Here is a 288,358-nt window from a genome sequence, read left to right on the forward strand (position 1 = left end):
CATATTTTCTCTGTGTGCATGACTAAATTATCATCTAATTGAATTTTATTGAGAACGCTTTGGGTATGACTCTTTGAAATGGCGACCCACTCCAGTACTCTTGCCTGGAAAATCCCATGGATGGAGGAGCCTGGTAGGATACAGTCCATGGGGTCACAAAGAGTCGGACATGACTGAGTGACCTCACTTTCTTTTGACTCTTGAGTTTATTGTCAACAGAGGGACTCTGCAAATCCCTTTCTGCATTAGTTCAATCAGGTTTTGCCATCCAGGATCGAGCATATGAGATTTTAACCAACATGTGTACAAGTTAGCATAGTTCAAGTAACCCTGAGACATACGTATCCAAAGGAAGTCTAAATTCTACAAATAGCAGCTGGCCTTGTCTGGGTTAGGGCAATTCTGAATTACAACTGTTAATTCAGCTCAGGTCCAAGGCATACCTGACTCATGGGAGGGATGAATTTCATAAGCAATAGGTATATGGGGTTTTAGGAGGGTTGGTAGGAAAAGGGAGGGGGTCTGGGCAAGGGAATGAAGAAGGAGGAGTTGACAGATGTGTGGAGATCAGAAGGATAAGGGGGAGGTGAGAGAGCTGGATACAAGGAAGCAACTGGAGGACAGAGTGGGAGATTTTATTCAGGAAACAAGTCTAGTTTGTTGTTGCTTAAGTCTGTCAGATCGCTTTTAGCTTTGGTCAAAGCACCTTTCAGTGAGGCAACTTTTAGATCAGAATTTCATTTGGAGGCCTCTGCATGAAAAAATACTGCCCATTAAAACTGAGAAATCTTAGTCCTTTATTTTCTAAGATGTCTCTCAAATGAACAATTTTGTTCAAGCCAAGTGTTCCCAGGGTGGCTACTGAAGATTCAAATCATCATGAAGTCACGCTACTTAGAACAATAGGTACAAAAATTAGGACTGTAACAAGAGCTCAGCAGAAAGGAGGAACATCTTCTGGAAGAGGGGGAGAGGACTGAGACTTAAGTGATCCTTTGAGAGCAGGCAACAGTGAATCCAAGCAATGCATGCACACCTGTGTGTTAGAGCCCCGGCCCCAACCCCCACCTGATGGTTGGCTGCCTTTGATCACAGGTGGAAAACCAAAGAGAACATTCTCTTGGGATAAATGCCAAGAACAAGCAAATGCTATAGAAGAAGAAGCACAACTAGTTTTATTTGCAACTTGGCAAAATTTGTTTAACTGGACTCTGGGTTGCTGAGAACCACAAATTTAAGTTTATAGGTCCTATGAGTGTGTTCTACGCTGTGATTCTTCTTCATACACTTGGGACACTTTTCGATGACACAATGCAAAATAGAACCACAAAAGAGAGCAATATGGGTTGGAAAAGAATGACCTGATTCCACCTAGGAAGCCAAACAAACAGGGACCACTAACAAAACCTAGGCACCAATGAACAAACATCTTCAGGAATTCAACACAGAGACAGCAGGATTCAGACGCAGGGCTGTCTTGCAATTGGTGAGAACATGACAAGCCACAAGCAGCCCCTGTGGGTACTGAGCCTGGCTGAAGGTTGGGGTCCGTACTGATGAGCAATGCAGAATGTCTGGGTGGGAGCTTTAGGAAAACTGTGGAAATAAACAAAGACCACCAAATGAGAACAAATAGAAGTTTTTTATTTAGAGCTTGTGGTTGGGAGAAATTTAAAGACAAGTAGGGGACTAGGAAAGCTTTATAATGAGAAAAAGGGAAGTCTTCACTCTGATTAGTGGCTGTTGGCATGGGGAAGCTGAAAGTGGGTTAACTAGGAGCAGGGCAGACTGTATGATTCGTTTGGGTGCATATTTGGGTTTCTCTTAATTGGAAAGGTCAGTTTTCATTCCAATCCCAAGAAAGGCAATGCCAAAGAATGCTCAAACTACTGCACAATTGCACTCATCTCACATGCTAGCAAAGTAATGCTCAAAATTCTCGAAACTTAGTCTTTCAGATGTTCAAGCTGGATTTATAAAAGGTAAAGGAACCAGAGATCAAATTGCCAACATCCGTCGGATCATAGAAAAAGCAAGAGAATTCCAGAAAAACATCTGCTTCTGCTTCATTGACTATGCTAAAGCCTTTGACTGTGTGGATCACAACAAACTGGAAAATTCTTCAAGAGATGGTATTACCAGACCACCTTGCCTCCCTCCTGAGAAATCTGTATGCAGGTCAAGAAGCAATAGTTAGAGGCAGACATGGGACAACAGACTGGTTCCAAATTGGAAAACGAGTACTTCAAGGCTGTATATTGTCATCCTGCTTATTTACCTTAGGTGCAGAATACCTCATGTTAATTGCTGGGCTGGATGAAGCACAAGCTGGAATCAAAATTGCTGGGAAAAATATCAATAATCTCAGATATGCAAAAGACACCATCCTTATGGCAGAAAGCAAAGAGGAATTAAAGAACCTCTTGATGAAAGTGAAAGAGGAGAGTGAAAAAGCTAGCTTAAAATTCAACATTCAAAAAGTTAAGATCATAGCATCTGGTCCCATCACTTCATGGCAAATAGATGGGCAAACGATGGAAACAGTGAGAGACTTTATTTTTTTGGACTCCAAAATCACTGCAGATGGTGACTGCAGCCATGAAATTAAAAGACACCTGCTCCTTGGGAAAAAGTTATGACAAACTTATATAGCATATTAAAAAGCAGAGACATCACTTTGCTGACAAAGGTCCATCTAGTCAAAGTTATGGTTTTTCCAGTAGTCATGTATGGATGTGAAAGTCAGACTGTAAACAAAGCTGAGCGCCGAAGAATTGATGCTCTTAAACTGTGGTGTTGGAGAAGACTCTTGAGAGTCCCTTGGACTGCAAGGAGATCCAACCAGTCCATCCTAAAGGAAATCAATCCCGAATATTCACTGAAAGGACTGACGCTGAAGCAAAAGTTCCAATACTTTGGCCACCTGATGTGAAGAACTGACTCAATGGAAAAGACCCAGATGCTGGGAAGGATTGCAGGCAGGAGGAGAAGGGGATGACAGAGGATGAGATGGTTGGATGGCATCACCAACTTGATGGACATGAGTCTGAGCTCGTTTCAGGAGTTGGTCATGGACAAGGAGGCCTGGCGTGCTGCAGTCCATGGGGTCTCAAAGAGTCAGACATGACTGAGTGACTGAATTGATGTAATTGGAAACAGGGGCTAAAAAATAAGAACGCTGGTAGCCACTGACCAAGTTCACTGAGGACTGATTGCTACAGAAGTCATGGTCTGTCTTGCTGCGCTGGCTGCTGGAGAAGTCAAGGGTCAGAGTCCTGTTATCATATACGGTCTGGCTGTTGTCCATTTGTATTCAGTCTCTCAGCGGTTCAGCTCTACTAGCTCCTTCCGCAGCAGGGTCCATCTCAAATGTGCTTTCATTTCCATTTTCTCACCACCCTCCCACATTTCTGAAAGGACCAAGAAAAGATTTAGCCTGAGATCCTTGGGAGAGTCAAATAGTGTTTTTCCAGGGTATTCACGTTCCTTCCAAATTACTCTCTTCCCCTTCTGCAAGAGAGAGTGCTTCTTTTTTTCCTCTCTTCCTACAGAGTAGGAGCTCCCCCTACTTTAAGTCCTCTTTTCCCTCACCCTTAGAAATGTTTCTGTTCCGGACAGGATCCACGTTTCCGTCTCCTGGAGCCAGAAGCCTCTGGGCTCTTTCTTAAAGGTGGTGGTGATGCTGGTGGAAGGGGGAGTGCCGAGACCAGAAACATCTTCCAGCACAGCAATCAGCCTACAGATTCTTCACTTCTGGAAGGAACTTTAAAATACATGAAAACTCAGGTCATCTGCTTAACACACATCGGTATGAATATTCAGCATGCATAGAAGTCTCTGAACAGTTTTGAATTGTGAATGTGGTGTAAATTTTCCCTGACATCTTCGTTCATTCAGTACATATTTATCCAGCACTTTCTTTGTGCTCAGCTCCGTCCAGGGCACTTGGAGATATTTGAGAACAGAGCAAAGAGCCCTGTCCTCCTGTAGCTTACATTCCAGAAGGGGGAGGCAAACAATAAATAGGAAACAGAAAAAGAAAGTTAATAGTGTGTTAAAGGGTGACAAGGCCTATGGAATAAAGAAAATGCAGAGCAGGGTAGGGAGGATCAGGCAGAGGGAAAGAGGGCGCCTTCATCTATCTCCCATTCTTTGGTGAGGCCTGCCTTTGCCATGTCAATAGCAACCTTATTGCTAAGTCTCAGTGAATAAGATCAAGACAATTAAACCAACCCTCAGGGTTTGAGCATTGTTATGAAGGAGATGCACGCTCACACAGAGAGGGCCCAGGCTAAGTTTGTGGGTATTACTGCTAATTTTATTAATCCTTAGCTTAGCTGCAGGCTGAGTCAGCTGCCAAGGATCTGAACTGATTTGGGATTCAGAGAAACAGTGTATCTGATTTGGCTATAGAAGTTATAACCAACTCTGGGCTTCCTCTTAGGGACCCAATTTATAGTAAGAAAAATCCTAACAGGAGAGAATCACAAATCAAGACTTTGTAAGTCAGTAATCATCATATATGCCTGTAAAATAATACTGTTATTATCAGTACCTATCAGCAGCATCAGGATCCCTTATTAGATGCCCTAGTCAGTGAATGACAAATTTTCTATTATTACATCTACATTGTCCTTCCAAGATAGAATCAACTTGACTACAGAAAGCAGCAAAGCCTTTTAAATGCTGTTATTTAGTAGCAAACAAATAGCTGTATAATAAAACATTAACTGTTCTAAAAAAATGGAAATAGTTCTAAAAAAAGAAAAATACTGTACTAGAAACAAATTCTTTTCTCTGCATTTCTATTTCTATTTAGTCCAGTATGGAGCTGTTTCATAACTCAAGATATACATTTGGTCATATGGTTTTTATTTTTCTAATTCATCACTGAAGAGCAGAAAATTCAATATTTCCAGTTTGAAGTTTTTCACCTGCCTTGAGTTGTCAAAAGATGTGAGTGTATCCTTAGCCCAGTCAAGTCCATCTTGTTCCCTCATTCAACAAACAAACTAGATATGTGTCATGGTACTCTCCACTCTTGATATCTCAGGGTGGGGCTGTTGAGGGCTGGTCCTGTGTGACTTGGTTTGTGTAAACTTCTGTGTGAATATAAGTTTTCACTTCTCTAGGATAAATGCCCAAGGTGAAGGTACTGGGTTGTATGATAAGTCTGATTTTAGGTTAGTTTTTTCTTTGATAGGCAAGATGCAGATTTATTAATATAGGATGATTGTGAGAGATGCAAGCCAGCAGGCAAGGGGGGCTCCGCCCCAAGATTAAGTTGGCTTTGTGTGTGCATGGGTGCTCAGTCGTGTCTGACTCTTTGTGACTCCATGGACTGACGCCCTCCTGGCTCCTCTGTCCATGGGATTTCCCAGGCAAGAATACTAGAGTGGGTTGCCATTTCCTCCTCCACTGATTTTAGTTTTAAAGCAAATAGCCAAACTCTTTTCCAGAGTGGTTGCACCATTTTACATTCCAACCAGCAATGCCTGAGTGATACGATTTATCTGTCTTTTCCCCCAGCATTAGGTGTCACCGGTTTTTATCTTACCCATTCTGATAGGTGGGGCTTCCCTCACCGCTCAGTTGGTAAAGAATCCGCCTGCAACGCAGGAGACTCTGGTTTGATTCCTGGGTTGGGAAGATCCGCTGGAGAAGGGATAGACTACCCACTCCAGTATTCTTGGTCTTCCCTTATGGCTCGGCTGGTAAAGAATCCGCCTGCAATGTGGGAGACCTGGGTTCGATCCCTGGGTTGGGAATATCCCCTGGAGAAGGGAAAGGCTGCCCACTCCGGTATTCTGGCCTGGAGAATTCCACGGACTATGCAAAGAGTCGGACATGACTGAGCAACTTCCACTTTCACTATTCTGATAGGTATGTAGTGATATCTTACAGTTCTACTTTACAGTTTCCTAATTGCTAATGATGTCGAGCATCTCTTCATGTGCTTATTTGCCAACTACATATACTAATATCTTGATGTCTTTTGCCCATTTTAAAATTATTTGGGGGTTTATATTGCCAAATGTTGAGAGCTCTTTACATATTCTAGATACAAGTCCTTTGTCAAATGTTGTATGTCAAATGTTCCAGGTGCCCAGAGGAAACAAACATGTGACGTGGTCCCAATCTCAATGCATTTCCAGTCTAGTTGGGAAGACTGGAGATATATCCAGATAACTAATATTATATAACAAGGGCTAAATGGCATTGAAGAGGGAGAGATACATTTTTTGGAAAATCAGATAGCATGCTTTAGCTGATAGGGAAGTAGTAGGTGATGGGCTCTCCATTTCTATGCCAGAGAATACCACAAAACAGCATAGAAATTTCCCTTATAAGCTAATTTTTACTCAGGTTAAAAATTACAATTTTTAGATAACTAACATATATTAAATCTCATCAGGTGCAATTTCATATACACTGTGTCAATTAATAACAATCTTATATTAATTAATTACAATTAAGGGCACTGGAGAGGATTACACTATACTTTACAGGTAGAAATCTGGGATTCAGCAAAGTTAAGTAACTTGCCCAAGCTCACAGACAGCAAGTGGTAAGGTCAGACTGGCACCCTGGTCTTGTGATTCTTTTAATTCTACCCAGAATCTTTCTGAGATATGTCCTTTCTGCCAGTATAAACTCATCAAACTTATGGCTAAGAAATGGACTGTCTGATTCACATTTTAAAAGAAGATGCAACACATTTCCTTGGAGCACAAAAGTCAACGAGCTCTTCTTGATAAAGGAAGGATCCATTAAAACTCTTACAGTGGTCAAGATCATGCAGAAAATGGAAAAGCAAGCATGGCTGCTGAGCCATGAGGGGCAAAAGAAGAGACAGACATTGCTGGAACTCAGTAAAGTTTTGCTGGATAACAGCTCAGGATGGAGTCATCAAGGAGGTAGTATTTCAGGTCCTCTTGTTATCAGTTCATTGTAGCCAAATCATCTTCAAATGCCAAACCTTTCCTGGGGAATGCTTTTAAAAGATCAACAAGAGCTCTGCTCTGGAGAAGAACTAAAGCCGTGCCTGTTTCTGACCTGAAAGTGAAAGTGTTAGTCACTCAGTCCTGTCTGACTCTTTGCCTCTCCACGGACCGTAGCCCACCAGGCTCCTCTGTCGATGGAACTCTCCAGGTAAGAATACTGGAGTGGATTGCTGTTCCCTTCTCCAGGGGATATTCCTGACCCAGGGATCAAACCTGGGTCTCCTGAATTGTGAGCAGATTGCTTCCCTTGTGGCTCAGCTGGTAAAGAATCCTCCTGCAGTGTGGAGACCTGGGTTTGATCCCTGGGTTGGGAAGATCTCCTGGAGAAGGGAAAGGCTACCCACTCCAGTATTCTGGCCTGGAGAATTCCATGGACTGTATAGTCCATGGAGTCACAAAGAGTCGGACACGACTGAGCGACTTTCACTATTTACTGTCTGAGCCACCAGGGAAGCCCCAAAGGACAACAAATAGGGAACTGGGGCTCTTTCTCACTCATAGTGTCTCTGGATATCCATCTGTACTTTCTTCCTATTTTATTTGTGCCCTTGCCCAAATCACTGAACTATTCCATACTTATTTGTCTTTCTTTTAAAATGTTTATAACTTAGGGAAGATGTTAGGACCTTGATTCTGAAACAGTCTATAAAGAGGTGAATTTACATATTAGGTCAGTTTTGCAAACACCTGTATGACATCAAATAACCTTTGAAGCCAGCTCCCATTCTGTCATGACGCAGCCACTGGCAGGCCATATGTGGAGAGTAATGCTTTCACATTCTACATGCTAAACTTTATCCTGCTGGCCTGGGATCCAGCTGCAGAAGCAGAGGTCTTCACAATGTCTGCACATAAATGAACATGAGCATTAACATGCAGCTGACTAGTGACCAGTCATGAACCGCCTGCAAACATATGGGCGAATTTACTCCCAACACAGTGTCCATCTCATTGTCGCTGCCGACAGTCAGAACCCCCCAGGCAAAGAAGCAGAATACCCAAGTCCCGGACTATTCAAGGGGTAAAGCGTGACTGAAACAGGGCAAATGAGTCTTCGTGGGTGGTTTAATGTGCATTCTGGGAAAGAAAAGACTGCGTCCTTCTTGAATTCTGACCACTGAGAGAAAAGACAAGCTGTCAGGGGCCACCATGGAGTAAGTCAGCTTAACAAGGAAGCCCACAGTGGAAAGCAGACAGAAAAGGAGGGAGAGAGGAATTAAGAGTAGGGGCTGAGATCCCAGTTCTACTTCTGACATCACTTGAGAGCTCCTGAATTCATCTGCATCTGTAGTTAGACCTACTATTTTGTATAACAAAAGGTAAAAATAAGAACATTAGAGAAATACATTTGGTTGTAGATTATCTCTAGGAGGGTACTCACGAAGGTGACAGCAATGGCTGCCACCAGGAAGAGAAACTGAGAGGCTGGGAGATAAGGGTAACAGCGAGTCTTGAGTCTTGTTAACTTTGTATTCATTTGCACCGTTAAAGTTTCGTACCACTCCCAATGCTAATTAAGCACAGATAAGTAAAATTATAATTGAATGTAAATAAAATAGAAACAAAACGCAAACTTTCTTTCACTTTACTAGTTTGTGGGTAAATAAAATCGGTTTGAGAGAGGAAACCCGATCTTTAGAGAAAACAACTCCTTTACCTTCCAAGTTCCCTTGTGTTTTTGGGGGGCTGCTGGACACAGGTCAGCAAATGAGCCGTCCATTTCTACTGCGCAAATTTACACGGAGAGAACAGGCTCAATCCACGGTCCTGAGAAAAGATTCCCAGGGTTTTAGGAATCACCCATGTAGCTTTACTCTGATAAAACTACTTCGTCAGAATAAAGATCTTTCGCTGCGACTTCCGTCCTGCAGCGAAAATTCATAAAGTAACAGCCGAGTTGTTGGGGCTGAGGCAGTCCGTCTTAGAAAGATTCCGGGTCCTGTGCCCTAATGGATGCAAAAGCAACGAAGCCCTGGCCTGGAGGGGAACCTTTCAACTCCCAGTTTCTTCCGGCATCTGGAACTCCAGGCAAGAGCCCAAATGCAGTCCTCACTGGCAGCAATCGCTGGGCATCCTTCGACAGTGCGAGCTCACTAACCCTGCGGTGCGGCAGCTAAAGGGCTTTGGGGCATTTGGGAACGCAAAAGCCTTGGCTCAGAGAGCCCAGCGTCAGACCAGTCAATGCGTGTTGAACGAAGGAGCGTCGCTAGCGCAGTAAATTCAGGAAATAACGAAAGGAACCCAGACCAGGGGATGGGTCACCACGGTGACTTTCAACACCCGGGCACTGTGAAGTGAGGAAGAGCTGTGTTTGGAGACCCGCCGGCTTCGGTGAGGCTGGGAAGGGAGGGTGCCCACACTCTGGAAGCCACGCCGGGCCGGGATTCAGGTGACCAGTCACTGGGAGGTCAGGGAGGGACTGGTCGCCCGGGCTGTAGGGGCAGGAAAACTCTTACTTCACGGTTGGGAATGACCTGGGGTCTGTCTGGGAACTCTGTGGCCGAGGCCCCAGCATCGCGCTAGGCTGGTGAGCAACGGGCACGCGACTCTGTCCCCAGCGCGCAACCCGAGCCCCGCCTCCTGCTGCGCCCCGCCCCGCCCCTCCGGCGCGTGCCGCCTGCGTGCAGGGAGGAGGGCCTGAGCAGCCCGCTGGGCAGGCACCCTGGCCCCAGCGCAGGCGCGAGCACGCGCCCCCCTCCAGCCTGGTGCCCCGCACGCGCCCCCGCTCCCAGCGCCTCTGATTGGCCATCGGCCCGGCCAGCAGGTGTCGGCTGGGGCTGCGGGCCGCTGGTCCTCGCTGCCTGCGGCGCGGGCGCCTCCCTCGCACCCGCTACCGCCGCCGCGCTCCCGCCTCCCGCGCCTGCTCTGGGCTCCCGCTGCGGCTGCGGTTCTGGCGGCCGAGCCCCCGCGGCGGCGCTGCAGCTCAGATCACGCCGACAGACCCGCGCCCCTGCCTTGCTGCTCGCAGCTTCCTAATCCACGCGGTGCGCTGCGGCAGGTGCCCCAGGCATCCCAAAGCGCCGTGGCCGGAGCCCGGAGGCCATCGATGACCCCGGTCACGTATCTACTCTAGCCCGGCCACCCCGTGTGAGTACCGTCCCCTCCTCTCTGGCAGCTTTGCGCCATTCTGCTCCTTATGTTGCCGCAACTTCGGGGGTGGGTGTATGGAGGTGTTTCTCATGTCCCCGTAGTACACCCCGTGCGTGTCCTGAGCCAGGGCCCCCGGGCACGGCCAGTCAACCTCTGCGGAGGGGCATGGGCAGGGGCATCAAACTTGCTAGGGGGTCGTCACAGAATCGGGACCACCTTTTTCCTGCTGCCGGGTTGGAGCTCAGCTCTGCATTTCCTTCGAGGTTTGCGATTCCACTGGCCACGTAGCTCTTGGGCTGCGGTTCACCGCTCACCCACTACGCTTCTTAAACCGTCAGGTAAGCGCCGGGAGCAGCCCAGCGTGGCCGACTTGATTCTTTCCACTCTTAATTTCTGTAAAATGGGACTAATCGGGGACTTGCTCAAGGTCATGGCCAGTGCACAGTCTAAGAACCGGAGTCGATAGGAGTCTGGCAGCGTTCTCGGACTGCTTGGGGAGGGTTGGCTGTTGCAGGTCTGGGGGTGCTCACTTCAGCTTCACCCCCCACCCACGTCTCCTTCCTGCTCCCTCCCCTCCAACTCCGCCGCTTTTGGAGAAGTCAGGAGCCAATTCTAAGGTATCCTTCAGAGGTTAGGAGGTAGCCGAGGAGGGCCTATGGGGAGTGCAGAGCGGTCCCGTGTTGGAAACCCAGGGACCTGCAGCATTAGCAGCATCCCCTCCGTTCCCTGTAACTTAATTTACTAACGACCCCGCAGAGTAGGGGAATTTGCTGGGTGCCTGAAAATTCCCCTGCTAGCGTCAGCCCTGTTCCGTTTCCTTCTCCCAAATAAACCCTATCCCCAGGGTAAGTATCTGAGAGACTCGAACTGCACACACCAGTCTGGGTCCCAGGACTTCCTAAGAGAAGCTGTAAGCTCTGCGCTGGGCTCCCATCTGCTCTTGGAAAATGCTTTATGTCTGGATTATTTCTGCCGGCTTCACTCCCTACCCCTTGATCTGGATGTTTCCCACTTTCCCAGGGGAAGGCGGAGCCTAGTCTCAGAATGTAAATATCGCTACACAGCTCCGGTGGGGCTGTGTGGGCGGTTCTCAGAGCTTTGGGTGGAGGAAAGGGTCGCCACTTCTCTTTGACATTATCACCCTGTGCCTCCAACTCAGTCTCCCTTGCCCCACCTCAGGGATAAAATGACCACGTAGGTAGCTTTGTGATATCTGACAAACATCTTGGCGCCTCAACTTTTAAAATCTAATTCTGCCCCCCCCCCCTTCCCAAAGCCTCTGGGGTTCAGGGTACCTGATAGATGTGAAAGTAAAAGGAAGACAGTCCAAGAGGATCTGAGCTGTAGATGGAAATGGGGGTGATTTAAATATATTTCCCAGCAACTTTGGGACTGTATTCATAGGTCTAAAAATCCTTGTTTCCCCGCAAATTTCAGTTTAAGACTTTGAAAATATTACTTTCCATCTTCCTGTTGCTAATTCCTTGTCTGGCCATGGACAGCCCCCTCTTGCCTCATTAACCACCCTCCCCTCCCCTCCCCTCTATCCACCACATCTGTGGTTTGTCTCTATGGGCTGAAAGCTGGCTGCCCTCTGTGGGTCTGGGGCATGTGTCTGGAGTTGGGAGTTGAGTCTGGTGGTGGGGCGAAGCATGGGTGTGTGTGGAGGGGTGCTGTTTCTGTGGAGATGGTGTGTATCTCTGCGGCAGGATTCTCTTCGTGGTCTAGGTGTTGTGTGTGGAGGTGGAGGGGGAATGGTCTGCTCCAGGATCTGAGAAAGTCAACTGTTAACCACCCTCAGCAATTAAAGCTAACAGTGGTATTGATTGTGTCCTGTCTCCTTCCTCCCTGTCCAGAGGGACAGAAGGAGAGCTCGTCTGTGGCCATGGGCCTTAGAGCAATTGATACACAGACTGAAGTGCCTGGTGGAGAACTAGGCATGCCCTTCATTTTGCCTTCCTGGTTATTATTATGTTTGTCTCAAAGGCAAGGTAAGGAGTGTTGACTGAATGGTCAGATACTATCATCTCAGAAAACTGCACAGATCTGAAGATTTTCACAAACTGAACCCACCTGTGTGACAAGTGCCCAGATTAAGACCTAGAATATTCCCAGCTTCCAGATTATCCCCTGCAGAAACTATCAGTTCCCTTCCCCTGAAGGTAAACCACCAACCTGCTTAGTTTTGTCAGATCAGTTTTGTTTCTTATTCCTATTAGTTACCATTTTAGTTTCAAAGCCATCATTTTAGTTTCAAAACCCCTCGATGGTTTTCACCTCCTTTTTTTAAATATATGCAAACCAAAGGTAATTATACCTAAGCTAGTCCAAAAAACTCGAAGGAAGAATTTGGTCTTAACATCTGGGTGGAATCTGATCTGGTTGCCCTCCGACAATCTGATCATCAGTTCTTGGGTGATGTAACAATCCCAACCTCACATATAACGGTGCTGACGCTGAGGATGGTTTATTCATAGAGCGTATTTGACTAATGCAAATCCAAAATAGTGATAATAAAATATGAATGAAGAAAAGATATGAGTGAACTCATTTGACATATGAAAATAGAAGTATTTTGAATTCCTCAAGGTTAAAAGTTGGTAAAGAAGCACCGAATTTCAAGACTGAGTGAAATCATGAGCTGTTTGTGCTGTTGCCGCATGGTGGCGCCACATTGGCGGGGTAACTGACACACCCACCGTCCTTTTGGAAATCCTCAGGAAAGAATCCCAGGAATAAAATTCCTCAGGATCTCCAAAAGTATCTCCAAAAGTGACTTACAAATACTGTGGTTTTTCCTGTATCTGGCAGACAGGCCTCCTCTCTGGTGCCTGCTACTAAGTCCTTGAATAGACCCCTATGCCAGCTTTTGAGAAGGGTGACTTGTGGGTTGGAGGCAGCTGTGTGTTGGAGGTGAGTGGACCTGAGACACTATTGCCTTCTAATACTGTGAAGCTGCAGTATGTCCTTGGAATTCTAAAGGGGTCAACCAAAAAGCTAACTTAGGTGCGTTGTGATCCTTCTGGTCTCATTTCACCCCAGAATTCTTCAAAGGGTGTGAGATAAGGAGTTCTTTATCTTGAGTCAGGTAGCTCTCTTGACAGAGCACTGTCTGTGGCGAACTCGGACGAATCAATAGGCCTGAGTGTAGCCAAACTGCTGCTAGAAAAAATGCCCTGTGTTCCACAGGGAGGGGGCCAAGTCACAGGGGAAACCCCTGGGGCTGGGCTGTTGGGTCCAGCTGTGGAGAGGGCTAAGTGGACCCGTTTAGCTCCCTCCTCCCATCCACTGCCTTTTCACCATCAGTGTGACTGAGACTCTGCTCAGAAGACTTCGTTCATGTGATGGCTGCTGTGCCTTTGACGGCTGAGCTGTTGAGTGCTTGTGTATGCTGGACACAGTCTATGTATTCACTTACTGTTCCAAACAGGAGGAGAGTGATGTTCTCACTTTAATGATGAGGGTACTGGGCCTTGGCAATTAAGCACTCTTGAGTTTTCACACTGTGTGAGCCAGAGTGAGGACTGAGAGCCAGTCTCTCAGACAGCTTCCCTAGCTGAGTTGTACCCTCTGCAGGGTGAGAGGAGTCTTGCATAATTCTTCTGTCCTCTCTGGCACCTGGTATAGCAGGTTGTAACTTCTTGTTACAGCTTCTTGTAGTAGCTTCTTGAGTCCAAGTGTGGGATTGCCATAAATAGAAACTTCTCTGCTGAGTGAGGGGGAAATCCACACAGTGAAGGATGGGGATTTGGAGCTGAGTCCATGCAACCTGTAACACTGAGGCTAAGTGTGTGCCGGTCAGAATGTGTAGCCTTATTTTGTGTTTAAATTTTATGTACACGGAAATAAGACTCACAGATGTAAAAACCCAAACTTACAGTTACCAAAAGGGAAACTGTGAGGGAAGATAAATTAGGAATTTAGGATTAACAGATACATACTACTATATATAAAATAGATAAACAGCAAGGACCTACTACTGTATAGCCCAGGGAACTATATTCAATACCTGTAATAACCTATAATGGAAAAGAATCTGAAAAAGAATATATATATATTTGTGTGTGTGTATGTGTCTGTATAACTGAATCACTCTGCTATACACCTGAAATGAATATGACATTGTAAATCTACTATACTTCATTTATAAAAAAAGATGCTCTCAGAAGAACTCCATGTTTACCTGGAGGATTGAAGGTGGAAGGGAGAAATACATAGAGGACTATTTGTGCCCATCCTTTAATAAAATGATGTATTAAAAATTAAAACAATAAACAGGGACTTTCTTGGTGGTCCAGTGGTTAAGACCCCGTGCTCCCAATGCAGCAGTCCTGGATTTGATCTCTGGTCAGGGAACTAGATCCTACATGCCACAGCTAAAGATCCTGCATGCCACAATTAAAGACCCCGTGTGCCAGAGCTAAGGCCTGGTGCAGCCAAACAAATAATAAAAATAAATATAAAAAGCCACAAACAGATACATTATAAAAAATTATAGGTTTCCTTGGTGGCTCAGTGGTAAAGAATCTGCCTGCCAATACAGGAGACACAGGTTCAATCCCTGATCCCAGAAGCTCCCACATGCCACAGAGCAACTAAGCCCGTGCCCCACAGCTACTGAGCCTGTGCTCTAGAGCCATGTGCCGCAACTATTGAAGCCCATGCAGCCTGGAGCCCATGTTCTGCAACAAGAGAAGCCACCTCAATGAGAAGCCTGCGTACCACGCCTAGAGACTAGCCCCTGCTTACCACAACTTGAGAAAATCCCTTTTGCTATTGTCAAAAGTATTGCAGGGAATATTCTTGATAGGCTCTTGTAGAAATGTACAGGAGTGTGTCTAAGGTATATATCCCTAGGAGTTGAGTAACTGGGTAATAGGATATCCTTTATAAGCGTCTTGCTGTTACTTCAGCCCTTTGAGGTTTTGCAAGTTGCCCTTTAGAGCTGCTGTATCACTTTACACTCCCACCAACACTGTCCTGGAGTTCTTTGTATGCCTGTATGTTTGAATACACAGAAGAACTGTACAAAAAAGATCTTCACGACCCAGATAATCACGATGGTGTGATCACTGACCTAGAGCCAGACATCCTAGAATGTGATGTCAAGTGGGCCTTAGAAAGCATCACTACGAACAAAGCTAGTGGAGGTGATGGAATTCCAGTTGAGCTATTCCAAATCCTGAAAGATGATGCTGTGAAAGTGCTGCACTCAATATGCCAGCAAATTTGGAAAACTCAGCAGTGGCCACAGGACTGGAAAAGGTCAGTTTTCATTCCAATCTCAAAGAAAGGCAATGCCAAAGAATGCTCAAACTACCGCACAATTGCACTCATCTCACACGCTAGTAAAGTCATGCTCAAAATTCTCCAAACCAGGCTTCAGGAATATGTGAACTGTGAACTTCCTGATGTTCAAGCTGGTTTTAGAAAAGGCAGAGGAACCAGAGATCAAATTGCCAACATCTGCTGGATCATGGAAAAAGGAAGAGAGTTCCAGAAAAACATCTATTTCTGCTTTATTGACTATGTCAAAGCCTTTGACTGCGTGGATCACAATAAACTGTGGAAAATTCTGAAAGAGATGGGAATACCAGACCACCTGATCTGCCTCTTGAGAAATTTGTATGCAGGTCAGGAAGCAACAGTTAGAACTGGACACGGAACAACAAACTGGTTCCAAAAAGGAAAAGGAGTTCATCAAGGCTGTATATTGTCACCCTGTTTATTTAACTTATATGCAGAGTACATCATGAGAAACGCTGGACTGGAAGAAACACAAACTGGAATCAAGATTTCTGGGAGAAATATCAATAACCTTAGATATGCAGATGACACCACCCTTATAGCAGAAAGTGAAGAGGAACTCAAAAGCCTCTTGATGAAAGTGAAAGAGGAGAGTGAAAAAGTTGGCTTAAAGCTCAACATTTCAGAAAACGAAGATCTTGGCATCCGGTCCCATCACTTCATGGGAAATAGATGGGGAAACAGTGGAAACAGTGTCAGACTTTATTTTTCTGGGCTCCAAAATCACTACAGATGGTGACTGCAGCCATGAAATTAAAAGACGCTTACTCCTTGGAAGGAAAGTTATGACCAACCTAGATAGCATATTCAAAGCAGAGACATTACTTTGCCAACAAAGGTTCATCTAGTCAAGGCTATGGTTTTTCCTGTGGTCATGTATGGATGTGAGAGTTGGACTGTGAAGAAGGCTGAGGGCCGAAGAATTGATGCTTTTGAACTGTGGTGTTGGAGAAGACTCTTGAGAGTCCCTTGGACTGCAAGGAGATCCAACCAGTCCATTCTGAAGGAGATCAGCCCTGGGATTTCTTTGGAAGGAATGATGCTAAAGCTGAAACTCCAGTACTTTGGCCACCTCATGCGAAGAGTTGACTCATTGGAAAAGACTCTGATGCTGGGAGGGATTGAGGGCAGGAGGAGAAGGGGACGACAGAGGATGAGATGGCTGGATGGCCTCACTGACTTGATGGATGTGAGTCTGAGTGAACTCCGGGAGTTGGTGAGGGACAGGGAGGCCTGGTGTGCTGCGATTCATGGGGTCGCAAAGAGTCAGACACGACTGAGTGACTGATCTGATCTGATATTTGGCTATGCCTGACATTAATTAGATGTTTTAATTTTGGTTATTTTGATAAGCCTGAAATGTATTTCACTGCTTTTCTTTTGCATTTCCCTTAGGGAGCTTTTAAAAATGTTTTGATTTCCAAGTTTCTTTTCTATACATCACCATTTTTTAGTAAATAAAACTTTTAGATCTTAAAACTCATTTGACATTTATATTTCTGTACTGTGTGAGGCAGGGATCTAATGTTTTCCTTGTTGAAAACCATTACCACATTATCACTGAATATTTAACTATTTTCTCATTTATTCTGTTGCCACCTCTGCCATATACCAACTTTGGTTATTTTTTTTTTCTGGATCTTTTTCTTAACTCTGTTCTGTTCTGTTCTATTAATCTTTCTGTGACTCCTGAGCTAATATCACTTTCATTTAATTATTAAAGTTTTACAATAAATCTTCCTTTCTTAGCCTTTTTCTTCAAAATTGTCTTGGCTATTCTCGATCCTCTAGGCTTCAAATGAGTTTTCGGATCTATTCTAAATATCATTTCCTATGAAAAATCCTATTATCACAATTTGGTAAAATAGAAAATGAAAATGTGTTCTTTTGTTTCTTTTTCTTCAAATATGGTGCTAATCAAGGTTTTTTATTTCCCATTATTTAGTCTGAAATTTTGGTCCCCATCTTAAGAGGGTTCACTCTAAGTAACTCCTCTGTGGTACCAAAGATCCTTGAATAATAAGGATCAGATGAATATAATTGTTTTAAACACAAATGCAAAATTTTTTAACTCAACAAAATGTGAGCAGCATTAATGTCAATGATTATTCTTCTCTGTCATTATTTTTATTCTCTTAATAATCCATTTCATCTGTGTACTGTGATTTATTCAACAAAATCATTCTTTTAAAATATTAAGCACTTTATACTTTTTAATTATAGCCTAATCTTTGCACGTAATCTTTGCACGCATTTTTGTTTTCTTAGGATGAATTATTTTGTCAAAATTTACTTACTTTTCTTTAAATATTTGATACATATTGCCGAATGACTCTCCAGGAGAGTGTATAAATTTGTGTTGCCACTGCTGGTGTCTGAGTGGGCCAGATCCCCAGGCCTTGTTAGTAAGAGACATAATTATTCATCAGCTTTGTTAATTTCATAGGCAAAGGGAAAAAAAGAATCTTATTTTTACTTTGCTTTTCTTTTCTAGTGGGACAGAATATACTTGCACGTTTATTCATGGCCCACTTTGCTACAGAATTTTCCATAAGGGTGGTTTCTCTTTTACTTTCTGTGAAAGAATCTTGCATTATCACTTAGTGTTTTTGAGAGAACAATTGGATTGTTTTATACAGATTATATTTATATTTTTTAACTGTTAAACATCATTCCATCTTATGAAAATACTGTATTTTACCAATCTGTCTCCTCTATGATGGATTTTAGCTTGTTTCTGTATTTCTTCTGTGGCTATGACACAGATGTGTGCAGTAAATGTCTTTGAAATGTATTCATGCACACCGAAAGAAATTCTTGAGAATGTATGCCCAAAAGTAGAAGAGAGGGGTCATATTTATAATATAAACTTACATATTCACATATGTAATATATGCATATTACATATTTATATATAAACTTGACTATTTGGTGCCAAATTGCTCCCCAAATGGTTATACTCACTTAAACATCCCTAGCAGTGTGTATGATAGTATCTGTCACTTTAAGGAAATAATAATAATACCAGAGAAGTAGGAACAAAGATGCTAAACTGAAAAGTATGCATATGTGTTTATAGTATATATAAATATCAAGTTCATTTAGAAATCTCAGAGTTCTTTTTTACCTTTTCATTTTGAATCCTGGTCATATAAATGATTAAGTATATAAGTCATAAACATCATGTAAATATTTACTTGGCTTAGGAGACGAGTTTAAAGGTGAGTGATTTTTACAGTGCCATTATTCGGGGCAGTCTATAAAATGGGGTGAGCACTTGACAACCAGAAAAGCACCTCCGCCCAGCTCTTTGCCTCTCCACCCAGGGCAGGCGCTCTAGCCTTCATCTCCTCTTTTAAAATTTCGAAGACCTTGGTTGGTAAGCCTGAGATAATAATGTACCATTAACACCATGTTGCTAATGACCTTATGTGATCAGTTACTAGTGACCATAAGACCAGAACAGCCTGAAACCACCAGATGGTTCTTGAGGAAAAGGCTCGAAGACCGATTTATTTGGGGACGGGCTGGTTACTTTATTGCCGGATACCTCGCTCACTTCAGACTTAACTCTGAGAATCGATTCTGTGTTTGTGTAGAGAGAGTCCAAAGAGTTTGATGAAACTGCCTAAAATAAATGCTGTTTGGAAACCGCTTTTGGTGTCGTATTCAACCACGTGTTATTTGCCCCCATTACCTTCCCTAGGTAAATATGAGTTAAATTTTTTGGTGTATGTTTATATATCATCAGCTGAGAAAAGAAACCCACTCCAGGGAAAGTCCTTTTGTGGCTATGATTTACAGCGTAATGCCACCGATGTGACAGATATGTGATCTGCAGCTGGGATGCACAAATGCATCCTGTGGGCTGACAGTTTAATCTCACTGAGCAGACACTTGGGAGAAGAACACAAGAAGGTGAGAGAGGGGAAGGGGGTTGCCTACAAGACAGAGGTCATGGCCCCCTCTAGATCCATGTTCCCAGGATCTAGTGTGGCTATTTGCCAGAGTCTCCAAATAATCCCATACTGACTCATGGTTCAGATCATTGTTATCCTATATAGTTCTCCCTTTTTGGTATGAAATTTAACTACCAAAAGTATAGCGGGTCATTTCCTAGGCTTGGAAGCCTGGATATTCCTGGAGAAAAGGAAAATGACCCAAGCCGCTTTACATACTTTTTTTTTTTTTTCCTGAAGATAGTCCAATCTGCATAAGCAGTGCTTCCAACCCCAAAGCTCTTCCTAACCTCCCCATGAAAACCTTTGTCTCAATCATCATTTTCCTTTATCTGTGTAGCTCAGCCTCTGAGAATCTGGCAGGTTTTGTGTTTGTGTTATATAAATGTGGTTTTGTTGTTTTGCTTTCTTTGAAAAGCAATTTATTGATCATTAGGGACTTTGATTTACTAGAATGACATGTAAGCAGAGTATCTGAGATTCATCTCCTTCTTTTATGGCTAATTAGAAGAAAAATTTTAAATGCTGTTTTAATGGAATCCTTGTTGAAAACCTACTAGAAATCCGTCAGTGGGTCTTTCAGCTCCACCCACGGTTCAGTGAAGGTTGGGTACCTCTCCCAGGACTGCAGATCTGGCAGTCTGGGTGCCTGCCACCCCCACCCCCCATCCTCTGTGCTCCCAGATCTGAATCCTTCCTCCCACAGCTTCCAGGTACCTGATGCTTGTTCTTTCCACTGCCACCACCCCGGCTTTCTGCCTCAGTTCCCCTCCCCTCAGACTGGTGCTGGTGGTGGATGCTGAAGTAATGCTAGTATTTCCCCTTCTCTTCCATAAATGACCCAAAAGCAACAAGGAGAATGAGAGAACCAAATATCACTTTTGGCAAATTTGGGAGATGGTTGGAAGATGGAAGAGGTGCCAGAAAAAGTGAGATCAAGTTGGGGTGCATGGGGAGAGGCATGGAGATGTGCCCTGCATGCTGTCACGAGCACTTCCCGGGAAGGCGGGGGCTCTCCTGGGGCACCACACTCAAGTGCCTTCTAAGCCCCGGTGGGGTGATGCCACCTGGTTCATCTCACCAGGGTTCTTACAGGCTCTTTTCAGACTTTACAAAGAAGGAACTTCTCACCTGTGTCATTATTTTTCATTTTATTTATTCTCTGTCCTCATCCTTATTACCTTCCTTATACTTTCTTTGCTTTATTCTTTTTCTCATCTCTTAAATGTACATGCTGCTGCTGCTAAGTCCAACTCTTAGCGACCCCATGGGCTGCAGCCCACCAGGCTCCTCAGTCCATGGGATTTTCCAGGCAAGAGTACTGGAGTGGGTTGCCATTTCCTTCTCCAATGCATGAAAGTGAAAAGTGAAAGTGAAGTCGCTCAGTAGTGTCCGACTCTGTGCGACCCCATGGACGGCAGCCCACCAGGCTCCCCCAGCCCTGGGATTCTCCAGGCAGGAACACTGGAGTGGGTTGCCATTTCCTTCTCCAATGCATGAAAGTGAAAAGTGAAAGTGAAGTCGCTCAGTCGTGCCCCACTCTTAGCAACCCCATGGACTGCAGCCCATCAGGCTCCTCAGTCCATGGGATTTTCCAGGCAAGAGTACTGGAGTAGGGTGCCACTGCCTTCCCCGTAAATGTACATGGTTACTCATTTAATTCCAACTTTTCTTCTTTTACATGTATGCATTTTAGCACAATAAATTTCCAAGTATTGCTTTAGCCATATTTGTATTCCACATGTTTTGTTACTGCTCACATATAGATTTTTAACATTTTCATGATGATTTTTTCTTTGGGTTATGACTTTTTGTAAGCTTTTATTTCAATTTGTCTTTTAATTTCCAGAACCTGTTAACAATTATTTTTTCTTTAATTCTATCTTATTCTAGTTTAACATTTTTAATAATATCTACTTTAATTTTTTTATTTTAGATAACATTTTAATTTTTTTTTCCTATTTTTTATCTAAAATTTTTTTTCTAGTTTAAATATTTTCTGTTTTAATAATGATTAGAGAATATGATCTACATGATTCCAATTCTTTGAAATTTGTTGAGACTTGTTTTGTGGCCTGGTACATAGTTTTCACAAATGTTCTATATTTCCATGAAGTTATTGGTTTGCAGTAATCCATATATTTTCATTAGCTTAAACTAGTTTTAATTGTGGTATTCAAATCTTCCATCTTCATTACTCATTTTTTTGAAGTTTGATTAGTCAGTTACTGAGAGAGAAATATAGAGAATTTCTCAGTTTAATCTTATGCTTTTTCAGTTTTTGCTTTGTATTTTTTGAAGTATTATGTTATTAGATACATTATAGTTTAACTTTTTCCTGGTCAGTTATGAAACAACCCTCTTAATCTCTAGCAATGTTCTTGTTTTTAGATCTGAGAAGAACAAATATCATATAATATCACTTATACGTGGAATCTAAAAAACAATGAAACAAATGAACTTATTTACAGAACAGAAATAGACTCATAGACATAGAAAACAAACTTATGGTGACCAAAGGGGATACTTGCAGGGGGAGGATGAATTAGGACCTTTGGGATTAACAGATACACACTACCAAAATAAGAGTCTGCTATATATCACAGGGAACCATACTCAGTATCTTGTAATAAACCAGAACCCGAAAAAATATATATGTGTGTGTAAAACTGAATCACTTTCCTCTTTACCTGAAACCCTGTAAATCAACTATACTTCAATAAAAAATAAATCATTAAAAATAGACCTGTTTCTAATAGAGGTATACCAACTTTCTTTTACTTAGTACTTGCCTTTCTTATCATTTTCTTATCCTTTCACCATCAACAGTTCTGTACATTTTTATTTCACTTATATAAACAGAAACAGTTGTAAAGAGCATAAAGCAAAAAATTTGCTTTATTTTTCCAATCTGTAAGTTTTAATGTGAAAGTTATGTTCATTTACAATGCTGCTATTAATATGTTTGGATTTACCATTTTACTTTGTTCTCTTGACCCCTTTCATTGTCCCACTTTTAATATACTTGGTTATTTTATCTAATAGCTTCTTGTATTAATTTAGATTCTCTTTCCTACCCCACATCACATTTCCCTCGTCTCCACAGTCAAAAGCTTTACACTCTATTTCTATTTACTTGTATTTATTATATGGTAATTTTAGCGTATATATTTACCTTAACAAAATACAAACTAAATCAGTCATTCTGTCCTCCTGAGCAAGTCAAGGACTTTATACTTAAAACTCTGATCACTCTGCACAATTTATATGTTAACATTGTCTGGTGTTTTAGTCAGACTTTTTAAAAACTCCATCTATTTATTTTTTCCACATGGTAAGCAATTTGTTGACAATATGATTCCACTTGTCTTCCAGTTTTCATTGGTTCATTTTAAGAATTTATCTAGTGGTCTGATTATTGTTATTTTGCAGTAATCTATCTTTTCATTATGGGTGATTCGAGTTCCCTTTCTGTGTATTCGTTGTTCTGAGTTTCATGCTTCTCTTTAATTATCTCCCTCAGGATTTTCTGGACTTCATTCATGTGAGAATTGATGTCTAATTCATGTTCTGGAAAGTTCTCAGTCATTATTTCTTTGAATATTGCTTTTCCTCATTCTCTGCTCCTGGAACTCTAATTAGATATGTGGAATCTTTCTCCTACATCATCTGTGTCTTTTAATCTCTGTTCCACGTTTTTCTTCCTTTCTCAGCGCTGCGTTTGAGTTGTTATTTTAGCCCTGTCTGCCAGTTCCCCTCTCTTCTCTGTTCTGAGGAATAGACAGAATTTTACCATAAAGTGGTGCCCCATTGAGCCTACACAAATAAGACTTTTCAGTGGTTGGCCTGTTGGCATCTGTGCCGATTTTGCCATTCACGTGGCCTCACTATTTTGTTGTTGTTCTTCAACTAGATGCCTGCAAATGTGTCTCAGAGGCCTTAATATTATTAACCTTAAACGTAGTCATTTTATTTCTGGGAATCTGCCTGCAGGGGGAAAAATCCTTAATGTGGAAAACCCTTTATGCACAAAGATGTTTATCATAGTTTTCTATGAAGTAGTCCAGAATTGAAGTTAACCCAGAGGTTCACCACTAGGAACAGGTCAACAGGTATATCCACTTGATACAATATAATGGAGCCATTAGGAGTGAGACTTGAAAGTGATCTTGCTAACATGAAAAAACAAATACTGGAGATAAGAGTTTAGCAGAAATGAACATATAGCGTACTTCTCTGTATAAGAAGATATAAATGACAACAGTCCTTACGAACAGTGGGGGAAACGAGACCTAAATGAACCAATGGGTTAGCGCTAGTTGAACTTGTTTGATGATGTCAGGTGATTAATTTTCTTCTGTGATATTATCATATCTTTCCAATGTCCATAAATGGGAATTTGAGGTACTGAAAACTACACAAAAGCTCTAGAGGAAAAAGAATGAGGTGGGCAGACAGCAGTTAGAGGTTCTTACTGATGAGTGCCTGACTGGGATTATTCCCCTTCAATAAGTGTTTTGCAGAATCGAGGGTCCAGAAGCAAGAGACGGTAAAGAGATGGCTCAGGAAAAGGGCCCTGGCCAGACCAGGTTGAAGGAGTACATTGTTGGAGGCCCCGTGTCCCATCCCTGGCTGTGGAAGTTTAGAGCAGGGCCACGTGCTTTATTTCTGGTTTCTCCTTTGGCATTTCTCTGGGTCCATATAGGGACCAAGCCGTGTTTGCTGACTTTAGAATCAGTGGGCAGAGACTATAGCAAATTCCACTGGCCACATTATAGAATATTTCCACTGTACTTTTAGTGTGTAAGTTACCTTTGGAGTTTTGAGAAAAAAAATGAAGACAATTTGGCTGGGAGGGTGTGGAGAAAAGGGAACCCTCTTATACTGTTGGTGGGAATGTAAATTGGTGCATCCACTATGAAGAACGGCATGGAGGTTTCTCAAAAAACTAGAGCTGGCATATGATCCAGCAGTCCCACTCCTGGGCAAATATCCAGACAGAACTATAACTCAGAAAGATACATGCACCTCTATGTTTGTATCAGCACTATTTACAATGGCCAGGACACAGAAACAACCTAAATGTCCATCAACAGATGAACGGATGAAGGTGTGTGTGTGTGGTAAAATATTACTTGGCCATGAAAAAGAATGAAATAATGCCATTTGCAGCAACCTGGATGCACCTAGAGATTATCATACTAAGAAAAGGAAGTCAGAAAGACAGATACCATATCACTTATATGAGGAATCTAAAATATGACACAAATAAATTTATCTATGACACAGACTCATAGACATGGAGAATAGATTTGTGACTGCCAAGGGCGAGATGGGTAGAGGAGCAAAGGACTGGGAGTTTGTGACTAGCGAATGCAAACTATGATGTATAGAATGGACAAACAAGGTCCTACTACATATACAGGGAAATATATTCACTGTCTTGTGATAAACCATAATGGAAAAGAATATGAAAAAGAAGATATGTATAACTGAGCCACTTTGCTATACAACAGAAATTAATACAACATTGTAAATCAACTATACTTCAATAAAATTTTTAACAATGAAGACAATTCGTTTTCCATTTCTATTCAATTTGAATTAAATACCCATGGGCATTACTACTCAATGCTCAACTACCTTCCCTGACATCCTTCTCAAATGCTGAACCACTTTATTTAAAATAAAGCAGTCGCTTTTTGGTTATCTTCTGCTTTAGAGTTCTGGAATCTTGTCTATAGATTTCTAAAACACACCTTTAATTATCTTTGAAGTATCTAACTTTAATTAAAAAGAAGTATATGTCTCTGAACCTCCTGCGGATGGGAAGACGTATTACTGAAGTATAGCTGGGTTGGTGAAACTTGCTGCGGAGCAGGCTAATGTTAAAGATCATTAAACAGTTTCCCTCCTGCCATGGTGTTGAATTGTAGATTTCTTTTTTTTTTGCCTAGAGCAACTTTGCTCTCCTCTTTTTTAATCTATCCAATAGGACGTTATCTAGGATCAAATCTCTTTTTAATGTTATTGCTTATTTATCTTTGACTGTAACCACAGTTTGAAAGGCCTACTAGCTGAGCACAATATTTCATTGTAAGTGTTTCTTTTTGAAACTATTTTCATTTTGAAAAATGTACACTGCAGTCCAGTTCAAACATTTATTTCAACTTTCACTATATTGAGGCTTCAAAAAAGAAGAAAGAAACCTATTTATTCCACTTGGGCCTTGGGTCATTGTAGACACCACAGCATTCAAAAAGATCAGATCAGAGAGGTGTTTTGAAGATCACCTGGTTCAGAGGTAGAAAACTGGTGGATCAAAAGTCAGCAGTAGATCTTCCCTCAAGCTCACCAGGTGATGTGGTACATCAGTGAGATGAGTGAATTCCATGGATGGAAGTCCATGGCCAAACTTCATTTGCTGTAAATGAGTTTCTTGGTCAATCACAACATGCTGGGGGGGAGCTGTGACCCCCAAGTATTCTGTAAGTGATGGGTAGAGGTGGAAGCAGAGATGGGAAGAGCATACATATGTGGTCCAGGAAGGACCCGCTCCATGACGGAAGGCCTGGTGAATCACTGCCAGCAGGTGGGTGACTAGATTCCTCCCCTCCACGTCCAGGCGAGGCGCTCAGCACTGGTCTTTGCTGTCAGGAAGATGTGTCCCCAGACATTGGCGACAGGCAGATTAGGCCTGCAAAGAGGAAGTCTGTGAAACTGTACCCACGGGTAGCCACGTTGTTGGATCCATGTTCATTGCGTACAAGGACTCACTGAATAAACACAGGGGAATAGCCTTCCTCACCTGTGACTGAGAACTTCTGTAGAGATATTCAAATGACATCACACTCAGGTCCTCAGAAAGGTCTCCACACCCCTCTTCCTCAGACCTCCTTCTCACTGATCTCCCGACTCTGTTCTCTCCTATGCTGCCGTTCTGTTGGTTACTGTCCGTGAATTGACGTCAGGTCCATTCTTCCAGACACCTCGTGGTCCAGACAAAGTGGAAGATCAATACCAGGCTTGAAATCCTGCCCACCAGCAGGATGACCCTCACTGCTATCTTTCAGAGCCACCGAGAGTGGGGCTGTAACACTACAGCTGTCCACTTCTGGTTGGTGTCAGTGATTCTTTACAGACTCATCCATGAATCCAGACTGAGGCTTTTCCTCTTACGTTGGTTGATCATCAAGAACTTCCTATAAGGATGTAGGTGTGGACTGAGGGAGTGGCGACAGAGCAGCAGACACAGATGCGGAGAAGTCCGAGTTACCTGCTCATGCAACTTAAACCTTCTGGAACTGATTGGGTCTGATTTCTTATATAGCATTTCCACTTGACAGTGGGTCCATACTGTTCATGCAGAGCCTAACAAGAGGATCAAAGCTAGCTTCTCCTGGGCACATGGTCACTTGATGTCCTGTAGTTAGGCATTCAATACCAGGGCCTGGTAGCCAGCAGGAGCTAATTCTCAAACGGAGACCAGTTACCCGTGGAGGAGGGTGGCGCTCTGCTCTGACACCCTTGAAAGCCTTTGTGGTATTCCTCCTAGAGCTTCCCTGAGGCCCTGGATGGCATCTCTGTTTGCTGTAGGCACTTTGATGCCATTGGATCTGTTGGGTCCTGCATAAACCAAGAGACAGCCTCTGGCAGTACTGCCTGGCCTTGCAACAGAGCCATCTCTTGCTCTGGGCCCCTTTTGAAACTGGATGATGACAGTAAATGGCTGAGAGCAGCATACACGTATGTTTCCACATGTCATCTTCAAAATCCAAATTCTTTAAGATGTTATCTCCATTTCTTTGTCTTCCTTTCGCCTATTGAGGCCATTGTTCATTCATGTATAGACTATATCTTTGAGTTTCAAAGTCCTTTATCGAGTTTTAGACACTGAGTAGGCATTTTGGATCATCTTAATCGGGCACAGAGTAGCTGGCACTTACTAGCACCCCTTGTGGCAGGACCTGGTGAGATTTGGCAAGGGTTCTTTTTGATAGGCTGCTCTCAAATCAATCTGAATGTTGAGTTTTAAGCCAACTAAGATCATGGCTTCTGGTCCTATCACTTCATGGCAAATAGATGGGAAAAAGTGGATACAGTGGCATATTTTATTTTCTTGGGCTCCAAAATCACTGTGGATGGTGAATGCAGCCACAAAATTAAAAGACGCTTGCTCCTTGGAAGAGAACCTATGACAAACCTAGACAGTATATTTATAAGTGGCGACATTACTTTGCCAACAAAGGTCCTTATAGTCAAAGCAATGGTTTTTTCCAATAGTCATGTATGGATGTAAGAGTTGGACCATAAAAAAGGCTGAACGCCAAAGAAGTGATGCTTTCAAATTGTGCTGAAGAAGACTCTTTGGACTCTCAGGAGATCAAACCAGTCAGTCCTAAAGGAAATCAACCCTAAATATTCATTGGAAAGATTGATTTTGAAGCTGAAGCTCCAATACTTTGGCCCCCTGATAGAAGGAGGTAAAGACCCTGATGCTGGGAAAGATTGAAAGCAGGAGGAGAAGGGGGCGACAGAGGATGAGATGGTTAGATAGCACCACCGACTCAATGGACATGAGTTTGAGCAAATTCCGGGAGACAGTGAAAGACAGGGAAGCCTGGTGTGCTGCAGTTCAAGGGGTCACAAAGAGTCGGATGTGACTTAGCAACTGAACAACAACAGATCAATCAACAAACCAAGGCCATCAACTCATGAAGTAACCACTGAGTGTGCCACTTGTGACAAAGGACAGAGAAGACTGGTCTCCCTTTAGAGAGTTATAGTCCAGATGCCCGATGAACCCCATGGCAGGGCCCAGCCTGGAAAGGCTGTGTGTACTCGTCTTTATTGCCAAGAACAGTAAAGCCTTCCCCTCCTGCCAGATGCCATCTTGGGAAGGAGGGAGAGGGAAGGAGCTGACCACCGGGAGTTGAACTTTGACCTGCCTGAATATTTTCCAAGAGGAAAAAGTTTAACCTAGGAATAAATAGGCAGCTTTGAGTCATCGTCTCTGTTTTCTTCTCAACTTGGAGCTCCCACCTAGACCACGATAGTGGCTTCAGTTGCCTGCCTCTGTGCCTGTCCATCTCCACCCCAGCTTCCCATCACTACCTAAGTGACCCTGCTGCTGCTGCTTAGCCACTTCAGTCGTGTCTGACTCCATGTGACCCCATGGACTCTAGCCCACCAGGCTCCTCTGTCCATGGGATTCTCCATGCAAAAGTACTGCAGTGGGTTGCCATGCTTTCCTCCAGGTGATCTTCCTGGTCCAGGGATCGAACTGGGTCTCCTGCATTGCAGACAGATTCTTTACTGCTGAGCCCAAATGCTGGATCTCGGGTTGCTTGCTTATTTAGAACTCTGCAGTGACTCCCAGGGCCCTCAGGAGAAGTCGACGCTCTTTAACATGACTTCAAGATGCCATCTGCAACCCTGCAGCAGACACGCTGAACCAATGCATGCATGTCACCAAGGGAAGCCTCCCTCAGCCTGGATACCTACCAACCCTTGCCCGTCATGGCCAGGGCCCAGACAAGACCAACGCCAGGAAGTCTCTCCATCTCTGGCTCCTGCCCTCTCTCTTTCACCCAGTCGAGGGGCAATGGCTCCCAGCTCACTCCTGAGGCAGACCTCACCACTGTGTGTCTGATTGTCCTTTATCTCTAGTTGTCCCAGCCTCTACTCAGTGAAGGTGTACACAGTGCTCAACCCAGGTCCTGAGATTAAGTTCCAGTGTAACCCTCTGAGGTTTGCATACTACAAACCCAGGCTCTACAGCTGTTATTTGCTTTCACTGTAATTGTGCTATTTAGATATAAATTGATACTTCTCAGTAAGTACCTGATAATAATTTGCTCTCTTTAGAAGGTAAATATTCTCCTTTTCTCCCCTACTATTATTTTGTCTTAATCCCTTTGTTTTGAGAATAGTACATTTTAGCGTACTGTGTGATCACAAATTTGGAATTGATGAAGTCTGAATTAGTGAAGCTTTAATGTCCATTTTTTCATAGTCTTATGTGCTCAAGTTTGAAATGCAGCCAGTTGCCAACTCCTATCTTGACACACTTTTATTACAGTCAGAAGAAATCTACCAGATTTTATATAACAGAGGAAGCAGAGAGCATCATTATCTAGTTGAAACTGAAGAGGAAATTCTTAGTGGGTGAAGAGCTGTGTATTTTTATCGAGTGTTCATTAGCTGTCGTCTGTGTAGGGGATTAACATGAAAACCCCCAAAGGATGGGAAGCAGACAGATGAAAAAGTCCAAAAGGCAAGAGAGGCATCACAGGGCTGCCACTGTGACCAAAGGCTCAGGAAACAAAAGTAGGGGATTGTAGGCAGTGCTGTAACTCAAGATGGCAGAGAAATGCACTGAGCTCTTCTACAAACCTGTTAGTTTGGTCATTGCAGATGAGGACAGAAAAATGCAATCAAGGTGTATAAACCAGGTCATTTTATTTGCCAATAACATGTAATGTGTTTCTGTGTCTATATTCACCAGAGTTTCCAGAAAAACAGAACCAACAGTATATGTGTGTCTATGTGTGTGTGTGTGTACATATGTATCAAACAAAAAGATTTATTATAAGAAATTGGATCACCTGATTATGTAGGCTCACAAATCCAAAGATAGGGAGCTGGAGACCCGGAGAGGCAGTGATTTAGTTTCTGTCTGAGCCCGAAGCCTGAGAACCAATGGTGTAATTTCAGTGTGCAGGCAATAGTGAAGTCCCCTTTGTGAACTCGTGGAGCATACCTGGGGCTACTGGGAAGCACACAGGAAGAATCTGACCGATGTGCAGCTTTCAGTTTAGATCAGGTTTTCTCAACCTTGGCATTGTTGACATTTTGGAATAGATAATTCTTTGTTGCCAAGAGCTGTCCTGTGCATTATTGGTGGCAATCCACTCCAGTACTCTTGCCTGGAAAATCCCATGGACAGAGGAGCCTGGTAGGCTGCAGTCCATGGGGTCGCTAAGAGTTGGGCACGACTGAGCTACTTCACTTTCACTTTTCACTTTCATGCATTGGAGAAGGAAATGGCAACCCACTCCAGTGTTCTTGCCTGGAGAACCCCAGGCAAGGGGAGCCTCGTGGGCTGCCATCTATGGGGTCACACAGAGTCGGACACGACTGAAGCGACTTAGCAGCAGCAGCAGCACCTGGCCACTACCCAGTAGATGCCAGTAGCATACTCCCATTAGAAACAACTAAAAATCTGCCCAGACCTTGTTAATTATCTCCTGGGAGGCAATATAGGGTATTCAGTTGAGTACTGCTGATTTAGACTTCCATTTTATGTCCCCTCCACCCTTCTCTCCTGCTAACTCCATCTACTCTGTGATCAGCGGATGGGTGGGTATGTGTGTCCATCTAATACCATCTGAAATATCTCCCAATACCTGCTTTCACCATACTTAACTTCTGAAGAAGTTTCCATCAAGATCCAATAGGTAGAAAATAACATCAAATCTCAAATGGAGGGGGATAATGAGATCTCCCGACCTCCCACTAATTTTCAACTTCTAGAACTGCTCTCATTTGTCAGAAATAAAATTACAGTGTTAATTCTGTTTGGTGGGGGAGAAAGTTTTGCCTAAAATAGCATCAACTTGGAGCCTCCATGAGGTATCAGGAGGGTCAGTGGTTCAGATGGAGCTCATCGGGCTTATAGGAGCTGGTGCCTGGCAGTCTCAGAGTGATGGCATTCAGACTACAGGAAGTCATGGGTTCCCTCTTACACTGTTGGTGGGAACATAAACTGGTACAGCCACTGTGGAGAACAGTACGCAGGTTCCTTAGAAAACTAAACGTAGAACTACCGTATGATCTGGCAATCCCATTCCTGGGAATGTATCCGGAGAAAACCATAATTTGAAAAGATACAGGTTGATTTGTGTATATTAATCTTGTATCTTGCAAATTTGCTGATCTCAGTTTTTTGGTTTTAATTGGTTTTGTGTATATGTATTCCTTTGAATTTTCTATATGGGACTATGTTTTCTCTGAATAGATGTGATCCCAATTTCCTTCCCAATTTAGATGCTTTTTAGTCCTCTTTCTTGCCTAATTGACCTGGCTAGAACCTCTAGTCGGAGAAGGCAATGGCACCCCACTCCAGTACTCTTGCCTGGAAAATCCCATGGGCAGAAGAGCCTGGAAGGCTGCAGTCCATGGGGTCGCTGAGAGTCGGACACGACTGAGCGACTTCACTTTCACTTTTCACTTTCATGCATTGGAAAAGGAACTGGCAACCCACTCCAGTGTTCTTGCCTGGAGAATCCCAGGGATGGGGGAGCCTGGTGGGCTTCCGTCTATGGGGTCACACACAGTTGGACATGACTGAAGCGACTTAGCAGCAGCAGCAGAACCTCTAGTACTATACTGAATACAAGTGGTAAGAGTGACAATCTTGTATTCATGACATTTGAGGGGAAGCATCTATTCATTTACATGAAGTATGATGTTGGCTGTGAGTTTTTGTAGACAGCCTTAATCCAAGAAAGTTCCCTTCTATGAAGCAACTGGCAAGGGATTACTCTCCAAAATATACAGACAGTTCATGCAGTTGAATATAAAAAAAACAATCCAATCAAAAAAATGGGTGGAAGATCTACATGGACATTTCTCCAAAGACATGCAGATGGCTACAAAGCACAGGGAAAGACGCTCAACATCACTAATTATTAGAGAAGTGGACGTCAAAACTACACTGCATTACCTCGCACCAGTCAGAATGGCCATCATCTAAAACTTAAGAACAATAAGCACTGAAGGGGATGCAGGAAAAGGGGTACAGGGAAAAAGGATCCTGTATACTTGGTGGGAATATAAATTGGTGCAGACGCTATGAAGGACATATGGAGGCTCCCTAGAAAACTAAACAGAACTACCATACGATCCAGCAACCCCACTCCTAGGCTTATATCTAGAGAAACCATAATTCAAAAAGATACATGTACCCCAATGTTCACTGAAGCACTGTTTACAATAGCCAGGTCATAGAAGCAATCTAAATGTCCGTCAATGGAGGAGTGAATACAGAAGATGTGGTAATATATGCAATGGAATATTACTCACCTATAAAAAAGAATGAAATAATGCCATTTGCAGCAACATGGATGAACCTAGAGATTGTCATACTGAGTGAAGTAAGTCAGACAGGGAGAGCCAAATATCATATGATGTAGGTTATATGTGGAATCTAGGATAATGGTGCAAATGAGCTTACTTACAGAACAGAAATAAGAGTCACAGATGGAGAAAACATACATATGGTTACCAAGGGGGAAAGAGGATGGAGGAATAAATTGGGAGATTGGGATTTACATATACATACTACTATACATAAAATAGATAACTAATAAGAACACACCATGTATCATGGGGAACTCTACTCAATACTCTGTAATGACCTATATAGGAAAAGAATCTAAAAAAGAATGGATATAGGTATATGTATAACTGATTCACCTTGCTCTACAGCAGAAACACAACATTGTAACTCATCTATTTTCCAATAAAACTTAATTTAAAAAAGAAAGCTCCCATCTATTCCTATATCAGAAAGTGTATTGGATATTATCAAACACGTTTCTGTATTTATTAAGAAGATTATGGGATCTTTGCCCTTTATATTCTATTAACATGCTACATTACATTGATTGATTTTCACATGTTCAACCAACCTTGCATTTGTGCCATAAATCCTTCTTTGTTATGCTGTACCTAATCCTTTTTTGTATGTGCTGGATTTTTGTTTGCTAATATGTTGTTGAGGATTTTTTCATCTGTATTCATAAGGGATATTGGTTTATAGGTTTATTTTATTGTGATATCCTTGTTTGCTTTTCATATCAGGATAATACTGGCTTCTTAAAATGGATTAAGAGGTATTTCCTCCTAGTCTACTTTTGGGGGAAGGGTTGGTGTTAATTTTTCTTTTTTTAATGTTTGATTTTCTTTGTGGAAGCTTTTATTATTAATTCATTATCTTTACTAGTTATAGTTCTATACATAATTTCTATTTCTTCTTGAGTCAGTTTTGGTGAGCTGTCTAGGATTTTTTTTTTCATTTCATCTAGGTTATCTAAATTTCTGGCATACAACTGTTCACAGTATTCCTTTATAATCCTTCTTATTTTTGTAAGGTCAGTATTGACGGCCCTCTTTCATTCTTGGTTTTAGTAATTTGAATCTTATGTTTTTTTTCTTGATCAGTCTTGCCAAAGATTTGTCAATTTTGTTGATCTTTTCAAAGAACTGACTTTGGATTTTATTTTCTCTGTATTGTTTTTCCATTCCATTGGTTTCCTCTCTGGTCTTTATTATTTGCTTCCTTCTGCTTACTTGGGTTCAGTTTGCTTTCCTTTTTTTAAAAATCTTTTAAGGTAGAAGGTGAGGTTATAGATTTGTCATGGTTCCTTTTTAATATAGGTGTTTATATCTATAAATTGACCCTTAACACTACTTAGCTGCATTCCATAAGTTTTGGTATATGTGTTTTCATTTTATTTATCTCAAGGTGTTTTCTTATTTCTCTTGACCCCTTGGTTATTTATTTTTGTACATTGTTTAATTTCCATATACATGTAAATATACCAAATTTCTTTGTTATTAATTTCTAATTTCCTCCCATTGTAATTAGAGAATATATTTTATATTATTCAATTCCTTTAAATGTATTGAGGTTTATTTTACAGCCTAATGTATGGTCTACCTGGAGAATATTCCATGTGTACTTAAGAGTGTATGTTCTGCCGTCATGTAGAGTGTTCTGTAGATGTCTGTAAGAGATATGTAGATTATAATATGGGTTAACTTTTCTATATCCTTGCTGATGTTTTGCTAATTGCTCTATTATTGAAAGTTGATATAGAAATCTCTATTATTGCTGAATTGTCCATTTCTTTTTTAAAATTCTGTCAGTCTTTGCTAAATAGACTTCCTTTAGTATTTCTTGTAAAGCAGGTCAGTTGGTGGTAAAATCTCTCCATTTTTGCTTATCTGGAATGTCTTGTCTTAATTTATCCTTAATTTTTGAAGGATACTTTTCTGGATACAGAATTCTTGGATAATAATCCTTTTCTTTCAGTTCTTTGAATATATCATCTCTCTGCCTTTTGACCTCAATGATTCCTGATAAGAAGTCAGCAGTTGATCTTACTGAAGATCCTTGGTGTGTCATGAATCATTTTTCTGTTGTTACCATCAAGATTCTGTATTTTATTTGACTTTTGATTGACTATGATGTGTCTAGATGTGCATTCTTTGAATTTTTCCTACATAGAATTTGTTGGAGTTTCCCAGTTGGCTCAGTGGTAAAGAATCCACTTGCCAGTGCAGGAGACACAGGTTTGACCCCTGGGTCAGGAAGAGCCCCTGGAGAAGGAAATGGCAACCTACTCCAGCATTCTTGCCTGAGAAATCCCATAGACAGAGGAGCCTGACAGGCTCTAGTTCATGGGGTTGCAAGAGAGTCTGACACGACTTAGCAACTAAACAGCAATGAAGAGTTAGTGGAGCTTCCTGAATGAGAAGACTAACAGCACTTTTCATCACATTTGGAAAGTTATCTACCATAATTTATTCGCTATTTTTCTATTCCTTTTTCTCCCTCCTGTTAATATCATTCCCAGGAGAGAGATGTAACTCCCCTGGTCCAATCAACTATGCCCTGTTGGTATGACCATGTCCTCTCTGGGCCTTTCCTGTGTACAGGTAAAGAATGAGTCTCAGAGAGGGGGCTATTCGTGGCAGGGCTAACACCCTCGAAGGCGAAGGAATGAAAGTGAGTTCTACAGCACCACTTACCCCAAAGAAGTTGCAATGCAAGTACATCTCAGACCACTTGTGCTTTTCTTTCTTTCCTTCCCAAGCCAAGTTCTTTTCTTTCTTTCTTTCTTTTTTTTTTTTTTACCACCAAATAACAAGAGTCTTAAATGGGACAGCCCTAACATTTTGATTCCTTTGTAGAAGAAATTTCTCTTCAGCTCTAGTCAAGATCTAGCGATGGCCAAAGAGGGAAGCCCCAGCAGTATTCACCCTTTATTGTTTTTAGGACTTTGGATATTCCAAGTTAATCTCTTTACCTCTCTCTGTGTATCAGGTGCATCACACACACAGTGGATTTGTAAAGATCCCAGTAATGCATTTGTCCTTTATCCATCTGTTCTAGGTTCCTTTCTAGAATGTCACTTGTGTAAACACTGACCCTTCATGATGAACTTCCTGTTGTGTGTGTATTGCATATTCTTGGAATGTCTGTTTTGTTTTTTTCATTTGCAAGGTCTGTGCTACCTAGTTTCCTATAGAATTATCTGTATTCTCCCTGTAGTTGTTCTGTTCAAGAACAGTGTAGACAATTCTACCTTTATTTTGGTTTTCTATGTGTAAAGTTGTATCCCTCTGCTTTCCTTTTTAAGTCCTCAGCTTCTTCTAAAGCTCATATAACTCTGTAGTTTCCTACGATAATTGCATTTTAAAAACCCCAGCTAAATCAATTCAGTAATTATATTACAGTAGCTACTGTAGTTTGTCATCATGGGATGGACTTACAGCAATAATTCTCAAATAGTCATTTCTTTGGATGTGAAGAGGCAGTTGTTAGTAAAGAAAGAGGTGTCTGCAGACACATGCATTTGACGAATATAGAGTTAAACACAGACTGGCTGTTTAGTGACAGACTTCTTAGAGACTCTGATAAGCTTATATGCACTGTGCATCCCCAAGAGGGCATACAGTGTGAGGCATTCTTCTCTACTTTATTTCATCTCTGAGCTCCTTTCTCAGAACACTCAGAACAGGAACAGTGACCTGAGAAACACATGTTAGGGAAATGGTGATGTAATTAAATCTTGAAGTTTATTAATTTTCTCATTACTAAATCTTAAAATGTATTCTCTCTGCTACCTTCTTATTTGAGTATAAACCAGAGAAATCCAGGAGTGGGAGGACCAGGTCTAAAAGTCAGAGCATCTGAACCAGTTTTGTGTCTGGGAAATCATTTCCCTCTGGGCTTGCACTCTCCCATCTGTAAATGAGAGAGTCAAACCTATGTGACCTCTGACTCATGGACATTGTGGCTTTTCCAGCCCTACTGATGTTCTTTCTCCTATGATGCAGGAAATCTAATTGTGTTTACTGTAAAAAAGGGAAGACGCTTTTGCTATTTCCCCCAAAGGGTTTCTCATTATTCTCTGTCTTATCCATTTACAGCTACTTTGTTTATTTCTCTACAGAAACCATTTATGCCTCTTGAGTCCTGATCACTTAGATTTGATATGATCAAAGTTGCCACTTCTGTCCTGTCCAAACTGGGCATCTTAGAATCTCACTGTGAATTCTCAGAACCCAAAAGCCAGTGAAGTGAAGGGGGCAGACATATCACCTTCTGGGAGACTCCAAAGTGCCGTTATCACCTTTAATGAGGTGTTTTAAAGGGAGACGTCAGTCTGCATTTTCCCTGTGCTCCCTGATGTGTTTCTTCCTGCTCATGGGGAGACTAGAAGATGGCAACTAAGAAGCCTCCCCTTTCTTGAGCAGCCCAGCGGTGGGGTCTTCTTCCTGATTCACTTCCTCAGACCAGCAGGTACTCCAGGCTCTCTTCCCACCCACATGTGATATGCCCAGCCAGATCTTCTCTCTCCTTCACAGAGGGCCCATTTTGTTCTGTATTGTTTTATCACATTCATTCTTAAAAATAAATATATGTATTCTTGGCTTTCTGTGCTTTTGAACTTGATATAAAAATGAGTCATACAGTTTGCATGCTGTACATGCATATACATGTGGCTTGCCCCGATGCTGGGAGGGATTAGGGGCAGGAGGAGAAGGGGACGACAGAGGATGAGGTGGCTGGATGGCATCACTGACTCGATGGACGTGAGTCTGGGTGAACTCCGGGAGTTGGTGATGGATAGGGAGGCCTGGCGTGCTGCGATTCATGGGGTCGCAAAGAGTCGGACATGACTGAGCAACTGATCTGATCTGATCTGATCTGTCTGTCTCAACAGCATGTTTTATTAGAGATTCATGGATGTGGAATATACCTTTAGGATGTTCTTCTTCACTGCAGTGGAGTATTCCATTGGTATGAAACAAGCATATACACTATTTGTTTATCCTTCTTCCTGTTTATGATTGTTTGAGATGGTTTACAGGTTTTACTTATTTATATTTTTTGCTCTTTTGCGTGTTACTGTTTCTAATGTTCTTCTGTTAGGATGAGCTATGTGAAATAGGAGTTTTTATAGGTTTTATTTCATATGATTCAACCCAATTCCTGTCTGTTGGTGCATATTTGCAAGATGATGTCTGAGAAATATACCTACAGAAATGCTGAGGTGAATGCATCTTCAGTTTTGAAAATGAGGCCTAATTGTGTTACAAAGAGACTGTACCAGTTTGTAGTCAGTGTATCAAAATTGTCCCACCTCCTGGCAACACTGGATAAAGACAGTTTTGGTCTGTATTACACATGTATTTCATACACATGTATGGTTTTAACTGCAATTCTGTAACTACCAATGAAATTAGCATCTTTGTATGTGTATCTGCCATGTCTGTTTCTTCTTCTGTATAAAAGTGTGGAAGTGACTTCAGAACTGGATGAGGGTAGAGCATGGAAGAGTTCTGAGTTGTATGTTAGGAAAAGTCTAGGTTTCTCTTAGGAGACTGTTGGTAGAAAGAAAGAAAAAAAGAAAGAAAGAAAGAAAGAGAAGTAGCTCAGTCGTGTCCGACTCTTTGCGACCCCGTGGACTGTAGCCTACCAGGCTCTTCCCTCCATGGGATTCTCCAGGCAAGAGTACTGGAGTGGGTTGCCATTTCCTTCTCCAGGGGATCTTCCCAACCCAGGGATCAAACCCGGGTCTCCTGCATGGCAGGCAGACGCTTTAATCTCTGACTCAGCAGCTCACAATTGATCTGCTGTTAGTAGAAATATGAATGTTAAAGGTGATTATAGTGAGGACTTGGGAAGAAAAGAGGAGAGATGGAGAGAAAGCTTCTCTTATATTAGAGAACGCATATATCATCATGAACAAAAAGTTGATAGAAATACGAATGTTCACGGTGCCTACTGAGGTTTCAGAAAGTAATGAGAAATATATAATTGGAAACTGAAGGAAAGGCATTCTTGGTTATAAAGTGGCAGAGAATTTGGTCTAATGGCGTTCCAGTGTTTTATGTAAAGTAGAACTTGTCAGTGACTATGGACTTGGATAGTTACCTGAGAATTCTAAAATAAGTATTAAAGACTGGTTTATGCTTGCTGCTATAATGAGACGTGAGAGGAGAGAAGTAAACTGAAGACAGAATTGTTCCACAAAAGGAAGCAGAACTTGCAGATTTGGAAAATTCTCAGTATACTCATACTGCAAAAATGAGAAAGTCCGTCTATAGACAGCAAGCGGGGTGTGACTGGACAACCATTTGCTTATGAGATTAGACTGTGGCTCACAGATCCAGTCAACCATTGCAGCAGAAGCCGGAAACAGAGACGCTGTTACCCAGGACAGATCTGTAGAGGGTCCTCTTGTCTGATGGCTTGGCCCCCTGAGAACTGTATGGGAAGCTGACAAAGTTTTGGAGAATTTACATCGACAGAAACACTGCCAGCTTAAACTAAATAGAGACAGGATAACTGAGGGAAGGCTGCTGGACTTCTGAGAGGCTACAGGATGGGCCAGTAGAGCTATTTGGCTACCAATATGCATCATCCATCAGGAAAAGGGAAGAATGATCCTGAAGATAAAACAGAGGTCTGCAGGGGTGTCAGTGTCCCCATGGCCTGGGGAGGGCACTGTCCCTCCTCAGTTACTGAGAGTGGGCCACGCTGCTGCGGCTACACCCAGGGCCAAGGGGGTGAGCCCGCCGCCCTGCTGCACTCGGAGGACAGAGCACGGAGCCAAAGAGAGCTATCCTTGAGCCTTAAACAAATGAAACAGAAGGAGACTCATCAATACAGGGAACAAACTGGTGGTTGCTGAAGGAGAGGGGGTGGAGGGAACAGATGAAATCGGCAAAGGGAATTATGAGGCACAAACCTCCAATTATAAAATAAGTCACAGAGATGTAAAGTACACATAGGTATAAAAATATTAAAAATAAACAAATAGTAGATTATGCATGAAAAAATGACAAATGGGGAATATAGTCAATAATATTGTAACAACTTCGGATGGTAACCGGACTTGTGGTGATTATCTCATAATGTATAAAAATATCGAATCACTGTGTGTTACAGCTGAAACTAATATAGTATAGTATGTCAAGTATAACTTAATTAAAAAAAAAAACCTAATGGAATTTTCCCTGCTTTCAGACTTGCTTGAGATCTAAGCCTTCTTTCTCCTTTCCAACCTCTCCCTGCTAGAATGGAATGTCTCTCCAAATGCCTGCCCTACTACTCTACTCCGATAGCAAATAACTTGTCTGCTTCCACAGGTTCACAAGGGGGAAGGATTTTTGCCTCAGGATGAATCACCTATACCTAATGGAGATGATAATGAGATGAGATTTTGGACTTCGAATTGATGCTGGAATAGGTTAAGACTTTTGTGGCTGTTGGGATGAAGTGATTGTAATGTACATGTGAGAAGGACATGCTCTCTGGGGGAGGGGGGTGCAAAGGGTGAAGAGTTACAGGCTGAGATAAATTCATATGTTGGAGTCCTAACCTGAGCACCTCAGATTTTTACTGTATTTGGAGATAGAATATTTAAAGTGGCAGTTAAGTTAAAATGATGGTATTAGAGTGGACCCTACTCCAATGCAATTGGTAATCCTTATAAGAAGGAAAAATTAAGACATAGGTGTGCACAGAGGGAACTCCATGGGAAGATATGGGCAGAAGATGACCATCTGTAAATCATGGAGAGGGACTTCAGGAGAAGTCAGCTCTGCCAACATCCTGATCTCAGACTTCTAGCCTTTAAAACTGGGAGAAAATACATCTCTGTTATCTCAGCCAGCTCATCTGTGATGCTGTTACTAGACAGCTGTTACACCTACGTGTATGCCAATGCCATTCAGTCTTGATTAATGTAGCTGTATAATAAAGACATTCAGTATTGAGTGGAGGTGCTAAGAGTGGTCATTCTTGCCTTTTTCCTGATCTTAGGGGGAAACAGTCAGTCTTTCATCACTGAATTTGATGCTAATTGTAGGTTTTTGTTGTTTTTCTTTTTTAAATGCCTTTTATATGATGGAGGGAATATTCTCTAGTCTTAGTTTTCAGAGGGTTTCTATCATGAATGGGCACTGAAGTTTGTCAAATGCTTCTTCTGTATCTCTTGAAATGATCGGATGATTTTTCCCTTTTTTTCTACGAATGTAGTGGGTTACTCTGATTTTTTTACATTGCTTAGATAAAACTCACTTGGTTATGGTATGTAATAATGCTTTTGAAATCTTGCTGCATTGGTTCCACAGATATTTTTGTGGAGAATGTTTGAATTTATGTTTGTGATGCCCTTCAATTCTGGGCACTTTTCTGGAATTATTTAATTTTACCACTGGGTGCAACCATTCACTAAAAATTATTTTTTTTTAAAAATGTGGTTTCCCATAATTTTTAGATATTCACCTCTGGGGAGGTGTTTCTTTGAAATATATTTTCTGGTGCTAAGAAAATGTCTAAAGGTATTATTTTACTTTTTTTTTTGCAGAAGAGAGTTTATCAATTTCTAGTTTGTATTTTAGTCATGTGATAAAAGCTTCAGGAGATATAGAGGATATTTTTTAAAGTATGATTTTTTTATCGTGCAATTATGTGTAATTACAATTTGAGACTTCAAATCACAGAACTTGAGAAGTTTTGGATATTGTCTTTTGGCGTTTTGCAGAAATTTACAGCAGATCTCATGTACACCTCATTTTATTGAAAATAATAATTTATCGTTTTTTTTCTAATTTAAGAACTGGGATAAATAACAGTGTTGATGATCAGTTACTGTCACTTTTTCTCTGCAGCCTTGCTGAAGTTGTCTCTAAATATTTGCTGAGTATGAAAGCAGAGCAGGAAACCACCTTATATAAACACTGTGTTTAATTCTGTTTAATAACAACATTGGTTGATTTTACCCATGGAGAACTATTTTCTTGCCCTCAATTTGTGGTCTTTCCTTTGATTTCTCAGGTCTTGTCTCATCCCTCTGTGTTTGGTATTAAATCATGGGGAGGAAGCTGGACCTGTCTGGTCTGACCGACGATGAAACAGAGCATGTTCTCCAGGTGGTCCAGCGAGACTTCAATCTCCGAAAAAGAGAGGAAGAGCGTCTCAGGTGAGATGCTGTTTTGCGCCTGGGTACATTGAACCACGTGTGGACAAGTGAAACAGGCTTCCTGATGCTCCTTGCTGTCAGCCCTGTGTTCAAAGTGTTTATATCATGTAAACACATGTAAAAAGAATGCCCTTCCCTCCATAGTCAGGCTGACTGGCTTCACTGCTGGACATCACAATGTCAGCTCAGGAATGTGACTGTTCACACTGGCAGTCAACATTGTTGTTTGGCTGCCTACCTGATACATTATTAGCTGTGGAATGGATGGAGTTTGTGATGACAAGAGCTGCTTTGAGCTTGCTCCTGGCTTTTATTTTCTTGTCCAGGTACTCTTGAAGAATAACCCAAGTGTTATATAAATGGGAGAATTAGACTTATAGCTGTATACTCTTCTGTTAGAGCTCTTGGCTACTATGGCACAGAAAGAGAGCTCTGAACACCTGATTCAAGGAGAATGATCTCCAGGCTGGGATGGGAATACCTGACTCAACCTTGCCCCCTCATTTTATAGAAGGGAAAACTGAGACCCAGAGAGGGGGGCTTCTGACTCCTCTGCAGTTGATATTTTCTTGTGGGATGTTCTTGGAAGTACTGTGCTGCCTAAATTTGGAAGAAGTCACAATGATGGAAATGCGGTCATGTGCTGGGGTTTGTGTGTTAGAACCTGATGGCAAGTCCTCATGAGCTCCTGTCCTCCATAAACTTGTTTTTATGTTTGAATTTTTTTAAGGTTTCTTTTTTTTTTTTTTAATGTGGACCATTTTTTTTTAAGTCTTTATTGAATTTGTTACAATATTATTTCTGTTTTATGTTTTGGGTTTCTTATTTTTTGGCTACAAGGCATGTGGGATCTTCGTTCCCCAACCAGGGATCAAACTCATATACCCTGCCTTAGAAGATGAAATCTTCAATACTAGCCTGCCAGGGAGACCCCCACAAACCTGTTATCTCTTAGGATCTCACAGGTTTGTCATGGTACTGTCTCCTTCCTTGGCCATTGAGTTCAAAACCTGTCTTTATAATTCCTCCCTGACTTGGTTCTCACGCAGGCTAGGGCCCAGCCTTGTTACTTCTGCCTCCTCCACATCTCTCCCAACCTGCTTCCAGTCCAGCTTTCATGGCTCTCCATCCCAGTCACTGCAGTGACTTCTCCATGATCCTGTCTCTACTTCTCCAGAGTGGTGCCCCAGTTCAGTTCGAATCATGCCCTTTCCCACTCTGCTTAAAACTGACATGGGTTGTTTCCTTTTGCCCTTGGAGTTTCTCAGTCTTTCTGTTTCTGTAGAAGAGTAACCCCCATTTCTTGTAAGCACCCTCGTGTAATTAACTTTATTTCTACCATGTTTTTTCCCATATTGTATATATTCAATACGTGCTTGTTAGATGGAAGACAAGAAATATGTTAAATAGTTAGTTGATTTAAAAACCATGTGCCATAGAAACAGACTATGAATCAATGGAACAGAATAGAGAGCCAAGAAATAAACCCACAGACCTCTGGTTAATCAATCTTCAACAAAGGAAGCAAGAGTATACAATGGGAAAAAGACAGTCTCTTCAGCAAGTAGAGTTGGGAAAATTGGGTAGGCACGTGTAAACTGAAATGAGAACATACCCTCACACTATACACAAAATAAACTCAAAATGACTTAAAGACTTAAATATAAGGTATGGTATCCTGAGATTCCTAGAAGAGATCATACGCAAAACATTCTCTGATATAAATCATACCAATGTTTTCTTAGGTCATTCTTCCAAGGCAATAGAAATAAAAACAAAACTAAACAAATGGGACCTAATCAAACTTCCAAGCTTTTCCACAGCAAAGGAAACCATAAACAAAATGAAGACAACCTACAGAATAGGAGAAAATATTTGCCAGTGGTGTGACTGACAGGTGTATATTTCCAAAATATACAAATAGCTCATACAACTCAACAACAAAAAAACAAACAACTCAGTTGAAAAATGAGCAGAAGGCATTAATAGACATTTCTCCAAAGAAATAATATAAATGGCCAATAGGCACTTGAAAAGATGCTCAACATTGCTAATTATTCAGTTCAGTTCAGTTCAGTTCAGTCGCTCATTCGTGTCTGACTCTTTGCGACCCCATGAACTGCAGCATGCCAGGCCTCTCTGTCCATCACCAACTCCCGGAGTTCACCCAGACTCATGTCCATCGAGTCAGTGATGCCATCCAGCCATCTCATCCTCTGTCGTCCCCTTCTCCTCCTGCCCCCAATCCCTCCCAGCATCAGAGTCTTTTCCAATGAATCAACTCTTCACATGAGGTGGCCAAAGTACTGGAGTTTCAGAGAAACACAAATCAAAACTACAGTGTGTATGACCTCACACTGGTCAGCATGACCATCATTAGAAAGTCTACAGATAACAAATGCTGGAGAGGATGTGGAAGAAAGGGAACTCTCTTGCACTGTTGGAGAATGTAAGTTGTTCCAGGCACTGTGGAAAGTAGTATTCTCAGAAAGCTAAGAATAGAATTACCGTATGTCCAGCAATCCCACTCCTGGAATATATCTAGACAAAACTCAATCCACAATGATACAAGCACCCCTGTGTTCCTAGAAATACTGTTCAAAATAGCCGAGACATGCAAACAAGTGGAGTGAGTGTCTGTTGACCGATGAGTGGATAACACAATGCGGTGCTTATATATAATGCAATATAAGAAATGAAATGATGCCATTTGCAGCAACATGGATGTGACTAGAAGTTAGCGTACTAGGTGAAGGAAGTCAGAAAGACAAGCACCGTATGATATCGCGTATATGTGGAATCTGAAATATGAGACAAACGAGCCTATCTACAGAACAGAAACAGACTCTCAAACTTACAGAACAGACTTGTGGTTGCCCAGGGGGAGGGGGGTTGGGCGGGATGGTGTGGATGGGAGGTTGGGGTTAGCAGGTGTAAACTCTTGTATATGGAATGGATAAACAAGGTCCTACTATATAGCACAGAGAATTATATTCAATATACTATGATAAACCATAATGGAAAGAATAGTTAAAAAGGAAAATGTGTGTGTGTGTATATGTATGTATAACTGAAGTCATTTTGCTATGCAGCAGAAATTAACACAACATTGTAAATCAACTACACTTAAAAAATCCCATGTGCCAGACACTGTTCTAGCTGTTGGGTACATAACAGTGAGCCAAACGAGCCTTCACCCCATGGAGTTTATATTTCAGAGCTATACTACCCATACTATAGCCATCAACCACATATGGCTTTGTGCGCTTATAATGGGGTGAGTCTGAATTGACTTGCACTATAACTGTAACATACACACCAGATCTCCAAATTTTAGTACCGAAAAATGTAAGCTATCTCATTAATAATTTTTATGTTGACTACATTTTGAAACACCAAATTTTGGATACATGAGGTTAAAGAAGAAACATTAAAATTAATTTTCCCTGCTTATGTTTACTTCTTTTTTAGCTTGGGTACTAGAAAATTTAAAATTAAACATGTCTCACATTATATTTCAATTGGCTAGTGCTGCCCTAGAGGGAGGGCAGAGAGAGAGGATGTAAATAAATAAAAATATACTTGTATGTATTAGGTGATGAGAGCCACGAAAAAGAATGAAGCGGAGAAATGGGGGCAGAGACTGGCTGGGGATGGGCAGGGGGCTCTTTAGTGCATGGGCTGCTCAGGGAAGACCTCTGTGGTCTTGAAGGAGGTGAGGGAGGGAGCTGGGCTGCTCTCTGGGGTGACATCAAGCAGGGCGGAGGCAACAACAGATGTCGGCTTCTGATTCAGGAATGCGCCTCTGTGTTTCCAGAGAAGCTGGAAGGGAGGGAGCCGGGGAGAGTGCAGTGGTGGAACAAAGTCCAAGCAGTATCCTAAGTTTGAACCACACGTAGGAAATCCAGACTCAAAACCACTGCAGTGGGCAAACCTTTCCTTGCCTCTCTGCGTTGCCTGGGTTTAGGAGACGTGGAAGAGTCTTGGAAGCTATGATACAGAAGGTGTCTTTGAATTCTTTAATTTTTGCGGCAATGAGCATAAGATTCAGAATAGAATATTTTTCTTCTAAGATTTCAAATTGAATTGTGTTTCTTTTCTCCTGGACAGCTGCTCTTTATTTACCTAATTTCTCCGGTTAGGTTTTTGTGAGGGTAGGTGTCAGGTGTAGAGGTTACACAGTGTTTCTAATGATCTGTTCTTCAGTGCTGACATTAAGTGTGCTGAATATATAGGTGGTGAAAGTGTGAATTAAATGCCCTCAGAACACATGATGGTGAGACAGAGCGGGCAGGGGCTGAAGAGTTCAACACAATTAGGTCACTGAAATAAACTAATGGAAAGACAACTAGAAGACATGAAGCAGTCTGGATGCACTGCAGTTTCCAGTATTATTATCCATCATTATTTCATTATTATTGATTCCTCATAGAAGTTCCCATAAGGAGGGTCCCCATGTACATGAAGGCACCAAAGCACAGAGAGGTTACAGAGCTTTCTCAGCATCACACAGTTAACTGGGATAGAGCCAATTCTGTTTCCCACATTCTCTGAATTATATAGATTGGATCAAGCCTTTTCAAAACTGTTCTTCGGTGGGAGTAGGAGACTCCTGTCTCCCACTCTCCACCACACCCTCTAATGAGCAGAGTCACACCACCATTGGGTACATCAGCTCCTGCGCATATACACAGTCAGAGGTCTTCCTATATAACGTGACTCTGTGGGCCCCGTATCACTGAAACTATATGCTGAAGCACTGGGGATGTGGTATATCGAACATCTAATCCCATTAAAGACTATATGTATAGTAGGACAAGTTAGGGGGAAGGCAGAGGACTGGGCAGGCCTGAGAACTGTGGACGTGCAGCAGCAGCAGAGGACGGGGTACTTATGTACAACTTCAATACAGTGTTGATTTCCTTTTCTAGGACACACCATAGTATTAAAGCTATGGATGGAGCACATCAGAGAACAAAAGACATGTTGACCCTGCTCCTTCCTCCAGGTGCTTGGGGTCTAGATGAATCAGGTAAATGTGTAGAAAATACATATTATACTTGATTCATTTTATTCCTTGTCTTTCATCAGATGATTTCATGCAAATAGTAAAAAACAAAATGGTAAAGAACACTGAGATGAAAAGCGCCAGTCCTCTGCTCCATGTTTGATTAGTTTTATCCTTAATCCTGTAGTCCTCCTAGCCTTAAATTTAAATCTGTAAATTTAAAATATGTGGGTATGTTGCTATTTCTTGATGTATCAACTTTAGGTAGTCTTTCATTTTTCTGCTCTGAATAGTGGGGACTTTGCTTACTTACTTAGAGTACTTTACCTTTGGTTTCTTGCTTGTTATTATCTGTGGTTTGGTTTTCTATTGGTCATCTTTCAAATGTACATTTGAAACCTGTCTCGTTCCATGCATGTTCATGCTCCTTTCTTGGTCTGGCAGCACGAGGATTCATATGATGTTCCTACCTTCTGTCTACCACCCCTTCCAGTTTCTTCATCTCACATCTGTCCACACGGTACCTTTATTCTTATGTATTCAAGGTTGAGGCCATTTGGGTGCTGTTCTGCAAACATAAATTTGAGCCTTTCTTGTTTTATTCAGAGGTTGACACTACTGTTGAAAATCAATAGTCATTATGATTGAAAATGGAGTTCGCTGCTTCCTCTTTCAGAACTGCACTGAAATCTGTAGGTGGCTGATTGGTCTCCTCCTTTTCTGTTTACTTTTATGAATCAATTTCATTTGTATTTCCTTGCTGTCATTTTAAATAAGTCTTGGGAAGGCGGAAAGGCCACCAAGTGTTAAGTTTGCCATCTGGAACTCACTGGCCACAGTAACTTCCTTGCTGGTCAGGGCCACAGAGGAGCCTGGGGAGGTGCAGACATAAAGGGCTCCCTGTGTGACCAGAGCATGCTCGGGTCACACAGATGTGGACCTTAAAGGTCCTTCTACTGCTGTTTACCTCATCGTTAGCTGGAGGGAGCCTGACCTCCAAAACACTGGATGGAGGGGAGTTTCTGATGACCTCCAAAACACTGGATGGAGGGGAGTTTCTGATGACTTTGTGCTGGAAAGAAAAACTCTTGGTGAGATAAGTCACTGAGGCCTTGGGGTTTATTTGTTACAGCAGCATAGTCTAGTATGACTTTGACTAATACAGTTTCTGGGAGCTGAAAGGGACCTTGACTTTATAGCTGTAGAAGGAGGCTTGTGGGGTGAACATGCTGTTAGTGGGTAGAGCCTGGCCTGGACCCTCGGCTCCTGGTCTTCTGCCATCTCATATACTATAAGACACCTGTGGAAATATCTCCTGACTTACAGTAGGATCATAATTTATACTCTGTGATTTTATATTGTCAGGCACGTTTACAAAGTGGTTTTAAAAATGAGTGTTAATTGCATGGCACTCTGGTGTTCAGACTGAGATGTTTATGAGATAGCCACAGCGTTTAAAATTTCTCATTTAAAATGTGCTGGCCAGAAGCTAGTTAGCATCTGGATAACTTCCAAGGATTTGCTGCTGCTCTAATGGACTTGGTCTGTGGGGGAGCAGGGGTTAGATTTGATGAAATGGTTTCCCGTAATGCGACTGGCCATTAATTGTCAGGGTTTGCTGAACTGAGAGTGTTCTTCTGCCTGCCAAGGACTGCTGGGCTCAGGCAAGGCCAGGCCAGGGGAAGGAAGGGAGGGGAGGATGGAGCGTGAGTGGCAGGGCACTTCCCGTCTAGTCTTTCTCTGAGAGGCTCAGTGCCTGCAGCCCAGCAGCTACAGTATGTAAATTCCTCCTCCTTTGGCCTGTGTTAAGAAGAGGATTAATGCACTTGGAGACCTGTTTCTGTCACTCACTTGCTGACATAGCCTGCACCCTCTCTGCACCTCGGTGACAGGGTGTGAGGGCAATCATCCATCCCCCAAGAGTCAGATCTAAGTGTTGTGAGAAAGTAACTAAAAGCTGCCAGGGCGTGTGGAAGGCCCACTGCAGGAAAGCAGAGCATCTCCCTCAATTAGAAAAGCTTTGTGTTTCTAGTCTGTTATACAGAAACCCCTTTAAGGTTCAGTTATGATTTTATTAAATAGAAAGAACACAGAGCTTTTAATGAAATGAGTTAGTGATCTTTCTTCATTCAAAATTCATTTTAAACAAATTAAAATTTTATCACACGAATTTAATTTTTCAAGAAGTTTCTTTTTCAAAAAGTAAAATGCCCTTGCTTTCAGGGTCCCTAGTCTGGACATTTACATTTATGGAATGAATTAACAAACACTCCTAGTCATGTCCTTCTTTGAAGCTGGAGGTCAGATTGCCTTGTCTTCACTCAGCTGGAATACATAGGCCCCGTGGTTTATGAAATTACCATGCGTTCACAGAGTGCATCTGTCCTGCACTTCCTCACTGCCCTGGGTAGCCCCGGAGATGCTGCAGGAATGCTGTGGCATTCACCTGTCCAGGTGATGCATCTGCTGCAGAGAGGGGGTGCTGCAAGGCAGGATTCCTTCCTCTGCACTGCTGGATCAGGTTGACTGGCCAGTCACCTGGCGGGGCTCCGAAATGACAGAGCCGAAAGCGGGTGCACTCTGTGGAGTGGAAGGGCAGACACAGCTCTATTTGAGTCACCTTTTGACGGGGAAGGCCCAGCAATGCAGAGACACTGGGAGCAGTCCCGGAGGCTTGTGTAGGGCAGGTGTGGGGACCTCAGAGTGGGACGTGAGTAGGATAAAGAGTATCAATCTCAAGCTATAAGGGACTGCACAGATTTTTTAAATCGCCTTTTTACTTAGTACTGATACTTTTAATAATGAAAAGGTCACATATATTAAATCAAAGCTATTGAATATCCATTCATTTGCTTCAAAATCATATACTGAATGTCAGGAGCCTCCTGGGGAAATGGGAGGGGGATGAAAGGGTAGGGGAGGGAGAGAAAGGTTCACAAAATTACTAAGTGCCTTAACCCCTGGGGAGAAGTCCAGAAGGTGAACTAAGTCTGATATGAATAATTAGGATGCTATGCAGAGTGAGAAAAACAGACCCATGGGAATACTTTCATCTTGGAGGTGGGAGGTAGGAGAAAGGAAGGACTTCCTCAAGGAGAGGTGCATTTGATTTGATCCTGGAAAACAGACAGCATTTTTAAAGTGGATTGAGACAAAGGTCTGGGCGGCAGGGAGCATCCTGTGTGTTACTCACTCTGTCGTGTCTGACTCTTTGCAACCCCACGGACTGTAGCCCACCAGGCTCCTCTGTCCATGGGATTCTGGAGAATACTAGAGTGGGTTGCCAGGCCCTCCTCCTGGGGATCTTCCTGACTCAGGGATCGAACCCAGGTCTCCCTCATTGCAGGCAGGTTTTTTTTTTTGTTGTTGTTGTTGTTGTTGTTGTTTTTGCCATCTGAGCCTATTCCCTCTGCCAGGAATGCCAACAGGATAGAAAAAAGGACATGTTTCCTCAACCCAATCAGGAGCTGTGGTGGGGGGCAGTGGGTGAAGTGACTTGCCAACAGTTCTTTCTGCACCACAGCTAATCATGTGGAATAGAGTGTGGTGTTCCAGGAATATGACCTCTTCTCATTCCCAGCAAACTCTGGGAGAAGCACTGCTGCTGCTGCTGCTGCTAAGTCGCTTCAGTTGTGTCCGACTCTGTGCGACCCCATAGACGGCAGCCCACCAGGCTGCCCCGTCCCTGGGATTCTGCAGGCAAGAACGCTGGAGCGCGTTGCCATTTCCTGGGAGGAGCACTACGTCTACCCATTTCCAAAATGGGGAAAGTGAGTGTCTAAAAAGAAATTAAAAACTGGCCCAGGTTGTACACAGTGAAAGGTAGGATCAAACCTAGATAGTGCCACCCCAGAACTAGGACAGCACACTGCCTTGGTACTGAAAAAAAGGTGACCCAGGTGCCACGGGGACAGAATGGGTGAAATTAGGGCTGTCTTAGAAAATCTGGTACCTGTGCTTCCTAGAACCTGGGGTAAAATTCCCAGGGATGGGAACCTAGTAGGGTTTAAGTCAGGATACGGGGAAGTGTAGCTGGGGCATTACAGTAGTTATTAGCCACTTAATGTTTTGGCTTATCCAAATGTTAAGTGTAGTCTAGATGTGAAATACACTCTGGATTTCAAAGCTCTAGTTTGGAAAAGAATGTAAAGTGTCTCATTAATAATTTTATATTGAAAACACATTGAAATGAATCTAAAATTACATTTTAAGTAAAATGTATTGTTGTTATTCAGTCATTAAGTCATGTCCGACTCTTTGCAACCCCATGGACTGCAGTATGCCAGGCTTCCCTGTCCTTTACTATCTATTGGAGTTTGCTCAAATTCAGGTCCGTTGAATCAGTGATGTTATCCAACCATGTCATTCTCTGCCACCCTCTTCTCCTTTTGCTTTCGATCTTTCCTAGCATCAGGGTCTTTTCCAATGAGTCAACTCTTTGCATCAGGTAGCCAAAGTATTGGAGCTTCAGCATCAGTCCTTCCAATGAACATTCAGGATTGATTTCCTTTAGGATTGTCTGGTGTGATCTCCTTGCTGTCCAAGGGACTCTCAAGAGTTTTCTCCAGCACCACAGTTCAAAAGCATCGGTTCTTCAGCACTCAGCCTATTTTATGGTCCAGCTCTCACATCCGTACGTGACTGCTGGAAAAACCACAGCTTTGACTAGACGGACCTTTGTTAGCAAAGTGATGTCGCTGCCTTTATTTTTTTCCCCAAACTTTAAAGTTTTTGTTTCTGCTCTTTAATATGTTGTCTAGGTTTATCATAGCTTTCCTTCCAAGGAGCAAGTGCCTTTTAATTTCATGGCTGCAGTCACCATCTGCAGTGATTTTGGAGCCCAAGTCAGATGTAAAATAAAATTAAGTTCACCTGTTTCTTTTCTACTTTTTAAAATTATGACTACTAGAAGACCATATATATATATATATATATATATCTCACATTATATTTTTTTTATTGGCCAACGCTAGTTTGGAATGCTGTATTAAGCAATTTGGAATGTATAGGAGTAGAAAGTAAGCTTTCTTCCCCAATTTTGTTTAAGGCTAGTCCTTTCCTTTATGAGGTTCATAGGTATCTGAAAGAGCCAGTGGAAGTCTTCACTACCTAACTGTGCACTGGCCTTTGCTCTGGAGAATTGTCATATCTGCCATGTGAAGGTGATCTCAGAATGATCGCCTGGTATTGGCTTTATTGTGCAGTTTGAAAGGACAGCACATTATGATCATGCCATATTCACCACGGAGAGTTTGCACATCTCAGGAGAGAATAAATCCTTTGATACTTCTTTGGAATTAATGCTTGACGAAGTAAGTCTATGTCAAGACTTTTGAAATAATGAAGTGGCCTTAGGATGGCCTCATATTCATGATTCATATAATGTCTCTGGCACCATAAAACCATAAGTTATCACATATTTGCCTGTGGGGGCCTGCTTTTAAGAATGGCCAAGAGAGTTAAAGGAATCTTAAATTTGCTAGATGCTGCAGATGTGCTTATAACATAGAAAAAGAATCATACTGATGCTCTTTTTAATTTGTCACCCTTCAAGATGTACAGTTACTAATTTGTCAGTTCTGGATACTTCCTCCCTATAATCCCATGTTCTTTAATAACAATAGTCTAGATTGCTTTTGTAGCTCAAAGTTCCTGATATTATTTACTTTCCCACTCCCAATGTTAGAGGCTCAGCGCTGCTGGGCTCTGATAAAGCTTTTGTGGTGCGAATTCTTGGCTGGACTTTCATTCCTCAGATCTCTGGCTCCAGAAAGCATTTGTTTGGCATTTGGTGTGCACAGAATTCAGGACTTGGAAGAGAGTAAGAAGGAATGTTTCTGCAGCTATTGTGAAGGCAGCTTCCTTCAGCCACAGTAATTCAGGCATAGCCACAAGCACTTAGCCAGAAATGGCCTGAAATGCAGAGTTGGTGAACACAAATGGGCCGTATAGAAATCAGAGTTTCACCTTCCCCCTGTGCTACTGGAATGACAACTTCCTTGTCCCCATGACCTTCTTCAGTTCCTGGAAACAGGCCCCTGCCTTGGGGGCCCTGTCCCTTGCCTTCATCTCCTTACTCAGCTCCTGAAGAAAATAGGTCCATCTCAAACCCTCCTGTACTGTTGGTAGAAATGTTAAGTTGGTGCAGCTACTATGGAAAACAGTATGGAGGTTCCTCAGAAAACTACAAGTAGAATTACCGTATGACCCAGCATCCCCACTCCTGGGCATATCCCCAGACAAAACTATAATTAAAAGAGATACATGCACCCCTATGTTCAAGGCAGCAGTATTCACGATAGCCAAGACACGGAAGCCACCTAAATGTCCATCAGCATATGAATAGATAAAGGAGATGTGATACAAGTCTCCAGTGAAATGCTGCTGCTGCTGCTAAGTCGCGTCAGTCATGTATGACTCTGTGCGACCCCATAGACGGCAGCCCACCAGGCTCCCCCGTCCCTGGGATTCTCCAGGCAAGAACACCGGAGTGGGTTGCCATTTCCTCCTCCAATGCATGAAAGTGAAAAGTGAAAGTGAAGTCGCTCAGTCGTGTCTGACTCTTAGTGACCCCATGGACTGCTCAGCCATAAAAAATGAAATAATGCCATTTGCAGCAATATGGATGGACCTAGAGATCATCATATTAAGCGAAGTAAGACACGGAGAAACACAGGTATCGTGATATTGCCTGCATGTGGAAAAAATACGACACAAATGAACTTATGTACAGGACAGAAACACTCTTGGATGTAGAGAACAGATTTGTGGTTGTCAAGGGATTGGGAGGCTGGGGCTAGCAGATGCAAACCATTATATATAGAATGGATAAATAGCAAGGTCCTACTGTATAGCACAGGGAACCATATTCAATATCCTGTGATAAACTATAGTGGGAAAGAATATTAAAAAAGAGTATATATGTATGTGCCTGTGTATGTGTGTGTGTTTGTATATATATCTGAATCACTTTACTGTTCAGCAGAAATTAACACAGCATTGTAAATCAACTATACTTCCAAAACATAAATGTCAGTGAAGATAGAGGGAAAAAAGAAAGTAGGCCCATCTCCTGGACCAGTTTCTAAGCTGATATCATAGTGAAGGAAATTTGTGAACCACTTTCTCTCTCAGAATAACTCTTTGAGTGCCTTCTTTGAGATGGGAGATTTCTGCTCCAGCCTTGAGATTCCTTTGCTGGATATCTGACTGATGCCTTAAAGTCCCAGAAGAGCTGGGGCCCAGAGGAAGTCCTAGTCCTCTGCAGTTCACCGGCCCCCGCTGGCCTGACTCATGGGCTCCCATCATGCATCAGCTATGCATGTGTGTGGGCCTAGGACCCAAGCCTCCTCTTCCGACTGATTCTTATCCCCTAGGCCTGAGGCTACTCAGAGTACTGGTTCCTATATATCTAGCCGGATCCTGGGTTTCCAGGTGTGGTGATCTTAGGAGGTTGGCGGGATCTGTGATTCCAGCCACCTCTGGAGTTAATACTAGAATGATGTATCCCTGGCCTCTCCCAGGTTCCCCCCAAAGTTCCTGTGTGCGTGGTCAGCCCCTGTATCTGTGACAGTTATCCATAGTCAGCTCCCACCTTGCCCTGCTCAGCTTACCTTTCCCATCTTCCTGGCTAAGCATCTCACATCCACCAGGGTCCGTTCCCTGCACAGCCTGGGCTGTGATTTTGCCCCATTCCATGTCAGGTATGTACATGCCCGGAGCTCCGTCACTTCCCAAGGTGGCCTAGTTGGAGGGACAAGGTTTTGTGTTGCCTCCCAGATCCTACCTGCATGTTCCCCTGCCCCACTGCCCTCCTTCCCAGGGCTGGAGCCTACCTGAGTGCTCCTGCCAGATCTCCTCCCTGCCTGGAATCAGACCTCCCATGGCTGTGGGTTGTCTACCTCCCTGCACTACATCTCTGAGTCCCATTTCTGCAGGTCCTGGGCTTTCTCTTCTTCTTCCTCTTCCTAACCCAGGGATCGAATCCAAGTCTTCTGAGTTGGCAGGTGGATTCTTTACCAGCTGAGCCACAAGGGAAGCACATATCTATCTGCCTGGAATGTGGGGGGGTTAAATGAATCAGTAGATGTGAAGCCCCATGGACAAACCCCGGGGAACATGGTAAAGACTCATGAGAACTCAGGTGAGGTCTGTTCTTGCCTTATTCTAGGCTGGTGTATCTGGTTCATCAATTAAATAAAGTTCTCTTTAAATATTCATATCTATTTGGTAAATTCAAATGGTTTTTATGGTTTAGCTTTTCCTAAAGCAAGATACTTTCCCCCTTTTTTGCTATGAGATGATTTTCTACAGGCAGAATAGAAATGCTTGTGTTTATTTTGTAGCTGATGCTTAATTATTTAGACCTTTGATGTCTCTCTTCATTTGTACCTTCACTTGTGTGTTGACCTGCTGTGGCCAGAGAAGACTCTTGGCTGACAGGATGGTTTTGTTTTGTTTTTTCTTTAGACCCAGAAACTCTGATGCCTTTTATTTGGGATGGTGGTTCTGTGTATTTGTTTCCCCGCAGGCTTTCTGGTTTCTTTCTGATTATAGAAACAAAGCATTTCTGTATGAAATAGAAAATGGGCCAGTGGGCAGAGGAGTGAGTTTTGTGAAAATCACACTTTTCTTTTTTGACAGAATAAACACAAAGGGGAAACTTCTAGAGGTAGAAGTTCTGAACATACACAGCCACCCTAGCAGGACTAACTGGCCTTAGATGCAGCCACTCAGAGTGTTTGCTTTCTCCTGGAGACATCTTTCTGCCATGAAAGTGGTTTCCAAAGTCTTGCATGTCGCAGACCCATAGTATGGCGGGCTTCCCTCCTGGGCTGCTGCTTCATGAATCACATAGGCCAGTCCCTACCCCTGAGCCCCTTCACTCTGCTCTAATCTGCCATGAAAGGCCGTAGTGTTGCTGATGTGCTTACGGTATCACCTGACACAGAGGAGATTCTGCTGAACTGCTGTCGTTATTGAGAATGGCGGAGGATGCCTCTGGTCAGAAAAACTTGACCTGTTCTTCATGCCTCCCCTTTAACTATTGGAACCCTGTCCTAGAACTGACAGTATCAAACTTTGAAGTTGAGAAAGAATATCCCAGGATAGATGATGGAATTTTAGAGCTAACTTGAAACTTAAAAATCAGTCCTGAATTCAAGTATAACCTGCTTTATCAACGAAGCATCAAGTCTTTAGGAGTTAAGCATGTTACATAAAGCAACACAGCGAATGAACACTGGCAGTCTCATCCCGTTTCCTCAGCCGTGACAGTGTGTCTCTTGTTTAGGTTTTGTTTTCCAGTGTAGTTAAATATTCAGTTAAATGTCAGGAGATCTGCACCTTCCCTCCCCTCCACAATTAGTAGGAATATTTAAACTCACTGTATTGCTTAAATGCAACTCATCATCATTTAAAATAATCCAGATGACATGATATTAAACATTGAAAAGTCCAAAGACGCTACCAGAAAACTACTAGAGCTCATCAATGAATTCAGTAAAGTTGCAGGATACAAAATTAATACACAAAAATCTCTTGCATTTCTATACACTAACAACAAAAGACCAGAAAGAGGAATTAAGGAAGCAATCACATTTATCATCACATAGAAAAAGAATACCCAGGAATACACCTACCTAAGGAGACCAGTACTCTTGCCTGGAAAATCCCATGGATGGAGGAGCCTGGTAGGCTGCAGTCCATGGGGTCGCCAAGAGTCGGACACGACTGATCGACTTCACTTTCACTTTTCACTTTCATGCATTGGAGATGGAAATGGCAACCCACTCCAGTGTTCTTGCCTGGAGAATCCCAGGGATGGGGGAGCCTGGTGGGCTGCTGTCTATGTGGTCACACAGAGTCAGACACGACTGAAGTGACTTAGCAGCAGCAAGGAGACAATGGACTTGTCCTCTGAAAATTGTAAGACACTGATGGAAGAAATTGAAGATGACACAGATGGAAAGATATACCATGTTCTTGGATTAGAAGAATCACTACTGTCAAAATGACTATACTACCCAAGGAAACCTACAGATTCTATGTAATCCCTATTCCCCATGAACAGTATGAAAAGGCAAAATGATAGGATACTGAAAGAGAAACTCCCCAGGTCAGTAGGTGCCCAATATGCTACTGGTGATCAGTGGAGAAATAACTCCAGAAAGAATGAAGGGATGGAGCCAAAGCAAAAACAATACCCAGCTGTGGATGTGACTGGTGACAGAAGCAAGGTCTGATGCTGTAAAGAGCAATATTGCATAGGAACCTGGAAAGTCAGGTCCATGAATCAAGGCAAATTGGAAGTGGTCAACAAGAGATGGCAAGAGTGAATGTCGACATTCTAGGAATCAGTGAACTGAAATGGACTGGAATGGGTGAATTTAACTCAGATGACCATTATATCTACTACTGCGGGCAGGAATCCCTCAGAAGAAATGGAGTAGCCATCATGGTCAACAAAAGAGTCTGTAATGCAGTACTTGGATGCAATCTCAAAAACGACAGAATGATCTCTGTTTGTTTCCAAGGCAAACCATTCAATATCACAGTAATCCAAGTCTATGCCCCAACCAGTAACGCTGAAGAAGCTGAAGTTGAACGGTTCTATGAAGACCTACAAAACCTTTTAGAACTAACACCCAAAAAAGATGTCCTTTTCATTATAGGGGACTGGAATGCAAAAGTAGGAAGTCAAGAAACACCTGGAGTAACAGGCAAATTTGGCCTTGGAATACGGAATGAAGCAGGGCAAAGACTAATAGAGTTTTGCCAAGAAAATGCACTGGTCATAACAAACACCCTCTTCCAACAACACAAGAGAAGACTCTATACATGGACATCACCAGATGGTCAACACCGAAATCAGATTGATTATATTCTTTGCAACCAAAGATAGAGAAGCTCTATACAGTCAGCAAAAACAAGACCAGGAGCTGACTGTGGCTCAGACCATGAACTCCTTATTGCCAAATTCAGATTGAAATTGAAGAAAGTATGGAAAACCACTAGACCATTCAGGTATGACCTAAATCAAATCCCTTATGATTATACAGTGGAAGTGAGAAATAGATTTAAGGGCCTAGATCTGATAGATAGAGTGCCTGATGAACTATGGAATGAGGTTCGTGACATTGTACAGGAGACAGGGATCAAGACCATTCCCATAGAAAAGAAATGCAAAAAAGCAAAATGGCTGTCTGGGGAGGCCTTATAAATAGCTGTGAAAAGAAGAGAAGCAAAAAGCAAAGGAGAAAAGGAAAGATATAAGCATCTGAATGCAGAGTTCCAAAGAATAGCAAGGAGACATAAGAAAGCCTTCTTCAGTGATCAATGCAAAGAAATAGAGGAAAACAACAGAATGGGAAAGACTAGGGATCTCTTCAAGAAAATCAGAGATACCAAAGGAACATTTCATGGAAAGATGAGCTCAATAAAGGACAGAAATGGTATGGACCTAACAGAAGCAGAAGATATTAAGAAGAGCTGGCAAGAATACACAGAAGAACTGTACAAAAAAGATCTTCACGACCCAGATAATCACGATGGTGTGATCACTGACCTAGAGCCAGACATCCTGGAATGTGAAGTCAAGTGGGCCTTAGAAAGCATCACTATGAACAAAGCTAGTGGAGGTGATGGAATTCCAGTTGAGCTATTCCAAATCCTGAAAGATGATGCTATGAAAGTGCTGCACTCAATATGCCAGCAAATTTGGAAAACTCAGCAGTGGCCACAGGACTGGAAAAGGTCAGTTTTCATTCCAATCTCAAAGAAAGGCAATGCCAAAGAATGCTCAAACTACCGCACAATGGCACTCATCTCACACGCTAGTAAAGTCATGCTCAAAATTCTCCAAGCCAGGCTTCAGCAATATGTGAACCGTGAACTTCCTGATGTTCAAGCTGGTTTTAGAAAAGGCAGAGGAACCAGAGATCAAATTGCCAACATCCGCTGGATCATAGAAAAAGCAAGAGAGTTCCAGAAAAACATCTATTTCTGTTTTATTGACTATGCCAAAGCCTTTGACTGTGTGGATCACAATAAACTGTGAAAAATTCTGAAAGAGATGGGAATACCAGACCACCTGACCTGCCTCTTGAGAAATTTGTATGCAGGTCAGGAAGCAACAGTTAGAACTGGACATGGAACAACAGACTGGTTCCAAATAGGAAAAGGAGTTCATCAAGGCTGTATATTGTCACCCTGTTTATTTAACTTATATGCAGAGTACATCATGAGAAACGCTGGACTGGAAGAAACACAAGCTGGAATCAAGACTGCTGGTAGAAATATCAATAACCTCAGATATGCAGATGATACCACCCTTATGGCATAAAGTGAAGAGGAACTCAAAAGCCTCTTGATGAAAGTAAAAGTGGAGAGTGAAAAAGTTGGCTTAAAGCTCAACATTCAGAAAACAAAGATCATGGCATCCGGTCCCACCACTTCATGGGAAATAGATGGGGAAACAGTGCAAACAGTGTCAGACTTTATTTTTCTGGGCTCTAAAATCACTACAGATGGTGACTGCAGCCATGAAATTAAAAAGACGCTTACTCCTTGGAGGGAAAGTTATGATCAACCTAGATAGCATATTCAAAAGCAGAGACATTACTTTGCCAACAAATGTTCGTCTAGTCAAGGCTATGGTTTTTCCAGTGGTCATGTATGGATGTGAGAGTTGGACTGTGAAGAAGGCTGAGGGCCGAAGAATTGATGCTTTTGAACTGTGGTGTTGGAGAAGACTCTTGAGAGTCCCTTGGACTGCAAGGAGATCCAACCAGTCCATTCTAAAGGAGATCAGCCCTGGGAATTTTTTGGAGGGAATGATGCTAAAGCTGAAACTCCAGTACTTTGGCCACCTCATGCGAAGTTGACTCATTGGAAAAGACTCTGATGCTGGGAGGGATTGAGGGCAGGAGGAGAAGGGGACGACAGAGGATGAGATGGCTGGCTGGTGTCACTGACTCGATGGATGTGAGTCTGAGTGAACTCCAGGAGTTGGTGATGGACAGGGAGGCCTGGCGTGCTGCGATTCATGGGGTCAAAAAGAGTCAGACACGACTGAGCGACTGATCTGATCTGATCGGATTAAATTATCAATGGCATTTTTCACAGAACTAGTACAAAAAATTTTCTTAATTTGTATGGAAACACAAACGACCCTGAATAGGCAAAGCAATCCTGAGAAAAAATCAGGAATCAGTTGTAGGAATCAGGGCCCCTGACTTTAGAATATACTGCAAAACTCCAATCATCGAAACACAATGGTACTGGCACAAAAACAGAAATATACATCAGTGGAACAGGATACAAAGCCCAGAAATAAACCAGTGTACCTATGGTCAGTTAATCCACAACGAAGGGGGCAAGAATATACAGTGGAGAAAAGACACTCTCGTCAGTAAGCGGTGCTGGGAAAACTGAACAGGTACCTGTAAAAGAATGAAATTAGAACATTCTCTAACACAACACGCAGAAATAAACGCAAAATGAGTTAAAGATTTAAGTGTAAGACTAGAATCTATAAAACTCTTAGAGGAAAACATAGGCAGAACACCGACAAACTGCAGCATCTTTTTGGATCTCCCTCCCAGAGTCATGAATGAAAACAAAAATAAACAGGACCTCATTAAACTTAAAAACTTTTGCACAGCAAAGTAAACCATAAACTGAAAAGACAACCCACAGAATGGGAGAAAATATTTGTAAGTGAAGCAACTGACAAGGGATTAATCTTCAAAATATATAAGCAGCTTATGCAGCTCAGTATACACAGAAAACCAGTCAAAAATGGGCGGAAGATCTAAATAGGTTTTTCTCCAAAGATGACATGCAGATGACCAAAAAAAAAAAAAAAGCACATGAAAAGATGCTTAATATCACTAATTATTAGAGAAATGCAAATCAAAATTACAGTGAGGTATCAATTCATAGTCAGAGTGGCCATCATCCAAAAGTCTACAAACAATAAATGCTGGAGAGGGTGTGGAGAAAAGGTGGTGGGAATGTAGAGTGTTATGGCCACAATGGAGAACACTATATAGAGCTTCCTTAAAAAACTGAATCTAGAACTGCCATATGATCCAACAATCCCACTCTTGGGCATACATCTAGAGAAAACCACAATTCAAAAAGATTAAGATGTCAGCATTTTGCACAAGGCCAAAGAGTAAAATGTAAAGGAGAAACTAGTCTTGCAGTTCCTTCTGTCAAATTTTCTTGACTTTCACCATTAAGAAGGAACAGTGCAGCAGCTTAATGGATCAACATATAATTTGAAAAGGTCATCACAGATCAGACTGTTCTTTGTTCTTGCCCTTTCCTTTGCCGGTCACTGCTTGGCATGACAACCATGGCTGGGTTCTGGTCTACTCATCCTGAAGCTTCCTTATTCAGCCACAGTTTAAATCTGATGCATGAACCTATCTACTTCCCTAATAACAACAATGTGACTCTGGTGTGTTAGTCTTCCACAGACAGAGCTGCCTTCAGCATTCTTGGGGCAAGATGCTTGTTTGCCAGGACAACAGAAAGGGTGTTCCTTATGACTGGAATATTATCCCTATTGAAAAACAATCTTCTTTTCTTATAAGTCAGGGTCTTAGACATTCTCTCTTCACCGGGGTTTCTAGGCAGGGATCCAATGCATTTTGCTCACATCTTTGTCTCCAAACTTTCAAGAAGGAAGGGTGTGTGAACATCCAGAGTGCCTTTTCTGTGCCAGGCATCCCCTTGATAGCATCTCAGGCCCAGGGTGAAGCCCCTGGATTGGGGTTCAGACACACTCCTACTCTTTATCCGCAGAGACACACCTGTGGTCTTCTGTGTTCCAGGTCTGCCAACAATCAGAGGAATCGGAGGTACACAAGAACCAGGGGAGAGAAGGATGGAAAACAAAACAGAAAAGTACTCTGGCAGTTTAGTGTGAGAGGTGCTGTTATGAGGGAAATGCAGCCTTATAAAAATGTCTGCATGTGTACATCCAGTAGACAGATTTTTATAAAGCAAACTGGCATTCTGTGTACATAGTTTCCTCCTGCTTAATATTATATTAAGCAACATCCTGTGTCATTATATAAGGCTATCTTATACCATGAAGTGAAAGTCACTTAGTCATGTCCGATTCTTTGCAACCCCATGGACTGTAGCCCACCAGGCTCCTCTGTCCATGGAATTCTCCAGGCAGGAATACTGGAGAGGGTGGCCATTCCCTTCTCCAGGGGATCTTCCTAACTCAAGGATCGAACCCAGGTCTCCCACACTGCAGGCGGGGGATTCTTTATCATCTGAGACACCAGGGAAGCCCAACTATATGGTGATATCACATCATTTCATATCACATCATGTAAAATCATATGAATGTGTCTTAATCTAGTTAACCATGCCTTGATCACTGGATATTTGGGTTGTTTATGATTTTTATAATATAAAGAATGGCACAGGGAGCATCTCTGTATTTTGTGAAATTTTGTCATCTTCTCCAGTTTTTATCCTTAAAACCTATCCCTAAAAATAGGATGGCCAACTTAAATACGTGAAAGAAAACCTTCCCAGGCCACTGAGCCACACCACTGAGCTGGTTTCCAGAGGGTCGTGCCAGTTTTGTTTGCTCACTTGTGGTACGTTTCATGTTTGCTCCTGAAACTTGTGGACAGCATCCAAGCGCCTCGTGTTGAGTTCTTTATGGCAAGCACTATTTGGCAAAGGATCTCTGTTTATAGTCAATTAAGCAAATAGACAGCCGAGTTCCACGTCAGACCTAACAATGTTAACAGCCCAATGGACTTAGTACCTCTCTGGTGCTTTCAGAATAGGAAACCTGTGTTAAGTACTGGTCAGAGTAACAGAAGAGAGCCACGCCACTCGAGTTTCCTTTGAATTCACTGAGTGTCAGGACTGAAAGGCAGAGGGGACCACCACAGACCTCAGAAACAATGAGCCCTTGAGACTTGGTGCCAGAATAAAAAGTGTGCTCTCTGAACCCTGCTGAAAGCCTCGCGTGTTACATATCTCCTAGGAATTAGTGTTGTTCATTTCAGGCCCCACATGCCAGATGTCTGGATTTTATAGAAATGGGAATTAGATAATTTGTTTTGTATCTTAGGTATACAAAGGCAAAGACAAATCATCTTTTGAAAATTAAATGAGGCGCTTGTTTGCTCTGGAGCAGGTTTCCTGCTGTGGATATGGTGACAGAGCTGGTGTGAACAGACTTTTTGTTCTAATGACCTTGACTCTTGCATTCTAGGAGGTATCTAGGGCACCCTTGACTGAGACTGTGTTTAAAGATAATGCTCTAGGAATATGGATGGGATTTATTCAGATTTGGATGACATAAACTTATTAAACTTGGGACATAATTGTTTGATGGCTGACTACAATATATGACATCCTCCTTTGGTCTACATTTTATTTTTTTATAAATCCTGTCCTTCTGTTTAATATTATAAAAGTTTTGAGGCCCCATCCAGTGAGGAAAAACAAATGGAAATGCCTCATCATGGTTTCATGTCCTTTTCACCAGGTGGAGGTCCTATTCTCGGAGCAGGTCTTTAGGGTTGGAGTGGAAGTGAGCGTCCTTTCCATGTGGGAGGAAGTCCTCAGCTAAGGATGGCTGCCCTGGGGGTGGGCTCTGGCCAGCATGACTCTGTGTGTTGTGGGGCTTCTGCCTAGTGCTCGGAGTCCAGTAGCTGGTCTCCTGGCTCCTTTCCTTAAGTTACCCGGTAGAAGACCATTGCCCTCGGAGATCTGTACATTCCCCTGGAATTACCTCTTAATTAACTTTTCTGGTGCTTAATCATCATAAGCCCTATTTAATATCTAGGCAGTGTAGGAAAGTGCCAGATGGGATTTCTTTTATTAGCAATAAGATAAGGTCCCCCGGAGCCTGTTAAATCAATTCTCATTAGACATTGATTCGTAGGGCCAAGAGTTTACCCGTTCTCTCTTGCTGTTACAATGCAGCTTAGCATTTAGATGGGCTTTGTAGAGACACTCAAATGTAATGGATCCTGGTCATTAGTATGGTCATAGATCATTTAGTATGTCTAAATTTGTGAATCTTTATAGCAACAGTGTGTGTTTGTCGTATTCATGTGCTTTGGGGAAAAGAAAGTGAAAGTTGCTCAGTCATGTCTGACTCTTTGCAACCCCATGAAATTCTCCAGGAAAAGAGAACCAGTATCATTTGGGACAAAAACCAGAACTCATCTGACTCATACTCCCATTCCAAATAATCCCACAAAACTAAAACAAAACAAATTGGGAATGGGAATTTGAAAGTCCCATGTAACATGCTTTGGAACTATTAAAAATCTTGCTCTAAGAGGCTCATATATTCCTGGATTGGAGCATAAATTATTTCCTTTATGGAGAGCAACATGGCTGTAACTCTCATAATTACAAATGTGTATAGCCTGTGACCTAGTGATTTCATTTCTAAGATTTGTCCTAGAGATATACTTCATACACGTTTGAAGTGATGTATGTTTGGGGTTATAACTGTAACATTGCTTAAAATATACACCAATAAGTTACTGAGAAAATAAATCATGGTATATCCAGACAATGGAATGCTAGTAGTTATTGAAAAAAAAAAAAAAAAACTGAGGAAGCATTTATACTGATTTACAAAGATCTCCAAGATACATTAAGTGAAAAATAAGCCTCAGGAAAATGGAATAATACAATTTCAATACAATAATACAATTTAAAAGGGACCAAAATTTTTTAAAAAGAAAAAAACAGAGAATAGAGACAGAGAAAAATAGGGAAACAAGGGAAAGGGAGGGGAAGGGAAGGAGAGATACTCTGTATATGTATGAAATATCTTTGGAAGGATACAGAACTTTGAGAGGATGGAAATTGGGTAGCAAAAACAGAATTGAGAGTAAATTTTTCTATATTTTCTAAATTTTGAACCATATCAATATAAAACCTAGTGAAACATTTTTAAGTGGATCCTAAAAACCATTCATAAGTATCATAATTGCTTATTTGATGCTGCTAAATGAATACTGAGGGTTCATTAAAAGTATATTTCCTTTTCCCAACACTCGAAAATAATGTAGTTGTACATATATGTGAATGAAATATTATTTATGAGTTTCTACTTTTTCTTCTAAACAGAGCACTGAGAGAAATATTTGTTTTTTTATTTATTGTCCATCATTATGTAACCCTGAAACTTTAAACACGTCGTAGACTTCATTAATATTTTGCTGGAAATTAATTCTTCTGCTTTTATGGTGTCCATTAAATATTGGTATTTCTATGGGCTTCATAGAATCTTGACTAGAACACCTGGAAGAGTATCTGAACAAGCCTCCTTCCTATCTGTAAGGAAGGAGAGCTCAGGGAAGTTAAAGGGTGTGTGTCAGGGCTGCAGCTAGGCAGGGGTCACTGGGGGTTTTTATGTTTTCTTTGGCTACCTTAAGAATATGTCTTTGGCTCAAGAAATCACGAGTATCCATATGCATTTAACCTCCTTCCAAATGCCTGTTGAAATAATAGCTATTCCATCAACAAACCTGAAACTCAGGGGTGGCGGGGGGCACCTTCCACTCTCAAACCAAAGGACTTCTCTGACATTCCAGAACTCAGAATTACTTAAAATTGTTCAGACAATGAAGAAATTCATCAAACCTCAGATTAAAGGAAAATGAAATATAAAATGATGAGTAATTAAACCTTTAAAATTTGAGTTAATGTTAAAAAATTGTTGTTATGATTGTACAACTTAATGTGATATAAGAAATAATTCTTAAGCAAGAAAAAGTATATCAAGCATTAATAATCAGAATTATAAAGGTTACAATTCTTTTACTTGATGGGGGACAAAAAGAGGAGAGAAAGTCACATGGACATATCTTTAGATTCTGTTTTTTTCTTTATGGGAATAGGGAGAGGAATATTAAATGTTTTAAAAATATGCAAGTCATTGCTTAAAAGTTTTAAGAGACTACATATTACTTCTGGATGACCACAGAAAGAGAAAAATAAAATCAAAGGAAGTTTTGATCCCTAAAGAAAAAGATATTGGGGTGGAGGGGTAGGAAGGACAATGGAGCAGCAAGAAGCACTAGATAAAATGACATAAGAAGACGAAATTTATTATTCCAGTCAATGTGAATTTGTTAAACTCATTTATTGAAACGTAAAGACCCTCAAATTTAATCATAATAAAAAAATTAAGTGCAATCACTTTGAGAATACAGCTGACCAGCACTTTGCTTTCAGCCTTATGAGACCCTGAGCAGAGGCCTCAGCTAAAACATTCAGATTCCTGACCCACAGAAACCGAGATAATAAATTTAGCAGCAAAGCAGTATTGTTATAAGGTTAAAGAATGGGTTAGAGGCAACATTGGAAGAGATGAAAAGCTCCAATCAAGATTTCCAGGACACCAAAAGTAAATCTATACCTAGACTCATTTAGTGAAGCTGTAGACCAGCGAAGACCAACAGAAGATCTCAAAAGTAGCCAGAGATAAAAGGTATGCTTCAGAAGACTAACAACCAAACTGACTCTTGATTGTCAGCAGCAGTGGAATGATGCCTTACATGTGTGGAGAGCTATTTTAATATAAAATTGGCAGGTTTTGGTGAGAGGTCATGGAGGAAACTTTTCAAGAGTAACTTTCAAGTTCCCAGAATGCACACAATACCTTCACTGAGAAAGGGAATAAAGAAAGTCAGGTTTGTAATGGAGACGTTCATGAATTTGCTTTCGGATGAGTTTGAGATGCTTTGAGACATCCAAAAGAAGATACAGTTCCTTTCTGTCCATCTAGCTTGTCTAAAAATATATGATTGGACTTCCCTGGTGCCTCAGTGGTTAAGAATCTGCCTGCCAATGCAGAGGACATGGGTTCGATCCCTGGTCTGCAAAGATCCCCCATGCCATGGGGCAACTACGCCCGTGCACCACGACTGCTGAGCCCATAGTCTAGAGCCCGTGAGCTGCAGCTCCTGAGCCTGTGCACCCTAGAGCCCACGCTCTGCAACAAGAGAAGCCACCATAATGAGAAGTCCTCACACCACAAATAGAGTCGCCCCACTCACTGCAACCAGAGAAAGCCCGCGTGCAGCAACGAAGACCCAGTGCAGCCAAAAAGAAAACAAATAAATATGAAAATAACATATGAAGAAGGACTTGGTCGAATGTCTTTGACCTTTTATTCCCAATGCTCTTTAGCCACCTATTTCATTAGCTGTCTTTCTAGAATGTTAGCAGGCATTGGTTTCAGGCTTTATATTTAAACAGAATCCACCTTCTTCTCTTATTTGAAAAGTAGAGTCATATTAACCTGATTCACAGCTTTGGATGCCTGTCCTCAGAGACTATTGACAGTGGTTGATTTGCAAGTTCTTTCTGGACCCTGGGATGTGATTTGGCTCCTGAAGGTGGGCAACTTGAAGTCAGTGTAAATAAGGCACCTGTGTGATTTTTTTTTTTCCATTTTAACTAATTCTGTCTCTTGTCTGGGGTTCCAGTTTCTTATTTTAACTGGAAAATAGTATCTTCAGTGGAGAAGATGGAAGAAAAAAAGATGTTGAAGAGTTCTGAATTTCCCACTAGCATCTGCTAAATAGCAATATACCATCTGTCCCAAGAAATACCACATTTTGTTTCTTATTTCTATTGCCCTGGAACATAATTTTAGACACCACTTCTTTTGAATGTCTTAGCTCATTCTGAACTTTTCTGTAAATATTCTTATAATCCTTGGCCATTAAAAAGCTTTTAGTATATAGTTTTCAAAAATATGGGGTTTTCCACTTCTAGCTTGTACTTTTAAAAATATGACCTCATTAGATTATAACACTTTGCCCGTGACCAATTTTCCATGTTTGTTTGTGTGTGTGAATGAATTCAGTTCAGTTGCTTAGTCATGACCAACTCTTTGCAATCCCATGGACTGCAACACGCCAGGCTTCCCTATCCATCACCAATGCCTGGAGCTTACTCAAACTCAGGTCCATCGAGTCGGTGATGCCATCCAACTGTCTCATCCTCTGTCATCCCCTTCTCCTCCTGCCTTCAATCTTTTCCAGCATCAGGGTCTTTCCCAATGAGTCAGTTCTTCGCATCAGGTGGCCAAAATATTTTAGCTTCAGCTTCAACATCAGTCCTTCTAATGAATATTCAGGACTGATTTCCTTTAGGATTGACTGGTTTGATCTTGCAGTCCATGGGACTCTCAAGAGTCTTCTCCAACACCACAGAAGCATCAATTCAGAAGCATCAATTCTTCAGTGCTCAGTTTTATAATCCAACTCTTAGATCCATACATGACTATTGGAAAAACCATAGCTTTGACTAGATAGACCTTTGTCGGCAATGTGTGTGTGTGAATGAGTAGATGAAAGAATGAACCAGAGAATTTTTCATAGAGCCACATTGGTTAAGATTTTTTCCCCTTTCTTCCTTATAAAGGTTATTCACAATTATCAGTTTTCATTTCTATATTCTGTTCCTTTTTGAGTTGTATTCATTCCATCATGGGCTTGACCTTTTGATAATACGCATTTTCCCACAGTGTTTTAGAAAAAAACACACTTTCCTGAGGTCCTTTTATGCATTTAACTATTCCCAGATTTTCATTTCTTCGGGCTTCCCTGGTGGCTCAGATGGTAAAGAATCTGCATGTAATGCAGGAGACCTGGGTTCAGTCCCTGGGTTGAGAAGATCTCCTGAAGAAGAGACCAGCTACCCACTCCAGTATTCTTGCCTGGAGAATTCCATGGGCAGAGGAGCTGGCAGGTTACAGTCCACGGAGTCTCAAAGAGTTGGACACGACGAAGTAACTGTCACTTTCACTTTTCATTTCTTCACTGTTACGAATTCCAGGAGGACACAGTTCTTTTACTTCACCTTTCTGTCACTTCAGTATCATGGCTGGTTTCGGCTGGGATGCCTAGGCTTCTTATTCCTATTTGGTCTTTCATCCTGAGCTTCTTTACAGTGGGGGAGTCTCAGGATTTCAAGGAGGGCATGAGCAGAAGCTGCAAGAGCTCTTGAAATAAAAGATCAGGGTTAGACTAATAGGCCCCCAACTCTTTTTTTTGGTTTAATTTTTTAATTGAAGTACAGTTGATTCACAGTGTTGTGTTAGTTTCTGGTGTGCAGCAAAGCAATTCAGTTATATACATACGTGTGTATATACACATATATTATTTTTCATATTCTTTCCCATTATGGTTTATTACAGGATACTGAATGTAGTTCCCTGTGCTCTATAGTAGGGCCTTGTTGTTTATTTTATATATAGTAGTTTGTATCTGCTAATTCCAAATTGCGAATTTATCCCTCCTCCACCCCCTTTTCCCTTTGGAACCATAACTTTGTTTTTAGAGTCTGAGTCTGTTTGTTTTGTAAATAAGCTCATTTATGTCTTTTTTTAGGCTTCACTTGTAAGTGGTATCATACGGTATTCGTCTTCCTCTGATTTACTTCACTTAGTATGATAATCTCTATGCCCATCTATGTTGTTGCAAAAGCTATTACTTCATTCTTTTTATGGCTGAGCAGTATTCCATTGTGTCTGTGGTGGGTATACACACACATATCTTCTTTATCCAGCCATCTGTAGATGGACACTTAGGTTGCCTCCACGTTCTGGCCATTGTGAATAGCGTGGCTATGAACACTGGGGTGCATGCCTCTTTTCAAATTAGAGTTTTCTCCTGATATGTGTCCAGGAGTGGAATTGCTGAATTACATGCTAACTCCAATAGACTCAACTCTTAATGAAAGTACATGCAGAAAACTGGTGGCCATATTTAATTTACCATTTATGCCATTTGTCACCCATTTTCCCTCATTTTCTCAGTAGCTGTTGATTATATTGGGCTATATGACACAAACCTAAAATGAGTAAGAGCAGTGGAGTCATCAAAATCTTGCCATTCTACTAGACCATTTCCAATTGTACCTTTAGTTTCCAGGTTTAATGCTCTTAGCAGAAATCCTCCTTCTGGAAATGCTTTGCAGAGACAGACTGGTTATTAATGATAACCTTTTAATGTACTTTGGAAATATTGATTGAGGAACAGTGACCATATGGGTCTCCTTTCTTCAGGTGACAGAAGAACAAGGTAGTTTTGTCACAGATAGCCCCATTTAATCTGCCAGTGGTTTAGATTTATATCCCTGGTCTAAAGCTCTTTTGTTTACTAACTTTAAAACCTTGATGTGATTTCCGTGTGCATGTGTGCTAAGTTGCTTCAGTCGTGTCTGACTCTGTGTGACCCTATGGACTGTAGCCCGCCGGGCTCCTCTGTCCATGGGATTCTCCAGGCAACAATCCTGGAGTGGGTATCTACTTCCTACTCCAGGGGATCTTCCTGACCCAGGGATCAAACCCAGGTCTCTCACGTCTCCTGCATTGGCAAGCAGGTTCTTTACCACTAGCGCCACCCGGGAAGTCCAGTGTATTAAAACTCCAGCGCCCTCATCTTAGCTCTATGGATGACCTAGAAGAGTAATCTTGAGTCCCAGTGAAACATTAAAATCACCTAGAGAGCTTTGCAAAAACCACACTGTCCCAAGATTGTCATGTAATTGGTCGCGGGAAGGGAGGGAAGTTGGTGGATGGTCAGTCTGTTTACAGTGCTCCTCTCCTGCCTCCGCTGTCTCCTGCACCCCCCATCTTGCTACCAAAAGTCCATCATATCAAAAGCGGGAGTCGGTTCTCACTGAGCGCGTATTCCTGCAACCCTCTTGTAACAGGCATGAACCCTGATAATAAAGCAATTCTTCAATGTTACTTAGGGAGGCCAAGTTTAGTGATAGCATTTACTTTATTTCCCTAATCATGTGTAGTTCACTAAGTGGTTGACTTGCTTTCCTTCCTTCGTCCATCAAACAGAATTTTTAAGAAATCCGTCCAGCTTTGCAGAGGAGCAATAGCTTATGTCTCAGTGTATGTATTGGCACCACACGCACTTGTGTTTCTTTTGGCAAAATTATAACTTAAAAAAATTGAGTATTCTGGGCTACCATGTGGTGGTTTAGCCATAACAGGCTGCTAGCGAGGGAATCAAGACAGAGGCTGACGTTGCCTTAAATGTGAGCTTACATAAGTCACGTTCGTCAGCACTGGTTTCAAACAATTGCATTTCTTAGGAAGCCAGTGGTGGACTGTATCTTCCTCCTGGAAAGCGATGCCTTCCCCCTTGTGAGGGGTAGGCTGTGCAGGCAGGAGCCTCCTGGGGAGGGGAGGTGTCACTTTGATTGTTGCTGTGCTTTTAATGTCACGCTGAGTGCAATCTCTCATCCACAGCAGTTTCCCCTTCTCATTCAAATCCAAGCATACAAACATTTCCCTAACTACTGTTTCAGACCATAATGTTTATCTGGCAGACCTGTGCATGTTGAATTCTGGAAGGAAACCTAGCTTAAAAAAAAAAAAAAAAAACCTTAGAACATTGTGTTCAGGACTGAAATCAAGGATCTAGTTTCCCGCATGTGTTGTTTTCCAGACAGTTTTTCTCAAGGTTTTTTTTTTTTTTTCTATTCCCTGAAGAACCTAGAATGGTTCTTGTAGGTAGAGGGGAAATGATACCAGGAGACCCAGAGAGCAAAGGAATCCACACACATCTCCCTGACTATTCTGTTCATTTACACTTCAGCCTCACTTCAGGAAGGATTTGAAGTGGCTTAGTGATGTTACCACAGTCCCTCCAGAAGAGCTGGCAAAGGGAAATAACAGTGGAAACGCAAGAGGGGCTCAGCTGACATTACTCTCAAGGGAGTCACTGGAGACTCCTGCCTCTCCAGCCCATGTTCCTCTGGGCTTCTGGGAGTCCAGGCAGGAAAGGAAAGTGTTGCATCTGGACAGTCGAGGGTCCAAGGGTCAGACACTGGCACGGGAGGACAAGACCAGCCACAACGCCCTCGTTTCCTGGCCTCACTCTCTGGAGGATTACAGAGGTGGGCTTTGAATGAATCCTTCCATTTCTAGCAGAGGTGTGTAGTGTCAGAGGGTCACAAAGCTCTATCTTTCAGTCCTATTGCATCATGCCTAGTTTTTGAATTAGCTCCTTCAGTCAGGCACACTTTCCTATTCTGCTGGGAGACACTTAATTCTCCTATAGCAGTCAGCCACATGTCTTGTAGTAGGCCTGTTAGATCAGAAAGTGGGGCATTAAAAGGAACTAAAGGCAAACGTTTCAGATAGGCCCAAGGCCTAAGGGCATTTGGATGGAGTATCAGGGTTTAAATGTTCATTGTGTGATTCTGTTTCATGAACGGAGAATGCACAGACTTTCGTGGAAGATTTCATGAGGCTAGTCATGAGCAGGGTAGTAGAGCATGCCCATGATGTCTAAGCTCCTTATTCATCGGGGTTCAAACTCTCAACTCACCATTTTTTAGTTATATGGCCCTAAACAAGTAACTTCATTTCTCAGAGCCTCAGTTTACCCATCTGTAAGATGACTGTAATAATGCCAATCTCAGAGTGGTTATGAGAGTCAAGCAGGCCTATGCACATGAAAACTTTGGGTATCATTGACGTGTGGTCATCCGTGGTTAATGCCAGTGGTTACTGTATATAAAGTCCTGAACCTCTGGTTGTTGTTGTCACACTGTTACTCTTCATTTTCATTGTTTGAAGAACTGACTAGTAAAAGGAATAAAATTGCCTGTCAGTCTGCTGGAAAACAGAGGTGGGAAGAACCCAGAAACACTAATTGTGTTTGTGTTCTCTGAGTGAGAGCTTTTTCACTTGTTCAGTGAAGGGATGGGAATGGAGCCCCTGTAAAGCCCTTTCTAACGTGGGTGAAGGGATGCTGTGTGCTTATCAGGAGACACATCTTCTCTAAGAAGGGCCTCAACTGCCCTCCAAAAGGAGGGGTCAGGGGGTCAGGTGGTCAGATGCAGGTACCTCTGCAGGAGACACTGTCCCAGAGCACTCCCCTACCCAGGACATCCCCGTCCCGGGAGGACGGACCAAAAGCATTCCTAAGTCTTGGATCAGGCCTCATGTTTTAAAACCCTAAAATTGTTGACTGTAGCCGTGACTTAGACTCACTGTGTAGGAAGATGGAAGAGTGTCTGCCAGCCATTTCTGGCTAAGATGCTCAGTTATAGAAGCCAAAATCATTTGCCTTAGAAACAACTTCTGTGTTAGAATGGTAGAATTATGGAGGATTGATTTTTTTCAATTTAGTTTCATATTATAAAGTTATACTTCAGCCTTCTAAGAAGACATATGCATAAGATGAGCCAAGGTAAATTAATACAGTTATGTGCAAATACTTAGATAAACCCTTATAGAAAGAGACCTCATAGCAACTAAATGCTGTACAAATGTGAACAGATAAAGCACATACTTTGTGTCAGAAAAGGCGTGGATTTGAACTCAGTTTCAGCACATTCTGAGCACCCAGTGCCCAGGTATGTCACTCCTGAGAACCTCAGTCTCTTTATCTGTTAAAGGCATGGTATTTGCCTGATTCGCCAGTTGTGCAGACTAAATGAGACCACACATATGAACTGCCTGGCAATGTCAGTTTTCACCCCTTCCCTCCAGCCAGGGTTGGAAAGGTGTAGGGGTTGCTTGATGTGAGGGGTGAGCTTTGGACAATTCATCAAGACTACTGAGGAAGTATGAGAGTGGAAAATGGGGGGAGAATTTTCACTTCATTTTCAGTTAGGCATGACAGGTCTCTTTTTATCCATCCACCTTATTTATTCATACATTTGTGCATTAATTCACTTATCCAGCCATTTTTCTATTGAGTATCTTGCAGTGTGCAAGATACTGTTGAGACAGAGATGAAGGAAAGAGCTGCGGGTTTTGGGGGAACTTTTTGGAATTGATTACATGAATGCAGAGATGGCACCCTGCTTCCTTAAGCACTATCTTGTGTGTTGGTGTTTAGGTATAAAAACATGACAACATTAAAAACATAAAGCTTAGCTGTAGAATCAAAGATACGAGAAGTTTGGTGTCCTACATATGTCCATAATTTAGTGTGTGTGTGTGTGTGTGTCTGTGTAAAAGACCTTGATGCTGGGAAAGAGAGGGCAGAAGGAAGAGGGGTTGACAGAGAATTAGATGGTTGGATAACATCACGGATGCAATGGACATGAGTTTGAGCAAACTCCAGGAGATAGGAAAGGACAGAGGAGCCTGACGCATTGCAGTTTATGGGATAGCAAAGAGTCAGACACGACTTAGTGACTGAACAACGAATATTAAAATTAAAAAGTACTGTTTTCCCATGTGGTCTCATTTGTTCATTGTTAACTGCTTATTTTACCAATCAGTCCTCATATTGTGTACTGGAAGCCTACATCTTCATATTATGTACTAGAAATATACATCTTCAAAGATCAGTTATTTTATGCTTATGTTTAAGATTGAGACGAAGTCCAGAAAGATTGTATGTCTAGGCAATTACATGCTATTCCTAATTTTAAAATGTGCTATTAAAATGCTTTACTATCTTCCATCTGGAGCAGTATGTGGTGCTGAGCAGCTCTCATTGTTATAGATTTCTTCTTTAGCTGTGCATTTAAATTCCCTTCTTGTGCCAGAGCCTGACATTTCACCCGAGTGTGCCACCTGGCACGTTCAAGATGACAAAATATTCATTTCATCCTCCTATAGCTGGCTTCTCCCTGATGAATCTGTAGCTCTTAACTACCATTATGAACAACTTGGGTTCTGTTCTGTTCGTTTCACTTTAGAGAAAAAACTTAAAAACCAAACAGTTTCCAGAGTATTTCAAGTAGTATGAAGAGTTTTTCAGTGGTATACGTAAGATGGGTGCAGGTGGTTTAGTTGCTAAGTTGTGTCCAGCTCTTTGTGACCCCATGGACTATAGCCCACCAGGCTCCTCTGTCCATGGCATTTCCCAGGCAAAAATACTGGAGTGGCTTGCCATTTCCTTCTCCACGGGATCTTCCTGACCCCCCAGGGATTGAATTTGTATCTCCTGCATTGGCAAGTGGATTTTTTTTTTTTTTTTACCACTGAACCGCCATAGCAGCTAAGAAATTGCTGGTGTGAATTCCAGATGAAATGATAAAAGATCTTATGCAGTGGACCATTTAACATAGACTTTGCAGCATGGGGCTCCTCACAACTGCATTTGTTATTCTAGCTTGAAAGTGAGAAGAGACAACTTCTCTATTCTCTGAGTCTTTTCTGTTATTAACAACCATTAAGTTGTAGATAATTCACAGTCTTCGGCGCCCCCACTTTAAAGCTGGACGCAGGTTGAACTTTGCTCATGGCAAAGTCTTGTTTGGATGTTAAACTGATGACAGGATCACTCTGAGGCCTGACTGGGGCGCTGCTTATGAAACCTTGCTTCAGGGTAAGGCTGCAGGTGAAAAACATCATCCAGAAGAACTTCTGTTTTTCAAGAAATTGTCATGAAACTGATCCAAGAATAACTTGCAATTGTATACTGCTTTGGAGGACACTTTAGACTGCTGTAGACTTTCATCATAGTTTTTATGGGAGATGACAATGTGTGAATAAGCTTAAATTTTTCTTATCATCTTCATTTACTCTGTATATATCTGATCAGTGTAACTGCTTGGAGAATCATGCCAAGAATGAGTATTTTCAAGTCATTTTGATACAGAGATATTTTTAGTTTTGCAAAAAGAGGACTGGTATACTTGCTAGATATGGTAATAGAAAGTCAGTTTGCAAACTCACAATGTTTTAATACCATATCCTTTGAGACACTCTAGCTTTATAATAAAACTCATATTTTCAGCTACTTTGAGGTACAGGGTAACAATTTGTTATTTTATATATGAGTTTAGTGGAAATTATTCTTCATAATATTTTCTTCATGTCTTCCCATAAGTCCCTCAAGTGAACATGTTGCATATTAAATTTTGTTCTTTTGAATTGATTAGTATTATGACTCAATTGGATTTAACCCGCTTTATATACATAGTTTGGATCCCAGAAGCCTCTCAGTTCAGTTCAGTTTAGTCGCTCAGTCGTGTCCGACTCTTCGCAACCCCATGAATCGCAACACGCCAGGCCTCCCTGTCCATCACCAACTCCCGGAGTTCACTCAGACTCACGTCCATCGAGTCAGTGATACCATCCAGCCATCTCATCCTCTGTCATCCCCTTCTCCTCCTGCCCCCAATCCCTCCCAACATCAGGGTCTTTTTCAATGAGTCAGCTCTTTGCATCAGGTGGCCAAAGTATTGGAGTTTCAACTTTAACATCAGTCCTTCCAATGAACACCCAGGACTGATCTTTAGGATAGACTGGTTGGATCTCCTTGCAGTCCAAGGGACTCTTCAAGAGTCTTCTCCAACACCACACTTCAAAAGCATCAATTCTTCGGCGCTCAGCCTTCTTCACAGTCCAACTCTCACATCCATACATGACTACTGGAAAAACCATAGCCTTGACTAGACGGACTTTTGTTGGCAAAGTAATGTCTCTGCTTTTTAATATGCTGTCAGATTGGTCATAACTCTCCTTCCAAGGAGTAAGCGTCTTTTAATTTCATGGCTGCAGTCACCATCTGCAGTGATTTTGGAGCCCAGAAAAATAAAGTCAGCCACTGTTTCCCCGTCTATTTGCCATGAAGTGATGGGACTGGGTGCCATGATCTTCGTTTTCTGAATGTTGAGCTTTAAGCCAACTTTTTCACTCTCCTCTTTCACTTTCATCAAGAGGCTCTTTAGTTCTTCACTTTCTGCCATAAGGGTGGTGTCATCTGCATATCTGAGGTTATTGATATTTCTCCTGGCAATCTTGATTCCAGCTTGTGCTTCTTCCAGCCCAGTGTTTCTCATGATGTACTCTGAATATAAGTTAAATAAGCAGGGTGACAATATACAGCCTTGACATACTCCTTTTCCTATTTGGAACCAGTCTGTTGTTCCATGTCCAGTTCTAACTGTTGCTTCCTGACCTACATATAGGTTTCTCAAGAGGAAGGTCAGGTGGTCTGATATTCCCATCTCTTTCAGAATTTCCCACAGTTTATTGTGATCCATACAGTCAAAGGCTTGGCATAGTCAATAAAGCAGAAATAGATGTTTTTCTGGAACTCTCTTGCTTTTTCGATGATCCAGCAGATGTTGGAAATTTGATCTCTGGTTCCTCTGCCTTTTCTAAAGCCAGCTTGAACATCTGGAAGTTCACGGTTCATGTATTGCTGAAGCCTTGCTTGGAGGATTTTGAGCATTACTTTGCTAGTGTGTGAGATGAGTGCAATTGTGTCATAGTTTGAGCATTCTTTGGCATTGCCTTTCTTTGGGATAGGAATGAACTTATTTTGAAAGAATTCTTATACATTCCTTAAGACCATTTTATAAATGCCACATAACTCTGAATTGCATTAAAGTACATAAAGCATTTTATGAACTAAATGTGATTTCTGTTCATTTAAACTTTGCAATTTTCCCATTTGGAACACTTAATGATTTGCTATTTTGTCCCCTCTTCCCTGGAATCAACTTTTTGTTTACTTAATTATAGCAATTAAGAATAGTTTTAGAATCTCAACTCTTTACTCTTTCTAGTAGATATTTGTATCAGCCAGCGTCAATTAGAGAGACAGTAACAATAGGGGATATATATTTATTGCAAAGACCTAGAACATGATTGCAAGAGCTGGATAGGCAAGTCCAAAACCCATATGGTGGATCATCATGAAGGGCAGGCTGAAACTCTCAGGCCTGAGCTGAACCTCCTGTCCACAGGCAGAATTTCTCCTTTCTTAGGGAAGCTTCAGTTCTGCTGCTAAGGCCTTTTAACTGATTAAGTCCACCCCAGATTATCTAAGATAATCTCCCTTACTTAAAGTCAACTGATTACTGGACTTACATCTACAAAATACCTTCACAGTGACAGCTAGATTAATGTTTGAATAACTAGAGACTGTTGCCTCACCAAGTTGACATGTAATTAACATGGACCATCATAACATGAAAAAACAAAACATTTCAAATTCAAGAAGACTGATACAGATTTGTGTGCTATTGTATTTCTTTGACATCAGTCGAATCCAGTTTTGTTCTTTTAGTGTTGCAGTGAAATGCACACTTGTAAACCTAAAAATTCAAGTCCCTCCTGTGTTGGCTGAGAGAATAGGGCAGTAGAGAGGTGACATGGGTGGTTATCACAGAGACTCTCTGCCCTGCACACACAGCAGGCAGGCAGTTGGACAGTTACAGGATTTCAAGGTAAGTTCACCCCAGTGTGTTCTGTCTTCTCTCTAGCTCCTCAGAACTAGCCTTTCTGAAGAACTCTGTCTAATAAGAGAGCTTTCTTTGGCTGTTCAGAGTGTGTCTGTTGCTGACTGATTATCCAAAACTACCAGGCTTAAGCCTAGAAGCTTTGGAAATCAGGGGAAGGCACTCTGAGTTTTAGCAAGAATACCTGTGAAGTTGCCCCCAAAAGGGGGGATACAGGTACTGGGCTTTTGAAAACACTGAATGACTAGTAAATTTGTTTTCTTCTGCTCTACCTCTTTCCCTGGAGAAGAAAATGGTGACCCACTGCAGTATTCTTGCCTGGGAAATCCCATGGACAGAGAAGCCCGGCGGGCTGCAGCCCATGGGGTTGCGAACAGTCAGACATGACTGAGTGACTGAGCATGCTCTAACTCTCAGAAAAAAAGTTTCTTGAAGACACAGACTCTACATCCTTAGAGCATGTGAATAGTATAGGTGTCACTTTGGATCCCAGCAGGAAACAAACAGGGCCCTCAAATTCGAGCAGTTTGAGGAAGGGTTAACAAAAAGGCCTATTTATAAAGGACTGAGCTCTAGGGAAACCCCCATGACATTATATAGTACCCAGTCACCACTGTGGGTGGTACCCAGTCTAGGATTAAGGGAGGAGAGATACTCGGAGTCTGAAGGCAAGGCTGGGATGAGGGGATACCCTCGTAGGTACTGTGACTCCTGCTTAGGTGATGAAACCAGTCCTCAGGAGAAGGAGCTGGGGGGACAGGAATGTCCTGACCCTGAAAATACAACTCCCTGTCTCCCTCTGTCACCTGTGTGGGTTCCCCAGCGACTGAACCCATCAAAAGTCAGAGGCCCACAGAGTCTTCTAATGTGGTCCCTCCAAATTAGTTACCTGGTGGTTACAGTGAGGGTAGGTCCGCAGGGGCAAGCCCTCCGTTAATGTTATAAACAGCTTCGAGTGCATGAACTTGAACTAGAGGTATAATTTCTCTGAGGCTCTGTTTTCTCATTTTAAATAGGGTAATTATAATTAGCTGGCTAAGTTAGTTTAGAGACAGATAGTACATGTAAATTTCCTATAACAATAGGTGGCATTTAATGTAATAGCTGCTATTGTTTATTATAATTGACACCATTACTGTAATTGTTATAGATAGGAGGTTCACATGCCAGTAGGGAAAGAGAGAAGATATTCAAGAAGCATTTTAAAACTGTTTTAGAGTAACTATAGCATCTTACATATAGTATATATTTATATATACTGTGTACTTTAACCTGGGCTTCCCTGGTGGCTCAGACAGTGAAGAATCTGCCTGCAATGCAGGACACCTGAGTCTGACCTAAACTCCGATAAGACAAAACTCCCATCTCCTCTCGGTGCTCCTGATGACCATACATTTTCACTTTTCCCTACCTATCTGCCGGAATAAAAAAGAACATTGGTAAACTACCCCAATTTGAATTCCTTTCCCCTCCTACCTACCTCATGGTGGAGAATTTAGGGACAAAGCAAATGGCTCCCAAATTTGGCATCAGTAGGGAGAAACTGAGACTCACGCACACTATCTGACTTTGCTGTTGCTATCTTTTGAAGTGATGTCATAACACTGTGAGTATTAGACAGGTAATAGTAGCACTGGGATATAATAAGTGTGCCCACATATGTAATTTCTCTTCTCTGTGGTATTTAGGATTATAAAAGAGGATATATAGATATAATAGCACAGACAGTAGCGCATCTATAGATAGTATAGATTACTATGCTTTGTGTGTCAGGATGATTCAGATCATAAGTCACATGGAAACATCTCAGAAATTCATCTCAGAGGAAGTTCAAAGGGAATCCATCGTCTTTACAAGAAAAATCTGGACCATCAAGGTTCTGGGGATACCAGCAAGAGCATGCTGGTTGTGAAAAGAAATTCTTACTCATTCCTTATGGCAAGCATTCTGTGCTGTCTGCACGGATGAAGCTCCTGGCTGTGAATAAAACCAGGTCGGAGGTTTAGCAACAGTTTATCATATTACACCTATGAATAATTCACAAGTCATCTGTTGACCATAAAGCCCGCTAAGGAATTCTAATAAATGCATGATTTCTACTTCCTGGGGTAAAGCAGCACTGGCATTTACAACCTTTCTGAACAATAAAATGCTGGTAAAAATATGACTGACAGTTATGGGTCTTTGCTATTCCTAAGCATTAATCACCTCGAAGGACAGTATCAGCTATCTGCATTTCTGGGACTGTTAGTTACAAAATGCTAGCAACATGTTAAATTCAGTTACTTCTTATAGTATCTCATGTTCACATGAGCAAGACTTAATGACTCACAAGACAGTTTGAAATAAATGTGGATATACACCCTGGAATTTTCTCTTTCAATGGCAATAATTATTAACAACACTAGTTTCAGAGGTAGTAATTTTTGGCAGTTTAGTTCTTATTCAGAGTGTACTGAAGATGTGATTATTATTAGTACCGCTGTCTTTCCCAGCATATAATTATTCCCATATTAACTTCTTTGTTATTGGGTGAAAATAGCACCATATTGGCAGAGGGAAATGATGTTAAAGGGTCACTGATACAAAATGATTTTAACATAGAGTTAAACTTTGTGATGATTCTGAGTTACCTCACAAAATCATGAGTGTTGCCTTTTATGACATCCTTATCATGCTGGGAAAAAGAAAAAAAAAGAAAAGAAATACATTTTTAAAAAGTATCAAACCTGAATCAGACTTTTGCTATTCTGATATTTTAGTTTTGAATATCCTGTCTACTTTTTGGACATAGGCGTGTGTTCTGATTACCCTTTCACAGAAGAAACTGAAGCTCACCTGAATGGATTAGGAAACAGAGATGTGTGTAGTGCAGACCTCAGGGCTTGTCACTAGCCTTCCAGTCACTTCTCTTTCCTCCCGTGTTTTTCCTTCAGAAATGGCAGAATGGTATATTTAAAATGGATAACCAACAAGGACATATTGTATAGCACAGGGAACTCTGCTCAATGTTGTGTGGCAGCCTGGATGGGAGGGCAGTTTGCAGGAGAGTGGATACATGTCTATGTATATGACTGAGTCACTCTGCTGTCCATCTGAAACTGTCACAACACTGTTAATTGGCTATACTTCAATATAAAATAAAAGGTTAAAAAAAAAAAACAGAAAGAAGGAAAGAAATGGAAGAATGGACCCTTCCCTTCACAGCAGCAGTAAAGCTCTATTGCACTGGTGAGACATCTCCTTTGGACCAGAAGAAAAAAGTTCATGCTCTGCAAGTCTTGATTTTATCTCTCATTTCAACTAAGGAGTGATGTGACTCTGTTGGACTGTCTTGATATTTTGAAAGTAAAGATAATCAAATGCATATATAGCAAGACTTTGGTTTTGTAAATAGAGAATGTCTATATATGTGTGTGTGTGTGATTTTTGTGTTGATTTTAGAAGTTCTGGAGGGAGTATTGCTAAATATTGATAATGATTATCTCTAGGTTAGATTTTGCCTAGATAAGGGTGCTGGTGTAAAGGCACTGAATAGGCAGCTTTTAGTTTGATGCAATGTTCTAAGTGGATGATGTGCTCTGTGGCTTTGGGGTGCCTGCACTGTGAGGCTTGGCTGAAGTCTGGCACAGCAGTCTGTCTTATCTGCCTGCCATTAGGGCTTTGCAAAGTGAGTTGCAGCCCTCTCTGACTAAATAGATCTCGTCTCTCTTAGTTTGTAAAAATTACTGTGGACTCTGTGTTCCACCCAGGATTTATGATTTCTCGATACTATATATTTGTTTTTGACATAAATAGTCTTCCCAGAAATTTGTCACAAGCCTGGCCATGTGCTGATTCTTAGAGATCACCAAGAAATCAATTCCAGCTCCAGCTTGATCACATCATTGTATTTGAGTTTAGCCTCTAATCTTTAAGTGGGTACTCCATAATCTTGTCAAAGGCATTAATTTGAAAGAAAAAAATGCTTTATAGCTTATCTTCGTGTTTTATTGAACTCTATTGATTTTTTAAAAATGTTATCAGAATCCTCACATATGTTACCTAAATCTCCAGCCTCTTTTATGTCCTAAGTTGTGGCATTTTGGGCTTCCCTGGTAGCTCAGCTGGTAAAGAATCCTCCTGCAATGCGGGAGACCTGGGTTCGATCCCTGGGTTGGGAAGATTCCCTGGAGAAGGGAAGGGCTACCCACTCCAGTATTCTGGCCTGGAGAATTCCATGGACTATATAGTCCATAGGGTTGCAAAGAGTTGGACGCGACTGAGCGACTTTCACTTTTACTTTGTAGCGTTTCCCCACTTTTGACATGAGGTTTGATGCAGGAGTTGCTTATTACCCCCATTTTTTTTAAAAAGGTGTAAAACAGGAGGAAATTACACAGGGGGAGAGAAAGGCTCTTTGTAGAAACGGCCTATGGGCCCATTTGACATTAGTGTCGACTGCTGTACAAAAACAAACTCAATAGCTATCCAGTACTTAAAGTCTAAATTTTTCATATACCGTTTGTGGGGAACTCAACCCAGATTTTTAATGAGTTTGTCCCTTTGGGGATTTGCAGGATGTAGTAATTAATACTAAGTAAGTAGCTTGCCCAATATGGTCAGATGAAAAACCTTTTGCCACACATTCTACTGGAAGATGAAGGCAACATTTGATTTCATGGCATTTAACAGGTAATTTTTAAATGGCAAGTAAACGGGCAATTGACTATATTTTTCCAGTGAACACAACCACCACTTGTCTCCTCTAATTAGCATCAGTGCCATATTTTCATAATGAAAATCAATGTCAGTGGTGAAGAAGATTTTCACAAGATCTGTAAAGCTTTTGGTGGATGAAGATCACTGTGGCTGGTGCTGAGGAAACCAAAGTGAACAAAGATCTCCGATTAAAAATAAAATTAAAATAAGATGTAGTCTTAATTTCCAGTATTTTGACTAAATTGCAAATAAATTTTCTAGAAAAATAGAGACAAAAACATTTGACAGAAGAGATGAATAACTTCAAACCTGTGAACAGTGTTCAACTCACCACACACAAAATAAATATAAGTTGTCTGTGAAGTCGCTCATCGTGTCCGACTCTTTGTGACCCGTGGACTGTAGCCTACCAGGCTCTTCTGTCCATGGGAAATATAAGTTAAAACAGAAAAAAAAAAAGTGAACACAGGAGTTCAGTGTTCAGTGGGAAGGCAAAAATCAGGCAAAGAAGCACAGAAGGAAGTGTAAAGTTACAACTGTGGCACAGATTATGGAGGAGAAAGGTCATTATGCTGCTTAAGACCAGTTCTCTAGAAGAAGAGCCTGAAGCAGGGATTTCAGTGCCCATGATTTGTTGGGGGGAAGGGGTGCTCTTGGAAGAAGCCGATGTCCAGCTCAGGCTGAGGCATGGAAGAGTGAGGACTCAGCTGGACTGGGTGTCAGCCTGATCCCATGGGGGCTCTGGGGCATGAGTTGTACCAGAGTTGCCTCATTTTAAGGCGCAAGGCTGGCCTCTTGCAATCTCCTCGACTTCATGCTAGTCAGACATGAGCCAGGGTCTGACCTGGGTTCAGTGAGTACAGCTTCTGGGCAAAGGGACTTATGTAAGGCCAAGGGCAATGTTCCAGAGAAGAAAGGCAGTGACTAGGAGAATGAGTACACTGAGTCATGGGCGGGGGGCTGGGGGGCACTATAGACTCTGAGAGAACATATGATACCATGTTCTTCTTTGTTCAGAACCCACTGGTGGCCTCCCATCTCAAGCAGAAAATCTCTTGACAAAGACTCTCAAGACCCATGGGCACTGGTGCCCACTCTGACCTCACCTCATGAATGTCCTTGAGTCAATACTTGTTGTTGGACATGACACTCACTGTTACTCTAGTTAACCTGGCTCTGGCTGGGTTTTTGGTTATCTTTTTTTAAAATTAATTAATTTATTTTAATTGGAAGCTAATTACAATATTGTGGTGATTTTTGCCATACACTGACATGAATCAGCCACAGGTGTTAAAACAGCAATGTATATTTTGGGCATTACTTTGTACTTCATTACTCTGTGTTGAGGCTCCCAGGTGGGTGGTCACACATTTTTATTCCAAAGACTATACATGCCCTAGAATTTAAAGTTAAAACTTTTAACATACAATATGGCTTTTCTGGCTCCAGAGAAATCTCTTCTCCTAAACCAAACATGATCACATTACTATCTCTGTTTGAAATTGGCCCAGGATTGAGGATAGAAAAATAAAGAATCTTTAAGGTCAAATTCTGTGTATACATGTGGCGGGGGGAGTGGGGATGGGAAGGGATGTCTTAGTTCCCCAACGAGGGATTGAACCTGGGCCTCCCACAGTGAAGTGTCAAGTCCTAACCACTGGACCATCGGGGAGTTTCCTCAAAACTTGCTTTTGATTTCACACAAAACGATGACTGGATACTGTGGGATTCCTTATCTGGGACCTAACTTCTGCCTTTGTCTGTCTCTAACATCTCTGCTGTCTTGGCTTTTTTCAGAATCTTTTCCAACATTCATATTTCATTATTTGGTATCAATTTTTTCCTCCTTGCATTCTTCACTTTTCTGAGTTCTATTTTTAGTTTCCATAATCAAGGGAGGTTTGGGGAACCTGGTTCTTTGTCAAAATAAGATGCTGCCTCCTAGCTGTTTCTGTTGTTGGGGTCAGGGTGCAGAGATTCCTCTCTTGATGACACTGTGATCTGATCCTCTGAGATGTTCTGAATCATTTTCAGGAACAGCCCAGAGGCTAGGTCTGAAACACTGCCAAGTTCCTGAAGAGACGATTTTATCTGACAATCTTTCCTCAATCACAGGAATGTATATTGCTTACAAAACATACATCAATGACTGATTTGACACTGGATGCTACCACATATCAGCAAATGGATGTGTTCTACTTGTGGGACCCAGTATCTGCCAGCCAGGGGCTGGGGAGAAGACTTTGGCACATAGGAGGAGCCTGGGAAAATATACCTAGGTTGACTAAAAGTGAACTAGCTAGGATGGAGAACACAAGGATAAAAAAAAAAAACACATGACTATAATTACATACTTCAGTTAACTCATCTATAAACTAGGGGCCAGACCTATCTTTGGAGAGTGTTAAATGAAAGGTTGCATATAAAATACTTAACAGAACGACAGACTTAATGATATCAGAACACTACTTAGTAAAGTTATATATAGCACAGGGTGAAAGTAATCAATTCTGTAGAGAGTAGTGTGGACAAGAGTATCTGAGAAAACTTAGTAGGTTGGTCTTGAGAATTGAACCAGATGTTGTGGGTCTGTCACGTCCATCACAATCTGTGTTGGCAGCAACACCCGTGTCTGTTGGTGGTGTCATATACATTTGTGTAGGATGAGAAACTGGACCCTGGACCCTATAGATAGGGTTGGGGCTTCCCAGGTGACTCAGTGGGTAAAGAATCTGCCTGCAGTGCAGGAGATGCAAGTTTGACCCCTGGGTTGGGAAGAGCCCCCTGGAAGAGAGCATGGCAGCCCATTCTAGTTTTCTTGCCTGGAGAATCCCATGGACAGAGGAGCCTGGTGGGCTACAGTCCATGGGGTTGCCAAGAGTCAGACACAACTGAAGCGACTGAGCCCACAGATAGGTTTGATCCCCTAATATTGCTTGACATTTTTGTGAATCGAATAGACAGTTTTATTACCAAAGGAAATTATGAAAGGAACCACTTACAGCTTCAGTTAAGTATTACATTGAGTATTATAAACACTCGATGGCCTCTATTGTGTTAAACAACAATAATTGCTAATCATTGCATTTCAGAAATCCGGGGACTGCCAAGTCTCTTGGGAGTGACACAAAACATTTTCATTAAAATTTAGTAATTTCAACATCATAAAATACCTACTGGTGACATATAACCAGTAAACATTATTAATCTTTAAAAATATATATTTTAAAGAAAGAGAGGTGTGTCGTTTTAGGATCTGCTCTAGAGACTACATTTTTTCAGTTTTTCAGTAACTTCAGCTCCACTTTTTTGTTGCTTAAATGATGATCCTAATTACTAGACCTTGTTTCCTCTGAAAATGGAATCTTAAAACCATTTTCTAACTTTTGAAAGAAAAATAGAAAGTGGTATATTTGCAAAACCTCCTCAGGATTATTTACCCAGTAATGTCAAACTCACAGCTCCATTTTCCATAAGTCTGAGTCGTCTAGAGTAGTATGGAAGAGCACTTACTGTGATGGTGAATGGGTAGCAAGTGTTTAGCCAAAGATTAGAAATATTTAAAATCTAAAGCAATCACAGAAACTTATTTCTTCAGCAATCCTTTTGAAATTTTACTTCAGACAAGGCTTAATCCATAACCAAATAACATTGCTAAATATAAACCTGAAATACAGGTTTCTGATATTTGAAAAGGTGGGCCTGGGTTACATTTCAGTCTTTACATGATCCAGTTTCTTTATCCCTCCCGGTGCCCATGCAGTATATTGTGCACTTAACTAAACATCGTCAGGAAGCTGTGAAGTAGTCCTGCCACAGAAGAAAATCAAAAACAAACAGAAGGTAGTATTGGTTTCCTTGGTCAAAAATGTCTCCTTCGGCATATGTGTATATATTTATACTTCTTTGCTGTATAACATGATTTTTAATCCTAAAGTTTAAGTAATATGAGTTACTGATTAGGAATATTTTCTGTCACAAAGTATTCAGTTTATTATGCTTGACTATTTTGACTCTACTAATTTTAGTTCCTAAGGCCTCTCCTGCTATGATCACCATGACGCTTGACTCCTTCCAATTATCTATTTATTCAACAAATAGCCAACAGCCTTCTACTGGACTCTGTGGGAGGGCTGGGCCCTGCCCTTCTGGAGGTTATGTTCTAGTGGAGCAGACAATTAGCAAGTAAACACAGGAATAGATATGTAAAGTCATTTATTACAGATTGTGATAAAGGATGGGAAAGAAAGAAACAGAGCTCCCTGATGGACATGAATGAGGATATGTTCTTTACAAAATGTTTGAGAACATGAACCTTTATGGCCCTTGATTCCCCAATATAAACAACCCATGAGAAATTTAACCAGGGTCTCCCACATTGTAGACAGACACTTTACCGTCTGAGCCACCAGGGAAGTCCAATTTAGAATTAGGTGCCAGGAAGTGCTGCCTTCTGGTATGTCTATGATATAAGGCCACGTCCCACGACCAAAGAAATGTTGAAAAACTGAAACATTGCTGAAAGCTTTCAGAGTGTCTTGTTATTCATTCTGATTGTTCTAGTCATCATGGCCCAATAGATGACACAGTCAGATTGCTAGGTGGCAGACCTTTTCCCATTTCTAAGTGCAGGGCTGCCCTCTAGTGGACTCTGAATAAATGTTACTTGAGGATAATAGGTTATAAGATACAAAACTTGCAGCCTAATGGCAAACTGTATGAAGACTGCTCTGTCTAAGCTTCAGTCTCAGCAAGCTTCTAAAGACAAACTCCTGTAACCAGTTGTCCTCAGGATATATGTCCCTATTGCCTTGAGGCTTGGGTTTTAGAACCAGATGGAAACTTAGTTCTCTGCTCCTACTTCTCATTTCTAGAGAAGAAACTCAATTCAGAGAGGTAAGATGACTTGGTCACTGTCCCAAGGTGAATGAGAACTAAACTGTAAACGTGATTCTTTCTCTGTAAATATCTCTCATTTATTTGATCAAATTTATTTAACTATTTGATTATCTTCCTGCCTCTCTCCCCTTCACTCACTTTTCCCTAGGCACCTTATTCTCTTCTTGTTCCTCCAGCACACCGTGCAAGGCTTCCCACACTCAGATCTTTGCACTGGGTGTTCCCTCTGCCTGCCATGTTCTTCCCTGTACTGCCTTCAAGTCTTTGCTCAGATGTCACCTTTTCACTCTGACCATCCTATTTAATACACAGGCTCCCACCAGATTCTCTCTTTTCCCTGGTCTACTTTTTTTTTTTTTTTTTTTCCCATAGTAATTATCACCTGCTGCTGCTAAGTCACTTCAGTCGTGTCCGACTCTGTGTGACCCCATAGACAGCAGCCCACTAGGCTCCTCTGTCCCTGGGATTCTCCAGGCAAGAACACTGGAGTGGGTTGCCATTTCCTTCTCCAATGCATGAAAGTGAAAAGTGAAAGGGAAGTCACTCAGTCGTGCCCGACTCGTGCCCGACTCTTAGCGACCCCATGGACTGCAGCCTATCGGGCTCCTCCGTCCATGAGATTTTCCAGGCAAGAGTACTGGAGTGGGGTGCCATTGCCTTCTCCGGACACACACAATACCATCTTAGAATTAATTCTGAAATGTCACAGGTTCTGCCAAGCACATGAGAAAGGACAAGAATCCCTCAAGTGAAACCGAACATTAATGAGACCATTGGTTCCGAAAGACTAGTAGCGATTTCTAGTCTGTGGGGACTAACTTGGTATGAACATACTAGATTTTGGAATGCCAGGTGCTAATTTGCAGTGATAACAATTGGAGTATAATCTTTAAAGGCAATGTATGCTAAAAAAAAAAAGTCATTTTACAGTCAGTTGATAATTTTGGGGACACCTAAGGATTTTGAATAGTGTGTTTTAAAACAAATTCCTGGTTTTTAAGTTTTTTTGATGTGGACCATTTTTAAAGTCTTTATGGAACCTGTTTCAATATTGGTTCTATTGTTTATACTCTAGATTTTGGCCACGAGGCATGTGGGATCTTAGCTCTCTGGCCAGGGATTGAACCATCTATCTATAATTTATGTATTCATTGTGTAATATAATGAATGTAAGTGCCTGACAGTGGAAATCTTTGTCTCTTTTGCTCTTTTGTCACATGGACATAGTCCATGTGCCTAGGATGGTGTGTAGCACACAAAAGGGACTTAGTAAACGTGTGTCAGATTAACCTTCCAAAATGAATATGTCACCTGATGGAAGGGCCTCTTGCTCCACCAGGGAAGGTCAGCTCTACACGATGGCTGGGAGAAGCTGAGCAGGTTTCCTATGCCTCATGAAAGACCAGGCCACTGTTGCCTAACTCTACCTACCACCCACCGTTGCCATCACCGTGGCCCAAGAGACCAGTTTAGACCTTCTGATTCTCTCTCCCCAAAGAGGTCTCCAGGACCCATCCCATCAAGCCTCTCACCACCCTATATCTGCCTCATGTTCACGTCCATGTTCATGTGCAAAGCCTCCTCGGTCTGTGGAATTTCTCCCCATGCGATGCAGTTCAGTCTCTTTTCTGCCTCCATCTCTACCACCCCAACTCTGCCCCCATCATCAGCAGAGCCAGCCTGTCCCTCAGCCTCTGAAAGCTGCCATGGCTCTTGCTCTGAAGTCTGCCCCTCCCCCAGAGACACCGCTACCCCAGAGCTTTGTTTCAAACTGTGGCTGTTTCTTCCCTTCCCCATTGTAATTCCGGGACTGCTCCAGACCAGAACCTTGGGTCCTCTGAAGCACTTCCATGTGAATGTGATACCCACCACCCATCCTTGTTCCAGCCATCTGTCAGCATTATGGCCAGTCCCCCTCATTCACAGAACCTTTTATTACCTGGACATCCGGCTTAGTCTCACTCAACATTCCTGTGACTCTTCTACTTCTCTTTGGTGATTTCAGCTCCCCTTCAGTGACCCAGACAGCATCGTAGTCTCTCAGTTCTCTGCCTTCCATTCATCTTCCCATCCCTGGCCCTTCTCTAGTCCTCATCATCCTCGTCATTGCCCAGACTTTGAATTCTTGACCTCAAGCATCCTAGTCTCCACCCACTGCTTTCTGTCTTGTCGTGACCCCTCGTCCATAATTCTTCATCCCTGGCATCTAGTGACTTCTACTTTTTCATTGTTGAGGCCCCCTCCTGTCCTGACTTCACCTTTACTTAGCCTGGACTCCACGAGTCCTTTTCTTTGCATTCACCTTCAGTTCTTCTGCTTTTGTTCCTTCACCTGTTCTCACCTGGGTAACCTCCAGTCTCCCTCTGAATCTCCCCCTGCACCTGAGAAGCTGGGAGTGGATGGAGGGGAAGGTGCCACCGTGCTGTGGTTCTTCCATCATCTTCCTAGTCAGTCTCCACTCCCCAAGACGCCAGTTATTCATGCCTCGTCCTCACTCTACAGCCCTCGTCACCCATCACCTCCTCACTCTCAGCTAATTAAACCTTTTCTTTTTTGGTCTGATGACAAACATTATTTATTTATTTTGAACTCAGACATAAAGTTGATGTTTTATTTATAGAGGAGCCCCATCCTCCCAGACATGGTCACTTCTGCTGCTGCTGCTAAGTCGCTTCAGTCGTGTCCGACTCTCTGCGACCCCAGAGATGGCAGCCCACCAGGCTCCCCCGTCCCTGGGATTCTCCAGGCAAGAACACTGGAATGGGTTGCCATTTCCTTCTCCAATGCATGAAAGTGAAAAGTGAAAGTGAACTCACTCAGTCGTGTCTGACTCTTAGTGACCCCATGGACTGCAGTCTACCAGGCTCCTCCGTCCATGGGATTTTCCAGGCAAGAGTACTGGAGGTGGGTGCCATTGCCTTCTCCCCAGACATGGTTACTTATTAATAATAATGAACCAATAATTGAAATTTCAACTGGAAGTAAATTGGCCCTAAAAGAAAAGTCAGCCAGCCACCACTCAAAGTTTTCCTCCTTTACTGATTGTTTTAATAGAGAAATTAAGGCTTAAGTCACATTAGTCTAATCTTTGCCCCTTTTCGGAGATGAGCAACTTCCACTTTAAAGAGAGTAGGGGCTACTTGCTAGCCAAAGAAAAACACTGTTAACATTTTGATCTGTATTATTCTAATGGTTTTTTAAAATTAAATCTTTTCTTAATCCAGTAAGAAAACAGAAACAATTGAGAGCAAATGACTTCCTCTTTCCACCAAATCTGCTCTATCTTCCCACTAAGAGCAGATGAGCAGACATTAAGTGTGGGGGACAATAAAGCATCTGTAGGCAGGTGCAGTAACCCCAGCATTTCAGGGCATGAGAGGGGTGGGTGCAACAGGCCTGGCCCTTTGTGTTATAAGATTTTGATTCCACTTAGTGCTAAATTAACTTAGTCTTCAAAGACTGTCAACCTTTCAGTTACTTCCTTTACCACGATTTCAGTTAAATTATGGCATCATCTTGGGTACTGGGAAAACTGGACAGCTAGATGTAAAAGAATAAAATTAGAACATTCTTTAACATCATACACCAAAATAAACTCAAAATGGATTAAAGACCTAAATGTAAGATCTGATACAATAGAACTCTTAGAGTAAAACATAAGCAGAACACTCTGACATAAATTGCAGCAATATCTTTTTCGATCCATCTCCTAAAGTAATGGAACTAAAAACAAAAATAAACAAATAAGACCCAATTAAACTCAAAAGCCTTTGCACAGCAAAGGAAACCATAGACAAAATGAAAAGACAACTTACAGAATGAGAGAAAATATTTGCAAATGGTGAGACTGACAAGGGATTAATTTTCAAAGTTTACAAACAGCTCATGCAACTCAATATTAAAAAAAAACAATCAAAAAGAAAGAAAACAAGCTGAAGAACTAAATAGACATCTCAACAAAGAAGACATACAGATAGTCAAGAGCACACGCAAAGATGCTCAACATTGCTGACTATTAGAGAAATGCAAAGGAAAACTACCATGAGATATCACTTAACACCAGTCAGAATGGCCATCATCAAAAGGATAATAAATGCTGGAGAGGATGTGGAGAAGAGGGAACCTTCCTACACTGCTGGTGGGAATGTAAATCGGCACAGCCACTATGAAGAATGGTATGGAGTTTCTTAAAAAGAATTGAACTACCATATGACTGAGCAATCTCAATTCTGTATATAAAATGATCAGATCAGATCAGTTGCTCAGTCATGTCCAACTCTTTGCGACCCTATGAATTGCAGCACGCCAGGCCTCCCTGTCCATCACCAACTCCCGGAGTTCACTCAGACTCATGTCCATTGAGTCGGTGATGCCATCCAGCCATCTCATCCTCTGTTGTCCCCTTCTCCTCCTGCCCCCAATCCCTCCCAGCATCAGAGTCTTTTCCAGTGAGTCAACTCTTCGCATGAGGTGGCCAAAATACTGGAGTTTCAGCTTCAGCATCATTCCTTCCAAAGAAATCCCAGGGCTGATCTCCTTCAGAATGGACTCGTTGGATCTCCTTGCAGTCCAAGGGACTCTCAAGAGTCTTCTCCAACACATTTCAAAAGCATCAATTCTTCAGTGCTCAGCTTTCTTCACAGTCCAACTCCCACATCCATACATGACCACAGGAAAAACCATAGCCTTGACTAGACGAACCTTTGTTGGCAAAGTAATGTCTCTGCTTTTGAATATGCTATCTAGGTTGGTCATAACTTTCCCTCCAAGGAGTAAACATCTTTTTAATTTCATGGCTGCAGTCACCATCTGCAGTGATTTTGGAGCCCAGAAAAATAAAGTCTGACACTGTTTCCACTGTTTCCCCATCTATTTCCCATGAAGTGATAGGAGCAGATGCCATGATCTTCGTTTTCTGAATGTTGAGCTTTAAGCCAACTTTTTCACTCTCCTTTTTCACTTTCATCAAGAGGCTCTTTAGTTCTTCTTCACTTTCTGCCATAAGGGTGGTGTCATCTGCATATCTGAGGTTATTGATATTTCTCCTGGCAATCTTGATTCCAGCTTGTGTTTCTTCCAGTCCAGCGTTTCTCATGATGTACTCTGCATATAAGTTAAATAAACAGGGTGACAATATACAGCCTTGATGTACTCCTTTTCCTATTTGGAACCAGTTTGTTGTTCCATGTCCAGTTCTAACTGTTGCTTCCTGACCTGCATACAAGTTCCTAATGTTCATTGCAATAGTCAAGACATGGAAGCAATCTTAAATGTCCATCAACAGATTGAATAAAGATGTGGTTCATATATACAATGGAATACTGTTCAGCCATTAAAAAGCATGAAAGCGACATGGATGGACCTAGAGATTATCATGCTAAGTGAAGTAAGTCATAGAAAAATGAATGTCCTGTGACACAGGACATTCTGCTTATATGCAGAATCTAAAAAAACCAAAATGATACATATGAGCTTATTTACAAAACAGAAACAAACTCACAGACTTAGGAAACAAACTTATGGTTACCAAAGGGGAAAGGGGGAAGAGATAAATTGGGAATTGGGGGTTGACATATATACACTGCTGCTGCTGCTAAGTCACTTCAGTCGTGTCCGACTCTGTGCGACCCCACAGACGGAAGCCCACCAGGCTACTATATTTAAAGTAGATAACCAACAAGGACCTACTGTATAGCACAGGGAACTCTGCTCAATATTCTGTAACAATTTGAAAAACAGTAGTTACGTGTATATGCATAACTGAAGCACTTTGCTGTACTCCTGCTGCTGCTGCTGCTGCTGCTGCTGCTGCTGCTACTAAGTCGCTTCAATAGTGTCTGACTCTGTGCGACCCCATAGATGGCAGCCCCCTAGGCTCCTCTGTCCCTGGATTCTCCAGGCAAGAACACTGGAGTGGGTTGCCATTTCCTTCTCCAATGCATGAAAGGAAAAAGTGAAGGTAAAGTCGCTCAGTCATGCCCGACTCTTAGCGACCCCATGGACTGCAACCTACCAGGCTCCTCCGTCCATGGGATTTTCTAGGCAAGAGTACTGGAGTAGGGTGCCATTGCCTTCTCCGGCTGTACTCCTGAAATTAATACAATATTGTTTATCAACTGTACTCCAATATAAAATAATAATGACATAATTTTGAATCCTGAATCTGCCTGCTTTTAACTTAATAATTGAAAAGATGATTTTGAGTATAACTTAAAGCATAAACACTTCTTTTATAACAGTATTTTTTTAACAAAGTATAAATTTAACTGACTTGACTTCAAGTATAAACAAAGTGGAATGTCAAAGACAAAGAATTTTAAAAAGCAAAAAGAACTTTCAGGTGTAAACTTATAAATGTTATAAATAACTGTGTACTACTTGCTTACTGCGATCTAAAATATTATCACCCATAAAGATGATTCTGAGTGTTTCCAAGTAAGTTGCTATTGACATTTCACTGTAGAAGCTATGCCACAAACAACATCTGTGCTTCCAAGAAAAGGCTCCATCCTTCCCAGGGCATGGCTGACTTGTGTCTTAAGTTCCAAAGTCAGAGAGTCAAGTAGAAAACCCATTCAGATGGCCCCTGGATCTCTCCAATCATGCATGAAACTGGTCCCCAGGCCACGTCATGGGAAGTCTCAGTGTATCCTTACACACACACTCACCCTGGAGATACCCGTGGGACTTGAACCTGATGGTTTGTGTGTTGCTTTCTTTTCCTCCCTTAATTTTTTGTGAGTCTTCATTTTGTGAGGTGAAAACCAGATTATAAACCAAGAAACCTGATAAGACCGTCTATTGTCTCTTCTTGTGGCTGGTCACCCCCATAGATGGCTGTGGGCAGGCCACGGCTGTGATGACAGGTATCCTGCAAGGTTTTCCAGGTAGACATGATATATGCTTGTCCGTTTTTTCTAACGGTGCTCTGAGATTAGAAATGTGAAAGGTTACCTTCTCCTTCCTCCTACCCTGGTTCTGAACATCTGGGAAACATTAGAAGCTTCTGCATTTCAGTCATATTTTCCATAAATTTCTTGTAGGAGCATTTCCCAAAGTACATAGCATGTGGACTGTGTCTGGTAGTCCAGATGAATGTGGGTGGTGCAGGACTAAACACTGTTTATATTAATAGCTATGTTTTTGTTTTAATGTATATTATTAAAAAAATTAAAATACATATCCAGTCCAGTATTTCATGGGTATAAATGCTGAGAATTAGTCAAAATGATGATATTTAAGATTTTGTAGGTGAGGTGCTTAAAAGAAAAATATTAGATAGTAATAAAGTTGATTCAGACTTTTGGCAAATTGTGAAAGTGGTTGCCTGTAGACTCACAATGAGAAAGTGATGTATGCTTAATGGACAGAGGCCTTCAGATAGTTTCTTAAATGCTAAAGGATGTGGAAACTCTTTGAGACAGTTCCATAAAACAGTAATAATTTGGCATAATCCTATATTGAGAGATTTTCGTCTCACTCAAGTTTCTCCCTCTGCAACAGTGCAGCTGCCAGTGATATTATCCACTTAGAGTGGAGGTTACTTTGCTTTTCTTACTGGGTTCTTGTCTCATAAAGAAATGGTAGGAAACATTGAGCTCTTTCACCTTCAGAGTGAGAGAATAAGCCTCATGATAACTACAGCTGAATTCCTTCAGTCAGTCATTCAACAAACACTGCTCAGCACCCTCTTGCGTCAGGCTCTGGGCCAGGTGCTGGGTTTAGAGCAGTGAGAAGGCCTGACATCATAAGATTTTAAGACTGGGAGTGACTTATCGTATCAGCATATCTGAAAGATCATCCTGCTGTCCCCATGACAGGCAGCAGAGCTGGTGTAGACTGACGAGACGTGACGCAGTAGGTAACTTGGAGCAGCATGGTGGCTGTGGCAGTGGAGAGAAATGAGCAGATTCAAGAGGTATTCCAGGGCAGGTCCAAAAGGCGATGGTGGCTGATTGGACATCACGGATCAGAGAAAGAGAGGAGCTGGGGAGAACGCTAGGTTTTTGGCTTCGGGAGTCCCACGGAAGGTGATCCCAGGTCCTCGGAGCTCACACAGCACACACGGCTGGGGGTGCAGTAATAAACCATCTAGGAAATACTGCAGTCTGTGGCTAGTGTGCGTGTTCCTCCTCACAGGGACAAGTGGTGCCTTATTCTTCTGGCATGAGGCCAAGCATGTCAAAGGCATTTGATCCATGTTGACAAAAAGACAAGTTGAGAATTTGCAGCATAAGGACATAGGGGTGGTTGACCTATGGTGTAGAGTGCTCCCCTCTGCCCATTTAAAATTTCATTTTAAGGAAATGATTTTGAAACTGGACTCCATTATTACCCTACCACTATAAAGACCTACAAGCAAAGGCAACAGAAGCCATACCCTTCTGCCTCAGGGACATAAGAATGTGCTTCGTGACAGGCAGAGCTGAGACCAGGTGAGCAGAAGGAGTGTGTGTGTGTGAGTGTGAGTGTGTGTGTGTGTGTGTGTGTTAGTCACTCGGTCGTGTCCAACTCTGCGACCCCATGGACTGTAGCCTGCCTGGCTCCTCTGTCCATGGGATTCTCCAGGCAAGAATGCTGTAGTGAGTTGCCATTTCCTACTTCAGATAGTCCCTTCCCAGCAGTTGAACCCCTGTCTCCTGAATTGCAGGCAGACTCTACCATCTGAGCCACCAGGGAAGCCCATAGAGGGAAATTAAAGCCACTCCAGGTCATATATTAAAGCCAATCAATAGCCATAAACTATTAAAAGAAATATATATATATATTTACATGTATATATGTATTTATAGCCATATATCAATGCAAGCTCAGTCAGTCAGTCATGTCCGACTCTTAGCGACCCTATGGACAGTAGCCTGCCAGGCTCCTCTGTCCATGGTATTTTCCAGGCAAGAATACTGGAATGGGTTGCCATTCTCTTCTCCAGGGGATCTTCCTGACCCAATGATTAAACCCAGGTCTCCTGCACTGCAGGCAGATTTTTACCACCTGAGACCAGGGAAGCCCTTAGATAGGTATTTCTTTCATTAGCACCATGAACGGAGAAGGCAATGGCACCCCACTCCAGTACTCTTGCCTGGAAAATCCCATGGATGGAGGAGCCTGGAAGGCTGCAGTCCATGGGGTTGCTGAGGGTCGGACACGACTGAGCGACTTCACTTTCACTTTTCACTTTCATGCATTGGAGAAGGAAATGGCAACCCACTCCAGTGTTCTTGCCTGGAGAATCCCAGGGATGGGGGAGCCTGGTGGGCTGCCGTCTGTGGGGTTGCACAGAGTCGGACACGACTAACGTGACTCAGCAGCAGCAGCAGCAGCACCATGAAACTAAACTCTAGCAATTACTAGCTGATGAAATGTCACCTCGGTTTCTCAGTTAATCCCTGTAAGTCATCCAACTGACTTACTGACAAGAATCTTAACTGATACATAGTCAGTTCAGGCAGGTAAATGGCATTTGGAAGCTAAAGAATGTGCAGCAAGAGTAGAATCAGACAGAGGATGACAAACTGGAACAAGGCAGAGAAGGTGAGAAAGAAACAACGTGCGAAGTAACAGTTGAGAACAACCATTAGGAGAAATAAGGCAGCCGCCAGACCGGCATGTTTGTCCTGCTCTGCGTGGGAACTGGCGATCTCTCTCTTGAGTGGCAGCCCGTGAGGCGTCTTCAAGAACTGTCCAGAGTGTGGACATCTCCAGGTAACAGTGGGACCAAAGGAAGAAAACAGGCTTATGAATGAGAACCTCCTGGGGCATCCCCAGAAATGATAGGGGCACTGAAGACCTGCTTGTACATAGGTTGAAACTCTTGACTCAGGGTTTCACTGATTCAGAATAGCTTCAGAGCTGGAGACCAGACTTAAGAAATTGGTCTGCTTGAGGCACTGAATATTTAACATACTGACTTACAATGATCGCTGTGGATAACGCATGGTGGCCTGGCTTCCCTAATGCACTTTTCTCCATTCCAACGCTGTTTGGAGAATCTATACCTTTGTGGCTTGCTCTTACATGCTCTTTCTCCTCACATCTTTGGCATACCCTGATGTGAATGAAGATGCCTCCCCAACCAAGACAGTTCAGTCCAGTTCAGTGGCTCAGTCGTGTCCTACTCTTTGCGACCCCATGAATCATAGCATGCCAGGCCTCCCTGTCCATCACCAACTCCTGGAGTTCACCCAAACTCATGTCCATCGAGTCGATGATGCCATCCAGCCATCTCATCCTCTGTCGTCCCCTTCTCCTCCTGCCCCCAATCCCTCCCAGCATCAGAGTCTTTTCCAATGAGTCAACTCTTCGTATGAGGTGGCCAAAGTATTGGAGTTTCAGCTTCAGCATCAGTCCTTCCAATGAACACCCAGGACTGATCTCCTTTAGGATGGACTGGTTGGATCTCCTTGCAGTCCAAGGGACTCTCAAGAGTCTTCTCCAACACCACAGTTCAAAAGCATCAATTCTTCGGCGCTCAGCTCTTTATAGTCCAACTCTCACATCCATACATGACCACTGGAAAAACCATAGCCTTGACTAGACGGACCTTTGTTGGCAAAGTAATGTCTCTGCTTTTGAATATGCTATCTAGGTTGGTCATAACTTTCCTTCCAAAGAGTAAGCATCCTTTAATTTCATGGCTGCAATCACCATCTGCAGTGATTTTGGAGCTCACCAAGACAGGACCGCACTCATTTAGTACTGGGAATCTTGTATTCTTGCTTCTGTTTCTGAAAAGCTCACACCTCTGGCCACATGGTGTAATTCAAACTGCTTTTCTGACCCTCCACAACTAAGGCTTGGAGGGGTTTGTACTTGAATAATTCGCCCAGGGCCAGGTAAGTGCGGCCTAGCTGATGCAGCCAGAGTCTGACTGTGACATTTATGAACTTCGTCCTCTTCCCATCTGCCATCTTTCCCTTTGGACATGTTTTATTATCATGCAAAAATTCCCAGACAATGTCAGAGAGCTTACAGCTGTCCTAGAGCTCTGCCTCTTGGAACCCCTTAGGTGTCCACGAGCATGATTCAGCCCAGTGGATTTCAGAGCAGGCATATCTGGCTCTGAGTTCCTAAACCTTCTGCTGCACCACCCTGATGACTTCTCTTCCAAACTCTTAAAGTACTATCCTCTTTAACCTTTATGTGAGGGTCTGACACTAGTCAAAGGAACCAGCGAAATGTTAAAAAGTGTCTATTTGATAGAACTTTGAGCCACAAAGCAGGAGCCTTGCCAGAAAGAAGTCTACAATGCCCAGGAAGGGTTTCCACCCTCTGTCCCTAATGCTGGGACAAGATGAAAGGGGTCTGTGCTATAGGGCAATGGTCCCCAACCTTTTTTGGCACCAGGACTGATTTCATGGAAGACAATTTTTCCATGACTGGGGATGGGGGAGATGGTTTCAGGCACAGTAAATGTAATGTGCTTGCATCATCCTGAAGCCATCCCCTCCACTTTACTTCAAATCTAACACCACCCCTGACCTGACAGCAGGTACCAGTTTGCAGCCTGGAGGCAGGGGACCCCTGCTGGAGGGTCAGAGCTCCACTGGGGGCTATCTGCCTTGTGTTAGGCTCAAGCCAGGTCGTCCACATCCTGCTTCTTCCCACTCCCCCGCCTTGTTTTGGGTCTTCCCTGTTTGTCTGCTCCTGTACATCGCAGGCTCCTGTCTTACTAAGCCAACTCTGTGACCCATAGTACCTGATCCTGTGCTATGAGAGAGTCAGTATCAAGTCAATACTTATTCAATGCATGAAATAACACTTGTTTATATCTCAGACCTCATTTTAGCATCAGGTGTTATTTCTATAATTAAGTATGTCCATTCTCTGGCCTCATTGGCCAGTACACTCTCTCTTTGTTCATGGCTCCAATGTCAAAGCAGATGCATGAAATTAATAAGTCAGAACGATCATGGTTTTCAAAACTATACAGATGAGAGTATTAAAATGTAGAAAACAGGCTTCATAGGCAAGTGATTTGAAACAATATGATTTGACTTCATGGGCATCCAAATGAAGAATTTTGTGATGGGAGCATAGCGGTGTAGCTCCTCGTGCCTAATGGCCCAGGTTTGAGCATGCCGCTCGTGTTGGACACACATCGTGCTCATCTGCTGAGTATCTCCACTATATTTTACAACATAGTAGGTGTAATATCATGCAATAGTTTGCAAATCTCCTTTGCAATGGAGTCTACAGTGGTGAAACAAACCAAATACACTAAAATATAATGCACATACATACATTTATAATTAGAAATTGTGAAACGTCTGTCAAGGAGACAAGTGCTATGAGAGAGAATTACAAGAAGACTTAGTTCACTCTGAAGGATAAGGGAAGGCCTTCAGTGGGGAAATGGCGAAGAGCGAATGGACTTGGGCTGAGTGAACGCTGGCGAGAGGAGCTTTCAAGATGAGAGATCATATGGAAACGCCTCAGAAAAGGCAAGACCAAGGCGTTTTCAAAGAACAGCCAGAAATTGAACAGGTGGTGTGTTTAGAGCATCAGGGGAGGGGGTGTGTTTGGAGGCAACAGGCCATGTGGGCTCCTAGTATATCTTGAGAAAAACTGAAATCTGTGAACATATGTTAAGCAGGTGGGTGACCCAATCAGATTTTCACTTTTAAAAGGTCCTCCTTTGCTGTAGTTTAGAGATGGAAATCAGGGGAAGATTAGGAAGGGTCTCCAGTTCAGAAAGAGGCTGTTGCCCTGGTCCCAGGGGAGATGAGACTGGATTAGACTGGGCGTGGGTGGTGACGGCAAAGATGGAGACAAGAAGATAGATGTCAGATTATTTTCTACTTAGGATCACGAATGTGTAGAACCTGGGCTGACTATGCTACGTAAGGAGAAGCCAGATCAAGAAGATCTCTGTGGCTTTAGCAGTTGGGGAAGATGGAGGAGGCCTCCACTGAGCTCAGCAAGCCTGTGGTGAGAGCAGCTCTGCAGGGACAGAGCAACAATCTGAAACAGGTTAAACCTGAGGCCCCCAGGAGATGACATCCACGAACTCACCTGAGGGAGATGTGACTGAGCACCCACCCTTCCTAGAAGGTTTCCTGGTAAACATGAATCATGCTACCCCATCAGTCTGAAGACTAACAGGGTAACTCCGGAATGTCGTACACGTGCAGCAGGCACTGTCTAGCGTCTGCACTCACTGTGGGTTCTATCTGAGTCATGAGAACAGCCGTGTGCTTGAGTGGAAAATCACCATGGTGGTCTCCCTTACGTACCAGTGGAGTGGGGAACGTGTGCATGCGAGAGCCAGTTTCTCCTCTGCGTGTGTGTATGGCCTCAGCACATGTTTCAGGAAAATCTGTTTGCTTTGGAGAAATAACTCATATTGGTGTACCCTTCTGGGTCACTTGGAGACAGCGGCAGCCTCTATTTTTGGCAGAATTCTGTCTCAAGCTAATGCATCCAGCCATGGAGAAAGCAGTTTCAAAATAGACCTGATCAGCTGTCAGGGGACAATTCATCTTGAGATAATAGCCCTGAGGCCTTGGCCAGCCAGCGTTCCTCTATGAGCTACTGAGCAGGCTGTCCTCTGATTCTGCATTTGTTTAAATGTTTCAAAAATATGCACAGAGAGCCATTTTTAAAACAGGGGATCCTCAAGGGAGGGAAGGTATAGAGAGGCAAAGGTACAGGAACTCTCCCAGCCTAGCCAGGTGTCCTGTTCCCTTTAGTCTTCCTGACCTGGGTTCAAACCCTCTCTCAATCCCTCATTGACTCTGAGACGAGAGAAGGTTAAGTTCAACCTGCACGGACCTTGGTTTCTCCTGCTCATGCTGGTAAGATGCCTAGGAAGCCTAACATGACTCCTTGCCGTAGGAGGATAGGTTCTCCAGAGAAACAGGACCAGAATGATGTGTAGTGTGTGTTTTGTGTGTGTAGAGAAAGAGAGAGTTTAAGGAAGAGACTCACATAACTATAGATCAGATCAGATCAGTCACTCAGTCATGTCCGACTCTTTGCGACCCCATGAATCACAGCACGCCATAGGGACTTGGTAAATAGAAAATCTGCAGGGTGGGCTGGCAGGCTGGAGACCCAGGGAAGAGTTACAGCTCAAGTCCAAATCCAGTCTACTAGCAGAACTCCCTCTCCTCCATGGAAGGTCAGTCTTTTCGTTAAAAATCCAACTGATTAATGTATATACACTATTATATAAAACAGATAATCAACAAGGACCTACTGCTTGGTACAGGGAACTCTACTCAATACTCTGTAATATAGAAGGGAATGAAATATAAGGGAAAAGAATCTGAAGAATTCATATGTATATGAATAACTGAATCACTTTGCTGGACACTGGAAACACAACATAGTAAATCAACTATATCCCAATATAAAATAAAAATTAAAGATAAACCCAACTAATTGGATGAGGCCTACCCCCCTACATTATGGAATCTACATTACCCAAAGGCTACTGATTCAGATGTTATAAAAGTACTTTGATAGTGACATCAAGATGTGTTTTACCAAGTATCTGGGTACCCGGTGACCCAGCAAGTTGCCATCTAAGATTAACCATCACACAGGTCCTCAAAAATGCCATTTTAGACTTTTCCAGCTCTCCTTGCTCAGTTCCACCCTCAGAAGGGCCTTCAAGTAGAGTTCTCTTGCTCCCTATTATCTACCTCATGATTCTCTCCTTTTAGGTCTGAATCACCTCGCATTTAGGATATTATATGTCACCAAGTAGCATCTCCATGTATGCTTAATAAAGGGCCACATAAATTATGTAAGATTCATTTATAAAAGCAAAGGATAGAAATGTCAACAGGGAAGAGCTTATTCTGTAAAAATGTTAAAGTGATGGATAAATTTAGATGTAGGCTTCAGGATACACATTTTACCATATTATTGAAACAGAAATGTATACCTGAAGGCTCTGCAGGCCATGAAACTAATACTGTCTTTCTTCCCCAAATAGGCTTTTGTGTATTCAATTTCAGACCCTGTTCTCTGGCTTAGCCAGGCTTTGAGTCCCACTTTGGCCTCAGTTTTCTCTGTAGATAAACAGGGGAGTGCAGTAGGAAGGTGTGGGTAGGTAGGGAATGGACTGTCACTGTGACTCCAGAATGAAGAGGTGGCTCAGACACAAAGGCGCATGGGTTGAAAGCAGAGCTGGGAAGAAAGCTCTTCAGCGGTGTTGGTAATTACAGCCGGACCCTGCAGGACAGCTGGCATCACAGCTCTCCATGCGAACACGCAACCTCAGGAGGTCTGACAGTTCCACAGCCAGAAAACACACTTATTCCAGCAACACCCACCCCCCGCAGTATTATTAAGGGAATGAGCAGTGGACAGAATTTCAGATTCTCTGCGGTCGGTTTTGCCTCTCATCTGAGCACAGGGAAACAAGAAGATAGGAGCTGGTGGCCTTCAGAGATGCAGACGTGGGCAGATGTTTCCGGCGGAGACTCCACCCAGTCAGTCTTCTTCCTGAGCCTTTTCTGTCTCCTTGCTGGAAGCTCCTGCTGCCCGTCCTGGCCCCAGGACTGGGAGTGGGGTGGCAGGACTCACTGTAGGGAAGCCAAGGCGATGGAAGGGTGGGATGGAAGGGGAAGAAGTAGCAGCACAGGGGCTCCTTGCTGGGGTGAGGCTTCCAGCAGGGTCACGAGCTGTGGTGTCATGCAGATGGGAGCTCAGAGCTGCACAGCCCCCGTGTGGAGCCAGCTGGACCCTTGTCCTGTGCAAGGTCACCACGGTGGAGGATGGCCCAGGGCTTCCTGAGTAGCCCTGCTGAGATACAATCTGAGATGGGCTTCAAGGGGATATAGGTCTTCTGGACTGACAGGACTGTCTCCTGAGATCAGAAATCCCTCACATCACTGGAGATGCCATGTCCTAGAAAAACTGCCTTTCTCAGGGGTCCCATTAAAAGGTCATACTGATGCTACAAATATCATTACAGTGATTTTAAAAAATGGCAAGTGATTTTATCACATGCCCATGATGTACAAGTGCTATGAATGTGTATTTCTAGTCCTTGCAACAGTTCTGTGAGGTGAACCTTATTGGCACCATGTTACAGAGGAGTAAAACTGAGGTCAGAGAACCGAAATACTGGCTCAGGATTCTCTCTTGGGCTTCCTGATGCCAGGCCTGTGCTCTTCACACAGCACTTTCTCAATAAAGATGATTTTCCTTTCTTCATCCAAGGGAGGATGAGCATAGGAAAGGGAACATTATCCTGGCAACTAGGAAGGAAAGATTGCAAAGGAGAAGAGTCCTGGGAAGATTGCCAGCCATTTAAGGGCAAACCAGTCAAGGGAGCTATATGTCCAGGCAGGGAGACGCTAGTGGGAACGGGACAGTGTGGTGGTTTTGAAGAACAGAGACGGGGGCTTTCTGGGAATTCTGCTGGACAGCAAGGCCAAGGAGAAAAAGGAGTGCCGAGACGTGAGGAGTTTGGCCACCAGGGACTCACGGGAAGCTGGCCTCAGGAAGCGGCTGCCAAGGTGATGGTTGAAATACCTCTGGCATCCAGTGCCTGGAGGGGAGGAGAATCAAGGCAGAGGAACTCTGGCCACTCTGCACATTCAAGAAGGAGCGAGTCAGAGAGGTGACAAGTAGCAGTGACCAGTGACAGACCCCAGAGGCCCATGAACTGATGCTCCTGATGGACAGGCCACCATGCTTCCCTCTGGTTCCAGGAGGAGGACAGAGCAACCCCTTGTGAACGGTGAGCTAGGAGGTATCAGAGGCTCTTGAAAACAAAGCTGCCCATGTGTCTGGGTCAGTTTTAGACCATCCTCACATTCAGCCCCATGCGGTGGTGGGTTTGGCCTGTTTCTACATACAACACTGTGCTTTGTCTTGGGCCCCCAGCCCAGTGGGGTGACTTCAAGCTGACATCCTTCCCCTGGGCCTGTCACCACTGTGGCGATGCATGGTCTTCACTATGGACTTGCGTCATCCCGCTTTCCTTTTCATCCCGACCCGCCCAGAGTCCTGCCGCTCTCAGCCTCATCACTCAGCCTCCCCTCCCCATTTTGGCCCTCACTCTGCTTGACACCTGGCCCTGCCCTCCTTTCTCAGATTCAGGTCAATCTGTCTATAAGGGAAAAACCCAAAAGACCAATAGATATGCAGTGATGAAACAGGGTGTTTCTTTCTCACATAGAAGAAATGCAGCAGTGGGTTCAGAACTACTGTGGTGGCTCCTCCACATCATGAGGACCCAAGAGCCTTTGTTTTTGATCCACACAGGTTCCCAAGGTCAAATCACAGATGGAGTTGGTGGCTAGAGCTTGTGCTGTCATGAACGCAGAGTGAGATGGGGAGGAATCGCAGAAAACCACAGAGAGACCCCTCCTGGCTGAGTGAGCTCCCTCTAAGCACCCTGGGTACCACACGTCCTTCCACTTTTATCTCACAGGCCAGAACTTAGTCACACAGCCCCACGTAGCTGCCAGGGGTGCTGGGAAGCCCGGTCTTGATTCTAGGAGGCAGTGGCTCAGCTCAAAGTCAGTGTTCTGTCAGTGAAGGACAGAAGACTGAGTGGTTGTCTTCCCTTTCCTCCTTCTGTCCCTCCTTCTCTGCAACGCCCATGCTTGCCATCAATCATGGTTTGGTTTTTTTTTTTTTTTCTGGGTTCAGTGTCTTAGACTGCTGAGAATGGGAGAAAATTAACACATGTCTGACCTTAATGTAGCCCCAAGATTATAGCCAGGCCGTGAGCTTACCCTCCGCCGCCCCTCTCCTTGCAGGGACAGTGTCACTCCCGCCGTGCGCGCCCAGGCCTCCTGTGCGTGCCCAGACACCTGCCTGTGATTACGCTCAGGGGAGGCAAAGCACTGCAGCAGCTGAAGGCGGCTGCAGTTTCTGCCCGGAGTGCTCTCCCTTTTTTGTTTAATGAACCAACCTTTACTGACAGAACTAAAAGCAAGAAAGTAGAAATTCTGGGGCGTGGGGAAGATAAACAATCCCCACTCCAATGTTAGAAGCACTTTTAGGCAAAAAAAACAATTAAATACATAAAATGTGAAATCTCAAAAGCTACAGCCTTAAGGCATTCTCATGCAGCGACTTAAAATCTAAGTAAAGGGAACCATCTGAAAAATAAAACCTCAGGCTAGTTCCTAATATGTAAAGATATAAAAGTGGTTTTTTATTTCCATAAACTTACTTCACATTCAGATGTATAAATATTTACTTATGAAGCCCATGAGTTAATGAAATGAAGCCATATTAATGAGTGAAACTACCTGAAATCAGGACTTATAGATGTGGTCTAGTAATGATGTTAATAGCCTATTTACTTTGTATATATTTTCTCATACATAGTTCATAATATGATGAGATCTGGAGGCACATGGATTAGGACTTCTACATGGTCACCCTATTTCCAGGTTGTCTCACTTCAGTTATGTTCCTCTGTCCAGTGTAAACAGCAGGCACAGCTATCTTGTCAATCTGCCCAGCACACAATGGTCAGTGAGCCTGGATAGGTCAGGTTAACCTACCAATGGCTTCAAAATATTAAAATATAGTACATACTGTTACCAAAAGTGGAATTCAACAACTTACCACTCAAAAGCCAATAAAGAGGCAAAGTTGTTGGAAAGGGAAGTTTGCTTTCTTTTGGAGGCCGGCAAACGGATTGGCGTGGGGGTTGGGCCAGGGTGCAGACTCAGTGGCAGCTTATGTCATGGCTATAGTCTGGTCATCACGTACTTAACTTCTTCCACCTGGTGGGGGTTTCAATATTCACAGTACAGCTCCAAGGATATGACTTAGACTATTATCTATAGCCTTTGAGAAGGAACTAAAGGTTCCTAACTTTGCTTAATGACTAGACTATTATTATTGAATCTTGACTGCTTTGCTTTGGCTTTGCATTTTCTCACTTCTCTGATTAAACTTATTCTTTGGCTTAAGTTTTTCCATAGACAAAAGGCAAGTGGAGAACATGGAGGGGAAGGACCATAGGGTCCCACTCCATTTCATTTTTTTTTTTTTTTTTTAATTTTTGCTTGGCTGATACTCGTTCCCGCTCATCCTGCCCCTGGTCTGCTGAATGGCGGGGAGTCTCCGGGTGTCGGGGAGCCCCAGCCAGGCCCGGGAACCCTGGAGCCACCTGCCACCCAGCAGCCCCGCTGACCTACTGATGGGGCCCAACAGGCAACCGACCAATCCGACTGAGAAAGCCATGTTCAGCCGCAGCACGCCGTCAGTTTCCAGCTATTCCGCAGCCTATAGGCTCCGCAGCTGCGGAACCCCCACTCCATTTCAAATCCACCCTTTCTTTGATACTCCTCAGTCTTGAGGAGGGACAGGTGCAGAACCAGAAAGGGAATAAAGTGTTGGATAGAGAGGTTAATCATAAACTTTTTACAGGAACTTGGTGTTAGTTCCATGACTGTTCCAAGTTTTCCCCAAATCTTTGAGGGAATAGGGCAAAAACTGCTATGGATCCTTCCTGCCAAAGTGGGGCATAGTCCTGCATAATTTGGGGAATGGACACAGAGTTGGAAATAATCTTGAGTTTCAAGCTTAGCATCAGTATTTTGTATTATGAAAACACCTCTTTCTGTGATTACTTTGTCATAGTACCTGGACAAACATGTGAAAATTAGTAGACATATTACAATGAGGATAATAATCAAGATGTAGTTTTGGATTATTCTCTGAATGTGTTATTTCCCCCAAAATGGTTAAAGCAGATAAACAATTTATGTTTCAGTTCAGTTCAGTCACTCAGTCGTGTCTGACTCTTTGCGACCCCATGACTCACAGCACACCAGGCCTCCCTGTCCATCACCAACTCCCTGTCCATCACTCAAACTCATGTCCATCGAGTCGATGATGCCATCCAGCCATCTCATCCTCTATCGTCCCCTTCTCCTCCTCCCCCAATCCCTCCCAGCATCAGAGTCTTTTCCAATGAGTCAACTCTTCGCATGAGGTGGCCAAAGTATTGGAGTTTCAGCTTCAGCATTAGTCCTTCCAATGAACACCCAGGACTGATCTCCTTTAGAATGGACTGGTTGGATCTTCTTGCAGTCCAAGGGACTCTCAAGAGTCTTCTCCAACACCACAGTTCAAAAACATCGGTTCTTCAGCACTCAGCTTTCTTCACAGTCCAACTCTCACATCCATACATGACCACTGGAAAAACCATAGCCTTGACTAGATGGACCTTTGTTGGCAAAGTAATGTCTCTGCTTTTGAATATGCTGTCTAGGTTGGTCATAACTTTCCTTCCAAGGAGTAAGCATCTTTTAATTCCATGGCTGCAGTCACCATCTGCAGTGATTTTGGAGCCCCAAAAAATAAAGTCTGACACTGTTTCCCCATCTATTTGCCATGAAGTGATGGGACCAGATGCGGTGATCTTAGTTTTCTGAATGTTGAGCTTTAAGCCAACTTTTTCACTCTCCTCTTTCACCTTCATCAAGAGGCCTTTTAGTTCCTCTTCACTTTCTGCCATAAGGGTGGTGTCATCTGCATATCTGAGGTTACTGATATTTCTCCCAGATCTTGATTCCAGCTTGTGCTTCTTCCAGCCCAGCGTTTCTTCTGATGTACTCTGCATGTAAGTTAAATAAGCAGGGCAACAATATACAGCCTTGACGTACTCCTTTTCCTATTTGGAACCAGTCTGTTGTTCCATGTCCAGTTCTAACTGTTGCTTCCTGACCTGCATATAGGTTTTTCAAGAGGCAGGTCAGGTGGTCTGGTATTCCCACCTCTTTCAGAATTTTCCACAGTTTATTGTGATCCACACAGTCAAAAGCTTTGGCATAGTCAATAAAGCAGAAATAGATGTTTTTCTAATAGGCCACAAACAGCCTGTTTTGGTTAGCCTAAATGTCACATTAAATCATGTATAAGCCAGGATGATTTCCCCATGCCTCAACATGTGAAAATTTCTTTCATCATTTTCCCCCTTTAATAGCACATCTTTCCATAGAAAGCACTGACAATCAATATATTTTTTCAACATTGCCAGAGTGGTTCAGTTGCCTGCTCTGGGTCTGTTCATGTCCCTCAGTGCTAGGCTTACTGTTTGTTTCTATTATGTATTGACTTAGTTATTCACATTGGGAGAAACCTGATCAGATGTAACACACCAGTACAGAGGTGTGCTGACGGGGAAACGTTTGATAGTATACGTTTTATCAGTTATACCCGATTGTCATACACACGTACACGTGCTTCAAGCAGGAGACTTAGAGCCGGCAGTGCTACACATCATAAGTGGTTAAGTTACACTCTGCGACAACTTCACTAGACAATTTGTGACTAGAAATATGACTGACAACATAGTACCATATTGTACTATGTTGTACATATTCAAACTTTAGAAACATCATACAACTTCTAGAACACTTATATTAATGATATTTACCCATACAATATAACCTAAGAATGTTTATCATTTGACCATGTTTTCCATATAATTTAATACACCAAATAATCCTCATTCATTTAGAAAACCTTTGTTCTCTTAACAGAGAGAAACCCAAACTCAGTCTTGTATCAATTTAGTAATAGCAAAATTGATTTATCTAATTAAATTCAATCTATCTTAAAGTGCAAAGTTCTTTTCTCAGAGTTTCTTTTTTTATATATAAATCTTTTATCACTTTCTCCATATTAATTTGTCCCTTTTTTTCTCACCCAGAACCAGCTGAAGCTAAAATTATTGTTTTACTCCTCAGCAAAAATACTTTAGTTTTTTTATACTTTCTCTCACCAACACATAGCCTACTTGCTTTACACACTGAAATGCTTCCCTTATCATTTTTACATATTACAATTTTTAACCTTTCAAATATCTTAACAAAACCAAGAGACAAGTCATTGAACTATGTGTTATATCAGCATTCTCTGATTGGCAAACTTAAGAACATATTCCGTAATCTATAACATACATTTTTCTCATAACACAATTTCTCTTCAGTGTGGTATAAAATGTGGGTATATGAACCCAAACATCTTTCAAAGTTCTACTGATTAACCCAAGACTGAAGTCTTGGGCAGAGTGGGCTGTGTCTGTTATCTCAAGCACATGGTAAGAGTTAACGTCAAGCTTTCTCCTAGCCAGATTTTTGTTCTCTCGGGTCTCTCAGAAAACCGTATTTTATCAAACTAGCTGTCTCTAACTACATATGTAAAAAGAACCAGTTTTGGAGTTTCAAAAGAGTTTTTATCTTAACCAATTTTCTCTGGAGTCTGAAGAATACTGCTGGCCACACAATGGTTTTTGTTTGTTTGCTTGTTTTAAATCTTCCTTTTTCTCAGTCATAGTTGTGTAGGTAAACTTTTCTTAATGAACTGAGCCTGAATTTCCCAGTTTACAAAAGGCAACGAGAATACCAATCACATAAATGGAACACACACACACCAGAAGACAGGACTATCACAAATCCCCCAAAATAATGACCAATAAGGAGTCCCAAATAAACACTTCCCAACACAAAGGGTCCTCCAAGTAGATATGACAGAACCGACTCACAAAAACACCGAGATAGAATGTCATAGTCACAAACCAAGGGTAGACACAGGTCAGAACCAATGGGCAAAATGCCCAAATAGCAGCCCGTCCTCACAAACGACCCTCAACGTCAAATGCACGTCAGAACCAATGGCAGAAATACCCAAAGGACACTCTGCTCACAGACAGGCTTCAACATCAGACACATGTCGGAACCAGCTGGCAGAAAGCCCAAATAGCACTTCATGCTCAAAAGAGAAGTTAGCCAGGAGCACACCGGTGGACTTGGTCTTGGAGCTCGTCAGCTCGTCCAGAGGCATCTTTCCGTTCCACCAAGGATAAGCTCACATGCCGTTGGCGGTCAGTGCCCAGCATGGAAGAAACAGGGAGAATCCCTGAATCGGTTTCAGCCGCTGCTAGGAATGCCCCCCTAAATCCTTCTCCTGGGGTCAGTGAACCACGAGCAAGGTTCTTCTCACGGCTGCCCCAGGGCATCATGATGGCAGCAGCTCTACTAAGGAAAACTCGCGGGAGCCAGATATCACGAGAGCGTGGCCTCACGTTGGGAGCCAAACTCTGTTAGTGAAAGTGGGCCCAGGTGGCTGTAAAGCCAATAAAGAGGCAAGTTTGGTGGAAAGGAGAGGTTGCTTTATTTTCTATTATTTATTTTTTTATTAATATCTAGAACATTGTCTCTCAGCCTCCCTGATTCTCAGCCCCTGCACCTCCATTCTTCCTGAGAAGAAAAAGAGAGAAGTCATTCATAGCTATTAAGGAGGAGGTGGAAAGTATGATTGCCCACCCTACTTTCCTGAGTTGTGAAGATAATGAGTGAAAAACTGGCTCTGTGAAGACCCAGGAGGGTCCTGCCCCAAGCCATCATGAAGTTTAGGAAGGCAGACGCAGCTGGGGCTGTTTGGAGGTGAGGGGACGATCCTGGAATGTAAGTGAGCTGGGTCAGTAAGCAGCTTCAGGTGGGGATGTTTCTCCCAGACATTGCCCATCTGATCCGACAAGCCTACCACCATGGAGGTGTGACCCCTCTTGGAAGCTAGATGCCCTTTGGTTTTCCTTTTTCACATGCTCCCAGCCAGCCTGGGTTTGTAATGAAACTCTAATATACTGTGATATTGATGTGAGTCCAGAGCGTGAAGGTCTCAGCTTCTCTGGTGACCTGGCCATTCTTCTTTTCGAGAAAAGAATTATAATGCCCCCAGGGTGCCTTCGTTTGTTGTTCAATAACTCTGTCTGCTCAAGGTCAGGACAGATGTGTGTCTGATTTCACCATCTTCCCTCCAGATTGCAAATGAAAGTCAGTAAGCGACTTCCATAGTCTATTTTGAAACTGGGGGGATGTGGGAATTCCCTCATTTTATGAAACATAGAGCTTACTGTCTGTTTCCATTCTTTTTACTTACGTTCATGGATTCCACAGAGATGGTTTATATAAATGTGCATTCATTTTACAACATTTTTTTCTGAATTGTGATGGTAAATCCCTTCATAGATTATAGGCTAAAGATGTTAAATATAAACTATGACTCTCTTCAGTAAGCCCACATTTTTCAATATCATTATTTTTTTTATATGGTGATGGTAACCAGCAAAAATGTGTCAAGATACAGGAAGGTTTTAACCATCCCAACCCTCACCACCTTGGGAGACAAAAAAAAAATTAAAAATCACTAATTCTTTTTAAAAGTGACTGGAGACATTAATTTTTGTCTAAACCATACTTTCAATCAAATCGTCTAGTTTCCTGACCTGGTATGGGCTAGCTGATTTCTGACAAATGACCTTTAGTCAAATATTCCTGAAGATGGGACTTCCCTGTGGTCCACTGGCTAAGACTCTGCCCTTCCAAATGCAGGAGGCTGGGTTCGATCCCTGGTCAGGGAAGTAGATCCTACATGCCACAACTAAAGATACTGGATGCTACAGTTAAAAAAAGAAAGAAAGAAAGAGCCTGAGTGCTGCAACTAAAACCAGGTGCAACCAAATAAATAAATATATTTTTTTAAAACATCAAATATTCCAGAAGATCCAGTGGGGAAGTGGGAGCCTTTTCTAAGCACCTGCTGTGGGGCAGAAGCTTAGCGGGTTTGAACTGAAATAACATCAGACTTCTGTGGAGTCGCTTTGATTTTTTAGGCACCTACTGGTCAACTCAGTTACATTTTTCTCATTAACTTCTGCAACAGACATTTCAGGATACTGCTGCTATCCTTCTTTGACAAAGAAGAAAGAAAGAAATAGGTTTAGAAGAGCTGAGTAACTTGTAGCCATTAGGAGAAGAGTCAACATACCTCAGCACCCCCAACAGCCACCGTTTACTAAGCTGCCTGCAGAAATTCAGGTTGATGGGGCTCCCACAACTCCTTACAGACAATGCTTATATGAAACCTGATGCTCTGGTTTATGGGGCTAAAGGGACCATCGAAAGTTCTGGTTTAAAATGGTCTGCTTCCTTGCAGAGCTGGTAATCACCATGTACCTGGTGTGTGTCTATTAACTCTACCATCCAGAGGGAATCTTTAAGTGTTTATTTTCCGTACTGTGATATGCTGAACTCTATTAACCTTGAATGAATTTTGATAACACCATCAGGGGGCAGCAGAATGATTCTGCCTGAAATTACACAGTGAGAGGGAGATTACCCATGACATATTAAAAGCAAAACATACTTTTAAATGACCATGACTGTTATTATCCTATCAATTGGGCTCACCCTCTGGAGCCTGGCTCTTAAAAGCGTTTATGACATTACTGGCAGAGGTATTCAGTGATTGATTCACTGCTTCACCTCCTGTTCACTCTGCACCCATGACAGTGACTCCTGCCCTACCCCCACACACCACCCCGCCACCGCAGTGAAATTGCTTTTGTTGGGGCCACCCTTGACCTCCGTGTTGCCAGATCCAGTGGACCCTCCTCCACCCTCATGGCAGACACAGTCAGCCATTCCCTCTCTGAAACGTCTTCCTTTGGTGTCTTTCTCAGTCTCTTTGTCTGGCTTCACCTTGTCAATGTTTCAGCCTGAATGTAAACATTTGGGGTATCCGTGACTTGTTTCTAGGCCCTCTTGTTTTCCGCTTGATGCCCTGTCTCCCCTAGGGTGGCTCATCCATTCCCGTATTTATGGAGATGTGTGTGAAGAACACAGCTGGCCCAGATCTGTCCTCTGAGATGCACAAATACCTATCAGTTGTCCACGTGGCAAATCCCTTTAAATGCCTCACAGTTTTCACTAAAATACGCTTCCATCATCGTCATCTCCCCTTGATCCATAACTGGCTTCACTTGCTGCAAAAGCTGGGAACCTGAGACTGGCTCCTGGTTCATCCTTTCCCTCCACCTCTGTATCAGATCCTTCAGCAGGTGTGCCATGCATCTGTCCACCCCTCTCTGTCTCCTATCCTGGCCCAGACCTCACCCATCTACCTAGATGACTGCTCAGCCCTCATGCGAGGTTTCCTCGCATGGCTGTCGAGAAGTCCACCTTAAGGTAACAGCAGCTGCTATTACAATGAAGAGTGGATCCTGCTCTGTTCCTGCTCACTAGCCTCATTAACCTCCCACTGCACGTAGGATAAAATCTAGACACTTTTCCAGGGGCTGTGTCTTATCTTCCCTCCCCTTTCTCCAACATTAAGCTCTTTCCTCTGCTGTTTTTTTTTTTCTCTTGGATTAGCCCCTTCTCAACTAAAATGTCACCTCCCCAGAGAGGACTTCTGTCAGCACCCAGTCTAAAGTAGGTTGCCATGTCGTCCCCAGTCCTGGCTGTTCTGTTATTGAATGTCTTACAACTTATAATTGTTTTATAGTTTCTTTAGTTTTTAATCATTTGAATCCCTACTTTAATACATGTTTCATGAAGGGGAGGGACCTATGTCTTTTTATCCCTAGTGCCTAGAACAGTACTATGGGTTTCCCTGGTGGCTGCACCATAAGCAGTCTGCTTGCAATGTAGGAGTCACAGGAGATGCAGGTCCAATCCCTGGGTCAGGAAGATCCCCTGGATAAGGGCATGGCAACCACTCCAGTATTCTCACCTGGAGAATCCCATGGACAGAGGAGCCTGGCGGGCTACAGTCCACAGGGTCACAAAGAGTCGGAAACACCGGAAGCGACTTGGCATGCACACGCACTAGAATAGTATTCTAGCTACTCAGTGAGTGTGAGTTGAGTGAATACTTGGCAATCTAGATAATAGTGCCTGTAACATGGAGAGTTGTAGCTATGGGCTAGAATTACTGTCTTTCTGATAGCAAACAAGTGACATATATGCCATCACTTCTCCCTGCTATGCCCACGCTAGATGCTGCTGAGTTATGACACTCTAGCCCCACTGAGCCTGCATGCAGTCTCAGCATGTGCTGAGAATCAGAATTGGCATGGCGGTGAACCCAGAAACCATGAAGTGTTGATAGCTTTTCATATATCCATCACAGAGTGATGTATTAAGAAGAGGCTAGGGTCTTCCCTGGCAGTCCTGTGGTTAAGACTCCACATTTTCACTGCAGGGGGTGTGGGTTTGATTCCTAGTTGGGGAACTAAGATCTCAGATGCTAAAAAGTAAAACAAAAAACCCTGAAACCACAGTTAAGATACTACTTCACACCCATACTCAGTGCTCAAGCAGCAAGTACACACTGAGCCTTCCAGCCCAGACACTATCACAAAGCCTTCTTCACACAGAAGCAAGTGTGAGCAAATGTTACGTGCACTGAGACTACCGGATTTCTTGCTGATCCAAATGAATAAGCACTATTTGCTTATTGCCGCTTTGCTCATTTGAAATATCTGGCAACTCCATGAAGTAGGAATTAGTATTGCCGCTCAGAAGGTAGAGGCTCAGAAACGCTGGAAGGGTCTTTGGTAGTAACTGAGCTCAGCTCTGCACCCTCGCCTGTGACGAAACCCATCACTGTTTCCCGCATGGCTGACCATTTGGGGGCCTGCTCCCTCCCAGGACATTTCGGTGCAGGTACCCGGTCTTGTGATTCTTGGTTGATCCTGCACTCAGTCACTATAGGTTATCCTATACAATTATCTTTAAGGATTTCTGCCAGGAGGTCCTCTAGGGTAGTAGAATCTGAGAAGGGAGAGACGATCCAGAAGAAGGACATTCTTATTTCCTCCTTCAAGTCTGTGATTAAAAATCCTCGATTTACTTGGGACAAACTTTAGAGGAGTTGGTAAATTTTATTATTAGACTCTCAGTGATTTTCTTAAAATGCCATCGGTATTTTGTATATCAGGAATCAAAACTCATAAAGCTCAAGTGATCTTGTGCGTTGAGTTCACAGAATTTTTTTTTTTTTTTTTTTTTTTTGATCCACAAGACTTTCTTTCCTGGATGTTTTATCGCATTTAATTTAGTGTCTTTGAAATGTCAGTAGAAGAAAGTCAGTTGCTGAGGCTGTTCTTATATTGTTTACAGAGGTCAGAGTGTTGATAACTTAGCTCATCTTCTGTTTTAAATCTGAGGGACTGGATAACAACATCATCATGCCTTAAGGAAAAACCTTCTGTCCTGTTTCCCTGTAAATATTTTATTCAGCCAACTATGCATGCTAAGTCACTTCAGTCGTGTCCGACTCTTTTATGACCCCATGGACTATAGCCCACCAGGCTCCTCTGTTCTTGGGATTTTCCAAACAAGACTATTGGACTGGGTTGCCATGCCCTCCTCCAGGGGATCTTTCCATCTCAGGGCTTGGACTGAGGTCTCCTGCATCTCCTGCATTGGCAGGAGAATTCTTTACCACTGAGCCACCTGGGAAGCCCCCATTCAGCCAAGTATACATATATTTTACCCTGTAGAATTATCAGCAGGCCTGATATAGTCTCTCTCTCCTTCCAGTGCTCAAGCTACAAATGGGTATTGGACACCGCAATGCAGAGTAGTCAGCCTGTGTGTGTACTGGCAGCTGTGTAAGCCAGCCCAGGGCACCTGAAAGCTAAAGCTGTAAATACTCTTTGAATTTTCATGGAAAGATGTTTACGGTGTTTTGTTGTTAAGTGAAAAATTAGATTATAAAACCATACATAGATGTCCAATTCTAGTACCAGGCTGTGATGAGCTAGCCCAGCCCTTCTTTGTACTAAAAACACCTGAAAATCCTAATGAAATCTACAGTTTAATATAATAAAGGGAAAATACTTGCAAATCATATATCTGATAAGGGACTTGTATCCAGGATATATAAAGAACTCTTATAACACAACAATGAAAAAGACAAATATTCTAATTTTAAAATGAGTGAAAGATTTGAATAGACTTTTCTCCGAAGAATATGTGCAAGTGGCCAGTAAGTACATGAAAAGATGCTTAATATTATTCCTCATTGGGGAAATACAAATGAGAAGCATGATCAGATACCACTTCAAACCTCCTCGGATGGCTGTCATAAAAAAGGCAGACAGTAATAAGTATTGATGAGGATGCAGAAAAATCAGAACCCTCATGGGTTGCCAGGAGGATATAAGGAGGAGTAGCCGAACGACCAAACTGTCTGGTGGTTTCTTGAAAGTTTAATCATTTAACATTTTGACCCAGTAATTCTACTCCTGGGGTTGAAAATATATGTCCACACAAAAACTTGCCCATGAATGTTGATAGCAACATTATTCAAAATAGCCAAAAAGTAGAAACAACCCCAGTGTCTATTAGTCGATGAATAGAAAAGTAAAATATGGTATATCTGTAAATAGAGTATTACTTGACAGTAAAAAAAGGAATGAAATTCTGATACACACTATGACATGGATGAACTTTGAACATATATGCTATGATTCCATTTATATTAAATAGCCAGAATAGGCAAATTTGTAGAAATAGAAAGTAGATAAGTGGTTGGTAGAGGGTGGGAGAAGTAATAAGCAAGATGTAAAATTTAGAAGCCATAGAAGAAAAGACTGACAGATTTAATTACAGAAAAAATAAACACTTCTAAATGATGAGACACACCATATGAAAAGTTGAAAAAACAATTGCAAAATGAAGGAAAATATTAGCTACATACATCATATTTCAGGAGGCGCTAGTAATAGAGAACCTGCCTGCCAATGCAGGAGATGTAAGAGACATGGGTTTGATCCCTGGGTCAGGAATATCCCCTGGACGAGGAAATGGCAATCCACTCCAGTATTCTTGCCTGGAGAATCCTATAGACAGAGGAGCTTGAAGGGCTATATTCTGTGGGGTTGCAAAAGAGTTGGACATGACTGAAGCAACTTAGCATGATGCACGTACATTATAGATTCATCAGGGATGAACTGTGTAATCACAAAATGGATATGGAAAAATATAATTATTTTCTGTTCCTGCCTGTGGGTGTCCATCTTTGAACAGAAAAAAAAAAAAAAAAATCAAAACCTTTCAGGTCAGAATAACTTTGTTACTTCCGGTCAGTTTTATCCTGCGTATCTCAGTGTGTTTGGGGGATTCCTTATCTCTCAGGGTTTCTCCTTTGCTTCTCAGAGTATAAAGAAAACAGTGCGTGCAGTTTTGCATTAATATAACCAGTTGTGTGCCCAGAATACCCATGAGCTCTTTGGAAAAAGGGAGTTAACTTTTATCCAGCTCTCAAGTCACCAGTGTTCAGGATTAGCCCATCACCCAGAGAATCTTTATTGACTTACATTGATTTGAAAGCTTTTAAAATCCTCGGTGCTTGTTTCCAGGGATATTGAGGGCCAGGATTGCATTTATCATATTCCCAGCAGGGCTGTTGTGAGGATTAATGTTTTAACATAAATGATCTTCTGCTCCTTTAAAAAGGCATTAATTAAGCTAAAGGGTTCTTTTTTAATGTGCTTAGTTTTATAATAACTTATATTTCAATCTGGTGTCTGAAATATAAGTAGTAAGGTTTTGTGCTTTCTTATAGAAAATATGACATATAGAAGAACATACAATTAATCCACCATTAAGGTTCCTCTCTGGATAATATGTCAAGCCATTGGACTTCCTGAGTTGTACTGTTTTACAGGAAGACCCTACGTGGTAGCTTGGCAGACAGGGGGCCCGGGGTGGGGCGCTTTAGGGAGGGAGCCCCTGAGCTGACGTGCTGTCTCTCTTCTCCTCACCCTCTCCCCCCACCGCCCTCTGGCTCCCAGCGAGATGAAGCAGAGGCTGGACGCAGAAGGCAGCAAGTGCAGCATCCTCTCCAAGCACCAGAAGTTCGTGGAGCACTGCTGCATGCGCTGCTGCGCGCCTTTCACTTTCCTCATCAGCACCAAGCGCCGCTGTGGGGACTGTAAGTTCAACGTCTGCAAGGGCTGCTGCTCCTACCAGAAGCGCGAGAAGGTGTGGGTCTGCTGTGTCTGCCAGCAGGCAAGGTGAGTGGCCGAGTGCACCCTCAGGGTCTCAGCTCCCCGGTGGCACCATCTTCCTTCAAGCGAGTGGGGCCACCAGTGGGTGGTTGGTCGGCATTACTGTGTAAGAAAAGGGAGGGTTACCGAGGAGTTTTCTACATTTGGTGTGTCTGATGCAGATAGAACACACCCAAACTTGTTTAATCAGAGCATGAAGGAAGATGATGTTAGGGAGAAGTTGGGAACTTTGCTGGGTTAATCTTGTGATGATGTCTTGTGTGGATATCTCCAGAAGCCTTGGGATGAATATTGTCCCAAATCAAAAAAGATGGAAAAGTTGAGCTCATTTCCTGTTTTTCCATATTAGTCAAGTCCATCACTGGAACCAGTCCAGGAAAGAAGTCCAAGATCCATGGGGCAGGTTTTGCTTCTTGAAATTTTTCTAAGGCTCAGTTTGATAGAGAAGTCAGAGTGCCTCAGGTGTGTATGGCCTGTGGGCTGACAGTCTTTTACATTTTGAAGGTTTCCCTAGAAGAGTTTATTTATGTGTCAGTAGTAACAAGCTGTATAACCCCTCAGCCTGATACAGGATGCACTGCCAAATTCATCATGGGAAACATTTAGGAATATTTGACTTGAATCAAATGTGAAAAATTTCAGGTAAATAACAGTTTTTAAAACCTGCCCAGTTTCTTGAAACAAAAGCAGTTCGTTTACAATGGACTGTTTAGACTTTAAATACCTGGCAAAAGCCGGCGTCTTGCTGGGAGATGGTGTTTGGGGTCACTTTGTGCCGCATCCACTTTGACCATCAGCTTCTCTGCCTCTCATGCAATCTGAAATTCACGTCTTGGTTTAGAAATGATTTACTTAGGGTATTACTGGGACATTCTTTCAGCATATTCATAATCGAGCAATTGGATTTTAAAACACTGTATGTGTCAAATTACTTGACAAACACCTGTATGTATATTGTGTGAAATCCCAATAAAACAGTGGATAGCAGCTCTGTGAAGCTGTGGCGATGACCACTTTTTAGACCCATAGTTTACTCCCCACTGCCCATGACATACTTGTTCTTTCCTGTGTAAATTAAGCCCATTTTGGGTGCATTGGTTTAATCACTAGCTGTTTATCCAGTAGCTACCATAGGCATATGGTTCTTGAGATACTATGGAGCCATGAATAATTATAATAGTAAAAAGTCCTGCTCACAGAAAATTAAGGCACTAGGAGTGGAGAGGAGACCTTTGTGTGGTAATATTAACCGACTGCATCAGAAATGAATGACTGTGTCAAGCACCCTGGGCCTGTCTATGGTGTGGTTCTACAGGTGTGACTCAAATTAAAATGCAGGTTAGTTTAAAATTTTTAGCTTTGGGACATTAATAATAATGAATGATGGATTACTTACTTTACAAGTTATATAGCTAATAGTGTCAGGCGAGTGTATGCTCCTCGGTTCTGTCTCATCACAACAAAGATTTGCAGTGACGGACATTAAAGCCCTCAGCGTGTCACAGCTCTCGGGTCTTGGACAGACCGTGTTATAGCTCTTAGACAAATCAGTGTTACAGCTCCATGTTACAGCTCTCTTTTATTTAGATAATAACAGGAAAATCCATTCTCATTCTCGAGGCGTGAGGGCTGCTGCTGCTAAGTCACTTCACTCGTGTCCGACTCTGTGCGTGCGACCCCATAGACGGCAGCCCACCAGGCTCCCCCGTCCCTGGGATTCTCCAGGCAAGAACACTGGAGTGGGTTGCCATTTCCTTCTCCAATGCAGGAAAGTGAAAAGTGGAAGTGAAGTCGATCAGTTGTGTCCGACCCTCAGCGACCCCATGGACTGCAGCCTACCAGGCTCCTCTGTCCATGGGATTTTCCAGGCAAGAGTACTGGAGTGGGGTGCCATCGCCTTCTCCAGAATAGTACTGAGTTCATTTTAAATTTCCTGAAATTGATCATTTTACCTGGTTATGTAAGAGAGCGTCTCCTTGTTCCTGGAAATGTACACAGACACATCTCACGGTAAATGAAGTATTTTTCATTTATTTCCTCCATAAATGCTTACTGGGTTCAGCCCACACAGGAGGCCTGTTCCAAAGCAATCAACTCTTTACCATTCGTCACTGATTTTCTGGAGAACTGTTTGTTCACATGTCCACTTTTAATGTTTGTCGTATAATTTTTTGGTACAAGTTCTTGGTATGCCTTTTGTTTGTAATGTCCCTTTTTTCTTTTCTTCCTGAAGCCTCCTTGCATAAGTTGCAGGACAGTCATTATGGGGAAGAGGCCAGCCTGAAATTTTGATCTTTTGGCGTTTTTCTTTCTTTCTTTCTTTCGACTGCAGCTTGCAGGATCTCAAGTTCCTTGACCAGGGATTGAACCCGGGCCATGATAGGGCAGTGAAAGTGCTGAATCTTAGCCAGAAATTTTTATCTTCCTGAAATTTCTCTGATAAGCAAGCAGAGGCACTGGCTCTTTCCATCAGCAAGCACCCAGGCCTGTGTTAATGGCCAAGGTTAAAGAGTCACACAGATCTCAGTACTACATGAGCAGCCATGAGTGGACAGTGCTCTGCTGGAGGCCGTGAGGTCTTTGGCAGGGTTGGAGAGGGGCACTGTGGTTAGAGCAACAGCAGGACAGGTATCCCAAAGGAAGGGTTGCCTGAGCTGGGTTTTCATGGGGTAGGAGTTTGGCAGGGGAGGACAAGGAAGCAAAGGCAGGTTGGACAAAGGAAAGGGGGAGCAGTGGGCAGACCAGAAAGCTTGGGCAAGGTAAGGCTGAATCTAGGCTGCAGGCAGTAGAGAGTGGATTTCCAGAAAAGAATGTTAATTAGATGCCAGCACTCTCCTCTTTATGGTCCTGGGAGGTGAATAGCACCTCCTGTTAAAATTGTAGATGCTGAGCTTACCAAGGCATCTTACTGTTCCAGTAGCGGTGGGAGCAAGATCCAGAACCAAATCTTTGACTCCAGGATATGCATTCTTGACAGGACTATGTCCCCCCAACCATGAGGGAAGAGGGAATCTTGCTCTTTTTATTTATAAAGCACAGATATGCATACAGTACATACACAAGCCTCGGATAAGCCTGCATGCTCATTCAGTCGTGTCTGACTCTTTACAGCCCCATGGACTGTGGCCCATCCTCTGTCCATAGGATTTTTCAGACAAGAATACTGGAGCAGGTTGCCATTTCCTCTTTCAGGGGATCTTCCCTACCCAGGGATCTATCTTCCCCACCTACTCCTGTATCTCCTGCATTGGCAGATGGATTCTTTAACACTCAGCTACCTGGAAAGCCCAGGATAAGCCTAGTGGTTAAAAATTTGAAGTTCCCTCAGAACAGTCCACAGAAAATCAATTTAAGAAATGAAAAGAAGGATTTGATACCGCAGCATAAGAGAGGGATAGAGAGTGAAGAACATCTGTTTCACTTTATAAAAACCTTACAAAATGTAAATTCTTCGAAAGATCCTAGAAAACTAAGCCCTAAAATTTGGACAAAGCAGTATTCAGTATGAAGACAGTTAAGTTTAGCAGGAACCAATATAGAAGATGATGCTGTATTCATTTCTGAAGACTACAAACAGCTCTTAAAATCAAGATGAAAAGCGACTGCTGCTAAATTTCTTGAGTTCTCATTTGAGAGCAGGAACAAGTGGCCTAAGGAAGGCAAACTAATCCAGCCTCGCCTGATGGGAGGGCCAACGCATTTACCATATAAATGGGCTGCTTCACCCTGGAATGTGTAAGCTGTACTGTCATAAGGATTCTTAGGAATCCTGCCTGAGGTGTGAATTGCTCTCGGAATCACTGTAAAAGCATCAGAGAATATTATGGTCTCTGTAATTCAAAGGCAGCCCTGTCAGGGGAGTATTTAGGAATTCATTGGTAAGGAAAGAACTGGAGAGGTTTATAGTTTACACCCGTAGAAGTGAGGATGTGAGATAATTAAGAAAAGAGGATTTCTTTTTTTTTTTTTTTTTCTAAAGAATTGTTCTGGGGGCAGCATCCCCCAATTCCCCGGTCAAGTAGCTTCCAGAGCCTCATCAGAATTAAATCCCATAAAGACATCTGCATTTTCTGGGACTCTGTGTCCTTCAGGTGATTTGCTTAACCTCTAAGTTGAGATTCTTCAAGAGACATCTAGGAATGGCCTTGTACACTGAGGAAGTGTAACGAATTCTAAATAAACTGAGTACCTTTAAGAAATCTTTGTTGGCTGTGCCTTTTAGTTACAATCATAAAGCACTAACATTTTTGCATTGCTTCTAATCAATTAAGCTTTTATTTCTTAACTTTGGGGAAAAGACTACACCATTCAGTAGGTAGCCTATGTCACGGTCATTAGGTCATTATCAAATAGAAGTAATTTGCTTCTCATCTTTTAAAAATGTCCTGTGTATTAAATTGTGTCCTGTATGTTTAAAAATTGCCTTCAGGACAAAACAAAATTTGTTGTATATTCTCATATAAATAAAATGTGTGGACAGTAGGTTTATTTATTTAGAATTTATGTCCCCATCAATTTACAATTCTGTTAGCTTGCCAGAGAGAAAAGGGAAGGCTTCATTTAAGCAGGGATTTGAAGGAAGGATGGAATTTGGCAGAGAGGAAGGGTAAAGCGCTGAAGGGTCATGAAACCGTGTCTTTGGGGACAGCAGAACGGGTATATACGGCTGAGGCAGGAAGCGCGTTATTTAGGTCAATGAGGGTAGTTGGTGGTTGATGCTGGGAATGTGAATGTGTAAAGCAACAGAGTGTGAAATGACGAAACGTGTGCGGAGGTATGAGGGTGTATGTGTTTCCTGAAGAGGTAAAACTGATCCCCTCTCACCTCACTTCCAAGGTTTCAACGGGAAGGAATTGTCAGGCGAGTGTATGCTGCTCAGTTCTTTGTCTCGTCACTGAAGATTTGGAGTGACGGACATAAAGCCCTCGGCGTGTCACAGCTCTCGGGTCTTGGACAGACCGTGTTATACCTCTCAGGTCTCGAACGGACCATGTTATAGCTCTTAGACAAATCAGTGTTACAGCTCGATTTTATTTAGAAGATAGCAGGAAAATCCATCTTTGAGGCGTGAGGGCACGTCAATCCAAAGACACGAAGAGAAGAGTGCCTCAGTGTGCGGGGTTGGGGGGAGAGATGTAAAGTTTAAAAATAAAATAAAATTTAAAAAAAAAAAAGAGAGAGAGAGAGCCCTTTGGCTCCTCTTTTTATATGTTTTTTCCTTCCCCCAGGACCTGCCCTATGCAAATTGGGCTTAGTCAGGAGTGCTGTTCTACCTGAAGTCCTCAATCTGGTCCTCGGACCTTCCTTTGACCTTCCTCTGTTCTATTTTCGCGGGCTTTTCCCTTCCTTGTCTTTTAGCCACTGTCATTTTGGATTCCTTATCCCTATTCTAACTACCTAACAGAATTAGAAACTGCTTGGAGAGAACTTTACAAATTTACTCAGACCTCTTCCTATTTAAGTCAGTAAGATTCTTCCTTCCTAAATCACCTATGGCTAAAAATAAGGGAAGCATAATTTCTATAGCAAAAGCGAACAAACAAAATAGAACAAAACGGCAGCTTCCTGCCACATGATGGAATTGGGGTGTGTCCGTTGACTTTGTGAGAGTGTGTATGTCCAGAAAACTAACATGCAAAGATACAGCAGCTTTCTTAGTAATGCTTCCAAACTAGAAACCACCCCAAAGTCTATCAGCAGAGAATGAATATAAATGTGATGTAGTCATATGATAAAATACTATACAGCGATGAAAAAGAAGAAGATATTGATACACGCAGCACCATGGATGAACACCATGTGATGCTGAGCCAAAGAAGACAGATGCAGGTGGCCCGTACTGTATGATTCCATTCGTGTAGACTTCTGAAATGGTCACACTGACCTATGATGGTGATGGGCCCTGGGGGTAGGAGGGCTTACTGAATGGGAGGGGACCCAGCAAGCCATCTGGAGTGATTATTAATACAGTGTTCTGTATGTTGACTAAGTGGTCTTATGTGTGAACACACATATAAACATTCTCTGTGACACTTAAGATTAGTGTACTTTACTACAGGTAAGCCATGCTGCCTAAAATAATTTTTTAAATTTATTGGCACATTTACACTGGCTCTGGCACTTAACAGCTGTGTGGCTATTAGCCAGTTGCTATCAGCATCTTTGAACATCATTTTCCTCATCTGAAAAAATGGGAATTTATGACCCTGGGCTTAGCAGGTTGCTAAAGGATTAGAGAGAGGATGATTTGTGCCCACCATGGTGTCGGTCCCATGGTTAGGAAACTTTTAATTTCTTTTCCTATAACCATCTGCGGTCCACAGCCCCTGGCTCTAATGGCTCCAGCTCTGATGGTTCAGCTGGGAAGCCGAGCTGAGTCCCGGTGGGTGTGCCAGAGAACGGTGCCTCCTGTGACGAGGACATCACTTCTCATCACACTCATAAAAGTATTCCAGCTACACTTTTTATTGCAGTAGAGGATTTTTGTAAGCATGAGTGGAGAAAATTAGAAGCTGCTGGATAAGGCTTGTGGGTGGTACTCAAGGGAAATAAAAACCAAATAAATTCACTGGCTGATTTTGAGGAGAAAAGGTCATTCTCTGAGAATATTGCCAGACGATGTCCTTGAAGCCCCCAAAAATAAACACATGACTTGGAAAACCAAATACATTCAGATCTACACCAGGACACATAAAAATCAAACTTTAAAAAACTAAAGAAAAAATTTAAAATCTTGAAAGCAGTCAGACATAAACAATATATTTTTTATAAGGGAAAATCAATTCAGGTGACCACAAATTTCTCAACGGAAACCATGGAGGTCAGAAAATTTTTAAATAAAAATTAAAAAGGTCCAGTCAAACCAGGGTGTCCACCACAACTCAGAACGGATGAATGTGTTTCCCCAGTTACCTGAACAGAGCTTCCCAGGTGATGCTAGTGGTAAAGAGCCCGCCTGCCAACGCATGAGACTTAAGAGACACAGGTTCCATCATCCTTGGGTCGGGAAGATCCCCTGGAGGAGGTCACGGCAACCCACTCCAGTATTCTTGCCTGGAGAGTCCCATGGACAGAGGAGCCTGGAGAGCTATAGTCCATGGGGTTGCAAAGAGTTGGACATCTTAGCACACACACAGTCACCTGAACTGCCCTTAACTTAGCCACCACCTTTAAGCAGAGTTAACCACTTGCTTCTCACTGAGTGGAGGCCGCCTTTCGAGAGATGAGAACTACGTGGCCAGGGGGATTTCATGCCCTGGGCAGGCCCTCCCCAGCCCGGGAAGGGATATAGCTCAACCCACAGTATGGTCCCACTCACCAGGCCCTGGGATGGGAGAAGGAGCTCCAGGGCCCGCCTAGAGGGTTACCAGGGCAGGGCCTGCACTCTGTGGGCCAGGGGCTGGGAGATGGCAGTGGAAATTGAATCCCCTGGCCATCCAGAGGCCTGTCCCTGCCTTACGCTCAGGATCTCTGGTGTTATGGAAAGAATGCCAGCCCTAGGGCTTCCCTGTTGGTCTTCCCAGTGGCTAAGACTCCTCACTCCCAATGCAGGGGCCTAGGTTCGATCCCTGGTCAGGGAACCCGATCCTACATGCCACAACGAAGAGTTTGCAAGTCACAACACAACTGAAGATCTCACATGCCACCATGGAGGCTCATGTGCCACAACTAAGACCCGACACAGCCAAATAAATAAAATATTTTTTTAAATGCCATCATGCACACCTGACTGAAACTCTGGCTTGGCCCCTTCTTAGCTCTCCATCCCGTGGTCTGCTATCCATCAAATCAAGCTTTTGTTGGTGTAGGGAAGCGCTGGGAGTAATAAACGAGGCAGCCCTATGCCCACTGCAGTGGACCCCCAGTGAATGTTCCCAAGGCCAGGTTCAGAGAAGTGATGTGGACAGCTGTGGCCCCTGGGAGCCTCAATCCAAAAGGAAGAATGTAGCAGGGTGGGCTCTGAGGCTGGTTGACATTCAGAGGCACCCCTATAGTGGGGACCAGTGAGCCAGCCCCATTCCCCCAGCCAGGGATGAAACTGGCGGCTATTAGGGAAATCATAAGGGGCCACAGAGCATAATCAACAAGATCTCTTCATATCATTGCCACGTGGGTGAAAATAGAGCCACAGTGACTAGTGCTGGACATGCACAGAGACGTGACCATGGGGAGAGGGGGCCATGGGAGGGCAGCAGGGTGAGCGACCCAGTGTGGCTGTGACCGGGGCGGGGCACGTGGCCAAGTTGGCTTGGTTCTGATGCTGGCCCCGCCTGCCCGTGGACAAGGCTCCAAAGCCTCGCTTTCTTCCTGGGTCAGATGAGTGTAACACAGTGCTAGCCTCGCAGCCTCACAGCCCCGTGGACAGGACTCACTGAGAGGCATCTGCCAGCAGCCAGCCCAGAGTAAGTCCAAGTAGATGTTAGCTCTGATTACAGTGGTTATTGCTGCCACCACTGGGGAACAAGCCAGGCAAGTAGATCATGGAACTGAGAGTACATATGTTTCAAGAAGGGAGGGTGTCGGGACTTCCCTGGTGCTCTGGTGGCTAAGAATCTGTATCTCCAATGCAGGGGGCCCAGGTTCAATCCCTGGTCAGGGAACTAGATCCCACGTGCTGCAACTAAGACCTGACACAGCCAAATAAATAAATACTTTTTTTTTTTTTTAAGGGAGGGTGTCATGACACACTAGATTTTGGTTCTGTTGTAGAGAGCATTTGTCCAGCATGAATGTGTCAGGTTAAAAGGATGAGGTAAGAGCACTGGCTAGGGGTCAGTAGTATCCTGGTAAGTTTTTGACAGGTGGCTCTCCAGGGATAAAAAGAAAAAGAGCTTGATTTGTAGCATTTGTCGATTTCCATAGTGTAAATATCCCTACCATATGTGTTTTTGAGCTCCCAACAGATTATCACTGAATGATGAGTGAGGGAGAGGTGCCCACAGTCAGCTCCCCACAGCTGGAACAAGCCTGTCCCTCATAGCACTGGCTGGAGTGGAGAAGGGTGTCTCCAAGAACACCAGGAAGAGGCCCTGCCCTGTAGGAGCTCAGAGTCTAACACAGAGGACAGGAAGGTCCCAAACATAACCATACAACGTTGGGACTGGTGCTGAGAGAGCACCCAGAGGCAGTGCAAAGGCCCTGAGGTGTGAGCCAGGGGACCAGAGAGCATCCTGTGGCTCATTCTGTGGCTGAGAGCATCTTGATGCCTGAACCCAAACTAGAGTCTAGGTCATCAAGAAGGATGCAGTCAGACCTTATTAAATTTAAGAAGCATTTTTTGCTTGCATTATGTTGTTTTAACCTCTTAGCCATCCATGAGGTATGTGGAGCCAATATTCCAATTTTGTAGCTGAAGAAATTAATGTTTGCAGAAGTTGTTACAACATGTCCTTTTTCACTGGAAGCTCAATGAAAGCCATCTTTGAGCTTAGTAGCTTTCCATGCAGGTTCTTAAGACTCAGAGATGCTCCCGGGCCTGAGACTAGGTGTATTCACATAGCAGGAAAATTCTGGTCCTCGTTATCCTCGTGCATGTGTGCTTAGCTGCTCAGTTGTGTCTGACTCTTTGCGACCTCATGGACTGTAGCCTGCTAGGCTCCTCTGCCCTGGAGATTCTCTGGCAAGAATACTAGAGTGGATAACCATTCCCTTCTCCAGGGGATCTTCCTGACCCAGGGCTCAAACCCAGGTCTCCTGCATTGCAGGCCAATTCTCTACCATCTGAACCACCAGGGAAGCTCTTCAATATACTAGGAGTATGCCAAAATACTAGATGTGGTTATTAGACTTGTTTGTGGCTAAAAAAAAAAAAAAAAAAGTCAACCCTAACAAGAGCTAAAGACAAACTACAAGGAGTTGTGAGACAGAAGTTTTATGAGAGTCTCAGGAATGTACGTGATCACAAAGCTTTTATAACTTAGTTCCAAAGGAAATGCTTCTCTCTTTGTTGGATGTTTCTGGGTTTATTGTATACAGAGACCTTGGCAGCATTTATGCAGACTTGCACTTGCTTTGCTAAAAACCGCTTTCTCTCAATTTCTATTTTCTTCTCTAAAATTATATTCAGAATCTTCAGTCCAAGGAGTGTGTGAGAGCCTGTGAATCTGTTTCCATGGGACAAGGTCAAGGAAAGTCACTTCCGACACCGTGTGCACCTCTGATGATAATATTAAAGTGCTCTCTCCACGCTTTTATTTTTGACCTTGGGACAATCTCTCTCTCTCTCTCTTTCTCTCGGGGCTTTATTAATAACTACCTCGTATGGTGTTACTGGATACTGAAAAACGTGCCCTGAATGCTTGTTGCATTCAAAACTTCATCAAGAAAAATCAATATACTCAGCTTTATTTCTAATCAGACTGTTTTCTTGCTTGGCAAGCCCTGAAACCTTGTGCAAAAATCCCTGACCTTTTCTGGGCCCCTCCTGAGAGGTTGACAGGGATTCAGGACCTCTGCAACACTTCCTCCGAGTGCCTAGGGATGGGTCAGTGAGGAGCTGGCCAGATGCTCGGTGCTGAAATTTGCTAGTGTAGTGAAGGACGGTGATTCAGGCAGCATCTTGAGCCTGGACTCAGAGGGCAGTGTAACTCCCCAAGATGGTTGGGGAAAAGAGGAATCTGCCTTTGCATATGACAAGTCCATACCTGGGTGGGGCATGAGACTGAAGGTGGTGGAGCAAGCCCATTCTCCTTATAGACCAGCCAGACTTGCCCTGTCACCATATCTGCTGAAGGGGGGTTTCTAGTCCCCGAGAGCAAGTCATCTATAAGTATTACAGTGTAGGCTTTCAAGTTTAGGAGATGAAAATCTAACTCAGCTGACCAGCTTCACTCATTTTTAACTCATCATCTATCAAACCTGCCAGCGTACACACTTCTCTGCCCAGAGCCATTTCAGAAGTGAACGGCCACAGGGTGACATCTATGTGGCACAGGTGCCTACGCCTTCCACTGCTTCGTGGCAGCGTCCCACCTCCCTGATGTAGGCTTCCCGTCTGATGTCTGTGGAGGACGTGCAGTGCTGAGTTGTATTCTAGCATGGTGGGTCTCTGGAGGTTTACGTAGGTGCCACATCAATGCTCAGACACTCAGGTGGAGAAGAGACAAGCCTTCTGGAAGCACTACAGAGGGCTCCTCTTTTTCCTTTCAGTCATGGCTTCCCAGGTGTGAAGTTTAGGTAAGCAGTGGGCTCCCGAGTAAGCTAGTGCATGTGGCACCTGCCCCACAGAGTCGGCTGGACCTTCACTGGAGCTGATCCAGTCGAAGTTCCCCTCTGTGTTCACCTCCGATTTGCAGCTCTGGAGCCTTCATCCAGGTCTTGGTGAGGCCCTCTGGCCAGGTCTCCAGGGGATCTCCCTGGAGATCCTGGGCCAGTGAAGGGGACAGCCACCAACAGAGAGACCAGGTTAGAGGAGGGTCTGTCTATTAAGGTGAGACCCCAGAGTTCAGGCTTCCTAATCCAGATGCTTCATTGTGGTAAAACCTTTCCTTCTGGTGCAAGGCACTTTTTTTGAGTGTGCTGGGTCTTCATCAAGCACATGGGTTTTTCTCTAGTTGTGGTGTATGGGCTTCTCACTGTGGTACACGAGCTTCTCTACTTGGAATGTGCAGGCTTAGATACCCTGCAGCATGTGGGATCTTAGTTCCCCCACCGGGGATCGAACTCATGTCTCCTGCGTTGGAAAGTGGATTCTTAATCACTGGACCACCACAGAAGCCCCCCCAACCCATTAGAGTGAAAGAATATAGTATTTCTCTGCAACTGTGGTTTTCATGGCCATGTGACGATTCAAGGACAACCCAGGCCTCCCCATGTTTGATTTAAGTCACTAGGAGTGTATTTTCACAGACAGTCGCTAAGTATGTTCTTAGTGAGCATGTATTTTCTCTGAAATAATAGACAGGGATGGTTTAATGAGTATTAGCATCATGGCACAGAGCATTTCGGTTGTCACTTCTAATTCTCACATCCAGTAACACGCTTGACCTACAAATTAGACTGCAGGATTCTGAGCGGCATCGAGGGCTGAGTAGAGGAGAGGGAGTTCAAACAAGATAAAGGCTCTGCTTGATTGTTTCTCCTCTTCCCAGAACCTCCCAGAAGGAAGATTTCATGCTGACATTGCCCAGGGAATGCTGTACCTTCCAGTCTCATCCTGGTAACAGGCCAAGGATTGAATTTGCCTGGAAAGAGATGGCGTTGCACAGAGACACAGTCAAATGCATTTCCAAAGCTATCAGTGGCTCATCTGAGACTCTGTAGGCCTTGGCGTGGACTCTGTTCTTGCCGCGTCTCTTGTGCCCTATTCACATTGCCTCCCCCCACCTGCTAGTCTCTGCTGCTCTCAGGATGTGGCGGGGCACCGATGACCACACGGCGGGGGCCGGGGGCGCCAGGTCTCCTTTTCTTGAAGTTTTGAAGCTACCGCTAACTCTTCTGCTGTTGCAGTTGTTGTTTTTATTGACTTACTTATTTTTATTGAACCCCGATAACTGATTTACAATATTGTGTTAGTTTCAGGCGTACCACAAGGTGATTCAGTTATACATATACGTACGTACTGTTCAGATTCTTTTCTGTTATACATTATTGCAAGATACTGAATGAAGCTCCCTGTGCTATACAGTAGGTGCTTGTTGCTTATCTATTTTGTATGTAGTAATGTGTATCTTTTTACCACATGAGCCGCCAGGGAAGCCCCTATATATACACACACATGTATTTGTTGTTTAGTCACTCATTTGCGACCCAATGGACTGTAGCCCACCGGGCTCCTCTGTCCATAGGATTGTCCAGGCAAGAATACTGGAGTGGGTAGCCATTTCCTTCTCCATGGGATCTTCCTGGATCTCCTGGATCTTCAACCCAGGGATCAAACAGTGTCTCCTGCATTGGCAGGCAGACTCTTTATCACTGAGCCACGACGGAAGCCCATATACATGGGTGTGTGTGTATTCAAAGTAAAAAATCTGTCACACACACACATATATACAACTTTTAGGGGCTTCCTAGGTGGTGCAGCGGTAAATAACCCACTTGCCAATGCAGAAGATACAGGAGATGTGGGTTCAGTCCCTGAGTCGGGAAGACCCCTGGAGTAGGAAATGGCAGCCCACTCCTCTATTGTTGCCTGGAGAATCCCATGGACAGAGGAGCCTGGAGGGCTACAGTCCGTGGGGTCACAAAGAGTTGGACACGACTGAGCACGCGTGCATGGTGTTATCTGTTAATCTCCAAATCCTAAATCATCTCTCCCCCACCTCCCCTTTGGTAACCAGAAGTTTGTTTTCTAAGTCTGTCTGTTTCTGTTTTACAAATTAGTTCGTAGTATCATTTCTTAGATTCCACATGCAAGTGATATCACATGATTTGTCTTTCTCCGTCTGACTCACCTCTCTTAGTGTGATCACCTCAAGGTCCGTCCACATTGCTGCAAATGCTCACGGCCACTAATTGTTGATTCAGAGAGCCTGAACGGGGCCTTTGCTGCCCGGCCACGTTCAGCACTCCCAAACCCTCCAAAGGTGTCCTCCCCACCTAGATGCTTTGCACCCCTCCTGGGCTCTCTTTTGTCTCCCCCTTGATCACAGCCAGCTGCCAGGAAAGACTGTGAAAGGAGTTCACCATGTGCCATCTGGGGTGGGCATAGCTCCCGATCCCTCTCCCAGGGGAATTTTATTTACATAGGTTAAGTCCCTATGGCAACTCAGACGTTCTACCCTGGGATGCTTCCAGCAGCGCCTGGGGCAGTCCTGGATCTGTCTTGTCATATGTGGCTCAGGCTGGTCACCCAGAACCCCAAGAAGGACTAGAGAAGAGAAGTGAAAGTCATGGCCCACTTCCTGAGCAGGAGGCATGTTGTCTGCCTTAAATTCACAGATTTCCCAGAAAGCCTCCAAGGCAGGCCTTAGCCTCAGTTTACAGGGTAGGAGGGACTTCCCTGGGGGATCAGGTTCAATCCCTGGTCAGGGAAATAGATCTTACATGCTAACTAAGAGTGTGTATGCTGCAACTAAAGATCTCTCATGTCAAAATGAAGATCGAAGGTTCCCAGTGCTGAGCTGACACTTGGCATAGCCAAAGAAATAATGAAAATAAATATTCTTTTTTTAAGAAGTCTACACAGGGTAGGAGATGGGCTGAGAGACCTGTTCAAAGTCATGTGATTGACAAGGCACTGAGCCTGGATTTGAAGCCAGTTTATTTTATTTTGAAGCCCAGCATCTTTCCACTGTCCCACTCTGCTTACCTGGGAGCAGAGGATACCACCTCCAGCTCCCAGAGGCAAGTCTGGGCATCTAAGGATGCCCCGGCAGGAAGCTCAGTCTGCTTAATGGGCTTTGTGTCCCAGGAAGTCCGGGCCCCTTGATGCATCGTTTTGTAGTTAGTGATGACTCCCCATCATGGAATGGAGTCCTGAGCCTGGGCCCTCTGGCCCTCCCAGGGGACAGTGGAAGCAAGTCTGCGGTTCCTCACTGGCAGCTCCTGCCCAGGCTGGGGATAACACTGCTGTTGCTCCCTCCCTTGCCATCACAACACTGATTTAATGCAGGCGAGATGCCCTGAGCTTAGCACAGGTTGCTTCTCTCCTAATCTGTATTCTCAACTTGGCCATAATAGCATTGCATGCGTGTGTGCTCAGTCACTTCAGTTGTGTTCGACTTTTTGCAACCGTATGGACTGTAGCCTGCCAGGCTCCTCTGTCCATGGGATTCTCCAGGCAAGAATACTGGAGTGGGTGGCTGCCGGGGTCCAGCCCTGGTGGATCCAGGGAATTCAAAGCGGGGACGGCGTCAGCGAGAATCAGGAAACAACTGCTTAATTAAACGTTAATATAAAGAGTGGTTAAATAAGGATAGCTCAGTGAGGAAATTCAGTGGAGAAAAGAGGCTGAAATAAGGATAGCTCAGTGAGGAAATTCAGTGGAGAAAAGAGGCTGAAATAAGGATAGCTCAGTGAGGAAATTCAGCGGAGAAAAGAGGCTGAATAATTCAGCCAGAAGGTGAGAGAAAGAACGACATGGGGAGACCAAGTTTCGGTGAACAAGGCCCGCACTTTATTTTCCAAAGTAGTTTTTATACCTTAAGTTATGCATAGAGGATAATGGGGGAAGGGGTAGAGTCATGCAGTAAGCCAGGCTTTCTTCCTGCAAACTTACCATATGCAAAAGTTTAGGTGATTTGCATCATCTTCTGGCCCGGAGGCCTGTTAACATTTTAAGACCCTTTCTTCAGAAAACTTACTTTTCTCTAAAGGTGACTAGTCAGGTGCCACCCTCCAAAAGCATTAGATAAAGTTGCATTCCTACAGGGCAAAGGTGTGGTGGGCTATAACAAGACAAAGAATTAACTCAAGGGTCCAAGGTTACAAACACTGCCAGGGACACAGCAGGTAAGGGATATGGAGATTTAGCAGCAAACATTGGCCCAACAAGTGAAAAACCCTTCACCAATACAATTTCTAATCAATCTTTTAACTGCTCAAAGGAATCTGTATTTAGACAGTTTAGAACATCTCATGCCTCTCACAGTTGGGAGGCTCTGAACAATCACATGTGGCCGGAAAAACCTATTCAGGCAGGCTAGAGGACTTCCAAAGGAGTTTGTAGGTTGAAACACTCTCACACCCAGGAACTTTATTAACTGGAGCTATAAGTTAACCCTTTTTTCAGAGAGAGGTAGTTGGGGACAGCCCCCTGTAAAGTCAGAGGAAATCGGTGGGCTCTTGTTTGGATGCTTCTGCCACTGGAATATAAGCTCCCTCTCTGTTTGTCACACCGTATTGTCCACAGTTTCTGGCACATAATAGGTGCTCAACAGATATGTCCTGAGTGGCTGATTAAATGTTTTAATTCTTACAACAAAACTAGGAGATAAGACTCCCCCTTTGGCAGGTGAATAAATGGAGATTTGGAGAGGTGGTGTTGGAATTCAGGTCTCAGTCCTTCCATCTCTAAAGCTGGTATTTGCTACCCAGTGACAACCCCATGTCCCGACTCCTCTGTCCCCCACTGGCCTTCCCATCTCGGCTCTGGATTAAGCCTGTCAGCGCCTCTCCTTGGAGGCACGTGGATATGTGTTGCTGGGGTGCTGGCTTGTCCAGACGTCTGCCTTCCCAAGTGACTGAGCGCCCCCAGGGGCAGGGGCCTCGTGCTGCGTCACTTCCTCCCCCAGCACCGGTCACTGTACCTGCCCAGTACATTGTGGATTCTCAGTAGGGGGCTGGGAATCCCATTCCCCTCTGTGTCAGCCACGGGTCACCAGTGATAGAAAACCCAGCCCAACTCGGCTTCAAGAAAAGGGAATGCATCTGCTATGTAGTCAGAGATGTTCAAGGGTGATGTGGCTTTAGGTACTGCTGGACCCAGAGTTTAAACTGTACCTTCAGGACTGTCTCTTTCCTTTCCATTGCTTTCTGCTGGTGGGCTGCACTTTCGCATTTGTCACAATCGCAAGATGACAGCCGAAACTCTGACCCTTCTTGTCTCTCAATCACACATCCTTAGAAATCATCCCTCTTGCAAGTGTTGAACAAAGTCCTAGGCATTGCTTGCACTGGCCTGATGTGTGCTTGCCTGTCCCTCCCTGATCTAATCACTGTGGCTGGGAGCAGGGGAAGATGCCTGATTCAAGCCAGACCCACTCCTGGGGCCAAGGTCAACTCCAGGAAAAGGAGTGGGAGAGGCAGTTCCCCAAATATTTGGGGTACTGTTTTATCAGGAAGAGGATGAATGGATGCCAGACTCTGAAAGGAAGATTTCCACTACGGGCTCTTTTCACGATTTCCCAAACTGACCTCGCACCTCCTCCAAACTGGAGTCATCCTCACAGGGATAGAGCCTGACTCCTCCTTCCTCACACCCCTTCTGGGATGATGTTGCCAGGCCTGGAGCTGTAAACAGAGCCTGGCACCCTCATTCTCTGCGCAGAGAGGGTGAGCCAGCTTCTAGCTGCTGCCTACACAAGCTGTGCTGCTCTGAGGCACCCCAGCACCCAGCGGGGATTGTTTACCCCAGCGCAGAGCCAGACTTTCAGGTACCCAGATCCAGAAATCAGGCCCTGGGGAGAGGAGCGGGACCCTGGGGGGACCTCCTGATCCTCTGTCCTCAGACTGAGAGAATCCTGCCTTGCTCTGGAGCCAGCTGGAGAAGAGAATTCCCCAAAGACCCCGACAGAGCTTCTCTGGGGAGCTTGGGGAGATTCTTGAGAACTGTGTAGGCAGGAGCTGTGTGTACAGTCCAGCCACTGATCACCGCCCCCCACACACACACATCTCCTCTCTTCCTTGTTCTCTGTCCCTCCCCATTCCCTTTTCCTCACATGTACTTGCAATATGCTCTTGAATTCTTCACAGGCCGTCCTCCTCTTTCCCCGCCTTCTTCTCTCCCCACCTTCCTTCTCTCACACACAGAAGTGACATCCACAGTGTCTCTCCCTGGGTCTTTGACATGTACACTTTCCCCCTTTTCTCTCACACACATAGAACCTGTACAACACACCACTCACCCCTCTCCATCTTCCCCAGTCCCCAACACACACACACACACACACACACACACACAGACTCAACCCTTGGACAACATCTGTGACCACTGACCCTTCAAAGGTTGGCCTCCACATGTTGTATCCATGTATCCTTTGGATACACCCCACATGGCAGTCAAACCCTAAATGCATGTCCCAACTTGAATGTTGGGCTCATGTTCCCATGGAGCACCTCAGGTAAGAAAACTAATATCAGAGAAGGGATGTGATCTGAGCCTGGTCACATAGCCACTGCGTGACAGAGGGGAACAGGGAACCTGGCTCTCTGGACCTCAAGTCTGGTGTCTTTCCCATGTCCCTCTTCTGACTTAAGATGTGCCTCTTAGGCCTGAATCCTCCCAGATTTAAGGGGGACTCTGCTAGTGGTAAAGAACTCACCTCTCAATTCAGGAGATGTGAGAGATGTGGGTTTGATCCCTGGGTTGGGACGATCCCCTGGAGGAGGGCATGCTAACCCTCGCCGGTATTTTTGCCTGGAGAATCCCGTGGACAGAGGAGCCTGGCAGGTGACCGTCCATGAAGTCACAGAGTCCGACACAACTGAAGCATCTTGGTAAGCAGGCAATGTGAGGATAGAGTCACCTTAGGTGACAAAGGTAGTGTGACAAACTAGTGGAAAGACCTCTGTAAGTGCCTCTGACTCTGTAAGTTCCGCTCCCCTCCAACAAAACCCTCAAATAAGTGCCCAACAGAACCAAAGATTGTACTGAATCTGCGTCGCCTCTGGCCACAGGAGTGGCCAGCCTAGGCGAGAACTTCGGTGTGATCTCATGGCAAGACCTGAATAGAGGGCTGTCTGGACCGGCCTGAGGGGAGCTGCTGTGTAGGTAGCCTGGGAAGTGGGGTACAGCCCAGCAGATTCTCCCCGAGCCCCCACCTCAGAGCAGTGGGGCTGAGAGAGCAGGCCAGAAGACATCAGTGTCTTTGAAAGATAAAAGCTCTCCTTGCCAGGCAAAGCGACAACTGTGAGAAAAACCCAGGCAATCTGAGAGGCGGCATCTGTGCTGCTTGGCAAGGTCCCCTGTGCACTGTTTGGGTAGAGCAAGGCACTCCAGCCATCATCCTGACTCCTTGTTTGCTGCATGGCTGTGACTTGAAATCAGTGGCCCTGCCAGAACCCAGAGAAAAGGCTCATCTGTTGCCATGGAGGCTCTCAGCTTCTTCAGAGGCTGGGCCTTGAATCACTGCCTCTGCAAACAGATCCCACAAGCACCACCAAAATAAGCCTGTGCAAAAGGGAAATTATTTTTCTGTATAAGAGCTAGCATTGAAAGTGAAAGTGAAGTCGCTCAGTCGCGTCCGACTCTTTGTGACCCCATCCACTACAGCCTACTATGCTCCTCCATCCATGGGATTTTCCAGGCAAGAGTACTGGAGTGGGGTGCCATTGCCTTCTCCAGAGGATCTTCCCAACCCAGGGATCAAACCCGGTCTCCCGCATGGTAGACAGATGCCTTACCATCTGAACCACCAGGGAAGCATTATTGAGAGCCTATTCTTTCTTTAAAGATTTTTAAACTTTTTTTTTTGTATTGGTGTATAGCCAGTTAACAATGTGTTAGTTTCAGGTGAACAGTGAAGGGACTCTGCCATGCATATACGCGTGTTCATTCTCCCCCAAAGTCCCCTCACATCCAGAGGCCACATAACACTGAGCAGAGTTCCATGTGCTGTACAGTAGATCATTGTTGGTTGTCCATTTTAAATAAAGCAGTGTGTACATGCAAGCGTAAGTTCCTTCTCTAAGTCTGTGAGTCTCTTTCTGTTATATACGTTTATTTGTATCATTTTTTTTAAGATTTTTTTTTAATGTGGATCATTTTTTTAAAGCATTTATTGAATTTGTTATAGTATTGCCTCTCTTCCACATCCTGACTTTTTTGGCCATGAGACATGTGGCATCCAAGCCCCCAGCCAGGGATCCAACTGGCATCCTCTGCACTGGAAGGCAAAGTCCCAACCGCTGGACCGCCAGGGAAGTCTCAAGAGAGCTTATTCTGTACTCAGTTACTGTGCTGAGCACTCAGTTCTCCTTATAACTCCATAAGGCAGATATATTGCACCCATTTGACAGATGTAGAAACTAGGGAAAGAGAAGGCAGGGAATTTAGCCAGCACTTGCTAGGAAGTGGAGGAGTCAGGAGTTACACCAGGCAGGCTGGCTCCACAGTTCCTCCTCTGTACTATGATGCTCTCAAGAACTCAAAAATCTGCTGCATTCTGGGGTGCTTAGTTGAATCCCGGTCAGTGGTTTCAATTTTGAGGAGAATTTTGTTGAAAGCCCCCTCAAAAGGCAACTTATGAAAGGTATTCACGGCATCTCTGGAGAGATATTTTTGGCTCTTTGCAGACGGAGGAGCTCTGAAGTCCACCATGGTGGATAATGCTAAAGTAAAATAGCCCCCTCCCCACACCTGCACATTCAAGATCTTTGGCCAGGCTTCCACCCTGGAGATGGGGATTGGTAGCAACTGCACATAATTTCCACTCCTGAAGAATACATCCTGCAGCGTGGTGCCTGGAGCCTCCCTGTCGAGAGAAATCTGCAGAGGCCTGGGCACACCACAGAACCCACGTGGAGGTCCCTTCTGCTCACACTGGGACACCAGAAAGGGGATTAGGGATGCTATTGACAGCATCAACATTGCAGGTGATGTGGACCTTGTCCAAGAGGAGCTTGACAACTCGAGGAGAAGGGAAATGTGGCTGGAGGAACACAGTCTCGATTGTGAGAGAACCCCGCGGTTCCTATCTGCTCTCATCTCTCCCAGCAGCCCTGCCAACTCTGATCTGAGCTCATGATGGTGCTCCCTTCAAGTGGGAGTTCCTCCCACTTTCACCCCCCAACTGACCAGTCTCAACAGCTGGGCGGGTCAGATGGCTTGCATCTGGCCCCGTAGGAAACCACTGTACGGTTTCAACTTACTTTTCAAGTCAAAGGACAACAGCAGCTTTTTTTTTTTTTTGAGATTTACATTTGAATTAACTTGAAGTACATTAACTTCTTTGATTTGCTGAATATAAATGTGTTTCCATTTTCGTAAGAGGTGGCCATGGATTTTTGCATGAAAAAGAGTGGGTGAGGGCTTGTGCCTTTTCAAAGTTTGCATTTATGCCCCACGTATATGGAGAGAACCCATTTCTGATGCAGTTCATTCCAGGAGAGTGTAAACAGAATTTTGTGCACCTGCATTTGTCTGGAAGAAAGACACACTTCCAGAGGCTGCAGTTATTTGGCAGTGGGCAAAAAGAAGCAGTTTCTTCCCTTCCTCAGCAGCCTTGGTTTATCTGTAGATCCTTTTCTAAGTAAGTGCTTTATCAACAGTGGTGCGTTGTAAGCAGAGCGCCCTGCATCCTCATGAATATTCTGAAGCATGCACTCACACACACAGATGGGAGCTGGTATGATGATTTGCCCAATACTCTGCCTACCACTTCACAGTAAGGGGGTAGCACATCCTTCAAAATCCTGCCCAGACCCTTTAGAAGGAAGATTCCCCAGTTTTTTCCTAACAAATGTTCTGCTCCCTTCGTGTGTGTGTGTGTGTGTGTGTGAAGGCCATTCTCTGCCACACTGATGTAAAAGCAAATTAGGAAATATTTTAAATGCCAATCAATTGGGGACAGGTAAAATATGCCTCGGAGAAGGCAGTGGCACCCCACTCCAGTACTCTTGCCTGGAAAATCCCATGGATGGAGGAGCCTGGAAGGCTGCAGTCCATGGGGTCACTGAGGGTCAGACACGACTGAGCGACTTCACTTTCACTTTTCACTTTCATGCACTGGGGAAGGAAATGGCAACCCACTCCAGTGTTCTTGCCTGGAGAATCCCAGGGACGGGGGAGCCTGGTGGGCTGCCGTCTATGGCGTTGCACAGAGTTGGACACGACTGAAGTGACTTAGCAGCAAAATATGCCTACTAAGTTGCTTCAGTTGTGTCCAACTCTGTGCAACCCTATGGACAGTAGCCTGGCATGGACAGTAGCTTCTCTGTCCATGGGGATTCTCCAGGCAAGAATACTAGAGTGGGTTGCCATGCTCTCCTCCAGATGATCTTCCTGACCCAGGGATCAAACCCAGGTCTCACACGTCTCCTGCACTGGCAAGCAGATTTCTTTACCACTAGCACCACCTGGAAAGCCCCAAATAAAATATTGTGAAAGTGAAAGTGGACTCTTTGCCACCCCATGGATATACAGTCCATGGAATTCTCCAGGCCAGAATACTGGAGTGGGTAGCCTTTCCCTTCTCCTGGGGATCTTCCCAGCCCAGGGATTGAACCCAGATCTCCCGCATTGCAGGTGGATTCTTTACCACTTGAGCCACAAGGGCAGCCCAAGAATACTGGAGTGGGTAACCTATCCCTTCTCCAGCGGATCTTCCCAACCCAGGAATCAAACTGGGGTCTCCTGTATTGCAGGTGGTTTCTTTACCAACTGAGCTATCAGGGAAGCCCAAATAAAATATAGTACACCCCAAAACAGGAATAAGGAGGCTTTATGTTTATGATATGGGATGATCACCAGATGTGTTCCTCTGGAACAGTGCAAAGAGGTACTATACTACCATTTGTACAGAAAAAAAGCAGAGGTGAATATTTTAGGGAGTATTGTCTTGTGTGCCTCGGTGACAAGAAACTGATGGCATTGTCTGCCTCTGAACTGGATGGATGGTGACCATGGGTGAGCAGGACATACATTTTAAACTCTGTGACACATCTATTAAATTATTTTACTTAAGGAAAATTAACAAGCAAAAAACAAGAGAGCATATTGGCTTCACTGTTGACCAGCTATCTAGCCTTTGTTTTCGCAAAAGAATACTTGTCTCATCATTTAATTTTGAGGACTAAATAGACCTGGCCCCATGCCAGGTGTGTGGTAGGCACTCAACAAGTGACGGATACCGGCAAGTACATGGCAGCCCCAGCAATTATAATCTGCTGTAAACAAACAGTGACGTTTTACATTGTCTTTAACCATCCACTTAATATAACAAAGTCCTTGCCTTTTCATTTTCATAGTAGTACATTGTGTGTTTATTATAGCTAAGTCCAGAATTGGTTAATATAAACAGTAAGCAGATCACCTTCTTGTCCCAACAACCAGCTTGGAACTTAAAGACACCTCACTATATGACATAATGTTACATATGTGGGAAGTCGCTCAGTCGTGTCCGACTGTTTGCGACCCCATGGCCTGTAGCCCGCCAAGCTCCTCTGCCCATGGGGATTCTCCAGGCGAGAATACTGGAGTGAGTTGCCACACCCTCCTCCAGGGGATCTTCCTGATCCAGGAATCGAACCCAAGTCTCTAGCATCTCCTGCATTGACAGACAGATTATTTACCCCTTCACCACGTGGGAAGCTCAAAATAAGTGTGTCATTTCATTTTTTGGCTTATTCATTAGTTTGAGTAATGGCAACATTAATGTTAACAATAAGCCAAAAAGGAAATTACACGCTTATTTTTTAATACAAATCTGAAGATGTTATCAGAGCAAAGCTGGCATACTTCAGTGTGTCAGGATGTGGGAGGTGAAGCGAGATCCAGCGCAACTGTGCGTCTCTGAAAGTTTGGCTGAAGGAAGCTGTGATCATTTGTATTCTGCGGGTGCGGGAGGTGAGATGCAGAAAGATAAACCTGCCTTCCAGACCACACATAGAGTGATGTGACTGGGGCAAGAATCCACGTGTGCTGACTGCCTTTTCTCTGCCGTCTTGGTTCCTAGTTCACGCAAAGTAGCACGGGATGGACGTGAAATTTCCCTTCTGGGCCTGCATGGTTCAGAGTGCAGATTTCTGTAGCTAGAGCCAGAGCAGTGGCTCTTCAAATAAATGCAGTTAAATTCTCTTACTTCAGGTTGATTCTGACAAGTGAAAGATGTTTAAGTCCCAATCAGCTTTACAATTAAGAAGGCAAAAGAAAAGCCATATTCCAATGACATTTATTCCTGCCTGCAAACAGCCAGCACTAAAAGAAACCATTTCATTCCCCATCCCCCAGGCTTAATAACTGCCTGGTTGAGTATCATTCCAACTCGCTGAACCAGAGAGGAATGAATCAAGCGTAAGGGTGGAGCTGAGAGCCACGGAGATGCCAGAGAGATGGAGGAGTGCAGGGCCAGGTCAGCGCCAGTGGCATCGAGTCTGGGGAGGGCTTCCTGAGGGACAGGTAGGGACAGACAGCTGGGAGGCCAGAGTGGCTGCAAAGAAGAGCTGCTGTGCCCAAGACCTGTGAATGAGAGCTGGAAAGTCCTGGAGGGACTGAGCCTGCCCTGACACATCTGCCTCCAGACCATCTCAGAAATGTCTTCCCTGGTTCAGATGGTACAGAATCCACCTGCAATGCAGGAGACCTGAGTTGGATCCCTGGGTCAGGAAGATCCCCTGGAGAAGGGAATGACTCCAGTATTCTTGCCTGGAGAATTCCATGGACAGAGGAGTCTGGTGGGCTACATTCCATGGGGTTCCAAAGAGTTGGACACGACTGAGCAACTAACACTTACTTTCTTGGGTGATGGGGCTTCATTGGTTTTTATTCCTAATTACTAATGCAGGACCCCAGCCTCCTCCAAAACTCCTCCCCCCACCCCACACCTATGGATTCATGGGAATCTCTTAAGGGCACAAGTCTCAACAACGAGCCCGTGACATCCATGGATGTTTTTCCACTTTCTCCCCAGCTGTTCCTCATCCTTAGTGTACTCTGGGCGCTGTATTCATCACCACACTCCCCTGGGTACCACCACTGTGCTCTCCGGGCACCACCCTCTCCTCCTGGGGTCATCTGTATGTGGGGGCACAGCTGTGTCCCCCACCAGGCACTCATCTGCCACCACAGAACCTACTGTCAAAGTGCCAACGTGGGGCTGCCCTCTCAGGGCCGAGTCAGGGTGCGGTAAGCAAGGCATTCACCTTGGATGCAGAATTTAAGGGCGTGATCAAAGCCAAGTAATTATGGTAAATATTTGAATGACAGTACGTTTAAAAAGCAAAATTAATGCAAAAACTCATAAAGAATAAAATATAAGTGTTTTCACTGAAGTATAGTTGATATACAATATGATAGAATTACAGGTGTACCATATAGTCATTCACAATTTTTAAAGGTTATATACCATTTATAGTTACTACAAAATATTTGCTGTCAAAATGCAAAACTTTTGACTAAAGACAGGGTCTATTAATAGTGAATACCTCTGACTGGAGACTGAGACAAAAGGAAATAATTATCCCCCTATGTAATCTTCTTATGTATTTTAATGATAATTTTTCTGGCATATTAAAATACCTGAAAAAAATGGTGAAAAGTTGAAAAGCATGTATGTTAAACTCACAGTGTTATTTTAAGTTTAAATATTTTATTTAAATAAAAAGCACAACTATTTATAATTTTACTTTCCTGGCCTTAATGGAAGCACTCTCACCAATAATATTTTCAAGGTACCACCTCACAGCAGCCGAATGGCCTAGAAGTCTAGGCCATTTAAAAGTCTAGAGAGAGGACTTGTCTGGTGGTACCGTGGACTGGAGTCTGCCTGCTCATGCAGGGGCATGTGGGTTCAATCCCTGGTTTAGGAAGTTTCCTCGTGCCATGGGGCAGCTACGCCTGTATACCACAACTACAGAGCCTGAGTGCCACAACCGCTAAAGCTTGTGCGCCTAGAGCCCGTGCTCCGAGACAAGAGAAGCCACTGCATCGAGAAGCCCACGCATTACAACGAAGAGTCGCCCCTGCTCACCACAACTAGAGAAAGCCAGCAGCAGCAACAAAGACCCAGAGCCACAAAAAAAACAAACAAGTAAATATTTTTTTAAAAAACAGCTGCGATTAACAAACGCTGGAGAGGGTGTGGAGAAAAGGGAATCTTCCTACACTGTTGTTGGGAATGTGAGTTGGTGCAGCCAATGAGGAAAACAGTATGGAAGTTCCTCAGAAATCAAAAAATAGAATAACCATATGATGCAGCAATCCCACTCCTGCGCACATATTTAGACAAAACTATAAATCAAAACAATACACGCACCCCTACGTTCACAGCAGCACTATCCACAATAGCCAAGGCATGAAACCAACCTAAATGTCCGTCGACTGCTGCATGGATAAGGAAGATATGGTACATATGCACAGTGGAATGCTATTCTGCCATAAAAAAGAATGAGATAATGCCATGTACAGCAACATGGATGCAACTATAGATTATGATACTAAATGAGGTAAGTCAGAAAGAGAAAGACAGCACTTCCTTGGTGGCTCATTGGTAAAGAATAATTGTCTGCGAATGCAGGAGACACAGGTTTGATCCCTGATCCAGGAAGATCCCACATGCCAAGGAGCAGCTAAGCCCGTGCACCGTAAGTATTGAGCCTGTGCTCTAGAGCCTGGGAGCTGCAGCTGTTGAAGCCCCTGTGGCCTAGAGCCTGTGTGCCACGACAAGAGAAGCCACTGCCATGAGAAGCCCGTAAACTGCAATGAGAGAGTAGCCCCGATCACCACAGCACAGCCAAAAATAAATACAATTAAAAAAAAAGACAAATACCATGTGATACCACCTACACGTGGGGTCTAAAATATGACACAAGTGAATGTATTTACAAAACAGAAACGGACTCACAGACATAGATAAACAGACTCACAGAGACTTGTGGTCGCTAAAAGGGAAGGCACTGGGGGAGGGATGGAGTGGGATATCGGGGTTATCAGATGTAAGCTTTTGTGTATAGAATGGATAAAGAGCAAGGCCCTGCTTCATACATAGCACAGAGAACTATATTCAATATCTTATGATAAGCCATAATGGACAAGAATATTTTAAAAAAGAATGTATATAAATGGATCACTGAATTACTTTGCAGAAATTAACACAACATTGTAAGTCAACTATACTTCAATAAAAAATATTAAAACTGAAAAAAAAATCTTCAAAATCCACCCCTTTATTCTCTCCTTCAGCCCATTTCCTCTTCCATCTCCCGTTCGCCACTGTGCAACCTGGAAAAGTGCAGAGAGGGCCCAGGAGCAGCTGCGGGGGCGTCACACAGGGACACGCTTCCTCACTGCTCTCCCAGGCTTTCCCTGCTGCTGTTTGTCGCCTCCAGCTCCCCACCCTTAGCAGGACACTTCACGTTAATGGCAATTGTCACGTATCAACTGAACATGACACTTCCAGCCTCCTGGCTGTGACTGTCTGCAAATTCCCAATGACACGCTCAGGGCTCCCAGTGTGGGGCTGTTTTCCGTCTAGTCTCTCAGCGTCTCTTGACTTCTTGAAACTGACTGCTCTGACTCCGTGCTCAAGGGCCTTCGTGCTGTCAGGGCTGAAGGAGTCTTATTTTCCAAACACCTGCCTGTCACTCTGTTGTTTTCCCCATGGCTCGGAATCAGTAATATCGTCCTGTGTTCTTTACAACATGCCAGATCTGTCCTCAGGCTCAGTGACTCTCAAAGTGTGGACCTCGGAACAGCAGCCTCGCATCACCTACACGTCGTCAGGGCTCATAGTGGGGGCCCGCCCAGACCAAGCAAATCAGAACCTCTGAAGTCAGGCCCAGCAAGCTCGGTTTTAAGTTTAAAAACTGCTAAAGGTTAAGAACCACCTTAACCCTAAAGTCTAGCCTTTTGCTTAAGATGAAATGTAAAAATTGAATGCATTTCCTGACAAGTCTACTTTTACTCTTTATCTATTGATTATACTCAGATCCTGCCCTCCCCCCAAAAAAAGATGCAGAGGGCTTAAAAGGAAATAATAATATTGATGATAATAAAAAAAAATAGCACATCCTAAAGATTTACACTGGGCTGGGTGCCTCCCATGTATTATATCATTTAATCTTTAGAAAAACCTGATGAATTATTTATTCTCTCCTCTGCATCTGGGAGGGGAAAAAACCTCTGTTAGATAAAATAGCCAAGACTTGGGGGAGAAAAAAGGTTTGTTTGTTCAGTGGGGGTTTTTGTTTGGCTCTTCTAGTAAGTTGAGTTTATTATACTTTGAATTTATTTTAGGGACATTGTATCCAAGGAGTTTACTTAGAAATCATGATTCCTAAGAGTTGAGTCTCACTCAGCAGAGAAGAGGGGCTTCCCTTGTGGCTCAGTGAACACAGGAGACCCGGGTTTGATCCCTGGGTTGAGAATATCACCCGGAGAAGGGGAATGGCCACCCTTTCCAGTATTCTTGCCTGGAGAATCCAATGGACAAAGGAGCCTGGCGGTCTATAGTTCATGGGGACGCAAAGAGTTGGTCATGACTGAGCGACACACACACAGCAGAGGAGGTCTGAGTGATTCTGGCGGCAAGACTTTCTCTTGTCCTTTCCTCAGTACAAGGGCTCCCTGTGGGGAGCTGCCATCAGCAGGGTGACAGGCCTGGCTGCACAGTCCTGGGCTCCCCGGGCCTCCACTGGCAGGAGTAAGAGTGTGCACTGCCACTCAGGGGAGTCTCCCTGGACAGCTGCAGTCTTAGAAGACATGTGACAAGCAGCCGAGGTCCACGTTGATGTCAGTTACTGGTCCTGATCCTATATTGTGGTCTACATAGGAGGAGGGGTGGCTCTTCGATTTTTACTTCCTTAGAGTTTTCTCTAACGGTCTTTTTAAATAGACTTTAGTTTAATGACTATTTCCTCACTCCCTGAAAGGGTGGGAGGAAGAGAGAAGATAGTGCATCAGTTTCTCTGCCTCGCGCCGCATCTCTGCAGCAGCCGCATCTCCTTTGTGGCCCCATCTCCTGGCTCCAGGATGCTCCTCCCAGCAATGCCACCACCTCCCTGGCCCCTCTGGCCCTGGGGTGGTGGCAGCTTCCCCACTGCTAGCCTCTGGCATGCCTCACCATCCTCTCTTGGGAGTCTCAGTGGTTTCATCATCTATGTAACCGATTGCCAGCGTTAGAGTCTGTCTGTTTGAAAGACCTAGAGTTTTCCCTCTTTTATGTCCATTCAGTGTGTTGTTGGTGCTGAATCTTCTCAGTCTGTATTCTGTGAGGCAGAGCTCACAGATCATGGTTGTGCTTACAGTTTTTAGGAGAGATGCTTTGTTATCCACACATCATCAGGGTCCTCTTGAGTTGGTCATGGATTTTAATTGCTGTGCTTCTTAATTCTTACCAACAAGGTAATGTTAGTTCTTCATTTGGGCAACTTTGCTTTATATAATGATTTGAACTTAGCTCATCAGGATTTTTGGCATTTTATTGATTTAGTTATTTCTATAGTGAAAGCACGTGAAATTGGGAGTACCATTGTAATTATTCCATTCCTCTTCCAAACTTTTTATCACCCCGTTTAGTTCTTTTTCCTTGGAAAGCAGGAAAAGCAAGTGTTAGTCACTCAGTCATGTCTGACTCTTTGTGATCCCATGGACTGTAACCCACCAGGTTCCTCTGTCCATGGAATTCTCCAGGGAAGAACACTGGAGTGGGTTGCCTTGCCTTCCTCCAGGGGATCTTCCCAACTCTGGGATCAAACCTGGGTCTCCTGCATTGCAGGTGGATTCTTTACTGTCTGAACCACCAGGGAAGCCCAGGAAAATAGGAAGGAGGGAGGCAAGTCAGCTGTTGAGAGAGACAACTTGTCCTACCTAAGTGGATTGTGGTCAAGAGTAACAACAAAACAAAAACCATATGTGGACTCAGAAAACACCCAGCTAATTTCACTGGGCCAGTGCTTATTAAGCTTTGATGGACCTAGTAACCACCTGGGAATCTTTCTAAAGTGCCGTTTGATTCCACCGGTCTTGGGGTGAGAGCAGAGGGCTGGGATTGCCACTTTTATCGAGGCTCCGTACGGTGCCCACATGGCTGGTCTGAGAACTGCACAGGAGGTAGGGGGATCCACAGACTCTCCCCCATCAGTGTGCACAGCACCTGCCGTGCCGGACCTGTGGGCCAAGGCGGCCTTGCTTCACCACCAGCAGCAGGATCCGAGCAGTTCTGGCGTAGGCAGTTCCTTCCTCTTCACAATCCTGTTATTTTGTCTAATGAGCTGAAATCAGTCTGGCATTCCTGGAGTTGTAATTTCAGTGCTGCTTTTGTGATGCAATTTCCAGTCTGTCTTCTGATGAGAATGCACCATGTTTATAAGTTTATTCATGTCACAGAAAAAAATTAGCAAACTGCTTATACAAACAAGTGACTTGAAGCGTTTAGTATCCACAGAATGATAAGTAGGTTGTTTGGGGGGAAATGATACAATGATTTTACATTTCCTTCTGAACTCTTGATCCCTGGGGCTTTCTGTTTGCTTAAACTTTGAAGCAAAAGCCATCATTTGCAGTAAGAACACTAACTAGAGGTTCTGGAAGGAAAATAAGCCGAGCAGATGTCAAGGCGCTGACCCAAGGATGAGGTCTACAGTCTGTTCCCTGATTTGCTCTTAGTTCAGCCAGTGACTAGCAAGTTACTTGTTTCCATTTTTTCTGTAAAATAGAGATAATGATTATATATACCTCCCTTAACCCCAATTTTTGGTTTCAGGGCTACCTGTGGACCAAAGACCACCAAATCCATTTTTCTAGTCCAGATTTCCATCTACAGACTAGTACTGAGCACCAGGCATTGCCACCTGGGCATGTGGGGGGCACCCCACATACAGGTGTCCTGACTGAACTTACCACCTTCCCTCCAAACCTGATCCTCTTCCTGTCTTCCCTAGTTGGGTGACCATCATTTTACAGACAAACCATCTGTAGTTCCAAGGACTAAATGTCATCAATTCCGACTATTCTGTGATTGGTGAATTTCGAAGGCTTGGCTGTTGACTTTTTTAAAGCTTTAGTGTTGAGAGAAATTATCAGGGTTAGATTGTGAAACTGCCCAGGACTAAGAACCTTTGTATGGGCATCCTTAGGGACAAACTGGGATCATTTAAAAAATAAGCCAAAGAAATAAACTTGGAAAGTTTTTCACTGTAAGTCTCATCATCACCGTAAGTCTCATCATCAGCACTGTGGCTCCCTGTCCAGCACTAAGGCGCCTCTCCTGTGTTTACTGCAGTGAGAAAGGGCGGTTTGGGTGTCATTAAAGAAAATGCCTGGTATACCTGGAAAAGATGAAAACTCTAATTCAAAAAGATACATGCACCCCAGCGTTCACAGCAGCCCTATCCACAATAGGCAAGACATGGAAGCAACCTAAATGCCCATCAACAGACGTATGGATAAAAAAGATGTGGTCTGTGTCGGAAGGTGTGGAACAATGGAATACTGCTTAGTCACACAAAAGAATGAAGCCATGCCATTAGGAGCAACATGCAGATTATCCTATGCAACCTAGAGATTATCCTACTAAGTGAAGTAAGTCAGAACAAGACAACTATCATATGATATAGCTTATGTGTGGAATCTAAAATGTGATACAAATGAACTTATTTACAAAACAGAAGCAGACAATAGACATAGAAAGCAAACTTACGGCTACCAAAGGGGAAAGGAGAGGGTGCGGAATATATCAGGAATTTGGGCTTAACAGATACTCACTAATACATGTAAAATAGATAAACAACAAGGATCTACTGTACAGCACAGGAAGCTGTTCTGAATATTTTGTAATAAATCATAATGAAAAAGAATTTTAAAAATAATATACATATATACATATTTATGTGTGTGTGTGTTACCACTGAAACACTTTGCTGTACACCTGAAACAAACACACTGTTATTCATCAACTATACTTCAATGTTTTAAGTCCAGAAAAAAAGGCCTGAGCCACGAAGCAAGACGGACTCTGTTCTCACACCTCTGTGGGAATGATACCGAACCCAGTGCCTGTCAGCCGTTCTGGAGATGCCTTTGGCTTGACTTTTGGTTCCATGGCATGATGCCTCTGGCACTCACGGAAGAGACTAGTCTGACAGCACTGTTGGGTACGAGCTCGATCAGTTTTGTCGCTTCCCATGCCCGGCAGCATATGGCAGGATAGTGCCTGCACGTAAAGGACTCAATAAACAGTGAAGCGTGAGAGAACGAGAGAGTGAACACATGAAGAAATTTGTGCACAGACGCCTCTGGTTCCAGTGGGACCCTGACACTGGGCTCTTTCCTTCTCATCTACACTTGCCCGAAGCTGCCTCTATTCAGGAGGCAGCTGGAGATGTGAGGGTGGGCTGGGGCCCTGCAGCACTCAGCCAGTCCATCCTGGGCACGGGTGTCCCCACAGCCTTCTCCCCACACCTCTGCCCTGTGAATCGTGCGTATCCTGTGAGTTTCCTCTGAGCCGTGAATTTTAAAATAACTGAAATAAAAGCAGTAATAGCAAATGAAGGTAATCATGACTGAGCATTCCCTGGGGCTTCCAGAGACGCTCTCCACATTAACTCGAAGTCAAAACATTATCTAAAATGCATCGATTCTATGGAAAAGCTTTCTAGTCTCCAAATGAGGCTGTAGGTTTGCTGGTCATTCTCTAAGGATTCAGTGCCTCTCATCCTCCCACCTTCCAGCAGCCCAGGCAGTGCCCTGATTCCGGTCTCTGACTTGAGCAAGCAGAGGCATTCTGGTTTCCGTGTCCTCAAAGTGTCTCTAAATGCTATAGAGTTTTGGTATAACCAGGGAACGGAGAGCTCATCCTATGATGCACTTGAAGCACAGTAAATCCCCTATGTAAGAACAAGTTCCATCAGAGAGTGTGTTCGTAAGTCCAGTTTGTTCCAAGTCCGACAAAGTTAGCTTAGGTACAACTAACACGATTGGCTGTAATAGTACTGTACTGTAATAGCTTTATAATACTTTTCACACAAGGACTTCCCTGGTGGGCTGATGGTTAAGAATCTGCCTTGCAGTGCAGGGGACGCTGGTTTGATCCCTGGTCTGGGAACTAAGATCCCACGTGCCATGAAGCAACAAAGCCTGCGTGCCACAACTACTGAGCCTGTGTGCCATAGCTAGAGAGTCTATGCAGCGCAATGAAACATCTTCCAGGACGCAATGAAGATTGCACATGCTGCAACTAAGACCCAATGCAGCCAAATGAATTTTTAATCAAAAAAGAAAAAAAAATACTTTTAATACAAATAATACATTAAAAAAAATAAGCGCAGAAAATAAAGAAAATATTGTTAGTATTACCATATAGGGCATCGCGACTCAATGGACATGAGTTTGAGCAAACTCCGGGAGATGGTGAAGGACAGGGAAGCCTGGCGCTGCAGTCCAGGGGGTCACAAAGAGTCGGACACGACTGAATGACAACAACAACCTTGACAAGTACGGTAGTCCAGCACAACAGCTGGCAGACGGGCTGGCATCCAGCGAACAGGCAAGAAGTTACTGACTGGAGGAGGGAGAGGAGGTGGGAGATGGTGGAGCTGAAGGACCAATGAGGCTTAGGGGATTAAGGAATTGGCTTATAACCAATGGGCAATAAATGTTGGGGTCTGGGCCAGTCCAGCCTGCTCCAGCGCCCATGAGAATTTCATAGTGATTCAAGGGAAGCTTTTGGCACGGTGCCCAACATAGAGCAAGCTCTCACATAATGGTGTTCATTTTGTTAGTAGTAATGACACTGATGATATAGTGCAGTTTTATGTAAAAGGATGACACCTTTGGTACATTCTGCCATTGACAGCTGCCTCCCCACTCAGGGAAGATGAACCTGTTTGCTATCTTGTCCACCAAGCCAGGACGCGATGATGCTTGTTCTCTGCCCTTTTGCCTTGCTTCCTGTGCTTTACTTGGGCTTCAGACATGGGCTTTTCCATGGAGAAACTGGCCACTCCATAGGGGGTTTCTTGGGGTTCACCTCACCCCAAATTGAGGACTTCAAAATCTCACACTGCGAATGAAGAGTGACATTGGTACAAACTTTCTGAAAGACCGATGTGTTTGAACCCAGCAGTTCTACTTCGAGAACCCACAACTGTAGACATGTTGATCATTTAGCTGCCAACATATGCATCACAGAATTGCTTTTGATAGCAAATGAAATGGGCAAATTCAATGCCAAGAGGCTAGAGACATAAAACATGCTATGTTCATACTATGGTGAATTCTGGGGCTACTAAAAATGCTGTGGGGAAGACTGTTCAACAACATTAAAGTCCATCAGGAATATTAAGTGAAAAAAATAGATTTAAAACTGTCCATCCATCACAAGATTTTATTGAGCATCTATTATGTACACTGCAGTGGGAAAAAAGCCCATTTTCCATGAGCATATATTCCACTGGAAATAGAAAATAGATAATACACAATTTAATAATTATTAATTAGCATATTAATGTACTGATTGTCTTACAAATAATAATTATATAAAATTAAACATCAGGTACAGAGAAGCACCCTAGAAATTTGGGGAGAGAAAATGGGAGGAAGAGGACAGATGTGTTGGCACGGTGGTGGTGGTTTTTAGGGAGGTCAGGGAGGGCCTCCCAAGGAGGGGACGTTGGTGCAGAGTGCTCCGAGTTTGTGGAGCTGGCAGGCTTGGCTCTGGGGTACATGGACAGTGTCTGGTAGGCCAGCAGGTGGGGCTCCCAGAGTGCTGAACTAGGAGGGCTTTACCGCCAGGTGGTAACCCCCTCCAGCAGATTGTTCAATTTTATTAGAGAACTGCTTTCTATTTTTGACTAGAGCCAGCATCTTTGGGCCAACTGTCAGTCTGGGAACAAGGGTGGGGGCCCAGAGCCCTCACTGTCATCAACACAGTGACTAAACTAGCTTTGTGAGTACCGTCTCAGCATCCAGTCTTGCTCTCTGCACCAACCAACCGTGTTTTTTCTATGAGTCAGCTAGCTTCTTTTTTGTTTCATTTGCGAGTTAGTTGTCTTCTTTTTGCTTCCACATATAAGTGATATCACGCAGCATTTGTCTTTCTCCGTCTGACTTATTTCCCTCAGCATGATGCCCTCCAAGTCCGCCCATATTGCTGTGTGCATGTGGGCTTAGTCGCTCAGTCTTGTCTGCCGCTTTGCGACCATATAAACTGTAGCCCGCCAGGCTCCGCTGTCCATGGGATTCCCCAGGCAAGAATACTGGAGTGGGTTGCCATGCCCTCCTCCAGGGGATCTTCCTGACCCAGAGATTGAACTTGTATCTCTTATGTCTCCTGTATTGGCAGGCCATATTGTGCAGATTTCATTCTTTTTTACCAATGAGTATTCCACCAATCAACATTAACTTTGACCTCCCGGTCTGTGAGTCCCAGTCCTTCTGACTGTTTTGCAGGACAACATTCTCTGTTACCTTTATGCTATCGCTCACTTAGAACTTCCCAGAAATCTGTCAGAATCTCTGATTCTCCTCCATGCTCTTCATTTCTACAAATTTCTCTCCCTTTGGACATCTTCTCACGTTTCACTGGCATCTAGGGAAGAAGGGCAGCTAAACATGTGCTTGTTCCTCCACTGAATTAGAAGCATTTATATTCATCTTGCTTCTCTGAACTTTTAAAATGAGTTTATGCATTATTTCCATTCATAATAAGAAAAATAACAAAAGCTATTCTTAAAACGGGAGGGGTTTAGCAACTTGTTCTCATCAGGCAATAAGGAGAAGAATCGCGTCAGCATTTCATATCAAGTGTGATAGCGCTGACCAGGAAACCTCTTTCCTGCGGTGCTTCAGGCTGAATGAGTAAGAGGCTGCAGAATTTTGCCATACAGCCCAGGGTCTCTCACTTGCGCTCTGTTATCTTCCCAAGCTGAACTAGAAATGTTGTTAATGCAGTAAGAATACCAGATATAAAGCCTGCTAGCTACTAAACAGATGTGTCAGCTAGTGGCTTCAAATAGCAAGTATTTATCAGCTTGCTCTTCGGATGGACTCAGATGCACGGTTCTCCTGCTTGTCTTACTTAGGCTCACTCATGCGTCTCCAGTCAGCCAGTAGTCAGTGGCCTCGCTCTCCTGTCCAGGCTATTGGCTGGGGCAAGAAGGGTGATCAGGCCGAGTGTCTCTCGTCATCCCAAAGGCTATTTTGGGCTTGTTCACATGGCAGAGAGTTGCAGGGCGTCCAGGAGCAGCCAGAGAGGAAGCTGCAGGCTCTGGACTTGCACAGCATTGCTTCCACCAGTCCCTGTGGTCAGAGCAAGTCACAGGGCCAGCCCAGATCCATGGAGCAGAGAAAAAAGCTCTACGTCTTGACGGAAGGAGCCTGCAAAGTATTGTGGCAGCTTTTGCAAGTCCTTGTTTCCTAATTCTCTCCTTTAATTCCAATTTTCTGTGTTGTCCTCAGGGTTCTCAGGACCCAGTCTCTGGAATGGTTCTACAATAACGTGAAGAGTCGCTTCAAACGCTTTGGCAGCGCCAAGGTCTTGAAGAACTTGTACAGGAAACACCGGCTGGAGAGCGGAGTGTGCTTTGACATCGTGGGTACGCTGGCTGCCTGCCACCCTGGGGGTCCTTGGGGGGCTGGTGGGATAGAAGGAGGCCTGGCTCGGAGGCCCCATACACTATGACCTACTCACTCGGGACACAGAAAGTGGCTTAAATACCTGACTCTAGTCAGGAGCAGAAATACCAGGGCATATTCCAAAGATTCTAAGGTTTTAAAAAACATTTAGTTGTTTGACTGTGTTGGTCTCAGTTGTGGCATGCTTTCAGCCCTCATGCCCCAGAGCGCATGGACGCATAGTTCAGGCACATGGTCTTCGTTCCCCAACCAGGTATTGAACCCATGTACCCTGCACTGGAAGGTGGATTCTTTTTTTAATTAATTAATGAATTTTAATCGGAGGATAATTACAATATTGTGGTGGTTTGGAAGGCTGATTCTTAATCACTGGACCACCAGGGAAGTCCCATAGTTTCTAAGTTTTAAGTCCTGTGATCTGGCATCTCCACTGGGCTGGCTATGTTAACAGTTGGGAGCGCCGAAGTGTTTCTGCATACTGTGCACATTTTAATTCCAAATCCCTAGAAATGAAAGATCCCTGATCATTTCCCCCTAAAGATTAAAACACTGGAAAGTCATCTTTGCTTGGTCATGTAGACTAGGGCTGCTCTCAGAGGATATGTGCCCCCCCGCTTCCTTCCTACCCCAAAATTTTGTACCAACCAGGCCCAGAGTTTGATGTCATGGGACAGTCAGAAATGTCTCAGCTTCCTCCCAGGAAGGAGGGACACCTTGGAAGGAAGGATAAATAGGATAAACAGACAGATAGGATTTATTTACTCCTAATAGACCAGCCAGTGGAAAGAAATGGTTGTCAGAATATGAACAGCATGTCTTCTCCACAGAAGGCTGTTTTTTCTGTCTTGAAGCAGATTTTTCCATAACTTTGCTGACACAGGTAAATGGTTTTTATCCATGAGAAAGAGGGAAGAAAAATATTGCATCCATTTCATTTGGAGCTTTTTCATCATCGTTATTTTACATTGCTGTGCTGTCAGTAAAGTCTTTGGTTGTGTCTTATCTAAAAATATGCAAGCCACTGAGATGCACGGGAAATAGAGTGGAAGCATTAAACACGGAGAATCATTAGGGCCTTTGTGGTAGCTGTTAGAATCTCTGTCTTTCAAACCACTCAGGAAGCCTGTAGCTAAGAGAGCAGGGCTGAAGACTTCCACATATTATTTTTAATCTTCTCTTTGCTGATTTTTCTGAAAACATTTCTCAAGGAACAAAGACCAAAAGAAAAGAAAAGAAACGAAGCTTACAAGTAATCATGTTAACAGTAGGTTTTCAGCCCAAAGAGATATGTCAAGAAAGTTCGAGTTGCATTGGCTCATCATTTGTATCCCATTTTTCTTCCTTGTTCATCCTCAGGTCTGCTTCATGTTCTGTCTTACATGCCACCACATTCAAATCTCAAGGGTGTTCTCTACTGCTTCACACAAAATGAGCAGGCGGGGCGGAGCCAACACATTTGGAGAAACCTATAAACAGAGCACAACTGCGATCTCTTCCTGTTTCTCCCTTGGGCCCCACAGATGGAGCAGGGGCACGTGAATTCCAAGTGGGCCAGCCAGAGGCTTTGAAATGTTCAAGTGTTATTTTCAAAGGCAAATCATTTGCTGGGAATAACTCTGCCACTATTGAAGCAGATTTAGGTCCTGGAGCCTCTGTGATTCGCCACTTCTTTCATCTGGGCCTTAATCACCCCAGTTAGCACGTTGCATTCAGGGGATGGTTTACAAAGCTGCTCTCCTGCTGCACCTGGCAGAGGCTACAGCTTCTTTATCTCTGTGTTTCAAAAGTGTGGTCCAGTGGCTGATACTTTTTAGGTCCTCAGTATTACACAATTCAGGCTTAAAAGCACTTTGAGGTACCAGGACACTTCACAGAAGTACTAGAATCAGTTACTTTGATTTGATCTGTATCTCCATTTAAACTAAGATTTCCTTTTGATCAATATGAAGACAAGCAGGCAGGAGATAGTTTACGAGACGGTACTCAAATCTATAAAGTCGTGATCATAAAACAGTGAGATTGGTTCTACCAACCACCTAGAAAATTGAGTTACATATACCTCAAGTTTGGAGAAATCTCCCAGTGTGTGAGTGGCTTCCTGGTTATATTAGATGACTGTGGAGTCATCAGCATTAGCTCCTACCTACCACCCAACACCTTAATGTGCTTGTCATCTGCCATCCTCAAGCCTGACTACACTTTAGAATCACCTCAGGAACTGGAAAAAAAAAAAACTCGCAGCACCACAGTCATTTTCCACCCCAGCCAATTACTTCCAAATCTCTGGAGGTGGGCCCAGTACAGATACTTTTTAAAAAGCTCTCCGGGTTATTTTAAGATGCAGCCAAGACTTGAGAACCTCAGCTGGAGGTTCTGAATAAGATGGTTCCATCTTCAACTCCACCTGAGGGTATTTAGAATATCGATTGTCAGAACATAATCTACAGGGTGTAAGACCAACCCTCTGTTCCAGGACTCTCAGCAGAAAATTCCTTTCATCTATGGAATAGCTCCACTGTATGGACCAGTGTAGTTTTCCATAAAACCAATCAGTCCATTGAAAATTCATTGAGTTCACAGAATCTTACGGATCACCCATCACATGCACCCTTGCATGACCATCTGTCCCAAGCCCTGGTGACCAGATTAGGCATAACTGACAACACATTTGTTTTATCAGATAAATCCTAGATGTATTCATATCTTCAGTAAACATTTTTAGAAGGCCGCAAGGCATGTGGGACCTTAGTTCTCCGACCAGGGATGAAACCTGTGTCCTCTACATTGAAAGCATGGAGTCTTAATCACCGGACCTAAAGGGAAGTCCAGTAAACATTTAGTGAGTGCCTGGTTTAAAACCTGGGGGTGACAAGATAAGCAAAACCTGGCCATCTTAGAGCCAACTTTGCAGTGGAGAAGTCAGAGAAATAAGTAAATAGATTTATAAAAAATATAATGTCCAATGGGAATGCATGCTCAATGTGATTTATCTGATAGATTAAGCATGACTTTTTTCAAAGTTTTTTTTAATGTGGACCATTTTTAAAGTCTTTATAGGATTTGTTAAAATACTGTTTCTGTTTTATGTTTTGGTGTTTTGTCCATGAGGCATGTGAGGTCTTAGCTCCCCAACCAGGGATCAAACCCATACCCCCTGCATTGGAAGACAGTCTAACCCACTGGGCCACCAGGGAGGTCCCTCAGCATGATATCTTTAACATTTATTCTTGAGAGTTCCCCAGGGGTCGACTGCACACTCTCACTGCCAAGGAGATTAGGCATGCCCAAGATCCTGCATGCCGTGCAACCAAAAGGGGAAAAAAAAACAAAACAGCTATTCTAAGATGAAAGTAGCCCTTATTAATATACTCAATCCCTAGACAATTTGATAAATATATATGTGTATTTAGTTGTTGTTGTTTAGTGGCTAAGTTGTGTCTGACTCTTTTGCGGCCCCATGGACTATAGCTCACCAGGCTCTTCTGTCCGTGGAATTTCCCAGGCAAGAATACTGGAGTGGGTTGCTATTTCCTCCTCCAGGGGATCTTCTTGATCCAGGAATCGAACCCATGTCTCCTGCGTCTCCTGCACGGGCAGACAGATTCTTTACCACTGAACTACCAGGGAAGCTCGTTTATTTAGTTTTAGATAAATAAAATGGGGAAAACAAATCCTACTTCTATTTATTAGTATGATATATCTATTTTTGATATGATTCTGGGAAGGGTCTATGACATCCTTCACCTGGGATTTGACGGACAGACACTGACCCTTAAAAACACTGTACTGTGTCAAGTCGGAGATTCCTCCAGCTCATGAAAGCTCTGACTTGGTGCCTGGCTGCTGCATTCAGTTTCCAGAACAGTTCAGTCGCTTTCTGCCCTTGGAAAAATCCCATCATCCTAAACGACACACAGAAGCTCCCACCTATGAATGTAAAGGGACCCAGGGAGGGTCATTGTGTGAGAAGGTTTATAATAACACAAACCCAGAGCCTGTCCTGGTCGGCACAGTCTCCCAAGGATGTTTTCAGGTCTCCCCCTTCCTCACACTCCCCTCCGCCCTCCGTGTTGTCTCAGGACACAGCCTCGCCACCTCCTTCACAGGGCAGACCATGTACCATACACCTCCACATCTAATCTCTGTCATTTTCCACGAAGGGCTCAAGGTCACTCAGCCCTTCCATCTTGCCTTTCAGCCTCTCCCTTAACTGGTTCCTCCCTGTTGATCTGAGATCACGCCAGTCTCTCCTGTCTCCTAAGCCCTTCCTGGGCTGCACCTTCTCCTCTGCTTCTGCCCTGTCACCCCCTTTCTCATCATAGGGACACTCAGAGGGTGGGCTGCACTCCCCACTTCCTCTCTAGACACCCACCCTCTCCCTCTTCCAAGCTGCCTCCACACAGCAGCCGGCGTGCACCTTTAGAAGCATACCCCTGACCAGATCATCCCTCTGCAGCCTTTACTGGCTTCAGGAGGCTTCAAGTTGGGACAAAGATCAGAACACTGATGTAGGCACCATGACCTGCATGGTCTGCCTCCAGCCCATCTCACTCCTCCACTCACTCACTCCACACAGCCTCTGCTTTAGGTCTTCAGGTGCACCCTGCCGTCCCACCGCCTGTCCCCACGCAAGCTGTTTGCTCTGCCCTGGAACTCCTCCCTGCCCCCCACCCCACCACTTTGACTGGTCACTCACCAACTAGGTCAATCTTCCCTGCTGAACACTTGCCCTATTCTGTGAACCACCCAGTCACAGCATTCAACATATCTATAGGTTTATATTTATTTATATAAATCTTTGGTTATTGAATTCTCATCCACTGCTTGTCAGGGCAGTGAGGTTTTCTGCTTTGCTCACCAATCACTCTAACATCCAGCCCAGGGCCAAGCATCTACTAGGTCCCCATGGAATATTTGCTTGATGAATGAATGAATGCTGGATGCAGCCAAGCCAAAGTGAAATATTTGCACTTAGCTGTGTGGTCTGAGAACTGAGGTGATGACTTATCCTAAAGGCCTATCTTATAAATGAGGAGATGGAGACACAGGAAGATAAAGTCACTTCCTACGGTCACAGAGCTAGAATAAGTGACTTCGGCTCTTTTGAAAGGCTGGTCAAAAAAACACAAACACAGACAGTGGTACATGGTCGGACAGTCACTGGCAGGCTGCACACTAACGCCCTGTCTCACAAAGGTCACATCCCACTGACCCTGCGGCAGGGACCTATGGCAGTCACCCTCAGAGATTCTGTACCAGAGCCCCATGCAGCCCATGCAGGGAAGCACAGGCTGTGTTATTTGTATCAAAGATCCACGGCTTAGTCTGACTTGGAATCAATAGCATTTCCCCCTTTGAGCTAAGACATGTAGACCCACGTTTATCTCTTCCTTCTATCAGTGCTTTCCACCAGCATCCAATTCAAGACTTTTTTTGAGCCCCTGCTATCTCCATGCTGCCTTGGGCACTGGGGATACAATATAGTAATTTTAAAAGGAAAGAGCCATGACACACACCTCACACCTTCAAAGATCTCATTTGATGAGTTAATATGTGAATACAGATGGTAAATCCCCAACTGAAAAAGGGCTTAGCCAACTGCACTTTCCAGCCTGGAACTAAGACACTAGAGCGTGCATTCAACAGACAGAAGACCAGCGAAGAGGCAGTGGGCCTGAAAAGAGCAAATGCTGAGGCTTACTTCGTTTGGTCTGGGCTTGTTTCCCCTAAGTGCTAATGAAAGTTAACTCACTGGCTGAAGGCAACTGTGTGGATTGGTGCCATGGACAGGAGCTGAAGACCAGGCATTCAGTGTCTCATCACTCATCATGAGGAGAATTCTGTCATTACCACAGTTTTTCTAGTAAGGAGACCAAGTGTTTGGGTGGTTAAGTAACTTGATCAAGGTTACACAACTAGTCCCTTGCAGATCCAGAAATTGACCTCATATCTCTCAGACTTCAATCTTTTGTTCCATGTTTGATTCCACACTGCCTCCAAAGAAGGCTCTGGAAGAGAGTTAGGGGTGGAAGCGATGCTACATGAGGAATTAATATGAGAAAGAAAAAATGTGACTGGTCAAAATCTGTAGCTTGTTGTGGAGCCCAGTAATTCCTTAAATTTATTGCCTAAAAACCCAGGGATTCCCTAAACCTATTTGCAAGGCAAATAATCACAGTGGGTAACGGTGGCCTGCCAATTCGGTAGCACAGGACACCAGGCCCACTGAACACCTTGGGTAATCTTATATCCTCTCTCTCTTTCTCTCTCAGGAGGAAACTTTTTTGAGGCAAACCTGGAGAATGAAGGAAGTGTTTCAGGCAGCGACTCAACATTTTATCGGCAGTCAGAAGGTAAGGTTGCTTATGGGTTTACACCTAACGGGAGGTTGGAGGACTGGAAACGCCTTCAGATCGTCAGGGCCCTCGTCGCACTGGGACCACTGATGGAACTCTGTTATTGTGTGTGAGCATCTCCCTGGGGCTTCTTTTATTGCCATTTGTGTGAATCCATCATCAGAATAGTTAACTATATCTAAGGTGTACCCTAGAGAAGTGCATTCCCTACCAACCACAAGATAATGATCAACAAGGTGTGTTTTGGGCTTCTCTGGTGGCCCAGACAGTAAAGCATCTGCCTGCAATGCAAGAGACCTGAGTTCAGTCCCTGGGTTGGGAAGATCCCATCAAGAAGGGAGTGGCAACCCACCCCAATATTCTTGTCTGGAGAATTCCATGAACAGAAGAGGCTGGCTGGCTACAATCTGTGGGGGTTGCAAAGAGTTGGACATGACTGAGCAACTTTCACTTCACTTTTAGAGTATGTGTTTTTCTGGAGTTAGGATATAACAATCGACAAACTCACTTGTGCAATTCATATTGAAATATTCTTAGAAGAGTATACCATTTATGGATTGACTTTGACTTTTTATACCAATATAATCGTTCCCTTAGAACAGAGATTAAAAGCAAAACAAACTTCTTCTAATTACAAATAAAACCTCCTCCCAACACTGCAGCTCCTTCCCTGAAGTGCTGGGTTCTGTGGTGTGCCCCCCACAGCTTCTGCACTCACCCTGTTCTCTCCTCGGGCACTTTCTCATGAAGGTCTGGTCCTCTCTCATCCTTCCTGCTTGGATCTTTCTCCCGGGTTGACACGTGACCGTGGCACACCTCCGTCTGAATGCCTAGCTCTCACTTCAGCCCAGAGTTCTAGACTCAGAGTTCTGACGCTTGACCATCAGGAGCTCCGCCAGGGATCCTGAGTAGCTGTAGCCCCTCAGCGGTCCTAATCAAGCTCCTCAGCCAGTTAAGCCCACCATCAAGACTTAACCTTTCCCTCAATCCCTGTCCCCACTTCCACCCAGTTACCTAAGTTCTGTTTGCAGTCCTGTTCTTTTCTTTCTATTCCAAGGTCTATGGCCTGAGCACCTTCCTGCCCTCAACATTCCTATATAAATATTAATTTCAGTGACCATTTAAATCAGCCAGGGTTCTCCAGAGTAACAAAACCAATAAGATATGTACACATAACACACATGCACACATACAAAAGTTCATTTCAGGACTTGGGTCACACAGTTGTGGGGCTGGCAAGCCCAAAATCTATAGAATAGGTCAGCAGGCTGGAAACTCTATTAGGAGTTGATCCTCAAGTGTTAAGGCAGGATTTCTTCTCTGGGAAACCTCTGTTTTTGCTCTTAAGGCCTTCCATGTTATTAGATGGGACCTACTGATATTTTCAAGGGTAATATCCTTTACCTAAAGTCAACTACTGTAACCACAATGTGAACCACACCTAAGAAACCTTCATAGCAACACCTGGGTTAGTGTTTGATTAAACAGCTGATGCAAATGGCAGCCCACTGCAGTGTTCTTGCCTGGAGAATCCCAGGGATGGGGGAGCCTGGTGGGCTGCCATCTATGGGGTCGCACAGAGTCGGACACGAAGCGACTTAGCAGCAGCAGCAGCTATAGCTTTACCAAGTTGACACACAGAAGTAACCATCTCTCTCCCTAACTGGTCCTCTAAACTTCGGCCACTCTGCCTCTGCCCTCTTATCCTCCCTCCACACCCCACCAGTTATCTCTGAAACTGACGCGAGCCTTCACTTTCTGACCAAACATCTTCAGTGCTCCACTCCACCTCATGCCAAAATCTTAAATGTGGCCTCCAGAGCCTTTCTAACATCTCCATGCTCCTTCTTTCCAGGGCTCTATGGAAGCTGGTGACTGTCCCCATCACAGGATTGCCACACGCTTCTTAGCTGTTACATATGTGTCTGATCAGAGAGTGTGGACTCAGCTGGGGTTTACTGGGGCATCACTGGGGCCCTCGGAGCCTGGTGCTGGGGAGGTCATGGTGCACTTTGAATCAACAAGAATTTGTAGGGCATCACTTCTGTGAAAAATACATTGCCTGGTATCTTAAAGAAGAGAGACGGGAGATACGGTGTCCATCTCCAGGGAGCACTGAATGTGATGACAACTTAAATTTAATACTCTTCTGACAGAAAGTCTGGGGAAACCGTTGTCCTCACTCAGCCACACTGAGGGGTGCTGAACCCTAGGCGTGTCTCTGCCAGGACTCACAGCCAGCCTGCGATGTCCTCATCAGCTGCCTGGCTGGACGGCTTTGACTTGAACTGGGTTGGTTTGGGCTCCCCAGGTGGCGCTAGTGGTAAAGAACCCGCCTGCTAATGGAGGAGACGTAAGAGATGCTGGTTCAATCCCTGGGTTGGGAAGATGCCCAGGAGTTTAAGGGAATGGCAACCCACTCCAGTACTCTTGCCTGGAGAATCCCATGGACAGAGGAGCCTGGTGGGCTATAGTCTATGGGGTCACAAAGAGTGGGACACGACTGAAGTGACTTAGTATGCATAGCACATATGCTCGGGTTGGTTTGGGAGATTTATTATGTGTGCCAAATGCCACTTTCTGTCCACATGTGTGTCTTCAGGAGCCTAAGAAGCTTGAATTAAGTATTTTAATTTAGGGATTGATTAATTAATGAATTGATATATTTATACCTTATCTCATTCTACAAAGCATCCGAGGCAGCTTTCAGGAGATTTGCATGTGTTCAGTAATGCCTGACTAGCAGATTATAGATGGAAACAGGAGGTTGAGAAGGGGAAGAGGAGACGTAGGCAACCAGCCGCTGCAGACCTCTGATCTTGTGCCTGATGTGAGTTGGGCTTCTGGGGTGAACTAAGAGGAGTGATAGAAATTCTCACTTTCAAGTAAGAGGTAAAAATCTAGTACCTCCAGGAAGCAGAACTCTTCCAAGTTCTTGACTCCACAGAGAATTCTGTCACCTGTGGAAGTCCTTTGGCTTAAGGACACTTCCTCCTGTTTGTTGCCATATGCAAAAAATACATTCACTAGATATATGATAGCCTTAGTTTTAAAAACCATGTTAGTTTGTATCTATCTCATTTTTGTGGTTAAAAGTCACAGGATTTGGAGACAGACTCCTGAATTCAAATCTCAGCTCTAAAATGTTATGTGGCAGCCTGGATGGTGCACCTATGGCTAAGTCCCTTTGCTGTTCATTGCAACACAACATTGTTAAGCCGAGATACGTGGTCTGTGGCCCAGCAGGTGGTTGAGCTGGGCAAGGTTGGCCAATGCTATTGATAACATCTATTTCTGCTTTATTGACTATGCCAAAGCCTTTGACTGTGTAGATCACAATAAACTGTGGAAAATTCTGAAAGAGATGGGAATACCAAACCACCTGACCTGCCTCTTGAGAAACCTATATGCAGATCAGGAAGCAACAGTTAGAACTGGACATGGAACAACAGACTGGTTCCAAATAGGAAAAGGAGTATGTCAAGGCTGTATATTGTCACCCTGCTTATTTAACTTCCATGCAAAGTACATCATGAGAAACTCTGGGCTGGAAGAAGCACAAGCTGGAATCAAGATTGCCGGAAGAAATACCAATAACCTCAGATATGCAGATGACACCATCCCTATGGCAAAAAGTGAAAAGGAACTAAAAAGCCTCTTGATGAAAGTGAAAGAGGAGAGTGAAAAAGTTGGCTTAAAGCTCTACATTCAGAAAACTAAGATCATGGCATCTGGTCCCATCACTTCATGGGAAATAGATGGGGAAACAGTGGAAACAGTGTCAGACTTTATAATTTTGGGTTCCAAAATCACTGCAGATTGTGATTGCAGCCATGAAATTAAGACGCTTACTCCTTGGAAGGAAAGTTATGTCCAACCTAGCTAGCATATTCAAAAGCAGAGACATTACTTTGCCAACAAAGGTCCGTCTAGTCAAGGCTATGGTTTTTCCAGTGGTCATGTATGGATGGGAGAGTTGGACTGTGAAGAAAGCTGAGCGCCAAAGAACTGATGCTTTTGAACTGTGGTGTTGGAGAAGACCCTTCAGAGTCCCTTGGACTGCAAGGAGATCCAACCAGTCCATTCTAAAGGAAATCAGTCCTGGGTGTTCTTTGGAAGGACTGATGCTGAAGCTGAAACTCCAATACTTTGGCCACCTCATGCGAAGAGTTGACTCATTGGAAAAGACCCTGATGCTGGGAAGGATTGGGGGCAGGAGGAGAAGGGGACAACAGAGGATGAGAAGGCTGGATGGCATCACCGACTCGATGGACATGAGTCTGAGTGAACTCCAGGAGTTGGTGATGGACAGGGAGGCCTGGCGTGCTGTGATTCATGGGGTTGCAAGGAGTTGGACACAACTGAGCGACTGAACTGAACTGATTGGTAGTATGGGCTTAGAATCTAAAAAATTCTTTTGTGGATTTTGTATTTGCATTAAACCATGAGCACAGCCCTTAGAAGATTTCACAGTTTTCCTGCCTATCATTACAAATGATACAGTACATGCACAAAATAAAGCATAATCTTTATCCGAGAAGGTAGATGAAGAACTGCTGTATTAAGTCCCTTTGTCCGTCGGCTTTAAGCCACTTTGTATGTTTGGGGCTGTCCTTAGTGCCAGGCACAAGAGGACTATGGCCTAGCCTCGTCCTAGTCAGCTCATGACTCTGACACAAGGACCTTTCACTTGTCCTTGCCTTTTAGAAGTGGTCTCTGTTCTGTTTCCTGTCCAGGACACAGCATGATGGACACATTGGCTGTCGCCCTACGGGTGGCTGAAGAGGCCATCGAGGAAGCCATCTCCAAAGCAGAAGCCTATGGGGACAGTCTGGTATGCCCCCCACCCCTCACAATGTCTGTCTGGAAGGTGGTGTGGGTGGGGTCCTGGCTGCCAAGAGAAAGCACAGCTTGTGGGGACACCATCATCATATAACCATCCTTGAACTGAGCCCATCCTCCCCCTGCATTTGTCGTCAGGACTCCCAAGAAATCGATTGCCAAGTCCCCCAAACACACCCACAGCTCACACCCTTCTCTTCTTCCCTCTGCAGGACAAGCAGAATGAGGCCAGTTACCTGCGGGACCACAAGGAGGAGCTGACCGAGGAGCTGGCCACAACCATCCTGCAGAAGGTAGGTGCGCCCTGGCAACCACACGGCTGCAGTGGGCCGCCCTGGTCCAGACCAGGGCCTTCGGTGAGCGGAAGAGCCGCCGAGGGTACCGCTGTTGTCTTGGGCATCGTTTGTCTTGTTCCTTCTCACTTGTGCTGTTGTACTCCGGGGCTAAGGCAGAGGGGTTGCATTGCACTGCGACAAATAAGCAGTGTGAACGTGCTTGCCCTTAGGGATTGAGCTAGTGGGTGAGGAGCCAGGACCTTGGCCCAGAGACCTCTGTACAAATGGACTTATTAAATCTAAGTGACCATGCCCAACATAGCAAGCGGTGCAGACAAGCTGAAGCCTTCCTTCATGACACTTGGTATCTGCCCCCTCCTTAGGGCTTTCAGACCCTTCCTTACGTCAGGGTGTACAGCCGGAGACTCTGGGTTTGAGATCCAGCTCCACTGTTGATGAGCTGTGTGTCCTTAACTGATGACCTCTGAGATTAACTCTGCATCTGTAAAATAGGGGGAGTTATAGTAGGTAGCTCTTAGAGTTATTCTGAGAATTCAATGACGTAAAGCATATATGGTGTCAAGCACAGGGCATACATGATGTCAAGCGACCCCAGGGACTGCAGCCGGCCAGTCTCCTCCGTCCATGGAACTCTCTAGGCAAGAACATTGGAGTGGCTTTCTATTTCCCTCTCCAGCGGATCTTCCTGACCTAGGGATTGAACCTGCCCTCCTGCACTGCAGGCAAATTCTTTACCATCTGAGCCACCAGGGAAGCCCTTGTACTACATGGTGTCAAGCACAGAGACTGGCACACAGTAGGCCCTTAATAGAAAAGGTTGTCAGCATCATAAGAGGACTACTTTTAAACTGTAAAGTGCTGTAGAATGTTCAAAGCTTTGGTTGTGCTGTTTTATCACAAGGCGGGTCTGAAACTGGCTGGTATTCCGTTGAAGCTAAGCTCTTCCGTGGCTAAAAATTTCCCAGAGATGATCCCCATTACACCACATAGCGCTGGAAGTCTCTCCAATAATGTGTGCCCTTTGTCACCTGCCTCCTCCCCAGATCATAAGGAAACAGAAGAGCAAAAGTGAGCAGCGCGCGGAAGACGAGCCGGAGTGGCCGCAGCCCCAGAGCTGCGGTGCAGAGGCAGCTGACGCGGGGACCACAGCCGCCCCGGGAGGCCCCCAGGCTTCCACCACCTTCTGGGTGAGCCCCTATGCCGCCCCGGCCCACCCCTACAGGGGCCCTGCTGCGTGCAGCTCAGAACCGTTCTCCCCATAGAAATGGGGCCGCCACGCCTAACATCTGTAGTGAGCACATGTGCCCGCCAGACAGCGTGGAGTGGGGGCCAGGAGGCCTGTTCTCTTACACGTGGAGGTGGGTTTTTACACAGAGACCAATTTAGGAAAAATAACACTGTCAATAAGCTTTTTACAATTCATTCTGAAAAGAGCTGCACTGAGTCCCGTGGGGAGAATGGCTTTCTCAGGGCCGTGTGTGTTCTCACAACCTGAGCACTTGCTGTACGGAAACCGAGGACTGTGAGAGAGTGACCGCTGCCTTCTGAGGCCGCGGCGGCCCGTGGGTGGGGCATCAGGATGTGGGCAGACCTTTTTGTTCCTTCTCCCCAATCACGAAGCACGGCATCCGTCCAGTGACCCAAGGGTCCAGGCCTGTCGCGGCTGGGGAGGGTCCCCGAGCCTGTAAAGTCCTTCGGTGTGTGTTCCTCCTTCCCCAGTGAGGGCGCGTGTGGGGCAGAGGATAGAGGCTGGGTCCTGGGGGTGGAGATTCAGCAAGAAAAGAAGCAGGGCTGGCCGGCAGGACTTGTGCTCCGTCAGCTGCAGGGACCCAAGTCATAGCATGGGGGAGAGGATGGGGCAACACACAGGGGCAATTTAAAACTGGAAAGGCAGGATAAAGGAGAATGAAATCATACCATCTGCAGCAGTGGGGATGGTGGGGTGGGGGGCGGTGGGCACAGGCTGGGGGCTGAAGGGTGACCCTTTCATGGCATCTTGAGGAGGGACCCTGAGCTGCAGACCCTGGAGGGCCCTGAGCCACTGGCCTCCCGGCAGTGCTCCCACCTGAGCCACTGGCCTCCCGGCAGTGCTCCCTCCTGAGCCACGGGCCTCCCGGCAGTGCTCCCTCCTGAGCCACTGGCCTCCCGGCAGTGCTCCCTCCTGAGCCACTGGCCTCCTGGCAGTGCTCCCTCCTGTGTCCTCAGTCCTCCACGGATGTGGATGCTGTGGCTCCAGGGGTAACTGCAAAACCCCGTAACACTGTAGGACTCGGTCCTTGGGCTTAACTGCAAAACCCAAACTTAATCCATCCCCAGTCAGACAGGATTTCTCATCTGTTCTCTTGAAAGAAAATTCAGTGTGATCATCCCTCTTTTTAATTTCCTCTCTGATTGTGTGGCTCTCCGCCAGGAAGGGGGTCAGTGCAGTCTTGATTTTCAAAGCCTTAAGATGCAATATCCTAACAGGCACCAGGGCGGGGGTTATCATTCATTTAGTGCCGGTCTCCTTGGGCACCTGTATGTAAAAAGTCATCTCTGTATTCATATGGTGGTCCTAGTGATAACAATGATGAGAGCAGAGGCTGGGCATGCAGCATGCCCAGCGACTGAGCTGTGTCTCTGTCTAACTTTCTCTGTCTCTTCTCCATCCTTTTCTATTTTCTTCAGCCATTTCTCTTTGTGTTTGTCATTTTCCTCCCTCACATTTTGCTCTCTCCTTTAATGACTATAGGGCAGACCTGAAGTATTTTTCATGACTGTTATAATTATTGGATTGAATTTAATGGCTGTGCCTGACCCCAGAAATACAAAGCAATGTCTCAGCTGTTATTCATTCGAATATCGTTGACCCCTTTGCCCACAAACCCTTGCTACTAAAAACTTTCACTCTGTTCACCCCTGATGTGGGCTCCTTGAGAGCAGAGACTATTTTGAAGCCCCAGGGAGTCTGCCCTGTTGGTGATGATGATAATCATTGCAGTCATAGCAACCATATACCATCGCAAGAGATACAGGGAGGGCGGGATGCTGCTGCCCACTCAGGGGACCAGTGACTGCAGAGGAAGCTTTAACAAAAGTAACTGATGATCACCCTGCGAGTTTTGTCTAAAGCTTCAGAACCAGCTGGATTGGATGGCATGTCCTGCTGGGTTGAGGCTTGTTAGCCAGGAGTGCGTTGTCCCCGGGCTTTCAGGAAAGGGTGTCAGGCGCAGCACCAAGAGGGCACAGCAGAGCATCACCTTGGAGCCAGACAGACCCAAGGTCAAGCCCTGCCTCTGCCCCTCACCAACCATGTGTGTGGACAAGCGCAGGTCACTCATGTGTCCCCAGTCGGACAGAGTGAGGGAATGGAGGTGTGGCCCTGGCTCAGTGGCGGAGCGTAATAAAGGCTGTTATTTTGACGGATGCTTACTGAGTGCACTCTGTGTGCTTGGCATGGCACTGATCCCTGAGGCTTAGAATGAAAGTGAAAGTGTTGGTCGCTCAGTCGTGTCCAACTCTGTGTGACCCCATGGACTGTAGCCCACCAGGCTCCTCTGTCCTTGGAATTCTCCAGGTAAGAATACCCAGGTAAGAATACTGGAGTGGGTTGCCATTTCCTCCTCCAGGGGATCTTCCCGATCCAGGGATCAAACCCGAGTCTCCAGCACTGCAGGTGAATTATTTACCTTCTGAGCCACCAGGGAAGCCCAGGAGGAGGAGCTGGCATGAACCCCTTACCCAACATACTACACTTTCATGCCCCAAGAGTTAAGAGGTGGGGCCGATTTGAAATTCTCAGTCCATCTTTGCATCATGATAACACTCCTGGACCCGTGGACTCCACCCACCACGCCCAGCCTCCCAGCATAGATGTGCAGACACAGTAACTCAGGCCTGCCCTTGCTGACATCGCCAGCCTTGTTTCTTCCGTGGACCCTAGGGTGGGTAAGAGGAAGGAAAACAGACGCCGTGGGTGGGAGTGAAAGGATGGGCACAGGGTGCCCAGCCAGGATAATAAAGCAAATAAATTAACCAAGTGATCCCATCACTTTCCTCTAGGTTGAACCAACTGGCAAGTATAAGTGTTGTGGTGGCGCCATCTTCTGGGCCATATGTTTATTGCAATGAACTTGTGGCAAAACTGGGTCTAGGTCTCAGAACTGGGGCTTTTCCACCCTGGCTGGAGACAGCAGACCAGCAGCGTCCTGAGATGCGCTGGAGGCAGCTCTCTAGGGATTTTCGTGATTGTCAGGGTGTAGTTTTTTTTCCCTAGTGTGAAACAATGGCTTGCCTGAAATAAATTATGAAAGCCTGGCATCCTTAACTCATGAAAAACATAGATCTCATCTTCCCTGTTGGGACCAGAGAAGGACTTTTCTTGTTTTGATCTTGGCTTTTGTAAGTAAGGGAGCATTTTTGTCCTATAGAAGTGGAACCCAGCCACCTCTTACTGACACACACATACAGAAATAAAATATTGTTTGAGCCACTGCAAAATGAAACACTATCATTTCCTCTCTCTTTTAAACATATATTTTGTGATTTATAGTGTGAAGTTTGATGATAGAAAAATAAAGGCCAGGGTATAGAAAACAGCTCAGGGGAGGCTACAGGAATGACTGCGCCTGGCAACAGGCCATCAGCGCCTTAGAGTCAGGCCGTGTTATAATCCTACAAAATCAGGCACAAACGTGGGACTGAGGGTCACACCCAGAAGACCGTCTTCAAGGAGCTCACAGTCCGTGGAAGAGACGACAAGTTGGAATATGACTGGAGCAGAGACAGGAAGATCTGTGTGATTACACGGAAGGTGGGGGGTCTTGCCAGTCCAAGGTGGGAGGCATGTCAAGGGTATGTCCCTGGGACTTCCCTGGTAGTCCAGTGGCTAAGACTCCACGCTCCCCGTGCAGGGCACAGGGTTCCATCCCTGGCCAGGGATTTAGATCCTACATGCCCCAACTAAGACATGGCACAGCCAGATTTTAAAAAGAAGGGTGTATCCCCCTGAATAGATGGCAGTTTGACATGGAAGGACTTTTTGCTTCATTTTTAATAACTTCACCTGCCAACAGACTGTCAGCCTTGATCTCTCCTCTATGATCGCCACTCATCATCTGTCAAGGATTTCCCAAAATTATAGATGGTTCCCGATTACCCAGCCCCAAGGAAATCTTTGTTGTTGTCAAGTATCAGAGCTGTTCAGGGCACCAGAGACAGGATCAGTGCTTGCCATGCCCTGGGAATGATGGAACTGACACTGGGCCAAAAACCACTTGACGAGTGTGTTAGGCTGGCTCTCCTCCAAGTAAGACCTTCCTGTCCATGATATAAGTGAGGATGACAGGGGGCTTCTTCTTTGTTTCTCTTGCTCCCCAGTGTCATCCAAGAAGTTAGTAAGATCATCACCATCAACAGGCATTTCTAAAAACCTACCCTGTAGCCTGCCTCGAGTTATTCACTCCACAGTAAACATTCACTGATTCCCAATTCTGAAGGCAATGGCAACCCACTGCAGTACTCTTGCCTGGAAAATCCCATGGGTGGAGGAGCCTGGTAGGCTGCAGTCCATGGGGTCGCTAAGAGTCGGACACGACTGAGAGACTTCACTTTCACTTTTCACTTTCATGCACTGGAGAAGGAAATGGCAACCTACCCCAGTGTTCTTGCCTGGAGAATCCCAGGGACAGGGGAGCCTGGTGGGCTGCCATCTCTGGGGTCACACAGAGTTGGACACGACTGAAGTGACTTAGCAGCAGTGCCAGGAGCTATCACCATTAACTGTCCTTTAACTGCCCTCAGTTGCTTGCAGTCTAGTGGGGACCCCAGCAGAAAAACAGATGTTGCAATACAGTGTCATATAACACAGTATTAAAGCAGCAGGACTCTCAGCCCAGCTTGAGGAACGGGGTTTCAAACCACAGGCCACGGCTGAATGAACTGAATGAACACAGAATCTTACCTGATCAATAAGAGGGGGAGAGTTCCTCCACGCCTGGGCTGCATTAACCTGTGACTGCTGCATCGAATGGCAGACCTGGAGGCCCATGGTACTCTGTTCTGTAATCAGAGAGGAGTCAGGTCGTGACTCTTGGCACACAGCTTAAAGGGCTCTGTATTTGTTCTGCAAATGCATCTTCCTCCTGGATCAGCCTCAAGGTCTTGTGAGGGGAAGTAGAAGAGGCTTCCTACGGCTCTTTCTGGGCCAGAACTGTCTGTACCACCCTCTCCACCCTCTCCAGCAGAGTGTGCAGATGCGCGGTATGAGGCCATGGGCCCCGGGCTGGCCTGTGATTACGGGGATACTGGGCCCCAGTCCTCAGCCCTCTTTTCTCAGACTGTTAGCCATCCTTCTGGGTGAGGCTACAGAGTGCACTGTCCTCTCCCCAAACCCTAGTCATGATGCTCAGTTTTTTCACCCGGATATCCCTCAGCTGGTGTTTGCTATTCTCCTTTGTTATTCTCAAACGGGTTTTTAAAGCTCCCACTTAGTATTCGTTTACTGTGCGCAGAGCAAAATTGTGTGTGTGTGCGTGTGCGCGTGTGTGTGTGTGCGCGCACGTGTGCGTGCGTGTGTGCGCGCGCGCGTGTGTGCATGTGCGTGTGTGTGTGCGCGTGTGCGTGTGCGTGTGTGTGTGTGTGCGTGCGTGCGTGTGCACTTAGTTGCTCACTCAGTCGTGTCCGACTCTTTGCGACCCCATGGACTGCAGCCCACCAGGCTCCTCTGTCCATGGAATTTCCCAGGCAAGAATACTGGAGTGGGGTGCCATTCCCTTCTCCAGGGGATCCTCCCGACCCAAAGATCAAATCCGCGTCTCCTGCATTGGCACTGCAGCACCTGGGAAGCTAGAGCAAAGATTAGGTTTCTGCTTCTCAGGAAATTAAGTCACTCAGTCAAGGTGTTGCACCAGAAGTAATCTTGGATCCCAGGTACTGATGAGTCCCCAGTCCAGCCTCAGCTGCCTGGGGGCCCTGCCCACAACTCTCCAAACACGCTCCCCGTTTGTCTCCTACTCTCAGCATCTGTGGTGGGAGAGGAGGAAAGCCCATTCGTTTCTCCCGAGGACAGAAGGCAGTAGGCTTGTTAGTATTGATGTTGGCCAGCAGGTGGCGCCAAACTGCCTAAGGCCGGAGTCAGAGATACTACTTTGCTTCACATCACAGTCAGAGATGCTTTCTGTGGCTTGGCCCTTTCCTTCCTCCGTTTCACCCATATAAAAAGAGCAAAGTAAATCCCCAAGAGAAGAGAATTCTCTCATTAAATGACAATGGAAAAAATTGGTCTCTTTCTGTTTGATGAAATTCCCTGTATAGAACATCTGAGCTACAAATTCTAGAAATTACATTTGTAACATACAGAAATGATACAGTTCTAACATGTTTCTTGTCAGTCCTTTCTACCACTTGTCCTTAGGTTAGAGTTTATTTTAACTAAATGGGAATGTGCTGCAAAGTCTCTGGGACTGTGGGCTGACCATCTTGGTTCACTTACCTATCACAGCACTTACACTGTACTACAATTTTCTACTTACACTGCTGAAACGCTCAGGTTTGGAGGTCTCTGAAGGGAATATGCTCTTATTTTCATCACACACAATTGGCCCTGAGAAATCTCAGCTGGAAGAATGACTGGGAAAGTAGGAGCCTTGTAAGAACCAGCTCTATTGGATTCTGCTACATCTCTGATGCTTTCTGGGAGGCCTGGCCACTTGCAGTGGAATAAATGGGGAACCATTTGTGCCATTATATGGCATGATGTAGCATCCCTGGTAGCTGAGATGGTAAAGAATCTGCCTCCAATGCAGGAGACCTGGGTTCAACCCCTGGGTCAGAAAGATCCCCTTGAGAAGGACCTGGCTACCCACTCCAGTATTCTTGCCTGGAGAATTCCATGTACAGAGAAGCCTGGCGGGCTACAGTCCATGGGATTGTAGACAGACACAGCTGAGCAGCTAATACTTTCACAGCAGGATGTACTGATTTGAAGCTTCTGAATCTCGAGAAAAGCCGTTACCATCAGCTGTGTCATCTCCATGCGGTGGGGTGCCTGCGGATGGGAAGGCAGTCCCCCTGGGAACTGTGCCTGATGAGGTCACGCCTTCCCCTCTTTTCTTTGCACAGCGGTCGCAGTCTGCATTCTCACTCAGCAGAGAAGATGCCCTGAGGACCCCTTCGCTGGAGGCTGCATCAAGGGAGCCAAGGGAGCAGCACCCGAGGGAGGAGGAGGCGTTGCCCAGCTGGAAGAGCATGGACAGGCTGGACCAGACAAGTAACTGTTCTGCGGGGTTCAGAAATGCTGCTGGGAGGCTGCTTGGCTGTTGTGAGGTTGCTCAGCCCCTCCTACCATCAGTCTGAGTGGGGGTGTGCCCATCTGGGACAGTCTGGCCACTAAGTCACGGGGTCTCTCACGCAGCACACTGTATATAAGGTGGGCATGTTTCCCATGTGGGCAGTTTGCTTGCTGAGACCTGTGAGACAGTGGGCAGGTGGGTTCGGATCACTTGGCTGCACAGCCCCACTTCAGCTGCCTGTTCTGTGTGGACTAGGAGCCAGTGTCTTATTATATGTAGGCCAGGAACACCAGGGCTTCCCAGAGAGCTCAGTTGGTAAAGAATCCACCTGCAATGCAAGAGACCCCAGTTCAATTCCTGGGTCGGGAAGATCCCCTTGAGTTGGGATAGGCTACCCACTCCAGTATTCTTGGATTTCCCCGGTGGCTCAGCTGGAAAAGAATCCACCTGCAATGTGGGAAACCTGGGTTCGATCCCTGGGTTGGGAAGATCCCCTGGAGAAGGGAAAGGCTACCCACTCCAGTATTCTGGCCTGGAGAATTCTATGGACTGTATAGTCCATGGAGTCACAATGAGTCAGACACGACTGAACAACTTTCACTTTCACAGGAACACCAATCCAAACTAGCAGGGCATTCATTTCAGCGTCCAAGATACCACAGCTAATGTGGTCCCCAGACCCAAGCATCAGGACTCTTCAGCTACTCATGTTAACAAGTGTCTCCACAGCAAACAAATAACAAAGCAAGAGCATTTCAAAATTTAGACTAAGAAATGGACAGACTTAGGAAGTTTGATAAGCACTTCTAGCAGACAGTCCATTTCACAAAACAGTTCCTGCTGGGTTATGAGCATTCCAAATAAATTTGTGAAGGATCTTGGTTTTCAAAACATGTTTTGTGCATAAATTTCTCTAAACTAAGGCACCTACGTGTAATTTTATCATTGCATAGAAACAAAAACTTAGCTTGACAACACCACACACAAAAAAAGATTTCATATGCAGCTCAAAACTCCATGCACCCTTCAGGATGAAGACTTAAAGAACAGAAAGCACTTGCGTAGAAAACTGCTGGTTTTTCTGAGGACCACTCGGCCCTTGACATGCTAAGCTGTCCAGACTAACTCCAGAAGTCTTGAAAGATGTCTGATCTGTTTCGCAGGAAGCAGGTTACTCCTCGGGGGCACTGCTCCATCTCAGCAGAGCAGAAATGTAGAACAGAGGAGGTACAGAGGTCATCCCAGAAGGTTAATGTCCATGGACTAGTTTCAGAGGTTCTGTTTATGCCTCAGGGAAAGGGCCAGGTCTGGAGCCTGTTGGTCCACGGCTGAGGTCAACTGTAGGGACGCTGAGTAAACCCACCTTCAGTCTTGACAGTGTCTTTGACAAATTCGTATCCCCCCGGACACTTTCTGACTTCCCAGACCTTGACTGAGCATCTGCTGTTTACACCACGTGTGCTCAGTGCGGGGAAATAACGGTCTGAGGACAGTCCCTGCTCTTGAGTTTCTCAGTGTGAGTTGGAGGTGGGTTTACTCAGCCCACAGCATCCCTACAGTTGACTTCCCAGCCTCTGCTCTTTCCTCCGCACGAGCTGTCTTCGGGACAGTGCAGGATGACTGAGACCCAGCCCCTGCCGCAGGGCCCCTCTCACCAGGGAGGAGGGCCCAGCCCTCTGCATGGTCAGCCAGAAGCCAGGATGGATACTGGAGTGAACCAGAAAGGCTATCACAGCAACTCAGGGAAGGAGGAGCCCACTCTGGGCGGGGAGACCAGAAAGAGCTCTAGGAAGAGGGGGGCAGAGGAGGAGGGCTGTCTGAGGGGCCCCTCGCTCTGAGGCGCTGACAGTCCCTCTCTGGCTTCTCTCTCCCTCCTGCCCGCAGTGGTGGCCCCAGTTCTACAGAGCCCCGATGGGAACTGGATGGCCCTGAAGGATGGGGCTCTGCCCCCAGCCCGCCTGCTGGCCAAACCTAAGAGCGGCGCGTTTCAGGCCCTGGAGGCGGCCTCCAGCGTGGCGTCCGCCTACGATGAGCTGGGCTCCGACAGCGAGGAGGACTTTGACTGGAGGGAGGCCTTGAGCACGCTGTGCCTGCAGCCCCGGGCTCTGCCCGGGGAACCCCAGACTCAGCCCACACAGGCTCCAGGATCAGACCAAGGCCCCTCTGCCTCCTCTGGGCCCTCACCCAACCCCGAGGCCATGTGGTCCGACTCAGAGACCTCCTCGGTGGGCTCATCCCGAGAAGCTGGGCACCGGGCCAGGCTGTCTTGGTTGCAGAGGAAGGCCCCCCGGAACCCTGCAGCCGAGAAGATGCGCCTACAGGGAGAACTGGATGTGAACTTCAACCTTCAGGCAGCTGGCAGGGAGACCTCAGACAGCAGCGAGCCTGAGGAGGCCCCCCATGCCGCAGATCGGAGGGCCAGAAGGTGGAGGAGGGCCCGGGGGTGCTCCGAGGAGCTAAGCAAGGAATTGCCTTCCCCCAGCGGCCATCCCCCAGAGCTGGACACACATCAGGTAATAAAGCAGGGTGCACATAAGCACCCACTCATTTTTAAGTAGGCTGTGCCCCTCTCCAAGCAAGAGTGGCATGGACAGTCCTGGATTCTGAATCCACACACCCAGGTTCTTATCTTGGTTTTGCTGCTGACACAGGTCACAACTCTCGGAGGTGTACCCTCCTCTCTGGAGATGAGAGCTTAGAGTTCAAAGTGGGCTTGCAAAGTGTGGCCCCCAGATCAGCAGCAACCATAGCACCTAGGAACTTACTAGAAATGCAGATCCTTGGGCCCTGCCCCAGAGCTGCTGAACCCAACATTCTGGGGATGGAGCCCAAGCTGTCTTGGTGATTCTGCTGTGTGTTAAAGTCTGAGGGCCCCTGGCATGGAGTTAGGGGATGGGGTCTAGAATCAGCCTGCCCATGTTCAAATCCAGCAGTGTGACTTTGGACAAGGCATCTTCTTAGGTCTCAGTTTCCTCATCTGTCAAATGGGGATAATATTAGAACCCACTTCAGAGGATGGTTGTGATGAGTGGATAAGATAACTTTGTAAAGAGCTGAGCTCTCTCCTAGAACACAAACAAGGGCACAGTCAGTGTTGTTTTGATCTCATAACTGAGGGCGCAGTTTACTAACATCTGTGATTCTTGGTTCCCATCACAAGCTATCTCGAGAGTCCTCAGTGCCTCCTCCCTCATGGTTTAGCTCATGAACCCCCTTAGAGAATCTGATTAAAGCTACAGAATCTCTCCCTAGAAAAACACTCCTCTATGCACTCTCTCGAAGAAGGCGATGGCATCCCACTCCAGTACTCTTGCCTGGAAAATCCCATGGATGGAGGAGCCTGGTGGGCTGCAGTCCATGGTGTCGCTAAGAGTCAGACACGACTGAGCGACTTCACTTTCACCTTTCATTTTCATGCATTGGAGAAGGAAATGGCAACCCACTCCAGTGTTCTTGCCTAGAGAATCCCGGGGATGGTGGAGCCTGGCGGGCTGCCATCTGTGGGGTTGCACAGAGTCGGACACGACTGAAGCGACTTAGCGGCAGCAGCAGCATGCACTCTCTCTCTCTCTTTTTACTACAGTGTCAGGTAGTTCGTGGACCCGCATCCAGATTAACTTGCTATTCCCTGGAAACACCCCGCTCATCCCCAGCTCTGGGTCTATGAACATGCTGTGACCTTGCCCTCACCTCTCCCTGGCCATCCATGGTGGTCTCTTCCACAGTGATCACCGTGGACTGAGTATTAAACTCTGTGATGCCAATGGGGGCCTTCCCACAGCAATGTTTTCTAAAGTGACGCCAGTGAAGCCTGGAAAGTTCAAATGCCCTTTTGAACTGTTTGAAACTGCGAGCCTGTGGAAGAGCTAGTCAGGTTGCCTCTGTCTTCTGTAGGCACATCATCACTGCCACTCACATTACACAGGTCACAGGTCACATTACTATTGTGACGTTTTATGCCCCTAGGGAAACCACACCCACTCTCTGAACATCATTGCGTCTCCCACAGTGCCCAGCTACCGTGCCCTGCATTCTCAGTTGGGGTTCCACAAAAAGCAGGTCTGGAATTAAAAATTTGGTTGTAGATTTTGAGAGAAGCAATCCCAGGAAACCCAAGAGTGAAACCAAGAAATGAGAAAGGCCGGTGAAGATACAACATAGGCCACTGGGGCTCCATCCCACCAGGGACCTGTGGAGAAGCCAAGTGGGTCACAGCTCAGAATTCTGCCCCTAGAAGATGGGCAGCAGTTACCCAGTCTCCTATCTCCCACTGGTAGAGAGAGGTCCCATCCAGGGTGGGCCTAAACTTTATACACAGGTTTGCATGAATGGTGCCTGAGAAATCCCTCAGATGGAGAGAGACTAGATCTGAGGTGGAAAACCATCAGTGGGTCAGAAACTGTCCCCCATGGCTGTGGGCAACTCATGTAGGTCCAGGGGGATACAGCCCAGGACATCACCAGCATCTGCTACAGTAAATGTATCAGCTTCTATGAATGTGTCAGCCAGGTCCCCGATCCTGGGGCCCCCTTTAAGGTAGTCATGACCTCAGAGGACTTCAGGTCACAGGATTTAGCATCAATGCTACCTGATCTGCTAATATATTACTTAGAAATTTGGTCCAGGCTCTCACTTTCTCCTCTGTAAAATAAGATCATTACAAATCTACCATGTGAGTTTGTCGTGATCGTAAATGAAAAATTTATAAAATTCTGTTCAACTGTGATTCAGTATCATCTAGCTCAAGTGGAGACAGTTTTCCAGGGACTCTGGGTGATTTGCCTCAAGGGATATTCTTGGGGGTTGTCTGCGTGATTGAAATGCAAGTATAAAATGCCACCTATCCATCATCACTAGGTGCCTGAAGTTCCCTATTTATTCTAAGATGACTTGTAAGTTGTCTTCTGCTGATGAGTCTTAGGAGGCATCAACAGGGAGAAGGCGAGGGCCAGCAGAAAGGACCCAGGACCGAGGCTATCTGCCTCCCTGGCAGTGTCCTCTCCTCCCCACTAGGTGGCGATGGCATTGAACTTCTGGGGACCTCAAAACCCTGGCCCTCCTCTCCATCCTCCCTTCTGCTTAATTTCCTAGGGCAGTTCTCCCCTCAAAAAAGAAAAGGTATATAAATGTATATCTTTAACTATTTGTGTACTTATAAGGGCTTTCCAGATGGCATAGTGATAAAGAACCCTCCTGCTAATGCAGGAGACACACGAGACGCAGGTTCGGTCCCTGAGTTGGGGAGCTCCCCTGGAAGAGGGCATGGCAACCCGCTCCAGTATTCTTGCCTGGAGAATCCCCATGGACAGAGGAGCCTGGCGGGCTACAGTCCACGGGGTCGCAAAGAGTCAGACACGACTGAAGTGACTTAGTACGCACACACGCATACTTATATGTATATATGCAAATATATAAATAACATAGATGTTATTAAAACATACAGATATAGTCGGGCTTCCCTGGTAGCTCAGTCAGTAAAGAATCTGCCTGCAGTGCAGGAGACCCCGGTTCGATCCCTGGGTTGGGAGGATCCCCTGGAGAAGGAAATGGCAAACCACTCCAGTATTCTTGCCTAGAAAATCCCATGGAAAGAGAAGTCTGGCGGGCAATAGTACATGGGATTCCAAGAGTCGGATACAACTTAGTGACTAAACCACCACAGATATAGTCTGCTTGACCACAACCCTACATCCCTGCTCTCTCCCACCAAATGACTACAGCTGTATTTGTGCATCATATATGTATAGCACATTTAGAAATAGTATTCTGTAAATGTACCTGTGTTTCAGCAAAATTGGCATGCTACTCCCTCTATTCTTCCACCCCTTCTTCCTAACAGTAAGTGATGGAGAGGTCAGAGCACACAGATCTCAGCATCCCAGTGGTCCCCAGGGGGGAGTATGGGAGTGGGAGCCATTTGCCCAGGATGCAAGCAATATGCAGGCATTGCCTGATGAGAATTTTAAAACAATAATAAATCAGATCCAAGTCAGGCTTTTTATTATCACCTTGCACCAGGCACAGGACTTTACCAGTGTCGCTCCAAACATCCAACCCCCTCAGTTCCCCAGTGTTCCAGGAGGGGAGGGACCCACAATCAATAGTTTCTGTAACGATGGACATTCAGGGCTTTTCCAGTGTTTGGGGTTTTAAACAATACCGCAGAAAGTACCAGTGTGCAAACCTCTTTCTACAAGTACAGGAGTAAACGTGCTGACTTGAGGCATAAATGGATCTTTAATTTTAATGAGTACTCCCCAAATTAAACTCTCCAAACTTCCCAGCAGCCTGCGTAGCCACACACTGTGGGGCACATTTTCTCATGCTGTCAACAGTGCTTGGTGTTGTCAGTCTGTTACATTGTTGCCAACTTTATGTGAGGAAAAAAATATATTTCTTTTTAGTTGACATAGTTACTACTGAAATTGAATATTTTTCCCTATATTTACAGCTATTTGCATTTTTTTCCTCTGTGAAAGACACATTTATATGTTCCTTCTATTATTTTGTCAGACTTTGTCTTCTTGATTTTTAGTAATTTATTTTCGAATTACACTGTAGATCTTACTTCTTTGATGGCTACACACTGAAAATACTCTCCCCTGGTCTATCACTTTCACCTTAACTTTAAGTATATTTTACATGCAAAACATTTTGTTACTAATAACTTATCAGTTATTTTCATTTCCTTTAAATTTTGTGTCTTGTTTGAGAAAGTTTTAAATCGCCAAGGTTTTAAGAATGTTTTCCTGTTCTTTTCTAATACTTTATAGATTTGAATTTTGCATTTAGCTCTTCAGTCCATCTGTACTTTACTTTTGGGGATAATGGGAGGTAAGAAGTGCTTCTCTGGTGGCTCAGTGGTAAAGAGTCTGCCTGCAATGCAGGAGACTCAAGAAATGCGGATTTGATCCCTGGGTTGGGAAGATTCCAACATGGAAGTGTCATGTTGGAATGTCACAACATGTCAACCCACTCCAGTATTTTTGCCTGAAAAATCCCAGAGGAGCCTGGCAGGCTATAGTCCAAAGGGTCGCAAAAGAGTCAGACACGACTTAGCAACTAAGCACAGCACGCACACAGCACGAGGTAAGATCTAACATTGTTGTCATCAAATCATTATTGGATTATTAAACTTATATCTGCAGGAAACTATGAGCAGTTTTCTGAGTCATGGAAGCCATATTAGAATCATAAATCCATTCCTTAAAAGATGCTGCTCCTGGAGCTGAGATCCCAGAGAAATTTATCCCACGGGTCCTTATGGAGAGAACACAGAATAAATACAGCCCCCTCCATGAACTGCTTCAAATGACACACACTTTGGAGGCTGCTTCTCACAGTGCCACTCAGTGTGCACCAGTACATGACTCTAGGGACAGCCCAGTCAGCTTGGGCCTACGAGGGGCCAAAATAACCTGACCTCTACCGGTCCGAGCTGCTCCTGGATTGGGTTGTGAGATCTGTCAAGGAGTGGATGGCTGCCTCCCCCAGGCATGAGTGCTGTACAGCTCTGAATTCAAAGAGAGGCACTCTGAGATGTCTTGCAAGACCACGCAAGGTGGTTGTGGAGTGACAACACCCCCCACACCTGCGAACAGTGAGCCACCTGTCAGATCCACCTACCTCTGAGGTGTGTTAAGAGAACACTCCCAAGCAAGGCCTTCAGTCTAATTCAAACTGTATCTGAATTCCCTCCAATGCACAGACTAAAGGATGAGAGTCCCCACTTCTCCACCCCAATTCCTCACCGTTGATTTTCATAGCTTGTTAGCATAGAACCTTCCTTTACATGAAAACTTAAAGAGCTGCTCTGAGATAAGGCTGCCGGTTCCTCATGCCTCTCACTCCCACCTCCACGGCAGCCTCCGCAAGTACAGATCGTAACTTGGAAACAGTTGAGAGCATGTATGATCAAATACCCCCTGCACAGAAGAAAAATCTTAGACAACGACCTGTCAAGTGATTCCCCTTGTTAGTGAGAATTTCTGGTGCCTCCATGACTAGCTGGTTGCAGAGAACAAGTCTAGAAAGCAATGAGATATTTACTGTACATAACAGTTTTTCTTTAACATTCTTGTGTCATAGGCCCTGATGAATTATTAAGTTTTCTCCCCAGTGGGGAAGAGAAATGTGCATGAATACAAGTGCTCAGAGCTTTACATTTTTAACCAGGACTCTGTTGGATATTAAGGAAATGACAACCCACTCCAGTATTCTTGCCTGTAGAATCCCATGGACAGAGGAGCCTGGTTGGCTACAGTCCATACGGTCACAAAGACTTGGACACAACTGAAGGGACTTAGGATGGATGGGCCAAAAATGATGACTTTTGTTTTGCTGTAGTTAAATTGTGGCCCTACTTTGGGCGGATATTAAATAGCGGGGCTACCTGTCAGTTAAAGCCTTTACTTCCTGTGGCAGTAAAGGCGTGTTCACCCCATGAGGGAAATGTTGAGCTCTCTCTAGAGTAGGGATTGCTTTCCAGGTGGCTCAGTGGTAAAGAATCTGCCTGCCAATGCAGGAAACACAGGTTCTATCCCTGGGTCGGGAAGATCCCCTGGAGGAGGCCATGGCAACCCACTCCAGTGTTCTTGCCTGGAGAATCCCATGGACAGAGGAGCCTGGAGGGCTATAGTCTATGGGGTCACAAAGAGTCAGACATGATGAGTGACTAAGTAACAACATTACAGGAGGGACTGGAACCCAGCCCACTCACAGCAGGTAGCAGGTCGTTGGCAATGAAAAGAAGGGGATCGGGAACAGCCCTCAGCCCCACTATCCCAGCCCCTGACCTGAAGTTCAGCACATGATTCTTTAGGAGCCTCTTTGTGCCCCTTCTAAGATTCTGACCCTCATGCTGGCACTACAGTCCAGGTACTGAATCACTATCAAAATCCAAGGATCATGTGACTGAATCTATACCCAGTTCCAATGCTGAGTCAGAGAGAAAAAAAAAAAAGATGAAGTTCACTGTTAATGCTGCTTCCTTCCTAAAAGATGTTTCCACAAAGTGACAGGCCAACTGTAGTCAGTATGAAAATAACTGTGACTTAAATGCGTATTCCTCATATAAATACTGACCTGAGAAGTCCAGGCTAATGGTTTTCTGGGTATTTTGCACAGATTGCCATAATTCCAGAAATGGCTGCTGTTTCAACAAATGGTGTAGTTAATTCTGCCAGACAGGAGATTCCAGAGGGAAAACAGACCAGGGGCACAGCCCACCCATCAGAGGGATTTGGGCTCTGGAAGAGGGATCTGAGTCCCAGATTTCATTGAGGTTTCCTGGTGCCTCAGACGGTAAAGAATCCGCCTGTAATGCAGGAGGCCCGGGTTCAATCCCTGCATCTGAAAAATCTCCTGGAGGAGGAAAAGATGACCCACTCCAGTATTCTTGCCTGGAGAATCCCATGGACAGAGGAGCCTGGTGGGCTACAGTCCATGGGGTCACACAGAGACAGACACGACTGGATGACTAATACTTGCACTTTTCTTGTTTATTTTTAAGTCAATTTTATAATACGAAGGACTCAGAGAACAGCTTGGGAATCACACCAGGACAACCGACCTGTAACTATAAAAGTTAAAATTGAGCCTTCCAGCTGACATCCAGGTGTTGAGCTCCCATAACCCCCTTCACCAGACTGGTCCCCAAGGCCCAGGCCCCCCTGTGCAGCTCCACTGGCCCAACTCAGACCCTCGCACTGGGAGGCGTGCTCCTCAAGGCAGGCAGATGTATTTCAGCATTAAATCTGATAAAATTCCAGGTTCCACCTTCCCATTTCCACCCTGTTAAGCTGACCAAGGATTTGACGTATATTTTTGTAGGTATGACTGTTCTTATCACACTGGTTATTTTTAAAAATGCCTTATTCACCAGAGTACAGCATGTGAATACATCTAGTTTGGGGTTAACATCAATACATCGGGAGAGGATAAACCTCCACCTGAAGGCACCAGAGACAGAGCTTTCCCAGGCCCGCAGAAGAAACGGGACATCGGTGGAGTCGGCCAGCCCCAGGCTCTTTCTGCTCTTCTCGAATTTGGGATCACTGTGTATGCCAAGGGATTTGCACATAGAACCATGGCCATTTGCTGTGTAAAGAGTGTCTAGGGTTAGTTAGCCTTTTGGGGCTTTCCTCTGTAGTCGACTGAAATAATACCTAAAAGCAAGCTGCCAAAATTCTGATTTTTAGGTCAGGATCAGAATCTTTCATCACTGGGGCTGACGAGGGCCACCAGGACACCCGGGTATATTCAGAGGTCTGACGTGTGACCTCTGAGAGTAATCGTTTAGTGGGCCTCCTTTGGAGAGGATGGAGGAGACTAGAGGCTCCCACTGCCCCACCTCGAGTGGCCTGATGGTTGGAAGGCGAGCTCTGGGAAAGCAATGCGAGGACTGGGGTTGTCCAGCCTGGAAGACGTTGACTTTCCTCCCTTAAAACATGCGGAGAATCTGGATGATGGTGGTGATGAGGCTGAGGTGGAGAAAAGCTGCTCTGAATTAAAGCAGGCAGGATTCCAAGGTCTATAAAGACAGACCACCAGGCTGACTGAAGGAAAGGGGGACTGAGAAAATCTGAGTACCCATTGCCAGCGTGCCGCTAGAAAAAGGATCTCCTCACCCCTTTATAATTTCCCCTTGTGAAACAAGAGGTTTCCTTTGCATCTCGGGTTCTTCCCCTGCTCTGCGGTTCTGCAATCTGGTCTCCCTCCAAGGAGTGTGGTTTAGTGTGGAGCTTCTAGCTTTATCTTGGAAGAATGCAAAGAGCTTGGCCTTTAGGGTCAGGCCATCTTCAGCTCAGCCACACTCTAGCCACGTGACCTTGGACAGCCTACTCATGTTAGTGTCCTCAGGGATACAGAGGGGACGACTGGGCCTCTTGAATGAGATTCTGTGTGTGCAGCACCCGGAGCAGTGTTCACCCACACCACACGACCATGCTCAGCCACAGGAACCCTGCAGTTCCTTCCTCCACCCTTCACGTCCCCATCGCCTCCATTTATGTCTACCTTTGTATTTCTCAATCTTGGGAATTCATGGATTACCCAAGAATTTTCAGACGGTATCTGGTTTGAGAATGGCTGCATTAAAACTTAAATACTGTCAATGTAAGAGACCTGTTAGCACCACCAGAAGCATAAATCAAACAAAGGAATGGCAATCCCCTGGCAGCACTCAGGGGCAAGGTGGTTGCCCTGTAACCCACAATGTGCTTTTTTTAGGGTATCAATGAAACAAAAACGAAAAATTAAAGATTAGTATAAAGGACTTGGAAGAACTGATGCTTTTGAACTGTGGTGTTGGAGAAGACTCTTGAGAGTCCCTTGGACTGCAAGGAGATCCAACCAGTCCATTCTGAAGGAGATCAGCCCTGGGATTTCTTTGGAAGGAATGACACTAAAGCTGAAACTCCAGTACTTTGGCCACCTCATGCGAAGAGTTGACTCATTGGAAAAGACTCTGATGCTGGGAGGGATTGGGGGCAGGAGGAGAAGGGGACGACAGAGGATGAGATGGCTGGATGGCATCACCGACTCAATGGATGTGAGTCTGAGTGAATTCCGGGAGTTGGTGATGGACAGGGAGGACTGGTGTGCTGCAATTCATGGGGTCGCAAAGAGTCGGACATGACTGAGCAACTGAACTGAACTGATAAAGAACTTGCAGAGAATCTGCAAGTTCTGCAGATTATAAAGAACTGATAAAGAACCACAGAGAATCTCTTGGAAAAAAAGATATGTTAGTTTATCTGAATGAGTATTCTGTCATCAGGTATTTAAACTTTTACCATACAATTGTACTCATTTCACATGCTAGCAAGGTAATGCTCAAAATCTTTCAAGCTAGGCTTAGTACGTGAACCGAGAACTTCTAGATGAACAAGGTGGGTTTGGAAGAGGCCGAGGAACCAGAGATCAAATTGCAAACATTCATTGGATAATAGAGAAAGCAAGGGAGTTCCAGAGAAACATCTACTTCTGCTTCACTGACTACACTCTGACTGTGTGGATCACAACAAACTGTGGAGAATTCTTAAAGAGATGAGAGTACCAGACCACCTTACCTGTCTCCTCAGAAACCAGTATGCAGGTCAAGAAGCAAGAGTTAGAACCAGACATAGAACAGCTGACTCATTCAAAATTGGGAAAGGAGTACAACAAGGCTGTATATTGTCACCCTGCTTATTTAATTTGTATGCAGAGAACATCATGAGAAATGCCGGGCTGGATGAATCACAAGCTGGAATCAAGATTTCCAGGAGAAATATCAATAATCTCAGATATGAAGATGATACCATCTAATGGCAGAAAGTGAAGGGGAACTAAAGAGCCTCTTGATGAGGGTGAAAGAGGAGAGTGAAAAGATGGCTTGAAACTCAACATTCAAAACACGAAGATCATGGCATCTGGTCCCATCAGTTCATGGCAAATAGAAGGGGAAAAAATGGAAGCAGTGACAGATTTTGTTTTCTTGGGCTCCAAAATCACTGGGGACAGTGACTGCAGCCACGAAATTAAAAGACGCTTGCTCCTTGGAAGAAAAGCTATGACCAACCTAGACAGAATATTAAAAAGCAGAGACATCAACTTTTCCAACAAAGTTCCATAGAGCCAAAGCTATGGTTTTCCCAGTAGTCATGTACGAAGGTGAGAGTTGGACCATAAAGAGGGATGAGCGCTGAAGAATTGATGCTTTTGAATTATGGTGCTGAACAAGACTCTTGAGACTCCCTTGGACTGCAAGGAGATCAAACCAGTGATCAAATATTAAAGGAAATCAGTCCCAAATATTTATTGGAAGGACTGATGCTGAAGCTGAAACTCTAGTACTTTGGCCACTTAATATGAAGAGCCAACTCACTGGAAAAGACGCTGATGCAGGGGAAGGCTGACAGCAAAAGGAGAAAGGGGTGGCAGAGGATTAGATAACATCACCAACTCAATGGACATAAATTTGAGCCAACTCTGGAAGATAGTGGAGGACAGAGGAACCTGGCTATAGTCCATGAGGTCGAAAAGAGTCAGACACGACTTAGCAACTGAACAACAATAACATCATCCTTATTTAGCCAGAATCACCACATTAGGCAGAGAAGGCAATGGCATCCCACTCCAGTACTCTTGCCTGGAAAATCCCATGGATGGCGGAGCCTGGTAGGCTGCAGTCTATGGGGTCGTGAAGAGTCGGACACGACTGAAGCAACTTAGCAGCAACAGCAGCGACATTAGGGGCTTCTCAGGTGGTTCAGTGGTAAAGAATCCACCTGCCAATGCAGGATTCTCGGGTTTGATCCTGGGTCGGGAAGATCTCCTGGAGAAGAGAATGGCTACCCACTCTAGTATTCTTGCCTGGAGAATCCCATGGACAGAGGAGCCTGGTGGGCTACAGAGCATGAGGTCACAAAGAGTCAGACACAACTGAGCATGTACGCACACACTCCACACACTAAATAGAAATGTGCAAAGAAAAGGCAACTTTTTTCCCTTAAATTTCCTCATCAGTCTCCCCACTCTGAAGAGCCAGGAATGTAAAACCAGCCAATCCAACAGACGCTTACTTAGCCGCTTGCAACTTTCTGTTTAAAACTGTATTTTTAAAGTAAATAACCAGTCATCCAACCCCTCCACTTTCTCCAGCTTCACCATCTTGGGTTGTGAGGGGCCTTCTGGCGTCCTCTGAGAGCCGAGCAGTGTTCCTGGTCCCTGCAGATCTCTCAGTGATGGGGCCCCTGTTCATCAAGTCATCCTCTGCACTGGCCCCCAGCCTGGGCATCCCACCAGTGTCTAAGGCTCCGCCCCTGTGTGCTCAGTTAGAACCCTGGATCTCTCCCTCAGGCCCCACCTCGGCTCTCACTTTCATCCATTTCCAACCCTGTCGTGCAGCTCCTGGTCAGCTACCTAATTTCTACTCTAGGGAGCTCCTGGGTGCTTAACCTTCCAGGAACACCCAAGATCTTCCATGAGCCAGCTTCTGAGTGCCCTTGGTGCCACCAGCAGCCTGGGGAGACCCAAGAGCCCAGAGATACTTGACAGGTAAAGCTCACTCCTTAGACAGACGCCTGCTGTGCTGTGCCAGGTTGCTTCATTTGTGTCCGACTCTGTGAGCCCATGGAGTGTAGCCTGCCAGACTCCTCTGTCCATGGGATTCTCCAGGCAAGAATACTGGAGTGGGTTGCCATGCCCTCCTCCAGGGGATCTTCCCAACCCTGGGATCAAACCCTCATCTCTTAGGTATCCTACATTGGCAGGTGGGTTCTTTACCACTAGCTCCACCTGGCAGACGCTTACTCCTCTGCAGTCTGACCCAGGCCTGTTTTCTCCACACCCCGAAGCTCCCCATGCTCTCCACCTCTGAGCCTTATTCCTCTAACTGTGCCGAGCAGCTTCATGCACCCTGGGTCTTAACCATCCTGCTGCTTCCTCACCAACAATGCCTATCCCATGTCAACATATTAAAATGCTCCTCCTCTCTCAAGAACCTGCTCAGAGACCATTCTTCCTGTGGAGCTCCCCCCAAGTCCTAAGACCATAGGCCTCCTTCTCAAGCATCCTGGGGGCATCGGCCACCTTTCCTGAGGTCCTCACCATTGATTCTTATTCAGGGCCAGAAAAAAAAAATCACCATCCAAGGGACCCTGTTTATCAGTCCGGTGATTTTTTTTTTCACTTCTATCATCTGTCTCCTTTTAATTGCCTTTATATAAACAGCTCCCTTTTAAGCATCTGTCCAATTATAAACTGAATCAAGCGAATTTGAAACATGAACTTCATAAAGAATCTGCCACACCTTTTTAGCAGAACAGGATGGTCTAGATTCTTGTTGCGAAATGTTGTGTGATGAAGCCATTCCTGTCGAATGACAAACTGAATGAAAACACCATCTTTTCTCTTATCCTGATAGATGCATTGTTTACTCATTGATTCTTTGTTTACTCATCGATTCTTTGTTTACTTATTGATTCTTGGGTTTGAGAAAATTCACTTAGGCCACTGTCATCTGAAGACTCTTGGTCTGAGATTTTACTTAAACAACCAATTTCGTCCATCATCATTCGAGTCTGTGGAGCTGCTCTCCAACTTCATCTTCTGAGTCATCTAATAATTGTGAAATGTTGTTCTCTCAGTTTTTTTTCCTTTGCCATTATGAAAAATTTGAATTCCCAACTGTATACAGTGAGCTAAAAGCAGACTCAAAATGACGATGATTTATTTCCATGTTGAATCATCCAAGTAATTCCATTTTTCTCTTTTGTTATTCTAGTCTCTTTTTTAGCATAATTGGAAGTATTTGATGAGTAATGATGAAAGATAATTCCCAGGATAATAAAACAGCAAAATATTTCCAAAGATAAGGAAAATGAGATCATGAAAATCTTGTCATGTGTCTTAGATTTATAAAAGGATCCAATGAACCCAGATAATAATTGCAAGATGGAAGGAGTTTTATTTACAGAATTAGTACATTTTCTCTTTGTTCTTCGGGAGTTCTTCAATAAAGAATAAAAGTCATGAAAGACCAAGCCTTTTAAACAGATAGAACAACTCAAAGAGGAAATTCAAAAGCTAATCTTGTGTGCAGTGGACCCTGATGGTACGCTGGGGGTTATCTTGTTAAAATTCCATACACATCTGTCCAACATGAGGTGAAGAATAGAGTGAGACTTAACGATTTCCATGTCTTCCTGGAGTTTCCCAGGCCCGGTCAGGGCTCTACTCATAGAGGGAGCTCTAGGAGATGGTAGGAGCCAGAGATGTAATTGTGTGACTATCAAGGGAAGGTGGCATAATATTCCTTAACTGTGCACAAGAACCTCACACCATCTCAAAATCTTTGTGATCTGCCCAGAATATGGTTCTTTCCTCTCTCCCTTTTAGCTGGGTAACTGCTGCACTTTGAATCTCAACTCAAACACCACTTCCACAAGCCAGCTTTCCCTAACTCTCAGCCCTCCCATCAGGTGCCCCTTAGCAGGGCTGTCAGAGCCTCCATCCCCACCCCTGCTTCTCTGCACTTAGCAGGGTTTTAGTGTCTCCTCCACTGGGAGCTGGTGGAGGTTTGCTCAGACTTGCATCCTCAGTACCAGCACAGTGTTGCCCCTAGTAGCCACTGGATAAGTATTCTGCAAATGAAAAACACTGAATTCACTTTTCTGACTACAGATGCTCACCTGCCTAAAGTTTTGTTTTGTTTTGTTTTTTTTAATCGAAGGATAATTGCTTTACAGTATTGCATTGGTTCTGCCTAAAGTTCTAACAAAGTGTTAAGATGCATATGTTTGAGAAAGTAAGAATAAAAAGTAAGAGCTCATCCATAGGGAAAGCAGATCAAGCAAGAGCCTCATTTTCTGGTTTAGTTTACCTTCATTTTCATTGACCTTTGGTGGTTTAGTCGCTAAATCATGTCTGATTCTTCAACCCCATGGACTGGAGCCCACAAGGCTCCTCTGTTCATGGGATTTCCCAGGCAAGAATACTGGAGTGGGTTGTCATTTCTTTCTCCTGGGGATCTTCCCAACTCAGGGACTGAACCCCCATTTCCTATGTCTCCTGCCTTGCAGGCAGATTCTTTATCCACTGAGCCATCAGGGAAGCCTCATGTAAAGGACTGACCTTTACCTGGCGATTATCGGGAACAACAGGGCTGTAGCAGAGGGTCTTCAGCTCGTGATTCTGGCTTTCCTTCAGGTGCCAGGTGGTTTATCAGAGACTGACACCAGCAGTGAGGCTCGGCACCCCCGGGCCAGCACAGACACCACAGAAGAGAAACGGAGGAACAGGCTGTACGAGCTAGCAAGGAAAATGAGTGAGAAGGAGACTTCTTCTGGGGAGGATCAGGAATCCGAGCCCAAGACTGAGTCCGAGAACCGGAAGGAAAGTCTGTCCTCTGAAGACAACAGCCAGAGTGTCCAGGAAGAGCTGAAGAAGGTAAGGGCTGTGAAGTCACAGCAGACAGCCCAGTCTCTGCCCGGTCTCTTGCCGCTGGGGCGAGGCTCTGTATTTGTGCTGAGATGTGCTGAGACCCCAAAGAGCACTCTCTAAGATGCCCATCCCTGTGCACTTGGGAGAGCCCAGGAAAACTTGACTTGATTAATGCAGAGTTATTCAATCAGGAAAATAGCCCCGCATGTCCTTGGATATCTCCCAAGACCTGTCATATCCCATCTTTCATCAAGACAGCCCTTGCCTTTCGAGTCTGTAATGTAGTACCCACAGTCTTTCTTACTGGTAAGAGCTGTGTTATTTCGCACCACCCTCCCCCCGAGGAATGTTTCCTGTGGATTGAGGGCATCTAGCCAGCCCTCTTTTAGCCAGTGCTAAAGCTTCATCTCATAGTATAAAGTCTTCACACTGAAAGTTGCCTTCTAGGTCACTATCTCTGCAGTTTTCAGATTTGGGCTTGACTTACTTAGAACCTTTCCCAAACAAACCTTATATGGAATCCCAGGGTTCTAATCAGATACAAACACTGCTGGTCCGAGGGGTCTCCCAAACCCCAATCACTTGATCTTCAGTCCCACTGTCCTCTCTTCCTTCCAAGCCCAAGTAGGCCACCGAGTTCCAAGGGACGTGGTGTGAAAACCACAGAAAACAGACCCTGCCTCTGGCAGAAGGGGATCCCAGCCTCTCTCCCACCATCCTCCATGACCTGCCTGGGTTCCCCCCACAGCTCCTCCCTAAGTACGTCCACCCTAGACTCGACCCCGCTGCCTCCTGGCAGGGGAGAAGCCAGCATTTGTTCAGCGTCTCCTATGTGTCTGGTGCTTTGCATGTGTCAGTTCATTTAATGTAAAACCTCTGAGGCAGACACAGCCCCATGTGCAGAGGAAGAAACTGAGACCAGTCGTGAAGGTCCTTGCTCAAGGCCTACAGCTAGTAGGTTTCGGAGGCTGCATCACAAACCTCTTGGCCTCAAGTCACAGGCTCCTTCCTCTATAAGCTGCTGCTTCTGAAACTCAGATTACATCTTGTCTGGTAATATCTCAAATTCTTTGTACTTAGGATCCATTTTTTCCCTATTCTGAGAGTAGGCTCTCTAAGCTAATGACTGCTGGTAACCCATATATATAGTCTATGAGCCCCCTTCATCTGCTCAGCAGCCAAGCTGGGGTGCTAAGCAGGGGGCTGGCCAGCCCAAGCAGTCTGCACCGTCCTTCATGGCTGAGCCCCTGAACCTTCCAACACCTCACACTCTGCCTTTCACTCATTCCCAGCCCATCCTCCACAACCATTGAATCCTCCCTCATAAACCAGCCGGTTCCTGTGCCTGGGGATGGTATATCCCTCTTTCCCCTGGCATGTCTGTGGGTGGAGAGCAGATTCTGGCCTTCACAGGCAGCCCTTCCCTGGGATGTGGGCTCCAACCCCTTGCCTCGTCTCCAGTTATGAGCTTTGATCCTCTCTGCTGCTTGAACCGATGCCCCATTACAGTCACATTTTGTCTGCTAGGGCTGAGAGCCAGAGGGCAACTGAAGCATAGTGTGTTATTTCTTACGATGACTCCACATCCTACTGACTTTGCTGCCTCGTGGTCCCAACTCACGCTGTACCGGTGGGGTGCTGGGCTGGGATGAGTCCAGCACATTCAACCCCCATTCACCTGCGAGCCTCACCTTCTGGAGGCACAGCCACCCATCTGTACTGGGCTCTGCTGGGTGGAATGTGAACAGGAAATGGAGGCAAGTCCTGGGCACTTTGACCCTTCCTGCCTCCACCCTGCCCTGTGCCCTCGCTGAGTAGGAAATTAGGGGCATCGCTTTTATCCAAACTCCCAAATGTGCCAGTTTCCCAAAGTTAAAGTTTTTCCCACCACCAACCATGAATCAGTGTATATAAAAACGCAGATAGCAAACCAAAAGAGAAAATTAATATATCTTTCTCCATCAAGAATGGGTTACTCTGATTAAAGGAAAACAGAAATAGAGGTTCATCTATGAAAGGTTGTTTAGAATCAGAAGGGTGTAAAGAGAGGCTTCAGGGTTAGACAGAGTGTGAAACACAGCCATGCAGTTTGCAAACTCTGGACTTTGGTTCTAAGTCCAGGCCTTTTCTTGTCTGCTCACTACACCTGCCTCCTAGCTGCCCTCTGTGGCCCCTCCAGTCCTTTGTCCACTCAGCGGCTGGAGCTGCCTGTGGCCCTTGAACTTGCTCCCAGCATGTCAACAAGCCCACGTGCACCTTGTTTTTATATCTATCCCTAGGACCCTGTCTGGGTCTTCATGGTTGATTGGACAAATGCACGTTGGCCTCATCTGTACAATGGGTATAACCATGCCCCTTTATAGAGTTGAGACAACTGAAGTTTACAGCATAGGTGTAACACAAAGCCGGAGCCCAGCAAATAGTAATAACCTCAGAGCCCCTTTAACAACCTCAAGGAGAAGAAACTTCGCTGTTGTGAAATGACACCCCTGTGCTAGCACTGAAGGAAGAGCTTAGTACCTATTTGCCATCCATGCATGCAGTGTCAAGCCAGAGGTCTCTAACCACATGCGGTGCTTTGTCATGCTCTGAAGAATGGGACGGGGAAAATACTGCATCAGAACCTCCCAGGTCCCCACCTTCAGGACCAGAGTGAATATGACTGCCCTTGTAATATGACCACAACCAGTCTGTGCAGTGCACACACGCAGACACACACACACCTTGGTTGGGGAGTGGATCTGGGCTAAAGAAACTGTTCCAGAAACTGTTGATGCTCGCCTTATCTCTTTACTGTGCTGCTGCACACTGGCCCAAGGTCCACCTGCCTGGGGTCCCTGACACAGCAGGAGCGCCCCTTCCTGTGCAGAAGGTAGGCCGGGAGTGTCTAGACTCTAGACACTGGTCTAGAAGCACAGTCTAGGCAGTGCTCCCCTCCCCAAAAAGAGCCCTATCCAGTGACTGATAGAGTATAAATCCTCCAGCTCCTTTGCCTGTTCTGGGGCAATGATCTTGGGATGTATGCTGCCCACTGATGCCCAGTAAATCTTGCTCTGGGCACCTGCAGTGAGGACCAGCTCAAGCAGGCTTTCTTCCCTTCCCTGCCTCTCTTCTCCACTCCTCCACTGGTTCCTGGGACCACTTCTCAAATAAACTCCAAGCACTCGAAGCCATGTTTTGGGGTCTGCTTTTGGGGAAACCAGACTGAGACAGTAACCAAACCAGAGAACACATGGAGCCCCAGATCACAAACACTCACTGCAGTGTTTGTGACTGAGCAGTGGGGAAATCTAAAAGCCTAGCTGACTGTTAGCAGCCTCTGCCTGACCTGGAGGATCCCTCATCCAGACAGAGCCTCATCCAGACTTCACGTCCCTCCTGCCTCTACCATGGATTCTGTAATCTGGGGCCCATAGCAGAATAATGTTCATATTCCCATCAACACAGGGACATCAGCAGCAGGTCAGTGTCCTTAGTATGACAACCCATGTAGAAATTAGGGCTTCACAGTCTTGTCCAGCAGCAGAAGAACCATTTTAGAAATAGGCTTTTTTGGACGGGAGTCAGCCCTTGGCTGTAGACAGAACTGGTCCCTACAGCTGATTCACTTTGGCTGGGTGTTCCACGCCTGAGGATGAGTTAAGGATGATCACTGCCATTTGAGTTTTAACTACCTAAAGAACCAGCTTGTAAAGCTTGGGGCTAGTCCAGAAACCTGGACTCCTAGAGGGTTATATTTTTAACTGAAGCCATCTTGGTTCCATTGAACCTCAGTGGTCAACCTTCCATACCTTGGGATCCTTGAAGCCCAGGAATGAGCCTTTGCTTCTCCTCCACCACTAGGCAGGTGACTGTGCCAATGGTTATGGGAGAAAGGGCTGGCTAAAGTGCTTCCTAGAACCATCTGCCTCTAGATATGTAGGTGCTGCGTTCCTGAGGGCAGGATGTAAAGAAGGACCAGGAACTCCTGGCCGGAGTTTGGAGGCTACATGCAGGGGCTGGATCTCCCACAAACCCCTTATCTCCCAGACTTACAGCAGAGACCCCCAAGGTCCCTTCTGGCTCCAAAGAGTCATGGCTCTAGACATGTCATGAATTAAATACATTTTTGTTTCCTGAAATAAGTGTCATTTATTACACTATTTATATGACAGAAGATGTCCTGTGTGTCAATCTTTTGGAAAATGAGTGTTTGTTGAAGACCCAGATTAGTGAATTCTTGCATTAATAGTCAAATCCGTACACGCAGTGTCTTAAAGGCATTATTTAAATGTCTTTGTTTATTAACTATCACAGGTAACTGAATCATTGTGTTTTATTTTCACAAGGGAGTCACAGACCAGCAGGTATCTCCCCTATCCACAGTTTCATGAAATAGTTCTCATCAAAGTACTGAGCAAAAAGTAGTAAGTGCCTTTCTCTGCAAATAAGAGATAAATCTGTACATCTTCTCACAGCCACTCCTCATTAATTAGTATCAAGTCACATAGAAACACAGTCCTGGTCAATGGTCAAGCAGACAGATTGACTGTTGTCCGAGAAAGCCCAGAGCTGTAGGTCTCTGCAGCGTAACGTGCTGTGAAACACGTGTTGCTGTCACATAAAGTCAAGTCCTGTCCAACGTGTCTCACCCTTGTAAAACGGCTCACCATCCACATGAGGATTCAGTGTCTCTCACTCGAGGTAGCGTGATTTGAGAAGCGTGTCTCCGTCTTCGGTTGGTGCTAATTTGAATATAAGGTTCAATCCTAACTTGTATCTTACAAGCTGTCCTGATCTCAGGAGGCCTTATGCCTGTTGAGGAATCAACACTTCTTTTCTAAGATTCTATTAAACAACTGGCTGTAGGGAAAAATAGAAACTTCACCACTTAGAGCTACAGCTCTTATCCACAGCGCTTGAACAGGTGAGGTCCCACCTCACCGTGTTGTCACGGGCATCCCTCATCCCCACACTCTTGTCCTCCGTGTGTGGGGGAGGGGCCTTTGAGATTGGGAAGAGAGTTCGGGGTTCTCTCCTGGATCATGAGGACTTCAGCAGAACATCTTCCTCTCTAGGCAAAAGATGAGCTAAGCCCTTGAGAATTAATATTCTCATAATGCTAGTAGATAAAAGGGCAGTCTACATAAGCAGACAGTTGACCAAAAACAAAAAAGAATAAGGTGAATGACCAATAAGCATATGAAAAAATATTCAATTTTCATTGTATCTCAACTGTATTCAATGCAACACCCAGCCCAGAACTTGGCATATGTTTCGTACATTCATTCATTTTTTTTCCATTCAGCAGAAGCACACTGAGGCAATGGGAAGACAGCCATGAACAGGGCAAAGTTTAGCATTTGTTCAGACAAGCAATAAAAATGCAAATTGAAATAATGAAATGCCACTTGCCTAACAAATTAATGGTTAAAAAGGACAATAATTTATGTTGGTAAGAGTTCAGAGGACCAGGCAGTCTAACATACACAAAGTAGCACATATTAGCATGGGTGACTTGGTGACTCAAAGCAATCCAAGCGTGCATACCCTTTGACCCAGCAAATATACTTTCGATCATTTATCCTGAGGAATAACTAGACAAGCAGCCAAGGGTATATCACAATGCAGATCATTAAGTGTTATATTAGGTTATATTAGGTTATATATAAGTGGTTATATATATATATAGGTTATATATATATAAATAATATATATATTAGGTTATATATAAGTGTTATATTAGGAAAACCTTGAAACAACCTAAGTGTCCAACAATAGGGAGTTTTGGGAAAATGGAGAGGATGAGGTCCAGAAAACAGGTGGGGTGTCAACAATGGAACAGCAAAGACAGAATGGTCCAGATATAAGTAAGTGGGTAAATTTGATTTTTAGGAAGATGAACAAAATTTGTTTTGTGTTCTAAGCCTCCCCGAACCCCTTGCCCCACTTACTGAAGCAAAGTGCACAGTAAAGCCAACCCACTGACACTGGGTTGTGAAGGAAAGTTTATTGCAGGGCGCTAAGCAAGAGTGGGGATGGCTAATGCTCAAAAAGTGGGAACTCCCCGATGGCTTTCAGGGAAAGGTTTTTAAAGACAGGGTGAGGGAGAGGGTTGCAGGGTGCGTGATCGGCTTGTATACATTCTTCTGATTGGTTGGTGGTGAGGTAATCGGGAATCAACATCATCGACCCTCTGATTCCGTCCTGTCTGGGGCCTTCATGATGGTGGTCAGCATGCAGTAAACATGGTCCACCTGATGGGGGTTTTGGTGTCTGCAAACAGCTCAAAGGACATGGCTCAGAAACGTATCTATAGCCCTTGAGAGGAACTAAAGGTCTTTGACTTTGTTTAATGGCTAAACTATTATTTTGTCTCACTTGACTGTTTTTCTTTGTTTCTGCATTTTCTCACTTCTAAATGTATTAAATTTACTCTTTAGAACTCAGGTTTGGCTTAGGAAGGTAAAGTCTTTCTATAAACAAGAGGCAGGCCGAGGACATGGGAGAGTCTGTCCTGGGAATTCCCCATAGGGTCCTGCTTGGTTACATCTCTAGCCCCCTGAACTAGAAGGCAAGTTTGCTTTCTGAAAGTGAGGGGATGGTGAAATTGGATTGTCAGGATTGTGGACAGGGTTTGAAATAGCTATTGCATAGAATGGGAGAAAAATGTGTGGAGAAATATAAAGGATCCCCAGGGTAAAATCAGAGATCAAAAACACTTACCAGAGTTACAAAGAACATGTAAAAGAAAACAGCAACTCTGCGCTCTAAATATAAAACAGATAAACAATTCAGACCTACAGTATAGCACAAGGACCTATATCCAATATCTTGTAATAACCTACAATGAAGAAGAACCCGAGAAAGGATAGATAGTTATGTTTAACTGAAGCACTGTGCTGTATACCTGAAACTCACACAACATTGTAAATCAACTTCAGTTAAAAAAAATAGAATATAGCAAATTTGATGCAAATGAATGCAAAATAAAAATTCATCCTATTCAAAGAAAAGGTCTAGTAGGAGCAGGTCTATTCACAAATCCAGATCATTCAGCACAATACACAGTACAGCTCAAGGGGTTCTGGGGTTTCCATGAGAACTCCCCATTTCATAACCAAGATTTACAGATATGAATCTCAAACCAGATTGGAGGGGTGGGGAGATAAAACAGAAATTCCCTGGTGGCTCAGTGATAAAGAATCCGCCTGCCAATGCAGGAGACACAGATTTGATCCCTGAGTCGGAAAGATCCCCTGGAGAAGGAAATGGCAACTCTTGCTTGGAAATTCTCCTGGACAGAGGAGCCTGGAGGGCCACAGCCTATGGGGTCACAAAAGAGTTGGACACGACTTAGCAACTAAACAACAATCCATCCATAATAGGGAAAAAAAATGTGAAGTTAAAACTTAACAAGAAAACTGCAAATCTCTAAGAAACCTACCAGTTTGCTGGTAGGAAGGACCATGCAAAGAAGAATTCTTCCAAAATGAGGATAGACATTTAGTGTAATTCAAATAAAAATCTGAACCAGAAGTTTTTTAACTTTTCAAAAAGATTAAAAAAATCATCTGATAAAATAAAGAATAATCTAGAAATTTTTAGAAAAATAAAGAGGACCTATTAAGATAGTACATTGTTTTAAAGACAGAGTAATTAAACTTATGAGATATTAGTAAAGGATGCAATGAAATAGTTCAGAAGTATGGTCTAGAATATTCTTAATTTAACTCATGATTTATCTCATATTTACCACCCACCCACCTCTTACCCCTGGTCAGGCAGAGATCAATTTTTAAGAAATGTGTTGAGACATACGTGCACTTGTTCTTTGGAAGGGAGTGATGTGGCTGGAGAGGAAGGTCCTTAGTGTTCACCCAAACGAAGGAATTAATGGCCATCCCTGGTTGGCAGGCCCAGCATTAGGTACAGGAGACACTAACAGAAAAGATGCCAACTTCCTGTGAGAAGTGGTAGCACAAGTTCTAGAGTTTGAATCCCTATTCATTTACCATTTGTTCAACAAATAATTGTTGAACTATTCTAAGAGCTAGAATAATACAGTAGGGACTGGCGAGGAAAGGTCCCTGCTCTGCTCTGGTGGGATTTCCCTGCTGTTGAGGGGTGACAGCTGAGAAGTGTGTAAACACAGGCAGTGGAAGGTGTGCACAGTTACCAGTGCCCAAGAAAAGATTCAGCAGGAGAGTCATGGATGCAGCTGGGAGGAGGACGTGTCCTGGATGGTCCTGACTTTTCTGACCGACTGTGCTTTCCACTGAAACCCAAAGGACAAGAAGAAAAACGTCAGGCAAAGATCTAAAGGAAGGGCTTTCCAGGCAAATACATGCAAGGCCTTAAGGTGGAAATGACCTTGACAAGTTCAAGGAACCGCCTGAAGATGTAGAGTGGCTGGGGCAACATAGCCATGGAGAGAGAGATGAGGAGCCAGAGCAAGCCAGCCATGTGGGCCGTGCAGAGAACATCGGCTTCTGTTCTGTGTGAGACGGGAAGAACCTGGAAAGATTTCAGCAGGAGGATCCTATATTTATGAAGATCGCCTTGGTTGCCAGGTGCACCTCCTTTCCAAGTGAACGTGGAAGGTGGTTTCCTGTGTCACTAGGCTATTTCAGAGCCAAGCACGTGCCCTCGCAGAACCCTGTTTACCGACAGCCATGGGGAAGTGTTTCCAGTGAGTATCAGGAACTGATTTTCTGAACAGCCAGAGTGCAAAAAGCAAAAGAGATCGACGACCATGAGTACCATGGTCAGGGAGGGAGTCCTGCCTGCTGAAGACTTGCCCGGGCAGGTTTGGTCACAGGCAGTGGCCCCAGCGTTCCCTTCCTCTCTCATCGTTACCAGGTCCTGGAGCAGCCATGCTCAGGTGCCTGCATCAGACTACGGGGACTCCACCCAGGAAGGGAGAGAAAATGACCTCAGAGAGACATACAGACCAGTGGGTTTAACTCCATAACTAAACTAAATGTGCAAATAGCAGACTTTTAAAATTCATTTCAATCATCACCATCAAAAATAATCTTATTTTTTTCATGTATAACTTTGATCATCAAAATCTAGATGATTTCAGAACCCAAACATCCCCAGAGGTCCATTCTCTAATCTCTGTTACATTTCATGTCGCAGTTTATTACACATGCTAATTTATTAGGTCCATGCTCCAATTTCTTTCCACAATTCTGTGCCACCTTCTTACATCAAGTCACTCTCTGGGGACATGAGTCTGTTCATGGAGAATGTATTTTGACGGGTGGTAGAGGCATCGCTGAAGCGCCTTATGTTTCATGAGAACTGAAACATATTTGCACTGAATTTTTCTAACAGATTTCTGTCATCTATTTAGGATGACATATGGAGTTTCTTTTCTTACCTTTGAGGAAGAAAAAAATACATGAAATCAGGGCATTTGGACAAATTTCCTTGCTTGCTCTGGTGGTTTGATAGGAGCATTTCATAGAGCCAAGGCAGCACCTATGATGTGGGACAGAACAGTAATGAGCAGGCTGGGAAGTCTGGATCACATTTGGAGCAGGTTTCCTCAGACACCACATTCTCATTCACTCTGGTTGCCCTGGTGGCTCCACCTCAGGTAGGCTCAGCAAGGCTCAGAACAGGAGCTGGTCCCTCGGGAGATCTCAGGTTTTGGTGTGTGGCTTGCTCATTGGTGTACAAATCAACATGGGCTTCCCTTGTGGCTCAGCTGGAAAAGAATCTGCCTGCAGTGTGGGAGACCTGGGTCTGATCCCTGGATTGGGAAGATCCCTGGAGAAGGGAAAGGGTACCCGCTCCAGTATTCTGGCCTGGAGAAATTCCATGGACTGTATAGTCCATGGGGTCGCAGAGAGTCAGACACCACTGAGCGACTTTCACTTTCACTTTTTTCCTGATGGTGCTAGTGGTAAAGAACCTGTCTGCCAATGCAGGAGACGTAAGACTCAGGTTCGATCCCTGGGTCAGGAAGATCCCCTGGAGGAAGGCATGACAACCCACTCCAGTATTCTTGCCTGGAGAATCCCATGGATAGAGGAGCCTGGTGGGCTACAATAGGGTCGCAAAGAGTTGGACAAGACTGAAGCAACTTAGCACACAGCACATACAAATCGACAAGCTCATTCTGATTGGTGTCACTTGGTGGAGGCTGCAGGCCCTTCTCTCTGTTGTTCATGGATTTGATTATTCAGTTAGATTCTGTTCTTCTATCACTTTCTGCAGTATGTTACGTCCCGGGAATGGTGCTGGTGGAGGAGGTGGTGTGGCTGGTGGGAAGGAGCGTGGGCTTCAGAGACCAGAGACTCTGGGCTCCAGTCCCAGCCATGCATCTTATTCCCTGAGCCACGGTTTCTTCCTCTCTTGAGATGGGATGAAAACAGCCTCCATGTAAGGTTGTTGTGAGGGTTACATGAAACCTTGAACAATCTGTGCCGGTCAGACAACCAGTGCCGGTCAGACCCAGCACAGCGGGGACATACATTAATGCTGAGCTGGAAGGAAGGAAGGAAGAAATCCTTCCTTCCTCCTCGCTTCCCCTCAAAGGGCTTTCTCAGGAGCAAGATATCCCAGGAGAGAAGGTGAGGTCCTGTATGCATTTTACGCAACTTGAACACTGAAGACTTTTCTCCTCTGCCTGTAATTCCTTCATGGGAGCCAACATGTCTTTAGAAGGTTCTGCTAAAGTTTTTTCTGTTACTTGGGATGTCCACAGTCCCCTGCTCGCCCCTTAAAGAACATCCATTTGTCACAGGGCTGAAAGGAAACCTGGAGAGCCCCGCCTGTGTACCCTGTTCTTGTTTTTACTAAAGCCAACTACGAAGATTGTTCCCCTACCCCAAAACCTGCACAGAAGCCTTGACATCAGAATTACTGGATTCAGGGACTTCCCTGGTCGTCCAGTGGCTAAGACTCTACACTTCCAATGTAGGGGCTGTGGGTCTGATCCGGGGCCAGGGAACCAGGATCCCGCATGCCCTACAGGCAGAGAGAAAAATAGCTAGATTCAAAATATAGACTGAATCAGTGATTTGGGGGTTATTCCAGTTTGACATTTGGCAATCACTCTGTCTCCTGGACTGTGAGAAAGGAGCTTTGGAATCTTATGTTTTTTTCCTTATTTCAAAAATCTAATGAGATTTTCTCTCCCTCGATGTTTAAATCTCCTTGAATGGCATGAGTTTCTTCCAGATCCCTCAGCTGGAACGCACAGCAGCATCTTGCCCTCTCCCTGTTCGCTCCATGGCCACAGCATTCTTCCCGTTCTCCTGCCAGAACAGTGTACCTTTCATCCATTTGTCCCCACTGCAGCTGCCCCACCTCAGCCCTTGCGACCTGGGAGTCAAGCTGCACCAATCATGACCTACACTCATCTCTGCCTCTGATTCTCCCAGGCCCTAAGTCTGTCCTTCCTTTAGCAGTCAGAATTTCCTTCCTAAAGCCTCAGCCTCTCAAGCTGGCATGTTAAGAACCTAGGCTTTGAAATGGGGCAGACCTGGGTGTGGGTCTTGGCTCCTTCAGGGCAAACCACATCACCTCTCTAAGCACAGTTCCTCACCTGTAAGATAGAGTAGTCATAGTTCCTACATTATAGGGAGGTTCCTAGATTAAATGAGGCTCTCAGATCCTGGCACGCAGTAAGCACTGAGTAAATGACAGCTCTTCGTTCTTCAGTTCTGATGCAAAGAGCTGACTCATTGGAAAAGGCCCTGATGCTGGGAAAGATAGAAGGCAGGAGGAGAAGGGGATGACAGAGGACAAGATGGTTGGATGGCATCACCGACTCAACGGATGAGTTTGAGTAAACTCCAGGAGACAGTGAAGGACAGGGAAGCCTGGCATGCTGCAGTCCATGGGGTCACCGAGTCGGACACGACTGAGCAACTAAACAACAAAAAATGCCAGCTCTGGATAACAGCAGTGGAAACCTGAGATGGCGCCGAATCACCAGCTGTTCAAGATGCAGACCCCTGAGCCTGGCCTTCAGGGTGCTGTGGGACCCAGGCCGCCCTCTCTTTTCCCATCTGTCATCCTCTGCACACCCTGGACTGCAGTGCCATTCCCCGTGCGCATCATGCTGCCTCATCTCCAAGGCCGATGTCTTTACTCCCTTCAGCCGCAAGTATCCTGCTCATCCTTCTTGTGCTTCCAGACACACTCCAAAGTCACATGCTAATGGAACCTGCTTGTCTCTCTACAGGTCTCAGCCTGTAGCTCCCAGGGTAGAGTAGGACTTATCTCCTGCTGTTTGCTGGGGGTCTTCCTACCCTTATCCTGTCTCTGCCCTCTGAGGACAGGGGCCATGCTTACTCACTCTGCATCCCCTGCAGGACCCAGGGCAGTGCCTGGCAGAAAGCAGATGCCTCCTGAAGGCTGGAATTAAATTAGTGATGATAGGAAACAGCAGATGATGTTTGAGTGCCTGGCTTGTTCAGTTGCCCAGCTAGGCAATGACGTGCCTGTTTTTTCTTGCCTGTCAGCATACATGGTTCAGTGTGCTCACTACCAGGAAACAAAGGGTCCTATGCACATGTGTGTGTCAGTGGCAGATTGCCTCCTGTTGCTTCTTAGGACAGACTGTTCTGTATTCTGATATTACATCTTCCACTTTGGGGTGTTAAGGTATCTCTTCTTTATGAAATTATGATGAGGGCAGACAATAGTACAGCATGCTGCTGCTGCTGCTGCTAAGTCACTTCATGGTAGCTTTTTAAAGAAATATTCTTACTTAGCAAGAGAAAAAAATTGGGAAACAGCAGCAAAGTGTAACTTTTTTTGGTTAAAAAACAGTTTAAAAAAGCATTTTTTCGAAACACCAAGTAAAGGTTTCCGTGGTGGTCCAGTGGTTAAGAATCTGCTGCTAATGCAGGAGGCACTGGTTTGATGCCTGGTTGGGAAGATCCCACGTGCTGCAGGGCAACTAAGCCTGTGTGCCACAACCACTGAGCCTGTGCTCTCGAGCCTGGGAGCCACAGCAAGAGAAGCCAGCGCGACGGGAAGCCAGCACACTGCAACTAGAGAGCAGCCCCCACTCGTCGCAACTGGAGAAAGCCCGCGCACCAGCGAAGACCCAGCACAGCTAAAACAAACAAATAAAGCATGTTTAAAAGTACTGAAAAAAAGAAAACAAGTAATCAAGGAAAGTTGTTTCAAGAACACAGTACATAATAAAAGGTGTCTAAGCCACTAGCCTTTACTGGTAACGTGCCCACCTTGAGCCAGCAGGGCAGGTGGGAGAGGTTTGAGTAGACGTGGACAGCTCTGTGTTCTGACTGATTCCATCTTCTCAAAAACCCCTTGAGCTGGATGGTGTTATCTCCATTTCACAGCTGAGCCTCAGCGAGATTATATCCCCAAAGCCATACAGTGTAACCTGAATTTCCTAAGACTCATGGTCTGGTGTGTGCACAGTGAGGAGGTCACCTTAGGATCCATCTCCACTAGGAAACCACAAGACCAGCGCACCCACTCATTCCCACTATCTCTTTCCATTATGTGGGGGAATCTAGGGCGAGGGTCTCCCAAGTGTTCATGATCCTCCTCTAGGGGCCCACCTGCTCAGGGCCTTCACCAGGCTGTTGCTGCCCACATGCACCCCAGGAACCGGCCCTGCTAGACACCTCCACAGAGGCTCCAGATCAGCAGGACCAGGGCCAGCTGATGACTTCTGTGGGCCTGAGCACTTCTGCGTTTGTGAACACTTTCCTCCACAAAAAAACATTGAAAACCATATTTTACAACTATGTTGGTATAAAGATCAATACTATGTATTATGTATGCTGGCCTGGATGAATCACAAGCTGGAATCAGTATTGCCAGGAGAAATATTAATGACCTCAGATATGTAGATGACACCACCCTTATGGCAGAAAGCGAAGAGGAATTAAAGAGCCTCTTGATGAAGGTGAAAGAAGAGAGTGAAAAAGCTGACTTAAAACTCAACATTCAAAAAATGAAGATCATGGCATCCAGTCCCATCACTTCATGGAAAATAGATGGGGAAACAATGGAAACAGTGTCAGACTTTATTTTCTGGGGCTCCAAAATCACTGCAGATGGTGATTGCAGCCATGAAATTAAAAGACGCTTGCTCCTCAGAAGAAAAGCTATGACAAACCTAGATAGCATATTAAAAAGCAGAGACATTGCTTTGCCAACAAAGGTCCATCTGGTCAAAGCTATAGTTTTTCCAGTAGTCATGTACAGATGTGAGAGCTGGACAATAAAAAACACTTAGCATTGAAGAGTTGATGCCTTCGAACTGTGGTGTTGGAGAAAACTCTTGAGAGTCCCTTGGGCAGCAAGGAGATCAAACGAGTCAATCCTAAAAGAAATCAACCCTGAATATTCATTGGAAGGACTGATGATGAAGCTGACGCTCCAATACTTTGGCCACCTGATGCAAAGAACTGACTTCACTGGAAAAGACCCTGATGCTGGGCAAGATTGAAGGCAGGAAGAGAAGGGGACTACAGAGGATGAGATGGTTGGATGGCATCACCGACTCAATGGATATGAGTTTGGGCAAAGTCCGGGAGATGTGAAGGGCAGGGAAGCCTGGCATGCTGCAGTCACCATGAGGTCACAAAGAATCAGACATGACTGAGCAACTGAACAACAACAAAATGTATTTAAGACACGTGCCGAGACCTAAGAACTCATTTTTCCTTCCGATTTTCAAAGAAGTTAAGACATTTTCATGGGCCCCCTAAAAGAATGATGGGCCCTAGGTGCCATACCTGCTGAGCCCAATGGGTAAAGGAGGCCCGTTGCAAGAGCTTGTCGATGTGTCATGGATCCATGGACATCAAAGCATTTTGCCCGCTTTTAAATCCCTGCCTCTTGAGAAACCTATATGCAGGTCAGGAAGCAACAGTTAGAACTGGACATGGAACAACAGACTGGTTCCAAATAGGAAAAGGATTACGTCAAGGCTGTATATTGTCACTGTGCTTATTTGACTTATATGCAGAGTACATCGTGAGAAACGCTGGACTGGAAGAAACAGAAGCTGGAATCAAGATTGCTGGTAGAAATATCAATAACCTCAGATATGCAGAAGACACCACCCTTATGGCAGAAAGTGAAGAGGAACTCAAAAGCCTCTTGATGAAAGTGAAAGAGGAGAGTGAAAAAGTTGGCTTAAAGCTCAACATTCAGAAAACTAAGATCATGGCATCTGGTCCCATCACTTCATGGGAAATAGATGGGGAACAGTGGAAACAGTGTCAGACTTTATTTTTCTGGGCTCCAAAATCACTGCAGATGGTGATTGCAGCCATGAAATTAAAAGACGCTTACTCCTTGGAAGGAAAGTTATGACCAACCTAGATAGCATATTCAAAAGCAGAGACATTACTTTGCCAACAAAGGTTCGTCTAGTCAAGGCTATGGTTTTTCCAGTGGTCATGTATGGATATGAGAGTAGGACTGTGAAGAAGGCTGAGCGCTGAAGAATTGATGCTTTTGAACTGTGGTGTTGGAGAAGACTCTTGAGAGTCCCTTGGACTGCAAGGAGATCCAACCAGTCCATCCTAAAGGACATCAGTCCTGGGTGTTCTTTGGAAGGAATGATGCTAAAGCTGAAACTCCAGTACTTTGGCCACCTCGTGCAAAGAGTTGACTCATTGGAAAAGACTCTGATGCTGGGAGGGATTGGGGGCAGGAGGAAAATTGGACGACAGAGGATGAGATGGCTGGATGGCATCACCGACTCGATGGACATGAGTTTGAGTGAACTCCGGGAGTTGGTGATGGACAGGGAGGCCTGGTGTGCTGCAATTCATGGGGTTGCAAAGAGTCGGACATGACTGAGCGACTGAACTGAACTGAACTGAAATCTCACAAAAACCCTAATATCAATGTCCCTTCAACTTCTACATGTTTAGGGCTTATTATAGGTGTCGGAACCATCCCTGAGGTGGAACTAGGAAATTCCCTCTTCTGCCCCAGAAATCTGAACATATCATTTAATCCTCAAAGCTTTTTTCCCCACATTGTATTAAGCTGTTATGTCAAGGCTTATGTCAGGTCACATGAATAGATGGCCCGGGTCTTTGTCACAATCCCAGTTCACCACACAGCCAGACACTGGATCTGATTTGGCGCAGCTGAGACTGGCAGACACATGTGCATGCACACACCCAAGGGTGGAGCTGGTCCTGGGATCAGCCCTCCGACATTCCACCCTATTCTCTTCCTATTAAGCCAGGCACCTAAGGAGCCTGCCCACATGTTCACAAGCTTGAGCCACTCTGGCAAGGAGCATGCATGCTTATTCCAGCTTGGAATGAGTTTGTAATTCTTTGTCCAACACAAAGCTTTGAGATGAATGATGACACTGGAACATTCTTAGGAGAATTTGCAAGGGTTGCAAATAAGCAGGGATATCTAGTGTTTAGGATGGAGATATTTTCTTCTTTTGAATTCTAAAGACTCAGAATCTCCGCCTGGTGACACTTTACACTCTGCGAGTCTTTGGAAAACAGTTTATAAGGAAGAGTAAAAGGAGGGAGAATTTGTTCCTAAAAACATGTTTTTATAGGAAGAAAAAGGGCATGAGCTTCAGCATCAGTCCTTCCAGTGAATATTCAGGGTTGATTTCCTTTAGGATTGAGTGGTTTGCTCCCCTCGCACTCCAAGAGTCTTCTCTGACAAAAGATAGTCCACTGGAGAAGCAGAATGGCAAACTACTTCTATATTCTTGCCTCGAGGACCCCATGAACAGTATGGAAAGGCAAAAATAAGTTTGTGGGTAGTGAGACAAAAAGTAAAGGCAGAGTCTGCTCTGCACTGTGGTCCTCAGAGAGAAGAGAAAAGATCCAGGTGGGATTTATAACTGAATCCTGACATGGTCTTCTTCCTCCAGTCCATTGACATGGCCATTGGGTCAGGCTCCCGCCTCAGAGTGGTACATCACCTCCTTAAAGGTCTGAACTGGTCCTGTTGTTGGTTACGGTCAAGCAGGAAAGCTGCCTCTTTGTTGAGATGGACACTTGTTTCATTGTCTCACTGGTGAGTGATGGAGGAAACAGGGGAGGTTTCTCATCACCTTCTGTACCCCAAGCATGGTCTATTTGTTACAGTCTGGTGATTGTGAAGTTGATATTATGGATTCAGTGTCCCACAAAGGGCTGTGACACAAACCAGACCCTAGAGGTGGACAGCCAGGCTCTCAGTGGTGACCACATGTGGTCAAGAGACTGGGGTGTGTCGGTGCATCACAAGAAATACATATCTCCCAGGTCAACACCTGAAAGCCCCTGTTCCACCCTGGAAAAGCAGTATCGGCTACCCTGAGCATTTTGAAAAGGAATCGTGCATCTACCTGGCACTTAGTAAATTTGTTGTTTGTGTTTCTTTGATTGCTAGAAGGTTGAATTTGGTTACTACTTCCGCGCACTGGCCGTTTTCATTCTGTCATCTGTGGGGCCCTTGGCCGTGAGTGTTTGCGTCCAGCCTTCCTGTTCTGCGGTGGCCCCTGTTCTGTCAGCTGATTTTCTCCACACTTTCACCTTTCCCTTATCTGATACCATGGACCTGTCACATTTGATCCATCTTACAATGAAAGTGCGGAGTAATGTCAGCTGCCATTGTAGAAAGCCCTCTCTGGCTCTGGGATCATGCTTTGTTTGTGCCATTCAGCTCGTGTCTCTGGGGCTGTAAGCAATAAAGCAGGAAGGCTGCTTTAGATTTTCATTTCTCCCCCATACAGGGCTCCCTGCCAGCACCTCTGAATCCTCACCAGCTTTTTCATCTGAACAAAACCCTGTCCGGCGCTAAATATAGCTTTATTTCACACAATTGTAGACGGTGCTTTTCGACTTTTAAATCTAGACTGGGCAGGGAACAGGACATTTACATAACAAGACAGTGTGAGCCTTGTGACAAATCTAATCTCTTCTTGGGCTAGTGAGTTAACTAAGGAATGGGGAGGTTGGGCGCCCTGCTCCTATCACACAGCTAATTAAATCCCACTTATCTTCACTCCCAGTAGTTGCCCTGTCCACTCCTGTGCTCATGTCCAAGCAAGTCGGGAACACTCCTGCAGAACAGGCAAACATCCGATTTCCTAGAGATGGGATAAATTCCCTCCAAGTGCCCATGGGTTCCAGTTTGTGTTTCCCAGTAGAGAGCTGAACTGGGACACCAACCAACCAGAGTGATCTTGTCCAGTTTCCATGCAGTTTTTTTCTTTCAGTCCCTTCCCCAGCTGGAGGCTGGTTGCCTTCTGAATGGGACCACAGACCTGGTGAGCGAAACTCTGGTGCTCTCCACAGACCAGCTGCCAGGGACTGCTCACTCTCAATTAATGACAAATGCAAATACTTTCAGGGGGTCCGGAAAGTATGTCACCATGTCAAGTCACCTGGGTGGAGCTAAAGGCACGCCATGAGAGCAGGGACTTTACCCACTGTTCACTGCTTCTTCCCAGCACCTGGGGTAGAGTCAGCACATCACCAACCCCCAATAAAAGATGTAGACGAATTAGTGGCAGGGACTGCAGAGAACTGGGAGGTGCTTATCTCACAGAAAGCATTCTTGTCAGGGGAAAAAAAAAAAAAACCCACATGCCTCTAGGCACTATTTGGCTTCCAGCTGGCAACTCCTATGATTGAATAAACAAGGCTATTTATGGATGGAAAGGAAAAATGCCTACCAAGCAACACTGATGTCCAGCTCATCACTTTGATATTGTGTATTCTGTGGGCGTCAAGATGCAGATAACTCTTTCTGTTTAAGCACCTCTTATGTCCTTCCCATTTAGGTGCTTGGCCCTTTAATGACCCTGGACCAATGGGAGGTGTGTGTTAATGTTCATACTTGCCCTTCTGTCATGCTACCATCTAACCTTTTTTTCTGAATCCCTTAGTTACCGTCTTTCTTCTCAAAAGATGTACAGAGGCACTTCTTCTACCAAATAAAGGGCAAACTTTGTAAATGCAAGCCTTATTTATTAAGAGAAGGGTAACAAGTGTGTTTTCATATGTACAGTGTTGCCTTTTCTAAAATGGACTTCAGCAAACAATGGTGGTTACTTCATGCCAAAACATTTTGAGTCCAGGTCATCTCTAAAACATTGAGTTACAGGATTCTGGATAATAGAGTACAGCCTCTGCATGTTTTTCCTAAGGTGAAAGGTTGGCTTGGTCTCCACTACCCTTCGTCTGGCAGATGTGCATTGCCTTCCCTCCCTCTCATTTTCCTGATAACTCAGACTGGTTTTTTGGTATGTAATGAAGTCCCTTGAACCAAAAGAAGCATAATTCTTGGATGAGTCAAGCAGCTATTATAGAACAGACTGACTGGAGAGCGGCCCTCTGAGCACATGTGCCTTAACCCTAGGATGACTGATAGATGCCAGGGTGAGACTCTAGTATGAGACCACATGCCAGAGCCCAGAGCCAGCTTCTAGACTGTGAACTCAGCCAGACTTGTCACCTAGACACTTTGATTTCCTAGTGAAGTTGCAGGGCCACTGAAAACCTCCTTTAGTGAGATAAAACCTGTAGTAGAATTTACTTGGAGAAACAAGCTTTGCAAGATCAAGCCAGAGCTATCATGAATATTTGGTTATATATATTAGATTATATGAATCAGATTTCTCAAGAGGCAGATCAGGTGGTCTGGTATTCCCATCTCTTTCAGAATTTTCCACAGTTTATTGTGATCCACTCAAAGGCTTTGACATAGTCAATAAAGCAGAAATAGATGTTTTTCCGGAACTCTCTTGCTTTTTCCATGATCCAGTGGATGTTGGCAATTTTGTCTCTGCTTCCTCTGCCTTATCTAAAACCAGCTTGAACATCAGGAAGTTCACGGTTCACATATTGCTGAAGCCTGGCTTGGAGAATTTTGAGCATTACTTTACTAGCGTGTGAGATGAGTGCAATTGTGCAGTAGTTTGAGCATTCTTTGGCATTGCCTTTCTTTGGGATTGGAATGAAAACTGACCTTTTCCAGTCCTGTGGCCACTGCTGAGTTTTCCAAATTTGCTGGCATATTGAGTGCAGCACTTTCACAGCATCATCTTTCAGGATTTGGAATAGCTCAACTGAAATTCCATCACCTCCACTAGCTTTGTTCATAGTGATGCTTTCTAAGGCCCACTTGACTTCACATTCCAGGATGTCTGGCTCTAGGTCAGTGATCACACCATTGTGATTATCTGGGTCGTGAAGATCTTTTTTGTACAGTTCTTCTGTGTATTCTTGCCAGCTCTTCTTAATATCTTCTGCTTCTGTTAGGTCCATACCATTTCTGTCGTTTATCGAGCCCATCTTTGCATGAAATGTTCCTTTGGTATCTCTGATTTTCTTGAAGAGATCCCTAGTCTTTCCCATTCTGTTGTTTTCCACTATTTCTTTCCATTGATCACTAAGGAAGGCTTTCTTATCTCTTCTTGCTGTTCTTTGGAACTCTGCATTCAGATATTTATATCTTTCCTTTTCTCCTTTGCTTTTCGCTTCTCTTCTTTTCACAGCTATTTGTAAGGCCTCCCCAGACAGCCATTTTGCTTTTTTGCATTTCTTTTCCATGGGGATGGTCTTGATCCCTGTCTCCTGTACAATGTCACGAACCTCATTCCATAGTTCATCAGGCACTCTATCTATCAGATCTAGGCCCTTAAATCTATTTCTCACTTCCACTGTATAATCATAAGGGATTTGATTTAGGTCATACCTGAATGGTCTAGTGGTTTTCCTTAATTTCTTCAATTTAAGTCTGAATTTGGCAATAAGGAGTTCATGGTCTGAGCCACAGTCAGCTCCTGGTCTTGTTTTTCTTGACTGTATAGAGCTTCTCCATCTTTGGCTGCAAAGAATATAATCAATCTGATTTCGGTGTTGACCATCTGGTGATGTCCATGTATAGAGTCTTCTCTTGTGTTGTTGGAAGAGGGTGTTTGTTACGACCAGTGCATTTTCTTGGCAAAACTCTTGATAAATTTGTATGCAGGTCAGGAAGCAACAGTTAGAACTGGACATGGAGCAACAGATTGGTTCCAAATAGGAAAAGGAGTTCGTCAAGGCTGTATATTGTCACCCTGCTTATTTAACTTATATGCAGAGTACATTATGAGAAACGCTGGACTGGAAGAAACACAAGCTGGAATCAAGATTGCTGGTAGAAATATCAATAACCTCAGATATGCAGAAGACACCACCCTTATGGCAGAAAGTGAAGAGGAACTCAAAAGCCTCTTGATGAAAGTGAAAGTGGAGAGTGAAAAAGTTGGCTTAAAGCTCAACATTCAGAAAATGAAGATCATGGCATCCGGTCCCACCACTTCATGGGAAATAGACGGGGAAACAGTGGGAACAGTGTCAGACTTTATTTTTCTGGGCTCCAAAATCACTACAGATGGTGACTGCAGCCATGAAATTAAAAGACGCTTACTCCTTGGAAGGAAAGTTATGACCAACCTAGATAGCATATTCAAAAGCAGAGACATTACTTTGCCAACAAAGGTTCGTCTAGTCAAGGCTATGGTTTTTCCTGTGGTCATGTATGAATGTGAGAGTTGGACTGTGAAGAAGGCTGAGCACTGAAGAACTGATGCTTTTGAACTGTGGTGTTGGAGAAGACTCTTGAGAGTCCCTTGGACTGCAAGGAGATCCAGCCTGTCCATTCTGAAGGAGACCAGCCCTGGGATTTCTTTGGAAGGACTGATGCTAAAGCTGAAACTCCAGTACTTTGGCCACCTCATACAAAGAGTTGACTCATTGGAAAAGACTCTGATGCTGGGGGATTGTGGTCAGGAGGAGAAGGGGACGACGGAGGATGAGATGGCTGGATGGCATCACTGACTCGATGGACGTGAGTCTCAGTGAACTCCGGGAGTTGGTGATGGACAGGGAGGCCTGGCGTGCTGCGATTCATGGGGTCGCAAAGAGTCGGACACGACTGAGCAACTGATCTGATCTGATATGAATCAGATAGATACCTTGAGAGGTACCAAAGGCATTAAAATTCCAGGCTTTCCTGGAAATGGCAGTGTTTGAATTTCCAGTTTTCAAACCCTGTGATGGGCTAAGTAAAATAGATTATAGATGGACACCATTACTGCCAAGCAACATTGATCTCCTTCTTATTTCTTGGTGCTATATGTTCAGATGAACTCAAAGATGCAGATGATTCTTTGTGGCTGAAGCACGTCCACTCCATCAAAGACCTTGGCCCAGATCTGGACTGATTATAACTTTGAGTCACGAATACAAAAACTGGAAGTGAATTGTGTCGGTCAGAAATGTGTTCAACCATAAATAATGGAAAATCTGGCCCACAAGGGTTCCCACAGGCAGGGAGTTATTTTTCTCATGCATTTTCAGAGGCAGGGAGAGTCGCAGCAGTACAGCTGATCCAGGGTCTATGTGGGCCAGGCTCTTTCAGTCTTTTTGATCCACCTGACTCAGCATTTTCATATCATCCTCACTCATGTTGACTTCCTAACTGCACACCTATGATCAAGGCAGGGGCAGGAGAGCATCTGCATCTGTTCACCTGATTAAGAAAACAAAAGCTTTGCTAGAAACCCCAATGGGCTTTCCCTGCAGGCTCACTGGGCAGAACCATGTCACATGACTGCCCCTGGCTGCAGGGAAGGCTGGGAAATGGAGTGTGTTTCTTGTTCAGCCTCAGTGGTGAAGGAAGGCAAGGAGGAATGGGCTTGAGAATGGATGTGAGTGAGCTAACAACACAGTGGCTACCAAGTGGCTGCAGAGAAACTCTTTCCGATCCTCTCAATGAACAGATGACAGAACTGAGTTCCAGAAATGGGAAGTAGCCTGACCAAGGTCCCATGTCTGGATGAAATTACAGCCAGATCTAGAGCCCAGGCCTCCTCACTCCCCATCCAGAAAGCGACCCATTGGACTACATCATGAATGTAGTTTGACAGAGTCTGTGACTGCAGGTCTGCTGAGGAAAGAATATTATCCAGAAAATGAGGTGATGAATATGAAACTATCAGCAGTGGGCAAAGGACCTAGTAACTTCCCCCTGGGCTCCCCTTCTTCTCTCCCTAAGAATCTGAAATAATTCGCTGTGAGCCACAGTAGCTCAGCCAAGTCACATCAGGCCTCCTCTCAGTCCCCTCAGACTGGATAGATATTTTAGAGATTCTCATTTCTTCAGCACATTGATGTTTGTGTGTGTTATGACAGAATCAGTCTCATGATGAGCACCATGATGATGTAGAATTTCCATGTCATTGTTAATGTTGTTCTTGTCTTCTGTCCCCTTCTGTTATTGGACCAAACAGAAGTATTCTGCTGTTTCTCTCTGCAACATCTCCACAGAAGTCCTGAAAGTCATCAATGCCACGGAGGAGTTGATCGCTGAGTCTGCAGGGCCCTGGGAGTTTCCGCCTGTCCCTCCTGACAGAGAGAAGGGGACATTTCCTCTTGGGACAGACCAAGCGAGACTGGATGAGCAGCTGACTTCCCTGGAGGAAAATGTAAGACAATGTGGATGTGCTCTGCTTAGGGCACACATGTGTGAAGGAGGAGCTGATGATGTAACTCATCACAGAGGCCGAGGACACAAACACACCACTGCCGTAGCATGTATATTCTCAGAAGGGTCTTAGACTGGGTTCCCCGGAAACAGACTCCAAGATGAGGATTCCTATGCAACTGATTTATTAGGGAAGTGCTCCCAGGGAAGACTTATTTATAAGGGATTAGGGAGAGGGAAGAAGTCAAGCAAAGCTATGACCTTAGAGAGTAAGCCCAAAGCTGCAGGCAACTCCCAGGAGTGTGAGTTGCATCTCAGAGTTGTCCTGACCTAAGGCAAAGAAACCAGCCCTTCCTACAGCCAGCAGGCACCTCAGTCTCTCTGCATGCAGGCAAAGTGTCTGCTTCCCTGGTGACTTGGACAGTGAAGAATCTTCCTGCAATGTGGGAGACCCAGGTTCAATCCCTGAGTAAGGAAGATCCCCTGGAGGAGGGCATGGCAACCCACTCCAGTACTCTTGCCTGGAGAATCCCATGGACAGCGGAGCCTGGCGGGCTACGGTCCAAAGGGTCCCAAAGAGTAGGACACGACTGAGTGACAAACACTTTCACTTTCAAAGTGTCTACAGTAGCTCAAAGGTAGTCTTCTGCAGAGGTTTGGGTTATTAGAACCAAAAGCACACCCCAGCTTGGGAGTGGGGAGGGCAGTGAGCAGAAATTATATAAGGGATCCGTGGGGATCCATGTGGAATGTTGCCAGTGCCACTACAGAGAGTAAGAGTGGTTGCCAACAGAGCTTGCTGCTGCTGCTGCTGCTGCTAAGTCGCTTCAGTCGTGTCTGACTCTGTGCGACCCCATAGACGGCAGCCCACCAGGCTCCCCCGTCCCTGGGATTCTCCAGGCAAGAACACTGGAGTGGGTTGCCATTTCCTTCTCCAATGCATGAAAGTGAAAAGTGAAAGTGAAGTTGCTCAGTCATGTCCGACTCTTTGCGACCCCATGGACTGCAGCCTACCAGGCTCCTCCATCCATGGGATTTTCCAGGCAAGAGTACTGGAGTGGTAGGTTACTGCAACTGGTCTGCCGTGCTTCACAGATAGGTCTGCTTGTAATGGATTTTTCTGTCCTTCCAACTAGTGAGGAAAGAAAGAAATAGATTCTTACATACAGATATGTACAGTCACTTTTAAGACCTCACTGAAGATTCAGTGAGAATTTTCCAACAACGCATCGCAGCCAGGGATGACACAGAGAAATCTGGACGTGACCACTCAGGTCATCATTACCATCACAGTTGGCATAGTCCCACTAGCAGAGCCAGTCAGGTGATTCTATCTTTCCTCCAGCAGAATCAACCCTAATTTGGAGATGCTCTAATGAATGGCATTCTCAGAAACCAGGAAATGTTATTAGAAAGATTTTTTTTTTGCCGGAAGTTGAAACAACAAATCTAAATGACTCAAAGTTAAAAAAAAACAAACAAACAGATTAGTTTTGCTTGAAAAGTGGAAGGCTCTCTCCCTTTGGATTCCCATAAAACCTACACTTGTGTCTGCTTCACTTCATGTCGCTTTCGGTTCACTCATATATCTCCCATTAGATCAGCACCAATGACACTCTGCATCAGATAATCCTTTGTTGTGGGGCCTGTCCTGTACTTTGTAGGACAGGATGTTTGGCGGCATCCAATGGTCTCTGCCCATTCAATGCTGGAAGCTGCACCCTCCCAGATTTGACAGTCGAAAGTGTCTCCAGACATTGTCAAATCTTAGCGGGGGCGTGAGAGAAGACTATGGCACGATCATGCCCACGTTGGAAACCAGATATATAAATTCCCACAGAACCGGACCTGCTGCCTTTCCTATCAATAGCCCTCGCCCTTGGTCCTGAGCCTGACACAGAGGAGGTGCCCCAGAGATGTTTATCTGATGCATGGTTGCATGCGTGCGTGTGTGCTCAGTCACTTCAATCATGTCCAACTCTTGGCGCCCTATGGACTGTAGTCTGCCAGGCTCCTCTATCCATGGGATTCTCCAGGCAAGAATACTGGAGTGGGTTGCCAAGCCCTTCTCCAGGGGATCTTCCCAACCCAGGGATCAAACCTGAGGCCCTTATGTTTCCTGCATGGGCCTCTCCCATGGTCTCTACCACTAGCACCACCTGGGAAGCCCAATACATGATTACATCAGATGAATATGGTACATTTTTTAAAAGCACTGTTTTACTCCTAACGTGCAGGTCTCTGTTCTTTAAACATGCCTGTAACTTTCAGGTGCTGTTAGTCCTCAAGTAGCCCTAATCCTGCACACACAGAGTTGAAAAGATTACAGATGTGGTTAACCAGGAAGGGATGAATTTTCTTTTTACAAAGTATGGTGTCAAAAAACTTACAATGCATGAAATAATCCAGATTTAAACAACAACGGCCAGTCCCCATGGCACATTGAAAGCAAAGACAGCATGCCTTTTTATTTTCCTCTAAGGAGTGTATTGAAAAATACAATGGCCTTGGCAGAGTTTTCATATGTAAGATCCTTTTCTTGTACATCATGTTTCTTTTCGTGGGTGCATTAACACTTTGAGTCCGAAACTCATCCTCTTAGCCACTGATTCAGGATGTCAGAAAGGCCAACAGTGGAAGGCTGGGAGTTACAGCTCCCTGCTCCCTGTACGGACCCTCTAAGATGCCTCTCTTGTTCACAAAGAGTTAACTGCCTACTTCCACCTCCTTCCCTACCCCGTCCAGCTTTTCAAATTTCACCTCTAAAGAGATTATTACATCTGTGTTCCTTTGAATTCTGTGGGTCTTTGAGTCATGGAAGGGATGATTTTTTTCTTTATCTCTTCAGTTCCCCAGATCACAGAGCCGTGGGCAGGTCGCTTGCTCTGCTGTTTCCAGGATGGAATTCAGTTGAGCAGCAGGAGAAGGGCAGAGCTGATTCTTAAACTGGCCTCTGGGTGCAGCTGATTTAATTAAACTAGGGCTTGTGTCTGTCTGTGTTCTAAAGAGCGCTCCTGCTCTCATTCCTCTGCTGCCTTTCTCCTTTGTGCCAAGGAGCCCAGGGACCAGCAGGAATAGAAATGGCAACACTTAGTCTGCTTTCTGAACACTGGCTTCTGCAGACCAAGACTCAGATGAAAGAGATTTGCAAGAGAATGTCCACCTTTATGTAGACTTAGGAAGATTTCAGAGCTACATAAAATGAAATATGTCACATCCACATGTCAAATCTGTTTCATGAACTGCCTTGTTAATCCACTTAATTGGGGAAAGGGGGGCACGGGTTCATTGGAAAAGACCCTGATGCTGGGAAAGATTGAAGGCAAAAGGAGACGGGGGTGGCAAAGGATGAGATGGTTAGCTGGCATCACCAACTCAATGGACATGAATCTGAGCAAACTCCAGGAGGTGGTGAAAGACAGGGGAGCCTGGCGTGCTTCAGTCTGTGAAGTTGCAAAGAGCTGGACACGACTGAACAACAACAAACAGGGGATTTGAGAATCTCCTTTGTCTCTTAACTTTGACACTTCTGACCTGCTGCCTGGTTGTAAAGTCAGCTCTGTCTCACCTAAAGGTGGGAGGAACCTCAGCCTTCCCTGCACACACACAGTGGAGACTCAGTTTCTCAGATTAAATGCCTAGGGACCTCTGAAGCACAGGGTCCTACTGTACCTGTAGGGGTCTGGCTGGGAGAGGAGAGTTTCGGGAAAAGAGTATTGGCTCAGGTCTGGGCAAGGTTAAGGGATGCTGCAGTGCCCAGAGAGTAGGAGGAGGAGGAAGTAGCCACCACCCCCAGGCCATTATAGCCCAGGGAGAGCTGGAGCCTGGAAGAGCATCCCCTAGTGGGAGCTGCTGCCATGTAATCCAGGAAGGAAAGGGGATGGGGGGAGGCTCCAACTTCTTTCTCCTCCTGCCTTTGATCTTCTCATTGGCGAAACCCATCCCTGCCAGCAAGGGATCCTTGATGGTAAAGTTTGTATCGGTCAGCCTCGCAGAGAACAGAACAGAGCAGAGAAGAATGGAAAATGGATCTAGGGATCAACAGAGAATAACCAGCTTAACCATTCTAAAACCTGTAGTGTGAATGGGGGAACCCACCATGGCCACCTTGTGGGATTATGCAGGGTTGTGAGGGGGCAGCATGAGTGGGCTCCCTCACCATTACACCCCCATCTAAAGATCTTCTGAAAGAGACCATCGGGGGTACCCCATAATTCCCAGCCACAGAGCCAGTGGAGGAACAGTCTCAACGTCCTTTTCAGTTCAGTTCAGTCACTCAGTCATGTCGGACTCTTTGTGACCCCATGGACTGCAGCATGCCAGACTTCCTTGTCCATCAGCAACTCCCAGAGCTTGCTCAAACTCATGTCCATTGAGTCGGTGATGCCATCCAACCATCTCATCTTCTGTTGTCCCTTCTCCTCCTGCCTTCAATCTTTCCCAGAATCAGGGTCTTTCCCAATGAAGTCAGTTCTTTGCATCAGATGGCCAAAGTATTGGAGCTTCAGCTTCAGCCTCAGTCCTTCTAGTGACTATTCAGCATTCAGGGTTGATTTCCTTTAGGATTGACTGGCTTGATCTCCCGGCTGTCCAAAGGACTCTCAAGAGTCTTCTCCAACACCACAGTTCAAAAGCATCAATACTTTGGTGCTCAGCTTTCTTTATGGTCCAACTCTCACATCCATACATGACTACTGGAAAAACCATAGCCTTGACGAGATGGACCTTTGTTGACAAAGTAACGTCTCTGCTTTTTAATATGCTGTCTAGGTTGGCCATAGCTTTTCTTCCAAGGAGCACCCATCTTTTAATTTCATGGCTGCAGTCACCATCTGCAGTGATTTTGGAGCCCAAGAAAATAGTCTGTCATTGTTTCCATTGTTTCCCCATCTATTTGCCATGAAGTGATGGGACTGGGTGCCATGACCTTAGTTTTTTACTTCTGCCCTAAAACTTTCGGCGATGCCAAGTACTCTGTAGTATGCAGTTAGTGGTAGCAGGCACAGTGGGACAGCCACGGGGGCACCCACCTCTGACCCACAATCTAAGACCAGGCAGAGGAGGTTGACCTTCCTTCTCAAAGCCCTTGAACAGCCCCCACAGCACAGGTGAGGTAGAACTTCTGGAAGTGATCATAGCTCTTTGCTCTCAGAGAACAAGAAAAGAAATCCTATCTGCTGCTGTCTAACCTTAGTCCCTTGACACGTATTTCATGGAAGCCAAGTCCAACAAGATGCTCTAAGATCAAACAGGCTTGAGAAACCCATAAACTCTTTCTAGGAAAATTGAGATACATGTTAGCACATTAAAGACTCTGAGAAGTTCTACAATAAGAAATCTGTTTAATATTCTGTATCCTAGGGGCTTTGATCATAATGTCCTTCCTTAATGAAACACTTATTCTCATCCATTGAACAGTTTAAGAAAGGCTTGTTGAACCAGGAGCCAAGCAGTGGGGTCACAGGCATCAGTAACTAGAGTTTGGAGGGGATGTAGATTGCTCAGATGTGGTAACCATATTTCTTGCCAAAAGTGCACCGTAATTAAGCAAGCAATACCAAGTTGACAGTTTTCAAATGGGTTATTTTTAAGACTAGAATAACATTTTCATTATATAGCATGTTAATTTTTGTTATTTCAGCCTGGCCACAGAGCCAGTATCACGTCCATCTGTAACCACAGTGACTCTAGTACCTTTATGCCGAAGTTTGAACTATAAATCGTCATAACATTCCAATTGAGATTAAGTGTCATGGTAATCATAGATTGGGCTTCCCCGGTGGTACAGCAGTAAAGAATCCACCTGCAATGCAGGAGATGTGGGAAACGGGGGATCGATCCCTGGGTTGGGAAGATCCCCTAGAGGAGGAAATGGCAACCCACTCCAGTATCCTTGCCTGGGAAATCCCAGGGACAGAGGAGCCTGGTGGGTTCCAGTTCATGGGGTCCCAAAGAGCTGGACACGACTGAGCACACCGTCATAGGGCAGGGTGGATAAAGGCATGAAATCTGGCACCAGCCCTCTGGCTCAATAAATACCTGTCATGATCATCATCACGGTCATGACCATCATCACCCTCCTCTAATCCTTTGGGTGCTTGTAAGTTCCTGTGGAATGGGTGTCAGTGCCAAACCTCTGAACCTCCCCGCCCCGCTAGTGCCGGGAAAGCATGCTTTCAGGGAACACAGAGTAAAAGATGAACATTCTGGCCTTGCTGAGGACTTGGAGCGATTTCATACTGCTTTGTCTTGGCAGAGAAAATAAGGAATGTTGGTGGATGACTATGCTGGCGAGAGAACAAGATGCTATTGAGTTGATATGGCCATAGGGTATGACGACATTTAGTTTTCCATATTTCTGGAAATATCAAGGTTATGAGACCTTATGTCATGTTTAACCACTGACACACTTAAATTATTCATTTTATTTAAATCATAATTACAAATTTTGGTTCATTGTGAAAAGCTCTCAGTTTATGTTTTAAATGATCATATCAAAATAAATTCACCATTTTGGGTGTGGCTACCAAAAATATAATATCCAAACTCAAACTGTCATGGCCATCTCTCTGATCTTTTCTCCCCTCTCCCCCTCCCTCCTCCTCCTCTTCCTCTTCTCCTACTCTTCTTTCCTCTTTCTCTGTCTGCAATTTTTCTCCCTTTCTGAAGATAAATTTTTCAACCTCACAGCTTTTTCTCCCCTCAAATAGCTTTGAAATATTCATCATTTTCTTCATCGGACAAAAAAAAAGTTTTTCTTATTTTGAAGATGAAGAACATATGGCTGTATTAAACTGTGAAGATCTTTAGAAACAGAAGTTCTCTAATACTCGCCTGTGATAAGGAAATATAACACTAAAGGCAAACTGCAATAGGGCGATGGCCAGGAGACATGCGATGTATGACCCCGGCGTGAGCGATGAATCACCCGGCGTGATGCCAGACGTGGCGGTCGCCGCTGGAAGCTCCCCCAGCCCAGCTAGTCCTGTCTGGTAATGCACGGTCAAATTTGCTTTCATCACACCTGCGCCTGCTTTTGTTCCACACTGAAAAGCTTTGTCAAATTGCCAGTTTTCACACAGATGTATGAATCATGCCAAGGAACTGACCGAGTTGGAGTATCTCAGGGGTCTTCGCCCTCCTCGTCCACACTCAGCATCACTCAGCACAAGTGATCTGTGTGCACGGCTCTTGGACTGCCTAACTCTGTTGTATTTTTACCTTAAGTTAAAAGAACAGTTAAAGAAGGGGCGGTGCGCATCGTTCAGATCAACTCAAAATGATTGTGATTACGTGTTAAACCTCATGAATCTCTCTTTAATTAATTACTTCTCTAGATACATCTGGTTGTCCGTTGTTTCATTACATTGTTAATTAGGCTGAAGGGGCATTTGTTTCATTCACCCTGTCCGGCATCCCTCGGCCTGAATTATTTCAACGATTTACTTTCTGTTTGCCCATGTTTTTGTTTTTTGGCTTTGCCACAGGGTATGCAGGATTCAGGATCTTAGATCCCTCGGCCAGAATCAACCCCGTGCCCCCTGCAGTGGAAGCTTGGAGTCCTAAGCACTGGACCAGCAGGAATCTCCTTGTTTGCCCACTTTTATGAGAATCACATTATAAACTCATAAGCCAAAGTAATTTTTCCTTTTAATTTTCCCTCAAATTACTTCTATCTTATTTTCTTTTTAGTTTTCAGTCAAAGTGAAAGTGGAAATCACTCAGTCATGTTCGACTCTTTGTGACCTCATGGACTATACAATCCATGGAATTCTTCAGGCCAGAATACTGGAGTGGGCAGCCTTTCCCTTCTCCAGGGGATCTTCCCACCCCAGAGATCAAACCCAGGTCTCCGGCATTGCAGGCAGATTCTTTACCAGCTGTCTTACATTAAACAGATTTCACATGCTTCTCAACATCATACTATTTTCTCAGAAATAAAGTATTACAAATATCAGGTTCCTTTTCATTCCCTTAATCTGATTCAAGCAAGCTAATAGTACCTGTTCAGAGATAATTCACTCAGAATTTGTAATTGTTTTAAATTAATTTCACCTCTTTCGTGTTCTCTGAATTTTTCCCAGTTACTAAATGCCAACCAAAAATTTTATTGGAAAAACTGCATCATGAGTTTTCCTCCTTGTTTCTTCTGTCCTGATACTATGGTTGTTATAGTTGCTGGACAAATTCACAGTTTATGTAGCTTATCTCATGTATTTTTATACTATTTTATCATATTTTTAGAATTTGCAAACTATTTTTTCTTCCAGGAAAGGCTGGGGGAAAAGGAGGTGTGTCTGACAGTGAGGGGGTGGGAAGACCTTATGTTACCACTTATGTGTAAAGAATGTTTATAAATGGGGGATTCCCTGTCTCTTTTTCCAAATGTTGAGTCTAACTCTTTCTCACTCCCCTGAATTGTAGCATCCCCTGAAAGGGCCCCACCAGCCCCGGGCCCACAGGCCTGAGCTCAAAGGCCATGCCTCCTCTGCAGGTGTACCTGGCTGCAGGCACTGTGTACGGACTTGAGGGCCAGCTGAGCGAGCTAGAGGATGCCGCCCGGTGCATCCACAGCGGCACGGATGAGACCGAGCTGGCAGATCTGGAGGACCAAGTGGCCACGGCAGCAGCCCAGGTCCACCACGCCGAGATCCAGGTAAGAGCTCTCCCCTATGCCCAGGTGGAGGCAAAAAGAGGGGGTACCTCATCTCCCACGAGAGTCATCTCTAAGCCTTTGTATCTGTCCGTTCCTGCCGTCTCCAGCAGACTTCATGGACATGGTCCTCCCAGGATGCCACCAAATCCTCCTTTTCAAAGTGCAGCCCTCCTCTCCCTGAATTATAGCCTTGATAATATACGTCTTCCAAACCTATGCCATCTTCCTTTGACAAATTCTCTGACCCTTGCTATAGAGGCTCCCACCCCACCCCAAGACCAGCTTCCCTAACCTTTAGCACGCTGTTGATTACCTATTTAATGCCAGTGTTCCCCATGATAGACTGAAAGTTTCTTGAGAACAGGACTCTAGCTGTCTAGCTTAACACCGTAAGTCCAGTGCCTAACATAACACCAGACATGGGTTTGGGGCCCAATAACATTGAGAGGAATAAATGAATGAAAAATTAAGTGTAGAATTCTTAGACCAGTATTTTGCATGATTTTCAATGTGGCTGTTTTAGAACTAACTACTATATTTTCTGTAACTTTCTGAAGATGCTTGTTTGCAGTTTTCATGGATAGCCTCTTAGCCTCTGATTCTGGATCAGAATTGACTGTGGACTAAGTAACTGATTCTCAGACTGGGGTCTATGGACATATGCATATTCAGGGACCCACGAAAAATGCTGGTCTCTGCAGCATAAGCTCAGTGTAGATCCCTGGTTCACTGATATTTCTGTAGACCCTGCATCTCAAAACTTGCCTCGTTTGGAGAATGGGCATCAGTAGAAACCATCTCTGGACAGAGAAGATGACAGTCTTGGGTGATAATTATTTTTTTTTTGATAATTATTTTTAAATAAATATTTCTATTTTAAAGAGTCAAAAATCACAACAACTGCTGATACCGTTAAGCATTCTTAAGAATGGGAGGGCACCAGTTCTGTGCTAGGAATGGCCTGGGAATGGGCTCATCACATATGACCCTGTTGACTGTTTATTACCAGCAAGAATGGCTGAAGAGAAACTCTCCTCAAATAAAAATCATTTCCCACAAATGCCCCTCAACATTTAATCAATTCATAGTCAGTGTGATATAAAATAGAATCAAATCATTTGTTTTCTGGGGGTGTAGTTTGCAGCAAATATTTCTCAAATGGCTTGGCAGGAAGTAATATTGTTATGGATGACTGGGAGGGTTTTATTGGATAATTAGTTATTTCTGATTCCAAATTTTTCTAGGCTTAAATTACTGCAGCCATGTTTTATGGAAGAAAATCCTGGCATCCAAAATATCTATTTTCCTTGTGTTTGCATGTGCCTTGTTGTTGTTGTTTAGTAGCTCTGCTGCTGCTGCTGTCGCTTCAGTCGTGTCCGACTCTGTGCGACCCCATAGATGGCAGCCCACCAGGCTCCCCCGTTCCTGGGATTCTCCAGGCAAGAACACTGGAGTGGGTTGCCATTTCCTTCTCCAATGCATGAAAGTGAAAAGTGAAGTCGCTGAGTCGTGTCTGACTCTTAGCAACCCCATGGACTGCAGCCCACCAGGCTCCTCCGTCCATGGGATTTTCCAGGCAAGAGTACTGGAGTGGGTTGCTATTAGTAGCTCAGTTGTGTCCACCTCTTTGCGACCCCGTGGACTGTAGCCCACCAGGCTCCTCTGTCCATGGGGCTTGCCTGGAGGCAAGAATACTGGAGTGGGTTGCCATTTCCTTCTCCAGGGGATCTTCCCAACCCAGGGATCAAACCCAGGACTCCCGCATTACAGGCAGACACTTTAACCTCTGAGCCACCAGGGAAGCCCGCCTGGAGGGTAGATGTGCTGAATTATGTTCTTAGCTTAGGTCAGATTCCGGGGACGCCTTCACTTTGGAGTTTAGTGGGACAGGCTTGCCGGGTGCTCAAGGAGAGTGCAGGACCATCCACGGGGCAGCGTGCTAAGAACAGCTGGCCACTGTGTCCTGCAGGGTCACCTCTGTGAGCATTCCTGGGAAATGTCTCTCTTAACTCTTAATATCAGGAAAAGCTGTTCTCCTAAATACTTGGTCTTTATCTGTGAACACAGAGTCCTACACTGATCTTTTTGCTTTGGCTCCCAGAAAACTCAGAACTGAACTGGTCATCCCCTTCTATTAAGAGCGAGGGTAAGGGTCCCTGGGTATTTGGTCTTAGGAATTAATGGAACACAATTAGACAGAAAATGATAGATAGGCAGATAGACAGATAGATAAAATGCAGGCAAAACCAACCCTCAGCAATTTCCTTTGCTCTTTCTTCATCCTTTGCCCGTGGACTAAAGCAGGAAAAATTAACCCTTCTTATTCCAGAGCCTGGCAGTCAACAAATCAGATCAGCAACTTGCTGTCTTCAAGGGGAGGAGCCCTCTGAGCAGAGCCCTCTGAGCAAATCCATCCATCAAAATTGCTTCCAGGAGAGAGTGTGGGCGTCTCACTCACACAAGTTGCTAATGACTGACAACAGTTTATCAGCAATCTGTTTGTCTCTAAACCAAGGGACTGCCCTCCTCAGTGTGAAATTTGAGGAATCAGAATAGGCAGGCATCTGGGGGGCAGGGAGGGATGAGGGCTGCACAGTGGCCCCCGCTGGGGACTGGCTGCTGGGCAGCTCACTAGTGTTCTTTGACCAGCTGCCACATCCTGGCCTTTACCTGCCTCCTCCTCCTTCTCTGAGTAAGACTGCGGGATAGGGGAAGCATCTCCCATATCTGCTGCCCTTTCAGGCCTTCTCTCTGCATCTCCTAGAGCAGCTCTCTCCATGGGCTTCATCCAAAGAAGCCCTCAGTAAATGACAGCGGAATTAGAATTTGTCTTGCGCAGCACGAAATAGCTTAGGGACAGGGGAGGCAATGGGCTTTCCTAGTGGCTCAGATGGTAGAATCTGCTTGCAATGCAAGAGACCCAGGTTCAATCCCTGGGTTAGGAAGATCCCCTGGAGAAAGAAATGGCAACCCACTCCAGTATTCTTTTTTTTCTTTCTTTATTTTAATTGGAGGACCATTACTTTACAATATTGTGGTGGTTTTTGCCATACATCGACATGAATCAGCCATGGTGCACATGTGTCCCCCATCCTGAACCCCCCTCTCACCTTCCTCCTCACCCCCTCCCTCAGGGTTGTCCCAGAGCACTGGCTTTGAGTGCCCTGCTTCATGCATCGAACTTGCACTGGTCATCTATTTCACATATGGTAATATACATGTTTCAATGCTGTTCTCTCAAATCATCCCACCCTCGCCTTCTCCCAGAGTCCAAAAGTCTGTTCTTTACATCTGTGTCTCTTTTGCTGCCTTGCATATAGGATCATCATTACCGTTTTTCTAAATTCCATGTATATGCATTAATATACTGCATTGGTGTTTTTCTTTCTGACTTACTTCACTCTGTATAATAGGCTCCAGTTTCATCTACCTCATTAGAACTGACTCAAATGCATTCTTTTTTATGGCTGAGTAATATTCCATTGTGTATAGGTACCACAGCTTCCTTATCCATTCGACTGCCGATGGACCTCTAGGCTGCTTCCATGTGCTAGCTATCACTCCAGTACCCTTGCCTGGAGAATTCTATGGACAGAGGAGCCTGGCCGGGTACAGTCCATGGGGTCACATAGAGTCGGACACGACTGAGCAGCTGACACAGGGAAGGCAGTGAAGACGTCGGGGTGGAGGGCACACACGTTGGGCTGGGCCTGCTTTCAGGTCTCCCGTCTGATGCCCCAGCACACCCAGGCTGCGTCATAGCCCCCTCACTCAGCTCTGCCAGCTTCCTCCTGCCTCCTCCAGTGTCCCCCATGCCAGGTCTTGGCAAGAGGCCTCTGAGGATGCAGCAGCATGGTGCGGGCATGGGCACTGGCATTAATTCTGAGCTCTGCTGTGAGATGTGGGTGCATCACTCATCCCTCTGAGCCACAGTTTCCTCGTCTGTAAAACCAAGAGGACAGTGCCTGCGTCACAGGATTATGACCGAAGCATGAGTGAGTTCATTTATTTAAAGCACTCAGCATGGTGATGGCACACAGTGATGCCCTTTTCTAAGAGCAGGGACCATGTCTTCTTCACCCCTGGGGACATGGACCGACGGGGATTCTTTCCTAGCACTGAGTGGACTGTTGTTCTCCGTATCTACCTTAAGACATTGTTGGAGAAGAAATCTGAGTTCCTTCTCACCTTCCGATGTTATAGTGAAGGAAACCAATGCCCAGAGGCTGGAGGGAGTTTCTCAAAGCCACTTGGCCTCTTCATAGAGGAAACGGACTTGAATCAGATGCTGCTGGGCCTCCCACCTAAGACCTGGAGCTGTGATTTTGGACTCTCGGAGTCATGGAAGAAGGAAGGTGGATCTCCAGCTCCTACTTGCCTTTCAAAACTCACAGGGTGTTGCCTCCCAGGGAAGCCTTCCTGGACCCCACCCCCACCCCTATGCTGAGCCCAGTGGCCCTGGGCCAGGGTTCCCATCATGCCCCAGGCTTCCATTTATCCCTCAGGGACCTCTGACAGGGGTGACATGCTCTAGAGCTAACAACTGGAAAATTGAGTTTACAGAGAGGGATCCGTGGTTTATTTTCTTCACTACGGTACCAGGTAGAGACATGCCTGGTGGAAGTTGAATGAATGAATGAATGAGCATATATCAAAGCAAATTTGTTTTCTATAGGTTCATAACACTTTTAATAAAGATTCTCTCCTCCTGGACTTTGTGCCTACTGATTCTGTCTTTCTCTTGCATTAAGATTTCTGATATTGAGAGCCGGATTTCAGCCCTGACCAATGCAGGGTTGAACATAGCACCCTGTGGGCGCCTCACCAGAAAACGAAACCAGAAGCAAAGGAACCAGGTGAGTTTGTCCCTCGCTCCATCTGCTGGAATACCGCATGACCTGGAAAACGCAGAAGATAAAACACCTGTGGCTTCACGAAGGAGTGCTGATGCCTGTGTTCTGTTTGTAGGTACAAACCATAGACACGTCGAGGCATCAGAGGAGGAAACTGCCTGCTCCACCGGTGAAAGGTACGCTTACATCAGACCACAGAGCCACCCAAGAATCAAGCCTGACTCATTCACTTAGAGTAACTCAGAGATCTGAGTTTGAGGACCAGATCTAATGAGGTGTTCTCATCCAGAATTACCCTTGTGGAGAGTCTGTCTTGCTTTGGATTCCTCCAAGAGGCAGACCCTGGGACAAGGATGTGATATGGGAGGTAACTCCCAAGAAACACGGATATGGGAAGAGAGAAATGATTCAGGGAAGGAAGTTAAGCCAATACAGTGTACTTTGATCAGTATTAATAGTTTGCTTCTTTGTGCAAATGATGCTAAACCCTGATGGGGACTTCTGGGAGACAGTATTAACCGTATCTCACACTTTCCTGCTCAAAGAATTAGGAAGATGAGGTTTTTCAACTCTCATCTTTGCTTGAAGGTTATTTTGGGCAGGGACATTAACTCCCTGGTACTTCTGACCCGCCCCATCACTCAAGGGCTAAGAGAGAGTGGTGGTGCCTGCAGCAGGATGCTGTCAGAGTGGACTGGGATGGTGACTGTCAGGGAGATGTGAGCACATGCCGAAAGCATCTAACTCAGGGCCCGACTTAGAGGGATTCCAGTAATGCCAGTCCCATCGCCCGTATCTACTGGTCGTTTTCAACCATCTCCCTGGATTCAGAAGCCACAGAGTGAGGATGCCAAACTAAAAATTTAGACCTACAAAGTAAAAGAGTAGAAAGTCAGTGGATACATGTTTGAGTCCTGGGTCTACCCTTCACTGTTCAACAAACATTTACTCAATGCCTACTTTATATTCCATGGAGCCCTAAACAATGAAAATACACTGCAGATCCATGAGCTCTTATTTTGAAAGCCTTGGGTCTCTATGTGTTTCAGAATCATTTGGACTTTAGAAGGGCAATTCGGTCTGTGTGCCGTGTGCTTCCTAACAGCCCCCTCCGCGTGGTGTCTGGTGTAGCGTCTGATAAACACATCAGTACCCTGCAGCCAAGTGTGAGAATGCTCATGCTCTGTGGGCGGGACAAGGACCTGAAACGGCCACTTGTCAGCTTACATCAGGTTTTGCCATTAGGCAGTTTTGACTCCGAAGTCATAAAGATTTGCCTTTTTTTTTTTTTTTTTTGAGCCTTTTATATTTCAGAATTGCAAATAAGAGTTAGTAGACTGTATTGGATTATCTCCAAGCTACCTTTTTGCCAGAAAGCCACCAATGAATGATGCCTTGGTTTATTTGATCTACCCCAAAATAAATAAGGACTTCCCTGGTGGCTCAGAGGGTAAAAGCGTCTGCTTACGATGCGGGAGACCCGGGTTTGGTTCCTATGTTGGGAAGATCCCCTGGAGAAGGAAATGGCAACCCACTCCAGTACTCTTGCCTGGAAAATCCCATGGACAGAGGAGCCTGGTAGGCTACAGTCCATGGGGTCACAAAGAGTCGGACACGACTGAGTGACTTCACTAGTCACTAGTCAAAATAAATAAACAGGACAAAACGTTCCCACAGTCAGACCTATGGACCCAGAATGAGATGCCAAGTCTAGAACAAAAATCTGGGTAGAATGGACAGCTGCTCCTTCTTCCTTAACCATCAGTCCAGCTTCCACATGATACTCATTCCTGTGTTTCCTTTTAGCTGAAAAAATTGAGGCATCTTCAACAGCCACCATTAAAACATTTAACCGCAACTTCATTCTCCAAGACTCCTCGACAAACGGGACTAAAGAAAGGAATAGCACCCCCAAGGATTTGATAGTAAGTCATCTCTGTCTTAATGCCAGTTACTTTCACTATTGATGGCCCCTCCATTCTGCAGCCATTCTTTCTGTGGATCCCCAGTCAGAACTTCCTGCATGATCTCATGGTCTGTTGGTTAAATGACAGGGTTCTTTATATTGCTAAACTCCTGGGTATGTGAATACATTCTCTCAGCTATATCTCCAGCTCCTTTTAGGAACCAGGTTTAATATAAGAGAAATAAAAACATGTAGACAAAATGTAAGGTCTAATTGAGGTGTACAAGTTTTTATTCTGCCTTTGGTTCATATTCACTCTTCCTTAAATTTCTTGTTAGCCATTAATTACTTGTGTTCCTACAAAAAAGTCAGCAGCTGCCCATAAATGTGGCAAAGAAAGGGATAATGGATAATTTGCATAAACCTGGAGATCACGTAAGAGGGCTAAGGGATTACACCAACATATGCTTCAGAATTTTGCAAATGCTCGATGCTGCTTACGTGGGAGGTAAAGATCCAGCTGAACTGCCCCGGGGATACTGATAATGCTGAGGGGGCAGAAGATGGCTGGTGACAAGACTGAAGCACAGGCAGACCTTTTATGCATCACCTGTTGCTCCCTTCCCTTCCCCCCCGCACTGCCCCTGTGTCCTGAGCACACAGACACCAGGAAATGGCACAATGGAGGGCACGCTCTTTTGAACTACAAGTTACTACATCTCTCAGGCACCATATGGCAGCTGTGCAGCCCACTGCCTTTGCTTCACTGGTGAGCCAGTACCCCGACCTTCCAAAGTCCAACCACCTGGCTCCTGGCCATTATTGCAAAGACCTAAAAAGACGCACTATTACTCTAAAAGGGCAGACCACTAGGGCCAGGGAAGGAATCTGTTATAAATAAGACAGTTAAAAATAAATTACCTTAGGGGAAAGTGGGAGGGTGGGGAAGAGGGATAAATTAGGAGTTTGAGATTAACATATACACATTAGTATATATAAAAATAGACAACCAAGAAGGACCTACTGTATAGCACAGGGAGCCGTACTCAACCTATAAGGGAAAAGAATCTGAAATATATATACATACATACACCTAGGCTGCCAAGGTGGTGCTAGTGGTAAGAACCTACCTGCCAATGCAGGAGACATGACTTGGGTTCAATCCCTGGGTCAGGAAGATCCACTGGAGGAGGGCATGGCAACCCACTCCAGTATTCTTGCCTGGAGAATCCCATGGACAGAAGAGCTTGGCGAGCTACAATCCATAGGGTTTCACAGAGTCAGACACGACTGAAGCGACTGAGCACGAAGCTCGCATATATACCTGAATCACTTTGCTGTACTCCTGAAACTAATACGACATTGTAAATCAACTATACTTCAATATTATTTTTAAAAAAAATAAAGAGAATAAAGCTCCAGGTCCCCCCTCTCTTAAAATTAAAAAAAAAAAAAACCAATAAATAAATTACCTTCCATAGAGATAGAACATAGATAAGTGGTTGCCAGGGGTTCTGAGGAGGGAGCACAGAAAGAAGTGCTTAAGGATAAGAGGTTTTACTATAGAGTGAGGGTATGTTTTGAAACTTGACTGAGCTGGTGGCTATGTAACATTGACAGTGTACTAAATGCTGCTGAATTGTTCATTTTTAAATGGTTAATTTTATGTTTGTGAATTTCACCTCAGTAAATTTTTTTTTAATAAGTTAACTTTAAATAACACAGAAAGGTTAAAAATGAAAGGATAGATGATGTTTGCTAAATAAATGGAAAGAAAAAACAAAGGGCAGGAATGCTACTTTCAAACAAAGTAGAATCCAAGGCAGGAAGCACACAGAAGAAACAGGAGGGGGCATGTTTAGATATTGATAAAATAAAGGAAATCATGAGCCTTTCTTGAACTGGAAAACAGAGCAATTTAATGTGCCATGGTTAATGACTTTAAAATTCTCCTATCAGCCCTTGGAAGCCCAGTACACCAGAAATACATACAAATTAGATAATTTGGAATAGTGTAATGACTAAGCTTTAATTAAGAAATATATCTAAAAAACATATCTAACTTTACACTTAACAGAGAGTTCACTTTCTTTCCAAACATCAGTGGACCACTTATAAAAACTGATTTTATACCAACTACAAAGAAAGCCTCAATAAATTCTCACAGGTAGAAAGTATAAAACTACCCTCTGTGACCCCAATCCTCAAAATAATCTCACATGTTCTGAAACTGTTGAAACCCCAACAACCAAAGCCTGATGGGGCTGGTAAGTGTGTACACATCTCCATGCTCACTTACACACACAGACACATACAAATCACACACCAGTAGTGCTTCTTCAGAAAGGTGAGGCATGCTAAATAAAATATTAGCAAATTAAATGCAGGGGTACTTTAAGTAATAAATTACCAGATAAATCTTACAGAATGCAACAAGACCTTTAATACTGAGATAATGATTAATAAATCCCACAAAAAATTCATTCTTTCCAAATTAACTTATAATCTAATTCTCGTAAAATTCTTAGTGAGATTTTCTTAGAACTAAAGTTCATATAGGAATAAATATGAACGAATAGACAAGGGCAATTTGCAAAGTTAAAATGGTTTTCCTGCCAGATTTTTAAATAAATTAAAAACTGTAAAGAAATTGATGATTAATGAAATAGAATAGAAAGCTCAGAAATAGATACAGGCACATATGAAAGTCTGTTTTATGAATTTTTTAAGCCTTAGGAACCAGTAGAGAAGGTATAGATAATTAAAAAAAAACAACAACTGTGCTTGGCAAATTAGCCAATGGGATGTAGTCAGAAGGGAATCAGTTTGTCTCACTCCATATACCAGAATGAATTTCAGATGGATTAAGAAGTACATGTAGAAATGCATCACTTTTTGAGTGCTGTGAACTGTTCCACTGGGCAATGGGCATGAATACCTTTCATGACATAAAAAAGCAGCAGACGTTGTAAATGGCCTCGCCTGCTTTCACCGAGTGGCTGATTGCACCTGCTCGTTTTCCACCTCAGGAGCCCACCCTGGAGTCTGCTGTGATGTGTTAGCACCGTGGAGCCCCACTGCCAGTGACCCACTGCCTCCGGCGTACACGACAGTGCCTTGCCCCAACAGCCATCGAATTGCTGCACGGATTTCCACCTGAGGAGAGGGCCTGGGGAGGCCACAGCGCACCCCTGCACAGGGCTGTCCTGACACCTCAGCCAGAAAGCAGACCCAGACTTCAGCATCAAGGTCTTGCCTACTCTCTGCCTTAGGCTCCCAGGGGAATCCAAGACAGAACCCCAGATGCTGGCTTCCAACAGCAGAGCTCCATGTTCAAAAGATGCGTCCTCTCCCTGTTCACTTTGCTCTGTGTGTGGTCTTTAAGACTTCATTTTATTATTTTTTTTTTACGCTTTTGATTCAACTAGAATTACATGTCAACAATTTGTCCCAAAATACAGTGCTGGGGTCAGGGGATAGTGGAGGGAAGGGTGTTAACATTTAAGTCATCAGTTCTTATTAATCTCTCACAGGCATGTCTGTCCTACAAATGCTTAGGAGAAAAGTGAAATGCCCCTGTAGTGAGCACTAGGGACTGTCTAACTTGGGAGCCCTCAACATCAAAGTCTCCCTCTAGCCACCTTGTTCCTGCTGGCTTCTCGCCCACCACACCACCAATTCCTCCCATCACTTTAAAGTCGGAAGCCACAGGACAGAAAGCTCTCACTCACCCATGCCATGCCCGAGTCTATCTGAAACAATGTCTCATCAAGAATTCAGGGCTCTTCCTTGGACTTGCTGAGAGTCTCCCCGCTCTGAAGGGGAGAGGGGCCTGAGAAAGCCCACCATTGGCTTAACTTTAGTGCATTGTCCAGAATCAGTAAGATGTGGTTTAGCAATGACCGCGTCTAAATGAGGTTTTAGGTAACTGGATGATTGCGGAATTCAACCACACAAGGAAATGCTGTACTCCAAAATTTACCTCCCAATAAAAATTCAGCCGAAGTAGTAAGAAGACCCTAAAGATAAAAATGGTTAAGGACCAGCCTGAGAAAACTTGCATGTCTGAATAAAGCAAGGACCAACTATGAACTCAACAGACGCAAGAGTTGACGCTAACTCCCCTTGTGTGGTCTCAAATGCATGACTGTTCAGTGTGTTTATAAAAGCAAATGGAGTTGGAATTTCACTCAATTAATTGAGTACTAGCAACCTTTTTTAAAATTTTCCCCTTGTATATTTTGAATCCAAGGAAGAAGGTACAAGATGGAAAGTAAAGGAATAGCATGATTGATGTTTATTAAGGGACTGCTCTGAAGGAGGTGATGGACTTACCATTCTAATCCTTATAGCAACCCTATTCAGTAGGTATCCCCATTTTTCAGATGAGGAGACTGAGGGCCAGAGTGATTAATTTGCCAAAATCAGACCTTTAAGCTAAGTGTAATTTGAACGCCTGACAAAGCCTCATTCTGTGTTGTTTTCAACTTCTCTGTTCTTTTGCTGCTGTGCACATTTCCAGACCTGACTTGCTGCTGAAATGTGTGTTATGATCCATTCCTGATGGGGGTCTACCTATCCTCCAGTAATATTCCTTGCTGATGCTGTATATGTGTTATCCAACAGAAATGAGTCCTTTGAAATAAAGTAAATCTTTGGCTTTTCGTTCTGTTGGCGTGGTTAAAAGCAAACAAATACACAATTTTAAAACACAACAAAAAAGATCTGAGTTCCAAATAGAGCGTTTTCTTTAAGAGGCATGAAAAGCAACTACTGTTGTGTTACAGTGTTAAAATATTCAGTTTTCCTTGACAAAAATGTGTACTGTGTAAGCCTTGCAAAAAAAAAAAGAAGAAGAAGCCTACTCTATGGCATTTGAATTTTTATAAAGGTTTCCTTGTGCCAAATAAGTGCAAAGATTTAATTTACTATTAAAATCCATACACATATGTTATAGTTCCAGAAGAATTATTTTGTCATCAAGTGATTTTGATCTTCAGTGTCAATATTTATATTTAGATTAATTTTTATAAATGAAAATATTTTAATGGTTTAAGAAAATGAGGCCAATAGGACCATATCTTTGATGACTTCTGAAAGTATGCTTGCCTTCATGTTATATGCACATTGCCAAGAATTACTGTCAAGAAAAATGATCAAGAAGTAAAAGTCATTTATGAAAATAATGTTTGTGGGTGTGTGATTTTTTCGGTTTTGGTTTTATTGGTTACAAAAGACTGGGAATGAAGAAGGGGTAGGGAAGTCAATGGCTAGTCATTGGCAGGGCCAAGATGCAAAGCCATGGTTGCCCCATACCCCATGTTCCTTCTGGTTATACCACTCACCTCTCCACTGCTTGTCTTCCTGAGAACAGAATCGCCCAGGACCACCTCTACTGAGGGGTCACTCAGGTAAGACTAGCAGTTCTCAAAGCAGGAGGAGGGGCAGTGTGATTTTTGTGCCTCAGGGGACATTGTCACAACTTGCTGGGGGCAGGACGCGCACAAACAGTAGCCAGGGATGCTGCTAAACACCCTCCAGCGCACAGGACAGTACCACCCAAAACAAAGAATTACCCAACCGAAGACGTCAGTGGTGCCGGGTATGAGAACCCTGGGTTAGACCCTGGAGGGAAGCCTGGACACCTGTGGAAAAGCCGCTCCCACCTCCCCGGGGACTGTGTGGCTGAGTGGGAAGCAGGGCAGTGACTCTCTCAGAGCCTTTCACAGGCTCAGAGGCAGTTGTTGGTCCTGTGAGGCTGGCCTGCTCACACACTGGCCCTTCCATCCCCGGATGGGAGTAGGAACCCACAACAAAACTGCAATGAATGAGGGAATAAAACAGCAGCAAAGAGCAGATGGACCGAGAGATGGTCATACTGAGTGAAGTAAATCAGACAAAGAAAGACAAACATCATATGATGTCACTTATATGTGGAATCAAAAGAAAATGATGCAAATCAACTAAGTAATGAAACAGATTCACAGACATAGAAGCCAAATTTATGGTTACCGAAGGGGAAGGTGGGGAGGGATAAATTAGGAGTTTGGGATTAACAGGCGCAAATCACTGTATATAAAATAAACAACAAGGATTTATTGTATAGCACAGGGAACTATATTCAATATCTTGTAATCTATAATGGAAAAGAATCTGAAGCTGCACACCTGAAACTAACACAATATTGCAAATCAACTATGGCTTAAACAAAAAGAAGCAGCTGAGAGCCTTCTCTGCCTGAGAGGCTGACAGTAGTACTCAAGCTTGAGTGGGCATCACAATCCCCTGCAAAAACACAGATTCAGGGAATAAATCCAGTCACCTCCCATCCTCAGTTTACCTTCCTCTATGCTCCCATGGACGGCAAGGATATCAAACCAGTCAATCCTAAAGGAAATCAACACTGAATACTCGTTGGAAGGACTGATGCTGAAGCTGAAACTCCAGTCATCTGATGTGAACAGATGACTCATTGGAAAAGTCCCTGATGCTGGAAAAGATTGGGGGCAGAGGGAGAGGAGGGCATCAAAGGATGGGATGGTTGGATGGCATCACTGATGCAATGGACATGGACTTGGGCAAACTTCAGGAAAAGGTGAGGGAAAGGGAGGGCTGGCGTGCTGTACTCCATGGGGTCACAAAGAGTGGACACGACTAGGTGAGTGAACAATAACAACAACGCTCCCATTAATGTGCATGGCACAATATTCGCTAAACATTCACAACCAGTTAACACTTAGGTTGGTGGGGCATTTCAGATGGGGCCAGCGGGGAGAATGACACCAGGAGACCCTCTGAGATATTCTCTGGGCAGCATTTCCAGACCAGAATTCCTGACTTCTCTACACTGCCTCCCGTCCCCAAGCACATTCCCATAGGACAGCAAGACATGGAAACAGCTAAGAGGGTTCAGACGCACTCCAGTTACCCAAGCATTTGTCTACCCTAACCCAGAAGCCCAGAAAACTTGTATTGAGCAGCCAATGTGTGCTGACACTCCAAGTATTCAAGAGAACCAGTTTGAGTCAATAATTTGAGTGTCAAGAGCGATAGGCAACTAAACTTGTAGAAAATTTACAGCTCTTCTTGTTCCCAGGATAAACAGGAACAGAGTAAAGATAGTATTTTCCCCTAAGAAATAAGAGCTTGATTTGCCATGCCAAAAAAAAAAATAATAAAGTGACCCAGTATTCATAGCATTTGAAGGCTGCCAGAAAACACTGAGCTCTACTCTTTGACATCCCAAATGCCAGGTTGGTGACCTAGCACCTCATCTGTAAAATGGAGTTAAAATAGCTTCCTCATGGCGTTGTTAAAAGGTTCACTGAAGGGCTTCCCTGGTGGTCCAGTGGTTAAGAATCCACCTTGCAACATTGGCTTGATCCCTGCTCCAGGAAGATCCCGCATGCCATGGAGCAACTAAGCCGTCTATGCGCCACAACCACTGAGCCCACGCCTACAGCCCATGCTCCGCAGCAAGCAAAACCACCGCAATGAGAAGCCCATGCTCTGCAGCAAAGAGTAGCCCCCGCTCACTGAACCTAGAGAAAGCTGGTGTGTAGCAACAAAGACCCACCAAGACAAATAAATAAATAAATAGTTTTTGAAAGATAAAAGTTCAATGAAGTAACACACAAGGAAATTTTCAGCAGAATGCTTGGTAACTATAGGTCCTCAATGTCTTCCTTTTTCTCTTGAAATACGAAAAGCATTAGCATATCAGCACCAATGATTTATTTTGCAAAATGTTGTGCCTCAATTTTTCTACTTACGGTAGAAGAGATTATTTTTCTGCAAATATTCACTCCCTTATCCCCCTAACTCTGGGAGGAGTGCACTGCCTCACCCCACTGGAGTTGGGCTTGGTCATGTCACTTGCCTTATGGTTGGTGGAGCACACTTCTCTGTCTCTGGCTACTATAACAAAAATACCAAAGACTGGGAAGTTTATAAACAACAGAAATGTATTTCCCACAGCTCTGGAGACCGAGAGTCCAAGATCAGAGTGCCAGCATAGTTGGTTGTGGGGAAAGTCTGCTGCAGACTTCTCACATGTCCTCACATGGAGAGGGTTCACTGGAGCCTCCTTTAAAAGGGCACTAATCCCAACCAAGAGAGTGGAGCCTTTCTGATCTAATTGCCTCCCAGAGGCCTTACCTCCTCATATCACCACCTCAGGGGTCAGGTTTCAGAACATGAATTTTGAGAGGACACAAACATCCAGACAATAGCATTACTGAACCCTTGGTTTGGACTTGGCCATGTAACTTGCTTTGACTCATGACATGTTATTAATAGAAGAAGAGCTACATAAGGGACTTGAAATATGTTTATGGAGTTGGGTTGGCCCATTTATATTTGCCATTCACTATGAGAACATGACATGGAACAACAGATCGGTTCCAAATAGGAAAAGGAGTACGTCAAGGCTGTATATTGTCACCCTGCTTATTTAACTTATATGCAGAGTACATCAGGAGAAATGCTGGGCTGGAGGAAGCACAAGCTGGAATCAAGATTTCCAGGAGAAATATCAACAACCTCAGATATGCAGATGACACCACCCTTATGGCAGAAAGTGAAGAGGAACTAAAAAGCCTCTTGATGAAAGTGAAAGAGGAGAGTGAAAAAGTTGGCTTAAAGCTCAACATTCAGAAAACTAAGATCATGGCATCTGGTCCCATCACTTCATGGGAAATAGATGGGGAAACAGTGGAAACAGTGTTAGACTTTACTTTGGGGGGCTCCAAAATCACTGCAGATGGTGACTGCAGCCATGAAATTAAAAGACGCTTACTCCCTGGAAGAAAAGCTATGACCAACCTAGATAGCATATTGAAAATCAGAGACATTACTTTGCCAACAAAGGTCCGTCTAGTCAAGGCTATGGTTTTCCTGTGGTCATGTATGGATGCGAGAGTTGGACTATGAAGAAAGCTGAGTGCCGAAGAATTGATGCTTTTGAACTGTGGTGTTGGAGAAGACTCTTGAGAGTCCCTTGGACTGCAAGAAGATCCAACCAGTCCATCCTAAAGGAGATCAGTCCTGGATGTTCATTGGAAAGACTGACACTGAAGCTGAAACTCCAATACTTTGGCCACCTCGTGCAAAGAGTTGACTCATTGGAAAAGACTGATGCTGGAAGGGATTGGGGGAAGGAGGAGTAGGGTATGACAGAGGATGAGATGGCTGGATGGTATCACGGACTCGATGGACACGAGTTTGGGTAAACTCCTGGAGTTGGTGATAGACAGGGAGGCCTGGTGTGCTGCTGTCCATGGGGTCACAAAGAGTTGGACACGACTGAGCGACTGAACTGAAATGAACTGAATGAGAACATGCCACAGGCAGCCCACTGACCTGAGGAACAGATTCAGATCCAACCTTTAGCCAAGTCTATTGAGCCCAGGAGGTCATCAAAGCCACCCCAGGCAACATGTAGACATACGAACAAGAATAAATCATTGCTCCTTCAAAGCACTGAGCTTGGGAGTTGTTTATTATGGAGTAATAGGTAACTGATACACTATGTGAAAAATTAGTTTTATAACCTTAGATTAATCTTTGTGTTAGTGATGAAATGAAGATGAGTGGATGCCAAAAGTAAAATCACATGCCAATATAAAAGATATATAAGCAACTATTGAACTACTTGTCTTTGACATTTTGTTAAATATGGAACTTCTGTTACATTTTTGAAGTATCTTTCTGTGTACATGTTGATCTTTCACAAAGGGTCCTCTATTCCTTGAAATTTTTGACAAAACTTTAAAGTACAGGAGGCACTAGGTACATTCCTTTAAAAATAACTTTTCGAATGACAGCCACTTTATTTTCTCCCAGGGGAAGTATTTCCCATACAAAATTTGCATTTTACAGAACAGTAGGTTTCGTGAGCCTTCTGTCACTACAATTGAGTTGTAATTACGATAAAGTGCAGGTAAATGGCGTTGCATTTTAAAGAGCTTTCAAGGGACCAGAAAAACTTTAATATGCACTTCAAACATTGGAAATCCCAAAGAAGTTATTCAGAAGGATCAGATTTGGTAGAATCAAGTCCTCAAATATAGAAAAATATGTTTTATATCAAAGTTATCATGTTTGATAAAGATGAAAGATTAAAGGCAGTGCTTCTCAAACTTTAATGTGCAAATTCTGATTCAGCAGGCCTGGTGGGACCCATGATGCTACATTTCTAACAAGCTCCCAAGTGCTGCTGCTGCTGCTGGTTATACTTTGAGTTGTTGTCGTTCAGACCCTAAGTCATGTCCAGCTCTTTGTGACCCCATGGACCTCAGTATGCCACGCTTTTCTGTCCTCCACTATCTCCCAGAGTTTCTTCAAATTTATATCCACTGAGTCGGTGATGCTATCTAACTATCTCTTCCTTCGTCACCCCCTTCTCCTTTTGCCTTCTATCTTCCCAAGCATCAGGGTCTTTTCCAGTGAGTCAGCTCTTTGCATCAGGTGGCCAAGGTACTGGAACTTCAGCTTCAGCACCAGTCCTTCCGATGAATATTCAGGGTTGATTTCCTTTAGGATTGATTGGTTTGATCTCCTTGCAGTCCAGGGACTCTCAAGAATCTTCTCCAGCACCACAATTCAAAAGCATCAATTCTTCAGCACTGAGCCTTTTTTATAGACCAGCTCTCATATCCATAAGTGACTACTAGAAAAACCGTAGTTTTAACAATACAGACCTTTGTCGGCAAAGTGATGTCTCTGCTTTTTGATATGCTGTCTAGGTTTGTCATAGCTTTTCTTCCAAGGAGCAAGCGTCTTTTAAAAATTCCATGACTGCAGTCACTGTCCACAGTGATTCTGGACTCCAAGAAAAGAAAACCTGTCACTGATTCCACCTTTTCTCCGTATATTTGCCGCGAAGTGACGGGTGTGGATGCCATGATCTTAGTTTTTTGAATGTTGAGTTTCAAGTCAGCTTTTTCACTCTCCTCTTTCACCCTCATCAAGAGACTCTTTAGCTCCTCTTCACTTTCTGCCATTAGAGTGGTATTATCTGCATATCTGAGGTTGTTGATATTTCTCCCAGAAATCTTGATTCTAGCTTGTGATTTATCTAGCCTGGCATTTCACATGATGTACTCTGCATGTAAGTTAAATAAGCAAGGTGACAATATACAACCTTGACGCACTCCTTTCCCAATTTGGAACCAGTCAGCTGTTTCATATTCAGTTCTATGACCTTCATTCAGCTTCTTGACCTTCATATAGGTTTCTCAGGAGACAGGTAAGGTGGTCTGGTATTCCCATCTCTTTAAGAATTTTCCACAGTTTGTTATGATCCACACAAAGGCTTTATTTAGGGTAGTCAATGAAGCAGAAGTAAATGTTTTTCTGGAATCCCCTTGTTTTTCCCATGATCCAGCAAAAGTTGGCAGTTTGATCCCTGGTTCTTCTGACTTTTCTAAACCCAGTTTGTACATGCGGAAGTTCTCAGTTCACATTCTTTGGCATTGCCCTTCTTTGAGACTGGAATGAAAATTGACCTTTCTCAGCCCTGTGGCCCACTTTGAGTAGCAGTGCTCAATAGAGTCCCTCAGAGAGTCCCCTGCAGGGCTGAGGTCCAGGTGCCCACAGTGGTAACCTGTTCATTGATGCTTTCTTGTGACTTTTTCTCCCTTCACTCTCACATTCTCCCTCCCTCAGCATATACCCTGGGGGTCACTTCCCAAATTAACCACTTAATGCAGAATCTCCTTTGAGGAAACTTCAAACTAAGACATTCCCTGCACTGCATTTACATGTGTGATTATCTTTCTCCTGCACTGACCTGAAAGCCCCTTGAGGAAGTGGGTTCCGTTCATAATCACACAGAGCTTGGCACAGAGCAGGTGCTTGAAACAAATCTGGTTCACCTATTGTGGCCATGGTGGTCCTACCTCCAGCCTGTGGTTACCCCGTGACCAATCGACAACTGAAGATGGTGCCCCACAGGCACCTTCAGGCCCATCCAAGGCTGGGGGTGAGCACCCTTCTGACACTGAAGTGTATAGAAGGGATCTCAACACCAAGGTGGAGAAGCAAGAGGCTCCCCCTAACCTCTACTTCACTCCCTCCCTTTTCTAAAGACTGTGGAGCAACTTCAGGGGGCAGTGAAATGGTCCAGGCTGCGCAGAATCCCAAAGCACAAGCTCCTGTATCCACAGATGCTCACAGTCTGTAGGCCCCAGTGAGACACCAGTAACTTTGAGTGGGCCTCTTAAAGCACCGTCTCTAAGCTGGTCAAGAGCTACCACAGAGTTCTTGGGTGCCATCACTCCTTCCTGCCATCCATGATGAGGTAGGGAAGACATTGAAAAGTTATTTTTTTCACTGACTTCTGAACAAAACCCGTGTTCCCAGCCATGACCCATCTTTTCTCTGAGTGGACTTCTCTCCTTCATCCTTTGCCCATAAAAACCAGAACTTGGGGGGAACTCTCAAGTTAGAAAGCAGTTTCCAAAGTGGGTACAGACTGCACAAAGGATACAGAAGAGGGTCCACTGGGGTCAGGTGAAAGAGCATACTCATCCTTGAACTCACTTTCTATGTGGAAGTAAGCTTTACCAAGATTAAATACGTGGATAGATGCAAGTGCATGTAATAATTTATAAATGAACATACATATTTCAGGGATGCACTGTCAAACAGTTTTTACTGATGGGATGTGTGGCCCAAAACATTTGGAGACCACCCACTAGTTAGAAAACCTTGTAAGCTTTTCTTTTTTTGGTGCATTGTGCAGTTGGCGGGATCTTAGTTCCCCGACCAGGGATCGAACCTGTGCCCCCTACAGTGGGAGTGCAGAGTCTTAACCAATGGACTGCCAGGGAAGTCCCCCTTGTAAACTTCTGATGACTCAAATTTCCCCTCCAACCAGTCCCCATCACCATCCCTGTCAAGGACAGTGCTACGCTCAAAATGTAAGCCAGTGCTTAAAGAACAGCTGAAAGAAGGGCAGAGGGGAGGGGATAATACAGAGAGCCCCAGTCTATGGGTTGAGCCCTGGGATGAGTGCTGTTCCATCCCTCTAGGGAAAAGCTTTGTGTCTGTCTCATCTGTTTCCTTTGCTCTCCCCAGCCCAGGGAAAAAATGTCAATTCACTATCCAGCCGTCTTAACTGAACTTCCTGGAGACTTTGGATTACTGTTGCCTCAAAACAACCCAATAGGCAGCCTTGAGGAAGGGGGATTCCAGTCACATATCCCTGGGGCTCTCTGAGGTGGACAAAGTTAAATCTCTGCTTGGAGGGCCAGGTGAGCTGGGATGGAGCCAGGTGGACCAGGTAACAGCCCCCTCCTCTACCCATCCCTGCCTTTCTTCATAGCACAGTGCCCAGAGCCAGCCAGGCAGGCAGGGGCCGCAGAGTTTACAAGACCAGCAACCTGAGCGCCTCCAGGAAGTCTGCTTGTGCAGGAAACATCCTCTGCCCACCTGCCCACTCTCAAGATCTTCCATGAGTCCAGGAGACTCTGTCCTCTGCTGTCATCGGAGCAATCTGGGGAGTATGCCTTTGGCGACTCCTACACAGCACCACCAAGTTTGCAAGTTCTCAGCTTTGTACCTGCTCAGGGAGAGACGGGGCTGGGCGCCTGGGGACCTTCTCCTCCGTGTGCTGTGTATCAAAAAGACAAGAAGCAACGCTGGCCCAGAGACAGGATGTGCCCCAAGCATGAGGTGCTGGGTGCCAAGGTGACAGGATGAAACGGTATGCAACTGCTGTCCTCATTCACTGAGCAATGTGGTAATCACCTAACGGAAGATGCAAGCGCGATCTGCAGGCAGCGGTGGTGGTCAGTGTTTCCTATGGCACTTCTACCTTCAACGTGCCCTTTCCTGCTTCCTGGTAATGACAATAATTTGCACTTTCAAGCATGTCCTTTCTGATTTATTCATCTCTATTATTTCATTCATTTTGTAACAAACCCACTGGGAAGTCAGAAAAAAAAAAGATTTTTTATCTTTAAAAGGGAAAATCTGGACAAGTATTCTTTGTCCTGATAAAGGCAGACCATGTGTCATGAATGCTCTGCTGCTGAAAACAGACTGTGAATCAGCGCTTCCACCCTGTTTGTAATTTGGGTCTTTGTAGAACCATCCTGGCAATGAATGAGTTCCTGTCATCGGTCTGGCAGAACTGAGGTTCTTCTTTGTCTTTAAATGACACTGTTATTGTTTTATCTGTGCCCAGTAGCAATTCTTCTCAGTGACCCTGGCCTGTTGAAACGCTGACTGTCTGTGGCACAACAGCTCTGCTGATGCCACTTGGCTAGATGTCAGCTTGGTGCCCATTGATTGTTAAACTGTCTGATGACAAAGGAATAAGTTACCACTTCTTGATTTGAGGCAGTTGGGATTCTGCTCCCCTGGCCTCCACTTTGTCTTTGATTGCCGGGGAAAATGGTTGTCTTGGCTAATGTTAAAAGACAGATCTAAGTGTGGTTGGAAAGTCTGTTCCAGGCATTGTCAGAGCTGGACTGTAATAGTGTATGTAACTCTGGACCACAGCTCCTGGTAGGGCCCTATTTACCCTTTGTGGCTCACAAACCACTCAAGCTAGGACCCTTCTCAACTCTGCATCTTCCCACATTACATTCAATCCTCTGAAATGCCTCCCTCTGACTTTGAAAACCCTTACCTATCCTTTGAGAAGGCTCGGTTCAAAAGTCCCCTCTGATGGTTCCTGACCCTCCCCAGCTCAGGAGAAGCCTAGTGTAGCCCAGATGTTTGGAGGTAAGAGTAAGCTCCGTGCCAGGAAAAATTTACATTCCAGTCTATACTGCTTCAAACCCCCAATTCTATTTCCCTTAAAGCCCAAAGCTTTTCCCAAAAGCCTGTGAATTTGGGCTTATGGAGATCAATGGTTGTGCATCCCTGTTGCAGCCTCTGTTTTTTCCTTAATTGATTTATTTTTCATTAGAGGATAATTGCTTTACAATACTGTGTTGGTTTCTGCCATACATCAGTATGAATCAGCCATAGGTATACATATGTCCCCTCTCTCTTGAACCTCCCTCACATCTCCATCAACAGATGAATGGATAAAGAAATTGTGGTACATATATACAATGGAATATTACTCAGCAATGAAAAGGAACACATTTGAGACGGTTCTAACGAGGAGGATGAACCCAAAGCATATAGTACAGAGTGAAGTAAGTCAGAAAGAGAAAAGAAGCCTCTGTTTTATACTGTATCAATCCAGAAGGGAAATGTAACCTCCCCAACAATTTTCACTTAAAACAACAGCAACAACAAAGAGATCAACCAGCCCTGTAGCAGACCTCACTGAAGGACGAGGATGGGGGATGGGGAAGAAGTCGGGGGGCAGGGGCACACGGTATATCGTGTCATACATGACAATCTAATTTAGACACTCCTGTTCCTCAAAAGCCTTTTTTCCAACCAATAGCAGTCTCTCCACATGGCACCAGTCTCCTACTGTGCCCTGACTTCCTGTCTTTGACTAGAGAATTGCTTGGCCAACTCCTAGGGCCTCTCTGATGCCTTGGCCCCACTGAAAACTCAGGGTTTAAGTGGGATTATACTAGTATAGACAACACTAGTATATATAAACTAGTTAACCAACAAGGACCTACTGTATAGCACAGGGAACTATACTCAATTTCTTATAATAATGTATAAGGGAAAAGAATCTGAGAAAGTATATTGTACACACACATATATGTGTGTGTGAACCACTCTGAATCACTGAATTACTTTGTTGTACACTTGAATCTAACACAACATTGTAAATCAACTATACTTCAGTTTTAAAAAGTAAAGAATACATATGCCAATCCCCACTCCCCCTACAAAATCTAAACATTTCACAAAATTCTAGTCCCTAATCAAAATTCTAGATGATGTTCAAAGTAGGTGTTGCTGCGTTGGAGGCCGACTCAGAGACCAAGCAGACAGAGTGGAGAGAAGGGAAGAAGTGGCAGGGTCCCCAGGCTTCCCGCCAAGGCTGCTGGGTCAGTGGCAGTTTCAGTAGCTGAGAATGTGAAAATAGATTTGGGGAGTTTGCTCACATTTTCACATGAACTGATTTTGCAGTAATCCGCCACCATGAAAGACGTCTAAAATGGTCATCCTGAGTAACTGAAAGAGGTCCTTCATGGACTGCTTGTACCACTTCCTCCACTGTTTTTAACTGAGCATTCTAGCTCTGCAACATGGTGACTGAGTTTATGGCTAACAATTTCTAATATTTTCACTATATCCTAGCCCATGCATGAAGACAAATCTCATCCCATCTGTTTTTCCTGCTAATGGGTCAGTGATGTCCCTACAGCTAATTATAGCAATTACATACAAAATAACATGTTTACTTTGCAAAGCCAGACTCAGTGTTTGTGACTGGGTAGATCTGACAGATGCACAGCTGTTTCTAAGAGGGTGAAGGTCTTTACTCTTTTTCATCTGTAAGCAAAAGCCACATGGAACCCCTTTTGTCAATTACCAGGAAAAAAATGCTATTGAGGATGCTGTCTGTTACACAGACAGCCTGGGGTCCTTTATTTATTTTGGAATTATACTCCAAGAAACAATGACACTGCCCTCCCAACTCATTGCTTCACTGACAGCTCTGCAAATTCTCAAGTTTCTGTAAAAAGAATTCTTATTAAAGATGCCTAATATTCCAAGTGAATTGAGGTGAGCTGAACTCAGGAGTAGATTTTCTTTCACTTAGTCTGTTTCCTCACCCTCTCTCCATGTCCTATCCATTTCTCAAAGCAGAATGGCTTTGTTTACATAACTGTCCATGTTTGTTTCCCTTCTTTACAGATGCTTTTGATGCAGAATAACTTCCTCTCCATGTTTGTTTTTCTTGAGCTCAAGGGGAAGTTCTAATGCATTCCCTCCTTGCCAGTTGCTTATGATAACCAGTGTAACCTAAGTGGAGGGGATCTGAGATCCTCCCTGGTCGCATGAATGTTTGGAAGTAGTCAGCTCGTCTACTTCAGCTCTGTCCCCTAACCCTGACACCATGATGCCACTGAATGCAGCTAGAAGGTTGCCAGTCTACCGGGCTCAGCTGTCCTCAGCTCGTGATAACCACTCATAACCCAGCCTTTGGGATGCACACTTCCTTTCCTTGACTTCCAACATACCATCTCCTGATTTTTCCTCTTATCTTAATAAACACACTGACACAGTTTGAGCAAAGAAGGAGTCAGCAAAGCAGTTGAAAATAGCATGACCAATGAGATGGAAGAAAAGCAAGAGACGATGAAGTCGCAGCAGCCAAGAGAAGAAAAGAGTAGTTCATGCTGTCAAATGCTGCCAAGTCAGAAACAGTGAGACAGCATTGGGTTGGCAACATAGGGTCAAGCACACTTGGGCATGGATGATCTCAGCATAGCAGCGGAGATGGAAGCCTGTACGGAGGAGTTAAGGAGAGATGAATCATGAACAAGCAGAGACAGTGACCTTAGACAACTTTTTGGAAGAGAAGAGAAATGGGTCCTGGAAGAAAAGAACATGTGTCAAAGGAATTTTTGTTTTCGTCTATTAAGACGTATGATTCTAGAGCATATTTGCATCCTGGTGGAAGTAAGTCTATAGAGAAAGAGACATTATAGATGCAAGAGGGAGAGGTGGATACTTCCAGGAGCAACATCCTTGAAAGTGCAAAAGAGGAAAACAGGGTGCTCAACCAGGGTAACAAGCTGGCAAGGCAAAGAGCACAGGGACAAATGCAGTGAGATTTGGAGATTTGGTGGCTGGAGTTTGTTTCCATTTGATTGCTTCTATAGTCTCAGTGAAATATAACCAAGGTCATCAGCTGAGAAGGAACACGGGGGAAGGAATTTGGGTTTGAGAAGACCGATGTATGAAATCATCATTGGAGAGAGTGAGAAAGAGGAAAACATCTGAGTAAGTGCCGTAAGAACTGTGACGCTGAATGCCCATTTGGGATTTGTGGTCCAGAATTTAAAATGAAGCTAAGGAAAATACAAGTATTGTGTGGAAAGCACTTAGCCCGGACCTGGTACATATGGCACACTTAGTAGGTGCAAGCTAGTACTATATTACCACATGAATATTTCTGTTTTCTTTGCTTAGATGAGACACAATCCTATTAAAAATAAAAAGAAAAAGGAATAAAGAAAGAAACTGAATCTTGGCTGAGATTGTTTTACCAGCCTTGTAAATTCACTAAATGAAGAAAATGTTTCCAATAAAGGTGATTAAACTCAAAAGTCTTGAAACCCTAGACCCGAGAAACTGACAAAATATGAACAGCATGATATCAGTTAAATACGATTTTATAAGGACATGGTACCACAGGTTGATATCTCAGTGTAGCTGTTACCAGAGCTTTAGGCAGACCCATGACATAAGGACATGGTTGTTCTAGGATTACATAGCATGATGGGCAGATTGTGATATGGGAACATTGAATATTAAAAAAATAACCGATGGCTCAGTTAAAAGAGTAATACAATCGATTAAGTCGCCCTCATATTAAAGTGAACTAAGAAAAGAATTCATGCAAGCTATTATTACAATGAAAGCATCAGCATAAATTTGAGACTTGGAAAGGTCACTGGTCTATCCTTGAAAGAAGCAACAACCTGTGTCATGCCACTTCCAGAAACTGAATGAGCTCATATAACATGCAGCCTTAACTCCCACGCTGTGGTCCTGGCTTTCCCCTCATTGAGTGGCAGAAGGGGGCAGTGTCTTTGGCGAATAGAGCCAGGTAATCAACTAAAATCTTTTTTTTCATCTTCACACGACCATTGAGCTCATGTCCTTTCATTGGTCAGTGTGTTGAGAAAGGGAGAGATCAGTCTCTTCTCAGTGTGGTAGTTCAGATCGGGCCTGTACCTACAAGTTAAAGCTCAATGAAACGATACCGTGCACCTTTCCAAAGAGGCTTTTTTGAAGCTAGCTGACTTACCACTATGGTGTCCATTTTTCTTTCCCATGCTGTTAAGGGGTTTCATCTCCTCTGAAAGACAGGAAGTCTCTATCAATTCTATTTGAGTACCACCAGATCTCCAATCCTCTTCTCCATGTCCCAAGCCCCCTCCGACCCTACTGACTAAAATGCGACTCTTGGGAATGGTTTTGGGTGAGTCTGTTTTGTAAGTCTGTCATTTTGATTGGTTAATGACTTGAGGTATGGAGAATTCTTCAGCTCCTGGCTGGTGAACATTTCTCTGTGCTCCTACAGGATGGCAAAACTCTCTATTTAAAGTTTTGTATATTAAATTCTGAAGTATATTATTAAAATATACTTACTTATGATTGGTCATCTTGGCATATCTGGGTTAATACTATTCTTTTGGGTATAGTGCTGACTTGATTTGCTAATATTTTACTTACTATGTTGAAAATGAATCAGAGAAACTTTTTTTTTACTTTTTTGTATCCTATTTTTTTACCACTACTTTATTGAGATATAATTCACATCCCATACAATCTACCCATCATCATAATCAACTGGGCGCTGAAGAACGGATGCTTTCCATCTGTGGTGCTGGAGAAGACTCTTGAGAGTCCCTTAGACAACAAGGAGATCAAACCAGTCAATTCTAAAGGAAATCAACCCTGGATATTCATTGGAAGGACTGATGCTTTGGCCACCTGATTCAAAGAGCCAATTCATTGTAAAACACTCTAATTCTGGGAAAGATTAAGGGCAGGAGGAGAAGGCAGGCAGCAGAGGATGAGATGGTTGGATAGCGTCACTGACTCAATGGACAGGAGTTTGAGCAAACTCCGGGAGACGGTGAAAGACAAGGAAACCGGGTGTGCTGCAGTCCATGGGTTGCAGAGTCAGACATGACTCAGCGACTAAACAATAATCAATTTTAGAACATTCTCATTAACTCAAAAAAGAAACTACATATTCAGTAGCTGCAACTACCCATTTCCCCTCAAACACATCCCCAGTCCTAGGCAACAACTCATCTACTTTCTGTCTCTATAGCTTGGCCAATTTTAGACAACTCACCTAAGAGGGGTCACACAGTATGTGGTCTTCTGTGACTGGGTTCTTTCATTTGGCCTCATGTTTTCAAAGTTCATCCACACCGCAGCATGTATCATTCCTTTTTTGGATGAATATATTCCATTTATGGATATATCCAATGTTGCTTATTCATTCATCAGTTGATGGACATTTGGGTGTCCTGGGTGTTTTTACACAATTGGTATGCTTTGCACTGGGTACCAAGTTTTACATGTTATCTATTGTGCCAATATTATAATTATAATAATATAATAACATCTATATTATTAAATGTATCTATATCTTAATTTTTGTTTACCATACATAAGTTTCTGAAACAAATGTGTTACTGTATTCCATTATGGCTGCAAATTCATCAATTTCTCAATATTTTTCTTTTTTTTGCCTCATACGCATTTTGCCAAGTTGTAAGGAATATCAAAGTCTGTGACTCATATCCTTGGTCCAACATAACTATGATCCAGATAAACCGTTCTTCTTTGTCCTGCTTAATGTAATTCTTGAATTCATTTTTCCCAATAGTCATATTGTTATACGCTGCTTTTCAACTAGCAGTTGCTTGGAATAACTTTTTCGGTCTCTGTCATTCGACCTTAAATGTATCATAAATAGCACCTAGGTAAAGTTTTGCAGCCATTTTAGTTAACAGAAAAATGTAACATTCATGCTTGTGATTGCTGGTAATTATGTACTTTTAACATCTTTATTATGATTTAGTGTTTTAAATTTACTGTATGATTTCTTGCTGCTCTTTTCTACATTTTCTTACCTTTTGTTGGATTGAAAAAAGCATGAAATTTCTATTCTTCTAAAAGTCACCCATAAAATATTTCACCCTCATTACATACCAATGTGATTTAGGCATAACCATAATCTTTACTGAGTTCTCTATGTACCTATGTTCTTTTATTTGTATCTTTCTCTTCTTTGAGTTTTAATTTTTCTGGAGTGTGTCATCAATACTGTGCATGGGAGTAAACTTTCTGAGTTTTTAAACATTTTGAAAAATGCCTTTGTCTTCTTCTTGCATATTATTTTGCCAAAATATAGGATTTCAGGCCCATAATATCAGAATTTTAAAGATGTTTTGTAATCTTTAATAATCCAGTGAAGCTAGTGTTTCAGCATTTCCTCCATTAACTGATTTGTTTTTCTTTCCTTTAGGAGGAAAGAAATGTCTAATCTGTTGATGACATACCCGTATTGTTCAGTGCTAAATTTATTCTTCCCCAAAACATGTATTTTCTGACATTATTAGGGATCTTTGGATAGTGAAGATAACAAGCTAGCCATTTTGAGCGAATTACTATTCCCTTCTCTTTAATGATAGCATAACCCTTGATTATTATTATTAATTTCAATGATCTATCATTCAAGTTCCCACTGCAGGTTAAGTAGGTTTCTGGAGATGTGATTTTACTTTTGGCCTATGCAAATACTCATAATAGTGAGTTCTGCTCTAACACAATTCTACTATCTTCAATGACAAAAAAAGAATTAAATGTCTTAACTGATAATGTTTTCAAGCATTTCCTTTGTATCACACATTGCTAATATAACAATCAAGTGTTCACGATAATAAGCTGAGGTTGTAAAGTGACTTTTTCTGACCTAGACACTAGGTCTAGATCCTCCTACATAAGGAGTCCCACATCTCTCAAGAACCGGCCTGGATTAGGATTCTTGTTGAGTCACCAGGAACAGCTGGTGGGAGGGGTGACCTCAGTGATGCTGAATTCAGAGCACAGCAGCTGAGACAGATGGTGAGCTACACTCACTGAAGCAGAAAACCTGAGCGCCACATCCTCACGAGGCCGCTGCAATCAGTAACCTCTGGATGGACAAAGACCCGAGTCCTCACCTGTTAGCATCTCTTCATGACTGGCTGATATGCGAAGCAGCTGCATAAAACCCACCATTGTCTCCATGGTAGGCAGACTACTGGGGACACTGTCCACTACCTCACAGTGTCCCCTTTTTGAGAGCCCAAGAAAAACACCGCCTGTGGCTCAGAGCCAGGCAAAGTCATTCCTCCTGCACAACTGGTATGTTTTCATCCTGGTAGGCGTACGGATTTTCTAGCTGATTTTCTCTTTGTCTTAACCATTAGGAAGTTAAAAGCCAGATCTGAGGTTTCTCTCTAGCTTCGGGGGCTTTTATTTCTCAACTAGTCTAACATTTTTTTTTAAATCTTCCCTGATTCCTTTAGTCACTACTACTGTTTTCTGCAAGTGATCTACACTCCCTTTGGAAATAAGGCAGAAAATAATCACCTTAAACTAGGCTGATATTGTTTAGAGATATTAATAAAAATAATAGATTTTAAGTGCTTAAATTTGTCCCTTTTATAACTTTACATATAGATCAAATCCTTTCACTCTAAACCAGTGCTGTCCAATAGAAATAGTATGTGAGCCATATGCAGTATTACATTTTCTAGTAGCCACATTCTAAAAAGAAACAGGTGAACTGAGACAATTTAAGTCTTCCAAATGTGTACTTTAGAGTGAGAGCACGTCACAGTTTGCAGTAGCTACACTGCAAGGCTTCAATAGCCACACGTCGTTAGTGGCTCCTGTATTGGACAGGTCAGGTCTAAATACAAAGTCAGACTGATGACTAGAGTCAGAAGGGTTTTCCAGACTATCATCACAATTGTATTTGACCTGTATTCATAGTTGGCTTTGATTTCTGAGCTCCTGGGGATCTCTGATGTAAACAGTAGGTCCAAGAAAGTATGTGCTCTCCTGACACAGGTAATGACCATGAATACCCCAAGATTTCTGGATCTTTTTTAACGTCTCTATGTTTTTTTTTTTCTTGACTGGACCACTTTTGGCTCCTTCTAAGAAAAAACATAAAACAGTTTGAGATGTCTAGTAACAAAGAAAACAGAAATGGTTATGCATTTTGTTTATTCTTAAATTTCATCCAAATAAGTATTAAAAATTAAAGCACACTGATAAAGCTTCAAAACTAGAAAGCCATTGTAGGAATAATCAACAAATGAACAACAAAAAATGTTTGCTTCTCCTTCTTGTTTTTGAACCAGTTCTAACACTTTACACTTTAGTTTGGATAATAAAAGTGTCATTCATTTAAGTCAGGACTAAAAGCCCCAAAATGTAGTTCAGATTTCTGAGAGTTGCCAATTTGATTCTTCAGGCAAATAATTTAACCCATGAAAGCCTCCATTTCTACATGAGTATAAACAGAGGAATAACTATATTATAGAATGGCTATGAAGATTAATATACTGTGTATAAAGCTTACAACAGGCAAATAGTATGTACTCAATAAATTATCCATTTATTATTTTTTATAATAGTAAATTATTTATAATAGTAAATTATTCACTTACTATTATCATAGTTAATCACAAAAGATTATTAAATCCAGGATTGGGAAGACTCTGATGCTGGGAGGGATTAGGGGCAGGAGAAGCGGACGACAGAGGATGAGATGGCTGGATGGCATCACCGACTCGATGGACGTGAGTCTGGGTTAACTCCGGGAGTTGGTGATGGACAGGGAGGCCTGGCGTGCTGCAATTCATGGGGTCGCAAAGAGTCGGACACGACTGAGCAACTGAACTGAACTGAAACTGGGGCCTGCACATTGTCAATCCACAGCTAAAACTGTGGGTGGGTGGGGAGGAGAGTGGATTCCTAAAACCGGATGGAAAATAAGAGTCCACCTACATTTTCACTAATCTCTAAACAAAAGTTAGCTTTTGTTTCATTATGAATGCTGGCAACATCAAAGTAGTATCTGAAGGATCTGTAACTTTGCACCAGTATAAGTCACTGATATTTTCATATTACATTTCTGATGCTTACAGACATCTCAAAATATTTGTCACCTTTTCGAAATTCCAGCCTTTGTGAGATCTGCTGCTAGATCTTCTCAATTAAGGCATTAGTAAAGAAGCAATACTATGTTATCAATGTATTGGTTTTAATTTCAATAGTTTCCTTTGTAATCCAACATTCATTTCAGGCACTTAAAAGGATTATTCTGAGAATGGGTCCATAGGTTTCACAAGACTGCCATGGCACAAAACAAGGTTAAGAATCCCTTTCAGTCTATCTCTTTGCTTCCAGAAGGCCAACCAAGTTTTACAATTGAGCACCTGACTGGGTGAGCCCATTCCCATAGTCTCAGGTTTGTTTTTCTGTTTATAGCTTGATAGGAAGATATTACTGTTCTGGTGTCTGACTCTGTCAATTAACCTTCGTGTTCAAGGTTCTGTGTTAAGCTGACAGGTTGATTTTCTGGTGCATTCGATCGACTTGGGGAATATATGTGACTCCCACTGGATGCCAGGCCTTTGGTGAAGCTGGGCAGTGGTTTCGAAGCGGAGGTTCCAGATCAGTAGAATTAGCGTCTCCTGTCAGCTTGTTAGATATGCAAATTCTCGGGTCACACCCCAGACGTCCTAAAACCGAAGCTCCGGGGTGTCCATCAGTCTGTATTTTAAGCCCTCGGGGAGATGTACGCTAGAGTTTGAGAACCACCGTGATAGACACACTCGGAGGACCGCACAATCCTGGGTAGGAGGCCCCCACCTCGACCCTTGGTAGGAACTAACAGGGCTCCTGCAACCGGACGAGGCGGGAGATTGGGAAGGGAGATGATGAGGGGCGTCCATCGAGTCGAAAGCCGGGACTTGGGGCCTTGTTCTGCTCCTGTACCCCGATTTTACTTACATTACCCAGGGCCTCGAGGGTGACTGACGGAGATTATCCGCCTACCCTCCCCTGACCCCGCCAGCACCGACCCCTCCGGGCTGCCACCCTACGGCGAGAAAAGACGAGTCAAGGGAGAGTGTGCTAGAGACCGGGAAGGACAGGGCTAGACAACGAGGGTTCTAGCCAGACAGATCGGCGGCCCGCTAAACCCTTCCCTGCCCAAGCCACCCCGTGCTGGGGGGCGCACACCCTGCTGGGAATTGAGGTCCCGGAAGCCCACCCTTTCCAGGCTTTCCGGACTGTCTTGCCTCGAGAAAACTACAAGTCCCAGAGTGCTTGGCGAGGGCGGGTCACGTGGGAGGGGCGGCGGGCGCGGCTAAATAGTCTCCGTCGGCCATTTTGTGGGAGAAGCCGCAGCGCCGCCTCTTCTTTCGCGTCTTCGCATCCGTTGCCGCCGCCTCTTCCTCCGCCTCCTCCTTCGCCTCTTCCTGCCTCCTCCCGGCTTCCGCCGCCGCCGCCGCCGCTCAAGCCGCATCCCAGCCCCGGGGCCAAGCGTCTCCGTATTTGTTTCCGTTTTTTCGCCACTACAGCCTCCTGACACGGTGATCCGGGCGGGCCCCGCAGGAATTTTATCCCCACACCGGCCTCACACTAGTATCGCATGTCCACTATCCAGAACCTCCAATCTTTCGGTAAGAGCGGGTCGCCCCGCCGCCTCCTCCCGCCCACCGCGTCCTCCGCGCGCCTCTCGGCTGTCCAGCCACCGCTGCCAGCCCCCGGCGGGGCCGCTCTTCCGCCCCCTGCCTCGCAGGGCCCCCGGTCGCCCTCCCCGCACCCCGAGTGGGGCTTTGTCTCGGCGCCCAGAAGATGGCGACTGGGCCCCTGGCGACCCCCTCCCTGAAGACGGCCCCCGGAGCCCCGGCCGCGGACCCTGTGCCGCCCCCTGCCCGCTCCCAGACCGGCCTGCGCCTCGCTTCTGCCTCCTGCCGCCTCTGCGGCCCTGTGCCGCCCCCAGACCTGCCCTGCTGCTGGCCAGGGAGACGCCGGCCCGGGCCGGGGTATCGGCGTCCATTAGCGGTCGGGGCTGTTCTGTGAGCGGCTCTCCGGGGCATTTAGTAGAAGATGCGGCGGATCAGGCCTCTGATCTGTTATAGGGTAGTGGTCCAGTTCTTTACGTGTAGTACTGTGTATTGAGATATGTGCATCTTTTTCCCAGGCAGTTACTGTTAAATGATTAGGAGGTTATCTGTGAATCTTTCTGTTGTCATCAGAATGTAATCGAGATGACGCACATTTTTTATAGTGGCTATAAAATTAAGGTCTTAAAATCTAAGGATTACGTTCAACGATAATATTATCTACGTGTAAGCGTTTTTCTCTTCCGGTATTGGTGGGCATACCTGTTTAAAGTCTCATTTTGTGAGAGTACCTTAGCGGTTTCATCAATAACCTAAGCTTATGACTGCCCCCCCCCTCCATCCCCACCTGCAGAAAAAAAGCAGAGGCACTAGAACCTTCTTTGCTGAGTGTCTAGATTGTAGCGAACCATATATCTGGAAATTACTAACTGAAAGATATTTTCCTGCTTTGGATTTTTTTGTATTCCCTTTGCAGACCCCTTTGCTGATGCAACTAAGGGTGACGACTTACTCCCGGCAGGGACTGAGGATTACATTCATATAAGAATCCAGCAACGGAACGGCAGGAAGACACTGACTACTGTTCAGGGCATTGCGGATGATTATGACAAAAAGAAACTTGTGAAAGCTTTCAAAAAGGTAAAGGTGTTAGGAAGAAGAGATTAAAATGTAGTTATTGAAGCACACCTCTAAGTAGGATTATGGTCCACACCTTACATGACTGTCAGTGTGGGTGAAGATGATTTGACCCAAGGAAACTATGTTCATACTCTTAATTAACATCTAGGTAATCTTAGGGTGAAAATAAAATATCATTGTTATTTGATTCAGTTATGTTGAATCTACTTCTTCAGAAATTTGCCTGTAATGGTACTGTGATTGAACATCCGGAATACGGAGAGGTTATTCAGCTTCAAGGTGACCAAAGGAAAAACATTTGCCAGTTTCTCTTGGAGGTGAGTGATTGGGTGCTTTATGTACAGCCTTGAGATGCTTCTGACATTGTACTTAAGGGTGACATGAATTATAACTTTATCCTCTTTAGTAAGAAGTCATGTGGATGAAGCACATTAATTGTACTTATTTTGAAGACAGGAGTACCAGTTTATTTTGTCATTAGAATGACCTGATTATTCCTGGGTCCACTGAGGATGTTTTGCGGCATGTCATGATATTCAAATGTGTGTTGAATTTTTATTAACAGTTCATGCCACAAATAATAGTGTTGCATTGACCTGTTAACAGTGATACTTTTTAATGACTGCTCTGTTTTCTTAGGAATGAATTTATATGTAGTGATTCTGCTAAATTTTATTTTGTAGGTTGGCATTGTCAAGGAGGAACAGCTTAAGGTTCATGGATTCTAAAATGAACCTAAATACGTGGAGGATTTCTTGAATAATTTTGTTCTCTGACCTAGTTTGGCTGCCTTGTGAAATGATTCTCTGCAGTAAATGGACTTTTCATTTATTTAATCATTCAAACTTCCATTCACACCTGCATGATTACAGAAAACATGGGGTATGTAGGCTAGTAACACATAAGAAAATTGCAGTAAGATGGTAATGAAACCCCGTATTCATCTTAACATGTTTCCAATGGAAAAGATTTTGTTTTGAGTGTTTATTTGTTTATTGTTCAGTTTATTACTTTTCACTTGATTAAATTTTTTTGTTGTTGTATTAAACCATGTATGTTGCAGCTTAACAATAAAAAAAAAATATCTATGAGTGCTTTTGTGATCAGTTAGGCTCCCAAATCTAAGCAGGTAATGTACACCTATAGTTTGTCTTTCATAACTGGCGTTCTCATTTTGTTTATTCTTTCTGATTAATTTCAGATGCTGTTAAAGCTAGAGGAGAACCTTTGTTATATGTAATTTTTGTTCTTTACTCACTGACTTAAAAATAAGAGTAGAAAAAACATAAACTCAGTCAAAACCAAGAATTTATCAGAAAGTACTGTTAAATTGTTGAGAAGAAAATGACATAGTTTAAACTTAAGTATTAGCACATAGAATTCTTTTGGTTCTTTTATTGGTTATATTATTGGGATGCCAACATAAGTCTGTCTCTAAGTGCCAGACAAAGTAGGTTCCTGACATAAATTTAGTCAGAGGTGCTGCCTTGCAAGTGTGGGTGGGTGGGTGGCTGGTACTACTGTTCTACAGATGGAAGAAAGACATTGCTTGGGGTTGGGCTTAACTTCCCTGGAGTGCTAGAAAGTGACAGTTGGGGTGCCAGCCAGGGGCTTCCAACCAGAGAAGTCATATTCTTTCACTAAATCCTGGTTTGTATTTGTTTCACCAGAAGTAAGAACCACAGGTAATAGTGCATGGGGACTGGGAGTAGTGTGAGAAATAAGAGAATTAACGGTTCTTAGGAGATTGCTGCTGCTTATCCTCTTTGATTTCCAGACTTCTGCTTTTTTATTGAGCCATCGTTATTTGCTTAGTTATACAAGGCTTCCTTTGTGGCTCAGATGGTAAAGAATCTGCCTGCAAGGCAGGAGACCTGGGTTCACTCCCTGGGTTGGGAAGATGCCCTGGAGAAGGGAATGGATACCTACTCCAGTATTCTTGCCTGGAGAATTCCACAGACAGACGGCCTGGCAGGCAGTCCAGAGAGTCGCAAAGAGTTCGAAGGACTAAGCAACTAACACTTTGACAAACTGTCCTTAAAACCATTTAGCCAAGACAGAAAAATGCATCTACAGTAGTCACCCCTGTATCCAAGGAGTACCTATTCCAAGAGCCTGAGTGGACATCTGAAACTGCAGGTAGTATCAAACCCAGGAAATAGCATATACTGTGTAGATATGCTCGAGAAAGGCATGAATCGGGTCTTGCCCAGATGGAGCAGATTGAGATTCCGTCTCATGGTACCCAGTAGTAAACCTATGAATTGTTTATCCCTAGAATTTACCATCTAGTTTTGTTTTGGACCACAGGTAACAAACTGCAGAAAGTGAAATCTCAGATAAGGAGGGAACTGTTGGATGGACACGTGCTTTTAAGCTAAATGCAGTGGGATAATGATGTGGAAAATGTCACTACATTCTGTTCCCGCTGAATTCTCGCTTCTGTTTTGATGGTACTGCTTTTGGAAAATAAAATCAGCCCCCACAGTTTACCTCTGGAGGATACTTGATAGGTTTTGTGACTTTCTCACCCCATTCTACCTCTTAAGCGAGAGAGACTGGGAGTATTGAGAAGTGAGAACACCAGGAAACGGTGCCAAATTTGGTAAGCTCATTCCCGAAAAACAGCAGTTTGACCAGGAAGGTCAAGAGACATGGGAGAAATCTTCTGATTTGAGAAATCTTCACTTTTCTACCTGTAACATTTTGTAACCATCCCATCTCACATTGAGAGGTGCTGGGGAAACAGAAAAAACAATACAGCAGACACATTAACACACTGAAGTGTTGCTTCATCTAGGGAGATCCGAGGTAGTGCAGGGAAAAGAATTGTCTGTTGAGATTGATTGAACAGGGACATAGGCGGATAAGGGAAAGCTTGTTAAACTGTTTTCCCAGAGATAAGCTCTTGGCCTGATCCTTCGGCCTGTGAGCCCCAGATACATGCTTGGACTTGTCACCTATAGGGCAGTCCTCATCCTTAGAGCAAGAACAGTATCGTGTACCTTTCTTGTCTTTGAGTAATACAATAAAAATAGCTACACGTTTGTACAATTTTACTGAAACCAGTCAAAGCTGACAGGGAGCCTTAGAGATACCTAGGAGCAAAGCTCAGTGTTCTTGTCTGCTTTAAGGGCTGCAACACTTGTCTGCAAAAGTGACGAGGTGGTATTGTGGAACAGGTGGGAGAGTACGTCCTACAGACGCAGCTACGCAGCTAAAATGCGAGCCAAGTGGTATCTCCTTGTGCCTCTGTGGGAAGGTTGTGATCTGCAGATTTTTAGTGATCTGTACTTTGAACTATCGAGTAGAGGACTAGTAGATTGTCCCTGAACCTCTATGCTCCGTAGAGGTTTTGGTGAAGCCAATGGGAAATTGACCTTTGGTTGATTGAGGCACAGCCTGAGTAGACTGCTGCTATAGCAACAATGCCCTCTGCCCTTGGATCTTGGCCCCACAGGAGGCAGAGGAAAACCTGGGGGTTGGGGGTGCCCCCTTCCTGCTTAGGAACTCAAGAGCTGTTCTCTGAACCACCCTAGAGAGAGGGTGGCTCTCATCTTAGGGAAGGAACAGTCCTAGTCCCAATCAGATACAGTTAACCAAAATAACTTGAGACGTACAGAATGGTAACAGCCGTCTGTGTACCTTCTGTCACCAGCTGGGCTCCAGCGAAAGGAATGGGCAGTTAGGGCTTAGGCAGAATCAAGCTCATTAGATTGCCTACACAGACTTGTTCAGTGAGCCTGTGAGGTTTCCCCACATCAAGCCAGAATTGGGCGTGGGAAGGAAAGGAAGCAGGCAAGGCCCTGCTATATCTAAAACCAAAGAAAAGTCTCACTCGCAGCGGACAGCAACCAGCTACCCTTGCTTGACATGCAACGTTGTGCTTGTCTGGGATCGTGGGGGCCAAGTGAATTGGCTGGTGAACCAAGCAGGAGTAAGTACATGTAAGGGTGCCTTCAGTACTGATGGCTCCTTTCACATGGCTATGTGGACATTTAACTCCCTTTTCATCTAGATAGTGGAAGCTTGGAAAAAGAAAAGCCCTAAGCTGGAGGAATGGCTGTATTTCTTCACTCCTGGAAAACCATTCATGGGGGCACGAGTGCCAGCAGAGGAGGGAACTCACACTGTCCCTGGATGTTCCTAATCCAGGCCTGTTGTGTCAGATGACAGGTGGCCTGTGGGGTTCTCTGGTCTATTGTTTAGTCACTTAAGTCGTATCCAACTCTTTTGTGACCCCATGGTCTGTAGCCTGCCAGGCTCCTCTGTCCATGGGATTTCCCAGGCAAAAATACTGGAGTGGATTGTCATTTCTTTCTCCAGGGGCTCTTCCTGATCTAGGGGTCAAACCCACGTCTCCTGCATCTCCTGCATTGGCAGGCAGGTTCTTTACCACTGAGCCACCAGGGAAGCCCTCTCTGGTCTTTATGGAGAACTTAAAGGGGAATTTAAACTGGGCATTGGCGGTGAGAATGCCAGTGTGAGGTGGCCTGGTAGCTCATCAGCCTGATTTTGAATCTAGCAGGGGGAGCAGTAGATCTGTGAGTGAACTGAGGGCAGGATCTGAATCATGGTGCTTTCATCTCAAACCAGTGAACAACCTGCAGACTTCTTTTCATGCAAAAAACAATTACATAGAGATAAACACCATTCATGCAGTGCACAAAGGGGACTAAAGCTCAAAGCTAAATTCCTCTACTAGAAATCTAAGTAATCTTGATCCTCCAAGCTGGGCTTCTGCTGCAGTCCTCTGCTCTAGCCTGGAGGGTCTCTGGGCCTAGAGGATGATCCAGAAGGAAGCTAGCTAACCACTAAGTTTGTCTCCATGCGTCTTTCATCCATCATCAGGACCCCAGGCCCACCTCCTCAGTTACTGGGCAAGGACCCACATACAGTCTGGAGAGTGGAAATACATCAGAAAGTACTTTAATCCACATCACCCATGACAGATTCCATGGGGAAAACATCACCAAGGATTTAGAGAATGGTATAATCTCTTGAGGGATTCTGGGTCGATTCCCCCAGAGTAGGAAATGGCAACCCACTCCAGTATTCTTGCCTGGGAAATCCCATGCACCAAGGAGCCTGGCGGGTTATAGTCCATAGGGTCGCAGAGAGTCAAGTTGAATGCGACTGAGCACACACACATAACCCCTGGAAGTAGGGAAAAGGCCCATCTACTCCTTGGTCACTAATGTCTACTCTAGGTGCCTAATTGCTATTAACTTGTTAAAAATACAGGAAACCTTAACCTGATACTCAGAACTATGAGAACCACCAGCAACCTACTCAATGGATTAAGGTTGTTGAAATGAAACACCATAGGGTACCAAGGGAATGATTTTACATAAGTAAGGACATGGAGCAACACAACTGGTTCCAAATCGGGAAAGGAGTCCATCAGGCTGTATGCTGTCACCCTGCTTATTTGACTTATATACAGAGTACATCATGAGAAACGTTGGGCTGGATGAAGCACAAGCTGGAATCAAGATTGACAGGAGAAATATCAATAACCTCAGATATGCAGATGACGCCACCCTTATGGCAGAAAGTGAAGAGGAACTAAAGAGCCTCTTGATGAAAGTGAAAGAAGAGAGTGAAAAAGTTGGCTTAAAGCTCAACATTCAGAAAACTAAGATCATGGCATCCAGGTCCATCACTTCATGGCAAATAGATGAGGAGACAGTGGAAACAGTGACAGACTTTATTTTGGGGGACCTCCAAAATCACTGCAGATGGTGATTGCAGCCATGAAATTACTTGCTCCTTGGAAGAAAAGCTATGACCAACTTAGCATGTTAAAAAGCAAAGACATTACTTTGCCAACAAAGGTCTGTCTAGTCAAAGCTTTGGTTTTTCCAGTAGTCATGTATGGATGTGAGAGTTGGACTATAAACAAAGCTGAGTGCTGACGAATTGATGCTTTTGAACTGTGGTGTTGGAGAAGACTTGAGAGTCCCTTGGACAAGGAGATCAAACTAGTCCATCCTAAAGGAAATCAGTCCTGAATATTCACTGGAAGGACTGATGCTGAAGCTGAAACTCCAATACTTTGGCCATCTGATGCAAAGAACTGGGAAAGACCCTGATGCTGGGAAAGATTGAAGAGGGGAGGAGAAGGGGACAACAGAGGATGAGATAGTTGGATGTCATCACTGATGGACATGAGTTTCAGTAAACTCTGGGAGTTGGTGATGGACAGGGAGGCCTGGCATGCTGCTGTCCATAGGGTCACAGAGTTGGACACGACTGAGTGACTGAACTGCTGCTGCTGCTGCTAAGTCGCTTCAGTCGTGTCCGACTCTGTGCGACCCCATAGACAGCAGCCCACCAGGCTCCCCGTCCCTGGGATTCTCCAGGCAAGAACACTGGAGTGGGCTGCCATTTCCTTCTCCAGTGCATGAAAGTGAAAAGTGAAAGTGAATTTGCTCAGTCGTGTCTGACTCCTAGCAACCCCATGGACTGCAGCCCACCAGGCTCCTCCGTCCATGGGATTTTCCAGGCAAGAGTATTGGAGTGGGGTGCCATTGCCTTCTGAACTGAACTCAAAGAGGAAGATGGGTTAGGGTCAGGGTAAGAGCAAGTATGCAGTCCTTTGCCACCCCCTTGTGGCCACTTGTGTTCGCTCTTGACGGCTTGTAAATTACAGAAGCTTTAAGTTGCAGACATCACTAAAGCATCAGCTGACAGATTTAATTTGTCATCCCTCAAATGTTATGCAGAAATTGATCTAGCCAACAATCTTTTATCATTGCAATCCATAGAAATATATTTCGGTTTGCTTTTACCTGGGAGAGATAAGAAAATGCCTTCATAGTCTTGCCCTGGGGATGTATAAAGCCACCTTACCTATTATCTATCCCAGTGTTAATAGAAGGAATTTAATTCAAGTGTAAACAGAGACATCTGTTTATAGCCTCCAGAGAATGGATGATTAAGCTAGAAAACAACCAAGGCCTCTGCTAAATTGTCACCTGTTGGGAAACAATCTGGAGTTTTACACACACAAGAGACTGACCCACACTTGCTCGTGAGTGTCCAGGAGTCTCTGGTGGAGGCGTGGGTCGGCGGTGGCCTGCTGCAGGGTTGGGGGCACTGAGTGCAGTGCGTCGTGGGATGTTTTGAAGGAGGTCTCCATTATCTTCATTACCTCCACCATAGTTTGGCCTCAGGTCAAACAACAGGGAGGGAACACAGTCTTGCCCATCAACAGAAAATCAGATTAAAGATTTACTGAGCATGGCCCCAACCATCAGAGCAAGACCCAGTTTCCCCCTCAGTCAGTCTCTCCCATCAGGAAGCTTCCATAAGCCTCTTATCCAGAATGAAAACCACAATCACAGAAAACTAACCAAACTGATCACATGGACCACAGCCTTGTCTAACTCAGTGAAACTATGAGCCATGCCATGCAGGGCCACCCAAGACGGACAGGTCATGGTGGAGAGTTCTGACAAAACTGGAGAAGGGAATGGCAAACCACTTCAGTATTCTTGCCTTGAAAACCCCATGAACAGTATGAAAAGGCAAAAAGATAGGACTGAAAGATTAACTCCCCAGATTGGTAGGTGCCCAATATGCTACTGGAGATCAGTGGAGAAATAACTCCAGAAAGAATGAAGAGACAGAGCCAAAGCAGAAGCAACACCCAGTTATGGGTGTGACTGGTGATGGAAGTAAAGGCCGATGCTGTAAAGACCAATATTGCATAGGAACCTGGAATGGTAGGTCTATGTGAAATGAAGTGAAGTCGCTCAGTCGTGTCCTACTCTTTGCGATCCCATGGACTGTAGCCTACCAGGCTCCTTCGTCCATGGAATTTTCCAGGCAAGAGTACTGGAGTGGGTTGCCATTTCCTTCTCCAGGGTTAGTTCCATGAGTCAAGGCAAATTGGAAGTGGTCAAACAGGAGATGGCAAGAGTGAACATCGACATTTTAGGAATCAGTGAACTAAAATGGACTGGAATGGGTGAATTTCACTCAGATGACCATTACATCTACTTTACGCAAACACACACGCCATAAGTACATAGTGCCCTCAGTTTAAACCCCTATCTTGGACCAGTACACAGGTGAGTGTGACTTTCTGGCCACTGGAGTCACACCCACTTAGAGGGTCACTTGAACACTAGCAACCTTTGTCTGGGAAAAGTAGTGACTGGGCTCCCTTAAAGGCCTGACATCTTCAGCGATGCCACTGCCTTAGGCCTAAAGAACCCAGGACATGACTCACTTGTCAGATTAACCATTAGTAATATGCTCGCTTGGAGAGCCTCTGGCAGATCTCACCTTCACAAGTGAGGGAAGCCTAATGGGAGCTCAGTGGTAGCCTGGAAATTGTTCAGGGATTTGATTCTATGTGAGTTGAGGACGGCATCACAAGAGGGCTTCTGACCAGAGAATCTCGCCAGGGAGGTGTTGGGAGGTTTAACTTCAGAAAATGTACTATGTCTAACAGTAGATCCTTTGACATTTCCACATTTTAACCAAGCATTGTCCCTCATTCTCTCACTTCCCTTGCAACAAAAGTCAAAAATGGCTAACCTCTTTTCAACACTTGTAGCCTAGAGTTCTGAGCACCTTTTGTACATCTGCTCATGTAATTCTCACAGACTTCATGACGCAGCATAGCTTCCCTGGCTTACCATTATAATTATCTCCCCGCAAATACCCTCGTCTCCTTTGATCTTGTCTCCTTCCTTTGCACTCATCTGTCAAAATGCTGCCCTTGTTAAACTCACCTCCCGGCTCCGTACCTGCACAGGACAGCTGGCGGCAGCTGAGGGAACAACGGTTCCCCGCCCTTTCCCTTCATCCCCATCCTCCATCTTACACAGGCGAAGCCTTTGCCTCATCCTTCACTGAGGTATCTGAAGCTCCTGCATTTTTCCATCTTCAAATCTTCTCATCTAAGGCAATGGTGTATACTCTCTGTCTTCTTTTCTGTTTATAATGGATGAAGGGTACTTGCTCCCGTTAAAACTAAGCCCTCATTTTGCATCCTCTTCTCAATGAATTATCACTGTCATTACCCTCCTTTTTCTGAATCATCAATTTCTCCCTCCCTACTTGATCCTCTTTTTTTTTTTTTTTTGCTTTTAAAACAAAATATTTATTTTTAATTGGAGGATAATTGCTTTAAAACATTGTGTTGGTTTCTGCCACACAGCAACATGAATTGGCCAGAGGCATATGTGTGCCCCCGCTCTCTCTGAACCTCCCTGCCACCTCCCACCCCGTCCCACTCCTCTATGTTGTCACAGAGCGCTAGTTTGAGCTCCCTACATCACAGCAAATTCCCACTGGCTATTTTATATGTGGCAATTAAATCTCCATGCTGCTCTCTCAATTTACCCCACCCTCTCCTTCCCCCACTGTGCTCACAAGTCTGTTCTGCCTGCGTCTCCACTGCTGCCCTGCAAATAGGTTCATCAGGGCCGTGTTTCTAGATTCCATAGAGATGCATTAATACGTGACGTTTGTTTTCCTCTTTCTGACTTACTTCCTTCTGTATAATAGGCTCTAGTGTCATCCACCTCATTAGAACTGACTCAAATGTGTCCCCTTTTATGCCTGAGTAATATTCCATTGTAAATATGTACCACCCAACTGTATCCTTTTCATCAGATACAAATATCCCCTAATATTTCCCATCTTTCAAATGCAGGCATACCTCCAGAGATAGTGTGGTTCTGTTCCAACCCACTGCAATAAAGTGAATATTGTAATAAAGAGAGCAACACCATGCAGCCGCTATGAAATACAGTATGGAGGTTCCTCAAAAAGCTAAAACTAGGGTTGCCATATGATCCAGCAATCCCACTCCTGGGCAAATATCCAGACAAAACTAATTCAAAAAGATGCATGCACCCCTAAGTTCATAGCAGCACTATTTACAACAGCCAAGACATGGAGACAACCCACATATCCATCAGCAGATTAGTGGATAAAGAAGATGTGATGGTTAACATACACAATGGAATATTAGCTGGTTATAAAAGGAGTGAAATAATGCCATTTGCAGCAACATGGATGGAGATGATTATACTAAGCGAAGTCAGAGAGAGAAAAAAACCATTTGATATCACTTATATACGGAATCTAAAATACAATGCAAATAAATCTATTTATGAAACAGAAACAGACTCACAGAATTTTTGGATCTGTCCCCAAAAGCAAAGGCAACAAAAGTGAATATAAACAAGTGGGAATGCACCAAATTAAAAAGCTTCTGTGCAGAAAAGAAAGCCATCTACAAAATGCAAAGGCAACCTACTGAGTGAGGGAAGATATTTGCAAATCATATATCAAATAAGGAGTTAATATCCAAAATATATTAAGAATTTAAACAATAGCAAAAACAAACAATGTAATTTTTAAAATGGGCAGAAGTGAAGTGAAGTTGCTCAGTCCTGTCCGACTCTTTGTGACCCCGTGGACTGTAGCCTACCAGGCTCCTCCGTCTCTGGGATTCTCCAGGCAGGAATACTGGAGTGGGTTGCCATTTCCTTCTCCAGGAGATCTTCCCAACCCAGGGAAATGGGCAGAGGATCTAGCTATTTTCCCAAAGACATAGAGATGGTCAACAGACACGTGCAAAGATGTTTATAACCACTAATTATCAGGGAAATGCAAATCAAAATCACAATATAACATCATACCTGTTAGAATGGCTATTATCATAAAGACAAGAAATAACAATGTTGGAGCAGGTATGGAGAAAAGGGAACCCTCATACACTGTTTGTGGGAATGTAAATTTGTACAGCCACTATGGAAAACAGTATGCAGTTTCCTCAAAAAATTAAAAATAGAGCTACCATTGAATCTAGCAATTTCATTCCTGGATATTTATCCAAAGAAAATGAAAATAGTAATTTGAAAAGATATACGCACCTATGTTTGCTGCAGCTGAGTTTACAGCAGCCAAGATACGGAAGTACCCTAAGTGTTCATCAGTAGATGAACGAACAAAGCTGCTGCTTTTTAGTCACTAAGTCATGTCCGACTCTTTGCAACCTCATGGACTGTAGCCCGCCAGGCTCCTCTGTCCATGGGATTTCCCAAGCAAGAATACTGGAGCGGGTTGCCATTTCCTTCTCCAGAATGGGTAAAGAAGATGTGATAAATATATACACGATGGCATCCTCCTCAAGCTACATCGCTGTCACTGCATGTGTCCCTCTCCTCAACTAGTGTATTTGGAGATAATCAGGTGTTAATGTAATTCTCTGAAGACAGCACTGCTTTTTCATTTTCTGATTCTCTGTTATAGTGTGGCAGAGATACCTTTTGTAAAGTAAGTTGGAAAAGAATAGTAGCTGCAGTACCTGCATATGGCCAATAGATGATGCTATTGACCTATTTAAATCCTGCCCTCGCAGCCCCTGGAGAAGGGCATGGCCACCCACTCCAGGATTCTTGCCTAGAGAACCTCACGGACAGGGGAGCCTGGTGGGCTACCGTCCATGGGGTCGCAAAGAGTGGGACACGACTGAAACGCCTTAGCACACATAGCACACATCGGTGGTAGTGTTAGCCGCTCAGTCGTGTCTGACTCTTTGTAACCCCATGGACTGTAGCCCACCAGGCTCCCTGGTCCATGGGATTTCCCAGGCAAGAATCCTGGAGTGGGTTGCCATTCCCTTTTCCAGGGGATCTTCCTGACCTAGGGATGGAACCTGGGTTTCCTGCATTGCAGGTGGATTCTTCACCGTCTAACACAAGGGAATCCCTTTGCTTGTCTTTAAGTTTGTTTTAGAGAAAAGACCTGAAAGTCAGAAGAAATGGAGGGGTTATACAAAACTGGCTAAACTCTCAAATGCTCCAGGCACTCAAGGGGGGGAAAAAAAAACTTTGGTTTAAAAAGTACAGAAAAATGTCCCTCCTGGGACTTATTCCCCTTTGTCATGATGTCTAAGTGACCTGCTCGCCATTCCCTGGAGATGCCTCCCTTGGCACAGTCACCTGGCTGGCTTGTTTTGGACTGCAGATGAGCAGGCCTCCTGGAACTCACTTTCAAGGATTAAAAAAGGGGCTTTAGTTGGGAATAATTTTCCACCAGAGTGAAATTGAACATGGGAGTCATGATTTCCGAGGGAGATGTATCCTCTTTGGAGCAAGTGTAAATCACTATAACTTTTTGGAATGAAACTTGAATGAATTTCATTTTAACAAAATTACATGTTGAGGGCTTTAAATTGTTCAGATCTTCCACCTTCATGCACTTTTTTAAAGGAAATCACCAGAGGGAAGTGTTAGGAACAATGGAAAGGTTTTGATAGTTTTTTAAAAAGGTGATATGGCAATGGGCCCATGAGCCCCGTAATTGCCCCCAAATTTGCAGATCTAGCCATTCCTTATCCCCATGAGATCCCTGAGAGAGCCATGTACCTAAGGCACGAGGCACATGGAATTACTGCTTGGTCACTGCACCCCAGGCCTGCATCTGCCCTCGCAGGTCTCCAGGGAGCCTGGCTCTTAGTTCCTAGCCCCCATTTCCCTCTCTCAGGTCCAACTTCTGAATGAAGAACAGAGGGACACAGGAGACAAAGAGATGGCCAGGTGCCCCCTGAGACCAGTTTTCTCTGATTGAGATGAAACCGCTGGGGAGAGAGGCTGTGCTCAAAGGCATCACCTTTTAATAGCCATGTTCGGTACCATGGAATGTCACCCCCCACCCAACCACCAAAAAAACATCACTAGGCTAGAGCAGAGGCTGAGTCCCCCTGAAACACAAGCACTGAAGCCTCGGGGCCCTCACCTGCCCAGGCCTTCTCTAGGTCCCTGAGCCCAGATCTGCATATGTGTGCTTTATTTTTCCTTTCTTAAAGAATGTCTCTAAAGCTGTACAAGCATCAGGTCCCTGCAGACTGGGGATGTTCCTGCTTTAAGAAATTTGAGTTGGGAAACTGGGAAATGATCAAGCAGTGAGTATCAGGCTCTGTGGCTTTCTGAAAAGAGTCATGTTAGAAGTCCTGAGAGGGGCAGGAGCAACGGGCAAGTAAAGCTTTGTCTACACAGAAATGAGCCTCATTAGGCAGGGGAGGGGCTACAGGGAAGGTGAAAGTGTCTCCCGGGGTTGTGATGGGGAGTAAATGAGCAAATGAGATGATTGCATAAAGGTCTGAGCATGTGCTCTGCAGAGTCAATGGTTGCTAAACTTTATTTTTTTTATTATCAGTGTAATTACGAATTATTTGCATCATTACAATGTCATGGTGAAGATCTGCTAACTCCACTTGTTGGGGGTCCCTGAAGCTTCCATGGGTCCAGTTTTAGTCATTTCTAAGTCCTGGTACAATTAAGGTTTCTTTTTCTAATTTCCATTAAAGTCTGTCTCCTTCATTGCTCTATCGTATTCTCACAATACACTCCCATCTTTCCAAGGACAAGGACTAACTCTGGCAGGCATCATCTCACTGGCACCTCCAACAAGGTAAGGCAGGTGAGCTGAGCCCCATTTCACAGGTGAGGAGACTGTGCCTCCAGGAGCTGCTGGGCCTCACGGAGAGTTCCAGAGCCAGCGTGTGACCAGAACAACCCTTGACCTAAAAGGTGCCTTTCTGAGCAGTTAGTTCAGCTTGGCAGTGGACCTTGGAATAGCATCTCTGTGGCGCCTTCCATACTGGGTACTGTGTACATATCAAAGCGCCTTTCCTTCTTTCTTGATTTTGTTTCCCAACTATGTAGCCCATCCTGTTGATCCTCTTAGTCAGCTTTAGGCGGTTTGTGAGACCTGGACCAGTCCACCCTGTCTCTGCTCTGCACGGAAACCCAAAGCCACCGAACTGGGTGCACCCCCTCCACTCCATGCCCACACCCACAGCAGGGGTGTTATCCGGCTAAGTGCTCCTTGATACCCATGAGAGGCAGGTCTGGCCCCAAGAAACCCCTTCCATCTGGTCTTTCAAAGATGGCTGTTTGAGGGGCCCAGGACAGGGAGTCTGCAAGGCATGGGGACCAATTCGATTATAAACCTGAGAACTATTCTGCATTTGCCACCCCAGACTCTGTCCACGCTGATTCTCTGCGTTTTCATTACCATACTTTTCAACATCTTTTCATCCCCTTTGCAAAAGAAAAAGAAAGGTGTCCCACAGAAGTGCAGGGGAAACTGATTACACACAAGCCCAGGAGGGAGGTTCGTTATTACCCACCTGCACTAACGACCCGAGAGGAAACAGGCAGCCCCTGGAGCTTTACCTTTAATTAAACTTTAATTCACTCATGCCTTGTCCTTGGGGCCACATGCTGCTGGGAATCAGTGCCAGGTAAACTGGACTCAGGCCAGGGCCTCCTGGAAGAACACCCAGAGGCATCCCTGAGTAAAAATAGCTTTTCCTGACTATTAAATCCAATGATCTACTCAGGGGGCCAAAGAGAACTCTTCCAAAGGAAGCCCCTGGAGCTGCCTACGGGCAAAAAAGACAGATGCTTTCAGTAAACAGCCCTACCCCAACACACACACACACACACACACACACACACAACACTTGAACAAACAAACAGCTTATACAATTACCCATTTAAATTCATCTCATCTCTGGTGGAAGCCGTTGTTCATACCTTGCATCTGTACAGATTTCCTTCACAGTGGGATTATACTGTGCATACTGTCTTGGAATCTGATCTTTTTAACTTCACAGCATATCGTGAACATTACCCTATGCCATTTGACATTAAGATGTGATTGGTTACAGTCACACTGTATTTTCCATAGATGCCAGCACCAGCATATTATATATCCCATCCCACGTGCTCTTTCTACAATGCGACACTGACATGACTCTATCAAGAGGCGGGGTCTGTGTTTCCTTCTTCTCAACCCCACCAGGCTTTTGTATTGCTGCGGTAAATAGAATGTGTCATAGATGACACTGTGTGATTTGCACAGCAGGTCATAAAAGGCAATATGGCTTCTGCCTGGCTCTCCTTCTTTCTTTTCAACCTTGGAACCAAGATTCCACATTGTGAGGAAGTCTAAGCTGCATGGAAAAGCCACACAAAACTGTTCCAGCTGACATACCCAGTTGGGCTCTGGCTGATTATCAGCATCCGCCAATGTGAGAGCAAACAAACCTTCATATCATTCCAGCCTTTAATTATCCAGCTGAGGGCCCAGACATGGACATGGAGCAGAGATGAGCCATTTCCACTCTGCCCACAAAAAACCATGAGTGATGATAACGGATATGGTTAGATAACTAAATAGTGTTGTGTTGCATGAATACACAATAATTCCCCTTTTGGGGCTCCTGATTGTCTCCAGTTTTTTGTTGTTGTTGTTATAAATAACACTGAAATGGGTCTCCATATAGCTGATTTTTTGCCTAATTAATCATCTAGTATCTTAAAAATAAATTTAGAGACGTGCAATAACCAGGTCAAAAGCTATGATCATTTTGCCAGGAAGCAATGACTGAATCCATTTACACTCCCACCAGTTGTACATGAGAACACGTGAAAGCTCCAGTGAGTTATTCTTAGTCACCATCCTCCGGCAACGTCACATTTCCTCTCCTCAGACGGACATCCCCAACCTCTGTTGGACACGTTTTTAAGTCTATAATTCTGGGGTTCAGAAACAAATGACTGGATGTCATCTTGGGAGTTGCTCAAGTCCAGGAGTAGATGGGAACTGCTGGTGGTGGGAACCTGGGGCCCAGCAGCTTTGTTCAGAACAAAGGGTCCCAGGGGCTGTCAAGGCTGATCACACTACAGACCAGAGGCTTTTTCTGCCCAGATGAAGCATGAATTGTATTGCAGTCAGTCCCAGCTTGAGGCAAGAGGGCTGGCCTTTTATACCCATGTCAATCACTCATCGGCTGTGGGCTGCCCTGGGCAGGCTGGGGGTATAATAGTTCAGGCCAGACAGCTCCTGTCTGCCAGAGCGACTCTCTGAAGGGAGCAGTTGTGAACAATTAATCTTCAACTCCCAGCTTCTGGGGTTGTGTCCAGTGGCTAGGTGGAGGCATCTGGGTGTGACACGGACAATGTCCACTACAGAGAGGATGATGCTGATGACATTTTTCATTATGAAAAGTGTAATGCCTATCTATGCGTTGGACAGTATGTTTTATTCAATTAGTATTTAATTATTCAATTAGTTAAATGATAAGACCAAAGAGCAAAATAATATCAAGATTAATATAATATGGGGAGATGAATTAAAACCATCTTTAAGCCTTTTGTAGGACCTTGGTGATTCTTTTAGAGAAAATAATAAGAAAATTAAATCCACAGTGTTAAGCTGAGTCTTTCTCAGCAATGCCCAGGGTAGTGAGGCAATCTAAGGGAATGAGGTTGAATACTGTAAATTGTGCTCGGTAGCTGAAGAGTGACATATTTACCAGGAAATCTTTGCTTCCTAAAAATGGAATGTCTGGACAATTACGGCCATTAATCACGTGTAACTGAAAGCTCATAAGAGAACAAAATGGAGTTGAAAATTCCAAATCTAATTTGTCATTAATGGACAAAAGATTATGTCCTTTGGGACATCCACTGCAGATAAACAACGAGCACTATCGGTCCAAACCTTATTCAATTTAAATTGACTTTGCTCATTAGGAATCACGGTCCCACTGACGGCAAAAACTTTACAAGCATTAAGGAGACGTTGAACCATTAACTGCTTGCTTAGAAAGATAACTCAAAGCCTTGGGCCCAGAGTGAGCAGTGCTACTGTGGTCAGGGCAGAGGGTTGGAGGTCTGCACCACAGTGAGAGATGACCCAGCTCGGTTTTTGTGTCTAGGAGCTGAAACAAACACACGCCCATGTCCTCTATGCACACAGAGCTTATTGTCTTCTCCAACACAACTTTAGTATTCCATCGTATGCATTAGTATAACTGCTGTGCCAGGAGACTTCTCAGGAAAGGAACGTGAAAGTTCATTCACTACGTGAACCTCTCAAAAGACACAGCAATGCCTCTGTAAGAACCATCAACAGACCGCTTACTCCCTAAGATTCTTTGAATCTCTCACCTCAAAGTCCTCACCTTGCTGTTGCCACCAATTCTAAACCATTAGTCATGTGTGAAACAGATCTCCAGTCCAGGTTTGATGCATGAAACAGGGTGCTCAGGGCTGGTGCACTGGGATGACCCTGAGGGATGAGATAGGGAGGGAGGTGGGAGGGGGGTTCAGGATGGGGAACACATGTACACCCATGGCTGATTCATGTCAATATTTATGTGACAAAACTTTACAACACTGTAAAGTAATTAGCCTCCAATTAAAATAAATAAATTTTAAAAAATAAACCATTGGTCGCAATTTTTACCCAATCCTGATCAAGCATCACACCTGAAGACCAGCTTTGATCAAACTTGCAGTTCTCATTGAGATCCAGCTTTGCCTTTGCCCCTGAGTCAGAGCTAAAGTCCCGTGCAGTGGTGCTGGTGTTCTCCCTTCCACAGCGAGCAATCAGCTTAGCACTGTCTTAGCAATAGGCGGTGCTGGCGATATTTGGGGAGCTTGCATTTGACGGTTTTTAATCGCTATAGGTTTTCTCAGGCACAAATCTATTCTTTGCTTATCTCTCATCTTCCGTCTCTTACTCTCATTTCTTTCCCTGCCCTTAATATTGTGGTGTTTTCTATTTTACTCTAAGTCCCCTCAAAGAAAACAACATGGAGATAAATAAATTTTAAAAGTAGAGGACAGAGAAAGACAAATATCATATGATAGCACTCATATGTGGAATTTAATTTTTAAAAAATTACATACGTGAACTTATTTACCAAACAGAAACAGAATCACAGATTTTGAAAACAAACTGATGAATACCAAAGGGAAAACATGGAGAGAGGTATAAATTAGGAGTCTGGGATTAACATACACACACTATTGCTGCTGCTGCTAAATCGCTTCAGTCATGTCCGACTCTGTGCGACCCCATAGACGGCAGCCCACCAGGCTCCCCCGTTCCTGGGATTCTCCAGGCAAGAACACTGGAGTGGGTTGCCATTTCCTTCTCCAATGCATGAAAGTGAAAAGTGAAAGTGAAGTCGCTCAGTCGTGCCCGACTCTTCGCGACCCCATGGACTGCAGCCCACCAGGCTCCTCCGCCCATGGGATTCTCCAGGCAAGAGTGCTGGAGTGGGGTGCCATTGCTTGCCTTCTCCGGCACACACTACTAGACAGCACAGAAAGAGATAAGCAGCAAGGACCTACTGTATAGCACAGGGAACTCTACTCAATATTCTGTGATAATCTATATGGGAAAATAATTCAAAAGGGATGAACACATGCGTCTGTGTAACTGGATCACTATGTTGCACACCGAAACTGGCACAACATTGTAAATCAACTATATACGCCAATAAATTTTTTAAATGAAGATCAAACCTATACACAAATTTTGTAAATTTTAAACCAAAAAAATAATAGGTAGAAAAATTATAGAAGTGAGTCATTATGCATCTAGCATTAAAGCTTTGAAATATATAAAACAAAAATGGTAGATATACATGGGCAAATGGAGAAATCCACAATCTCTATGACAAAATTTAAAATATCAGAAATTGACAGAGTGGATACAAATGAAGAATATAGAATATTTGAATAACAATGAACAAAATACAGTAAATATTATAACCTCAAAACAAATAATACCTCCCCTTGATTCACTTTCTACACTTGGCCTCCATGACCCCTTCCTCTGTTTCCTCACCCTTCACTGGTGCCTCTTTCTCAGTCCTTTGCCTGTTGCTCCACCTCCCAGATTTACCACGTGTGTGTTACATGGTTTAGTCCTTGGGCTCTTCTTCCCTCCAACCACACTCATTCCCTAAGTGCCCTCATCTAGTCTCTTGGCTGTAAATACCAACCACCTACTGACAGTTCCGAGGGCTTTCCTGGTGGCTCAGACCCTAAAGAGTCTGCCTGCAATGCGGGAGACCTGGGTTCACTCCCTGAGTAGGGAAGCTCCCCTGGAAAAGGAAATGGCAACCCACTCCGGTATTCTTGCCTAGAGAATTCCATGGACAGAGGAGCCTGGTGGGCTACACTCCACAGGGTCGTGAAGGGTCAGACACAACTGAGCGACTAACACTTTCACTTCATTGACATTTCCTAAATTTATATCTCATTCCCAGCTCTCTCTCCCAAATCCCATATTCACAGATCCAATTAGCTACTCAAAACATCTGAAATTTAGCATTTCAGAAATTGAGTTCCAGATCTCCAGCTCCCAACCTGATCCATCTACAGTCTTCTGCATCTCAGTGAATGGCAGCTCTAGAAAGCCACTCAAGCCAAAACCCTGGCACAGTCCTGGACTTCTCTCTTCGATTATCCATCACAAAACTGTCAGGAAACCGCATTGACTCTACTTTCAAAACATATCCTCAATCCAACTAGCTCTCTTCATCTCCGCTGCTGTCACCCTGATCCAGCCACCACCATCTCCCACCTGAACAATGACAATAACCTCCTAACCACCTCCTGGCCTCCACTCTTGTTCCCTGACAGTCAAATCTACATAAAGTAATCAACGTTACTTCTGAAAAACTGGGATTGTGGCATCTTTCTATCCAAACCCACTTCACTAAGGGTCCAAGCCCTGCAAAGCCCTGCAAAGCCTTTCAGGAAGTGTGCACACCTGCAGGCACACACATACAGGCACACCTCCTCTCCCTCACGTTTCAAGTAGGCCTTCCCTGACGACCCTACATTCAATTGTGATCTGTGCCACCACCCTGCATTCCCCATCCTACTTTACTATTTTGGAAAACATTTGTCACTTTCCATAGCACACGTAATATTTCTTTATAACTTGTTTATTCTATGTGAATATTGCTTATCACTTGTGTCTTCTCACTTAAATGAAAACTCCACAAGGGTAAGGATCTTTACTTTGTTCACTGATAACATCCTAAGATTCTGAAACAGTGGGTGGCCGCTTAGGCTCTCACTAAATATTTGTTGAATGAATATGCACTTTTTTCATGCTAGGATGAAACATTCCCAATTTTTGACCATTAGGTCACACAGGGAATGTTGACAAATTTCAAAAAGTGGAAATTATAATGACCAAAGTGCAATACAATCATAAGTTAATAACTAAATAGTGCTTTAAAAATCTTTCCACTTGGATATTTTAAAATACTTTTGATGTCTTTCTTTTCTTCTTCATTTCTCTCTCCCTACCTTAGCTGCCCTGTGACCTCCTAACAAATGTGTGACTCCCCAAGGACACTCTGTGTTTTGTTCTACCAATAGCCACTCACACCCTAACACAGACCATAGCCTGTTCATGAACTCATCGGCTCAATGATTGAGAAAATTGCCGAGGAGGTGATGCACAGGTTCTGCACAGAGACAGTGAGTACTTTGATACAATCTAAGATGTGATGTGTCCTGCAGCAGGGAGTCAGGCAAAGAGCCCACACCTGGAGACTGGACTGGGCTTTTCACAATGGCTCATGAGCACTGGTCCATCTCTGTAAGATGGTTATGTGGTCCCTGTGTCTCCAAGAGCAGCTGTGAGCATGTGACTTCTGATCCTCTTCATGTTCTCATTCATTTTACTTTACTGAATACACTTTTAAAATTAAAGTATAACATACATTAAGAGAAATGTATGAATCATAAAATAGATAGCTCTGCTATGGACCAAATTGTATTCTCCTCACAGAAAATTCATATCTTGAAGCCCTAATTTCCAGTGTGACTGTATTTGGACATAGGACCTATGAGGAGATGATAAAGGTTAAATGAAGTCATAAGGGTGGGGCCCTAATCCTATTGGACTGGCACCCTTATAAGAAGGGGAAGACCTGGGCATCTATCCAGAGGGAGTGAGTGAAAGTTGCTCAGTCGTGTTTGACTCTTGGTGACCCCATGGACTATACAGTCCACGGAATTCTCTAGGCCAGAATACTGGAGTGGGTAGCCATTCCCTTCTCCAGGGGATCTTCCGAACCCAGGGATTGAACCTAGGTTTCCCACATTGTAGGTGGATTCTTTATCAATTGAGCTACCAGGGAAGCCCTGGGCATGTATCCGGAGAAAACCATAATCTGAAAGGATACATGCACCCCAGTGGTCACTGAAGCACTGTTTACAATAGTCAAGACAAGGAAGCAACCTAAATGTCTGTCAACAGGAGGGATGGGTAAAGAAGATATGGTACACATATACAATGAAACATTACTCAGCCATAAAAAAGAATGGATGCCAGTTGCAGCAACATGCATGGACCTAGAGGTTATCATACTAAGTGAAGTGAGTCAGACAGAGAAAGACACATACATGATATTACTTGTATGTGGAATCTTAAAAAATGGTACCAATGAAATTATTTACAAAACAGAAATTGAGTCACAGATGTAGAAAACAAACTTATGGTTACCAGGGAATATGGGGAAGGGAATAAATTGGGAGATTGGGACTGACATATATACACTACTAGACATGGCATTCCACGCCAGTACTGTCGCCTGGAAAATCCCATGGACAGAGGAGCCCAGTAGGCTACAGCCCCTGGGGTCGCAAAGAGCTGGACACAACTGAGCAACTTCACTTTCACTTTCAGACATAAAATAGATAACTAATAAGGACCCAGAACGGCTTCCCAGGTGGCACTAGTGGTAAAGAACCCACCAATGTAGGAGACATAAGAGATGTGGGTTTGATCCCTTGGTTGGGAAGATCCCCTGAAGGAGGGCATGGCAACCCACTCCAGTATACTTGCCTGGAGAATCCTATGGACAGAGGAACCTGGTGGGCTACCATCCATAGACTCACAAACAGTCAGATACAACTGAAGCAACTTAGCACGCATGCAAGCAAGGATCCAGAAGCCTTCATTATCTCCCCTCCCAATCCTCTTCCTTCCAAAAGTTAGCCAGTATACTAATGTCTAACATCATAGATCAGTTTTGCCTATTTGGAGTTTTTAAATAAACAGAACCATATAGGGATTATGTAATTTTCATATTACATAAATTATTCTACAGCACAGAAAAAGATGGACATCTCCCCATTTATGAACCTTGCATAAATCTGATACCAAAATCAGTGAATTAGAAGAAGGAGATCTGTTGATTTTACTTAGGAATATGGATGAAAAAGTATCCTAATAAAATATTAGCAAATTAAACTCAGCAGTGGATTGAAAGAACAATATATTGTGGGTTTATTCTAGAAATAGATGATTGAACATTAAGATATCTATTACTGCAATTCAGTACAGAGATTAAAGGGGGAAAATATCATTATCTCACTATATGCTCATAAAATTCAATACTATTCTTACATTAATTTTTTAAAAAGCATCTCCTAACAAAACAGATATTAAAGGAAACTTCCATAACTTGATGATGGATGTCTTCCAGAAATTTGCAGCCAGCAAAAAAGGGAGGAGGAGTCAGCCACAGCTGAATGCAAAGAAGAAGGATTTTTGGTTTTTATTTTTAAATTTTAAGTATTTATTAGTAGATAATGTCTCATGCTTAAAATTCAAAAGACATTAAAGGATATAGAGTCAAAACCTCTCTCCCAGCCCATTCTCTAGTCACCCATTTACCTGCTTTATTATTACATTCTTGGTTATCTTTCCAGAGATATCTTTCTGTGCATTTGCAAAAAAAAAAAAAAGTGTAAGTACTTTTTATATTGACAGAAAACACCAGCTCTCTTTAGCAGTATATAGATGGCTTCATATCAATACATAAAATGCTTCTTCATTCTTTTTTTCTGACTAAAAATTCTTACCTTGGGTAAATATATCTTAAATTTGTTCAACTAGCACTCTGCTGAGAAACAGTTAGGTTGTTCCAAATCTCTGCTATGACAAACATGCTGTGGTTAATCAGCTTTGTATGTGCGTCATTTTGTACATGTGTGAATGTGTATGTAGGACTGTGTACTAAAAAATTTGCCTCTGTCCAAAGAGATGGTGTGGCTTTTGCCTTCAGCTTCTGGAGGGTTTGGGATGTGGGAGAGGTGAGACTTTTCATGGTAAGTTAGGAGAAGGAGAACCGGAAGATCGCAAGCTTCCTCTTCAGACAAATTTACATCAGAAAGCAACACACAAAGAAGTGGAGGATCCCGAATCCTTTCTTCTCTCAGGAATCCCTGGGTTCCGCCCAGGAGCATGAGTGCCCGGTTGTGAAGATGGCACTCTATTGCCCCATGACTCTGTCACGCCCTGTTCCACTTCGCTCTTGATGCGGCCACCGTTTGTCTCCACTTCCTCAACTCCTGCTCATCTCTTGCCTCAAACACCTCTGAGAATACTTTCCCCACTTCCTTGCCTTTAACCCCCTGGTGTCTACCAGGGTGCTCCCCGCCATGACTTTTTATTCTCTCACAATCCATGGTAGGGTTATTTTTTTCTCCTCACCCTCTTACCAAAAAACTCTGCTCTGTTCCTGGTGGGAATATAATTTGAGACAATCTCTGTGGGGCCATCTTATTCATCTTGGCCAAATTTGCAAATGCACATATTTCTGACCCAGAAATTCTACTTTCAGAGTCTTATATTTGTGAGGAGTTCAGGGCCAACTACAAGCTTAGAGGATATAGTCTCCACAAAGACCACCCTCACTTCTGACACCAACTGCAAGTTCAGAGGTTTCCCAAATCACCAGGGATTGTGACAATTCACTAGAAAAACTCACAGAATTCATTGAAAGTCATTATACTCGTGGTTACAGTTTACTGCAGTGAAAGGATGCAGACTAAGATGAGCCGAAGGAAGAGAAGCATAGGGCGGAGCCCAGGAGGACTACAGACTTGAGCTTCCACCATCCTATCCCGCATGGAGTTAGGGCACGCTCCCTCCAAACATCGCTGTGTGACAACACACTTCGAGTACCATCAACTAGGGAAGCCCACTGTTCAAAGCTCTTGTAAGTTTACACAGGCATGCTTGATTGTGTCATTGCCTGTATGGCTGAACTTAGTCCCCAGGTCAACTGGTAATGCAAGACCCATAAGGTTAGTCTTTCTGGCGTGGCCAGCCCTACCCTAGGACTGTTGGGGGTGGCCAGCCTCCACCCTGAACAAAGACATTCCTACTACTGAAGCCCACATGCCTAGAGCTCATGCTCCACAACAAGAGAAACCACTGCAACGAGAAGCCCACGTACCACTGCTAGAGAGTAGCTCCCATTCACTGCAACTAGAGAAAGCATGTATATGCAACAGCAAAGACCCTGTGCAGCCAAAATGAATACATAAATCTTTAAAAAAAAAAAAAGATAAGTCTGCAACAACAACATTTTGATAAAAATATATTTAAGGCTCACACATGTACATTGGGAGACTTTATCCTTTGCAGTTATTTAACCTTAAGATGAAAAAGAATAGGTGTTAACTTAGAAATGTGTGAAGGGCAGACAGTTCTACAATATTCTTTAGGCACAAGAGCTAAAAGAAATCTTCAGTAGAAGTCTGGTAATGTGGACACTAAAGAAAACAGAGATTTTAATGATTTCATGGGGGTGGAGGTGGTGGTGGAGTGGATGCTAGGTTGGAGAGCTTGATTCACCTGAGTGGGAAATGGCAGAACCAGAAATCTTGGACTCGCCAGCTATTGGGGATGGGGCAGGGAGGTTTAGCAGCAGATGAGGAATCTTCATGCTCTTCCTTTGAAATCGCACTTGTCTCTCTTGAGAGTGTGTTCCTTTCTGTCCTCCTCTTTCTCTGTGGGTCTCTATCCACCACCCTTGTTCTTCGCGTTTATTTATGTCTTAACCCTATCCTTCTCCCTTCAGATTTGCTTCTCTTCCGTTTGAGCCCCCTCACACTACTCCCACCCTTGTTCATTCCAGCGACTGAACCAGCAACAGTGCTAAACAAATGACTACGTTCTAGCCAACTGCATGTGCTAGAGTTTCAGGTTCCTAATCCTTACTTCTGAAAAGTGAGTGAGATGTACTTTCTCTCTCTTTCAAAAATGTAATTTGTCTACCATTTACTTCTGAAGGGTGCATGCTCACTTTATTCCCTGTGGATCAGAAGCTCTTGAGGAGGTAGGAGAAAGCTTCTCATCCTCATCTGTAGTATATAAAATGACGTGCTTTTCCTTTGGGGACAATGCTTTCCTTTCTCATAGGGACCTGTGAACACAGCAGTTCCAATAGAGTTCCTCCTTAGTGCGTGACAAACTTAAGGGCTCCCATCCCGTCTTTCCACATGCTTTTCCTTCTTTCCTCCACATTCCATGAATGTTACTAGAGGCTTTTTATCTCTGGTTTTTGCACTTCCAGATTCTCCCTTCACAGTTTCTGTTGTCCAGCCATCACTTTCTGGGGCTCTTACTGCCATGGCTATGCAGCTGGCCTAGAGGGTCAGGGAGGTTCCTGATCCCTGAGGGTAATTCCCTTCCCCTTGACATAGATGTTCAGTGAGTTGTTCAGTCTGAAAAAGTCAAGAAGCCCACTCAGTCATGTTTCCAGAAACTTACTATGAAGAGAGTTATAGAATGTCATTGTCTACAGATCTTTCGCACCTTTGATAATCTATCACATGGAGCCAACCAGGTTGGAAGGTGGTCTTTATCTCAGTTCAGCAAATACCAGTGAGGCTGTGGGTCAGTTGTTTAATTTCACTGGGCCCTAGCTGGAAAGATAATGTCTGAAGAAGCTTCCTGCTCCAGAATTTATGATTTCATCAAGGCCTTTGGTTAGCTGGCATCACAAAAAATAAAGAATATCTTGCCAACCAGCCCTTGTCTGCCTCACTCCTCCTCTGTCTAGTTCCTAAATGTAACCCAGCATTGGCACAAGGTAGGAACTCCCCAGGTCGGTAGGTGCCCAATATGCTACTGGAGATCAGTAGAGAAATAACTCCAGAAAGAATGGATGGAGCCAAAGCAAAAAAAACACACCCACTTGTGGATGGGACTGGTGATGGAAGCAAGGTCTGATGCTGTAAAGAGCAATATTGCATAGGAACCTGGAATGTTAGTTCCACGAATCAAGGCAAATTGGAAGTGGTCAAACAGGAGATGGCAAGAGTGAACATCGACATTCTAGGAATCAGCAAACTAAGATGGACTGGAATGGGTGAATTTAACTCAGATGACCATTATATCTATTACTGTGGGGAGAATCCCTTAGAAGAAATGGAGTAGCCATCATAGTCAACAAGAGTCCAAAATGCAGTACTTGGATGCAATCTCAAAAATGACAGAATGATTTCTGTTCATTTCCAAGGCAAACCATTCAATATCACAGTAATCCAAGTCTATGCCCTGACCAGTAATGCTGAAGAAGCTGAAGTTGAATGGTTCTATGAAGACCTACAAGACTTTCTAGAACTAACACCCCCAAAAGATGTCCTTTTCATTATAGAGACTGGAATGCAAAAGTAGGAAGTCAAGAAATACCTGGAGTAACGGGCAAATTTGGCCTTGGAATACGGAATGAAGCAGGGCAAAGACTAATAGAGTTCTGCCAAAAAAATGCACTGGTTATAGCAAACACCCTCTTCCAACAACACAAGAGAAGACTCTACACATGGACATCACCAGATGGTCAACACCGAAATCAGACTGATTATATTCTTTGCAGCCAAAGATGGAGAAGCTCTATACAGTCAGCAAAACAAGACTGGGAGCTGACTGTGGTTCAGATCATGAACTCCTTATTGCCAAATTCAGATTGAAATTGAAGAAAGTACGGAAAACCACTAGACCATTCAGGTATGACCTAAATCAAATCCCTTATGATTATACAATGGAAGTGAGAAATAGATTTAAGGGACTAGATCTGATAGATAGAGTGCCTGATGAACTATGGACAGAGGTTCATGACACTGTACAGGAGACAGGGATCAAGACCATTCCCATGGAAAAGAAATGCAAAAAAGCAAAATGGTTGTCTGGGGCGGCCTTACAAACAGCTGTGAAAAGAAGAGAAGCGAAAAGCAAAGGAGAAAAGGAAAGATATAAGCATCTGAATGCAGAGTTCCAAAGAATAGCAAGGAGAGATAAGAAAGCCTTCTTCAGCAATCAATGCAAAGAAATAGAGGAAAACAACAGAATGGGAAAGACTAGAGATCTCTTCAAGACAATTAGAGATACCAAGGGAGCATTTCATGCAAAGATGGGCTCGATTAAGGACAAAAATGGTATGGACCTAACAGAAGCAGAAGATATTAAGAAGAGGTGGAAAGAATACACAGAAGAACTGTAGAAAAAAGATCTTCATGAGCAAGATAATCATGATGTTGTGATCACTCACCTTGAGCCAGACATCCTGGAATGTGAAGTCAAGTGGCCCTTAGGAAGCATCACTATGAACAAAGCTAGTGGAGGTGATAGAATTCCAGTTGAGCTATTTCAAATCCTAAAAGATGATGCTGTGAAAGTGCTGCACTCAATATGCCAGCAAATTTGGAAAACTCAGCAGTGGCCATGGGACTGGAAAAGGTCAGTTTTCAAGCCAATCCCAAAGAAAGGCAATGCCAAAGAATGCTCAAACTACCACACAATTGCACTCATTTCACACACTAGTAAAGTAATGCTCAAAATTCTCCAAGCCAGGCTTCAGCAATACATGAACTGCAAACTTCCAGATGTTCAAGCTGGTTTTAGAAAAGGCAGGGGAACCAGAGATCAAATTGCCAACATCTGCTGGATTATCGAAAAACCAAGAGAATTTCAGAAAAACATCTATTTCTGCTTTATTGACTATGCCAAAGCCTTTGATTGTGTGGATCAAAATAAAATTTTGAAGGAGATGGGAATGCCAGACCACCTGGCCTGCCTCTTGAGAAACCTATATGCAGGTCAGGAAGCAACAGTTAGAACTGGAAATGGACCAACAGACTGGTTCCAAACAGGAAAAGGAGTATGTCAAGGGTGTATATTGTCACCCTGCTTATTTAACTTCTATGCAGAGTACATCATGAGAAATGCTGGGCTGGAGGAAGCACAAGCTGGAATCAAGATTGCTGGGAGAAATATCAATAACCTCAGATATGCAGATGACACCACCCTCATGGCAGAAAGTGAAGAATAATTAAAAAGCCTCTTGATGAAAGTGAAAGTGGAGAGTGAAAAAGTTGGCTTAAAGCTCAACATTCAGAAAACGAAGATTATGGCATCCAGTCCCATCACTTCATGGGAAACAGATGGCGAAACAGTGGAAACAGTGGCTGACTTTATTTTCTTGGGCTCCAAAATCACTGCAGATGGTGATTGCAGCCGTGAAATTAAAAGACGCTTACTCCTTGGAAGGAAAGTTATGACCAATCTAGACAGCATATTAAAAAGCAGAGACATTACTTTGTCAACAAAGGTCTGTCTAGTCAAGGCTAAGGTTTTTCCAGTAGTCATGTATGGATGTGAGAGTTGGACTATAAAGAAAGCTGAGTACCGAGGAATTGATGCTTTTGAACTGTGGTATTGGTGAAGACTCTTGAGAGTCCCTTGGACTGCATGGAGATCGAACCCAGTTCATCCTAAAGAAGATCAGTCCTGGGTGTTCAATGGAAGGACTGATGTTGAAGCTGAAACTCCAATACTTTGACCACCTGATGCAAAGAGCTGACTCATTTGAAAAGACCCTGATGCTGGGGAAGATTCAGGCAGGAGGAGAAGGGGACGACAGAGGATGAGACGGTTGGATGGCATCACCCACTCAATGGACATGGGTTTGGGTAAACTCCAGCAGTTGGTGATGGACAGGGAGGCCTGGCGTGCCGTGGTTCACGGGGTTGCCAAGAGTCAGACACAACTGAGGGACTGAACTGAACTGAACTGAGGCAATCAATACAAGGCGATGTTTGAATGAATGAATAAAAGAACACACAGGATTTTAACAGACTATTGGAGCTTCCTTTGTTGTGGATGTGGTAAATGATGCGATGGTCACAGAGTTATAAGGACTGGGCTTCTCTCACCTCCTCTACAGTTAAACAGGGCAGTCTTTGAGATGTTTTCCCACCCCATCTCCACCTCAGCCTCCTCTACCTGCTATACATCATGTATGGGAATGAATCCTTAGAGCCCTGTGGAAAGTGTTTAACAAGACTGGATAAAACACCTTGTACTTAATAACAAGTTAGGCTGCCCACAAATTGCATCTTGTCTTTACCAATATTTGTAATTGACTTTTAGGTAAACCTGCAGCTAAACTTACCATTAGCTCTGGGAAAGGGATCTATTATCAAGTGTAAGATACAGAATATTTGGCTTGAAGTGAGCATCTTTCCCTTTTAAAAGTGGCAGCAAATATAAGACACTTAAAATCTGAGGCCCATGCCTCTAAGAAGGAAAGAGAAGTTGTCATTGCTACATATTTGTTGATTTTTAATGTAATGACAGAATTATTTCTTTAAAAAATGTTATTAAAGCGATGGTATGAATTACTATTGATGATGTCAAGGAATTAGGACATTCTATTAATTTTCTGCAAAAGTCACTTCACTGCACTTAGATAAAATTTATTTTATTGGACCATGTCAACTACATACCTCAGTAGATTTTCTTTTTGCCTTAGCCTTTTTAAAAAACTAATATTCACTTTAATAAAATGAATATTAAATACAATTAAATTATTTTTGGAACAATACACAAGGGGAAAATATTGGATGCTTTTGCAGAGGGAAGCCAGGTAGGAAAGAGTGAGAGAAAAGGCAGACTTTTTACTGTACCATTCAAATTTTGAAACATGTGAAAACACTTTCTATAAAAAAAAAAAAGATTAAAATAATAACACAGGCACATAATTTAAAAATAAACAGTGTTAAAAGAAAGTTCTCTGCCCCACTGATCTCCACCCCCACCCTCGCTCTGTCCTTCTTCAGAAGTGTCCACTTTTCCACTCTTTGAGCTGCTTCTTCTCATACTTGGTCTCACATTTCTAAGAAGGGTGTTCCTGTTGCCCCTTCTAGGGCTATCTGTTTTGGAGCATGTCAGTTTATTTCCAGTTATGGTATTTGAGAGTTTCATGCTGTTACATGTCATGACTACCTGCTTCCTCTTCTTAATATTTGCAATATGGTTAAATCACAACTTTTTTAGTGGAACAAATAGCCAACGTAAGTATTATTCACTGGTGAGCCACATGGCTTTATGATTTGCTTCCTTCTCTTTACAGTTTTTTATTTTCCCCCAGTTTTTATTTGTTTCATTTTCTATGGTATTTTTTTCAAGTGATATAAAAGATCACAAGTCTAACAATAATTTTCCCAAATGCCCAAATGCATCAGATTTCCCCTAAAATGTTTTTTATTTTGCCTATCTTGAAGATTATCAAAGATGGTTATCAGCTACAGTAACCAAGGTGATTCACTCTCTTCCTGAAAGCCTTCTTTGCTCACACTGACTTTTCACCAAGACTCTTACCAACACAGTCCTACTTGGAGAAAGGTAAATTAAATTCTGTTTCCTCAAGGGACACACCCTACCTCTCCAGGGACTGCCAAAACACCCTGCCTGAATGCTTTCACCTTGAACTGCCTCTCCTGCTTCACAAGGTAAGTGGGGCTCAAGGTGCCAATATGCTTCATTCACAGCAGATCGCATGTGGATATAAGCTGGCTTCATCAAGTTGAGTATTTCTTTTGGTGCCCAGTATCACAGCGGATGCAAAGGATCACACATTCCCCAGCAGCAAAAACTTTGCAATACGACTCATTAGCACAGGGGTAAAACAGTTACTTAGTGCTACAAAACTTTTTTCCCTTTTCCTTCTTGATTGATAATTCTTTTGCACCTAAAATGGAGGAATCTTTGTCAAATTCTTTTTATTCTTTTCTTCTCTTTATTCTCTTACCCTGTGTGACAGATATAACATTAACATCTTACTGCCTGATCCAAGTATTTTCATAATTTTTTGGAAACTCATTTTGCCTCCAAAGTTTACTCTCTGCTTGACCTTTAACAAGTTAGTTAACCATGTTGCACTTCAGCTTCTTCATATGTAAAATGGGAATAATAATAAAACATAACTTTGTTGGGAGCATTAAACATGAAGGTCGATGTGAAGAATTTAGCTTACTTCCTGACACTTTGTAAAGAGTCAATAGAAATTAGCTATTGTTTGTATATTGGAAATAATTTTTACCATCATCATCATTTTATTTGATCATAGAAGGGAATCTTAGAGCATAATTTCACCATCTTTTAGTACTGAGTGTTATTATTAAGAAGCCTAATATCTCTATCTGATTTTCATTCCTTTGCAAGTGAACGATTCTCTTTCTCCCTTTCTGTCTCTTCAATCTTCTTGCCATCATCAGTGTTTTGAAAATAACATGACTTCTTTGCCTGTTTTTTCATCCATTGTGCTGGGCACTTAATTTAGCATTTCAGTCTGGACATTATTTTTCTCCAATTCTGAGGGTTCTCTTGTATTACTTCTTTAATAATCTCTCCCCCTCCATTTTCTCTGCTCTACTTCTGGAACTTTTATTGAATGCTGTACTTCCAGAATTGATCCTCTTTTTCTTATAATTTCTCTCCCATTTTATCTTTTTATAATACATGTATATATTAATCCTAATATATTTCCCCATGTTTATTTTCCAAACAGTCAACTGGACTCTTCCCTTCATCTTCTGTCATATTTTAAATGCCCAACAGAACATTGCATGCACTCTAAATGTTCCTGTTTCATTGTGTTTCCTTTCTTCTTATAGATACAGTATCTTCAAGTCTCTCAGAAGTTTAATGATTCTGGGGTTTGCTGTTTATCTTTTCTTTTGCTACTCCAGGTCCACTGTCTTATTTGTTCTCTGAGTTCCTTTTTCTGGCCTGTTTTTGTTATTGCTGTTGTTTTGTTTTCTCTCCCTCTATTGTGCATGTTGGCAGCTTTGTTTTGTCTTGGCTATTGGTTCATACTTAAGATTCACCATTCAGCCCAGGGCAGAGATCTTCAGTCACCACCAGGCACCAAATAAGTCATCTAAGCCAGTCTCCTAGAATCCGGACTGTTTCTAGGAGAACCTCAAAACACCCAGCTATAATCTCCTGTGATGAAGCCGTAAAATGCTCTGGCCATAAGAAAATAAATGAACCAGCCTGAACCTTTTCAGATGGCTCCTCCGGATAAGACTCTTTCTACAAAACGTTCCCAAACACTCCTTTATGACCTTCAAGTAAAGTCCATGTCAAAGCCCAGAGGAGAAATACGATCACTACTGGCCATCTTTTCTTGAACTTCTCTACATCCTAGGGCAGTTTTCCTTCCTAAATAGACATCACAATTTACTCCAATTTTTCATTTAAA

General features: G+C 44.2%; 2 protein-coding genes across 4 annotated transcripts; both read left to right on the forward strand.

The window, feature by feature from the left end:
* Window positions 1-9,688: 9,688 nt before the first annotated feature.
* MYRIP (myosin VIIA and Rab interacting protein) lies at window positions 9,689-234,549 on the forward strand. 3 transcript variants are annotated; one of them, XM_070359163.1, is made up of 17 exons: window positions 9,691-10,091; window positions 41,505-41,649; window positions 118,047-118,268; window positions 153,973-154,109; window positions 160,422-160,502; window positions 165,242-165,339; window positions 165,560-165,640; window positions 166,687-166,830; window positions 173,744-173,891; window positions 175,798-176,426; window positions 190,606-190,845; window positions 214,088-214,282; window positions 222,776-222,937; window positions 227,689-227,793; window positions 227,906-227,966; window positions 229,597-229,715; window positions 232,726-234,549. In XM_070359163.1, the coding sequence occupies exons 2-17, from the start codon at window positions 41,540-41,542 to the stop codon at window positions 232,756-232,758; spliced, it is 2,565 nt and encodes an 854-aa protein (XP_070215264.1). In that variant the 5' UTR covers window positions 9,691-10,091; window positions 41,505-41,539; the 3' UTR covers window positions 232,759-234,549. The 3 variants fall into 3 exon arrangements, with proteins under 3 accessions (XP_070215266.1, XP_070215264.1, XP_070215265.1); XM_070359164.1 differs by lacking the exon at window positions 9,691-10,091 and adding an exon at window positions 10,189-10,432; XM_070359165.1 differs by lacking the exon at window positions 190,606-190,845 and having other exon boundaries at window positions 9,689-10,091.
* A 20,225-nt stretch (window positions 234,550-254,774) lies between these two features.
* Window positions 254,775-257,246, forward strand: EIF1B (eukaryotic translation initiation factor 1B). The gene is made up of 4 exons (XM_005891062.3): window positions 254,775-255,069; window positions 255,992-256,155; window positions 256,371-256,472; window positions 256,839-257,246. The coding sequence occupies exons 1-4, from the start codon at window positions 255,039-255,041 to the stop codon at window positions 256,881-256,883; spliced, it is 342 nt and encodes a 113-aa protein (XP_005891124.1). The 5' UTR covers window positions 254,775-255,038; the 3' UTR covers window positions 256,884-257,246.
* Window positions 257,247-288,358: the final 31,112 nt, after the last annotated feature.

The sequence above is a fragment of the Bos mutus genome, chromosome 22, assembly GCF_027580195.1.
Source record: "Bos mutus isolate GX-2022 chromosome 22, NWIPB_WYAK_1.1, whole genome shotgun sequence".
NCBI classification, from domain to species: Eukaryota; Metazoa; Chordata; class Mammalia; order Artiodactyla; family Bovidae; genus Bos; species Bos mutus.

What these genes read in the sequence shown, in the direction of transcription:
- MYRIP (XM_070359163.1), top strand. Translation starts at nt 41,540, where the DNA reads ATGGGGAGGAAGCTGGACCTGTCTGGTCTGACCGACGATGAAACAGAG. An exon ending in ATTTTATCGGCAGTCAGAAG is followed by an intron (nt 160,503 to 165,241) that starts GTAAGGTTGCTT and finishes TTTCCTGTCCAG; the next exon opens with GACACAGCATGATGGACACA. An exon ending in ACCAGAAGCAAAGGAACCAG is followed by an intron (nt 227,794 to 227,905) that starts GTGAGTTTGTCC and finishes TTCTGTTTGTAG; the next exon opens with GTACAAACCATAGACACGTC.
- EIF1B (XM_005891062.3), top strand. Translation starts at nt 255,039, where the DNA reads ATGTCCACTATCCAGAACCTCCAATCTTTCG. An exon ending in CCAGAACCTCCAATCTTTCG is followed by an intron (nt 255,070 to 255,991) that starts GTAAGAGCGGGT and finishes TTCCCTTTGCAG; the next exon opens with ACCCCTTTGCTGATGCAACT. An exon ending in TTTGCCAGTTTCTCTTGGAG is followed by an intron (nt 256,473 to 256,838) that starts GTGAGTGATTGG and finishes TTTATTTTGTAG; the next exon opens with GTTGGCATTGTCAAGGAGGA.